At 44.1% G+C, this 210,947-nt stretch overlaps 8 protein-coding genes across 14 annotated transcripts in view; 4 read left to right on the top strand and 4 right to left on the bottom strand.

Moving 5' to 3' along the window:
- SCAPER (S-phase cyclin A associated protein in the ER) overlaps nt 1-31,488 on the top strand; it is a 77,727-nt gene extending 46,239 nt beyond the window's left edge. For both annotated transcript variants that reach the window (XM_083371491.1, XM_083371492.1), the window contains 9 exons: nt 430-545; nt 5,225-5,348; nt 13,998-14,227; nt 15,156-15,311; nt 17,460-17,697; nt 20,607-20,756; nt 27,826-28,017; nt 29,931-29,982; nt 30,293-31,488. In XM_083371491.1, coding sequence (XP_083227617.1) covers nt 430-545; nt 5,225-5,348; nt 13,998-14,227; nt 15,156-15,311; nt 17,460-17,697; nt 20,607-20,756; nt 27,826-28,017; nt 29,931-29,982; nt 30,293-30,399 — 1,365 coding nt within the window. In that variant the 3' untranslated portion in view covers nt 30,400-31,488. The remainder of the gene's footprint in view (nt 1-429; nt 546-5,224; nt 5,349-13,997; nt 14,228-15,155; nt 15,312-17,459; nt 17,698-20,606; nt 20,757-27,825; nt 28,018-29,930; nt 29,983-30,292) is intronic.
- A 6,575-nt stretch (nt 31,489-38,063) lies between these two features.
- On the bottom strand, nt 38,064-49,884 carry ISL2 (ISL LIM homeobox 2; the record flags this gene model as incomplete). Its single annotated transcript, XM_083370985.1, has 6 exons — nt 38,064-38,180; nt 40,288-40,455; nt 43,068-43,351; nt 46,806-47,080; nt 48,461-48,650; nt 49,827-49,884. 6 exons carry the CDS (start codon nt 49,882-49,884, stop codon nt 38,064-38,066), a joined length of 1,092 nt encoding a protein of 363 aa, XP_083227111.1.
- A 13,927-nt stretch (nt 49,885-63,811) lies between these two features.
- ETFA (electron transfer flavoprotein subunit alpha) lies at nt 63,812-84,487 on the top strand. 2 transcript variants are annotated; one of them, XM_083371114.1, is made up of 12 exons: nt 63,812-64,040; nt 69,173-69,322; nt 70,107-70,188; nt 70,316-70,398; nt 71,241-71,340; nt 72,526-72,636; nt 72,796-72,897; nt 74,013-74,081; nt 74,571-74,653; nt 79,291-79,356; nt 82,583-82,663; nt 84,225-84,487. In XM_083371114.1, the coding sequence occupies exons 1-12, from the start codon at nt 63,936-63,938 to the stop codon at nt 84,258-84,260; spliced, it is 1,068 nt and encodes a 355-aa protein (XP_083227240.1). In that variant the 5' UTR covers nt 63,812-63,935; the 3' UTR covers nt 84,261-84,487. The 2 variants fall into 2 exon arrangements, with proteins under 2 accessions (XP_083227240.1, XP_083227241.1); XM_083371115.1 differs by having other exon boundaries at nt 63,831-63,986.
- A 786-nt stretch (nt 84,488-85,273) lies between these two features.
- TMEM266 (transmembrane protein 266) lies at nt 85,274-112,836 on the bottom strand. Of its 2 annotated transcripts, XM_083371708.1 has the most exons (10): nt 112,468-112,836; nt 109,431-109,619; nt 104,689-104,843; nt 103,522-103,595; nt 101,798-101,854; nt 100,734-100,872; nt 99,737-99,852; nt 96,544-96,733; nt 88,024-88,086; nt 85,274-86,567 (listed from the first exon to the last, which is right to left on the bottom strand). In XM_083371708.1, the coding sequence occupies exons 1-10, from the start codon at nt 112,479-112,481 to the stop codon at nt 85,948-85,950; spliced, it is 1,617 nt and encodes a 538-aa protein (XP_083227834.1). In that variant the 5' UTR covers nt 112,482-112,836; the 3' UTR covers nt 85,274-85,947. The 2 variants fall into 2 exon arrangements, with proteins under 2 accessions (XP_083227834.1, XP_083227833.1); XM_083371707.1 differs by lacking the exons at nt 104,689-104,843; nt 112,468-112,836.
- Nucleotides 112,837-119,917: 7,081 nt separating this feature from the next.
- On the top strand, nt 119,918-152,580 carry NRG4 (neuregulin 4). Its single transcript, XM_083371250.1, has 9 exons — nt 119,918-120,046; nt 130,846-130,916; nt 140,507-140,583; nt 143,184-143,249; nt 146,595-146,688; nt 149,440-149,589; nt 150,156-150,235; nt 151,026-151,117; nt 152,483-152,580. The coding sequence occupies exons 4-8, from the start codon at nt 143,240-143,242 to the stop codon at nt 151,037-151,039; spliced, it is 348 nt and encodes a 115-aa protein (XP_083227376.1). The 5' UTR covers nt 119,918-120,046; nt 130,846-130,916; nt 140,507-140,583; nt 143,184-143,239; the 3' UTR covers nt 151,040-151,117; nt 152,483-152,580.
- A 1,023-nt stretch (nt 152,581-153,603) lies between these two features.
- On the bottom strand, nt 153,604-163,421 carry FBXO22 (F-box protein 22). Its single transcript, XM_083371249.1, has 8 exons — nt 163,250-163,421; nt 161,879-162,011; nt 160,951-161,047; nt 159,780-159,875; nt 159,171-159,335; nt 157,645-157,810; nt 154,531-155,313; nt 153,604-153,870 (listed from the first exon to the last, which is right to left on the bottom strand). Exons 1-7 carry the CDS (start codon nt 163,351-163,353, stop codon nt 154,887-154,889), a joined length of 1,188 nt encoding a protein of 395 aa, XP_083227375.1. The 5' UTR covers nt 163,354-163,421; the 3' UTR covers nt 153,604-153,870; nt 154,531-154,886.
- Nucleotides 163,422-164,240: 819 nt separating this feature from the next.
- Nucleotides 164,241-185,232, bottom strand: UBE2Q2 (ubiquitin conjugating enzyme E2 Q2). Of its 4 annotated transcripts, none has more exons than XM_083371487.1 (14): nt 185,004-185,232; nt 178,114-178,215; nt 176,249-176,353; nt 175,906-175,962; nt 174,413-174,550; nt 173,399-173,483; nt 170,326-170,386; nt 169,311-169,401; nt 169,121-169,179; nt 168,096-168,144; nt 167,473-167,568; nt 166,795-166,870; nt 165,787-165,853; nt 164,241-164,723 (listed from the first exon to the last, which is right to left on the bottom strand). In XM_083371487.1, the coding sequence occupies exons 1-13, from the start codon at nt 185,181-185,183 to the stop codon at nt 165,822-165,824; spliced, it is 1,131 nt and encodes a 376-aa protein (XP_083227613.1). In that variant the 5' UTR covers nt 185,184-185,232; the 3' UTR covers nt 164,241-164,723; nt 165,787-165,821. The 4 variants fall into 4 exon arrangements, with proteins under 4 accessions (XP_083227613.1, XP_083227615.1, XP_083227612.1 ...); XM_083371489.1 differs by having other exon boundaries at nt 166,804-166,870; XM_083371486.1 differs by having other exon boundaries at nt 164,241-165,853.
- A 20,694-nt stretch (nt 185,233-205,926) lies between these two features.
- The window catches only part of CHRNB4 (cholinergic receptor nicotinic beta 4 subunit), a gene marked incomplete at both ends in the record, with an annotated part of 7,957 nt that continues 2,936 nt past the window's right edge, over nt 205,927-210,947 (top strand). Inside the window, 4 exons of the mRNA XM_083371093.1 lie at nt 205,927-205,981; nt 209,025-209,170; nt 209,799-209,843; nt 210,792-210,901. Coding sequence (XP_083227219.1) covers nt 205,927-205,981; nt 209,025-209,170; nt 209,799-209,843; nt 210,792-210,901 — 356 coding nt within the window. The remainder of the gene's footprint in view (nt 205,982-209,024; nt 209,171-209,798; nt 209,844-210,791; nt 210,902-210,947) is intronic.

Raw genomic sequence — 210,947 nt, 5'->3', positions numbered from 1 at the left:
AAAGACGCAGGCCTTCTCTGTCACGGCTCCTGACCTCTGGAACCACATCACCCCAGAGGCAGCTCCCATCACGCTGGTCTGTGGTTTGCACAGCCGTGGTGCATTGCATCCACAACTGTTGGCTGAGTTCACTCATCCTGCTAAACCATTAATCATGGTTTTCAAACCACAGAGGTTTAGGGCTCAACCCAACCGGACTCATGACGGTTTAGGGTGTTAATCTGTCCTTGAGTCCTGTGTCAATTATAAACCTTTTTTCTAATTAGCCATGCAAATGCTAATGATCCAGCATTGAAGATGCACCAATTTCCCTCTCGCTCTCTTCCAAGGAATGTGAGAACGGTAGCCTTCGACCGACGAATTGAGGCCCTACTTCAGAGCAAGAGCCCATTAATATTCCCACTCTTCCTTTTGTGTCCTCCTCTCCAGAATGTGGCAGATCAGGTCGCCTTCCATGTGGCCGGTGGGTTTTCCGCTCTGGAGCAAGTCCTTCAAGTTGCAACAACGTCCATCAACCTGAATTCCGTTTCAAGAATCCCTTTGAAGTAAGTCTGATGCTGCTTTGCCAGTTTTAGACCTGTCAGTAAATTCATGGCTCCTTTTCTACCTGGCTGTTGTTTTCTTAGCTGTCCATCTGTCGGATGGTTTATAGAGATTATTTGTTGTTTATGGCTGTGTCCTTCTTCAGAAGTTTTACCAACAAGGTAGACCTGGCTTAAAACAACATGTCCAAAGTCTGGGTGTGCGGCTCTTCTACTCAAGGAGTCAAACCTCCATGATAGATAGATTGAAGGCCTAAATAAGTCGGTATTTTCTTACCCTAACCCAAGGATAGGCAACCTTGCCTCTTTTATGACTCGTGGACTTCAACTCCCAGAATTCCTGAGCCAGCATGGCTCAGCTTGGAAACCTCTTCCTTTCCCCTCAGCATGGCTGGCTCAGGAATTCTGGGAGTTGAAGTCCACGAGTCATAAAAGAGCCCAGGTTGCCTACCCCTGTCCTAACCCACTTGGTAACACCCACCAGGTGTTCTCAGCTTCTCAGGTAAGCTAAAGAATCACCTCTCCGATGGTAGAACCCAAGGTGTAAATCGCTCCCTTGCAGGAACAGGGGAGACATTCTCTAAGTCAGCTCCATCCATGGGTCTCTGCAGCTGCTCCGATTGTAATTTTGTAAAAATGGAGTGGGCCTGGGCAATCCACCTCCAGAGTCCACGTGAATCCTCCTCCAAGTATTTTGCTACTGTTTCTCAAGGTCTCCTCCCAACAGAAAGTCCAGTTGCTTTTCGGAAAAGCACCTTTACCTGGCTGAGGAATTCTGGGAGTTGAAGTCCACAAGTCATAAAAGGGCTAAGTTTGAAGACCCCTGAGCAACTATTTGAACTTAATTTCTCTAAATGCAACCAGATACTCTAAATTCTGTATAACTCTGTTGGATCAAAGCTTCTTCCTTCTGTGCTGGAGAAGCTGGAGGAATTTTTTCTTTCATTAGACATCTTTATTTAAAAATAAAGAGAAATTTTTTTGAAGAATGGTTTGCAAATGTTAAACCTCTCACCTTTAACAGTTACATAACTGAAGACAAGAATTTATTGGTGCAATAGAACAAAACCGGCAGATTTGTAAATCTCTCTCCAGCAAGACGAAAAGCCGAGCAGAGGCTCTGAAAATTAAGGCACAAATTAGATTTGGCATTCTGGGTGTCCATGGGTGGGCTCAAAAAAACTGAAGACTTGCTTTCCGAAGATGTTCCATTGGTGACTGGATTTTTATTCAAGAGATAATTTTTATTTGCTAAATAGTGCGATACATATAATAAACCCGGCATGATTCATTCTTCCAGTTAATTTCAGTACAGCCCCTCTTCAAGAAAATTAAGCAGTTTTATTGGGATTTATGATCAACGCAAAACCATCCAGTCAAATGCTGGGCCACCAGCTCTTAAAGCTGATTTAGTAATGCTCAAGCTTGGTTTAATTCAGTAGCAATCCCTAAGCAACTGTGTTAGGTGCCATCATAATCTTTTTTCCACCCCCTTCTTCTGGGGGCATTTGGGCGGAGTGAAGTTGGGAGGAAATTTTAAAATAATAATAAAGTAATAATAGTTCCCCTTAACCAGCCAAATTGCAAAAGGGCTTTTGTCAAGTGGGTATATCACAAGTTAAAACAATAAACCCGCTTGAAAACATCAACCATTTGATGCTTGTCTGGGAGGCTTTGAAAAAAAAAGTGGTGACAGTTGACAGCTGTTGTTTTTTTTAATAAGATTAAAATAAAGAAATTAGTTTTACTGACTTAAATCTCCCATTTAACACATCCAACCTCCTGGCGCTCGCTCCCTCCTGACATTTGCACATCTGAATCTTCAAAAGCAGTATAACTGAACTTCTGCCAGGAATCTTTCTAAATTCTTTCTAATTATAGCCATTAACAAGCTTATGTCACCCTTTCTCTCTTGTGAATCCACCAGCCCACCCCAAGCCAGATTCTCAAGTCCCCACCATGTTGTCCTGAAAAATAAATAAAAATAAATGGCATCAATTTACTCATTGTTTATAACAAATCTTTTTCTGTCTGGTGGTTCTTCAAATGTTGGAAACCTCCCCAACTCCTCACATAATCCCAGAGAAGAAAAATCAGTGGGAAAACCACAATTTCAGGAATGTTGTTTCATCAAATTAAGTCTTAAGTATCCTCTGCTTTCTGGAATAAATACTTAGGTCAGCTGATATTTTAAAGGAACATGATTAAACATACATACATACATACATTCAATAAAATAATTATATAAGCACCCTCTTTGATGTCCTGGACCTGAATTGACTATCAATATATGCTGCATATAATCAATAATTGTATCTGGGATAATTTATTTTCAGTCAATTAGCAAAAACTACAAATCAATCAAGCTACAAAATTTGCTAATCAAGAGGTATTCTCTCGACCAAACATACATATAAATTTAAAACAGATAAATGACATTTAAAATGAATTATGTCTATTTTTTTTTAAATCAAGAATTGAGCTCATATGTATGTATACATACATACATACATATGAGCTCAATTCTTGATTTTAAAAAAAATAGACATAATTCATTTTAAATGTCATTTATCTGTTTTAAATTCATATGTATGTTTGGTCGAGAGAATACCTCTTGATTAGCAAATTTTGTAGCTTGATTGATTTGTAGTTTTTGCTAATTGACTGAAAATAAACTATCCCAGATACAATTATTGATTATATGCAGCATATATTGATAGTCAATTCAGGTCCAGGACATCAAAGAGGGTGCTTATATAATTATTTTATTGAATCAACAACTTAATACTCACTGAACATTTTAATAACTATTTTGCATATTTCTTAACTTCCATGTTTAAACTCCCCAATGTTATATTCAAATCAAACTATAGTATGTACATGTGTATGTATTTATAAATCCAAGTCAACCTATTGAGACATTGGAAAATCCACTATAAAGCCAATAGGAGAGAATATTTGTAGCTCAGGGTTGGACTGTGGGGTCCTTGGTGCTCTCTGAGCTTGGTTTGTTTTCTTGAAGACATTTCATTACCCAGCTAGGTAACGTCATCAGTACTAGCTGTTGTACCATTACATATGCAGAGCCATTACAAAAAGCATCCCATGTTACGTCTTTGAGCTAATCTGGCTCCAATCCTAAAGAGTAAAAATCTTTCTCTAGTGGACCCCCTTGTAGGGCTGGTGATAACACCATTTTTACCAATAGCAACCAGACCAGTTAAAACAGGTTGAGTAGAGAACGGGGGCCAACACTTAAAAGGCAATATCCAAGAGTTAAAACCATAATTTGGTGAAACAAAGGTTGGTCTTCCTACAAAAATCTTGGTGGCTAATTCTTTTACGGCAACCAAGGTTTACGCTTCTGGCAAGTTGTCATATATGCAGAATGTTATTTAACCGTTCCCCTTACCAATTCACAAACTCCAAATAGACTATGGTAAGCTATCGTCCCGTAAACAAACAGGCAAATCTCCTTAATCCCAGTGAGATTAAAAGAGAGAGTCTCCAGGACGCTTTTGCCTGACTGCAAAAAGCTATCAGGTGATACGTAGTCCTTCCATTTATTTATTTTTTAAATCAAAGGCAGTCCTTAAACTTACCTGTCCCTGGGACCTATTGTGTGTGCTTGGTAGGCAAGAATTACGCTTGACAATGAATGAGTTTGGAGCTTGCATGGAGTCCCAAGTGAATTGTGATGCTATGTAGCGTGTAAAAACTAAGGATAATGGATGGAGATGCTGGGGTTAGACCCCTTCCCTTCTTCTGTGTTTAATCCTCTCAATCTCCAGCATTAGGAATTTCAAAAAGATTTGAGAGAAGACCTGGAAGACTACAGATCACCAGTTCGATATATTGTATTAGATTCACCTTTTCAGCCAAAAAAACGGATGGCCCCTTTTTGCATCCCCAAGTTGCCAGCCAACCTGAAAATTCTGGGAGGAAGAGAGCCACGTTATTCTCCAGTGGTGAAAAAATAATTGCCTTTTAATAAAACATGCTTATCGGGGAAAAAGTGCTACGGGATTCCTGATTTTTCTGAGAATTACAGGCACTCTAAACTGCTCCGTCTGGAGACCGCAGATTAGAATGTCTTTCCTAAAAGATACCTTAAAATAAAAAATAAATTAGTTTGCAGAAGGACTGCATGGTTGACCAGTAATAAGCTGATTTTATTGTGCTTGACTGCCATCTGATTCCCGGTGAAGTCCTGTGGAAAAGCAGCCTACAAATAGCTTTCTTTGTTTTCTTTCCACCCTCTTAAGAAGCGTAAATGGATCCCCAGAGATTCCAGGGGAAGGAATCCCTCTTGGTTTGGGTCTGAGGAGCTCTGCTTCCAGGTTTCCTCACTTTAGGCCTTCTCCAACCTTGTTTGAAAATGCAGTTTTCTCTCCTAAACTATTCCCACCTGGGCATCATCAGTTGGACAGAAAAGTGATTTTTACCTTTTTCGTTCCCTGGTGATCTTGGAAGGAGCTTGGCCAGAAAAGTTATTTGAGAAACTTCAGCGTTTAAACTTTATGTTTTGTGTGTTGGATATGTTCACTGCCTTGAGTTATTTGTAAAATAATAATAATAATCGCAGTGTAAATGTCATAGCAACAAAGCATTTTGTATTATAGATATATGGTCTTGGCTGAATTTTTGTCTTCATGTGATTAAAATTTCACTTTATCTCCTAGATCCCTCTGTAGTACCGTCAGCGCCTATTATCTGGCCTGCAATAACTGTGTGGAAAACTGCACTTACGTTCTCTTCAGCAACAAGATTATTTTTTTAACGGATCTGTTGATGCACCAATTAATGGTAGGTAAAAGTTTCAAATTTGAATTATTGCTATTAGCATGCCAATGCTGCAAAATCACCTGGCGGAACAAAACGGATTTTTAAATCTGAATTTAAACTGGGTTGGGGTTTAATCTATCTTGGAAGGGGATGTATTTCCCCCAAAATTATGTCTCCAACTTTGGATGTTCTACTTCAGGGGTGGTCCTGAAATCCAGTCGGGAGTATTGGTTAAAAAATTTATTTGTGCAATAAGTGTTCACTGCAGTGATGGTTAGAACTGGACAATTGTCCCTGAGGCTTGTAGTCCAAATAAAAAAATGCCAGTCCAGAAAAAAGAGAGAAGCACTTTTTCCTCTACCTGTTCCCATTCTCTTCTGCCACCTCCACTTTTTACCACAGGGGTTTCAAATAGACTCGAATAGATAATATATTGTAAATATCAAAAATGTTAAATGGGCAGACAGGAGCTGCAAATCAACCGTCCTGCATTTTTCTAAGATTCAGGCCGATTCTACTAGGTTAGCACAGTCTGGCATTCTACGCGGTGCTGTTCTGAAAAAGCTAAAATTGCATACCTTAATGCACCTCCGAGCAGGTTTTGCAAGTCAAATTTAATGAACAGATACGTTTTAATGGAAAGAGGGGGAATCTTTGACTTCCCCCTTCATTTTAGCTGTCATTAAATATTTCATCAGAAGCTCATTTTTAATTCATAGTGACCCGCTCATCATGAGATATTTAGTCTGGAATTGCTACTTATAAATGGTGGGTGGGTGTTTTCAAGAGGCAAGTGGTTGGTTAATTGAAAAGTTGTGTATGTGCCGTAAATAATTCACGCTGGCCCTGTTTGAGCCAAAGAACCATAGGGCAATTGATAAACACTTAAGTGTGGGTCCTCCGGGGGGGGGCACACCATGTAGATAGACAAATGGAAACTGAAGACGGCTTGTACATTCTGCTTCTCAGTGGTCCCTTGTCCTCTGTTTCTTTCCAATTTGTCCCCCGAAGGAATTTGCCTATACAAAATACCCTCTAGGACTATGGTTTGTAGGAAACCACAATACAGGTAATCCCCGACTTAACAACAGTTCATTTAAGTGACCGATCAAAGTTACAACAGCGCTGGAAAAAAAGTGCCTTAGGACCATTTTTTCACATTTACGACTTTTACGGCATCCCCATGATCATGTTATCAGAATTCAGATGCTAGGCTACGGGTTCGCACTTACGACCGTTGCTGTGTCCAAGGTCACGTGACCCCCTTTTGCAACTTCCTGATGAGCAAAGTCAGCGGGGGAAGACAGATACACTTAACAACCGGGTTACCAACTTATCAACTTGCAGTGTTTCATTTAACGACTGCAGCAAGGAAGGTGGTGAAATGGGGCCAAACTCACTTAACAAAGGTCTCACTTAACAACAGAAATTTGGGGCTCAGTCGTGCTCATACGTGGAGGACTGGGAACCTCCCCTTTTTGCAGGATCCTAGCTTTCAAGAAAGAAGCCCCGATAATTCTCTAAAATCTGATGCCAGCCCTGAAAAAGGGTACAGAGGCAACGCCCGGCTTACCACCACTTCCTTAGCGACCGTACAAAGTTACGACAGCATTGAAGAAAAGGGACTTACGGCCATTGAAAGAATCCTTGAATTTTTGATTCATTTTGATGCCAACGCTCTGCTGTTCTCTCCTCGGCGGCGTTACTCAACCACTCCTAATCCACAGTGCATTCTCTTACTTGGCTCCTGCTCTCCCCCCCCCCCAAAAAAAATTGATTTTTTAAAAAAATCTTGGCCCAGCCAGGAGGAGGCAGAATCATTCCAAGCGAGGGTCTTTCGCCACATTCTCTTCCCTTTGTCTCCATCCGGCGAGTCATAGTGAAATATTTCTGAAACGGGGCCAGGCACAAAAAAAAATCTATCTTGAAAACGAGGTTAACCCAGTTCAGAGATGGCCAGCTGGCAGTGAGTTGGGCAGCTCCAAGCCTCCCCACCCACCTCCCCATCAATTTTACATTATAAGTCTTTTCCCTTCTGATACGCTACCCTCTTTAGCAAGGGGGTTCGTGAAACCATCGTTCAAAGTGGACTCAGAATAATTCCACACTTTGTGTTCCCCAGATCCTGTGTGAAATGTCTTGCTGAGTTTACAGGTGTGTGCGTATTCGCACTTATTCTCCAGTGTTTGATGGACAGGTCCCCGCAAGACCCGTACAGGAGTTAAAGCATTTGCTATTCAAATGCAAAAAAAAAAAAAATTCTCCCTCCAGCATCCCAGCACGTCTGGCAGGCTTTTTTTTTTCCCCCAGAACTGCCATTCAGGCTTGGAACAAATCCGTGAAAACCGAGATGCCGAATTGCTCTTACTTTTTTTGCACTAGATATTATCACCGAGCTGATTCAAATAGGTGGGTTTTTCTCTCTCTCCCCCCACCCTCTTCCCACTTCCAAATTGCACGGAACAATCCCAAGGTAATTGCAGGAGAGGACGTTGCTTCCGCTTGGGAATTTGCAAGCTTCACCTGCCGGTCATCAGGGGTCTGAAGCAAACGTGGGCTATTTTTCGACTTTTTGCAAAGAGGGTTTCTTGCTCCCCCCTGTCCCCCCCCCGCCCCGCCCATCCAAACACCTCCTCTAAAGAGATCCCTGTAAATGTTTGGGGCGAAACCCCTTGCAAATGAAAAATAAAAAAAAAAACCAACGTTATTTTTAAGGGGTTAGGGTTGCCTTAGGTTGGCTGGAGAAAGAACCGGCAGTGTCGGAAAACACCTTCTTTTGTGTGCTGAAATAACCTCGGTGGGCCCTGCGAGATTAATTTCTTAATCGGGCCCTCTCAAATAGATCAAAGGAGGATTTCTAAACGGGCTGGAAAAATGAAAAGGAAAGGAACCTGAGCTGCTTCTGAAGCCGAGTCGGAGGTGTTGTTCCACTACTTAGGAGTTTCCTCCCCTCTTCTCAGCCCTCCCCACCCCCACCCCGAGTTTTCCTGCCAGGAATCAAAATGAATTTTTTAAAAAAATGATCTGGAACCTCACTTTTTTCATGGCTTTTTACACACAAGACATGAGGTCAGCCCAAATTGGGGGGGGGGGCTTTGAACCAAGTGGGCTTTCGTCCCTGAGGCTGATTTGGAGAAGCTGAAACTTTTTAGCACCGACGTTAAATGAATTTGGCCTCCTTTCCTGACGTCTCTTGCCACCCTTGTTAAGTGAATCGCTGCAGGTATTAAGTTAATCGCCCGGTTGTTAAGTGAATCTGACTTTGCCCGAAGGGGGGCAAAAGGGGATCGCGTGACCCCCGGGACGCTGCGACCATCATCAATACGAGTCAGTTGCCAAGCGTCTGAATTTTGATCATGTCCCCGTGAGAATGCTGCCCCGGTCATAAGTCTGAAAAACAGTCGTAAGTCCCTTTTTTGTAGTGCCGTTTTAACTTCAAATGGTCACTAAATGAATTACGATAAGCCGAGGATTACTTATAATCAATTGCCCGTTGATTCATCTCTTCCTTTTCTTAGTCTGACAAGGAGCTTTGCCCACCATCCCTCCTTTCACCCTCACAACCATCCTGCCAGGTAGGCCAGGGTGAGAAAAAAAATAACGCCAGAGCTAGCATGCTAGGTGCTAAATTTCTGGCCTAAATCCATTGTGGAAATGTTGCTTTATAATCAGAGCCATGCTTAAGTGTTGTGCGGCACCTTGCTTGCTTTAATAATCGTTAGCTCAGCGCTTTGCTCCCCCCCCTATAGACACACACACACAAACACACACTCATGCAACAGACACACAGCTTGACACACACACACACACGCACACAAATTCTGCAGAGCTAGGAGCTAAAAGTTCTGTCTTAAGTCCTCCCTGCCACCGCCCAGCCAGGTAAGACCACTGGCTTTATCTTCCCTCCCACCACGGAGGGTCTCTTGGCCTCAACCCTGACCTCGGGAAGACCACCCACCTGCCGGAGCGTCTCCCACCCCCCTCTTTTAATTGTTCCCCTTTGTGCAGAGAAAGGAGCGCATTCCCCCTCTTCCAAAGTGCCCATTTTCCACAAATAGGTTTCTGTTCAGACAAGCCTGGGGCCTTTGTGTCTGCAGACACTGCAGGAGTCCCTCCGAGAGGAGGGGGTCAGACACACACCGGGACGGGAGATAACAGCCCAAGGTGTACAAGACATCCCCCGAGGGCGTCTTGACTCAGACGCCCCAGATTGGGCTCTTAAGAAGAAAGTCACAAAATATTACCTGTGGCGGCAGCCTTCCGATTCTTAAAGGTAGAAAGCCGAGATGTATTTATTATTATTATTATTATTTTTTAAAAAAGAAAGCCTGCTCGGCGCTTCCATCTGTCATAAATTCCCCCGCAGGGCTTAAGCGTGGGGATGCATATGTTCATTCCAGATGTTGCAAGCTCAGGATACTCGTTTGTGCCAGATCTTGCTTTTAAAAAATAACAAAAAAACCACTTTTGGATCCTGGAACTTCGTCCTCGCAGATTTGAAGCTGAGTCACATCTGGAAAAGGCCAGACTAGCAGCTGGCCTCGGCAAGGAGCTTCTCGGCCAGGCTTTTTCAAATCGGGCGTCTTTGCAGACGTGTCGGAGCTCCCATCGGCTGGGGATGATGGGAGTTACAGTGCAATAGATTTGGGATAGGTGACTACTTTGGAGCGTGTTTTTTGTTGTTTTTTTTTAAAAATCAGTCTTTAAAACTAGGACACAAAATGGGTGAGGATTTTTCCTTCGCTCGCGGTTTCCTCCTTTGGACAGGTTGGTTCACGCCAAGGCCCAAAGAATGCGCTTCTCCTCCGCGCAGGAGCCCTGTTTAAAATAAGTCATTGTTTTCTGCTTTCCTACTTCCTGAAAGAGGAGAGCGTCGAAGGAAGAGCCTCCGAAAGATACGGGGAAAGGAAGAATGTGATCATACGAAATTAATACGAAACTTTCTCCTCCTAATTCCTATAAGAGGCTCTTCCTGTTTACTGTCGAGATCAAAGAACGCCCAGGTTCTGTACAAGACCCGTCCCAGACAGTGTCTATTTTCCCAAAACAAGGACCACCTTCCTTCCTTCCAGGATCCAGGACCCTTCCAACTGTCCCAAAGCTGCTTTCTTGGTCTTTTTCCTTGAGAACATTTCATTTCTCATCCAGGAAGCTTCTTCAGTTCTGAAAAAGCTTCTTGGAAGAGAAGTGAAACGTTTTCAACGGAAAAAGCCAAGGAAGCCCGTTCTCTTCTGGAAAAGCACCTTTGGGACAACCATGACCTGGATGATGGAGAATCTCCAAGGACATTTAACCCTCCAGCCGTGGTCCTTTCCTCAACTTGTTCACTATATGAAAGACTTTCTCCTCGGATCCAGCTTGAAGAGATGCGTGGCCTTCATCAACCCTCACCATAACCCTCACCCTTCAGTGTTGACTTTAGCTAGCTTTGTCCAACTAAACGCTTTTGTGCTTTTTTCAGCTGGCTGGTTTTGTTACAGGTGGTCCTCGACTTTAACGAATACAGCATCGGGTTTCCGTTGCTAAGCGAGACCGTTGTTTAGCGAGGTTGGCCCCGTTTGACGACCTTTTTCACCACATTTGCCAAGCAAATTGCTGCAGTTGTTAACACGGTTGTTAAGCGGATCCGGCTTCCCCATGGACCTTGCTTGTCAGAAGGTCACAAAAGGGGATCACGCGACCCTCATAAATATGAGTCGGTTGCCAAGCATCCGAATTTCGATCACCCAAACATGGGGACGTTGCAGTGATCTTAAGTCATAAGTCTCTTTCTTCAGAGCTGATGCACTAAGCCAGGGGTAGGCAACCTTGGCTCTTTTATGACTCTTGGACTTCAACTCCATGCTGGCTCAGGAATTCTGGGAGTTGAAGTCCATGAGTCATAAAAGAGCCAAGGTTGCCTACCCCTGCAGTAAGCGAATGATCGTAAGTCAAGGACTATCTGTGCTCAGGGTTGAGCAGAAGAACGGTTGACCTTTGAAGGAAATAGCTCAAATGGCCCGCAGATTTGACTTCTTTCGTCGAAGAGGTGTGCTTGCCTTCGAAGAACTACACCTCCATGCAACTAGACAACCCAAGTCACCCAGCAGGAATTACTCCACTTTGCCTAAATTAACTGGGAGTAACCTGATCTCCTTCTAAGTTTTCAGGTAGTTTCAGCTTACCTACTCCGCAGTTCGGCATCCCTGTACGTAAGGAGTATATTAATTCTCCTTGCCAGGCGCCAAAGTCTTCTTCTCACTTCTCAACTTGGCTGGTCCCCAGGAACGGACAATGACAATGAATTTTAAGTACTAACTCCAGCCCCAGAGCTAATCAATAATGTAAAAAAACGCGCATGTTGTTTTGATTTTTTGTTTGTCTCCAAGTGTTACCCTATTCCCTCGAGAGGGATACGTTGCTAACTATGCAACAGCTGCATTTTACGATCCAGCTCACTCTTGTGCAGTTAAAACAGAAGTTTTTCATGGTGGAATCATGCTGGAATTGGCTTTTTTTTCCAGTCAGTTTGAGTTGAGAATGCCAAGTTATGTGTTTTGGATGCCCCCTGCGACGGTTCCCTGCGTCGTTCCTGGTTGGACCACCTACTTTAGATTAACGGAGAACCCAAAGCTGAGACTTTATTCATTTTTCCTGATTAATATAATCACTGTTTTAATCAGACTGTCAGGAAATGATATTAAAGCAGTCATCATGAGAACGACAAGGACATTCCTACCAATTAGAGAGCCCCAGGTGTGCTGTATTTTCCGGAGGGAGATCCCTGGGCTCCAAGAGTCGTGCGGGTGATCACATTCCCCCAAAACAGGCAGGCAGCTCCACATTATAAAGGGTGTGAAGCAAGGATCGAAAACGATAGCAGTGACATACAACTTCCGCTTAGCTGCCAGGTTTAGTTGCTGTTGAAAAGGCCCTGGATGTTCCCATCTGAATTCATTGGTCCCCTTCTAAATCCACCAAGGCCATCGCCAATTTTAGGACGCAAAAGTGGTTTTTTGGGTCACCGAAGTACATCTTTCCTGTTCATCTCTCCCCGGTCTGTTTCCACTGGTTGAGGCAGGAGGGGAAGGAGAAATTTCCTGACTGTGAGAACGATTAATCAGTGGAACGACTTGCCTCCAGAAGTTGTGGATGCTCCGACACTGGAGGTTTTCAAGAAGAGATTGGACATTTGCCTGAGATGGTTATAGGCTCCCCCTACTTGAGCAAGAATTGGGACTAGAAGACCTGGAAGGCCTCTTCTGAAACCAAAGCCAGATAAGCAGCCAGGAAGCCTAGGACATTTTGCTTATGTAAAGGTGCGAGCGGGCCCGTCTTCAAATTATGAGCCCAAATTTAAGAGAGAGTAACCCTGAGCCTCTTCCGTAGCATTCAGAAGCCTTCTAGATACAACTCTACTTAGGGTGTGCCTCCTTTTTTTAATACTTAAGCCATGCCAATCATAGGGCAACTGATTTTCCAAACCACGATTCCTCAACGTGAGCAGATGCTAACCTAAAAATCTAGGCTTAACATCCTGGGAGGTCAAGGCTTAACCCCCCTCAATACTAGAATTAGGCTTCTAATCTTAAGTCTAGATTCAGCAGCAACTTCCAGCTGGACAGCTCCGTTTGAAGAAACCATTTCCAGAACTTCAGCCCTGCCTAAAAAGCCTCATCTGCCCATTTCATAATCAAAGCAGTACTGAATAAGCCAGGTTGAAGAGAAGGCAGGCCGTCCTTGACTTAACAGCCATTTGTTTAGTGACCATTCGAAGTTACAACGGCACTGAAAAAAGTGAATTATGACCACTTTTCACACTTACAACCCATTGCAGCATCCCCAGGGTCAGGTGATCAGAATCCAGACACTTGGTGACTGATTTATATTTATGATGGGTTGCTGTGTCCTAGGGGGGGGGAGCCAGTTTCGCTTAACGACCGTGGCACGAAAGGTGGTAAAATTGGGCAAAGCACATTTAACCCCTGTCTCATTTAGCCACAGAAATTTCGGGGTCAGCTGTGGTCATAAGTTGAGGATTAACTTTTTCTAAGAGGGAAGGCCAACCAACCTGAAGAGGGGAAAAACTGAATCCTGACTTTAATCCTGATGATGATGATGATGATGATGATGATGATTTCTTGGATTGATTTAATCCTTGAGCATCTTCGGAGGCGAGCCAATAAGATGCCCTCTCAGCGCATTTAACGGAATGCAGACATTGAGTAGGAACTGTTAAAATAAGGTACTTGGAAACACGAGAAAACTCTCCGTCTTACTCATCCATGAACATGAATTCGAACAGACCCCATTCCCTGAGATCAACTTAAAGAGAAATGTGCACGGAAGATTGTGGCTCTCCCCTCATCACCTCTGAGTTGAATTGTTTCTAGGTGTGACCTGTACACCTAGAGAGGGTTGTTCAAGAGTCGGGTCAGGCTACCGATAAACGAAGAGACTGCAAAGAGCAGATAACGTTCAGATAACCTTTATTAAGCGAAGGAAGTTGCACGATATTTTAACTATCCAAAGCCGAAAATAAATAGTGGGGAGCAAAATGCTTTGTTGTTTCAAAAGTTATAATTTAAGGATGAGGTCTAATTTGCTGGCAAAACAATGGAGGGTAACATTCTGAGCACGATACCTACTTTGGGGTAGATTTATTCTCCGTTGCGTTGTGCTTGTGTCTAGTTGTACGTCCCAGATGATCACAACGCAACCTCTGGGAGAGCAATTAACAAGCAAGTCTTTGAAGGTCTAATAACTGGAGTGCTGAGGATCCTGGCTGTGGTGTTTGGCTCTCTGATGTCCGACGTACCTAACGCCAATAACCAAATTTGCGCGACAAAATTGATTCAAGAAATGAAAAACAAGACCTCCCAAGCTGAAGTTTTTAACAATAGGATACAAGACCTTATCAGGTAAGAGTCCGATCAGATGTTTTAATTTTCCAACCTTGATTCTGCCATCCAGAAAGGTTGGGACTACAGTGTCCAGAATTCCACTGGTCATCCTGTTTTTGCATTCTTGAGTGGTTGCCCCAACTCTTTTGGAAAGGGCCACTGTTTTAAAGGTCTTTTAATCCCGCCTTTGCTGTTTTTATAAGTAACTCAAGGTGGCGAACATACCTAATACTCCTTCCTTTTCCTGTTTTCCCCTGTGAGGTGGGTTGGGCTGAGCGAGAAGAACTGGCCCAAGGTCACCCAGCCAGCTTTTGTCCCTAAGGCAGAACTAGAACTCTCAGTCTCCTGCTTTCTAGCCCTGTGCCTTCACCCTTAGAGCACACTGATTCTCTTAAACTAGATTACTGTAGATATGTTTGTATGCACACGTGGGAATGAATGAATGAATGAATGAATGAATGAATGAATGAATGAATGAGAGCCAGTGGTAATTATTAAAATGCTAGACTTAAGGGACTTCTCCTTAAGTCAGGGGAAGTGACTGGGTGACTTTTGGGCCAGTTGCCTTCTTTCACTGAGAATTTGAAAAGCTTCTGTCTATCAGCGTTGTTTGGACCAGCATGGTTGATTGCCTTGCTAAGCTTGTAAGCCGCCCTGAGTCTTCGGAGAAGGGCGGGATATAAATGGAATTTAAATAAATAAATAAATAAATAAATAAATAAAGGCAGGCCTTCATCTAGCAATGGATTGATTTGGGATGATGATGAAGAAGAAGGAAGAGGAGGAGGAGGAGGAGATGAAGAAGAAGGGGATGGGGATGATGTTGGTGGTGGGGATGATTTTTGAATGGATCAAAATTGATGCATAGAACAAGAATGCAGCCTGCGTTGATAGCATCTATTTGTTTCCCTTTTTTCCCCCCCATTCCCCTCTCTCCCTCTGCTAGCTACATGGTGAACATTGGATTAATAGAGAAGCTGAATTGCTGCTTTCTCTCCATCCAAGGCCCAATTGACGAAACGCCCAAAACGGCGGCTTTCTTGCAGAATTCCACCGCGGCCTTGCACGGGATGTGTCAGCTGTGCTTCACCGTCAACGGCAGGCAAGTGTGGCGCTGTCGTTTTCACGGCCACTTCATCGCAGAGGATGCCCCTTTTTTGCAAGCGCCAGTCTCCCGGCCCCTAGCCCTGAAACCCGACCCCTTAAGCCACTGTAGAAATATTTGCCTTGAAAGGTATGTCTGGAATGAAAGGTTAGAAGAGAACTCCTGGGCGTGTGTGTCTCTGCCCCAGGCATCCTGACCAAACCATGGGGAACAAAGACCCCCAGGCCAGCGTTTGGAAACCTTGGCAAGCTTTAACTTCAACTCCCAGAATTCCCCAGCCAGCCTCAGAATGACTGAAGTCAGAAGGCGTCTGGGAAGGTCACGAACGGTGATCAGGATGTGACCCTGGGATTTTGCAACCATTCTCAGTACATGCCGGCGCCTGAATTTTAGTCATACAAATGCTGCAACAGTCACATGTGCGAGGACCTGCTGTAAGTCTCTTCAAGCAGGTTGCAAGCCGAGGTTGTAAATGTCCCAGGGAGAACCATGCCTAAGCATGTGTCTCTCCACCTCAGCAACTTTTAAGATGTGGACATCAACTCCCAGAAATTGTGGACTGCAACTCCCAGAATTGAGATGGCATGCTAGCTGGGGGATTCTGGGAGTTGAAGTCCACCCATTTCCAAATGGCTGAGGTGGAGAAACACGGCTCTAAGCTCATTGGAACAATTATAAGATATCTCCATCCATCCATCCATCCATCCATATGTGGATCCGCAAAATAAGTCTCGCCCTTCAAAAACGTCATTCCTGCTCCTCTTCCACGTATGCTTTTAAGCCTTCTTAATTCTTTTAACTCCAAGCACCCACCGGATGCTGAAAGAATAAATCAGAATTTTGGCTGTCTCCACGTGCAACGGTGTTGAGAGCCTTCCAGAAGACTTTTTGGAGCTTCTCACCATTTCTCATTAGCCCCCGGGTTGCTAAACTTGCATCCCCTTCAGAAACCCGTTTCCCAAATCTCCGTGAAGTTAAAAGAGTTTCGTTTCTTATTACGGGAAAAAAAATATATGTGATGAATTATACAAGGCAGGCCAGCCCTGGCGGCTTACAATTTCTTCCTCAGCCCGGCCTAAGGATGGATGAAGTCGGAACATTCCGAAATGGTTTCACAATCCAGTCTGATAACACTTTTGTGATGATGCCTATAAAATAGGCTGCCGGTAAATGACAGGTCCTTGGAAAGTGGGGAGGGGGCAGAAAAGTCTCACCTCACTGATCAGGGGCTTAGGAAGCACTCGCATACCTACAGGCTGAGCCCCTGCCAGGAACAGTGTTGGAAAGGTCAGGTCAAAAGGATAGCGAGGGATATGGGCTTCTTTGTGTCGCATTTTATTGCAGTAATTAAGTTAATGTCTGGTTTGTCTGCTTGGTGGCCAATAAAAGGGAAGGAGCGGCTGGGGATTGGGTGCTGCTGCCTGCTGCTGGCAAAGAGCCGCATTCAGCCCTTGCTGCAAACTGCCGGCTGCGGAAATCCAGGGTGGTCCTCAATTTACAACAGTTTGTTTAGCGACTGCTCAAAGTTACAACGGCACTGGGGGAAAAAGGGACTTAGGACCGTTTTTCACACGTAGCAGCGCTTTGAACAGTCACTAAATGGGGGACTACCTGCATTGTGAGCATAGCTGACCTACAGCTAGTCCTCAAATTACGACCGGTTGCTTAGCAACCACTCAAACTTAGAACAGACTTCCCCATTGGTACTTAGGACCTTGTTCTGAAATTCTGACTGGTGCCCCCTCCCCCTCTGGTCACATGACTCTACACACACACACACACACACACACACACACACTTACTTCGCTTATTTACTAAAATTGCCTTTTGCGGAGGGGTGTAGAAAGCCATCGTTTTTCCCTTGTTTCCAAAGCCCAAACATCTGTTTTGGCAAATTTTCTCCGAAGCGCTGTTGAACTAGAACTCCCAGCAAGCCTTACTCTTGCTTGCGACGGCTGGAATTCTAGCGCAGAAACATCCGGCTGGCATGTCTTCATTCAGCTTTGGACCTTCTTGCCTCTCTGTTGTGTTTTTGAGACAGAAGCTTGAGCATCACCAACAGCCGAGCTCGGATAGCGAGATGGAGCGGTGCAGTCAATTTAATAAATAAGTAACGGATGGATCTTGCGCTCTTTCCTTTGGCAGGTCCGGAAGCATCTTTGCCGAGACCCACTCGGATCCCACTGGGCTGACGGCGGCTTTCAAGGCGACGGATCTGGTGGGCGTTTTGCACATGCTCTACTGCGTTCTCTTCCACGGCACCTTCGTGGAGCTGAGCGCGGCCAGTCCCAAGGAGAGCTTCGCGGCCAGCACCCTGCAGGTCGCTCTCCAGAGTTTGCGCTTCTTCAACAGCTTTGCTCTGCTGGATCTGTCCGCTTTCCAGGTAGGGCTTGTCCGGAAGTCACAAGCTGCCGCTTGGCTGCTCTTCTCTGTTTGTGCACGTGTGACAGTTCTGCACTGCCTCTTCTAACTGATTGGCAAAGCGTGGCCCGCTCTGGTTCTTGAGAACCACCACAGCTAGCCGGGGTTTTTCTCTGAGCTGCACAACTTCCTCATTTCCACAAACCTCGGCCACGATCTGAATCAAGTTGGGCTCTGGGGAAAAAAAAAAAGTTGCAAAATCAGATCCGGTCACGCGGTGACCCACTTTATGATCATTGTTGCTAACGACCTTAATCTCCGTGTTCCCTTAAGAGTGGTAAGTCAAGGTCCCAAGAAATTCAGAAGAGTTGCTTTCTTAAAAGCCATTTGATTTTCAGTTTGCAAGAATCCTCTCTTCTTTTTCTCTCTCCGGAGGCCCCGATCCAGCTGGACGTTTTATTTTCACTGAATAAAAGAGCATCTGCATTTCTTCAAATTCAGCAGTCGATCGCTTTCCCCTCTTTGGGGTTTTTTTTTGTTTTTTAATTTGTTTAAAAAGTGTTGGTCGTGCATTTACGGTCCGAAATGCTCAAGCAGGAAAAAAATTAGGCAACGGGGAAAGAATATTTCAGTGGCAAGGGTTGTTTCTCAGGATGTCATCCATTTATCTCGAGCATCTAAACAGCGGGAAGGCGTCAGGAAGAAGCAGTGGCAGGATACTGAACCGCCGTGAAAAGGGGTTGTAGAGGGGATGTGCAGTTCCTCAGCGAAGGGGGGGGGAAACAAACCAGAATGTTAATGTTTATATACAATCTTTGGTGCCCTGAGGCCACTTGTTATCGGAGGGAGGCTATAAACACAGACCACTTCTCTTGGGAAAAAGAAAATGGCCAAGAAAATGTTGGCACATCATCTCCAGTAGTAAATGATCAGGGAGGGGCAGAGGGCATCGCATTCCTCTCCCCCCCACCACTCTTAGGGGCATCGTGGCACGACTATGCCCAAGTCTTTCACTAGATTTCAGTTGGGCTTGGACAGCTTTGTGGCATCTTGGAGGCATCTAGCCAAAAGTGAGTGTAAACTATGAAGAGAGTCTCTTCTGGCCTGGCTTGTAAGCTAAACAGATGACAGAAAAGGTAAAAAAGAGGAAGAGGGATGAGGAAAACCATGCCAACTTAAGACACCCCTACTAGGAAGAAAAGTCAGACTGATGAGACAGGAAAGTTTGAGAACTTCCACCACCTCCTTCTCTTCTCCTTCTTCTCCTTCTCCTTCTCCTTCTCCTCTTCCTCCTCCTCCTCCTCCTCCTTCTCCTCCTCTTCCTCCTCCTCCTGCCAGTAAGTACAGTAGGAATCAAATGACTTGCCATCCCCAGGCCCAAGATGAATTTGGGGCTAGCCTTAGTCCGCTCGTCTCCATACGATTTTAGCCCGTCGCCCACCAAACTAAACAACCCAGAGCCAACCCTCTGCGCCCAGTGGCTCTTTTCCCACCGAGAGGCTGCTTCTCCCTCCAAGTGGGCAGGCTTTGATGTCCCTGCCTCCTGCCTCCCTTCTCCCCTCTGACCCCACATCGCTTTTTCTGGCTGACATGTTTATTAAATAGAGCCTCCGGGCTGCACCGATAAAGCCGCCTTATCCCGAATCCCTCTGCCGTAACCTGCCTGCCCGTTTTTTCCTCCTCCCACATCCAACACACATTAAACTCCTCAGCTAGCCAGGATTTTTTTGCCTTTGCTTATAACTTGCCAAACAATGAGATTTTAAAGGGTTGCTCTTTGCAAGTGGGCGATCGAGGCGGGGAGGGGGGGGAAATACATTTGGAGTCGTGCAAACGGAGGCAGAACGGGCTTGCACTCCCTGTCCTTGCAAACTTCTGGAGAGAGAAAAGACGGTCCGGGCAAGTTTACAGAGGCAGTTGCAGCCCATCCGTCAAGCTGCGTTCAAGCCATGGTGGCTGGGAGGTTGTGTCAGCCTGTACACTTGACTTGATTGGGCGTTGAAAAGCAGCCAGGCCAATAACCTAGCTATGGAGACATAGCCGGGTCTCAAAGACCAGGGACGGACCAATTGCACAGAGTGTTCAAAGCTATCAAGTAGTAGGAACCCAGCTTCGGTGGTAGAGTCTGTCGGTATAATGAGCTGATAGGAACTGCAAGCAAGAGTAATGCGCTCTAGTTTCATGGAGTCAATCCTTGCCACCAAGGGATTTGAAATTGCTCATAGCGGGACCTTCCCAAGAAGGGGAAAAGAGACAAGGGCAGGAGTAAACCCCAGCGTATTTGAGTTGCATCTATTTGGGTTTCATTAAAACAAGCCAGAGTTGCCTGGATGAGAACATCAATTGATCTTGGCTTGTGTTCAGCGCACACATACACATTGTCTGTTTAGTATCTGAAATTCAACACACTTTTTGTCCTTGATTACTGATTTTTTTTCCCCACGGGAAAATAGCTTTGGGAATGACGCCTCTTCCAATAGTAATAAATGGCTTTGATTAAGCTGTGGGGTAGGAAGCTCTTTTATAATCTGTGGGTAGATTTTCAATCAAGCCATCTGAGTGACTTGACTTGACTTGACTTGTCTTGACTTGACCTGACTTGGCTTGTCTTCACTTGACTTGACTTGGTTTGACTTGGACTTGGATTTGACAGGATTCTTTTCTATTTCTTGATTTTACAGATTCTTAATTTGGGAATCCAATGCCACCTGAAATACCAAGTCCTCTTGCTATTGGCAAGATCCTCCCCAATTGCCCACACCATCCATAACATCTTTTGGGGGGCACATTAGGTGGAAATCCCCCCAAAATGGAGAGTAGGCCCCAAACAGGCTTAACCTATTTTAAAAAAACAAGACTTCACACCAATCCTTGGACTCAGCCGGATGTTTGTAGAAGATGCCTCTTAAGATTTCTCTCCTTTCCCTCCAGTCTGTGGTTGGCGCTGAAGGTCTCTCCCTGGCATTTCGGCACATCATCAGCTCCCTGCTCTGGCACTGTTCCCACCACACCTGCGAAGTGCTGCTTCACGAAGTCATTGTCTGTGTGGGCTACTTCACTGTCAACCATCCAGACAACCAGGTATGGAGGCCTGCTTATAGGTTTTCAGCCCAATGTTTCCCAACCTTGAACATGCGTGGACTTCATCTCCCAGAATTCCTCAGCCGGCATGCAGTTTGACTGAAAACTGGCAATCAATGCCATTTTTTTTTAAAAAAAACAATGTATAATCTGCTCATGTGAGTACAGGACACAATAAATGCAGCCTGGTTGCTGAGCGTCTGAAGTTTGGTCACATGACCATGGGGGGGGGCAGGGACAACTGTCAGAACTGCGAATCCGAGTTGTAAGAAGCCCCCAGGATAGGTCCGTCATCCTGTAACTCGTCGTAAGTTGAGGACTACCTCCACCACTTTTTTGCACCCAGAGCAGATTTAATTTGTCACATTCTGATGAAAAAGAGATTGGTTATATCTGCTATAACCAGCATAACAATCTAGGCACACCCTTGCTCTGATAAAGCCTTTCCGGAATCAGCCGTCCAGGGACGTAAAACGTTGTTTTTACAATCCAACCCGGATGTCCCAAAGATGCTTTTTCCAAAAGGCAAGTGGACTTCCTCAGGTGTTTTTGTTTTTTTCCTTGAAAGCCTGTCACTTCCCATCCGAGAAGCCTCTTCAGCTCCGAAGGGAAGAAGCTTCAGGGATGAGAAGCGAAACGTTTTCAAAGAAGGAAACCACCAAAAATGGCGACCTGGAGGATGGACTGTCGCCACAGACATCCCACCTGGATAGGCAACCATTGGAAATGTTCTGCTCTCCAAGGCCGGGTCACCTCCCCGTAACTCCTGGCCAGGGAACCTCATGATCTGAGCTTTCGTTTATATCGTTTTTGGGGGGGCCCGAAAGAGATTTAGCCTCCTTTTATTCCCTAACTCACAACTGGGGGGTGGGGGGGAAACTACCCCTATGCCACAAAAACCTCCCTCCCTATTCATTAGCCCCTTTCATCACTCATCTGTCAGCTTAACAGGTCCCACGATACTGCGGATGGGCACCAGAGGGAATCCTGGGTAAGAAGAACAAATGCTTCAGCCCCGCTTAGAAACGACACGGCCAATTGAGGGCTTCACAAAAGAGTTGACGTTTCTTAATTAAAACTATTGCTGTTAATTAACAGGCTCCTTGCATCCTGTGCCACTTGGGGACGGGGGGGGCGGTTTCTCCTGCTCTCTGATCTAATTAGTAAACACCGTGGTGGCTGGCAACTTTGGAGCACATTTGCATTTTATATTGGACAGTTGAAGGGGGTCCGATAATTAAATTAACATGAATGACGAATGAATTTGTTTCCTTTGCATCGCCGCATTGGGAATTTCTAAAAAGAGCAAAGAAAGAAAAAAATAACCTTTGCATATTCTTTTTTTTTTTACAATGCACCAGGCATTTGTCTTCCAGTGCTCCAAATTATAACTCGGACAGCATAATATTTAACCAACAGCTTTACAATTTTTGCCCTTTTGTGAACTGAAAACCCCTTCTAGCATGGATGATGTTACCTAGTTGGGTCATGAAGCGTCTTCAATAAAACCACCAAGCTCAGAGAGCACCAAGGACCACACAGTCCATATCCTCCTCCTCCTCCTCCTTCTCCTCTCTGCAAACCCCTCCAGCACTGATGACGTTACCTAGTTGGGCCATGAAACGCCTGCAAGAAAACCAGCAAGCTCAGAGAGCACCAAGGACCACACAGTCCATCTCCTTCTCCTCCTCCTCCTTCTCCTCCTCCTCTCTGCAAACCCCTCCAGCACTGATGACGTTACCTACTTGGGCCAAGAAACGCCTGCAAGAAAACCACCCAAATCAGAGAGCACCAAGGACCCCACCGTTCCACCCTAGGCGCTCCTCTATCGGAATCTGTCCATCTTAGTGACCCATTCAGGTGCTGAGAAGCGCCCCTGATGTTTTGCGGCCCCCGCAGAGCAGAATAGCTCTTGGTGGTTCACCGCCAGAATGTACAGGGTGACCACCGCCACCATATGATGGCAAAAAATAATTCACTTCTACAGATCTCTTCTTTGTTTCCATGTCATTAGCACCTTAAACTCGGCATGAAAAGGCGTCTGTAGAATAATCTTTGCAGGGAAGGGATCTGTCTGCATTTATAACAAGAAGGTCTACAGGGCCTTCTCACTCCCTTACTAAGTCTTCCATCCACCCACCAGCTCTAGACTTACTTACATCTGTTAGTCATAGCTCCATTTGGCTTAAAGCTTGCTTATCTGTTTCCAATGTAGGCTTGTTTATTCTTTTTAATTGGATTAAGATGACAATCTAGGCAACGTTTTAAAAGGTGTCACCGTTACGGTCATTTTGCTAGCTTAGTCCTGACACACACGGGGCCGGTTGTCCTTGAGGTTTGGGATCCTGGGCTGAGCGGCAGTGGTGGATGCGGTCCTTGAACGTTTGCCTTCGATTCCGGTTCTTGCTTTGCGCAAATGCATCTTCCGTACACGTGTAAGAAGGCTTAGAAGACCTCCAAGGTCCCTTCCGACCCAGTTATCCTGTATTCATTTTTAAAATTTCATTTTAAAGCCAAATTGATCACCTTCCAACACTATTTACTCCTTTAAGAGAAAGATTTAGCCTTTAAAAGTCTAGCCAGCTGCATGTCCACCAAATTATAGGGGAGGAAACGTGACAAATATTCCTAGGGGGGGGAAAGAGCTCCTCCTTTCCTCACCCACCCCCCTCCAAAACACGAAGCCTTTCTAGTGTTAAACCTTCGAGAAACAGATGGGTAAAGAGTTTGACCCCCCCTCCCCCTCCCAAGATGACATATCCTTCTGATTAAACGGTTACAACCCCGGATTTGTTTATAGAGTAGCAAAGAAATAATGCAGATCTAATTTGAGAGCCGGAGAAGGTACATTCCAGAGCTCCATCACACCAGGATTTCTTTTTTTATAGAGTTATAAATAACCTCACCCAAATGCGTTTCAGTGGTTAAATGGCCCATTGTGCTAGACGGCAGGGACTCCAAATGATGGGTTCCTGTAATTGTCAGTCAATGCAAGTTATCGCCCCACGGAGCCCCTTATCAGATTCTGAGTGTGGTCTCTCTTTCGGCGTCTCCCAGAACGTTTTAACCCCAGCATTCCTCCAAAGGCGGTTGACCCTACTGGGGGAATGCAGACCCACTGCAGAACACCCATCCAACGCAAACCAGCCCGTTTCTGCTTTTGATTTGATTTTTATGATTTTATTTTTACAGGTAACTCTCGGCTTAACGGCCGCAGTTGAGCCCCAAAATCCTGTCGTTCAGTGAGACATTGGTTATGTCAGGTCTGCCCCATTTTACGACTTTTCTTGCCACGGTCATTAAACGAATCGCTGCAGCCGTTAAGTGAAACTGGCTTCCCCAGTGACCTTGCTTGTCAGAAGGTTGCAAAAAGGGGATCACATGACCCCCAGGACACGGCAACCGTCATAAACATGAGACAGTTGCCAAGGGTCTGGATTTTGGATCATGTGACCACAGGGGATGCTGCCATGATCGTAAACGTGAAAAATGGTCATAAGTTATCAGTGCCGTTGTAACTTTGAACAGTCACTAAATGAGCTGTTTGTAATTTAAGAACTACCTATATTTTTATTTTATATTATTATTATTATTATTATTATTATTATTATTATTATTATTATTATTATTATTATCATTATCATTATTATTATTATTATCATTATCATTATCATTATTATTATATTAAATTTATGTGCTGCCCATCTCGCTGTCCTAGACTCCAGACGGCTTACATCATAAAGCAACAATATGAAACCATTAGAGCATTAAAAGCATTAAATATGAAAAAATGAAAACCTTTAAGAGTTAACAAAAAGTTGGATAAGAATGTTGCTTAAAAGGCAGTCCGCTTTGGCCCCAACAATAACCTTTCATTTCATAGCCGGTAGTTTAATCCTCACCCTCTCTATCGTATTTAGCCAGGATTCAGCCGTGTAGGTTCCATAAAATATCTCTGGAGCTTCTTCCTACAGGTTAGGGCTTTCTTTGCCTGCCCATAGAGCTGAAAAAAACCTAAAGTTCAAATAAGCCTTCCAAGAAAGAAGGAGGAAAGAGGAGAAGCAGAAACGTGATGAAAACAGCAGATGGGAGGTGCCATCAGGGTGGATCAGTCAAGAGTCCTCCAGAAGGTGCCTTCTTCTGAGGTCAGGAAAAAATGGTCTTCTCTGGCAGCAGATCATGGCAGCGCTCCTCACAAGAGTTGCCTTGTTGGACATCCCTCCTTTTGCCCAGTCCTTGATGGAGCCACCTGTTTCACGTGTGGCTTTTCCTACTCTGAATGAGATTTAAACATTGGCTATCCAAGGTTTCATTGCTGTGTATAAGGTGAGGCTTTACGTTTGGTGAACGAGCTAGTGTGATTTTGGAGGTATCGACAAGCAGTAGCTTGAACGTATCTCGCCAAGGTGCCAACTCAACATTGCGCTATCTTAGCCCCCCCGGTTCTGGCACAAAAAGGGTGTGTAAGCCACCAAGCAGAAGTCCCGTAATCCGAGCACAACTCTCACAACCAGCGTTGTGTTTAAGGAACGAAAGAGAGTGTGTAGTAGGGAGAGCTCCACCGAGCTTTTGCAGGTAGTTAAGCTAGCCAGGTGAAAAAAACAAACCTTCCATGTTTTGTTAAAACAGGCAGTGGTGTTAACTAGGAATCTTGCTTTTCATTCAGTAAAATACAAGGCGTAAAATAAGGCTTTATTCCCCAATATCTGCATCTTCCAAGAATTTGGCCTTTTGGTTGCCTTTTCCATTAACTTGGGAGTAGACCTTTTCAAGCACCCTTACAAGCCTTCATTTGTTAAGAAATGTATTATAAACCAAAGATCAAAGCAGCCTGTTGAGTCCACATCTCAACCCCCCTGAAATCAGGCTGGTTTAACTGGAGGTGGGGGGGGATCAAAATTCCTCTTGAAACAGTCTTGTTCTATGCTGCTGCTTAGCATGCAAGTTCTGGAAAAGTTCTTCCAATGATTCTTACAGGATTCTGGAAGGATTCTACAGGAACCCAACATGTGGCCTTATTTTTAATTTCTAAAAATCTCAGACCTGTTTCATCTGCAGTCGTGAGGCTGGCTAGCGTTCCTCATCCGTGAAAGCGGTCAGCAAAATTGTTTTTCAACAGTTTTGTCTTTCCCGAAATGAGGACCAATGGGCAACAGTTTCTAGAACAAATCTTATTTTTCACTCACTCTCAGCCGTGTGGCAAGGAAGCACCCTTGCTTTCTTTTGCTTTGCTTGTTTGTTTTTTATAAGATTGATAGATTTGCCGTCTTCAAACAAAAAAGGCAAGCCCGTTAATAAAAGCATTTTTAAGCGGCTATTTTAAATTCCATTTCCTTGAGTCAGACAAAGAACAATTATTGCACACGTAGAATAACCAACATAGCCCCATATCCCTCGGTTAATGATAATCTTCTCTATCCCAAGGTTAGATGTACGACTTAGTAAAGGATAAGATAGAAATACACATTTTCCTTGTAAGCAGCTTTATTTTTGGAAGATACTCAAAAAAAGAAGCAAAGGTTGGGTTTTCAGAATTAACATTTGTGAACATCGCAAGGTATGCGGCCACATAAGCAGCTTGTTTTGAACGTTTGCTGGGGGTAATTTTAACCACTGAAAAATCTGTAAAAAGGGCTTTTTTCTAAACCCACAACTTTTGTTTTTCATGAAAATAAGAAATGCACACCTCAGCAAGAACAGACCTCGTTGGATGAAGCTGGCTATATTGATTAAAATGTAGCTTCAAGACTTTTAGGACTTCAGTTGCGATCCTGCTTTTTTCGAGGGAGGGGTGTCATTCAAAGCCACAACCCCTGCCTGCCTCGCAGGGAGAGTGGACCCTCCCACAGCCTGTGTATTTAAAATTCCATTTGGATTTAGGAGACTTAAGGGGTTCCTCTTTGTATTCACTGGAAGGTTTTCAATTTCATTTTCGCTATTGAACTAAAAAATGTGAACTATTGCGCTGGTCGATCCGTGCTTGACCCGAACTGCATTATGAACCGAGAATGTGTTCTTAGCGAATTGTTAAAAGTTCTTTGAAACTTGTAAATCCCTGTAATTTATGTTCCTCTGGCCTCTTAACCATTTCTTTCTCTTTCTTTCTCTCTCTCTCTCTCTCTTTTCCTTTTTGACCTTCTGGTTTTAATTTGGAGCGCAGCTTGGCCCTGTTGTGTATACCTGTAAAACGTGCAGTTATTGTTTTTTCCTGAATCGCAACCTTAGAAAAAGCTACTGCCGTCCTCAATTGGAGGAGTTTCCTTGGAGGCGAGAAAGTCCTACGTGGGTCAAACGGTTCTTTTGCCTGTCACCATCCTCCTCCTCCTTATCATTAATTTTATATGGCCATTATCTTCCTGAGTGTCCCTTGAACCTAAGCTGATGTCATCTACCCTTTCTTTATTATGTGGAATTAAATAACTGAAGAATTTTTTCCCTGGAAGAAATCAGTAAGAGCATTGCTTAGCATAACTTCTGCTGTAAAGTTTGCCTTGCCTGACAGCAGCTCCATTTATTTAAACAATCCCATCAAAGGCATTAGTAAAAATCGAGATTTTATTTTATTTTTCAAAAAAAGACCTAATGGGAGGATCTTATTCAGCTGCTGCTCAGAATCCTAACTCTGCTATACGCGTTTCATCGTCTTTTCTGGCTGTTCCAAAAAGCTTGTCGTTAGGAGCAGCTCTTTCCTAAAATCTCTACTTTCCTTAATCTTTCACCACAGTTACTACAACTTTACACGTGTTTTCTCCCTGTCTAAGCTACGTGTAGGTATCAACTGCCCTTTTTTTTTGCCTTTTTCTGTCGTTACTGAAGAATTAAAAAGTTTGCATTTTCAGTAAAATTCTTATTGTGTAGTTTTGCAAGTACAGGAAAAAAGAAGGAAGTAGCTGGATGGAGGGTGCAATCCGAAATCCGTGTTTAAAGTAAAAAAAAAAGTTTCTTGTAGTTTTTCTTAATTAATACAAATGCTTCTTGGCTTCATAACTTGATTTTGCTCCTTTTCCAGGCGACTGGGGAAATCTGTCAGCACAGCCGACTATAACGTGGTGCTCTCTGCATTTTTTAGGTGATTGTGCAATCCGGCCGCCATCCCACCGTCCTGCAGAAGCTGTGCCAGTTGCCTTTCCAGTATTTCAGCGACCCTCGACTGATCAAAATCCTCTTTCCGACACTAATTGCCGCTTGTTACAATAACCCACAAAACAAGATCATCCTGGAGCAAGAAATGAGCTGTGTGCTGTTGGCCACCTTCATTCAGGTAAACCTTGGTTGATGTGAAGTCATCACAGAGAGATTTCTGTCTAAAAAAAAGCCTAGTAATTTTTAATTTGAAAGAGGAAGGAAGGAAGGAAGGAAGGAAGGAAGGAAGGAAGGAAGGAAGGAAGGAGGGGAGGGAGGGAGGAGGGGAGGGGAGGAGGGAGGGAGGGAGGGAGGGAGAAAAGAATGACAAGTTTTCCATTTTTTCCCAAATGAAAGGCTTGTTCATGGTCCAAAGTTTTATCTCGTAAACATTTGCTAAGTATTTTTGGAGAATACTCTTTCAGCTGATGTTTTTTCTTAAAATGTGCCTAGTCCATTCTGCTAAAAATTTGAACAGCTGATACTTTCTAAGATGCAGGTAAACTCCTGAAACAGATACCATGATCCCATTCAACAGGCAGATCTAGTTTTAATGTAATGCAACTGATACCAAAATGTAAATGTTGACACATATTTAAATAGAATGGAGGGTTTATTTTTTTTTTAAATTACAGATATGAACTTTAGATCCTGTTGCCAGTGGCAATAAATATCAGCTATGCTAAATGTTTAGATCAGAAATTCCAGTTTACATAAACAATCATTCTTTTTTATGTGTGTAAGGATGCACATTTTTTTTGGCATTCCAGCAGTCTACTTTAATAATCAGCTTGTACAAAGCAATGTTTATTTATGTGCACATGTCCATGCATAGACATTTAATTGCTCCTATCAACCTTCAGACACGTTCCAAATTTGTAGTGCTTAACCTGTTGCAAATCTGTAAAGTGGTTGAAAGATTTAAACGTTTTTTCCCATTCATTTAAAGCAGTTTCTGCGAGACTTGGCAATATTTATATTCGAGAGTGAAATTGTAAATAAGTACATAAAAATATACTGCAATAGCAGCAAAATACGAAAAACAAGGCTCAGATCATAAAACCGAGAGATCAGATTCATTAAATGAAGAATGGAAGGATGAAATGCATTTTTATGCAGGAAGTTTTCTTCTGCAACTCTTTTGAAAGCACAAAGTAGCAACTGTGAATGATTTTGGCTACTGCAAGTTATAAAAAAACAAAAGCATCGATTGCTTACATGAAAAATGAACTATTGTTTTAACCAGCCTCAGTTAAATCCAGCTTAATTTTAATTAGTGTTGATATCTTTTAAAAAAAAATTGTTAGCATAAACCTCTCCGGTTCTGTAACCCGAAGACAACTTAGCTTCCTCTGGCCTGTCGAACTTGTTTAGTAATCTGATTTCTCTTTAAAATAAATAAATAAATAAAATCTAATAAAATAGTATCAAACAAATAAACAAACAATTAGGCTGCATAAAAAGCTGAGTTTATTTTCTTCTCCCAGATATTGCAAAATGAAAAACAGATTTACACGGATACTTGGATTTCCAGTTGCGTGCTCTAGTGGGGAGACACAATGAGTGCCTTCCCGAGGCCGGCATCCTGTTTCATTTGGGGAGGGGGACAAAGGTCCAATGTGAGAATCTAGCCCTTAGACTGGAAAATAAAATGTTTACCATATGGGGGAATTGGGCCAAGCAGAGAGAATCCGATCAGGTTGCACGTACAGGGATGCAAAAGCACAGAACTCGCTGTCCAAATGCAAGCAAACAGAAAATAATAATAATGACACCCCTTCCAAAAAGAAAAAAAAAGTATTCATTTTTAGAAATGGGGGGGAAGCCTTTTTTTTTTTTTTTAAAGCCAAGTTTACTTGTGCTTCTATGTTTTCCTCCGGCTAAAACCTATCAGAACCGTGGCTCTTTTGACAACCTTTAAATAGGAAAGCCTTGTATTAAAGGAAGCATTTTCTGAGTCGGCTCGCATAGATTTTTGGCTCTTGCTGGGAAATCAAGGCTGTATTGTGTTTCGGAGAAACCTGGACCACATTTGGGCTTTTGTTTCTGTAGGATTCTACACAAGGCTCTAGCCAAACAGACAACCAGCTTTCACAACAAAGGGGTAAGTAATATCCAGGCTATCAAATTAACCGTGGTCTCGTCTTCAAACCTCGCAACGGTGGTGTTTTAGGAAACAGCTCGTGGGAAAACTGGAAGTTCCTGCTGGATCTTGGATTCCTGCGTAAGGTTGACCCAATGCTAAATTACTTTTTTTTTTAAAACCGAGCTTCTTTTAAAAAAGCAGAAAATAGATTCCAAGGTAAGGCAAATCTGGGTGGGGAGGAGGGTTTGAGTGAGACCTCTAGCCCCAAACCCAGCAAAGGATTATCCCAACATAATTCTAAAGTAAGTCTGTGTTCTTCATTTGGCAGAAACATTCTTCGGTTTTCAAGATTACTTGGAGCTGTTAAACAGGTTCCCTCAGCAGACCTGGGAAGACGCCCGGCAGTTTTTCTTGAAGAAAGAGAAAAAAGGATAATTTATTTAATTGTTTTGTTTTGTTTTTCCAAGACGGTTTTTCCCCCTTGTTAAGCAATTTTGGTTGTCTTGAAGATGTCGTTGGAAAGATTCTTCGATCTTGGCAACGCCTATATTGTAGATAAATATACATAGAGAGAGGTATATATATATATTTAAAAAAAGTATCATTTGCACTACTTCGGTCGGAAGACTTGTACATATTTTGAAATCCTGTTTCATGGTTTTGGAAAAACAAAGATTTCTTTTATTAGGAGTGTATATCTTTCTGCAATCTGCCATCTCCAGTTGGCATTATAACTCCCAGCGTTTTCTCACTAATGTGAGTGTTGTAGTTTGATATAACCAGCTGAATGATAGATTGAAGAAAGCCCAGCTGTCCCGCAGGAGGTCAAAAAAGTCAAAATGGCAATTGCAGCCACATAATTTTATATCTGTGGGCCCCATCTTGGCTTATTTGACCACATCCTGCAGAACCCCTTCTCACTCACCTTTGTGGTCCTGTTTTTCTACACAGTAAAATATTTGGCATTTTGTAATGCTGCTAAAACTATCCTCTTAAATCAGTGGGGTTTTGTTTTTTTTTTAAACTTGGCAACTTTAAGAAGTGAGGACTTCAACTCTCGGCTAGCTGAGGAATTCTGGGACTTGAAGTCCACACCTCTTAAAGTTGCCAAGTTTGGGAGAAAAAAACCCCACTGTTCTAAATAGAAACCAACTAATGAATGTTTTCTACATTTGTTCCTTTCATCTCAGTAATATTTTTCCCAGTCTCCTGTTCTAAAGACTTTTTCCTAAAGCAATTTATGTTGTTTGGTTGTCTGGAGGGTTGTTGGGGTTTTTTTCGTACAAACTGTTGGTATCCGAGCTTCCAATGTTTTTGGTTTTTTTAGGAAGCACAACGTTCTCGATGTAGATAATAAGCTACAGGAATTTCAACCCCAGGTGAGAATATTATTTGGGGCACCGGTTCCGGTTCACTTTAAATTTTGTGGGCATGTTGCAAACGTCGGGCATTTTGATAATGGCCGTTTTCCTTCTCTGTAAGTGGTAATTTTCACTAAGTTCATTAAAAAGAAATATTGGAACACGTGAGGTTGGATTGCATTCATGTCATCATCAAGTATCGTCATTCTCAGAAGTCAGCGCTGGAAGTGTGACATGACTCTGTTTTATTTTTCAGATGATTGAGCCTCCAAGCCCTCTTAGATGTTGCTGCTTTAACAAACAGAAGTAGAACAGCTTTGAAACCTTTCTTAAGGTTTCAGGTTCATGCAGAAGCTTAAAGAAACAGAATAACAGAGTTGGAAGGGACCTTGGAGGTCTTCTAGTCCAACCCCTTACTCCAGAAGGAGAGCCTATATCATTCTGGACAAAGGGCTGTCCATTCTCTTCTTAAAAACCTCCAGTGTTGGAACACCCACAATTTCTGCAGGGAAGCCATTCTGTTGATTAATTGTTCTCACTGTCAGGAAATGACAGAAGAACAGAGTTGGAAGGGACCTTGGAGGTCATCTAGTCCAACCCCCTGCTCAGGCAGGAAACCCTATACCATTTCAGACAAATGGCTGTCCAGTCTCTTCTTGAAAACTTCCAATGTTGGAGCATTCACAGCATCTGGAGGCAGGTTGTTCCACTGGTTAATTGTTCCGTCATGAAATTTCTCCTTAGTTCTAGGTTGCTTCTCTCCTTGATTACTTTCCATCCACTGCATCTTGACCTGCCTTCAGGCGCTTTGGAGAATAGGTTGACCCCCTCCTCTTCTTGATGACAGCCCCTCAAATATTGGAGCAATGCTATCATGAACAGCCCAGAGGTGGTATGTCTATGTGTACATATTCTGAATCGCTTTTAGGGTAGGGGTTAAAGTGGTAGACTCTCACCAGGAAGACACACACACACCCTTCTCATCCCACCCTCAGCATCTCCTGTTGGTATAAAAGAAAAATATGAATGCCACCTTGAGTTCTTGAACAAAAAGACAGGATATCGGTGGAGTAAATGAAATACGCCCCTCAGGAGGTATTTCCAGGGATTAAGATAACATGTGGCAGGTCGTCTTACTCCTGATTATCTTCTTCCTCACAGTGATAAGTACAGGAATAGACTCTTTTCTGCCACTGTGAATTCTGTAGTTGGCCTCTGTTTGTGTTCTGTACATCAGTCTCTTCGCGTGAATATTTCTTCTGATCGACATTTGTGAAAGAAAGAAAGGCCTGCAAAAATGGAGTCACTAAATTGAAAGAGTTGGATTGCCACATCTAACGTTTACCCAGAAGGCTTTCTTGGCCAAATAAGTAGGGATTTTTCCTCTCTTCTGGTAGATATCCTACAAGCCCTCCTCCTTCCCAGTCTGCTCACTCCTGGAGAGTTGGACTTGAGCTCCTATAATGATCACGGTAGCGTAGCCAGGGGTGAAAAGGAAGAGGCTGAAGACCAAACATCCGGAAGCATCGTCAGGCTGGAAGAGATGATCTAGAAGCAGTGTTGAGATACGCGTGTCCCATCCTCCAGAGTCAGGAACCAAACCGAAGGAGATGTTTCTCCTGGAGGTCCTTCTGCAAGGTCTACCTAAGGAAAGTCCTACACGGGTTGCTCTCCTGGTCCTCAGAAAGCAAGTATGGCCTTGTAGGGCCCAAATTGGGGTGGATGCTCCATTGGGGATCATTCTCCATCATTTTTCACCTTGCTTCTCTGCTTCATCATTTTTCCCAGAGGAGAAAGCGTGATTTCACACTGACTGGCTCTTCCCTAAGATCAGATAAACCAGCACATTGGGTTGGGGCCGAGACCCCCATATTCTTCTCCAGAAAGACTTTCTCTGCATCTTATAAGGCAGACGGTGGTTGTGAGAGGCCAGTCCCAAACTGGAATAAACCCCCACTGCAAGTGCCAGAGGTCTCAGCCCCCCTACCCCCCCCCCCCCCTCTGGTTGTCAGTCCAAAGATCAGAAACAGCTTATTCTAGTTGCACCTCACGCATAACGCATCCCGTTTCTTCCCTCATTTCATTACTGCTAGCTAAGGAACACTTTGGGTATCCTTGACCCCTGGAAAATACACAGAATGAAGGCTATTGCTAAGCACATTGGTTTGTGCTTAAATTGTAAGCCGCCCTGAGTCTTCGGAGAAGGGCGGGCTATAAATGGGATTAAAATAAAATAAACAAATAAAAATAAAAGTGGAATTTAGAGCTTATATATTTATAAATATTTGCCCCGTGGCTGAAATTTCAGCGAGGCCAGTGCAGAAGTGTGACTCCATAAGGCTTCTGGAGAGGGGGGGGGGTGTCATGGTTTTTCTACTTATCCTTTGCCTCGAAATCTTTTTTGTTAATCTAGAAAGAATGCTACCCCCACCGAAATATTGGGATTTCCCCCCCCCAAGTGAAAATAGGGTTGCCTAGGAGAAAAACTGATGCAGGAGAAGCTAAGCTGGATCCCCTAAAGCAGCGTTTCCCAACCTTAGGAACTTGAAGATGCGTGGACTTCAATTCCCAGAATTCCCCAGCCAGCATAGCTGGCTGGGGAATTCTGGGAGTTGAAGTCCACACATCTTCAAGTTCCTAAGGTTGGGAAACGCTGCCCTAAAGCAGGGGTCTCCCAACTTTGGCAACTTTCAGCCTTGCGGACATGGCTGGCTGGGGGATTCTGGGAGTTGAAGTCCACCGGGCTTGCTTAAAGTTGGAGAGCCTTGCCTAAAGTCCTATTCAGAGCTTCTAACCTGGCAAGCAAGGTGGGTTTTTTTGCCAGGAAAAGAGGGGCTCCCCTTTTCAGGGGAGCCGCCAGCCTCCCCCACCGGCATTGTGCCCCTGGAGAGGGGGTGGCTGAGAGACCCTGGGGCTATTCCTGCCTTGGACCCCCCCCCAACTCCACGCCCTGGCAGATCACCCCCCAGACCCCTGGCCAGGCTGAGGCTGCGGGGGAATCTCCTCCTCCGCCGGTGGGAGTCGGGTCAATCCCCGGATCCGGGGGGGTGGGGACCCCCGTCTTCCCCCTCCGCGGTCTGGCTGGGAGAGGCGATGCCAGAGCCGATAAGCCGCCGCCGCCGCCGTCTAGACGGGCGAATTAATCAAGGATCGCGCTCTCCGGGGATTGCGCTGCCCTCGCTCCCCGCCGGCGCCGCAGCGCCTTTTCCCTGCGGAACTCCCGGCTACGAGAGGAAAGGGGGAGGGAGGGAGGGGCCTGGACCCCCGCTGGGTCTGTGGAAGCCCCCCTCAGCCCGACCCAGTCTATCCGGAGACCCTGGGCCAGGAGTAGGAGAATCGACATCAGTCAGAATAAAACTATGCCTGAAATGGTATAGGGTTTCCTGCCTGAGCAGGGGGTTGGACTAGATGACCTCCAAGGTCCCTTCCAACTTTATATATTATTATTATTATTATTATTATTATTATTATTATTATTATTATTATTATTATTATTATTATTATTATTTATTATTATTAATTATTATTATTATTATTATTATTATTAATTATTATTATTATTATTATTATTATTATTATTATTATAGAACTGGAAGGGACCTTGGAGGTCTTCTAGTCCAGCCCCCTGCTCAAGCAGGCGTCCCTGCTTTGGGGCATCCTAGAAAGGCGCGCGTCCGTCTGTCTGTGAGTGTGTGTTTTTTTGGGGGGGGGGTCGGCACATCGCGACACCTGCCCGGGGGGAGGGGCGTCCTGCAGAGGCATCTCTAGAGAGCCATCAAGATCCTACATTGTTCTCGCCATCCATTTCGCCTCCGGCTTAAAGCATCTCCCGTGAAACCAGATCTTTCCCTCCCTCCCCCCCCCTCCGGGAGGGGGGTCGCGGAGAAGGGAGGGGGCGAGGGAGGATCCCGGCCGGAGGGGGGGGGGAGGGCAGTCGGCTTCACTTCGGCTACTAATTGAGAGCAATTTGCTCCGCCGATTCCGTGCGAGGTGATTAAGGGGGATGAGCTGATGACATCCATCCGTCCGTCGCCCCCCTCCTCCCCCCCCCTCAGAAGACAAGGCTGTCGGAAGGACACGTGAACTTCGCCCGGGAAGGGTCCCCCCACAACGCTTCTCTGTCTGCAAACAGACACCCCCAACCAGGAAGGAAGCTGCAGCGCCCGGCATCCAATTCCCAAGAACTCTGCCAGTTTTAAATGCATTTAAAAGGGGGGGGTTGCACCCCTGCTGAGCCCCGAACCTTGTCCTGGGAAGCCAAGCCGCCCAGAAGGGTCGTGGCTGACCATTTCCAGGCTGCTGCCAAGAAACTAACCGCCTGAAACCCTGAGGAGGCCACTCAAGTACTGGTTTGGTTATTCTTAGGACAGGGCACCACCAGAAAATCCCAGATTGGTAAGGGAGAAGGGAAAGTTGGTGCTGACCAGCCGGGAGCAGTTTTTGGGGCAGCCTGCTTTTAGCTAGAGGTTACAAGTGTCAGACAACAACACCTGACAGTCAGATGCACGGAGGAAGGAAGGAAGGAAGGAAGGAAGGAAGGAAGGAAGGAAGGAAGGAAGGAAGGAAGGAAGGAAGGAAGGAAGGAAGGAGAGGGAGGGAGGGAGGAAGGAAGGGAGGAAGGAAGGAAGGAAGGAAGGAAGGAAGGAAGGAAGGAAGGAAGGAGAGGGAGGGAGGGAGGGAGGAAGGAAGGAAGGAAGGAAGGAAGGAAGGAAGGAAAAGTTTTCCATTTTTTGGAAGAGATGACAGAGAGATGGAAGAGATGACAGAGGTCCCAATGCAGAAGTTAAAAAAAAATCATGAGTGACTGAAGCGCATACCCCCACACACACCTCAATCAAATCATGATTCAAGGATCTGGGCATTTGATTTGCAAATAAATAAATAAATTGCGATGAACACATAATTTGGCCTCCTAATCCGATTGGCAAATGCACAAATCATTAGTGATGTTGTAGTCACACTATGGAGCCATTGTGTTGATTTTGCGGGAAATCTCCCCGTTTTCAGAGAAACGTCCAATTTGAAAAAAGAGCGCTGATACTTGAACATAAAGAATTACAAGATATTTTTCTGTTCATCCAGAGAAGGCCAGTCTGCTCCTGGCCAGATCAAATCCCAGCTCTTGAAAACTTTTTGTCGGAATTTGGGCTATTCTTGCATCCATGAAGAAAGCTGGTGAAGTCTTGTAAATTCTCCCTTGCCCAATAGCCAAATTATACATTTTATGGAACCGTTCTTGATATAGATTTGTACTTTTTTTTTTTTTTGAGGGAGTGACTAAGTGAGACAGAGGCACCTTTAAAAATGAAGTGAAGCTAGAAAAAATATCAAATAAATAATAAGAGCTACAAGAAATAACGGAATGTTCGCGATCTGCAAATTGAAGTTGAACAATTGCGGAGCAAGAAATTAATGGTTGTATCAATAGTAATAGGAACCCTTGGAGCAATACCCAAAGGGCTGCCTCGATACATGGAAATTTTGAACTTATTAGACCTGAATATCCTGACTTTGGAAAAAAAAATCACCTTACTCAGAGCTGCCTCTATACTCAGATGTTACCTTAATAGCCCTTAGATCCTTGGTTAGGACTTGAAGTGTTAAGTTTTTACCAATCCCAAACTGTGAATTGAATTGATAATAATAATAATAATAATAATAATAATAATAATAATAATAATAATAATAATAATAGACAGTGCACTTGATTACGCTGCTAAAAAACATTCTGGGCCCATTTGCCGAGAGGCACCAGAATCCAGATTCAGCTTTACTACCAAACGGAATTACTATCATATTAAACTTTACAATTTGGTATCAACTGTCCAAAGAGACTGGAAAGCTGCAATCCAGTTCATCCGAGGAACTACAGCTTCCTTAACTTTCAGGAAGGCCAAGCGGTATAGAAGACAAGAATAGGCAGGTTTTCTCATCCGATATTTGTTCTTTTATTATTGAGGTCAAATTTAATTCTCAACTCCACTGCTGCTGCGCGATAATAAATAACAATAACTTACTTTGGTCTGCAAAGGCTGAGAAAGAACCACACACCTTCCATCCACAAGATAATTTAACACTGGCAATGGGGGAGGGGGGGGGTTGTTCTGGACCAGACACACAAGTCCTGCTGGAATTTTTCCGGCAAGCATGCGGGCTCAGGAGGAGAGAAAGAGAGTGAGAAAGAACAAAAAAAAATCTCCTCTTTTGGAACCACCCAAAAAACGGAGACAGAAAAAGTTCCAGGTTTTTCCAGGCAATTGGGAAGAAGGAAGCCACCAGTGAGTTGGCGATGGGCATCCAGAACTGGTTGAGATGAAGGCAACAGATGTTTAAGGGTCCATCTGGATGGCCCTACACACCATTCCACGTTGAGTTGATTTCCTTCCATTGAGGAAAAATAACAGGAAAAACAGAAAAAGCCATCTTCTAAAACTACAAGAACAGGATCTGAGTCTCATTCGAGTATAATCCGGAGGTATTTGAGGGGGGGGAGGAAAGACCAGAATTCCTGGGAAGTTGGACTCCTTTCCCCCCCCCCCCCTCCCTGCTTGGCAAAGTCAGGGGAAGCCTGGAAGACTTCCAGCCACGGGACGATCCGACAGAAGACAAGATGGAGCCGGGTTTTTAAATAAAGAGAATAATTTAACAGGTTGTTGTTGCCGTAGCGCTCAGTTCTCATGCAAGAAGCAAAGAAAACATGCAGAGTGTCCTTGAGGGTCCGGCGTTCAAAAGACGCTCTCACGTTTCCACTGGACTAGGAACCATGCTGTTGGGGGTATCGGGGAGCTGGGACGATAGAGAGGTGACGTCGCTGCCGGATGAGTTCCCTAAGGAGCCGGATTCAGAAATGGAGAGCTGTGGAGGAGTTGTTGTTGTTGTTTTTTAAAAAAAGGAACAAAGTAGGGAGATAGGTTAGAAAAATGGGGTACACCTCCGGACAGTCTCAATGGATGAAAATCGGTGTGTGTGTGTGTGTGTGTGTGTGTCTTCAGATATAAAATACTCTACTTTATTACAGGTCATCCTCGACTTACAATCATTTGTTAAAGTGACTGTTTGAAATTACAGTGGGGTTAAAAAATGACAGGTCCTCGCACTTACAACTGTGCCAGCATCCCCATGGTCACATGATCAAAATTCAGGCCCGTGTATTTTTAAGGGTCTTAACTTGGGAATTCTGGGAGTTGGACGCCCACAAGTCTTCAAGTTGCCAAGGCTGGACCCTCCCAGGCTAAACTTTTACATCCATATTTTGGCTACTTATTTTCTTTCCACCCTGTGACGAATCATCCCTGTTTGCGGCTGGAGGTGAATTAATCCATAGGAGGATGCCTTAGGCCGGTCCTTCCCCAAACTGGGTCAATTACGCCAAATTAGGTAAAAGTGGTTTTTCTTTGCGTAACAACACATCAGCCCATGACCCATTGCAACAGAGACATTTAAATTGACTTAAAAGGTGGCCCTATGAAGTAAAATATATTTAAAAATCTCCCAAAGTATTCCTCTTAAAAGGAAAAGCAATGAAATGATCAGCCGTAGTATGTTGAAATGGCCTAGAGATCATTAAAAGGATATTGCTTTCACAAATTGCTTTTATAAATACAGGGAGACCCACGCCGAGATGGGCAGCATTTAATAAATAAATTTGCCCCCCCCCCACCCCGAGGCAAAGGAATAGAAAGTCATCTGGTCTTCCGGGCCCTGAAGCCAACTAGATTTTTGCAGCCAATTGAGATGTCAGTGCTGATGGCTGGACCGAAACCCCACATGCTTGGCCAGCATAGGAGATCAATCCATCTTCTGGATTTGCTCAAGCCACCAAATTGTAACTTATGGCTTCATGCAACATCTGTTGGGGGGGGGTTGGTGTCTCTGTCTCTCACTCACACACACACACACACACACACACACACACACACACACACACACGCCAAGGTCCATGCTGGAAGCAAAGCCACCTTCACATGATCTGGGAAGAGAACCACGAAGTTGGAGAGCCAGAGGTACAGGTTATGCTAAGCCAGCCGTGTGGCCTAGTGGTGGGATCCTGATTCTCCTTGGCCTAACAGATTCCCGATTCTGCTCGCTGAAATGAATCCTAGTCTTAAGGGAGACCAAAGTTCTCAGACTTCAGTCTTTTGCAAAAAAAATCTTGCATTTTTTCACCTGCGTGTGTTGCAATTGTTAAAAGATGTCAGGCCCCCCAAAGAGGAGCCATTATTTTCAAGGTCAACCCCAAAGGTTCCCCGGTTATCCCCTTCCCTGCAATTTAGGGTGATCTATTCTCATTCCTGCCAGGCACCAGGGCCCTTTAACGCACGTTTTGCAAAAGGATATTTGTTGGTGACAACTTGCCTTCTTTCAGGTGTGCCATTACACCCTTGCCAATAATCCTGGGCACTTTTTTCTCCAACCTCACACATACCAGAATCAAGTAATTATTATTTTTTTGCTCCATTAGGCCCAATTAGATGCTGGGTTTTTTGTTTTGTTTTTTTTGTCTCTCTCCCTTTCTCATCCACACCCACACCCAAAGCAAAGCAATCTCTCTCTCTTAGGCAGACAACCTTTTGACAAATATTTTGCACTTGAGATCATTTCACAGGCCGTATTTTACGACGCCTTTGTCTTCCCAAACACAACCTGGGGGTGGGTGGGAGCGGGGAGTCCTTCCCAGGGCTGGGCCCCATATTTCAAATGCACAGACCTGGGGAGTTTTGGTGGGGGGAGGAGGGAGAGAAACAGCAGTGATGGAGAAGAGGGCAGAATTCTTCTTCCCTATTCTCCACTTTGCTTAATATAGAATCCAGGGAGGCGACTGATGCAGGCAGAGATAGGGAACCATTACGAGGGGTGAGTGGGATGATTAAGGTGGCAATGCAACAAAGGGCACCACACACACACACACACACACACACACACACTGCCCTCTAGTTATGGGGTGGATTTTTCAGGCTCTTACCAGTTGCTGAAAGGCAGGCTGATCCAAGTCGCTCTGCAGCGCAAAATTGCTGAGAGCTTTCCAGGGAGGCTGATACGTCTGCACCTCTACCGCGCTGCCTTGCACGGCGCTGTCGTGGCGGATGGGGCTGCCAGCAACCAAGGGCGTCCCAGTTAAGCCCTGCAAACTCTTGGGGGGAGACCGGAGGGGAGAAAGTGGGAGAAGAAAAGGTCAGCCAGAATGCAGCCCAATCTGCCCGGGTCAAAGACGGTAAGAGCCGATCCCACATTCTCTGCAGGCTGTTTTCAGGCTTAATTTGCCCCCCTCCCAGACAGCATATTGGAGAAAGCTTGGGGGGGGGCATGGATGAGGGCATTTTGGGGGTCTCTTGTGCCCCCAATCAGAAATTAAGCCAGCTTTCTCCTCCCTATGGCCTACCAGGGGTTGGCAACCTTGGCTCTTTTATGACTCATGGACTTCAACCCCCAGAATCTATCTAACATCCATCCATCCATCCATCCATCCATCCATCCATCCATCCATCTATCTATCTATCCATCCATCCATCCATCCATCTGGAGCCCCTCTCAATATTATTTCCAGACAGGAGGAAGTAAAAAAACTTATTTATGGCCAAACGAAAGTCAGACCTCAGGAAAGGCGCAGAGCACTGACTGTGCAAGCGGCCATCTTGCCTTTTTTGACTCTTTCTGAGAGGGGTTGAAATTAATTTTTAAGACAACGTAAGATTTTTCTCCCCCTTGCTGTCCGCCAGCTGCTTCATTCCATCAGCCATCAATGGGAGTAAGTACATCCAATCCTTTGATTTATGGAATCAATCAAGTAATTTGATTCTGATAAATGAGAAGACCCCCCCTCCCAACATAAGCCAGTCCCACCTATTTCCCCCTCTGTTTTCGTCCCCCCCCAATCTCTTTTTCCCTTCCCATCTGGCACAACCATGAAGGTTCTCAACGAAGCAGCTCAGAACATCTGGAAGGCGGGCCGAGACGTCTTCTGCAGAATTTACAGCAGAGATCAAATAACTTTTAGCAGAAAGGAACACGATGAAAAAACAGCAAACAAAACCACAGCTAAACTATCCATATTTTGGGGGGGCAGTGGGATAAAAAACAAAAACATTAAAAATTTGGCTGGCTTTGAAAACAGTCCCGCAAAACAGGCTTATTTGAAATCATCCCTCTGCTTTTCTATAGATGAAATAAATATAAAGATGATATCGTAGCTGCTTTGGGTGGATGTTTTCACAAAGAAGCCGGATGAATCATTACGGCTGTTATTGTTGTTGTTATTACTGCCATCATTATCTTCCTGCCTTCCCTTGCAGACAGATTTTACTCCTTCAATAGCATGAGACACTATTGATCCTGTGCCCGGAAAAAAAAAATCAATATTGCTTAAATATCACCTGGCGGATGGCCACGAGTAAAAATAAACATTATTGCTGAGCTTAAGAGCCTAATGGTGGAGAACTCTTTGCGGTGCAATGCTAGCTATGTGTAACTAGGGCTTAGGCCCCAAAGAGAAACTGCACCCGCTTTAGGCGGCTGAGTAGGTTTGCACCCTGAGCAGAAGGCCGCTATGCACAGGCGCCAGTTGCATTGGAGTCAATGGGGCAAGGTAGGGCTACCATATCTGGATTGCGAAGGTCTTAGACTTTGGAACCCTGACATGGTAGCGTCAAATCTATGGGGCTCACTCCAGATCAGTAGGATTGGTTGACACCCCTCCCCCCCAGGAAATTGAGATCCAAAGAAGCCCTGATCCTGAGACTTTTCCCTCTCCACTCCTGCTCCATCATACTCTGATTTCCTAATTGTAGGAGTTGGAGAATCAACCTTCTCCCAAACCCAACTCATCACCCCGGTCTTTGCTTCCCTTACTCTCTTGAAGACCCGTCAAATCCATTCCCACACACACACTGAAACTGGGTGGCGGGCGCTCAGTCTCTGCCCCCCTTGGATGGCTCAAAATGTTAGCCTAGTTCAGGGGTAGGCAACCTCGGCTCTTTTATGACTCGTGGACTTCAACTCCCAGAATTCCTGAGCCAGCACAGCTGGCTCAGGAATTCTGGGAGTTGAAGTCCACGAGTCATAAAAGAGCCAAGGTTGCCTACCCCTGGCCTAGTTGGGAAAAAAAAAAGGGGGGGCACCATTTCCTTAAAGACCTTCAGCATCTCCTGTGAATGCAGCCATTCCTGACATTTTAGGTTTTGCAGACAGAGGAAAGCAGGGGATGATGGGACAATGAATCTCCCCTCCCTCCATCAGTGGCAAAACACAAGGTGATGCCACAGGGACCTTCCCGCCACTTGAAATTCCGTTCATTGCCCCCCCCCCTTAAGCCCCACCCACCCCCAAGAAACCAGGACTCCTAAGGCAGCGTTTTCCAACCTTAGGAACTTGAAGATGCGTGGACTTCAACTCCCAGAATTCCCCAGCCAGCATAGCTGGCTGGGGAATTCTGGGAGTTGAAGTCCACGCATCTTCAAGTTCCTAAGGTTGGGAAACGCTGTCCTAAGGGATTGAGAGGGGAGGAGGCAAGGACACCTTAAAGGAGAGGAAATCAAGATTCCACCCCTCCCCAGAGTGGCTTTATGGGAACTGTAGTCCCCGAGAGTCTGGGAAGAGAAAACCTGCTGGCATTATGGGAATTGTAGTCCTGAGAGTTTTGTGGGGTTTTTTGGGCGGGGGAGGGAAGCCGGGACACCTTCTCTGCCAATGCAAGCAGGGAGATAGGAGGAGAGGGGAGAAGTGCTTCGGCTCGGCCGGCCCACTTACTGCCTTGTCGCTGTGCTGCTGCTGCTGCAGCTGCTTCATCAGGATGGACTTTTTCTTGTCTTTGCAGCGCTTGTTCTGGAACCAGACGCGGATCACGCGTGGGCTCAGCCCGGTCATCTCCACCAGCTGCTCCTTCATCAGCGCGTCCGGCCGCGGGTTGGCCGCGTAGCAGGTGCGCAGCGTGTGAAGCTGCTTCTCGTTCAGCACCGTCCGGACCCGGGTCGTCTTCTCCGCCTGCTTGTGCACGTGGGAACGCAGGGAGGGCTGCCGCCCGGGCACCGCGTCTGCGGAAAGGAGGCTGGCGTGAAAAGGGCGCGGGGAGGGAGGGAGGGAGGGAGAGCGAGGCGGCCCCTAGAAAGAGGGGGGCAGATCCTCCCCACCCCCAACAGAGGGGAAAACCTCCCATCCCCAGATTCTTGGAGACTGTTTTCCGTCCCGATGTTAATTTGCGGGCCAGAATAGTAACCCTCCTTTGCTCCGGAGGCCAAGACGTCCAGCGGACCCCCTTCTTTCACCAACGACAGCCCTGCGAGGTAGGCCACCAGGTCCAAAGGCTAGCGTTGTGTTCCGCTCGGCTGTAATCCCCATTTCTTTGTGAACCTGACTCGGAGCTTAATCATAAGCGGTAATTAAATACGCCATAAATCGCCCAGGGTCGCTTGACAGTGAGATGGGCGGTGTATAAATCTAATAAATAATAAAAGAAAACCCTTGTCGTTTTAACGTTCGGAGGGGTGTCTTCGTTTTGCTGGGCGTGCAGCAATAAAAGAGAAATGCACACAAACGCAGACACAATTTTCCTATCTCCATCTGGGCAGCAGCTTATCCTAAAAACGGGGCGCAGAAAATAGGGCCCATTTTATTCGAAATACTGAAGGGCAGCTGAGACGGGGAGAACGAACTGGGGAAGCCGTCGGAAAGCCAACGACTGGCCCCTGAGGAACTTAAAGTTCCAAAGAAAGAAAAGAAAGAAAGAAATTTGAAGCTCAGAGAGAGGGATCCGAAAAAGCCAGTTTCTATTAAGTGGGGTTGTTTTCCACCCAGCGCAATAAAACGAGTGTATAGCAAAAGCGAAAGTAAACTTTTTCTTTTTTGCAAGAGAAGGAAAAGTTTACTTTTTTTCTTTTGGGGGGTTTGCAGAATTGGACTCTTCCTCCCCCCCCTTCTCAATTCCCTCTCCCCCCAAAAAAATAAACCTTTCCCCAGCAGAAAATCTGACTGGGGGCTGTTCAGTTTTGAGATGCAAACGGATTTGCTGGCCTTTCCTGTAAAAACCCGAGTCCAGTCAGACGTGAGAATGGAGCCGCGGATCTAAGCGGGGATCCTCGCATGTTACCCGTCTCGAGACGGTCCCACGGCAGAGGTCGGACCCAAAAATGCAAGGGGGGGAGATGGAAAGCCTGGCCTTTGCCCCCAGGCAAAGAAAAAAAAAGGCCACTTTCCTTAGGATTAGTTCTCCGTCCCTACCTGGAAGAGAGATATATGGGCTTTTATTGATAATGACGATGGTTATAATTAACATCATTATTCCTCCTCTCTAAAAGGATTCTCTCCCCACCAATTTCAGTCTCAAATCCTTCTTATATTTTTTATTTTATTTTGTTCTATCCTCCGCACATTTCCAACGCCTGCTTTCAAACTCGCAAGCCACGGAAAGGCACGGCGGAATCCGGAACCCCGTCCCTTCTCTTTCGGGGGTTTAAAATAATAAAGGCCGACTGTTTTAAAAATATTAATCAAGGATAAATATCGAGCAGACTGCGCAAAAAATTGGGACGGGAGCGACGGAGAGAGAATGCGGGGGAGGGGGAAACAATAAGCGCTTCGGAGGAAAACTGAAAAGGAGATTTTTGTTTTAAAACACCTTTTTTTTAAAAAAAAACCCTCGTTAAAAAAAATTGCCGTGTTCTGCCGTGGTGAGTGCGTGCACGTGTGTAACTATCACACACGGGCGTGGGCACACTTGTCTACTACGAAATAAGAGCGCGAGTGATTTAAAAAGTCTCTTTTCCCCCCGAACGAATCGCGCGTGATTCAAGGAGTGGTTGTATTAAAAAGGAGGCGAATTCAAGTTCGCCCAACTCTTCGGCACGCAGGAAACCCACCCACACCCCCCCCCGGTTCCTCCATTTCCCGTTCCCCCCCCTCCCCCTTAAAATCCCCCCTGCCTCTTTCCAAATATCGTTTCTCAATTTCCCCCTGGCAGGTTTGGAATCAGGCTTCCGCTGCCCCTCGGCCCTTCGCGGGGCTGAATTCCTGCCGCGCGCGTTTAAAACGGATTTGCAAGATGCCCCGCCAGGCCCCCACTCAGCAAACACATTTTAAGGGAAGGCGGGGAGCTTCCTTCCGAGTAAACCCTGCGAGGCTTTAGGCCTGCGGGGGGCAAAATTTTCCAGGGAACGAAGTCCTTAGAGAAGGGGGAATCTAATCCCGAACAAACGGAGAAACAGGAAAAATGGCATTTCCTTTTAAAAAAATTCCCCTTCCCTTCCCTTCCTTCTCTTTCTTTCTTTTCCTTTCCTTCTCTTTCCCTTTCTTTCCTTTTTTTCTTTCCCTCCCTTCTCTCCTTTCTTTCTTTTTCTCCCTTCATTTTCTCTCTTTTCTTTTCTCCCGTCCTTCTTGCCTCATCCCCTCCAATCGATGTCAAGGTTCACGTTTGGCCAGCCGGGCTTCCAACCTCATAAATGCACAGGTGGGGCTCAGAAGCAACGAGAAGCAAGGAAGGGCCAACAGGTAAAAAAAAAAGGTTTGCGCAGGTGAGGCGGCAACTGAACCCCAGAACAAGCACAACAAACAGTAAGATTTGGGCTGGTTTGGCGGAGGTAGATTTGGGCCTTGGGAAAGATCAAGTGTGCCAGAGCTGAATTAAATAAGATCCACACGGGGTTTTTATTTAGGATCCCCCTTCTTATCGAGAGTCACTGAAGAGAGGCATTCCTGGGGATCCTTCCCCAAACTCGGAAGCTCCCAGGATTCTTTTGCTTGAAGGCAACCAGGGGAGATTTCAGTCCAAAAATGACATTTTAGCCTAATCCAGGGATCTACCAAACACCCGCTGCTGCCCGCAGTTATTTTGACACTGGGAGGATCTGCTTTCCATTAACTCATTAAGGGAAGTACTGGGCTTCATTGCTGCAAGTCCTTGTGAGTCCGATCTGTTTTACAAAAGCCCCCCCCCTTTCTTTCTTTTTTCCCCTTTTACAGGTTGGCAAGAACATCTCGCAGGAGAAGGGCGGGGGAGAATCAGGCTTTTGGGAAAGAGGGGGTGGTGGTCTAGGAGATTTCCCTGAGGCCAGAGCTTCGAAAATTAGGACTTTGTGACTAGCCACGAACAGGCAAAGGGGTCAGCCATGCCCTTCTGCTCTCTTCTGCCCCGGATGCCAATCTTACCAAGGGAGGGAGGGAGGGAGGGAGGGAAAGGAGGGAGGGAGGGAGGGAGGGGGAGAAGAGGGAAGGAAGGAAAGAAGGGAGGAAGGGGAAAGGGGGAGAAGAGGGAAGGAAAGAAGGGAGGGAGGGAGGGAGGGGAAAGGGGGAGAAGAGGGAAGGAAGGAAGGAAAGGAGGGAGGGAGGGGAAAGGGGGAGAAGAGGGAAGGAAGGAAAGGAGGGAGGGAGGGAGGGGAAAGGGGGAGAAGAGGGAAGGAAGGAAGGAAGGAAGGAAGGAAAGGAGGGAGGGAGGCCTGCCGAGAACCGACTGGGGAGGGGGCTGCCTCGGGAAGGGCGGCCGGGCTGGAGGCTTACCTGGGAGCGGCAGCGGGCCCGGCCTGGCGCCCTGCAGGTGTCCCGGGCTGCGCGGGGGGCTCTCGGCCGAGGAGGCGCCCTCGAGCAGGAGGCGGTGGTCGGCGCGGCAGAGCAGCTCGCGGTCCCGCAGCGAGAACTCGTCCCCGGGCAGGAGCTGCCGGCTGCAGACGGCGCATCGGAAGCACTCCAGGTGGTAGACGTGGCCGCGGGCGCGCATGACCAGGTCGCTGCTGCTGAAGCCGCCCGCGCACCTGGCGCACTTGGTGCCGAAGAGCCTGCGGAGCCAGCGGGGAGGGCGGCCGTCAAGCCCGGCCCGGCCCGGGAAGCTCCGGGGGGGCCGAGGCCGAAGCTGCCCCACCCTCCCCAGACCCCGTAAGGGTCTCCAGGCACGAAGCGTTCGCTACGCCCAACTAAGGAACGAGGAAACGAAACACCCGCCCCCTATCACTAACGTGGTTAATGTTTCGTGGTGATTAAGATGAAGATGATTCATTTGAATATGTATTGCAATTGTTAATGTTAATATTTCGTTTTATGTAATATTATTAATGTTAATATTATTCCCAGTCAGGCCCTTCTCGTTTTCTTTTCCTCGGCCCAAGGATGGGAGCTGCTGGCGGGGTTTCGAGGCGAAACTCTGGGACGGAAGACAAAAACCGACTTTTGACCAGGCCAGGCAGCCAATGGTCGGCCCAGCTGCAGACTCCTTCACTTCGAAATAAACTACCTCGAAATCAATAGGACGAATGCCCAAATGGGTGGACCCCTGCCTTCCCCGCCTCAGTGTGTGTGTGTACGCGTGTGCCAGCGTGCAAGGATTCCCCCCTGAAGTCTGTAAGAAAGCAGGTGTGCGCTGCGTGTTTACCTACGTCTGTGGATCTGTGCGGGCGCAAAGGATTAACCTTCCGAATTTTACAGACGGGTACAATGGGTGCGTGTCAGGACGCGCGTGTCCCCGTTGTACAGAAGGCAAGTTTGTATACCAGCGTGCGGGCGTGTTTGTGCAAGGGTTCCCCAAATATTTCACAGAGAGGCACGTAGCGGAGTGGGCTTGCGAACGTCTGTGCCCCCAACTTGATAAAAAAAAACATTCTGTGTGGGCCTTTGTGCAAGAGCGGCCCTAGAGTTTTACAGGGAGACGTTAAAGGGAAGGGGGCGTGCAAAGGTGTGTGTGTCCCCAATTTTATAAAAGGCACGTGTGTGTGTGTGCCTAGGCCAGGGTTCCTCCCCCTCTTTGAAATTCACAGTAAGACTTTCAGGTGAGCGTTGTCCTTAGTTCCCCCCCCCCTGTGTGTGTGTGTGTGTGTGTGTGTGTGTACGGGGGCGGCGAGTGAGAGAGGATTCCCCTGGCAAGGCGTCCTGAACTTCCGGCCATCAGGGCTTCAAAGCCCACGCGCCACTCTCGCTCCACCTTCGGCGACCCACCTTATATCCCACCCCCCCAAAAAGAAAGCTTCCACTAAACGCCGTGGGGGGAGGGCAGTAGAGGGAGGCGAGTCTCTTTCGGGGACCAAATCCCCCCAACTCCCCCCTAACCAAAGAGGCCGACAGTCCCAGCGGAAGGCTCCACGCTCGCCCGCGGAAAGCTCCCCGGGAGAAGCTTCAGAATAAAGGGGGGGGGCTGCTTAGAAAGAAAGAGGGGGGGGCTCTTCTACCTGATGTAATCTCTTTTGCAGTAGGTTTTCCCGTCGCGCACGAAGCAGGTGCACGTCTCGTCCAGGTACTGGCTGCAGTCCGCGCACTTCAGACACGCCGCGTGCCACTCCAGGTCCGGCGAGACCTTCAGGATGTACTGGTCGTGGATTTCGCTCCCGCAGCCCACGCACGTGGCGCTCCCGGGTTTCTCTGCCGGGGTGGGGTGGGGGCGGAGAGGAAAACAGGAACGGGCACTCAGGACAAGTCGCCAGGGGGAAACGGCTGGGCCGAAGAAGCCCGACCGGGCCAAACGAAAAGGCCCCTCCGAAGCCCCGAACGGGGGTCGCCGGGCCCCCCCAAAAGGGAAACCGGGGGGGGAAGGAAAAAGCCGCGGGAGGACGACGTCGGCCTGGCCGTTTCCCAGAAGCGCCTGAAAATATTTTCCCGATGAAAAGATGCAGAGGGGGGAAAGAGAGCATCGCCTTGATTCATCATCATCATCATCATCATCATCATCATCATCATCATCATCATCATCATCATCTCCTTTTCCTTGGACACTTTCTGGCGAGGGGCTCACTTATGGGGGCAATAAAGCCCAATTAACAACATTAAAGGAGGAACTATAAATGAACGAAAACCGCTTTCTGCAGGACACCAGAGTTTGTAACCCACTCTAAACTGATCTCCCAGTAGCAATAATAATAGTAATAGTAATAGTAATAGTAATAATAATAATAATAATAATAATAATAATAATAATAATAATAATAATAATAATAATAATAATAATAATAATAATCGAGGAAGAAATCAGTGGTTGTACCAATAGTAACAGGAGCCCTTGGGAGCAATACCCAAGAGAGGCACGGAAATTTTGAACTTATTAGACCTGAATATTCCTTGCGGGGAAAACCAAGTTACTCCTCGGAACTGCCTGTATAGTCAGAAGTTACCTTAGCAGCTCTGAGGTCCTTGGTTAGGACTTGAACTGTTAAGGTTTTACCAGTCCCAGACTCTGAATTGACGATGATGATAACAACAACAACAATAACAACAATAATAGCAATAATTTTAACACCCTCAAAGATCCAGATCTGCCTATCCCGGGTCCTTGGAAAGGATTTACTAGGTAGGCAAAAATGCCAAACCAAGTCTGAACATCTGGCTGACTGTGCGACGAACCAAAATAATCATATTAATAAATCTTATTTTTGCCCCCCCCTCTCCTTTTCCCAAGCCGTCCATCCAAAGCACCCCCTCCTTTCCCAAAGACATCCTTGCGCCCACCCTACTCCTCCCCGTGCGCCCCAAAGCTTCCCGGCGCGGGGTCCGAGTGGAGAGAGACGGGGGGGGGGGAGGCGGCGGAGGAAATGAGCGACTTACTTTTGGTGTGATCCCCCATCGCACCTCCAAAAGGGGAAGGAAAAATAATATCCACCATGCAGAAGGAGATGCGGGCAAAAGTTGTGATGCGGCAAGGAGGGGAAAAAGAAGGGGGGGAGAGGAAAAAAAAAGGAGGAAGGATGATGACGATGATGATGATAATAATAATAAAATAAAAAGAGGTGGGGGGGCGTCTCCGGCCGCTGCTCGGCTCCAGCCTAACTCCTCCGCCAGCCCGGCCGGAGAGCAGAGCGAGTCTCCCCTACGCAGCATGACGTCAGCACGGCGCGGACCACCCACTCAGCCCCCGAAGGGGGGGGCAGGCCGGGGGGGTGACGTCACAGAGGGCTGCTCGCGGCGGCGGGAGCTGATTGGCCCAGGGCGAACAATGGAACGCAGAAGGTTGGGGTCCCGGGCAGAAGGCGCTGGGCGGGCGCGCGCCGGACTGCTCGGCTGCTGCAGCGGCTGCTGCAGCTGCTGCAGCGGCTGCAGCTGTTGCAGCGGCGACGGGGAGGCGGGCTTTGCACGGCGGGCGCGACGGGGAGGCGGGAGCCCGGCGGGTTCGTCCCGCCGCGTGGAGGGAGCTGCGGTGGGAAAGAAGAGCCTCCCCATTCCGTCCTTTGCTGGGGGGGGGGCGTGGGAAAAACACAGCGGGGGGGGGAGAAATCTCCCTTGTTGCAATTTTGCGATAAAAGACTAATCATGGTTTATGTTGGGGAGGAGGAGGAAGGAAGAGGAAGAGAAGGAGCAGGAGGAAGGAGGAGGAGGAGGGAAGGAGAAGAGGGGGGGAGGAAGGAAGAGTAGGAGGAGGAGGAGGAGGGAAGGAGAAGAAGAGGAGGAGGAGGAGGAAGGAAGAGAAGGAGGAGGAAAAGAAGTAGGGAAGGAGAGGAGCAGGGGGGGGAAGAGAAGGAGGAGGAGAAGAGGTGGGGGGAGGAGGAAGAGGAGGAGGAGGAGGAGGAGGAGGAGGAGGAGGAGGAGGAGGCCATCCAATAGTCTGGGTTAGCATTCCTGGCTTCGCTGAGATAATCTTAGCAACGCCAGTCACGGTTCCACCAATTTTGGGGGTTCCGATTAAGGAATGAATTAGCTTCCTCCCCAACAAATACTCCGAGCGCAGCCTGATCCTATATTTACCCCGCTGGAAGCCCCGCTTGATCCAGGCGGGGTCGCATCCTAGACCCAAGATTGCCCAGTTCCCTATAGCGCCGTCTTCTTAGTTCTCCTGGAAATTTAGCCGGGTTTGCTCGCTAGTAAGTAGATCGGCTTTTTCCACCCAGTCGAGAGATCCGGAAAAATAGCGCTGGACATTATACACTGCGCGGTCCCCACCGCCAAATCTCAGTCTTCTGTAAACTGCATTTTTGGTTTTTGAGCGTTCCTAGACATTATCCTTCCTCCCATCCCGTCCTCTCAATTTTATTAATTTCTTGCAAGGTATTAAAAAGAAAAAAAAAGAGAACCTCAGGAACGTTTTATGGTTGCTACCTTCAGACTTGATCCTAAAATCCCACCAGCGATTGCCTCGAAAATATATTTCGTTAGCAGCAGAAAAAGAGACCAGCGCTCTACTTCTCCGTGTAAACGTTTTGGAAAAACTAGAAATTTATTTCCAAAATTGGAACTGTTGTTTCAAATCGAAGCCGGTAATTTTTTTTTAAATAACTCCGTTCCCTTAAAAAAAAAAAGAATAAGAATAACCCGCAAGAATGCAGTCTTGATGTTGTAAGGTAGTTCTTGAAATAAGCTGTAGCTGGATTTTAAAATAGTCACACATATAAAGCAAAACCTCTGAGACTGCTTTTTAACGCTGGCGGGTGAAAATTTTAGGTTTTTTTTAACATTTTAAATTGTAGATTCGACTCAAATTCTTTAAATGCCCGATGGTTTCCGAGTTCTTTTCACTAACAGAGGCAAAAAGTCAGAGATGGTCAGTTTCAAAGTTTCATTTTAATCTCCCCACCTTTTTTTCTCAAAGTTCTTTGTCCCATAGAAGAAGCTGACCGGGCTTTAAAGTCCCATGTATAAAATAAATTTGGAGCAACAACATTTCTTTGATTCGCCTTCAGTGTAGGCAACCTGCGTCCATTTTTGAACTAGACAGAATTCCTCATCACATCAATCAAAATGGATATTGAGTGACAGTCGTGGGTTTTTTTTTCCAACTCGAGCTGCAGTTCTTTCAAAAAGGCTTGATCCATAAATTCAGGATTTAGTTGCTTTTCTTTGGTTTGTTGGTCAGCCGTATATAGATTAATACACGGGAATGATACACCGGTAGTGCAGGAGTGTGTTAGTTCCTATCATAATGTCTGGACGTATCTATTTTAAGTCAGCGCAACTTAACTTTAAAATAAAGGCTAAAAAAAATCTTATATACCTTTCTCTTCGGATAACATCGCGCACCTGATGTCAGGCATAGCACGGGAAAACCTACACCGTGATGGAAATTTTAGCCTTAACTTTATTGAACAAGAAATACTTTTTGCCCTTTTCATTTTAATAATAATAACAATAATGTATGTAATTGTTTGATTATAATATTTCGTCCTCAGATATAATCCACAAATACAAACCCTAACAGGGACCTTCATCTTTCTAGCAATTTCTAAAGAATGGAAGTAGGTATATTGTATGCCTACCTTTGGGGGGGGCTGTGAAAAAATATAGGTTTTATCCACGTGGGCAGATTTTAGATAATGACACGCATTTGTTCAGGGCCTGCGTTCTCACCACAGGCTTCATTCAGGGCAGAAAGAAAACCGAGTTTTTACATTTCAGTGGCTCAACCAGAGTAATTTGAACCTTGGTTAGCTTTTTGGTGTTTTGCTGGCTTGGGGATGGCCGAGGGCAGTTTGCAAAGCAAAAACTACCTAGGTTGATTCGGGAACCAGGCTAAGATGTCTCTCCCGATGCTTCTGTGTTACACTCCGCGTTTAATGAGTGTATGAAGGCACATTCACACATAGAAATAAAGACTCCTTGGAATCCCCTGTGGTTTCTGAGCAATCTGAACCCCTCCAAGTGACTCTAGTCTAAGGGTACGTAGAGTCTTCTTTCAATCTTGGTGCGACTCGGTCGGTTCGAATCTGAAACACAGTCGGGCGTTTCCTCGTGGTCACCTTTCCAAGCTCTAACGAGATCCGGCGTTATCTTCCAAAGCCAAACAAGCTCAACCACAGGTTGGCAGCAGACGATCTGGGCATCAGCTGACCTAAGAAATCGGCAGGAACCAGCTCCTTTCACACGTCCTTCTAACCCAAGACAACTCTGCTCTCTTCTGCATCTGCTTCTCCACCTCCGCGCCCCGATCGCATCTGGGCCTTTGTTTGCAACGGACGACTCGGAGAAATAAGATCGGCCCGTGCAGCTCTGTCTCTCTGTGTGTATACTCTGCTTTGCTCACATGTTGCATTCACACGAACCAACCGGCCTCGCTAAGAGCAGCTAGATTGGTGGAGGAGAGAGAGGGACAAATGTAAGAAGGCTGTTCTCGGGCCGAACAGCGTCGCCCCCTTTCCCCGGCTAATGCGGGATTCCTTGCATAACGTGGGAAGCCAGGAAACGTCAATCTCCCGGTGAAGCAGGTCATGTGAAAGCGGCCAACGTCTAATGGAGGAACGCCGGGGAGCCTCAGCTGGGATTCCTTGGCTTGGAAAGGGAGGACCAGATTATTTCTTTGAAACTGCCCCCCCTTTCTGTCCCTTGCAACCTCCGTCAGTGTGCTCCCCCTCCATCCCCCCCCCTTGAAAGCAAAAGGCATTAAAATCTCCCACCCACCACCCAAATCCCAGAACTGTACTGAAACACAATCATTTTGTGGCTTAGTGTGACATACATCCAAGAATCTGAAATTCTGGACCGGGTTTTGCACCGGTCCCTGCTTAAAATTCACAGCTAGGAAGAAGCCAGAAAACAGGAAGTGAAAAAGGCTGTTAGCTAACATCACTCTGGTATTTTCCCGCATTTCTTCATCTCCAGGTATGTTGAAATGAGGCGGTTTAAGGCCAACACTTTCTATTCATTGCCTCTTTTATTATTTTATTGTCTGTTTTGCATGTACATTAAGAGCTTCTGCAGCTGAGACAAATTCCTTGTGTGTGTCTAATTACACTTGGCCAAATAAAGTACTCCTTCTATTCTCTATTCTATTCTATTCTATTATGTTCTATTCTATTCTGTAATTCTATTCTATTCTATTGTTATTGCTATATTTTTCTTACACTGTAATCTTGTACCAGCCAATCCTTCTTTTCTGGGAATCTGAGGCTTCCCAGGATAAACATAAAAAGGCCGTGTTTTTTCCAAGAAGGGTGTTTATGAACAAATGGACACATTGCTCATTTGTTTGTTTGTTTCCCACCTTTATTATTTCACAAATAACTCAAGGCGACAAAGATATCCAGCACACCTCCCCCCTCCTATTTTCTCTAATACAACAACCCTGTGAGGTGGGTTGGGCGGATGGAAAAGGACTGGCCCAGTCACCCAGCTGGCTTTCCTGTCTAAGGCGGGACTAGAACTCCCCGCCTCCTGGTGATTGGCCCAAAGTCACCCAGCTGGCTTGCATGCCTGAGGTGGGCCTGGAACTCCCGTTTCCTGATGGGTGGTTGGGGAGTTCTGGGAGTCGAAGTCCACCCATCTTAAAGTTGTCACATTTTGGGGGGGGGAAACCCTGCTTGAAACCTTGCTTTCTGCAAGAACCGGTGAAGACTCTTTTTGTCCCAGACATAAGCAGAGTATCCGTCCGGTCCTCGGTCCGCCCCCCCCCCCCCGCCGTCTTCCTTGTTTTGAGAGAGCCTTCCCTTCTTACCTTTGGGCTTTGGGGCCTTGATCCAGCCCAACCACTTCCTCTGCAGGCCACAGATGACTTGAGCAAACAGTAACAAAAAGTCAAACATCCGTAGCTACGCACCAGAGGCGCCCCGCAAGACGGACAAGCTTGGCTTGTGTTTTCCATGTGGTTGCGTTGGAAAAGTGCCTCCTGGCTCCCCGCGTGAAAGAAAGGTTTACAACCTGCACTTGGGGGATTGGCCTGATCGATGGATTCCTCTTTGCTCTGCTGGATGCCTGACATCCTGTGGGAGGCCTTTCCTTGCCTAAGGACAAAACGCAAGTTTTATTTTTCCTCTGAATCCTTGGAGGCAGACGGGAGGAAGCAGTGGGCCTTCTCCAGCAGCAGAGCAAAATCTCGACTCCGCTCCCCGTCCAGAAGTGTTCTTTGGGCTGTGGCTGTTTGGCGCAACACACGGAGGGTTTTTTTAGAATAACGGTGGTGGGCCTTTGCATAGGAGGGGTGGTTTATGTTTGCTGTTTTCTAAAATAGAAACCCAATAGAATTGGGTTTTGCGAAAAATGTTACTAAAGGGCACAAGCTTACACAAATTCACCAGTCTGAAAAGGGGCTAACCAAATTCCTTAAGGCTTTGGGGTGCCATGGACTAGCATGGCTTCCCTTCTTTCCTTCCTTCCTTCCTTCCTTCCTTCCTTCCTTCCTTCCTTCCTTCCTTCCTTCCTTCCTCTCTACTTTCTTCCTTTTCTCTCTTCTTTTTCTTCCTCCCTCCCTCCCTCCCTCTCTTCCTCCCTCTTTCTCTTTCACTTTCCTTCCTTCCTTACTCCCCATCTATCTCCCTCCCTCCCTTCTCAATATCATCCCTCTTTTCTCCATTCCTTCTCTCCTTCTGTTCTCCCTCCCTCCCTTTATTTCCTCCTTCCCTTCCTCTATTTCCCTCTTCTCCTCCCCTCTCCCCCCTCTCTCTGTATGTTTGTGCACGCATGTGTGTGCAATGTGTGCGTGCATGTGTGTGTGTGTGTGTGTGTGTGTGTATTTATAAGTGATCCTTTAATTTATTTAAGAGCAATGCACAATGATCCTTGTTCTGATTCTTGTAAATAGGCTCTCCCACTTCCTACTCGTTCGAAAAAATCTTTTGAGTGTTAAAGATGGACAATCTGGTTCAATCTGCATTGCTAGCATCCCAGATCCAATTAGCCATTTGGAACAGACAAAAACATTACAAGATCAATCCAAAATCAGATTAATATCCAATCCGTAATCACATTAATCACAATCTGCCCATAATTGGACATCAGATAATCTTGGTGGACAGCCTGAGAAGGCTGAATCCCATTACCAAACTAATTCTCTATTTTTCCAATTTGTTGTCTATCAGCACACCAGGTTTCTTAGAGAGAAAAACCCCAGTAAATCAAATATCATTCACATGAATGCTTTAAAGTCAACATTTAACAATCCTGCAAATACAGTTTTATTTGAATGTTGGAGAATATTAACAAATGACTAACATTTATTTCCTTAAGAAAAAAAAAAGAAATACATCGGTTATTGTTTTCTAGTGAACAAGCATTCTTTGACCTACGTATACATTTATGATTAGGCTATTATAATAATATATCATAATTGTTTGTAAATCTCTCCTCAAAATGCTATGGAACTTTCAGATAAAATCAAACAGGGCTAACGTAATATAGAACAATAGGTATTTTGAAAATAACAGAACCAGCATGCTTATTGTGGAGAGTTTCTAGATCTGTGTGCGTGGGTTTTTTGGTTTTATAATGGACATAACCCGTTCCTAGAGTTGAATCAAGCAGCAGGAAAATCTTTCAGTAAGCTCCATTTAACAAAAAACAAGCTCTTCTATGTTATCCAATCACATCAGTGGATTTTGACTTACTAAACTGATCAGTGGGTTACACGTTTATTGATCGATAGCCAATTTCTTACTAAATAATGGCCAAATGTTTTGAAATGCAAATGGACGATCACGTTTGCAAAGGCTTTTTGTCAGCCTGGAAATTCTGGGTTTGAAACTTTCTCCCTAATGGATTAGCTTGTAACTGAAAGGTAAATTTATGTAAGACGGAATTTATTTCCTTCCCTTAGCATGAAGCAGTGTAAATCCATTTATATAGCTATTGATTTGCAAATTTTCAAGCAGAGGCTACTAAAAGTAACTAGAGCTGAAACAAAGGCAACAATAGATGGATCCTACTTCAAATGTCTCCAAAAAAAGCTTGAAATACAGATATCTTTTTCCCCCTGTTCCACCTGACAGAAAAATTGTCCAACTAAGGCACAAGCTACAACTTTGGTTTGGCTCTTTTATGACTCGTGGACTTCAACTCCCAGAATTTCTGAGCCAGCATGGCTGCCTCAGGAATTCTGGGAGTTGAAGTCCACAAGTCATAAAAGGGTCAAATTTGAAGACCCCTGCTGTAGAGCATTCTCAGACCCAAACGGGCCTTCTCTGTTCAACTCAACCAGGTCAAAGCCAATGAGAAGAAGGTAGCTGAAGTCTCCATTGGGGTCCTGGCCTTCTTGGAACCATTGGTTGGGCTGGAGCTGTCCAAGGTCCTGTTGCTTCAGATGGACTATATCTCCTACCTTGGCTGAGTGTATAAGTGTCCTTGCTCCTTCAGACTGAACCAGAAGCTCCTACACTGAGCAGTTATTTGTGTATTTCTACCTCTCTTTTTGACAGGGGAAGAAGCTAGAAAGTCTCAGTAGAGTTTTTAATTCGATGTCTTGGAAGGACAATATCTGAATATAATCGCAGTCCACTTAACTTAGTTGACTACTAGCCAGGTGTTAGACAAAAGTCTTCCAAAAGCTAGTTGGAAAGACCAGGGACTGAATCTGGGCACTTCTAAACCCCATCCTTAGAAATAAAAAGGAATGCCCACTCTTGCTCTATCCAAGAGAATAGTTCTGGGATTTTAGGCATGGCGTCTTCCAAGCCCCACTGGAGAGACAGCACATTAACCTTGGGATTTTCTGTGGAGAAGAGCGTGTGACAGTTGCAATTCTCTCTCTGACACACATATCCCTATCATCCATCTATCTATCTATCTATCTATCTATCTATCTATCTATCTATCTATCTATCCATCTCTATCTCTCTATCTCTATCTATCTGTCTATCTATCTATCTATCTATCTATCTATCTATCTATCTATCTATCATCTATCTCTATCTATCTCTGTCTATCTATCTATCTATCTATCTATCTATCTATCTATCTATCTATCTATGTATCTCATCTCTGTTTATCATCTCCCTTTTAAATAAACCAGAACCAAACATTCCAGGGATTTAATCCAGGGTAACAATGGGCTTTAAAAAAGTCACTCAGTATGTTTCCCCTCCCTCTTTCTTTCTTTCTTTCTTTCTTTCTTTCTTTCTTTCTTTCTTTCTTTCTTTCTTTCTTTCCTAAAATAACATTCCAACAAGGACTCCAAACAATAAAGCCTCGGGCTCTGCTTTAGTATGAAGGGTGTAAAAAAGCACAACTGTATTTCTGTTTTTTTTTCTTTTCAAACTCCATTACACTGAAAGCCTTTTTTTTCCTGAGAAACATTTTGTTGTGGTTCAGCTAAAGTGGATCAAGCTGATACCATCTTCACCCTTATTAGAAGCTTCTAAAACTCTCCGTCAAATGGGGAAATATGCTTCCTTTAGACATGGGGGTTTCTGTTTTTTTGTTTTTAGCTTTCAGCATTCCCCAGCCACTGAGTGGGCCCAAGCTTTGTCTGGCCCTTTAGCATTTCTCCTGATCCTTTAGCCTTCCCTCCCACATCCCCCTCCCCATTTTCACAAAACCTACTTATTGATAAACCTCATCTGTTTGCATTCGCGTCTATAGCATTCACGCTTGACCAACAAGTTTTCTATCGGTGCCCCAAAGTAGCCTATCTCCTGTCTCTTCTTGCAACTTAAAACGCCAAAATCTCAGGAGCAGACCGGATGTCCAAGCAGCCAAACATCCCCGCCACCCGTGGGAGGAAATCACTTAGAACAGCAACAATATACAAAGCGAAAACTGGAATCTAGGAATAATCCGCATAAATAAAATAAACTTTGCTAGCTGGCTAAATGCAGATAGAGAAGAGCCGGCGGGCTGTTGTTAGAAAAAGGGTTGCGGGTCACTTTGGCAAGACATAGGAGTGGTGTTGTGGTTCGTCGGGTCCTTGTTGCGTTTTTGAAACGCCCTCCGTTTTGCAGAGTTGGAGAAAGATTTCCTTGATGATCTGGTTGGATTGTCAATGTAGGATGATCACCAGCTTCAGGAATGATGGCGAAATGCTTTCTAACAATTATGGCAGTGCTTCTCAACTCTGGCAACTTTAAGATGGGTGGACCTCAACTCCCAGAATTCCCCAGCCAGCTGCCAAGGTTGCCAAGGTTGAAAAACACTGAACTGGAGGCTAGATAAGATCAGAGCTTGCCATAATAGTACAGGCAATCCTCAACTTACGGCCAAAATTGCTGTTGCTGAAGCATTTGTTCAGGAAATTGTGCCCCATTTTACGACCTTATTGGCCACAGCAGTTAAGCAAAACACTGGCATTATTTAGTAACACGGTTCTTAAGTGAACCTGGTTACCCCACTGACTTTGTTTGTCAAAAGCTTGCCAACAGCGATCAGAGGAGACTACGACCGTCACAAATACGAGTCACTTCTCAAGCCTCTGACTTTTGATCACATGCCCATCAGGATGCTGCAACCATGTGAAAATCGGTCATATAAGACACTTTTTTTAGTGCTGCTGTAACACTGAATGGTCACTAAGCATACTGTTGTAAGTTGAAGACTATCTGTAGAACCCTGCACTGGGCAGAAGGGGTGTAATGGATGACCTCCAAGACTCCTTCCTGCTCTTCCATTTTATGATTCCAGGCAAATCTTTGGAGAACGTTCACAAGCTTTTCTCTGTCACCCCAGAAGGCTGAGATAGAGACGGACAACTGCCATTAATTGATTTCCGGTTTACAAGAGTTACGGACATGTGGCACCGATCCATATAGTCTCGTTTTGCTCTATTGATCTCATTGATTTGCAGCTGAAGGACAGACACCTGCTGGATGGGGGGGGGGGGCTCAAACGTTTCCCAGATCTTTGTATGGCAGAGGTGGAAAAACCTGACCTACATTTCCCTCTTTTTCTTTTTATCCTAAGCCAAGGATTTAGTGTCTAACATATGCATACAACTGGTGTAAGATGCATCTCTCAGGTCTTTCCAAAAAGGGGCGGGGGGAAGTGAGAGAGAGGAGAGAGAGAGAGAGAGAGAAAATTATCTGCCTAGTGGGGAAGCAACGAGATGTTTATGTAGTGATATAGAAAATCTGGACTTTTTTCTTCTTGCATGTCGATGAGATTTTTTTTTTAAAAAAATGCTTTTTAATGTTCAAGGCTTCTTTACCCAGCCCTGTTTAATTTCCAATTGATGGTTCCGATTTCTCATGCAGTGAGGCAGGGAAAAAGGATTTTGCTTTGTAAGAATGGTGGGTTTAAGAACAGGGGTAGACAGAGAAGCAACATTCTTTTCAACAGGATGTGGAAGATCTGTCTGGATGTCCTTGCCAGTTGCTGGGAAGATATGGAGATTTGTTCCCTGAGGTTGCCTGTGCTGCGTATCCAGAAAAGGGCATTGCAATACACTAGAATTTTTTTTGGGGGGGGGGGGAATTCAGAGAAGAGCAACTAAGATGATCAAAGGTCTGGAGACTAAAACATATGAAGAACGGCAGCAGGAGTTAGGTTTGGCCAGTCTAAAGGAAAGAAGAAATAGGGGAGACATGACAGCAGTGTTCCAGTATCTGAGGGGCTGCCACAAAGAAGAGGAGAGGGTCACGTTATTCTCCAAAGCACCAGAGGGAAGGACGAGAAACAAGGGTTGGAAACTGATCAAGGAGAGAAGCAACCTGGAATTAAGGAGAAACTTCCTAAAAGTGAGGACAATCAACCAGTGGAACAGCTTCTTTCAGAAATCGTGGGCGCTCCATCACTGGAGATTTTTAAGAAGAGGCTGGACAGTCACTTGTCTGAGATGGTATAGGTTCTCCTGCTTGAGCAGGGGGCTAGACTAGAAGACCTCCAAGGTCCCTTCCAGCTCTATTCTATTCTAGAATGTTCTGTGCAAAAGATAGATGGGGAGAGATGGAAGATTCCGTCGAAGGCGACATAACATGGGACTTGAAGTCTTAACCACTAGAGCACCAGACCAAACTGGCCACAATATAATAAACTGGCCATGATATCCATTCATACATGCAGGATATCCCCAAAGGGGCTGATTTCACACCACACAACTAAGCCGTAGCATAATTCTGCTACAAGTAGATGGCCGTGGGTGACACAGGTACCCTGCTTCATTCTTTCCAGAGTGTTAGTGCCCATACTTTCAAGCTTCCCAGGCCGCAGGGCAAGCATTTTGATGAAACGTGCAGACAGTTTAAATCTTTATAGCCTGTAATCCTGTCCAGAACCAAAGAAAAGACAAATACAGGTAGTCCTCAGCTTACGACTTCAACGGAGCCCCAAATTTCTGTTGCTAAGCGAGACAGCTCTTTTTATGACCTTTTTTATGACCTTCCTCACCACAGTGGCCAAGTGAATCACTGCAGCTGTTTAGTTACTCACATAGTTATAAAGCAGGGGTCTTCAAACTTGGCCCTTTTATGACTTGTGGACTTCAACTCCCAGAATTCCACAGTGTGCCTGGCTGAGGAATTCTGGGAGTTGAAGTCCACACATCATAAAAGGGCCAGGTTTGAAGACCCCTGTTATAAAGTGAATCTGGATTGCCTGTTGACTTTGCTTGTCAGAAGTTTGCAAAAGATGGTTCCTGGGACACGGCAACCCTCCTACGTGCATGCCAGTGGCCAAGCTTCTGAATTTTGATCATGTGACCCTGGGGATGCTGCAATAGTTGTGTGAAAAACAGCCCTAGGTTGCTTTTTTCTGTGCCGCTGTAAGTTTCAACAGTCACTAAATGAATTCTTGTAAGTTGATAACTGCATGGGAGGGCTGCCAAAATGCTCTCTTGGGGTTTTTGAAAACCTGGTGACATCTTGGCACCCTGTTTCTCCCATCGGCTTTCTGCCACTCGGACCAGCTGCAGCTGGGCTGCACGGCTGGTCCTGGGCAGGATTAGGTAAACCACCGAGGTTGGATTTGATCAGTTGCATCGGCTTGCCTCCACGGCTCAGAACACAAACCACATTCCGAGAAGTTCTCGTTTAATCATTTTCATATTGCCCCATGAAATTCAAATCCGGAGACCGAGAGGCTTGGTTCCTTAAAAACCCCTTGAAAGCCCATAAATTATAGAAGGGAAAGAAAGAGCCTCTTGCACTAGGAACGGGATCTGCAGATTTAATGGCCTTTGAGCTGCGTCTGAGGAAGGAGCGTCAGCTGACGGAGTAGTAAATCTCTTGGAAGGGAGAAACGGGGCCGGGCTGGTGTGGCGTGACTGGGCTTTGAAGCTGCTAGGTCAAACAGACAGTTGGCAGGAGAAGAGGAAAAGGTGAGGGGGGGGGAAGACCCAGGCAAGAAACTCCCAGCATTTCGGCTTTCCAATCTTATTCCAGGCACCTCCGGACAGATTATGCAAAGCCCCTCCAAACTTTGGGCAGATGCAAAGTGGAAAAGCAGCAGAGAGGTTTAATGTCTATTCCATTCAGGCCGAAAGTGGGGTGGTTGACTTGGTCTTGGAGAGAAATACTTGGTGAGGCTTTCAGGCAGCGGGGTCTGGTTTATAGGCAAGGCTCTGAGACATTCTGACTTTTTAAAGAATAGAATAGAGGAATAGAGTTGGAAGGGACCTCGGAGGTCTTCTAGTCCACCCCCCACCCAAGCACTATTTCGGTCAGTCTCTTCTTGAAAGCTTCCAGTGATGAAGCTCCCACAACTTCTGAAGGCAACTTCTGTTCCACTGGTTGATTGTTCTCACTGTCAGGAAATTTCTCCTCATTTCTAGGTTGAATCTCTCCTTGATCAGTTTCCATCCATTGTTCCCTGTCTGGCCTTCAGGTGCTTTGGAAAATAGATTGACCCCCCTCCTCTCTGTGACAGCCCCTCAAATATTGGACCACTGCCATCATGTCTCCGCTGGTCCTTCTCTTCTCTAGATTAGCCATGCCCAGTTCCTGCAACCGTTCTTCGTAGGTTTTAGCCTTCGGTCGGCTAATAATCTTTGTTGCTCTTCTCTGCATTTTCCTTTGTCGACCAATGTCTTCTACAAATGGAGACCCATTCTCTTGGTTCGAAAGGGCTTAAACACTTGCCCTGTTCAAGGTGCCAAGCCTTCTGGATTAGTATAACTGCTTGAGGCTTAAATTACTAATTTAATTTAGTACCCTTCCAAATCCAAAAATCTTCATGACTTGTTTAACTAGCAGATCCGGGCACTTTTGCCATGAATTCAGGCTAAGCAGCGAGGCTGTTTATGTGGCATTTTTTCACAAAATCATACTCAGTTTTATTCGGAACCAGCTATGTCATAAAAAGACCATGATAAATCTAGATCAAATATTGCAATATCTCTTTGATATTAAAGGGCAGGGACATTGTACCCATTGCAAAAACGTCAAGCATATTATAACCACATAAATGGCAGGGAAAGATGGACCGCTGAAAAGGCTAAATTGTGCAAAATCACAGAGCTGGCGAAAACTGCTGAAAACAAGAGGAATAAAATATTTAATTCTAGACGCTATAAAAGCAGGACTGTTGATTGACAGCACTGATCGAGAGGTTAAAATTGAAAATATTTGGCTTTTTAATACAGAAGAAGGGATTCAGGGCCGGGGAATTCTGGGAATGGAAGTCCAGATATCTTAGACGTGCCAAGGTTGGGAAACACTGGTTTATACCAGTTGGGATTATAGATAGGACAACTCCCAGAAGCCCCCAGCGAAAGGGCTTATGGGAGATGAAGTCCAAGCGCTGCATCCTTCAAGGCGGCGCTAAGGAATAGATGAATTGGAAAAACCTGCCCCGCCCCCATTCTCTGATTGGTCGGTCCGTCAAAAGTCACCACGCCTCTTTGCAGCTCATTTCAAGGCGGACCCACTTGGCGAAAAAATTTTTTTAAAAAAAAATTGGCGTTCCCGCCTCTTTCGTTGATTGGCTCCCGTCCGCCAATGAGCGCCGCCGCCGCTCCTAAAGCGCAATGGCGGACGCGGCGGCGGCGCCGCCTCTCGTTCCCCAGAACTCTCGCGAGACGAGGCGGCGCCCGAGGCGGAGGCTGAGGAAGAAGAGGAGGAGGAGGAGGAGGACGAAGGCTCGCCGTCGAGGGTCGCCGCCATGACCGCGCTCCGGGGCTTCCTCAGGGCGCAGCGCCTGGGGCGGAGAGCGGTGAGTGCCGGCTGCAGCCAGGGAGCCAGCCTCCCTGCCGGCCAGCCCTGCAGGGTAGGCCGGCCGCGCACCCCTCCCCCAAGGGCAAAGGTCAGGCGAGGGAATCGAGGCCAGTCTTCCCTGGGTGGGCGGGGCTCCTGCGGGGGTGGGGGCCTTGAAGCCCCTCCCTCTCCTCTGCCGTCCCTGCAGGGTAGGACGTGGCTGGCAGGGTCATTTCAGAAGGGGGCTTGGGGGCGGGAACAAAGCCAGACACGCCCCTCTCGGCTGGAACCCCCTCCCCAAATCTTTTGACCCCCCCGTGCAAAATGTGGGCGCCCCCTGTGGCCCCTTTGCCCCTGGGCTGCCTGCTGGGGGCTCAGGCAGGGGGTCCCGCTCTGTCCCCAGGGCGAGGGTCTCGGGGACACCCAAGGGGGGGATGCCATGGGCCACTTTCACATGCCCCCCCTTTTTTGGGGGGGGATTTATTTTATTTTATTTATTTTAATCCCATTTATATCCCGCCCTTCTCCGAAGACTCAGGGCGGCTTACAAGCTTAGCAATAGCCTTCATTCTATGTATATGCCTGCTTATTAGGGCTTTCACACACACCCCAAGCGGCATTATTACAAAGTCAGCTTAATTGCCCCCAACAATCTGGGTCCTCATTTTACCTACCTCGGAAGGATGGAAGGCTGAGTCAACCTTGAGCCTGGTGGGACTCGAACCTGCACTAATTGCAGGCAGCTGGGGTTACTTAAGGAGGCATTAGCCCACTGCTCCACCAAGGCTCAAGGATGTGCCCAAGTGTCCCCAAAGTGCTTTTTTCCCCCAAGAGGCAACTGGACTTTCTTGGTTTTTCCTTGGAAGACGTTTCGCTTCTCACCCGAGAAGCTTCCTCCACTCTGACTGAAGACCGAGTCAGAACTGAAGAAGCTTCTTGGGCGAGAAGCGAAAGGCCTTCAAAGAAAAACCAAGAAAATCCAGTTGCCTCTTGGGGGGAAAAAGCACCTTTGGGACAACCGGGACCTGGATGACTGGCAGTCTCTGTAGACCTGTGCCCAGGTGGCTTTCGAGACTGGGGGGGCCCTGAGTATTTTTTATTTTTATTTTTATTTTTTATTTTAATTCCATTTATATCTTGCCCTTCTCCGAAGACTCAGGGTGGCTTACAAGCTTAGCAGTATGAGATGTGGATCTCCCCTCCCCCCAAACCCCCCCCCCACCCCTCAATCCTCTTTGAAGAACTGCAGCCCTTTGGAGGACCCAGATTGGGGATTTTATGGCTTTGATTCGTTGATTTACTTTTCAATGTCGGATTATGTTCCCTCGGGTTATTTTGGGCTCCTAGTGACCGCATCTATCGATTTTTCCCCTTATTCTTTACGTTTATGCATATTTATTTGTTTGTTTGGTACACTTGCATACCTTTGCTAAACTATACCCTGTCCAGTTCTGGAACGGCGTACAAATTTTCAGTGGTGTTCCTGGCTCTTGTGGAATGTTCCTGGCCCGTCCCTGGCATGTCAACCTTCACGCTGGTTATTCTGGGCCGGCTTTCGTGGCTGGGTGTGTGTGTGTTTGTGTGTGTCGATCGAGCAGGGATGAGCTTTGAGGGCTGAATGGCCCTGGTCCAGTTTTCAGGTGTCTTCGCAGCTCCTGGGAAGAGGCGGCGAAGGAGTTTGCGCTGCCTCTGAAGATGCCAGCCACAGCTGCCTGCAAAACCCTTCAGCTCCAAAGCTCTTCGCTTCGTGGTGGGGTCATTGACAGCGACATCAGAAATGTTGTGATGTCATCACGCAAAGGGCAGGTGGCATGACTGGGTCTTGGCTGGGTCTTCAACCTGGCATTGTAGCCTTTCTGCAGGTTGCCAGTTTGTGGAAATTGCCCGTGTAGCCTCCTGAGATGGTAATTCTTAGAAGTGGGGCAAACAGCTTTCCTTTGATAACTTAGAGGCCCCTTTTGAAACTGACTTTTTTTTTTGCTGATAGCGAGGCATGACGTTTACAAAACTGGAGAGCACCATTTGGTAGCTTAAGAGCTAGGACAACAGGCTGTCTGTTGGGTTGTAGAAGTGGAAAGAATTAGGTAGGGCTTCAAGAACAGCAGCAGCCCTGCAGTTGTAGGAATTCAGATTAAAGCATTCCCCTCCTCAAATGTTTTATCTTCTGCTTGAATAGATCTTACAGTCTATCTGCTGGACTTTTAAACCGAGATTTCTCAAACTGGGCTTGGCAGGATTGCGTGGCAGGTAAACAGCAGGAAAAACTAAAGTCGCCTCAATACAGTCCATTTTTTCTCTCACTAGATCAGGAGTTTGGGGAATTTGAAAAGGTTTTTAAAACCCCAGCTTTAAGCCCCCCCCCCTTTCCCCTTCCTGGGGAATTAGCTCTATAAACGTGAATAGAGCAATCTTGCTCCCACTGTGCGTTTATACATTTCCAACAAAGTAGCCATCAATGTGTCACTGGGTGAATTATACCGCACTCAAGCATTCATTTAAAAACCCTGCCCATGGATGCTCCCTCCCTCAGTTTGCATCAGGGCTCGTGTGCAATAGCCCGCCAGGCAGGAATGCCAGCCACATCAAAGAGACTTGGTAGGCAGGGTGAAAGAGTGAACGAGGTAGCTGAGCCTGTTGGTGAAGTTTTGCTTGGTGAAGCCATCCTGGGTGGGGAAACCATACGTTTTGCATGAGCAGGGCAGCGAGAAAATTGTGCTTTCTGGAGGGCCTCTCAGTTAATGGTCAACTGGAATCCCGCCACCGGACAGGACTCCGTGTCCCAATCTCCTCTTCCTCCTGGCTGGGTCCCTACTAGGTCAAAAGTGGATCGACTTTCAAAGAGAGGATAGGTGGGAATAGGAAAGAGAAGAAACCAGCCTTTTAGGAAGACTTTGAACATATTTATATGCTCTGCTTTTTAAGGAAGGACTAGGAAAGAGATATAAAAAAGAACCACGCTTTTTTTAAAAAAAATCTTAAAAATAGAGCACGGCACTGCTCATAACAATATGAATACTGTGTATAGTAGCCAGAATGCTCCTATGAATGCGTGGCCCAGATCAAGGCAATCCAAGACAAATAATACAGAAATTATTCAGAGAAAGAGGTGATCAGCAGCTGGTCCAGCTTCTAGGTAAGATCTGCCTCTTTACGCAAAGGTAGAAAAATCACTTCAAGGGGAAACGTGTACGGGCAATTCTTGGCTTTCAACAGTTCACAGTGATCATTCGAAGTTACAACGGCAATGAAAAAAAATGACTTTTTCCCCCCACAAGCGTTGCAGCATCCCTCTGGTCACATGATTAAAATTCAGACACTTGGCCATTGATTCAGATTTGTGACAGTTGCAGCCACGGGCTCCCCTTTTGCGACCTTCTGACAAGCAAAGTCCACGGGGGAAACCAGTTTCACTCAACAACCGGGTTAGTAACTCATCAACGGCAGTGATTCACTTAACAACCGAGGCAAGGAAGGTCGTCAGAATGGGGCAAAAACTCACTTAACAAGGGTCTCACTTAAGAAGAGAAAATTTGGGTTCAATTGTGATCTTGAGGACAAGACAGGGCTCCCGAAAAGTGGCATTTTACCCTGGGTGTTTATTAATAAATAAACAACACATCCTCTCCAGCAAAGCCTGGGTTGACTTTTCAGCTACCTCTTAGTCTTGCTGGGAAGCTTCAGCATCCCAACTTCCAGCGGTTACAGCATATTTCCCTTTGTGACAGGACTATAAATTGAAGCAAATGTGGGCATTTTGCCACGAAGCCATAGATTTATTCTTCCGGCAGTGCCCCGCGGCCTTGTAACTTTTTCTGGAAAATGACGGATGGAGCCTAATCAAAAGTACGTTCTTTTTGATGTACGTTGGAAATAAGTCATTTCTTCCTGGTAATTCACTTCAAATGATTTAAAAATCTTTTTACACGTTTTGATGATTTAATACCCTTAAGCTGAAACGCGAAGCATCCTACAGAAAACGGTGCTGTTCCTCCTACCAATGGGCCTTAAATCACGGATTGCCAAACATCCAGAGCACTTTCGTAACTTGGAGATCTCAATGCAATCATTTTTATGCTAAGCTTGTAATGAAGCAACTGTAAAAAAAAGTAGTTTGAATTTGCGGTGAACTTTAAGGGGAAAAAATCTAATCAATTGGAGAATCAGTTGCTCTCAGCAGGGAAATAAACAGCAAGGAATGTCTTTGGCTTCGCTAATTCGGAGAAGACTGAAGATTTAAACTAAGGTGTATACAGGTATTCCTTGACATACGACCACAATTGAGCTCAATTTTTCTGTTGCTAACTGAAACAGTTGTTAACTGAATTTTGCCCCGTTTTGCGACCTTTCCTTGCCACAGTCGTTAAGTTACTCACACAGTCATGAAGCAAATCTTGCTTCCCCTTCGACTTTTGCTTTGTCAGAAGATCACAAAAGGGGATCACGTGACTCTGGGACACTGTGGCCGTCATAAACACGAATCAGTTGCCAAGAGTCTGAATTTTGGTTCTGTGTCCATGGGGATCCTGCAACGGTCGTAAGTGTGAAATATGGGCATAAAGTCATTTTTAGTGCTGTTGTAACTTCGAACAGTCACTCAATGCACCGTTGTAAATCAAGGACTATCTTAGAATATTCTTGTTTTCCACCGTTACGTGTCCTCCAGTTATTTTTTGGCATGGCATTTCATGGGATTGAGAGGCACTGTGGCATCGTGGCGAAGGGGATGAATTAGGATCAAGGAGATACAAATTCTGATTGTCCTTAGGTGAATTTTGCCCCTGCGTTTTTCCACCCTAAACTGGGATGTTGAAAACATTTATGTGCTAACTCATACTATTAGGCATGGTGGATTATGCTGCTACAGCAACCTTCCATGGTTTATAACCGTAATCACCCTAGAGTGGATTGATTTGGGATGATGGAAATTGTGTAAAAGATACCAAAGATATTGGGGTATGGAAAAGCCTTCACAAATAAATTCTGGCAGAAAGCAGTAGTTCTTGTTTTAAGCTTGTAAATGCTGGCCGTACAAGCATTTATCTACGAAACAGTTGCAGCTGTTGATGAGAAAGAGCAATAAGTGAATGCTAAAATCTGCAGTGTACCTTATTTGTCCATGCAGAATTTCAGGTATTTTTGTGTTAATCAAACTGCTTTTCTCTCTCTCTCTCTCTCTCTCTCTTCCTTCTTTATCTTCTTTTCCAGTTTTTGTTACTCCACCGGTTTCAGAGTACGCTAGTAATTGCTGAACATGCCAACGAGGCCCTGACACCAATTACTTTGAACACCATTACAGCGGCAAAACGACTCGGGGGTGAAGTGTCCTGTTTAGTTGCGGGTACCAGTTGTGAAAAGGTAAAAAGAAAAAAAAAAGTGGGCAGACACAGGGTGTTGGCGTTGTTTATAGCTTGCTGGTGAAAATGCTAATTAGTTTTGATGTGAGTTTTTTTCAAACTTAAGTAGAGAAATTTTAAAAAAATAATAATGTTGGAGCTGTCTTAAGATATCTGAGTAGGATTGAAAGAATTAAGAATATCCAAGCTCTAATTCAATCTTTTTCAACCTTGAGAACTTCAACTCCCAGAATTCCCTAGCCATCATGGAATTCTGGGAGTTGAAGTCCACGTGTTAAAGTTGAGAAAATGCTCTTGGTTACAGTTCTGTATGCCCCCCATGTAATTATTTTTTTGCCAGCATCTAGGCCAGGTAGAAATGCTTCCCCTAGACCAGGGGTAGGCAACCTTGGCTCTTTTATGACCCGTGGACTTCAACTCCCAGAATTCCTGAGTCAGCCATGCTGCCGGGAAAGGGAGAGGTTTCCAAGCTGAGCCATGCTGGCTCAGGAATTCTGGGAGTTGAAGTCCACGAGTCATAAAAGAGCCAAGGTTGCCTATCCCGGCCCTAGGCCAGTGTTTCTCAACCTTGGCAACTCTGAGATGTATGGACTTCAATTCCCAGAATTCCCTAGCTAGCACGGTTGGCTGGCTGGAAAATTCTGGGAATTGAAGTCAACACAAATACTACAATACAAATGATAATCAAACACGGTACAAATAGTAATCTAACATTCCAGATGTTGGAGACAGCTAGGAATTCTGGGAATTGGGAATCACTGACGTCATAGTCTTACTTCTCACAGGTGGCACAAGAGCTGAGCAAAGTACCTGGGATTTCCAAGGTGCTTCTTGCCCAACACGATGCATATAAAGGACTTCTGGCCGGTGAGTCTTTTTTTCCCCAGGCAAATTTTGCATTAAGATTCTTTGCAAACCTGTCTTCTCCCCCCTCCTTCCCAAAAGAAGAAAAAAAATAATAACATTGCTCCGGCCATTATCTTTTTTTCTTCAGAGGAGCTGACCCCACTGATTTTGGAAACTCAGAAACAGTTCAGTTACACGCACATCTGTGCCGGAGCCTCTGCCTTTGGGAAGGTGAGCATCTATTAAATTACCGAGGAATCCGTTGCTTTAAAGACATTGAACCATTCCAGGGGTCTTCAAACTTGGCCCTTTTAGGACTTGTGGACTTCAACTCCCAGAATTCCTCAGCCTGGCTGGGGAATTCTGGGAGTTGAAGTCCACAAGTCCTAAAAGGGCCAGGTTTGAAGACCCCTGAACCACTACATACAGGTAGTCCTCAACTTATGACTGTAATTAAGTTCTGGCAGCTTTGGTCGTAGCCGCTAGACTGTCATAAAGCAGGTCATTGGGTGACCAGGCCTGATTTTACGACCTTTGAGCAAACTCAGCGGTTGTTAAGCAGACTCACTGTTCGGTGTGGGTCATGTTGTTGCCAAATTCTGAAATACACGTAGTCCTCGATTTAACAACCATAAGCTCTGTTACTAAGCAAGATAGTTGTTGTGTTTTCCCTCCTCTTATGACCTTCCTTGCCACAGTTGTTAAGTGAATCATGCAGTCACTAAACGAATCTGACTTCCCCCCACTGACTTTGCTTGTCGTCATCGTAACTTTGGAACTAGGTCGTAAATAAATTTCGGAGTGTCCTTTAATCATTTTAAATGGTTGTCAAGCAAGCAGTAGTAAGTTAAGGACTGCCCGTAAATAGGATTCTGAATATTTGTGGCCCTCCCAAAATATTGCCTGTGCTTTCGATCCATCAGCCTTGCCACGTTTTAATGGAGTTTGTGTCACACCGAAGCCCTAAATGTGCTTCTTAAATGTATTTTCAGGGTAGAATTCTGAACCGCTGCTTAGTTTTCTCCGGGGGTTGCCGAGTTGTAACTGACCGACAGAGTATTTTTAATATTTAGAACCTGCTTCCCAGAGTGGCAGCTAAGCTGGATGTTGCTCCTATTTCAGAGGTCACTGAAATCAAGTCAGCCGATACTTTTGTGAGGACTATTTATGCAGGTGAGATTTGCATACCTGTTCTGGGCTACCTGTGACACACACACACACACACACACACACACACACACACACACACACAGAGCGAAGTTTAAAAAAAGGGAACTGTAGGATCTGGGGAAAGAAAGACGCAGCTAATGGGATCCTTCCCAGCCCTATCGGATTGTTTGTGGCTGCGTGTTCTGGGCAGGCAGAGAGAGAGAGAGCTTCTTAATTAACCAATTCTGTGTGCGTTTTTGATAGGCGTTGCGTTCTTGTTAATGCACTTCTGATCAGATTTTGCCAACCCTCAGCCATCCGGCTTGGTCCCCCTTCTTTCATGGGGGTTCCATTTAGTTCGAATTTCAGCAATCCGTAGGGTTATTTTTCTTGGTTAGGAGGACATTGATACAATTATTTGTAATATTTAATTGACTTCCCCTAATTATTGTGCAGCCCAAATACTTGTCTAGCCTCATTACGTTTATCTGATCCCCCTAATGTAATTTGGACATGGAAACATGAGCTTTTATGTCGCTTTAAATTTGTCAATGGCAGACTCCTTCTTCCTTTGGTCAGTGCTGCCTTGCCGTGGAGATTGATGGATTGCATGGAGAGGCTTGAATCACAGTCTAATAATTTCCCTTTGGAAAATCATTATGCCGGTGCCCCAGTGGATAATTTCTCTTCCTCCTCCCTTTCCTCCTCCTTCCTCCTCCTTCTCACCTTTCTCCTCTTCTTCCCTCCCTCCCCCTCTCCCTCTTCCTTCTCCTCTCCCCCCTCTCCACCTTTCTCCTTCCTCCCTCCCCCTCTTCCTCCTCCTCCTCCTCCTCCTCCTCCTCCTCCTCCATCTCCATAAGCATTCTGCTTTGTGATTGTGGCTTGCAGGCCCTTTGTTCAGACAGCGGGTGCTTTTTTCATACAAAACAACAACTGCAGACACCTGCAAATATCGCCCGGCTTCATTCTCCCGAATCCATTCTCCCGAATCGGTCAAGCCGTCCAGCTTCACGAGGGAAGGAAAGAATTCTTACGCTAGAGGTGGCTAATGGAAAAGTGGAAAGGTCCAACTCTTGAGGCGTTGCTTCTAAACCTTTTTTAAGTTTCGCTATCTGAAGTAGTTTTTTTTATCCCAACAAGAGACAAGCCATGGTCTGGGTGCAGCTGTATTTGACCTTTTCCCCCTGGGTTTTGTTTGTCTTGTGTCAGGCAACGCTCTGTGCACTGTGAAGTGCGAGGAGAAGACCAAGGTGCTGACTTTTCGGGGGACTTCCTTCGAGGCAGCCCCGACGAGTGGAGGCAGCGCCACCGTGGAAAAAAGTGAGTGGGGTCTTTTTTGTCGCCTTTTGCTTCGGATGCCGTTGGGTTAAAACACCTATTAAAGTAAACACTGAAGTATTCAGCCTCTCTTAAGGATCAGGATTATTTTTTTAAAAAATAATTTGGTTATTAATTAAGGTGTCTTGTTAATATCAACAGTATCAGCCCCTGCGCCTGTTGGCCTGTCGGAGTGGATTGAGCAGAAGTTGAGCAAAAGTGACCGGCCAGAACTTACTAGTGCAAAGGTGGTTGTATCAGGTGGTAAGTAACGATTAATCAAAGTTTATTCACATTCAGAAGGGAGTCTGCATGCAGGTAGCTCTCGACTTAACAGCCATTTAGTGACCATCCAGATTGACAAAGGCACTGAAAAAGTGGCTTACGACCATTGCCGCATCCCTACAGTCGGGGTCAAAATTCGGAGGCTTGGCAACTGACTCATATTTACGACGGTTGCGATGTCCCAGGGGTCACGTGATCCCCTTTTGTGACCTTCCAACAAGCCAAGTCAATGGGGAAACCGGACTCAATTAACGGCTGTGTTACTAACTTAACGACTGCAGTGTTTCCTTTAACAATTGTGGCGGGAAAGATCTCAAAATGGGGCATAACTCGCTGAACAACGGTCTCGCTTAGCAACCTCAATTGTGGGCTTAAGCCGAGGACTACCCGCATTTAAAAAAAATTGTGCATCCTGCCAGAATTCTGGCTAAAGAGCTTTCAGCCAGAGACAGAATAAAGGGAGAAATCCTTACTGCAGTTTACCAAGTTGGATGTGACATTAATCGCCATAAATACCAACCTCTGACTCAACAGTTGGTGAAGAGCTCTAATAAAAGTCTTCATTCCAAAACTGAGCTACTTTTCATTGGTCACAGCAGGTAGCAAAGGCTGTAATGCTGTATTTCACTCAGTGTCTCCACCTTAAAAGCAAGCAGAGATTTTGTTTTCCTGCTAGAAAATTCTAGTAGAAGGGAGGAGAGTTTGCCAAGATTTAAGTCCTGTTTCGACCCTGTTGATTTTGTTGAGCAGGGATAAGGAAATAAGTCGTTAATCCAGAAGCGACACTTACTTGTGAAAATAACCACAGCAAACGCCATCCAGATTCTTCGTGTTCCTTTGCTGGAGTGCATGGAGAAATTAAATCGGGCAGAAGAACTTGGAGCGTAGAATGCAAGAGTTGAAAGGGACTTAGAGATCATCTAGTCCTACCCTCAGTCTAATGCAAAGAACCCACCATTCTCGCATCCCTGAGAGATAACCATCCCGCTTTTTTTTTTCTTTTGAAAATCTCCATTGTGAGAGTTCACAAACCCCTAAAGGAATCTATTTGACACTGGACTTTAATTGAACAGATTTAATTTCCTATTTTTAAGGGCGAGGCTTGAAGAGTGGTGAAAACTTCAAGCTGTTGTACGACCTGGCGGATCAGTTGCATGCTGCAGGTAAACAGTGCTTTAGTCTTCCTTCTTTAAACAAACCAGGATTCATGTTATGTTGGTGATTGCCAAGTGTAGAGGCTGGTCCAAGGTTGGCCATTGTTAACTGAGGCATCCGTTAGTTTGGATGCTGGCTTCTGTGTGGAGTCCTTGGTGCTCTTTGAGCTAGGTTGTTTGCTTTCAGATGTTTCATGGCCCAACTAGCTAACATCTGATTGCGATGGTGACCATCATATACTGATGAGGTGACCTAGTTGGGCCATGAAAGGTTTGCAAGCAAACAACCAGTTTTAGAGAGCACCACAGTTCAGGTCTGAGCTGCAGCTCTTCTTTGCCTGGTCTTTGGAAGCCCTTTAGAATATGAGTCTTGTCAGTCCACGGCAGCAGCGGGATCTAGAAGTGGAAATTGGCCAAATCAAGGAATCTTAACCTCAGGGAAGGGGACCAAGCGCTGCATGTTTTTTCTTCATATCGAACAATATTTCTTGTTTGTAGTTGGTGCTTCTCGAGCAGCGGTTGATGCCGGCTTTGTCCCCAACGACATGCAAGTTGGACAGACGGGCAAAATTGTAGCACCGGTAAGTTTTAGAAAATGGAGAGGGTTGGAATGTCTGCAAGAGGAAAGAAACACTATTTGTGATTGTAATTTGAATTATTGTTGGAGAGGAGTTGTGCCTGTTGATGGATCAGGCGACTTGATGTGTCACCCTTGATGCCGCCGGACCTTCTGGGCTCAATTCCTGCTGGTTGTAGCAGGGTGTCTCTGCGTTTGTGACTGTTTCTATCAGTGTTTTTCATCTTTAAGATGTGTGGACTTCAACTCCCAGAATTCCCCAGCCAGTATGCATAAATTTGGAGAGCTGCAACCCATGCGACCTGGCTGGGAAATTATGGGAGTTGAAGTCCACAAATTTCTTAAGTTTCTTAAGGCGTCCAGCCTTGCCAGTTTTCAAAGCTGTGGACTTTTAACTCCGAGAATTCATGGCTGGCCGGGGAATTCTGAGCGTTGACGTCCACATCTCTCGGAAGTTGCCAAGGTTGAGAAACACCCCCTTGGGGAACTTTTCTTCGGAACAGGACATTCCGAACTAAACAACACGGGTTGGTTTGTTGACTTGAAGACACTTGTGAAAGAAAAACATCCAATTCAACAGGGATGCTGTTTTCGAAAAGCTTTTATTATAGATGTAAAGCTTAAGGCTTGACTCGGCGCCAGGAAAATAAGTGATCCTCAGTTTACAACTTGGAGTTGGCATTGTGATCATCAGAGAACCGGGATTGCACCGCTTTACAGATCTGTGTTTTGTTTGCGGAACTGCCACCCGTGGATTAGCTTTTTTTCCAGGCTAAAAACAGTGGAGAGGGAAGGAGAAAGGCCTTATTCATAGCCACACCATCCTGAAGGGTGCTGTGTGTGTGTGTGTGTGTGTGTGTGTGTGTGTGTGTGTGTGAGAGAGAGAGAGAGAGAGAGAGAGAGAGAGAGAGAGAGAGAGAGAGAGAGAGAGAGAGAGAGCGCTGCTAATGTCAATGCCTCACTCCTTCTAACAGGAAATGGAAGTGGTGAGTGACCAGGTTGATCAGAGAAACAATAGACCCAGCTCTTGGCAGCAACTCTGCTTGTTGTTTTTTTAAAGATGCATAAAATGCCACGTCAGGGACTAGAAACCAAGCCCTGTGAATCAAGATTGGCAGGAGAGGGCCTGTTTCTCCTTGAGATCCTGTGCGGGATGTGATGGCTTCAAGAAGGCGGCTTCTCTGGGGTTCGGAAGAAGGCAGGGTAGCTAAGGATGGTCTTGACCTGAGAGGCAGGAACCCTCCAGGGTCAGGGGGGGAAAAGCCCAAAGAACAAGAAGTCGCCAGGGCAGCCCATGATGGTGGGAGTTAGGGTCTCCCTTTCACTGAACGTCTTCAGGCAGAAGCTGGAGAGCCAGAATCCCTCACGGGCGCTTTGCAAGTAGACCTCGTCTTATAACAGGTCATTTAGTGACCGATGGAAGTTAACAGCAGCACTGGAAAAAAATTAACTTATGACCATTTTCAGCCACGCTGAAAAAAAAGTAACTGGTGGCCGTTTTTCACACTTAACGACCATTGTACCATCCCTGCGGTTACGTGATCAAAATCAGGTGTTTGGCAACTGGCCCGTATTTACGACGGTTGCAGTGTCGGGGTGTATGTGTGTGTGTGTGTGTGTGTGTCGCGCGATCCTCTTTTACGACCTTCTGACAAGCAGAGTAAAAGGTGGTGGTGGTGGGGAAATCCAGATTCATTTAACAAAATGTGTGACTAAATTAACAGCCGCAGTGGTTCGGTTAACGAATGTGGCAGGGAAGATTGTAGAACGGGGCAAAATTCACTTAACGGCGTTGGGCTGGTTGTAAGCCGAGGACTACCTGTTCTTTAAATTTCTGCAGAGACCTGGAAGCCTCTCTGAGAACTTCCAACTCTTTGATTCCCACAAAGTGTAAAGAGTTGGGGAGGCACGTTGTTGCCCCATTTCATTTGCCCTCAGCTCAGGGAAGACTGAACCAGGAGGGTCGTGTGTGTGTGTGTGTGTGTGTGTGTGAAAGAGAGGGAGAGGGAGAGAGAACTGCATAGCTGGCTGGAACGTTGACCCAGCTTTGAGTCAGGGGTTTAGTTGCAAACCCCAATTGTTAGATTGCTGGTTAGCACTGAAGTAGTTGATTGTTGCTGAATGTTTCTGCTCTACTTGCGTTGAATGCCAAGGAGTTTCACTGAGAGAAAATATTTTCTAATGTTGGTTTGCACTCTTGATGCCCACCTGAAGGCTCTGGAGGTCTAGATGAATCTTCCAGGTCATTTGGATATTCAGTGGTTGGACTTAAAATGCATTCAGCCAGCAAGGATAGGATATGCAGTCTCTCTTCTTTCTTTCCATCTGGATTTTCCTGCTGGGTTGGCTTTTAAAAAATCAGGATTTAGGTTAAAATGTATTGTTTGCTTTAAAAATGACTTAACATTGTTATTAAGACTTCTTTCTAATGCAACTTTTTTTTTCTTTTGCAAATTTTCTTATTTTGCACCCACGTTTTTGTACCCAAGTTCAGGTATTCAAACCAGCGTTTTGAGTCGTGCGTTAGCAACTGATATCGTGGAGAGCAATTTTACACGCTTTAATAACTTGCATTTTGCACTAAAATTTCTGCAGAGATGCAGATCGCTTCAAAGCTTCTTCTATTTCACCGAGCCCTAACTTTTAAAATGCACAAGTGAATCTCACTGTATCAGGCTATTGTTAATCACCAGACTACCCCCTGGTAAACCGGTACTGTTGATTAAAATTTGGGTGTGGGGGGGGGAGAAATTTGGTTTTGATTAAGACATTGTTTATGCCTTTTGAAAGCTTTCAAGGTACAACTTAAAAGCATTGTTTTGTCCTGTTATCCAGAACAAAATTTTTTTAGACTCTTTTCCCACCCTGTGAATAAGTTTTAAGACCGACAGCCTTGTTCGGACTGCATTATCCAACACGGCTTTTAAGTCCAGGAGTTCTCAAATTGATGCTCTGCTCCTTGGGGATTGGCGCAGAAACATTAAATTGTACTAAAATATTCATACAAGAGTGCATTTAGCTGAAAGCAATTGATGTGTGTCTCCCAGGAGAACAAAGCAAAAAAAAAAACCACACACACACCCCAACCCTTAAAACTGCATGGCCCTGCACTCAAGCAAATACCCTAAGCTTCGTCACGTGTCCCAGCTGATCAAAGGCCCTCTAAGTTCTTACAGTGAAAAGTGTTAGGGATGAAAAATGCTTGACCTAGCGGACTCTTTAGGAACATGAAATTATTCTGTGGTTGGGGTTGGAAGGTTCTCCCAATAGGGCAGGATCGTATGAAGTCAGTACAGTATTGAAAAATAAAATATTTGTAGCTCAGGGTTGAACTGTGGGGTCCTTGGCGCTCTCCGAGCTTGGTGGTTTTCTTGTGGACATTTCATTATCAAACTAGGTAACCTCATCAGTGCTAGAAGGAAGTTGGGTTTGCAGGGAGGAGGAAGAGGAGGACTGTGGGGTCCTTGGTGCTCTCTGAGCTTGGTGGTTTTCTTGCAAACATCTCCTGACCCAGCCAGGTAACATCCTCAGGGCAAGATGGGAGTGGGATTGCGAGGAGGACAATTGTGGCGTCTTCACTGCTTTCTGAACTTCGCTGTTTGTTTGCAGATGTTTCATTACCCAACTAAGTAACCTGTTCAGTGCAGGTGAGAGGGGTGGTTTGGGGTTTGCCCCGTTAATTACCTAGCATAGAGACCTAGAAATAAACCGCATTTCACACATTCAAAAGAGACAAAAATAACAGAACAGAGAAACAAAAAGACCAGAACACCTCCTCTCTAGCAGCTTACACCCAGATAAGCAGAGATTGACACCAGACAAACAACGAAGCAGAAAGCAATGCCCAAATCAAGGAACTATCAAGGAGGAAACCACGTTCTCCCTACACTGGCAGGGCACACTGTGTATATAAGCAGGAGGCAAACCCCACACTCATCGCACTAATGTTGTTACCTGGTTGGGTCATAAAAAATCACCCAGCTCAGAGAGCAACAAGGACCCCACAGTATTGAAAAAGAAGCGTGGGGGGGAATTACAGCTAAATTGCTTTTACTCCATTTTCTGCATGGCAACCTGAGCTTTCCCCATCTCTTCCTCCCCTTTCCTGTTACATCTGCCTGGAAAATCTGTTCTGATTTGGTTTGTATCCAGATCAGAGACGTATTCTGATTGGGGAACAAAGCACCCCAAACCAGCTGTTCTAGGCACAGAACAGCTGGTGCACAGGCCACTTTGCAAACCCTATTTGGAAGCAATCCCACCCACATGGGAATACGTCCAGTTGTAATCAGCACACTTTCTTACTATAGGATTGTGCCGAAAGCTTCCAGCAAATAAATTTGTTGCTATGTTGTTTCATGACTTTACTAAATATGGAGCTGAACAGTGCCCCTTTTGGGGTCATTGATTCTAGCATCTACTAGTGATACACATTTTAATGATGTTCACATTTGTTCAGAAAACTTGCCCTAGAAGTACTATATGGACCACAAACCTGGATAGGCAACCTAGCTTCTTCCCAATGCTGTCTCTGAAATTGGAGGTAGATAGCCAACATAATACTTCTGCAGTATTTTGCAGATTTTTTTTCCCCGTGAGCTTAAATGTTTTTAAAATATTGTGGGTTTTCTTTCCATACAGGAATTATATATCGCTGTAGGAATATCTGGAGCTATTCAGCATCTAGCTGGAATGAAAGACAGTAAGGTACAGTACAAGATTTCTGTGTGTTGCTACGAGGAGTTGATAATTTCTGCTTTCAAAATTGGTTTTTGTTGTAGTCGTTAACTGACAGTGCAAAATCTAAAGGAGCCCAGACGAATTCTATTCCGAAAATAGGTACAAATAACTCACATAACGTTCAAGCAGTTCATAGACAAACACGTTAATAGAGCCTATCCTTTTAAGTCCTTGGTTGCCAAACCTGGAACCTTTAGTGAGAAACAAACTGAGTTGTTAATGTGAAAATAAAAGTTAGAATTTGTAGACTTGTTTCATTTTCATATATTTCAGACTCTGAGGCATGAATTCATGCATGACGATGTACAATCTGAATTATGGATTTACTATTGCGCAAAGTAAAAAGCGTCTTTGAATATTCCACAGTTTATTCACTCAGATGGAAACCTATTATAAAATGATAAAAGCTTTAAAAACTTAACTCGTTAGTACCCATGTTAACACGCGTTAGATTCCTATCCAACCTGACCTGTGGCGCCAATGAAAAAAAGTACTGTTTTTAAAAAAGATTCTTGCCTTTTTAGGCAGCATTCTCAAAAGGTGATTCTCTCCCACCCACCCATTTCCCTTGAAGCTATATAAAAGTATACAAGGCTGTATAAAACTATAAAGGAGTTGTGTGTTTATCTAAAATATTCTTTTTTTCCACACTCCTTTTTCTCTTGGAAATAATGAGGAATCAGATTCCCCCCCCCACCACACACACAGAGAATTGTGTGTGTGCAGAAATACTTTTAAGGAGCCCCGAATTAGGGCAACAGAATGCTATTATTTCCTTTTTTGGTTTAAATAGCAATATTTCAGTAGCAAACTTTTGCTAATTCAGGACACATTTTAACATAACAACCTTTGAAGGAGATTGTTTAGTGCAACCGTTCAAGTAGTGACTCTTCAAAGTTATAAGGGCACTGAAAAATGTGACTTGGGACCCTTTTTCATAGTTACGACCTTTGCAGCATCCTCATGATCGCGTGATCAAAATTGGGATGCTTGGCAACTGACTCATACGACGGTCGCAGTTTCCCGGGATCATGTGATCGCCTTTTGCGACCTTCTGACAAGCAAAGTCCGATCTCAAAACCTACCTTTTTGAACAAGCTGGCCTGGCCTGATGGGATGGGGTTGGGTTTTATAAATCGGTTTTTAACTTTTTAATGTGTACTAATTTATTCATGGGCATTGTTGTTTAAGCGTTTTTAATTTTTGTATCTTGTTTTTTTAATATGTATTGCCCTGTTCACCGCCCTGAGTCCTTCGGGAGAAGGGTGGTATACAAATTAAATAAATAAATAAATAAAAGTCATTGGGGAAGCCAGAACCACTTAATAACCGTGTTAACTAACTTAACAGCTGCAGTGATTCACTTAACAATTGTGCCAGGAAAGGTTGTAAAATGGGGCAAAATTCACTTAGCAACTGTCTTGCCTAGCAACAGAAATTTTGGGATTGTGGTCGTAAAATGAGGACTATCTGTAACATTCCAATGCATTTTACTTGTGGATTATTCTCAGTGCAAGGCATCTGTTCCCAGGAATCTAAATGCGGAAATATTTAAAGGATCAGGTCCTACGTTTGCCTGAGATTAAACATCCCTGATCAGAATAAAATCCACTTCTGAGCTTCCTTGAAAATTGATCCTGCTCTAAAATTGACCAATAAAAAGATCCGAAAAATTCATACCCTCCTTTTCCTCGAAGTGATATTAGCTAAAAGCTACCAATATATTTTATTAGATTGTAAAAACGGAATGAGCATTTTAAGGGTTAGGTGCTGAAAGAGTAAATGTTTCAGTTTGATAGAGGTGTGTGATTTAGATTAAGCCGCATGCAGTAAAAGTAATAAGCGATCCAGATATGGTAATAAAGGTAGGACAGGTGCTGTAATTCCATTCCAAAATGGAGGCACTTGTATCAGTAATGATAAATTGATTCGTGTCGATAAAGTCGAGCCTTTTCAAGGTGTACGAAGCGATTATATCTTTTTGCAAAAGAGTTCTGGTTATAGGAGAACATTTTAGTTTTTATTAAACTTTTACTCCATGTCTTCAGCACTGAACAGAAAAATCAGCTTGACTTGAATTGGATTTGGGCTCCGAAGTGAACTTCAACTTATACCGTAGTTCATTCAAATTATTGACTAGACTGGATCAAATTATTATCGGTTTTTATGCTGTCGAGCTATGCTGTTAATCTGATCTTTATTTAGATGGCTATTTAAACACAAACTTTTATTTCACTTCAGTTTGACCTGTGCTCTTACCTCTGTGCTTAGAAAATTTAAAAAAATACTGTCTTTCCTTAAATAATGTTTATTTAAAAGGGTTTGGAAAGAACTCTCCGTAATCACATTAGCTGTCTCTTCAGTGGCTTTCCCCCCACGCTAGGAAATATCAGCCATTATGAAGAATTTTGTAGGGAATCCCCTAGAGCGTTCTGCAAGTAAAATGTATTATTTACTTCACTTACAACAGTAGAAAATGGGTTTTGTAGAGGGTGGAATTCTCCTGCTGCCCCTCCCTTCCTTATCTTAAGGATGCTAGGTTAAATAGACCATAATAGTGGTCTGTCAACCTTGTCAACTTTAAGATGGGTGGAGTTCAGTTCCCAGAATTCCCCAGCCAGCATGGCTAACTGGGGAATTGAAAAACTGGCAGCAGATCATCTGTGTAGCTCTGAGTTTGCAATTTTTACAACTTCTGAGTAGAGTTACTCACTGTAATCAATTTCCAAGCTTTAGCTCCTTAAAACTGTAATTTGGGATACGAATATAAGTCAGGCATTAGGAACACCCCAGGAAAATCTGTTCATTACTATTAAGCTGAGCAATTTGAATTTATTTATTTATTTATTTGGGATGCTTGCAATGTACCCCACTAGGATAAAAGTGGAAAGTCAAGTCTACAATGCAGAGATTCTTGCTTCAAGGATAACAGGTCTCCTCCTGGGTTTCAGAGAAGGCAGCACACACAAGCCAGAACTTTTGACATTCACCTACATGGGTGTTCAGGAGAAAAGGCTTTCCCTTCACTTAATTTTTGAACTTCCGCTTTGTGAACAATGGAGGAGAACTCCTTTTGGGTCAGCTGTTGTATTTATGCCAGTAGCAGCAAAGCCGTGCATAACACTGTAGTGTCTAGAGACTACCCAGTAAATAACTCGTGTTCTCTAAATCACCCCCTTTCGTTCTCTTACAGACCATAGTTGCTATCAACAAAGACCCTGAAGCACCCATATTTCAAGTTGCAGATTACGGCATAGTCGCTGACCTGTTCAAGGTGAGTCTTGCTTGCAGAGGAACCAACCTGAGCACATTCCTCTTCTCGACGATAAGGGCGGAAGTTGAACTAGACTTTGAACCTGACTTGAGGCATTTAGTCTTCCTTGTTCTGCATGGAAGCTCTCGTCTCTGTCTACAGCAGGGGCCTTCAAACTTGGCCCTTTTATGACTTGTGGACTTCGACAACTGAGGAATTCTGGGAGTTGAAGTCCACAAGTCATAAAAGGGCCAAGTTTGAAGGCCCCTGGTCTTACAGCACTGGAATTCCCGACCCTTAATATTTCAAGCCCACCCACCAAATATTATCAATTTTTGACCTCCAGTTTTGATACCAGGCACATGTGTAAAGACGGCAATTGACTTCTGACGAACCCAATAACCTCTTGCACGGTAGACTACCTTCTTTTTTCAAGAATATGAAGATGTGTCTCAGTACAAGTACAAGAGACCCAAGTTGGATGAGATTGCTATAAAACGTGGTTGTTGGAAGACTTGGGAAAGGTCTTAGCCAGAGTATCTGCCCACAGTTAGGGGGAATCCATTGATTGATATTATTAGGAGGTATCGCCCTCATCAGCTTTTTAAAGACTGGCCTGCAAGTCTTTATATCTCCCATTATAGCAAGTTATTGTGGGATCCTTGGTCGTTCTTTTTCAGGTGTTTCGTGACCCGACTAGGGAACATCATTAAGGCATTGCACTGTCAAAATGGCAGCCACAGGGATGTGATGGCCGCTCCGCCGGATGGCATGCAACATGCGTAAAAAGTTGCGGGAGCTTTGGGTTTACCATTGTGGCCTCCATCTTGCTTCCCCCACCCCATTATGCCCTGTGGACCCTCCCCACAAGGGGAGAAGACAGTCTGAATTTAATGCTGTTCCTTGGCGATTGCCTGCCAGCTTGGCAGTAAACACAGGCCTTTTAATAAGCTGGAGACAAAGCGACATTCGGAAGAAACAAGATGTAGACAATTTCCTTAATAAATTTTGTACGACCACATTATTTCCACTTAATGGAAATGTAGCTCTCTTAAATAATTGAGAGGCTATATTCATCAGACGGTGAGTTCAGCTGGGATCTCTCCAAGCCAGGGCCTCCTTACGGCGTCTGCAAAGATAAAGGTAATGGATATTTTACACAACCAGTTTGCACAAGTGTTCAGGTGCAACCGGTAAGGAATATGCCACCTGTTCTCATTCTTCGACGCTCTTTGGATGACTACAAGGAATTATTCCTTGGCACCAGTTTCTACAAACAGTGGGGGGGTTTTTTCTAGTTGGCTGATTTCAAAAGTTGAAATCTTTGTTTAAAATAGCTTCCTGTGGTCAAAAAAATGAAAAACTGAAACTTGAAATATATCAGCATGTTAGTTGATTGGCAGTCCAGGTTTACACATTGTGTACGTTTTGCTACTATGATCTTTTTTTAAACTGAATTTAAATGTTCAGTTGCTTCCAGTGTTGATAAATAAGCATCTCTTCTACATTGATTACAATTGAATAAACATCTATTGCCTATTGTTATTTGGCTGATACTAAGCTTGTTTTGTGTTGCTTCCAGGTTGTTCCCGAGCTGACAACAGCGTTAAAAAAATGAAAGCTACTTCACGTTTGGGAAGGAATGAATAGCTCTTCGACAAGAGAAAAATTATTTTTAAGCAGTTTAAATTATGTTTTATCAAACCAGAAATGTAAAAATTGCCCCAAAAGTGCCAATGATGATCTTGCAATACACCAATTTTAGCCCTTTTAATTTCCATTTGGCTTCATTATTTCCTGAACTCTTTTTCCAATTCTCTAATAAACATCCATCTGCTGTATTTTATATTATATCAGCCTGTGGAAATTCCTTGTATTATTCTACAGTGTGATCATTAAGAATTGATATTGACTTAATAAGAGTTGGAAGGGACCTTGGAGGTCTTCTAGTCCAACCCCCTGCTCAGGCAGGAAGCCCTACACCAATTCAGACAAATGGCTGTCCAGTCACTTCTTTAAAACCTCCAGCGTTCACAAATTCTGGAGGCAGGTTGTTCTAATTCCCAACTGAGAGGTACAATGTTCTGAACACCTCTAACCAGAGGTTCTGGGAATTAAAACAGCTCTTATAATTTAGTCAAATGGTACGGCCGAAGTTACTCCATGTGCAAATGACTGGTGGTTTTTGAAATTTATACACACAAGAGCAAAGATGTGAGCGCACCTGAGCATATGATAGAAATGAAGAAAAAAATAGCAGTGGCACTTAAGACACATATACGTCTTCACAGTGCTTGACAGCCCCCCCCTCTAAGCAGTTTACAGAGTCAGCATATTTGCCCCCAACATTCTGGGTCATTTTATGGACCTCGGAAGGATGGAAGGTTGAGCCAACCTTGAGCCGGTCAGCGAACTGCCGAATTGCTGGCAGCCAGCAATCAGCAGAAGTAGCTTCTTTTAATTAATTCTTTAAATCAAAAGTTTCATGTTTAAAATATTTTTCTTTAAAAAAAAAAGCTGCTACATGATCAGCTCTTCTAGCTAGAATAAAAAAATGAAAACACTGATTTGGAATATTGCTTTTTTTAAAAAAAAATATTTTAATTAAAACTGTATTTGTAAAATGCCCGTTTTTTGTTCTGGTATCATGGAGGCAATAATTTTTTCTCCCCCGAAATATTTCTTCCCCAAAGTTCATGCTAAAAATAAGAGAACGCTTACTTTAAAATTCTTTAAAGTATTTAAAGACGTCTTTGAGCTGCATCGTTCAAAGCACTTCTTGAAAAACAGGGTTGTTTTTTTTCCTCCCCAGGAAGATCAAAAATACTTGTCAATACTTTATACAAATGGATTTATAATTGGTCACATACAAAGGGACATTGTAAGAAATTGTTAGGAGAGATGAGTGTTTTTACTGTACCCTGGTGAAACCTGATAGAAGATTGTCCGAAGTTCAGTAAAAAGGGTAGGATTTGTGTTTGGCTTGGCTTTAAAAAAACACACACCTTAAGAATCTATACATCTTTGAGGTCATTGTTTTAACAGCGTTCACCTCCCTTGCCCCCAAACACTTCCTCGAGGGCGACAGCCGAGGACTCCAGGTGGCAGAATTTGTTTGTCGATATTTTTTTTCGTGCTGGCTTTCGTAACTCATGCATTTTGAAAAACGAATTTCCGATTCTTAAATCCACACAGGATACCCACCCCGGAATTGGTTCCAGGGACCCCGTTTTAAAGCTTTAACGTGCCCCACCCCTGGCAAATCACTGACTGATCTGTCTGAACCGCTTCTTCAACCGTAAGGACTAGGAGTCCGGGATGCTGTTGAACCTTTGCTCTTTGGATTCCAAAGACGTGTACTTGTCAATCATCTGTGTTTTCTGCCGGAAGTGGATAACTGGCTTTTTCTGAAAGCCCCCAAAGTTTTCTTGGTTCTTTTTGTTGTAAATATTGACCCGGTGCTCCAGTTCAGGGCTGGCTGTGGCCGACCCCGCTGGGCTTGGCAGTTTAAGGTTAACGGGGTCCAGTCCCTTTTGGGTTAAGCAGGAGTCTTCTGATAAGGAGGACAACAGTTCTTGGACAACGGCATTATGGACTCTGCGATGGGGCGAAGAAGAGCTGACCTGAGCGCCTTGGGCTACCTGACAGGCCCGCTTCAAGGGACAATACTCGGAGGACTCCTCCCGAGTCGTGCTGCAGTCCGTGGAAGAGCCGAAGGTCTGGCTGCTGTCGCTCTGCGCACGGGTGAAGGAGCTGTCTGTGGACCTGGAGGCGCTGCCAGATGCGGCGCTGGTGGAAATCCCGTTGCTCTCCATGATCTTCATCGGCACTTCCACCATGAAGAGGTCGGAGGAGACGTTAGGCTGGTGGACATCAATGGCTGTGGTGGTGATGACGCAGAAGGCTCCTTCGGGCACACCGCTGTCTGTGTGTAAAGAGGCCAAAGGTTAGGTTGCGTTCAGAAGAGGGCCCTTCTAGAAATGAGGGGATATCCTGAGCTTCCTCAGGACTTTAAAACACACACACACACACACACAAATACAGTTGGAAGATGAGCATCGTTCTAACCTTGGATTTCTCGGGTATGGAGTTACTTTTTGGAGTCCTTGGTGCCCTTGGAGCTTGGCTGATGGCTTGCAGACATTTCATCACCTGACTGGGTAACCTCATCAGCACCTGAGGATCAGCATCATTATCACCAATACCATTAAAGTCCTGATGAGGTTACCCAGCTGGATTACGAAACCCCTGCAAGCCAACAACCGAGAAAGCACCAAGGACCTCAGTGCAATCCTGAGCTACAAATGTTGCCTTCTGGTAGGAGAAGAGAATATTTCTCACTTCGTTATTGTTTTGTTTGGTTTCCCCCAAGGAAAGTCACTTTTTTCCCAGCTGCCATTTAAGAGACCATATTTTTAAACGCAATTATTCAGAGCTTCCAGTGCATCCTTAAATTCTTAGAACTTTTAAAAATCGTAGTGCAGATCAGCCCTTGCTTTCAAAGCCCCCCCCCCCAGTTCAGGCACAATGATCGATAGGAAATTCTCCTTGCAAATGGCACAAAATGTAACTGGACAAGGTGTAATCTGCTCACTTTAATGAAGTCTAGAAATGAAAAAAAAATAAAAGACTGGTGTTTACCTGGATATGAAACAAGCCCACTACCCATTCTCAGTTCTCCATTCTCAAGAATTATATCCTTGCCCTATTTTCCAGCACAAATTGTTAACACTACTAACCAACGTAGCTCCCGAATCATCTGCTAATTCGGTCTTTTAATAACCAGCTCCTTCAAATAACAAACCTCTTTTAAGTGTTATTCATTTTATGAAAATCCATGTGGTCTACACCAGGGGACCCTAACCTTGGCAACTTTAAGACTTGTGGACTTCAACTCCCAGAATTCTCCCATGCTGGCTGGGGAATTTGGGAGTTGAAGTCCACAGGTCTTAAAAGTGGCCAAGGTTGGGGACCCCAGGTCTACACCAACTTGAGGGTCAAATGTTATGGGAGAATAATCAATTTGAATGGAAGTCATTCCTTGGAAGGTCCAACTATAAAAGCAGGGGTTGGGTTTTTTTTGGTGGAATAGGATTTAATTGCAGAATAGGAGTTAGTAGGGCTGCTCCTGGCCTCAGCTGCCACATGAGACAAGGAGGTGGATGTGAGTCACAGCTGCTTGTGTGAGCTGCTGAGGCAATGCCGGATCAGCATAAAGAGATCTCACATTGGTAGGCGATAATGTTCCTAGGGGGATGAAGAAGTTGGTGCTCCTTCTGGAATTCAAGGGGGAGCAATGAAGGGGCAGCAGGTTGATTGGGGGAAAGACCCTCTTAAAGACTCCACTGAAGGTGCCTCTACGTTTCAAAATCCAAGCTTACCACTGCTGGGTTCGTTGTAGTACTGACTGATGTAATTGTTCATGTCGTCTTTCACCGCGGTCTCTAGAAAGGCAAAACGGGAACCATTAATAGGAAACTCCAACCGTAGCCTTGGTTCAGATTTTCAAGAGAGGCTTCCATAATTCCAGTGTTCAGAAGCCTCTCCAGGCCTCGGAAGACTCTCAACACACTATCGTATTTTATACCAAGCTCGGAAGAGGAATTGGGGGGGGAGGGAGGGAGGGAAAGAAGATGGGTTTTCTGAAAGAGCGTTTAGGACTATTTTAACCAGGAAAAAAAAAACCCCGCACAGTCTTGTAAAGTTACAGAAAAAGTTCACAGCTCATGTTTCCACATATAACACGATGATACTGGTGGACAGTATCGTCAACTGCTAACTTTTCAGAGCCTCCAGAACTCAAGGGATACCGGGGTTGTTTTGTTTCTTCCCTTCACATGCTCAAGAAAGCCCTGCGCTTAACAAAAAAGAAGTTCCTCAGTTAAAGCTTCCTTCAAAAAATGCAAGTCACAAGTTTCAAGCTTTTTCATTTCACTTATTGGACTGTGTATTTTGGGGCCAGTAAAGGAGAAATCCATTCTTACTTAGAAGTAAGGAATAAACCTGAGTAAAGCGCTTATAAGGAGGACCCTTGTTTTATTAATTGATTAATGAAATTTTTATGTCACCCATCTCCCCTGCAAGGTGACTGTGGGTGGCCTTGTCTTCTGATAAACTGTCCCTCACTGTCACCAGACGACACAATAATGTAATTTGCTAAGGGGGTAAATTCTCAATATTTTTTCTCCGCATTTTGATAAATACCTCCTTCACAAAGAGTTAGCAACCTGTGCATATGGAAGATGAAAATGCCGGCTGCTCGGCAGAACATATGGGAGAGATGAAGCAAGTGCCCTCCAGATTTCAGTAACACACACACACACACACACACACACACACACACACACACACACACACACAAACCCTCCTATTTTGATACCGGAGAAATTGAGAGAATGCTAAAATGATCTGCAATGGAAATGGCAGAAGTCAATAAATGTCGTGACCTCGTGCGATTGGGCGGAAGGAAGGACAGGGAACGGACTGGGTTAGAAGTTCCAAAAATAATTCTGTTCGAAGGCACATGTGGGCAGGAACACCCAGCTCGAAAAGGCAACCCGATCCGCTCACTTTATGGCACACTGCATGCCGTCAAAAGCATCTACTCTTCTTTTATGTGGATGGGTGGTTTTTTTTTAAAAAAAAAATCCATTTCAGGAAGGAGGGGAGCAGCCAAACCTTGCTCGATCCTTTCAGTCGGAATCTCTTTAGCCACCACCCCCCTTCCTGGGATCTTTGTGGCTACTGCCCAGCCTTCTTCACAGCACATTAGTGGTTTGTAGGTGAAAGAAACAGATGTTTTCTGGGTACGCATTTATTTCCCTCGCCAGGCTCAAACCACGGAGTGCTGGGTAGCTGGACGAAGGAAGCTCTCGAGATGGCAATCTAAGCTGACATTGAAAGGGAACGTGGTTTCACCTCCTGGTTTCGCTGGCTTTTTAAAAGCTTTTTTGGCCCCTGTTGATCTTTAAATGCCTGCAGTCCGAGGGCGGCTTCTCTGCTAATGTCTCGAGTTTAGAAAGAAGCCTCGGTGCAGCTTAAGGCAAGCCCGTGGCTCGGGAAAACCCTGCCAGGCTTGTCAGCTACGTGTCGGTAAGATGCGTTTGGTCTTGTTCATCCATCACCAGGTCTACGAACCACGTGGAGCTGTTGCTGCAGGCACGGCTGGCGACCCGCTGTGACAGGAACGGCCACCACCACGGAGGACCCCACGGCGGGGTATCTCCATGGCAAGTCCACACTGCAAATGCTATGGATCCAAAAGGCTGGGAAAGTTAAGGAGGATGGCTAGCTGCACAAGCTCAGTTCCTCCACCATCGATCTGGCTCATGCAGCAGCTGACCAGATGTGTTTGGGGCTCTTAAAACAAACAAACAAACAAAAGTATCAGGACAACATTTTCTCATCAAAATGTGTTTTGAGTACTGAATTGGCTAAAACAAGTCCTGAAAATGACCTATGGCTTTTCCTCGAGAAAAGAAAAAGGAATGGATTTCCAGTTTTTCTCACCAAAAGGACAACCTACACACGATGAACGAGTTAGGGCGGTTAGGTCTGGATCGGACATCCCCCTTTCCTTAAGTGTTTTGCAGCAATCACAGGCGAACGTACCGTTCGCTGCAATGAGAGAAATGAAACCAGGCCTGCTCCATGTTCTCAGGTAAGATTGGTTTCAGCAGATGTAAATAATTCAAGCTCAAATCATGTCTCCATAAAGGATGAGAAACGTTCTGAGTACTTTATGTTTTGGCAGGAAAGTTACGAGTCTGAAGTTTTCTCTGCTGGAGAGAAGACGCCAACTGAAATATGCAGGGGAAGAGTCAGTCCCTCTCCCCAAATCGACAGGTGTGATCCTCCTGCTATTGGCCGAGTCCCTTCGTGGGGGCTTAAACGCTTTTAATGTTCCGCAAACGTCAGCAAGCACCTCGGCCACCCACTTCCCAGCCGCATCATCGGCTTTGCAAAAGGTTCCGTTTAGGTTTAAAAAGCCCTGCGTTTTCTGCCTCCCATTTTTTTTGTTTCTTTTAATCTTTTCCATTACTCCCAGCTGGTTTCAGCTTGCTAGGATTGAGTTCGAAGAGAGAGAAGGAAGTCATTCAGAAAAGGCTTTTTAAGACAAACCAGAGCTTCTCAGCTACGTAAAACAGCCTTTGACCTCCTGGAGGTCAAAAAAGTCAAGACGGCAGCAAAAATTAACGCAACCAACGCACTGTCCTTTTTTCTTTTGGATGGCATCGTTTCCTGCTACGTTCTGCAAGGAGAGGTAAACAACATCTACGTACCCTTCAAAAGGGGCAATCAAAAAACTAAAAAGGAAACGACAGGACCAACACATGCCCTCACTAGCAACCAATAGCCAGATAAGAACACCAAGATTAATACCAGAACTGCAATCAAGTAGTAAACGATACCCCAGTCAAGGAACTGCCAACTCAAGCAATCAAACAGTCAATAACAGCATAATTAAGGAGCTATCAGGAACGCTCCCACCAATACTGACGTGGCAAGCCACTAGGGCCAGGCTATACAAAGAGAGCAACTTCCTTCCAGCACGGATGAAGTTACCTAGCTGGGTAATGAAACGTCCGCAAGAAAACAACGAAGCTTAGAGAGCACCAAGGACCCCACAGCCTTCTACAGAATAACTTACCTTGATATTTTCTGCATTGCCACTTCAAAACTCTTTCCAGCCCAATCTGAAGAATGTGGGACTCTTGGCCAGCAAAACATCTGGTTTAATCTCATTAAAACTTTCTCTAACTGGACCTCACAATAATTGCCTGGGTAAATGCTGTATCTATAATTTCCTGTTTCTTAGCACAAGAACGGAATGTCCTCTTAGCTTAGCCCTGATCGCTTGTAATTAAAACTTTGCAATGTGTAAGAATAAGGTCTGAACTACTAGTTGGTGAGACAAATCTTTCGATAAAACTAGCCAAACGCTCCAGTTTGCTGAACAAGAAGCTTGATATTTTTTTTTTAAAATCCAATTTTTATTACACCAACTTAGGGAATCCCTTCCTGCGACAGACTTGAGCTACAGAAGATCAATGAAAATATGGGGCAAGGGCCTCTTAAGAAGATTTTCCCCACATGTACGCTAAATCAATTGATTACTTGTATGAGTTCTAAGCAATTAGATATCTCTAATCATCAAAGTGACAGCTAAAAAAACCAAGATAACAAATGCTGTTGGGAAATAAACGATTCATTCCTCTGCGGGCTTCTTTCCTTGACTAATATTTTTATAACATCCGGGGGCATTGATCCGACCTTTCAACAATAGCCTCCTCCTGTAATTATAGTATTCCGTTATTAACAAATATTATCTGGACCATCTTTTGATATTAAATAGGACAACTGATTCGTAATCCAACCTGTTTAAAGACACTACTGCATTGACTTCCTTGGGTCCCTTAAAAAAACAACCCCCCCTTTAACTTTTGTCTATATCGATTTGCCGTTTGTGGAGGGAAAAATGGCCGCTTGGATGAAAAACAGCCTAATGTCATTACTGCCTCCCCATTTTGGCTGCCTTATTGGGACTTCATTTAATAAACTAACTCGGTGTCTTTAGGGACAACCTAATAATCACCCACTCTGAAGTCCCAGGGACTTGCTTCAACCAGGCAGTAATTGTTTTAATGGACGGCCAGACAACGTCTCCTGGCTGCAGGAATTAACAGAGGGAAAGGAGAAAAGACTTCAGCACATCTCCAGCAATTAGGGTGTCACGTGCCCCTTGCTTTCCCCCCCTTCTAGCAGGAGAAAAAAAAGGAAGCCGGTTTGAAATATTAAAACACAGTTTCAAGACCTTTCTCTTCGCAAAGAATTCAAAAAAAAAATCTGACTTTAAACGAAGTCAGGAGTGCGTTTCTGCAAAGTCTAAAAAAAAAAGAAAGAAAAGAAAAAAAAGAGAGGGGGGGGGTCTCAGAAGAAAACTCGCAGTGACGGAAGAGATGAAAGACTCATAAAGGAAATTTTAAGAGGTTCGGAGCCATTAGGAGTCCATAAAGGCAAAAGCTTTTTCCTAAGATTTAAAGGCAGTTTTACAGCAGTGAACTTAGCGGTCGGCATATTGAACCGGTTAAGAGCTGCAATGGGGGTCTATGCAGACAGGGTCAAAAAAGGCAAGATGGTTGCTGGGAGGATGGTTACGGGTTTCATTGCAGGCTTCATTGTGAGCCCTTCCCCATGCAGATTGTCCTCAACTTACGACCACAATCGAGCCCAAAATTTCCGTTGCTAAGTGGGACATTGGTTAAGTGAATTTTGCCCCATTTTACATCCTTTCTTGCCACAGTTGTTAAGTAAATCACTGTGTTGTTAAGTTAGTGACACAGTTGTTAAGCGGAAGGGGAGACACTGCAACTGTCATAAGTGCAAGTCAGTTTCCAAGCATCTGAATTTTGATCACGTGACCCTGGGGATGCTGCAACGGTCTCAAGTATGAAAAACAGTCCTAAGTCCCTTTTTTCAGGGGCCGTTGTAACTTTGACCGGTCACTAAACGAACTGTTGTAAGTCAATCCTGCTTGCAATAGAAAGAGGAACTTGCTTATATAATTTATTTATTGCATTTATATGCTATCCATCTCACTATTGAGTGACTCTGGGTGGCTTACGTCATCATAAAACTAGATTAAAAACATTAAAATTAACAAAAATTGGGTTAACTAGGCACCAGTACATGAGTGGGATGGAAATGCGATCTCCTTCTTAGTCCACAATAAGCTTTATTTAACAAAAGTTAAAAAAAAAACATTCCTAAATGTTAATTAGCTTGGCCACCTTAATGATCATTGATCAGAAGCCACCTAGATTGTTGTTTCTCAACCTTAGTGCGTGGACTTCAACTCTCAGAATTCCCCGGCCAGCAATGCTGGCCGGGGAATTCTGGGAATTGAAGTCCACACGTGTTAAATTTCTCAAGGTTGAGAAACACTGGCGTAGTTCATCCAAGACACAACTGGCAGACTGGAAACAAACAAAAAACAAAAAAACCACACCTTTTTTTAGTGTGCCACGTTTCTCTGCCTTCTTACCAGAAAGTGAAACCAAAGAGGACCAGATTATTATCATAAAAGGATGACATCTTTTTTTTTAAGGGAAGTACTTTAAAACTTGCATACCACCTGCCAGCGCATCATTTCCCGTTATTTCATAGCTGCTTCGTGTCCTTAACTGCCAATTTTGGGAGATGATTCTAAAGGTCTGCAGGATGCTCGGTGCCTGGGGACGGGGGGGGGGGCTCTCACGTTTTCCTTCGAAGAGCCCTGATGCACGTGAGACGGGATGCAGAGACTTTGAAGGCAAATTCGAGCTTAACTTCACGAGCTTCGCCGTAAAAACGTTGCGCGCAGAGGATAGGAGAAAGGGAAAGGGGGCTGAAAGCCAGCAAAGTCTAATTTCTTCCCGAGCAGGTTTGCAACTCTTCACGGTCAAATCGTCTGGGGTGAATGTGTTCATTGTTCTCTATGGGCCAGGGAAATATAATTGGCTTTGGGGCGGAGAGTATCCCATTTCTCCGGAATCAGGCAAGAGTCTCACTCACTAAAAGCCCATTATTTGAACCTGGACTGAAGATCTCCAGGTGAGAAGATTTTGGAGGGACTCAGAAGCAACGTTTCCACTCTGGAGCAATATAACCTGTTTTAGCCCTCCGCTCTTCAGACATCAACCCTCCTTGTTTTCTGCAGCTGTAATGTAATAAAGGTAAAGGTTCCCCCGCACATGCGTGCTAGTCGTTTCCGACTCTAGGGGCCGGTGCTCATCTCCGTTTCAAAGCCGAAGAGCCAGCGCTCATCCAAGGATGTCTCCGTGGTCATGTGGCTGGCATGACTGGACGCCAAAGGCGCACGGAACGCTGTTACCTTCCCACCGGAGTGGTCCCTATTTTTCTACTTGCATTTTTACGTGCTTTCGAACTGCTAGGTTGGCAGAAGCTGGGATGAGTAGCAGGCGCTCACTCTGCTACGCGGCACTCGGGATTCAACCCGCCAAACTGCCGACCTTCTGATCGACAAGCTCAGCGTCCTAACCCACTGAGCCACCGCGTCCCTCTTGTAATGTAATACTAGTGGCTTAAATCCATTGGATGGGTCAATTCTCTACGGAGATTCTCAGTCATCCAGGATGTAGTTCTCTCAAAGATGCTTCCCCCCACTCCCCCAAAAGGCTACTGGGGCAAACTCATTTAACAACTGTTTCACTTAGCAACATAAATTTTGGAGTCAGTTGTGATCGTTAACTCGAGGATAACCTGTTTAGTCCAACTAAAGGCAAAGGCAAAATTCTCGTTTGTCTGAAGAGGCTGCAATCTATTTTCCCTTCTCTTGGACGCCATCTCCTCGAAAACAAATTCTAATGGATTCTAGTCCGTCTTTGTTTTCAAGCAGGCTGTGAATTCTAAGCACGCCTAAGTGTCCTCATGCCATGATACAGACATTAAGGGAGGATTTATTTGGCGGGTGGATCTGTTATGTTTTATGGATGACCCAGCTGAAGCACTCTGTGCTTGTAGCTGCCTAGAAACATAACTTGGAAAGTATAAAACTTTAAGGTGGGCCCTGCAAATCACAGGAATTTCGACACTACTTAGAAGTGTGCGCTGCTCCCTCCCGTTCCTAATGTAAACCCTCAGGGAACATATGCATAAATTATAAAGTATCCTCATGTATTCAGATTTAAAAGAGTAAGTAGAATGGATGTAAACCCACTTTGGAAAGCTACAACTCAGTATGAACAGGACCTGGCAATATCAGCAAAGTCACTTGACTTCTGCACAAATTACCACAGATAGTCTCTCGACTTAGGACCACAATGGAGCTGTGACGGTCATAAAACAGGCCACCCACGTGAAGCCCGACTTTGCGATCTTTTCTGAGGAAATTGTTGAGTGAATGCTGTGGACGTTAAACAAAACAATGGTTTACTGTAGGTCAGTTTTGCTGAAAATGCTGGTGTTCTGCAAAACTGTTGTAAAACATGGTTATGGGACCAGGGGGGATTGTTCAAATGGACATAAACATAGGCTGCCAACAGGCGGTCATACAGCTACTGGGATTGCATCAGAACTTTGGAAATGGGTCCTAAATAGGTCTGTAATTGTCGCTAAGCAAGCGGTCCTAAGTTGAGAACAACCTGCATAGATAAGAGGGATCCCTGTGTAACCAGTTGGTTGGAGATAACTGCAAATCCTAATGCCGTACAAATAGGTTATTTATTAGAGCTTTTACGAAGCGCTTTCTAAGCAACACACAATCAAAGCATCCTCCTGCAGAGTTTTTCATAGCTGCCAAGCTGGCTGGGGAATGCTGGGAGCTGAAGTCCGTACATCTTAAGGTTGGCCAGGTTGGGAAGCACTGTCCTACTGAATTTGGAATCCAAGACTCCTATCTGGGATGAACACAAACCCATTTCCTCAAAGAGCAGTCTCTCTGCATATTGTCCTGATCCTAAGATCCTGTTGGTCGCTTCCTTCTGCAACCTGGGGAAGTCTACGAACAGACACCACAGCTTTAAACACTCTTCACTAGAAGAAGGAGGAGGAGGAGGAGGAGGGAGGAGGAAAAGGAAAAAGAGGAGAAGGAGAAGGAAGAGGAGAAGAAGAAGAAGAGGAAGAGGAGGAAGAGAAAGAAGAGTAAGAAAAGAAAGAAAGAAAGAAAGAAAGAAAGAAAGAAAGAAAGAAAGAAAGAGAAAGAAAGAAAGGAAGGAAAGAAAGAAAGAAAGAAAGAAAGAAAGAAAGAAGAGAAAGAAAGAAAGAAAGAGAAAGAAAGAAAGAAAGAAAAAGAAAGAAAGAAAGAAAGAAAGAAAGAAAGAAAGAAAGAAAGAAAGAAAGAAAGAAAGAAAGAAAGAAAGAGAAAGAAAGAAAGACATAACGAGGGACTCTCGGCCACTTACCCCGAGCCGGACGCAACTCTGTGATGTTCGCGGTAGTTTCGTCATCGGAATCGCCCCCGGCAGCTACCACTTTGTACCAGTTTCCCGTCTGTTTCTTCAACATGTGAGGCACCTGCAAAGCTGCCTCTCTCTCAGCTGCCAGGTCCAGATCCTGCTGGGCCAGATGTGCCCGCAGCTGTCTAATTTCAAACTAAAGACAAAGAAAAAGAGGAAAAAAACGTTTTGTTTTCTTTAAAAAAATAAACAATAGCAATTAGCACTAGCGCTTAAGACTTGCATACCGCTTTACAGCCCTCTCTAAGCCATTTGCAGAGTCAGCGTATCGCCCCCCCCCCAACAATTTGGGTCCTCGTTTTACCGACCCCGGAAGGATGGAAGGCTGCATCAACCTTGAGCCGGTCCAGGATTGAACTGCTTGCAATGGGCAGAGTTAGCCTGCAATGGTGCATTCTAATCACTGTGCCTCCATGGCTCTTAATGTGCAATATGCAGAGGTACATTGCATGTAAATATGGATGCCCACATAAAGAGTGATATTCCGGTGCTGCTCCTAAAGAGCCATCTCAGCAGCAGAGTTTGAAGATCTCAGATCTGGGCAACATCTGTAAAAATGACCAGCTTGATCTGTTCAAACAGTTCAAGTTTTGAAAGGCTGACATAACAATGGTTCAAGGGCTGCTAAAGGCTGTCACAGGGTGGACATACTGCATTAAGGCATGGGTGAGTTTATCCACAATTAAGTGGATCCACTTAAGTGATTAAGTGATCCACTCACACAAAACTCCATATGGCTTATTCTGGCCCTGCAAGCAAACTGAGGTTGTGAAAAACTGGCATGGATGCACGCAACATAATTTGCACCAATGTTGTGTTTGCTCCAAGCAAACTGTAATAAAGAAGGCTTTTCTCTAATGGGAAATTAAATACATAAATGTGGCTATTATATTTGCATAAGCTCTCTGTGACCCTTCGTGTGATTCAAAAGAATCAGTCAGTTCTGAAAAGAAAAGACGCTATCAATTGACGACATCCATTTTAATGGTTGCTGTTCAATCGACCCACTCCTGTGGCTGCCTTTTGTAATGGGACGCCAGCCATCGCTAAAACTTAACAACTGCAGATTTTTCATTTATTTTGGTCTTTTACTCTTGACACAGACACACACTGTGTAAAAAGTTCACTCATTATTTTGTACAAATCCAATGCCTTTTCACATCGGCACTCTCATTTCCTTTCAATTTATTGCTTTGAAAATAGTTTTGTATGTACATTGCAGATTTTCTGAAAATGCAGAAATCTATCACCACCAAATTATGCACCTACATGAATTTAAAGGAAGGGGGGGAGAATCAAAGTTTATTGTTTTCATAATTGCAAACAAATGTAATTGCTAGCCTTTCTTTAAAAGAAAACATTGAAATTGCAGGCACAAACATTAACACTTCCTGAAATAAGTGTGAACTAAGCCTGATGGCAAATGCCATCAAAATACAAAGTCACAACATGACGCATGTGAAACAGAGCCATCTCTAAACTCACACAGAAATCAAATCAAGCACTTATCAACAATTACAGTGACCATAAAAGCCTCTTTAAAAATATGTGATATTTTTAACAAAGGAGGGTTACATATCAAACTGTTGTAAAACTGAGACACACATTCTAGATATAAATACATACACAAATGCACATCTCAATTTCCTGATATTTCTAGACTAGCAATGGCTATATGTACTTGGAATAGAAAGCTGTGGTTTCCAGCTTATACGTTTTTGCTACTGTTTTTTTTTACAGCCTCAAGGTCAAACAAGTCCCAGCATCAGAAGCCAGAGTTTGATCTTGGTTCTTTTGAGGTAGTTAAGAGTTTATTGTTTAACTGTGTCTTGTGCAAATCAGGAGTGCAAATGTTGGGGCCCCCAAGGCCCCGTCTGTGCTACCAAATCAGGCATTACATTGACGGACAAGAAGCAGAGCTGGACCACCCTCTAGGAAACCAGAAACTTGATTTCTGAGCTCTAAAACCAAAGCAAGGATAGTTTAACAGGTCTCAACAGCTCCCTAATTTCTCTCAGCGAAAGTCAGCCTTGGGAGAGAAAGTGTGATACGTGATCCCCTGAGAGATCCATTAAGTGGCGTTTTGTCTTTCCTGGGGAAAAAACGATCCCGCAGCATTTAATACGTGGATGTGTCAACATGGCCAGGAACATTAAATAAGTGGAAGCAAGCAACGGATACGTAACAGTACTGCTTTTCTAAATTCAACATTTTGGTACCATCAGCTAGAAATGCAGTTTTGGGAGGCCTGAAAACAACAACCAGCTAGAATTCGAGAGACGGCAAGCAGAACAAAAATGCTGTGTTTACACCAAAGGATGACCCTCGACTTATAATAATTTCCCCAAAAGCATCCAGAAAAAGCTTGGTACTATTGCCCCACAGATAACTGAACAGCGAAGAAAAGGAGAAAAAAATTGTTCAGGTGGTAGAAAAATCATTTAAATCCACCGGATAAAACATTCTCTTCCAGGAAGGCTTACTGCTCAGGCAAGTTGGGCTCTTTTAGAGGATGCAAGATGATCCCACCTCCTAACTCACAAGTAATTATTTGGAGAGAAAGGTAAGAGTCCAGAATTGCGTAAGAGATCAATGAAAATGAAAGAAGTGCCTTTGCTGCCACCATATGGCCAAAAGGCATAAGTGCAGCCTGGCAGTGGAGCATGGAGCATTGGCTAATGTGGGTCGACTGTGGACTGTTTCTGGCACCCAGGAGGATTTTTATATCTATATATCTATATCTATATCTATATCTATATCTATATCTATATCTATATCTATATCTATATCTATATCTATATCTATCTATCTATCTATCTATCTATCTATCTATCTATCTATCTATCATCTATCTATCTATCTATCTATCTATCTATCATCTATCTATCTATCTATCTATCTATCTATCTATCTTTATATCTATATCTATATCTATGTCTATATCTTTATTTATATATATATAAAAGCTTGTTCCCTTTAAGGCATAAATATTACAATGCTATTGCTGCAGTCCACATGCGGATTTTTGAAGATTCAGCCAAAGAGATTTTCTGCTTTCTAATTTTTCCTTAGCATCAGATGAAAATTAACAGACGAAAACTTTTGACATTGACATGAAAATACAATTGTGCCCTCTCACCCCCTGTTCTTGGCAGATGTGGGTCAGTCTTTCCAGCTGCTCGTCCTGGATAACCTTTGCTTTTTCGTACTGTTGAATGACCATCTCCATTTCCACTTTAACAGGCAGGACGTAGGCTGGAAATCAGAATCGTACAAATAGGGTCTTTCATATCAGATAAGAAGGCATTTCTCTACTTCTCATCAGAAATGCAGACTTTCTGCGGCTACCGAAAGCAGAACGGGTCACGATGCATCCCTTGACAAATGCAAAGTTAGACTCTTGAAAGAACCAACGTGCAATTAAGAGAGAGGATAATTCTGAACAACCCTCTTTAAGATAAGATTCTCTCAGCTTGTCAAAAATCATCTATTGCCTCCACGTCTTCCTTTTAAAAGGAGGATGGCTGAAGAATTCTGGGAATTGAAGTCCACAAGTCATAAAAGGACCAAGTTTGAAGACCCCTGGTCTAATGTAGTGTTTCTCAAACTTGGCAATTTTAAGACTTCAACTCCAGGCTAGCTGGGGAATCTTGGGAGTTGAAGTCCACACATCTTAAAATTGCCAAGCTTGAGAAATATTGGTCTAATCATGGATCGCAGGTGGATTTTCACATGCAGTTTCTTTAAAAGAAGTTACTAAGAACTTGAACTGCTCAGCCCCTGAGCTGGTGCTTCTTTCTTTCTCCAAACCTCCACATCCTGCCTGCAGATTACTTTTTTTCCCCAAAAAATTCTAATTGCCCACACAAGCACATTATTGCATCTGTTATGACACTGGGACAACAAAACATGTGACTTAAGTACATTGTGAATTTGTTTATCTTCTCAGCGAGAGCCAACTGGTTAAATCTCTGTTTTCTGTTTGAAATTAGCCTAAAATTGATGTTATCCATTTAACAAAGGAATGGCTTGTTTTTATTTGTTAATTTTTCAAATTTATACAGCTACTCCTCTCGCCAAATGAGTGGGCAGCGCACGACCAAGCTTAAAATAAAAAAAATTCACTGTTGACTTACCATCAATAATTCGTTTGACTCTCCAAATTCTCAGGGTAATAATGAGACTAATAGCATCCCATGGACTGCTTGGTCCATTAGCCACTGTAGATGCCACCATGGGAGCCAAAGATAAGATGATTACAGCACCATCAAATACCTAATATGAAAGGGATTTCACAGGAATCACATATACATTATTTTTGAACAGGTGCATCTGTGGGAGATAAACAGGTTGAGTCCGAGGGTAGGGTAGGGTCAAATGCGTCATCAGTATGGAATCCTTATGCAGCCACAAGAGATCTATGGCCGTGGATTCCACTGACTCTTTTCAAGTGTGTATAAGTAACATGTAATAAACCTGTAGTACTTTTGAACTTTATCCTGAATCCTGGTTTCTTGCGCCTTACATTATCAAGCGACAATCCAACCCGTTCTCTTCTTTGGATCCATACTGGATATTTTACCCACGTTACCCATACTGCATTTGTCATATTTACATAATCACATTTCAAATGGATTGTCCTACACAGGTAGTCCTTGACTTATAAGAGTTCACTTAAGTCATCATTCCAAGTTACAATGGTGCTGGAAAAAAATGACTTATGATGGTCTTTCACACGACCGTTGCAGCATCCCCCTGATCATGTGATCAAAATTTAGACAATTGGCAACTGGCTCGTATTTATGACGGTTGCAGTGTCCTGTGTCGTGTGATTCCCTTTTGTGACCTTCTGACACAGAGTCAATGGGGAAGCCAGATTCACTTAACAACTGTGTTACTAACTTAACCACTGCAGTGATTCACTTAACAAGAGTTGCAAGAAAGGTTGTAGAATGGGGCAAAAGTCACTTAACAAATGTCTCACTTAACAAGAGAAATGTTGGGCTCAATTGTGATTGGAAGTTGAAGACTACGTGCAGTTTAGCAGATTCCATGCAAAGGAGCTATAGTTTGGGCAGAATATACCTTGCCTTTTGACTTCAACCTGGTTGCTACAACGAGTAGCAGAAACGTGAGCAATGCCCACCAAGGTTTGGGCAAGAGGGACATGTCATGAAAGATTTTGCTACTGTGGACTTACCTCTATTTTGTTTTCAATATAGTCCCATATACCAAGTACGACTATTCTCAAAATAGTCTAAGGAAAGTCCATGTTGGGAAACAAAAGTTGGGGGGGGGAAGGAGAAGAGAGGAAATTAGCATTTGTCTTTTACACATTCATTTAAAACATGCTGACATCAATTATATTTAAAGCTTATTCCCTTCTTAAAAAGATGCCCTGCTTCCACCTCTTCCAAGTTCTAGGAATAATGGAAAAGATAAGTAAAATTCCAGACTAATGGGGACGATCTTTTCAAGTTTAATAGCAACCATTCTCCAACTCAGAAATGAGTAGCATTGCTTAAAGTCTCCATGGATCCTACTTTCAAGTTAGTTTAACAACAACAACAACAACAACAACAACATTATTAGTTGATGATGATGAAGAATGTCCCTTTCATAGATTTTAGTGGACAAGAGCTGCCAAACATTTTAAACAATTTGCAAATGCAAATGTTTTTTCTCAGGGTGGAAAAGTGGTACCCGCTTAATGGCTGCAATGATTTATGACCCAACTGTAGTCGTAAATTGAGGACCACTTGTAAAACAAGCAGCAAGAGGGGAATTCATGAACTAGTCCTAATTTTGTGGGGGCTGCTCCAAAGATTTCATCCTTGGGCTGTTCAGCTGGGAAGGAAGATTAATGCTCTCATCCCCACTCCTGTGATATGGTTAATTAGAGATGAGCCTAAAACAATCCCAGGGATACAACTGTTTCTGATTGAGTGGGGTGTCAGGAGGATGCATTGAGCCTGCCCACAGTTTAAGTGAACACAACTGCTAAGCCAATTTCATGCCTTATTAGAAGTTTGGCAAGAAAATATGTTCCTAATGAAGTATGAATTTGGCCATTTACAAGTAGGCAATGAGAAATTAAATCTCTTTAAAGAAATTAAATCTCTCTATTCAAATAAATCTCTCTTGCAAATAAGAGTTTAACAGAACTTGGGCAGTTTATACCAGGGGTGTCCAATCTCTGCAATTTTAAGACCTGTGGACTTCAACTCCCAGAAATTTCTGGGAGTTGAAGTCCACAGGTCTTAAAAGTTGCCGAGGTTGGATACCCCTGGTCTAAACCATTTGGTTTACTTTTCTTGCAGACGTTTCATTACCTAACTAGGAACGCCATCAGTGTTGGAAGGGAGTGGGGTTTGCAGTGTGGAGGTGAAGGAGGAGGACGACTGTGGGCTCCTTGGTGCTCACTGACCTTGGTTGTGACCTTGGTTACAGACATTTTGTTAACCAAACTGGGTAACCATCATCATGGTGCTAGTCAAGATGTTTTTTCATTCTAGACTTAATTCTAGCCTTTAATTGAGATGTTTTTAATTGTAGACAATACCACAACTAAGTCCTCTGGGACTCTGTAGAGGCCAATTGTCCTGATTTCTATTGATCTGGCTACTCATTTCAACACTTCAAGTGACAATGGAAGAAGTGTCTGTCAATAAAAGTAGCTATTTATGGCTCTCTCTGGTCTCAAGAGACTTACTGGGACATTCTGGGTTCTTACTCAAGAGTATCATCTGTACACTGGTCTTCCCCCTATGATTAGCACATTAAAATTAGCTGGGGAAAGCCTGTTCTGAAAAGTGAAAGTCTGTTAAGTTCCAATTAAAAATATGTTTACTGAAGGATAGGGGAAAAAACCAAAACCCCAACCATATTCCTTTTCCCTACAGTTACAATTCCTATTTCCCTCACCTCTGAAAAGAAGATAGATAGGATAACCAGACTGATCCAGTGAATGACGCCAGCAAATTGTGATGCGCTTGAAACTACAAGGAAGAACAAAAAAGCAAGTTACACGCGACGTGTGTCATGCGTAGGCCAAAGCAGGACGGTCAGTCTTAAAGTGTATTTTAAAAGGAAATCCAGCTGTCTATTTTCCTTCAATTAATATCACAATTTTGTTAAAGCCGGCTCAAGACCAGGAAGTCGCAGAAACCTTAAGATTTGTAAAGAGAAGGCAACGATAGAGACAAAATCCTAATGGCAGAACTCCTCAGAAAGTGGAATGGGACAATTCGGTGTGGGCAAGTTGCTGTGGCCAACTCGCCAGGGGACAATTTAATAATTCACTTTAATTATTTAAAATCAATTAAAAAACATTTCGATTTTTGTCATTCGCATTTCATGCTATCCTTCCTTTTGCATCCTTTCTTGAATGATTCTATTCCACCCTTTCTTTGATATTAGTGTAACCCGAGTCCTGCAGAGAGTTCTCCCATGGTGAGTTGGTAAATTATCAGAGTGTGCTGTTGGTTCAAAGACAATATTATGGGCAACAAAGTTTACAAAGGCTTTAGGAGAATTTTCAGAACATCGGGTTATGGGTCAAAACAAACATTTATTTATTTATTTTATTATATTTATATACCGCCCTTTCCCGAAGGACTCAGGGCGGTTTACAGGGTAATTAAAAAACCAAGATACAAAAGTTAAAAACAAATTTTAAAAAATTATATTTGTCCCTGTATAAATAAAACCCAGTGAACGATCCAGACTGGATCCTGCAAAACCAACATGTTTGGAGCAGACAATATTTGGCCTACACTGGAACCTTCAACAGAAGGACATCCGTCTTTTTTGTAGAAACATTCCCCAAATCTTATTTCGCACACACCTATTACCCTAACGTGAGAATAGGACAGTGACTGTTATCGCGCAAACGAAACCCACAGAAAGCATCCTGGCCAAATCAATATGGCAGTAAGCGCGCACAAAGAAGGACCACAAAGATGCTATCGGTGCCGTTGTAACTTCAAACTGTCACTAAATGGAGAACTATCTGTATCCTGTGGTTTGCTCAAACATTTCAGGAAGAAAAAAAATAAAAATAAAAGCAAGGGTTAAAGGCCTGCTACTCACACTGGAGAAGCTTTATATCTATTAGAAGCTCCAGAGTCAGAAGAACCACCACCAATACTACACAGGCTAGCAGGAAACCGTTGAGACTCGCACTGAGCAAAAATACCTGCCAGACGGCCGCTCGCCTCCCGCAGCAGGGCTTAAGCCAGTTAGATCTGAAGGGAGAAGAACAGAGGGAAGGAGGAAGAAGTGGAAGAGAGAGACGAGAAAAAGGCAGACAGGTAAAGAAGATCAAGACAGAAGCAGCCGGGTTCTCTTTGAGCAGAGAGCGGTTGGGGTGTTTAAGATCCACGCTCGTATTTAGTGGCCGAATTTATACCCTGCAAATTTATAGGATGCAAATTTAATCTGGGGTTCTTCATTTCACCTCCGTAGTAGCCATCGTAGATAGGATGTGAACTCCTGAGCTTCCATACTTTGTCCCGATCCAGCCCCTAAATCATCACACCGCCATATTATTAATGAGACGTATCTTTGTGGTACAAGGTATAGTAGACTCAACCCAGCTGTTTAGTGAAGGTACCGTGCTCCCTGCACGCCTGGTGTGTAAGTCCAGTTTGCAAAGTTCTCGGTCCAATAAGCAGGCGCAGAGGGAATCCAGATTCAACCCAGAGGGTTCCTTTTGTACAAAATGGGCAAACAGCAAAGAGGAGCAATGCAGGATTAGACCAAAGGCGTTTACTCAGGCTGCGCATTGGCCAGTTAGAGGGTCAAAAGCAAGATACAAGCTTGAGAACCCGCACCTATTGACCTTCGCCATCGGTGGGTTCTTATTTATTATGTATTAAATTTATATGCCGCCCGTCTCACCAAGAGCTGACTCCTAGGTGGCTTAAAGATGTATGGTTTCCAAAGTTGAAATGACTAAATAATAACGATGCCAACTGGAATCTCTTAACAGGTTTATTTTCCTGCATGATCTTATCTAATTGTCCATTAAAGTCGGCGGACATCAGAATTAGAATCCAGGACCCTTTTAGATATGTTCAAAAAAACACATTTCTACATCTAGATTAAGCAACCTGCTTTGATGATTTGCCATATGATTGTTTTATTCCACTCGGTGTGTGCGTGTCCTGCAGAACCGGAATTTCCAATTTTAATTTTCCAGAGGATCAAGGACTGCCCGGGTACGAAGCCTAGCGAATTCTTCGTACAACTTTAACTTCGAAACAAACAAGGGATGAAAATAAACGTTACTGCTTCTTGTAGTTTCCTGCTTTGGCTGTTGCCACTATTCCTACATTTTGACATTTTGTATTAGTAAAGCAAGTTAAGTCCACACCTGCTGCCCTACATCCAATCAAAGCACTAAAATTACTTTATCCAGCAGTGAAGATCAGCTTACTGCAACACTGGCTACCTGAGAATTTTAATTTCAGACGCCAAGGACTGATTGAACAGGAATCCTTTCTGGTATGCAAAGCGTTTACTCTTCCTTGAAACTTCTGCCAATGCAACAGAATGTGTGCTTTCACTATAGGAATTAAAGTTCTAGAGCAGGGATCTTCAAACTTGGCCCTTTTATGACTTGTGGACTTCAACTCCCACAGTTCCTCAGCCAGTGTGCCTGGGTGAGGAATTCTGGGACTTGAAGTCCACAAGTCATAAAAGGGCCAGGTTTGAAGACCCCTATCCTAGAGCAACTATTATTAAGTCTTTACATAATGCAACAGAAGGGAGTGCACCAAACTCAGACCCAAATTTACTAATCAACTTTGTAAGTCCTTCTCTTAGGACTTCAACTGGCGTCTGTCAAAAACTGGGGACTCATTACAGATACGGAGGAGTTACACGGATGCTATTTCTGCTATTTTTTAAATTGTAGCTAGCAGATGATCTACTTACATTGAAAAAATAAACAGCTGCATCCTTCTCCCAACAATATTTCTAGATTCTAGAATCCAGGTTCCTATTTGATTCCTTTATATGTCATACTTAAATATTTACTGAAGTGGACTGTTCCTCCAATGGGATTTTCCCATGTATTTTACCAGGAAACATAGATAGGGCAGCCTAGAAAGGTAAGTGCCCTCTTAACCAGACCCAAGCACTCCGAATTTGTTGACGATGTCCATTTTCCTCTCTGAGTTAATGGTGACATAACCCTAACCTTCTAATTCTGTGACTTTTAAAAATTCCCAGAATGGACAGCTTTGCTGGAGGAATTCTGGGAGTTGAAGTCCACAAGTCTTAAAGTTGCCAAGTTTGAGGACCCTTGATTTAGAGTGAGTGTGAAATATAAGGCTGTAATTTTAACTGGGACTCACCTTGTTAAAAGGAAAAACAAAAGTGAGAGAAATTGGAATTACTGAAATTACTACCAACAAAAAGATATAATTAAAGATCAGGATCAGTTAGAAAATCCCATTTTTAAAGTCTTCAGTTACAAAAACATGTGTGTTTATCATTCTTTAGGGATGTAAGTTATAGTTCGTAAATTATACTATCACTTAAAAGCAGTGTATTACTATAACAATAGACACCTAAAAGGATCATAATCAAAGAACATTAGCCTCCTTCAAACATATTTCCAGTTGCTAGCAAAATGGTAGAAGATGCCTGAATTTTACCTGCCAGACAGTTCCTAGAACTGACTAGATGTAAGTTGCAAAAATCAGATAAAGTTCTTTCCAGTTTTAAGTAGGATACTTAGATAAACACACAACAATTTGAAGCAAATTTCTAAACAAATTGAATTTCTTTGAAGGGAAAAAATCAAGGCACTTTCGTCAGCAAAGGAGCATTTATGGAAGTAAATAAAATTTGGGGGTTTTGTTTTAAAAAAAAAAACAGGCTGATATGCGAGATTCCTGGTGTAAATCTATTTATACATTTCTTCTTAAATTGGGAGATTTTAAAAATATGCTGACAGGGAAAGATCAGCAATGCCAATTTACGAAACAAAGGAGACATGTGGGTCTCACAGCAGCCTTTCCCAGTGTACAAAGCCAATTATATTACTAACTGACAATTTTTGTAATATACCGCTGTTTAAGCAAATGCTCAACAACGAATGAGAGGGGGGAAAAGATTACCATAATACTCTGGTAATGAGCCACTACAAACACTTCCACTCAAGCTGCTAACAGATGTCACAGTTTCCGCTATCTTGACTTGGAGAAGGGGGAAGGGACGTTATGCCACGAAACGCAACTCCGTGCCACGTGAAAGGACGTGGGAGTTTTGCTCAGAACTGACTGCAGAATACAGGCTACAGCAGCATCCAATTTAACAAAGGGAAGTATCAGCCCTTAGGTCCCAAAACAAGCGAACAAACAATATGTTTGTATGTGCTTGTGTGTATCTTTCTCTCTCATCTATAAAAGGTAAAGGTTCCCCCGCACATGCGTGCTAGTCGTTTCCAACTCTAGGGGTTGGTGCTCATCTCCGTTTCAAAGCCGAAGAGCCAGCGTTTGTCCGAGGACGTCTCCGTGGTCATGTGGCTGGCATGACTAGACGCCAAAGGTGCATGGAATGCTGTTACCTTCCCACCGGAGTGGTCCCTATTTTTCTACTTGTATTTTTACGTGCTTTCGAACTGCTAGGTTGGCAGAAGCTGGGACAAGTAACAGGCGCTCACTCTGTTACGCGGCGCTCGGGATTCAACCCGCCAAACTGCCGACCTTCTGATCGACAAGCTCAGCGTCCTAACCCACTGAGCCACCGCATCCCATCTATATCTATATCTATATCTATATCTATATCTATATCATCTATATCTATATCTATATCTATATCTATATCTATCTATCTATCTATCTATCTATCTATCTATCTATCTATCTATCTATCTAGACAGACAGACAGACAGACAGACAGACAGACAGACAGACAGACAGACAGACAAGGTCTGGAAGATGGGACATGTAAAAGAATCCAGAAGTTTTAAGATGAGGCCCTCATTTTGTATCTGTTAAAAGTTAATTCCTACTTCAAATCTGCTGTAGAGCAGAGGTGTCCAACCTTGGCAACTTTTAAGACCTGTGGACTTCAACCCCCAGAATTCATGGCTAAATATTTTTTTTCACATTTTTGAAAAGCACTCTCTTTTTTTTAAATCAATGTACGTATTTTTATCACTGAACTACATTCATAAGCTAAAGCTCTTTAAGCCAAAACAGGGAAGCTGCTATTTGTACTGCCTGGAGAACTTGGCTAAAAATTCATTTTTGCCTCCAATTCTGCATTATGTCCAGATCAGCCTGAATCTTATTTCTTCTAAGGCCCTTTTTAGAAGAACGGGCTCTGCTGTGTTTGCCTAGCTAACGTTTCCAGCCTAAAAGCATTTTATGAACCCAAAAGTTACACAGCCTAAAAGCCTTTTACGACCCTTATTTCCCATTACACATAGTAAGATATATAAAAGGAAACAGCCTTTCGGAACCTCCTGTTTCTAATTAAGACATGGGAACCCGTTACGAAACTGACAAAAAGTCGGGAAACTAACGTCTTATGTTCAACGAAAGCAACAATAACCAACCCCCTTTCCCTTGTCACGGGGTCAGTATCCTGATTTTAAGGGCTCTAAACAAACAGCACGATTGGTTAAGAGCAACAATGCAAAATCGAGCTGGCCTGAGGATGGATCCAGAGATTAGGACAATGATTTTTATAACAGCAAAAGAAGAAGAAGAAAAGAGAGCGAGAGAAAGAGTTCCTTTTCTGTAAATTAAATTACTGAAATATTTTTTTAAGAAAAGTTTGGGGAGTTCAAAGTAAGTCGACGGATGCTTGCTTACCCTTCTCTCTGGTAGTCCTCATCCAAATTGGAGAAGAGCTGGGAGCCTGCAACGGACAGATCCAGCGCAGCCAGGGGCAAATCCCGATAGGCGAAATTGACCAGCTGCACCGGGGCGACACTTCTGGTCTCGTCTTCTATTTGCTGTGAAATTATTTCCACCTCGGAAACTCCACCTTCTATAGGAGGCCTGACCAAGTCATTAATGAAAAAAAAAACAAAAGACAAAAATAAGAACCAGCCCCCCCCACAAGTGCAAACTCCTATTTGCTTTAGTCCTCGACTTAACGACGGTTGGTTTAGTGACACCTCCGAAGATAGGACGGCACTGGAAAAAGGGACTTATGATTTATGAAAAGAGTTTCCAGCCTCCCCGCGGTCATGTGTTCAAAATTCAGAGGCTTGGCAACTGGCGTGTACTCGTGACAGTTCCAGCGTCCTGGGGTCACGTGATCCCCTTTTGCGACCAAAATCAATGGAGGGAAGCCAGATTTGCTTAACAACTGGGTTACTAACTTATCAACTGCAGTGATTCACTTAACCACCGTGGCAAGAAAGATCGTAAAACGGGGCAAATGTCTCACTTAACATAAATTTTGGGCTCGGCTGTGGTCATAAGTCAAGGACTGTCTGATTAGAAGTCTTTCTGTCAGTCTTCCCAGGTAAACCAGATAGGAAACATGACCAGGTGAGCGAATTCTACTTTACTCTAAGGCAGGGGTAGGCAACCTTGGCCCTTTCGTGACTTGTGGACTTCAGCTCCCAGAATTCCTGAGTCAAGATGGCTCAGCTTGGAAACCTCTCCCTTTTCCCTCAGCATGGCTGGCTCAGGGATTCTGGGAGCTGAAGTCCACGAGTCACAAAAGAGCCAAGGTTGCCTACCCCTGCTCTAAGGCTACTTTAACAAGGTCATTCCCACATCCTTACACTTTCATAAAACATAAAGATGCACAAGTCTCTCCGAGCAAAGCTACCAACTTAACCAAATATAGGTAGACCACTTTCCTGCACGGGATAGCAACGTTTATTTAAGGTGTGGGAGAGAAATTTTTACTTAAAAATACTATTAATGAATACAGAGGACATCAATGTGTCAATATCCCTAGCCGTATCTCAAAGATTTGGGTACCAAAAGATTGATTCTGGATTGTTACAGTTCCTGGAATAAGCTATGTTTGGGGTCCTATTTGAATAATCCATTTGTAATGTGAATTGATTTCACCGGGGTCAAACTTCAAGCCATCAGATATCCTCAGAACCAGGTTTATGCCGACACTTTCCTGCAGATTCTTTTCTGGACCCACTGTACACCAGATTCAATGCACAAAGGAGATTCCAGTTTGACTCATGGCAGGGCATAGTTATCAATCTCTTTAGCAGAAGCCAGACTAAAAGTGGTTTGGAAAAGGAATGCAGAGTGGATTACCGAGAACCAATCCATGGCTTTAAAGCAGCCATTACAGTAGGTCTACAGGGGGAATGGAACCCAAAATAAACTCAAAATAACCCCACCTTGAGTCTGTTTGGTATAAAGCGGGGCAGAGGGAAACTGTGGCAAGCTTTCAAAATTCCGTTACTATATCCTATAACAATAAAGTGAAGTTCCAGTTGTCCTTACCATGCCTGTTTTCTAACCTGGCTTATCTTATAGGGACCCAGGAAAGCAGAGCATGTGAGGAAGAGTCTCAAGATGACTCCACTTTGATTCTGTACGGTATAAGAGGACGCAAAGGAAACTCTGGTGGGCTTTCAGGCTTCTATTATTATACCCTGCAACAATAGTGACATTCATATGATCTGTGCTATTTCTTATTCTGGCTTCCTTTGAACGGCTGACAAATACATAGTGAAATCTTGGTGAAATGATGAAGGAAAACAGGATTAATTATCCCACTTCAATGGCTGCCTTTCAGAGTGTCAAGAGGTCTAAATCAGATCTCCCACCTGACACCCTCTCAGTAATACAGGATAATGGGCTAATAAACATCATGAGACTGGAACAAACAAGGTAAGGTGAGCAGGGGGGGGGGAAGCTTCATGTTCAACTTCTTTTTGATGATGCACTGATTTCTCTCTGGAAAAAAAGTGTTTAAAATCCTCTAGTGAATTAAATGGCCTGGATAATCAGCCAGATAATTATAGAAGACGCTCTATTCCAGGGGGCAAATTATGCAAGAATATTTGCCCCAAACAAAACATCTGCTTTTCATACAAACATGAGGAAGTGAAAAAGGGAACAGCAAACCATATTATATCCTCTTGTTTCTAGATAACAAAAGGAAAAAAAAGTAGCAGCAACCAGGTGTACTTGAGAAGAATATATTACAATAGAGCTAGACAGTCAGACCATCCAACTATTTTTGATTACCATCAAACCCAGTTATCATGACCAACAGTTAGGGATTAAGACTCAAGGTTGACTCAGCCTTCCGTCCTTCCAAGGTCGGTAAAATGAGGACCCAGATAGTTGAGGGACAATAAGCTAACTCTGTAAAGTGCTTAGAGAGGGCTGTAAAACACAGTGAAGTGGACTGTAGTCCGTGCTTTTTTTTGAAAAAGAAAAAGGTGCCGGAACGCACACATGTCATACAACCCGCCTTGCCTACCCTACAAGGTTCCATCCCAAAAAAGGTGCCGGAACTCCGTTCTGAGCGTTCTATGAGGAAAAAAAGCCCTGACTGTAGTTTAAAATTACGTGGGACGGATAAAGATGTCTGGACGTGTTGAAATGATATGTGCATAGAATGGAACCTAAAGCTAAACATAAGCCCGTTACACCGAGGAAGAAATGATGGTAGAAAGAGGTTTTTCTTTTAAAAAAAAACAAAAAAAAGAGCTCCATGTGAAATGAAATGTTGGAAGGAAATGGGGAGATTTTACAGGTTATCCGTATAAATGAAATTTTTCTACTACTGCAAATGTCCAACTTTCCTGGCCAAGAGAGACTTAATTCATCGCCGAGTGCCTTTTCGTATCAAACAGAACACCTTCTGGGAAAAGCAAACTCAAGACATTCTTATTCAAACCTCAGTACCCACTGGGGATTGGTCATGTTGAACGACGAAACCGAGGCAGCGCTTGTCTAGCTGTTTCCAGCTCCTCAGTCATGAATAGGTCGCATCACAAGGAGAAAATTCTTAAAAAGAAAAAGAAAAACACGAAATTAAAACGTGTGACTTACTGGCAAAACCTCTTTATACACCTAAGGCATAAAAGCAAACACGAGCATTAACGCTGCTAACAATCCTTAGGAAGTCTTTCAACACATAAGCAGGTTAGATAGATTTTAAAATAAGGTGAAACCAAGCCGTTGGCTTACCAGGTCCAGGCAAGACTCAATTTGTGTGCAGAATGAAAATTTTAAGTCCTTCTTCCTTTTGGTGTCTGGGTGTTGACATTTAGGATGAATAGGCTCATGTGTTGATAAGGAAGCTGCAGAGAAGCAGTGACCTGGCATTTACTTCTAATCTGCCTACATCAGCAAAGGCTGAATTAATCTTTCTTCCTGCAAGCAGAATACTGTGGGACGCTGAAGGGCCTCTATAAGCTCATCATTTATCCTTTTTCTCCCAAGCGATCGTTCCAGGCAAAAGGAAGTCTTCCTTTTCCAGACAAGAGCTTCAGAAGCCTGGCTTACTAAGTTTCTCAGGTTGCTTTCCAAATTCAAGTACCTATTTTATTACGCATCAAGCAGAATATTTGAATAATTCAAGCAGAACACGTGCTTCAGTACATTGAACAACAATCCGTCCAGGAGCGAGGCACAAATAGATGACGCCGATGTCTGAAGACTCTTATACAGATAGTGCTCGACTTACAACAATTCATTTAGTGACCGTTCAAAGCTACAATGCAGTGGGGAAAAAGTGACTTTCGATTATTTTTCACACTTACGACTGTTGCAGCATCCCCATGGTCAGGGGTAGGCAACCTTGGCTCTTTTGTGACTCCTGGACTTCAACTCCCAGAGTTCCTGAGCCAGCCATGCTGAAGTTGAAGTCCACGAGTCATAAAAGAGCCAAGGTTGCCTACCCCTGGCCTATGATCATATGCTTTGAACTTGGATGCTTGACAACTGACTCACATTTATGACGGCTGCAGTGTCCAGGGGTCGTGGGATCCCCTTCTGCGGCCTTTTGACAAGCGAAGTCAATGGGTAAACCAGGTCCACTGAACAACCATGTCATGAGCTTAACTGCAGTGAGGCACTTAACAAAGGTGGCAAGAAAAGTTGTGAAACGGGGCAAAACTCACTTTGCAAATTTCTCAATTTCGGGCTCGGCTCTGATCATACGTTCAGTAGCACCTGTGTTAATGAATGCCATATTCACATAAATCCAGACAAAACCAGAAGGTTCTTTTCTGGTAAATCTGTTTAGATCAGGGGTCGGCAACCTCGGCTCTTTTATGACTCGTGGACTTCAACTCCCAGAATTCCTGAGCCAGCTATGCTGGCTCAGGAATTCTGGGAGTTGAAGTCCACGAGTCATAAAAGAGCCGAGGTTGCCGACCCCTGGTTTAGATGAAGACACGAGTTCGGGTTGTAGAGCTCAGACCGAACAAAGGACTAAGGCAAGATCTATTCTTATGCCCTCCAGCTGCCCTGACATGTAAATGTCCTGCACTGTCATTTTTTAAAAGAGACCCATCACCCGCCAGACAGAATGAGTGTGGATCAATATTAAAGGTTCCTTTAACAAATCAAACACACTCACCGAAAGAAGAACACCCAGCCCCAAATGCCCTTAGATGAAAGGGCACAGATTTGTTGCACATGAAAAAAAACAAAAAACAGAAAATTAGAAGGGGGGGGGAGAACAGGAAGGAATGACAAGGGAGTAAAGATTCACTGTTTTTTTAATATTTTTTTTTAAAAAAGAACATTCCTAAGGATGGAACATATGCTATGGCTGCTATCTACAGATTGATCCAGGGGTTTTAAGATGCAAGTAGTTCATTTAGCGACTGTTTAAAGTTACAACGTAGGACCATGTTTTCACACGTGCGGCCTTCGCAGCATCCCCGTGCTCGTGGGATCAAACTTCAGATGCTCGGCAACTGCTTCATCCTTATGACCGTTGCTGTGTCCCGGTGTATGTGTGTGTGTGTATGTGAAGTGACCTTTTGCGACCTGCTCAATGGGGAAAGCCAGACTCACGTAAAAACCGGGTTACCAACTTATCCGCCGCAGCGATTCCCTTAACAACTGTGGCAAGGTCGTAAAACGGAGCCAAGCTCAACTTAACAAGAGTCTCACTTGACGACGGAAATCCTGGGCTCCATTTGCGGTCGTTAAGTCGGGGACCGCCCATACGGGAAGAAGGGAAGGACCTTCAGAACGGAAGCTGATGGAGACCTGGCTATCTGATGGGAGCCAGTGGGGTTTGATTCTGCTCTCCTGATCTTTTGTTTGTGTTCCAAAAGAGGATTGCACAGGCAATGCTGGGAAACACCCCTCCCTGCCAGCGGAAAGGGGAGGGCCCTAAAAGAGAAGCCACCACGGCCTAAAAAGAGAAGCCGAACGGCTAGTATTCTGCCCCGTGAGACCTTTTGACCAGCAACTGCCCGGCTCAGAACTTCAGACCGACAAGAATGTCTGACTTTGTCCTCTCGGCTTCGGAAAGGACCCAAGAAGCGGCTTGACAAACTTCTGAAGGGCGAGTACAGGCAACCTCTGACTTATTACAAACTTAATTGCGGTGGATAAATTCTGTGCGGATTTTCAGCGGAGTCAGGTCGTGCTGTGCTCGGTGTGATACTTTTATTCTTCCTTGGGGGAAAAAAATGGAGAGTTATAACAGGCAGAAAGAAGCTTTTAGAAGCTTTTGCTTTGTGTGTCTTGTAAATGTGGTGGCCAAACGTTGTCCCGGGAAATCCTGTGGTTTTGATTTGCGTTGAACGCAGCAAGGCTTTCTCTGCAGACGTACCTGGGGTGGGTAGTTGTAAATGATCCAGAGGAGTTTTATTTGTTCAGTGATGCAATCCTGGTGGTAATTGTGCACAGTCCAGCCAAAATGTAAACATTATCAACTTTTTTTTTGTAAAGAACTTTGGAACATTATTATAGCCCACATGTGATTGCCCAGTTCATAAGTGCAATTTCAAAATACACCTGGGTAACCTGCTAGTAACCGAATGCAGAAGGAATGTGGATGGTAGAGTTTTCTGTTGCTAAGTAAAGTTCTCTGTACGTTAGGAGCAGGCAGTAGATTTGTTACTCTGGATGTTTGTTAACATCCACCAAATAATGTTTTGGAATTGTTTGTGATGCGTCTAAAAGCTCCTGCTTTAATTTAATCAGCGGAGGGGAAAAAAACCTGATTCAGTTTAAAGAGGGCAGAAAAACACTTAGGAGAAACTTCCTTGGACAAAATGTCATCTTTTTCAAAAAGTTCCCTGCCACCCCCTCTTTCGCCACAAGGAACAAACAGAATAATTACAAGACAAATTTAAAAAAGTCTACTTTGCGTTCCGCTGATCTCAGCTGGAAAACTGTAATTTTTAGAGGCTCCCAGGAATGTTGTTTATTTGTTAAACAGTGTTGTCATGTACTTTTAAGTGGGAGAGCCACTGAATAGGATTTGCAAATTTAATGGGGGAAAATTTGACTCTCCAAAATGTCACTGAGCTACGACTACCAACATTATTTGGCACTGAGCATGTCCCTTAGAGTGGCAGAAATTGCAAGCCATCAACATGTATAGGAAGGCAATTTCCTTCTCCCCCCACCCCACCCCCTTCTTTGTGATCACCTGTTGTTTGTGGGAATGCCATATGTTCAATTGCCAGCTGAGAGCAATAGGAGAGCTTATACTCTTTGCTTGCTTCAAGAGGATTTATTTGTCCCTTTCCTACAGTTTTTTTTTCTTTTTTTTATACTCATGTAGTTTTCCTTTGGTCTGATTTGATGCGTTCAGCCTTCTATTTTCTTTGGTTTTAGGTTACGATTGCATTTATTACACAGTCAAGTTTATTTTTATTTTTATTTTATTTTAATTCCATTTACCGTATATCCCGCCCTTCTCCGAAGACTCAGGGCGGCTTACAAGCTTAGCAGTAGCCTTCATTCTATGTATATGCCTGCTTATTAGGGCTTTCACACACACCCCAAGCGGCATTATTACAAAGTCAGCTTAATTGCCCCCAACAATCTGGGTCCTCATTTTACCTACCTGGGAAGGATGGAAGGCTGAGTCAACCTTGAGCCTGGTGGGACGCGAACCTGCATTATGTGCAAACGTGAGCATCCTGCCAAAGTGGGTGTGGGGTGGGTGTGGGAAATCTTATAAATAATGAACTTCACTGCAACCAGCTTTTGACCCAGGACAAGAAATTCCTTTTGAATGCGACTTTTGTTATGTGAAATACTCGTGTATCATCAGGGGCTGTTCTATTATATTCGAAGCATCCCAACACAATAGGATTTCTGGCTAATGCGATTGTGTAACTCAGGGATATTTGAAACATTAACATGAACACATGGTCCTGCACTTCTGCCAGGGGGTTATTGAAAAAAAGGTACTGCATTTGGGAGGCACGAAAAACAATATGACAAGTATGCTACCTTGAGCTGCAATTATCTCTAGGAAATGTATATAAGCTATATTACCTCTGCATTGGGCATCTGATCTCATGCCATAGGAAGTTTCCATTAGTCATAGGACAATGTCCATGGAGATTCTCCGTCATCCAGGTCACGGTTGTCCGAAAGGTGCTTTTTCAAGAGGCAACTGGAGCTTTTTGTTTTTCTTTGAAGACATTTTGCTTCTCATCCAAGAAGCATCTTCAGCTCTGAAGAACAAGAAAGCCCAGTTGCCTCTTGAAAAAGCACCTTTGGGATAGTCATTGGATACCTCTACTATCTATGACAGGGGCGGGCAACTAGTATGGCAACTTTATGAGCTGTGGACTTCAACTCCCAGAATTCCTGAGCCAGCTACGCCAGGAATTCTGGGAGTTGAAGTCCACAGGCCATAAAGTTGCCAAAGTTGCCCACCCCTGATGTATGAATTACAGTGGAATATTTTTCAGGTCCATTTTGCTTGGGTAAAGTACTAAGCTGCTCTTAATATTACACAACGTTTGGCTCACACCTAGAAACAGAATGGGAAATGCTATTAGAACAGAAAATATCGTACGTGTTTTGAAAAAACTTTCGTAGAAATTATGGCATAAATTTTAACCCCTTCCCCATAATGAAACATTCTCTGGCTATGAAAAATACACGCTTTGGGCTAAAACTGACCATTTATCTTTGTTGATTTTTTTTAATGCTCTGGAGCAGGGGTAGGCAACCTCGGCTCTTTTATGACTCATGGACTTCAACTCCCAGAATTCCTGAGCCAGCCATGCTGAAGTTGAAGTCCACGAGTCATAAAAGAGCCAAGGTTGCCTACCCCTGCCTATGATCACATGCTTTGAACTTGGATGCTTGACAACTGACTCATAACTGGCTCAGGAATTCTGGGAGTTGAAGTCCACGAGTCATAAAAGAGCCGAGGGTACCTACCCCTGCTCTGGAGCAACGTTTCTCAACCCTGGTAACTTGAGGGCTTCCAACTCCCAGAATTCTCCACTCAGCCAAATAGTTTTGGGTTTGGCTAATCTAGAGAAAAGAAGGGCTAGAAGGGACATGATAGCAGTCTTCCAGTATTTGAGGAGCTGCCACGAAGAAGAGGAGGGGGTCGACTTATCTTCCAAAGCACCAGAGAGCAGGATAAGAAGACCCACTGAAGTAAACAGGTTCACTCAACAATCACCACCAAAAAGATCGTAAAATCAGAAGGGTTACATGGTGGCATGCTTAATGACCACGACTTTACAACTCCTCACTTGTGATGGTTAGTTTATAACTCACCAAACTTTATAATAGCCAACCAAACCAAGCTATTCCTTCCTTCCTACCCAAAACAATCATACTAGGGAAGTCAAATCAAATCCTAGGAAGCAAAAAGCTTACCCAAACAGCCACCCTGCTGGAAAGGAAATAAGCTGGCATGGAGAATTACTTGGCTTCTATCATTTGTCATTTACACTACGGGCAGTCTTCCAGAAAGGATGCGCTTAATTTGTATGAAATTATAGCCCAAGCGCGGGTCTTAGAAACCAACTGCATCTAACAGAAAGCTGTACTACACGGTCATCCTATTAATATCTTTAAAAGGTTAAATCAAGGCCAACGCTGGACCAACGTTTATTAAAATCCAGACGTTTCGTTGCTCATCCAAGTAACCTCTTCAGTCAAAATGGGAATTTGGGTAGACAAACAGGAGCAGTCTGCAGGGCAGGAGTTGGTCCTTTCCAACGACTCTCTGACTCTGTGCCTAACCAAATACTCATTTTGACTGAAGAAGTGGCTTGTATGAGTAACCAAACATCTCCGTTTTAATAAACTTTGGTCCAGCTGCCAGGATTTTACCTTTTAGGATTCTTTTGGCCTGGAGTGACTGAATCTTCCATTTCTTCGTCCTAATAATGTGACACCCAACCAACCATTTTCTCTCCAGTTGTAGTTTAAACCGTGATGACAAATACGCTTGGTGTTTAAAGCTGAGGGTTTGCAAACAGCTACGGCTGCTTCTCCTGGTATTCACATATGGCAGAGCATTTGCCAGGCTAGACTGGAAGATGAATCAAAATGTGGCGATTCTTTCCTTGCCTTGTGCTTTGGAAGGTCTCGGTGCCCTACTGCACAAAAATAGAAACGCAACTCTACCCTGGCTCCAGGTTAACGTGGTTCCCCACATGCCGGGTTTGCCTTTGTTAGACGGGACAGCGCGGATGAACGGAACGCTGCACGCCTCCTCCAGCACTGTTGATATTCGGTGAAAAGAAAATTCGAAATGCCAGCTAACACAGAAACACAGATATACGGGGATCACAAGTCCCCAACCTGAATCACAATAATTACTGGTGCTCCTTGATTTATGACAGTCGCTTAGCGACTGTTCGAAGTTGCAAGGGACATCCCTTGGGGCAGAGGCCCCCAACCTTTTGGGCACCAGGGACCGGTTCCATGGAGAGAACTTTTTCCACGGGCTGGAGAGTGCGTGGTTTTGTGTGCAGCCTGCATCCCACGGATGGGGCTTGGCTTGTTTGTGTGGACTGGTTGCTGGCATGCCACGGCCCGGTACCAGTCCACGGACTGGGGGTTGGGAACCCCTGCCTTGGGGTACTTAACCCAAAGTTCTGCCGGCTGCTCCCCGCCCCCATGGCTATGTGGCCACATATAAGGTGCTCAGCAACCAGCCCATGATTTATGACAATTTATCACAGTTTTGCCAAAAAAACAGCATTTATTTGTCAAGCGCCCCAAAAGAGGTTCTCTGGGGGATTCATTGTAACATAGAACAGTCTCTAAGTGACCAGTTGTAAGTCAAGGACCATCAATATGACTGGACTATAATTAAATGCTGAGGGTTGTTTTGAGATTCTCTGTCCTTAATTTGTTCCGTTTTTTTTCCTGTGGATTTGCTGTTGCTAATCTTGGCACTCCACAAATCGTCAGAAAACCCTCTTCTTCTTGGTACACGATGCCATTTAGCTGCCTTAATTTCTCTTCCGGCGAAAAGCAGAAGGAGGAATGAGCAAAGCCCACATAGCAAATCGCCTCCCTTGGTAAGGCTGGTATAAATTACAATAAGGGGAAAAAAATATTGCTTTTCTCTTTCTCCCAAGCAAAACTAGAATATTGAAATTAAGCTATTGATTTCCAGCCTAGCTTGGGCACATGGAAAAGGTGTTGCTAATTGGGGCATGATGAAGTTTTCACAACTTCAGCTGTGAAAACCTGATCATGACCCAATTAGCAAAGCCTAACTGGAGTTAATTGAGTCATTAGTTATTTGGGCAATGTGTAATGAATGGCAACGAAAGGGGCCACAATAGGGTTTTTTTGGACACACAGAAACAATCAACACACAAACATGCACTCCGGAGTTGTTATTTCCCCCCCCCCCAAAGATAAAGAAAATTTTAAACGAATATTTAAATGTACCATTGCTTATTGTTTTAGCAATGGAGGGAGGTAACAGGAGGCTGATATTCAGGATGTTATGCAACTCTAAGAGGAATAAAAAGCTGGCAATTAAAAACTTCTGAAAAACATCTTAAACAAAACCTTATACAGGTAGTCCTCGACTTACGACTACAATTCAGCCCAAGATTTCTGTTGTTAAGTGAGACATTTGGTAAGTGAGCTTTGCTCCATGTTATGACTTTTCTTGCGTCAGTTGTTAAGGGAGTCACCGCAGTTGATAAGTCAGTAACTCGGCTGTTAAGTGAATCTGCCTTCTCCGTGCTTGTCAGAAGGTCACAAAAAAGGGGATCACATTAACCCGTGGGACACAGCAATGGTCGTAAGTACGAGCCAGTTGCCAAGTGTCTGAATTTTTATCACCTGACCAGGGGGAATGCCGGAAAAGTCGTAGCTGGAAAACGGTCGTAACTCATTTTTCTCAGTGCCATTGTAACTTTGAATGGTCGCTAAATGAACTGCTGTCAAGGGCTACCTGTAAATGAATCCAAAGTTCATCCCAAAGTTGATAATTCTAGAACTTCTAGAATCAACGAAAGAAAAGTCCTTCCAATTTTGCACCCTCATTGGTAGACCGACGCACAAAATGTTATTTGAAGCTCTTTGCTCAGGGAAAAAAAACCCTCTCTGGGTGGTGTGTGTGTGGGGTGGGGGGGCTGTATTTTTTTATCAACCTCTCCTTAATACCTCTAGGGTCACCATCGAGAGGAGAAAGCCATACAAGCCGTCCCATGTGCGATGGGGACACAGGATATAATAAATTTCAGTAGGAGTTGGCAGAGTTTATTTTTTGGGTTGTCAGTAGCAACCGATATTTGTAGATATAAGTGAAAGGCATTTTTCTTCCGGGGATTTAAAGAGAAAGAAAGGAGCCTGAAAAAGAATGGAACGAAAATAAAGCTTCTTCTTCTTCTTTTTTTCTTAAATTTACTCAACCCCAAAAGCATTTTCTGGAAATAGAATTCAATTGCTAAGCTTGTAAGCCACCCTGAGTCTTCGGAGAAGGGCGGGATATAAATGGAATTAAAATAAATAAATAAATAAATGTCTGCTAACGCATTGAGAAAAGGAAGTTTCACATTCACACAGCTACATTAGCTTTGCACTATTAACAAAGATAGATAGATAGATGATAGATAGATAGATAGATAGATAGATAGATAGATAGATAGATAGATAGATAGATAGATAGATAGATATAGATAGATAGACAGACAGATGACAGATATTCCAAAGCATCATCTGTAGAACTAAAAGGAAGGTACCATTTTTGGCAATCCAGGGTATCTTCAGTATCATAATGGGGAAGGAAAAATATCACTGGCAGAGTCTCCAGATGGTACATTCCAGAGGCATGGGAATTGATTTTCAAGCCTCCCATCCAGCATCTGAATTTGGGCAATTGCAGTCCTAACATCCCTTAAAGTGTAAGAACTGCATTTCTTCATCCATCACTTTAGTATTTCAACAGAACTACCCACCAATCTGTATGGATCAGTTTCTTAACTTCAGCAACTTTTAAGGTGCACGGACTTCAACTGACAGTATGGCCAGCTGGGGAATTCTGGGAGTTGAAGTCCACAAGTCTTAAAGTTGGTAAGGTTTCTTGGCTGGTTACAGTATCACTTAATGAACTTGCCTCAAACTTTTTATTTATTTATTCCACTGTTATTATTTATTCACCATCGCCCCAGGCAAAGTAGAAGTCTTGATGGCGAGAGGATGACTGCGGTAACAGCTCTCCCCACTTTGTGCAGAAATGTTGCGCCTGACAGGAAAGCCTCAACCTTCTCCATGTTGCAACCGTAACTACGGGACGTAGTCTCTTCCCAAAAATGTCTTTGCACGTACAGAAATAATCTTCACAACTTTCCAAAAGCATCATAGCCTCTGAGTGGGAAGGTGTTCCTGCATCTCTGCCTGAAATTATCCTGACTTTTTTTTCCTATTTTGGGGCTTGAGATCCCATTCATTTGGAAATGGAAAGCTCCAGTCAATATTTTCAAATTAGTTAAAAAAAAAAAAAGCAACATTGCATGTTTCGAAACAGTTCCCTCATCCAATTGGCACGTGCCTAGTGAAGTTTAACTTCAAAAGCATAAAGGCACGCTGGCTGAGGAATTCTGGGAGCTGAAGTCTACAAGTCATAAAAGGGCCAGGTTTGAAGTCCCCTGGCTTAAATAGATCATATGTGGTTAATCTGGAGAACTACCTACTTTGTCAGGATTTTTTTTTTTTTAACATCACAACATCAAAACGCAAAGTGCCAAAAAAAAAAAAAAAACACCAACCACACAGACTGCAAAGACTGCTTCCAGGGAACTTATCCATCTACTCAGTGGAAAGAGACTAAGACAGAAATGGAAGGCTGAGGGTAAAAAAAAGACTATTGTGAATGAAGAATAAGAAGATACACCAAGGTCAAAAGGTGTTTTTTAAAAATAGAAGAGTACTAGGCTAAATGGATCCATCCATACTCGAGCATTTCCACATCTCCATGCATTCCACAACTATAAAAAATGACCTCCGATTGAGGTTGCTGATCCAGGATGATCATCCAGGATGGACAAATTCAGAAGCAACATTGATGTCTATAACTGTGCTATCAGCAAAATAAATTCCTTTAAAGCACTTTAAGTGATGTAACATTGTAGCATGGCGAGGAGTTGGCGAAAACTCAATGATCATGCCAGGAAATTTCAGAATGAAACAGAATAACAGACTAGGAAGAGACCTTAGCGGTCTTCTAGTCCAATCCCCTGCTCAGGCAGGAAACCCTATACCATTCCAGACAAATGTTTGTCCAATATTAATTGATTAATTAATTAAAAGCCTCCAGTGATGGAGCACCCACAACTTCTGGAGACAAGCTGTTCTACTGGTTAATCGTTCTCACTGTTAGGAAATTCCTCCTTACTTCTGATTGCTTCTCTCCTTGATTAGTTTCCATCTGTTCTTTCTCATCCTGCCTTCAGGGGCTTTGGAGAATAGGTTGACCCCCTCCTCTTTGTGGCAGCCCATCAAATATTGGAAGATTGCTATCATACCCACCTAGTCCTTCTTTTCATTAGAACACACATACCCAATTCCTGCAACCCCCTAATCATCTTTGGAGCTCTTTTCTGCGCTCTTTCCAGAGTCTCCACATCTTTTTTATAATACGGCAACCAACACTGGATGCAGTATTCTAAGTGTGGTCTTACTAAGGCTTTACAAAGCAGTAGTAATAGTACGAATGAAGGCGAATATAGGCGTCCCAGGATAATGTTGCAGGATCCAATCGGGGTTGGTCACCAGGGCCAGATGTTTAGTCTTCCAAGCTTTCAGACTTGGGATGGAGCCCATCCTCCCTAGCAAGTGTGTGTGCTTTGGGCTATTTTGTGTGTGGCATTTATATGGAGCCTGTTGTGTGTGAAGTACTAATACTTCACCTGATCTTGAAGGCTCCTTCTCCCTAACAATGCCAACCTTTTTCTTAGATCAGGCCATTCTGGGGATGATAACAGTGGAGGTTTGGTATTGTGTGCATGGAAAGCAGAAGATCCCCAGATCAGCACATTCTGCAGATCCCTATAATCCAGTTTTTGTCAACTTCAGGAACTTTATGTGGGGACATGCTGGCTGGAGAATTCTGGGAGTTGAAGTCCACATATCTTAAAGTTGCTGAGGTTGAGGAATGCTTCTGCAGGCCACAGCTGTCTATTTGACTGGCTCTTCAGAATCCTGACAGAGATTTGTCTTAAATAACCAAAGAATCTTCTTTTTTTTTACTTTTAGTAATGAGGATCGAAGTGGAACCTTCTAGATGCAAGAAAAGGACGCTATGAATTGTTCTTCTGTATATAAACAAAATGGTTCATATATTAGGAATGGTTAATCACACCAAATCTCACAGCAGTTGGATGTAATCACCAAATATATATATATTTCAACTTCTGCAATTTGTTAAAATATTGTATATATATATATATTTCAACTTCTGCAATTTGTTAAAATATTATATGGATTATATACTGGTTTTATCTGCATGGAGACAAAGATTTGAACAGTTTTATTAAAGAATGGTCCATGATTTCTTTAATAGGAGTAAAAGTCTCAAATTCAATAGATGCTTGCAACTCATATAAGCATAGTTACTGCAAAGTAACCTCATTTGATCTGGTGGATATTCAGCTTCATCCTTAATCAATTTAACTTTATTGTTTTGAAAGATGCTTTGTACTGTGTCACCCAGGTAGAACACGTAGCTGAACTGTTTTCTTATAACTCAATCTGTCCTTACTATGGTAGCTTATGGTTGACAAAAAAACCCCTTTAAAATATTTATTACATATAATACACATAATTTGAATGCTATCAAAAAAAAAGGAAAGCTAGCGACACCTACATGCAACAGGTGAATATACTGATTTTACCTGTGTCAAAATAACTGCAAATTATGCACCTTTTAAAGACGACCAGCTGATTCATCATAAAATAACCCCCAAAACATTTTTGTTAATTTCTTGGACCCTGACAAAGTTGGGAAATCAGAAATGTATCATTTGCTATTACAATCTGACAGGATAACCTCTACCCTCATATGTAAATGAAGACTCAAGACAGGCCAAAAGTATCTTAAAAAGGTTAAATTGTGACAACTCATAAACTTTGATCCAGTTGCCACGATTTACCCTTTTTAAACCTCCATCCTCCTCTCCTTCGCCTCCTCCTTTCCTCCACTAACGGATCGAAATGACTAGGCTGGTAACAACGCATATCATGGCAAATTTTCCAGCCTCAAGGACCAAGTATCTCGCTTAATTAAAAAAGTTCTCATCCTCCCCACTCAAGCTTTAGCCTCAAAAACCGCAATTAAAATAATTTCTCCCAGGTTACACCTTTTCCGTACACCTTTTAGAGAAAAAAAAAATAACACAAATACCTTAAGGTCTCAACAGGCAAACCCCGCCCCCACCACCAATCATTTGATAAGGCAGCATAAGAACCGTAACCTTTCAAGATGCAGAAGGCAGTCCCTATTCCGTTTGGTCAAGGGTACCTCACCTTACTCTTTGAGATGTACGATCTATACAAACGAGGAGAGCCAGTCCCCTCTTGGGAAAAAGCTCTTGCTCTCTTGCAAAAAAAAAAAAAGCATGTTTATAGACATCTCGGAGCTCAGAGTCAATAGCAGAGCAAAGGAGCATAATAATCCGTGCTCTCCCTCTCTCTCTCTCTCTCTGTCAGGCTCTCCTTAGGAATCTGCGGCTTTAAAATAAAATTCAGACAGTGGGTGCCCTCATCTTCACCTCCGCACCGGATTGCACGAGCTGGATGGCAGAAGAGGGATGTTTACCAAGTCCCCTGCACATGGGAAGAGCCTGGGCATGAGAAGGGCAGGAGATGGGAGGGAGAAACCCCCCCCCCCTGGCTGCAGGGGAGATCTTCCTATCCGAGGAAAGGCTGGTTGGAGGAAAAGTAGGGAGAAGCTGCTCCATCCTCTTCCTCCCCTCCGAACGTGGAAGACACCACCGCTCTTAGTCAGCTTTTTACAGGAGGAGATCCCCTGCTCCCCCTTCCTGAGCTTCCCCCCCCCCCCGTTGCATTGGGAAATGCCTGCCCTCCCCCCCCACCATGGCCCAGCCTGGAGACAGGGGGGACCCCACTCGCCCCAGCCCACAGGCTCTGGTGCCCAGCAGGGAGAGCGGGGTGGGCGACAGGGAGGGGGGAGGAGGAGGAGGAGGAGGAGGAGGGCGGGTGGGATGCTCTGCTGGGGCAGAGAGGATGCTTTGCTCCTTTGCTTTCTCTCCCTCTTTCCTTCCTTCCTTCCTTCCTTCCTTCCTTCTCCTCCCTCCCATTCCCAGATCCATCCTCCCCTCCCTCCCTCCCCTTTTTCCTTGCAGGGCTGCCGGGTGCCATGGGGATGGGGGACCCCAGCGCCTCCCATTGCAGCAGGCGAGCGCGGGCCCCTGTGCGGAGGCCGGGCTGGGGGAGAAGGGGCAAGGCGGGAGGACCCAGCGCCGGCCAGGGACCACCGCCCCCCCACCCCCGGCCCGGCCACTCGGAGGCCGACGGGAGAGGTACCTGCTGCTGCTGCTGCAACCGAGGATCCTCCTCCTCCTCCTCCTCCTCCTCCTCCTCGCTGAGCTCCGCCGCTCCGCTCTGCTGCAAGAGGCAAGCGAGGCAAGCGGGAGCGCGCACGCGCGTTCTCTCCTCCGCTTTCCTCTCTCTCCTGACAGCCCGGCGCGTCCCCGACTGAGCGTCCTCCGAGGGCGCGCGCCCGGCCCCCCTCCCCTCCCTCCCTCCCTCCCTCCCTCCCTCTCCCCGGGCATGAGCCTCGCCTCCTCCTCCTCCTCCTCCCTCTTCCTCCTCCGGTCGCCTTGGAAACCGACCCGGCTGAGGAGCGCGGCTCGGGGGTGAGCGCGCGCGCGCGCACACACCCGCGGCCGGCTCTCGGGCGGGCGCGAGATCGCCGCCTCTCTCGCGCTCGCGCTCGGGCGCCAGCCAATCGAGGCGGACGGATGAGCGTGGCGGGGGTGGCGGGTGGGTTTGTAGTAATAGGAGGGGAGGGGAGGGGGGGAGGAGTCCGGAAAAGGGTTGGGCGGTTGCTGAGGGGAGGGGTTTCTTGGGTGGGGGAGGGGAGAAAGGACTGGGGGGGGGGGAGTTTGTGAGGGAAAGGATAAATTGCAATCCTATGTCATTAATGTCATTAATATTTATTAATAAAACATTAATATTTATTAAATTATTCGTTTTTAATATTGATATGTATTAATATATCGTGTCGTGTTGATAAAAACTTGTTCTTTGACTTTGTAACATAAACAAAACACGACGTATTTATACATAATATATATATAAAAACAGTAATCTCTACTCTTACAGTTATTACATTAATAATAATAATAATATATAAAATGCCTATAATAAAAGTAATAACAGCAGGAAGAAGGAATTCCTTCGCATTCACATTAGGAGGAAGGAATATTAGGTTTGCCACCTTCAGTTATAAAAACAAAGGCACAAGTTATAAATAAATAAAAGGAGAAAGAAAGAGAGGAAAGAAAGAAAGAAAGAAAGAAAGAAAGAAAGAAAGAAAGAAAGAAAGAAAGAAAGAAAGAAAGAAAGAAAGAAAGAAAGAGAAAAAATAAAACCCCTGTATGGGTTCCACAGAATCATAAAAAAATTGGACAAGACTGAATGGATAGCATCATAATCATCAAATGAAACCAATAAAATGCAAAACAAAAGCCCCATAGAAGCTCAGCAGTCGTGCTAATCTAAACTGATAACTGAATTAAATTACGATAACAATGGGATTAAAATGTAACAAAAAAAGCTTGGGAAAATGAAAAATATATATATAAAAAATAGAAATGTGATTAATTGTAATAGCTAGATTTTGTTATTAGGATAACTAATCGCCTCTCAAGATAAAAGGCCTAAAAGGGTGCCTTCAAAGGGTTGGTACTCTTCATAGTCATGACAGAATATTTCAGATTATATTCTGAGATAGAGGTATAAATAGTTCTACAGTCCACCTGGTGCTGTGTCTTTAGTTTTATTACGGAATTTTAGGATGGACGGTAGCCACGCAACAAACCCTGTTTTGGTGGCCATGAGGTTTCAGGTCTTTTTCTTGTGAAATTTTATGTTTTCCATAAATGCAAATGCCTATCTCCAACAGTTGCTTGCCCCAATTAATTCTTTACCTGAGGCATAAAAATGAATAAAATGTTATAAAAAGAATAGTGTGTTGGTCATATTTTAGACATGCGGATGGTGCAATGTTTAAGCAAACATGGAAAATCCTGGCCAAATACACTTTATGGTGAAAAGAACAAAGGGGCTTTGTAGTAAAAAGTGGTTTTTTAAAATATATATATATTTTTAACTGGAATTTGCTATGCAAATGAGAATTATTAAAATTGCTACATTCATTTCAGTATTCAGGGTCTGTATGAGTATTGGAGCTACAGTATAGTATCAAGCAGAATAATAACAAATTGACTTATTTGTTGCATTTTTTTACATACAGCAAAATTGTTTTATTTATTTATAAAATAATTGTATTGGAATATGGGAACAATGTTGCATAGTAGGCCATAAAATAATGGGCAATGCAAACTACGGTATACAGGCATGTCTCTCTGGGAAAGAATTTGTGAAATGAGAAACCACAACTGAGATTTCATTTCTTGTGATCTCTAACAGCATCATAAGAAACTTTAATTGCAAGGCACGTTGATGCGAAAAGAAGTCTTTTATACTGAGTATAAGAATTGAGTTTATAATCCTTGTATAATTTATAAGAATATCTATGGGAAATCTTCTAAGCCAAGATATGCATTTATTTATGTCTTTATTAATTTCTAATACGATGCATTCATTTTGGCCAGCCTGTCCACTGCAATACTCTCTCACAGTCAAGTTTAAAATGTCTAAAAAAAACCAAACAAACCTGAATAAAGTAAGAATGGGTGAAAATGCTGTTTTGAATTTAAAGCTGCAGTGCTAATTCAGCAGGCTTACTTTGGAACAAACAAGATTCAAAAAGATTCTTGAAGGACAAACAGAATCTTAACAGCATTGTCTCTTGAATGGTAATGGGTTCTCCATCATGATACATACACATGTATACAAATTATGCAATTAAAGGTTTTCTGGTTAGTGTACGGCACCTATGATTTTATATACAATATCTGTGGACAGATTTACAGATTCCAGATTGAAACTAGGCACTCAGAAATAATGGAACAGCTGTTCTCAGCTGCATTCATACATCCCTACTTCAGTGCATCTGGTTTTCTGGACCATATTTAGCTTGTTATCTGCGCATTGACAAAACATCCATTCGTCAGTTATAAAAGGTTCTGCACATATATTACGCCAATACATTTAGGACATCCAAGGTTCCTGGAAAGAAATTGATGCGCATGAAGGCCAACACCAACTGAAGAAATGGCAGCTGCAATTTCAGACTGTTGTGTATATTATAATAATAATAATTCTGCTGCTTGTGTTGATTATTACATGCGCTATTGCTAACACAATGAATATTTCATATTTGTCATATCCAAAATATGTTCTTTCCACTCAGTATTATTTTGATTAAGCTGAGGCACAACTAACTGCAGTTTAATGCTTCATGGCAGACAAAACTCCATCTGCATGTGTTTCTGTCTCATTTAAATTGCCAACAGTGATCAGATCTACATATTGAATTATGACTGTACAGGCTTATTTGAAAATACGCCTTGCACTCCAGTAGCACAGACTGTAACAACGTACAGTACTTTATGCATACTAGTTTGAAGTCAAATCCTTACCAGATTCAGTGGAACTAAATCCTTAATCAAAAAAAAAAAAAAGGAAACATAATTTGGAACCCAAAAGACTATTCTGAAGTCATATTCACACTTATTGAAGCTATTTACATATTGGCTTAGATGTTGAAAAAGCAGATTATTCCATTTTAAAATAAATAATAAAAATCACCCCCTTTTCAAAAAAGTGACTATTTTAAGAGAAGCATTATTTTTAAAGCAGGGATGAGTCACCTATATTACAGGTCTCTTTTTAAAGCAAAACCTTAACATAGACAGGTAAATTAGACAAGAAAGCAACAATAGGAATATAATATCTTGAAATTCAGATGAAGTGTATTCCTTATTTTCATTTGTTGGGCAACAATTAGCAGCAAAAGGCAGTTGCTATGTTATTCTTGGCTGTTTCTTGATCTAGGTGGAAAATAGGAGGCAGTAGCTACTATTTTTGGTCTGCTATTAAGTTCTGAACAATTAACACTAACCATTCAAGATGAACTTTAAAAAAAATGCTTAAGTACATTATAAAAAAAATAAATTTCTGATACATCCCTTGTGCCTTGGACATTGTAGTATAAAATAATACAGGTAGTACTCAATTGAATTCATTTAGTGACCAATCAAAGTTACAATGGCACTGGAAATAAGGACTTATGACTCTTTTTACAATTACGATCTTTGCACATCCCCATGGTCCTGTGATCAAAATTCAGAAGCTTGGCAACCGGTTCATACTTATGACCATTGCTGTGTCCCAAGGTCATATGATCACCTTTTGCGACCTTCCGACAAACAAAGTTAATGGGGGAAGCCAGATTCACTTAACAACCATGTAACTAACTTATCCACTGCAGTGATTCACTTAACAACGGTGGCAAGAAAGGTAATAAAAATGGGGCAAAACTCACTTAACAAATGTCTTGCTAAACAACAGAAATTGTGATCGTAAGTCGAAGCCATTTGTGCTAAAATTTGCCAAAAGATGGGAAATCTAAGATTGGGTTGAATTCCAATGTATATATGGCAGTGTTTCACCTTTTTAAAGTCCTAATAAATGTCCTTCCTTCCTTTAGGCAGGTCACTGGCATCACCTCTGCATTGAGAATAATTTCTGTCATCACAACAAAAAGATGACTAATTGCAGGTAAGTTGCCGTCCACCATCTGTCTTCCATCTATTAAACATTTATTTGGCCCATTGTGGGCCAATTTGCTGAGTCATGAAACCCAAAAGGGCTCCTTCTGCAAAATCAGTGAAGTGATCACAGATCCCCAAACTGGGACTGACACCCCAGATTCAAACTTACGACCTCCTCTGCCCCCCTGGCATGTGTGGCCACATTTTGAGTGCTGGGCAACCGGCCCACATTAACAGCTATTTGCCCCCCAGTTACGAGACCATGATTCGCCCTAAACCATCATTTATGTCCAGTTTCCAGCAAAAAAACGCCCCATGGCAAACAATAGGTTTGCTGAATGACCGTGATTTTTGCTTAAAGACCGCTGCTCTCTCTTTATGAATGCTGCAAAAAAAGCCATAAAATTGGGTCTGGTCACAGGGTGATGCTTTATAGCTGTCCTGATTTATGACCAAAATTGTGAGCTCAATTACAACCTTTGCAGCATCCCCTTGATCGTGTGATCAAAATTCAGATGCCCGGCAAGGGGTTCATATTTATGATGGTTTGCAGTGTCCCGGTGTCACGTGATCAGTTTTTGTGACCTTCAGACAAGCAGTGTCCATGGGGAAACCAGATCCACTTAATAACCGTGTCGCTAACTTAACAACTGTGATGTTTCGCTTAACCACCGGGTCAAGAAAGGCCGTGAAATGCGCCAAAACTCACATAACAAATGTTTCACTTAGTTTCATAAATTTTGGGCTCAGTTTGGGGCTGTAAGTTGAGGACGACTTGTACCGTGGGAATTTCTTAACGTACAACAGACGGTCACTTCGTTGCAAGCTGCACCAGCTCAGAAGGGAAATTCTTGGCTTCTCAGTCTCTTTTCCTGTTTCCAGATCATTATTATTGTGCCAAGTCAGGAATATTGCGCATTTGCTGCGCAAGCATCCTTTCAGTGGCACGTTGCAGCGGGAATCGCATTATTCTGTGCTCTAACAGATTATGTGCTAAAGCACCATTAAAAAAAACAGCTCTGCTTTGCTAGGGGAAATGGAGATATTTGCTTTGAGTTCTAAATGAAGGACATCACGGGGATATCTTTTAAGTTTAATAAATGTACTCAACTTCTGGGAAAGGCTGCGATTTTTGTCCAGGCAGACTTTGTCTGATTCATTTAAGAGCAATGTGGAATTTAGGAGCACATAATTTGTTAAGTTATTTGATCCCACTTGATAAAAAGCATCCACGAAAGAGGCTTAAAACAAGAGGGATCAACCACATCGCCAATTGGCAAAAAAAAAACCCTCAAGACCGTATTGGTTATAAATAGGCAGAAGAGACCTTCATCCTGCAGTGGATAGACCATGGCTAAAATGATGGTGATAATTTGTTAATTAGGGTTAGCTACCAGATATTGCGGTGGGAAGCCGCTCAGTCCGCAAACCATCATTGTGAAGTTCCCATCCTGTCATCTGTTACAGGAGTAAGGGCACAGATGTGTAGACGTGAAAACTATTTCACCTTCATTTAAGGGAGGCCATTGTTGTGCCATTGTTGTGCAAGGCTGGAACTGACTGCAGATGTGCAGCTCTGTCATTTTCAGATTCTAATCCCAGAGATGCTAGAATTAAAATCTGCTATCCTTCCATGGGATGTACATCATAAACGGAATAGTGTTCATTACTTGGGAGAGTATAGTTCACTCTCTTGTTTATAATTCAACAGTTGTGCAATATCGTAATGATGAGAAAAAAATATTAATGCGGCACAAAGGCACTGAAGGACCACAATTCATTTTTGATCGATCGGTTCTAGCATTTAAATAATAGGATTTAAGTCTTAAAAGTGTTTAAAAGTTCTTTGTTGCTTTATTCTAAATTAAATGTTCGGGAGAAAAATGTTTCTAGAATGCAAAGTTGGTAGCTTGAACATGCCTGGTTGCTAATCAATCACATTTTTTTTGCTTATTAACTGAAATAATTTTATGCTCTTTAGTATATTGCTTTCCCAGACACACAGAAAATTCTCCCACACAGACCATTAATTTTGGCGTTGATCTAAAGCCTACTTGTAAATCGATTATTGTACAATACATTTGCATTTGCTTAGATCATCTTATTTTCCAAACTGCATTTAGCACGTTTCAGATTATTTGCTGAGTCTCGCCCTTCTAGCCTTAGTTTTTTAAGTCGTAGTAGCTCTCTTTGTAAATTAGAATTATAGTTGCTGTCAAGCATCACAGTAAGTTACTACTTTCATTCCTCATACTAGAAACCAGGTTTCAGCGTTTCTCAAGATCTTTAAAAAAAAATCCAGTTTTCAAGCCCACGGAAGAAAGTGGTGGGATTGATAATTGGGGCCATCTGCAGCCAGCAGAAGGCCAGCACTGACCTTTGGTGGTCACCAGCTGTGTTGTCCTCCTGCCAGTTTCTCAGTCTTCTCCCTTAGGCATGATTTCAGCAATGGAGAGAGCATTTGAGATGATCAGGGTCAACAAATAAAACTCTGTTTACGCTGTTATGATTGTTCAGGTAGAGTTCTGTCATGTTGTTTATTGTGTTATTGGAAACAACAACCCAGTTCTGTCATTAAAGGCAGGGTTTGATTTTAAGCAAGTTTACTTAGATGTTAGCTACACATAGTGCAATAAAAACACACAGTAAGTACAGTTAGGTGATAATAATGGATATTTATTTTATTTTTATTTTATTTTATTTAGATTTATATACCGCCCTTTCCCGAAGGACTCAGGGCGGTTTACAGGGCATTTAAAAAACAGTCAATACAAACGTTAAAACAAATTAAAAGAGATTAAATAGAACCCTGAGAAAATTAAAACCCAGTTAAAATTAAAATTAAAAATATTCTCAGCCTGGGCCAGAGAGCTCGAAGAGCCAGGTCTTCAGGTCCCGGCGGAATGAACGGAGGTTGGGGGCAGTCCTAAGCTCCGCAGGCAGCTGGTTCCACAGGGCAGGCGCACCCACTGAGAAGGCCCTACCCCTGGGTGTTACCCGCCGGCAGTCTGAGGAGACCCTGAGGAGACCCTCCCTGTGGGAGCGCACTGGACGAAGGGAACTTGATGCTGGCAGCAGGTGTTCCCTCAAATATCCCGGACCCTCGCCATTTAGGGCTTTATAGGTCATCACCAGCACCTTGAATCTCACCCGAAGGGCAACTGGAAGCCAATGCAGCTCGCGGAGTAGAGGTGTTACATGGGAGTATCAGGAGACCCCCATCACGACTCGCGCGGCCGCATTCTGCACCAGTTGAAGCCTCCGGGTGGTCCTCAAGGGCAGCCCCATGTAGAGAGCATTGCACATGCATTTCAGCTTCAAGAGGCAGAAACATAGCTAGGTAGTAAACCATCTGGTTTTTTACTTTTCTCTGTTATCTCCAAGTTTCTGATAACTGTTATTTCTGCTTTCTGGTTTGAGAAGCAATAACAATCCCTTGATAGAGAGAAATGGCTGACGTGTTGGTAGAAACTATAAGAGGCCGGGCTCCTTTCTCGCTCTAGTAAAACCTGCCTGTAATCAGTTAATATCATCTTGTTGTCACAACACACCTTCCTGGATGCCTCAAGAGGCCTCAAGGATGGTCCCGTCCCCCCAAGGTAACTAGAGTAGCATCACAAGAAAACAAAATTACACTGAAAACACAAAGCACAAATTAAGCCTGTATTTCACAGCACTTTTAATGCCTGCCATTATAGGCAGTTGATGCCCATGAGAAAGGATGCTAGATAGATTGTACTGGTCCAGAAATAAGTTTTCCATCCACAGCATGAATTAGCGAAATAAGCGAAATTATTCTCCTATGACTGTGTTTCTCAACCTTTGGCAAACTGAAGATGGATAGAAGAGGAGTAGACTTCAACTCCCAGAACTTCCCATGCTAGCTGGGGGATTCTGGGAGTTGAAGTCCACCTATCTTCAACTTGGCCAAGGTTGAGAACCTTGTCCTATGACAAAGGCATCAAAGCATCCAAATCGGCACCAGTTCTTATCCATGCCAGGGTTGACCAAATTATATCCACCCACATCTGGGAATGGTGTCCCTCACTTGGGTTTGGCATTAAACAAGCCACACTTATTGGGGAGGGGAGACCTTGTTGCAAATATTTCATATTTTTAACCTATTATTTTTACCAATCTCTTGCTTGAGTCAAGTCTTGGGGACTATCTCTGTAGGCTTTTCCGTGGGCAACAGTAGGAAAATACTTTACCCTCTCATCCAAGATTTTTTTTTAAAAAAAAAATCTATTCATTTTCTAGCCTAGACCCCACCAAATTCAGGAAAAAAATAATGGCACCATGAATTTTTGTACCCTCTGTACCGAAGCGTTTGTTTTCACAACTGGTTTTACCTTGATTTACCTCCCCTGCATATTCAAAAGATCGGAAATGCTTATATTAATGCTGGGATAGCAGTCAGAATTCATTTGTGGTAGGTGAGCTCTGCTGTACGGGAGGAGGAAAGTCTTCGTCACCCCTCCCTCCATGCCCAGAGCTTTGCCTTTATCAGTTTTGTCCCTGCCGTATTTATTAATTGGCTGAACTGAACTAAGAATGCCTTGAAGGTGAGGATTTTGTCTCTTCCAAGGTTGAAGCCACAAAAACAAAGGAGGACTTTGTAAGATGAGAACTCCTCCTAAGGCAAAAACAGCCTTTACCTCTCTAGCCTCCTCCTCCTCTCCCAATAACCCCTCCCCACTTCAGTTCTTGCATTGCTAGGTCTCAGTCATTTTAACCCCAAATGGGGAAACCAGGATAATAAATTGTAATTATTGATCTAGTATTTGCTTGGCCAGCGCCACCAAGCAATCCGCAACGAAACAACTTCCCCCAAATAGGCACAAACTAAACGCCACCTTTCATTTCTCTCTCTCTTCAGCCAAATGTATTACTTTACAGGTAGTCCTTGACTTAAAACCGGATTTTCCATTGCTAAGCAAGAATGGTCATTAAGTGACACAGGCCCAATTTGGCAACTTTTGCCAAGGATGTTAAGCAAATCGTTGCACTTCTGACTCATGTGGTCATTCCCCCATTGAGTTTGCTTATTGACAGCTGTCCGGGAAAGTCGCAAAGGGCACGGCCCCTGGATGCTGTAACTGTCATAAATACATACTGGTTGGAGAGAGAGAGAGAGAGAGAGAGAGAGAGAGAGAGAGAGAGAGAGAGAGAGAGAGAGGGAGGGAGGGAGGGAGGGAGGGGGAGAGGGAGAGGGAGAGGGAGAGAGAGAGAGAGAGGGAGATGGAGAGAGAGCAGGAAAGAAAGGGAGAAGGAAAGGAAGAGTATTGTGTAGTGGGTCCGACGCAAGGAAGAGACGCCAGCCGGTGTGTGAGTTCAGCTCTTTATTGAAGGGGGGTAGTGAACTGGGGAGTGAGGGCTACCTGGCCTCCTTAAATACCTAGCCAGGTAAGCGGACAGCCAATGGGGTTGGCCCTAGGTTTCCCGCCGAAACTGGGTTTCCCGCCGAAACCGTCCAGGCCAACACCCCCTGGTGGCTGTTGCTATGCAGGTGCCTGCATACATAACAAAGAGAGAGAGAGAGTCATTTTTTAGGATTTAATTCTAAATGCCCGTTTTTTTGCTTCTAATAAAAGTGTTGTTCTAATGCAGATTTTAGTTGCTTTCTTTTTACTATTTAAACAGTAACGGTGAAATTAAATTATGAAAAGCCAAACCATTTAATTGGTTAGTTCGGTAAACTATGATGTGGACCATGTATTGGTAGCTAACAAAAATTGCGGGTTTTTCGCACCCGGCGGTCTCCTCATGACTTGCCAATGAATGAGGACACGTCTCTCTGAGTGTTCTCGGGATGAGGGCCCAGACTGAAGTCCTAAGCTCTCTTTTATTGGAAACATAGGTTACAAAGTCAGCAAGTTAACATAGGTTACAAAGTCAGCAAATTGGATACATAGGTTGCAAAGTCAATATAGAAAAGCAATTACAAAGTTTACAATACAAACAACAAGCAGCTAAATGGTTACATTTTAATTATTGCCTTAGATGGAAACTCATTGTTCTTGCCTGCTTGCCTACGTGTTCCAACGGATTATCCCGTCTGCACGTAGCAGGAGTAATGCTTCACAAGACCCTGACACTTATTTTTGCCAAAGCCAGACCTGAGCCATTTTACAAGCCTTATTTTTGTCATGTCTCTACATCTCCTCCTTTTTTGTTTTATAGCTCAAACTGTTCCACAGAACAGTCAATGCTTGGAAATGTGTGCAGAGATGTAGAGTAGTTCAAGACTGGTTGTTTGTCCTTTGCTGTGTCCTCCTCGTCAAGGACCAATATTAGAGAGGCTCTATCAATGGCACGATCTTTAATGTCTGGGTCAAAATCTTCTTGAGGCAATAAATCAGACATGTCAAACACAAGGCCTGGGGGCCGGATTTGGCCCGCGAAGTGGTTTCATGTGGCCCGTGAAACCATCCTGGAAACAGTGAGTGAACGGCCCCCACTGCCTTGGCCCAGAGACCCTCCTTCTGCCAGAGACCCTCAGATCTGTCCCACTCCTGCCCAGGCCCCCATAGGCACCCTTGATGTGAACGATGTAGAGCTGGCCACGCCCACCCAGTAGGCCATATGCACTCTAGCCACGCCCACCCAGTAGGCCACGCCCACCCTGGCCATACCCACCTGGCCCCCTGAGGGCAACTGCAATGCTGATGCGGCCCTCCATGAAATTGAGTTTGACACCCCTGCAATAAATGATATTTTTGCTGCCATAAAGCGTTCACATGGTTAATTGCACGTTGTTCTGCTATAAAAGAAATACTATTGGATATAGTTTTAACAAAAATAGGTAAAATACAAGGCAAAATAATACATCCTAAAGCAATCATGCCAATTAAAGCTACAATAGTTTGTAGACCAGGTAATTTTGGAAACCATGAGCCAAACATTTCTTGAAAATTAATGAAAACAGTGTCCTAAGATATAGGAAACGTGAAAAAGGTTTGAGGAAACCACAGCCTTTGCCAGGATCAGGCCCACCTTTCCTCATGACTGTATCTTGGGTATGTATGTATGTATTTATTTATTTATTTATTTATTTATTTATTTATTTATTTATTCCATTTATATCCCGCCCTTCTCCGAAGACTCAGGGCGGCTTACAAGCTTAGCAGTAGCCTTCATTCTATGTATATGCCTGCTTATTAGGGCTTTCACACACATCCCAAGCGGCATTATTACAAAGTCAGCTTAATTGCCCCCAACAATCTGGGTCCTCATTTTACCTACCTGGGAAGGACGGAAGGCTGAGTCAACCTTGAGCCTGGTGGGATGCGAACCTGCACTAATTGCAGGCAGCTGGTGTTACTTAAGGAGGCATTAGCCCACTGCTCCACCAAAGCTCTTTAATGATCAATACCACTGTTGACATAAGGTGACCCATCTTTGTCCTGAAATTTTCAGAGTCGGAGAAGTGAAGCCAGCAGGACAGGTTAGAATAAGAGTGTACCATGAAGTATCTTTTTTATTTAAAAAAAAATCTGAATACTCCACTGACTATGTCAGCAGATGTGTCACCGTATTTTTATGACAAGGTTTCGCGTAAAGTGGTATCGTTTTGCAAACAGAGTGAATCACCGTCAGTTCCAGATAGAAAGATTGTTTCCTACAACAGGTTACAAAATATTTCAGCAAGAGAATCAGTTGCTAGGTGAGATTCAGGAAACATACATTTTTTTTTCATATCAGTACAGCATTCCTATCTATAATCCTAAAACTGAGATTTGGTTTGTCTGAGCAGTTACCATAGCTGCACTTTCAAAATGCAAGATATGTATTATTTTCCCCATGACTACATCTAGAGTTCTGGAAGATGCTTCAACAATCCAATTGGGAATAGTAAGTTTATGGAAAATAACTCTTGGGATAGGTTCCATGCCCTTAGGTTTATGAAAAATACTGTCTCTGTTGTGGGGTAACTTGACAATATTTTATGCAGAATTTGCTGAATAAGCCAAAAGTGCCCGGTTCACATATAACAATAAGCTATGAAGAATGGTTTATATTATCTTGTACTTTTTGCCAACTAAGCATCAGGGGACCATCTCTGATTTAATGAACTCTGAATCTACTGTGCAAAGAACATTTCTGATACAAGTGATTATAGGATTCAGAATTTGAAGATGGTAATTGTAAAAACTGAGAACATTAAACAGTATGTGACTTGGCATTTCCAAATTCTCTCCTTCCACATTCAAAACTCTCAGTAGGTTAAATATTTAAAGCGTCTATCTCATTATTTCTAAACATTAATGTGAAACAATCATGGTACGATACTTTGGAAGCATTCTTGGCAACTGGCTCATATTTATGACGGTCGCAGTGTCCCGGGGTCACATGACCTTCCAACAGGCAAAGTCAATGGGGAAGCCAGATTCACTTAACAGCCATGTTACTAATTTAACAACTGCAATGATTCATTTAACAACTGTGGCAAGAAAGGTCGTAAAACGGGGGGGGGGGGAACTCACTTCACAAATCTTCTAATCAAATCCGAGACGATTTCCCAAGCGCAACAAATGCCTGGCCAGTCTTCAGTGCCACTGTCCGGACCTTCCCTTTGCCCTACGGACTTGGTCTTCCTGCTGTCCCTCTGGTAGGATTCCCAGACTTTCCCTGTCTCTCAAGAGCGTTAGGATGTTTCTCCTGAATCCTGGAAAGCCAGCATCAAGGAGAGCCAGCCCGGTGGCAGCGTGCAGGTGAAGCCGTGCACTTTGCCTCCCGATGAGTTCAGAAGCCCTCGTCCTTTACCCTTCCGTCTCATGCCATAAGTCAGGCTGGTGAAACTGCGGAGATTTTGTCCCTCCTTCCCCCTCAAAACAAACACAGTGAAAAAAATCTGTCTGGCCTGGCTGTGTCGGATGTGCAAAACAGGTGATAAAAATATCCTTGTCACATCAATAACACTTCGGCTGTCCTAAGGGCAGTGACCTTAGGCTGCAACCGCTTATGGGAAGGAGTTGCAAATAGAGGCTCCTATATAATTGCACGCAACTCAACTCCCGAGTAGCCTGGAACCCTTCTAGAGTCGAAACAGAATTAAGTGCCCATCCAATGTGGTAACTAGAGGCTGGGTCCGCCGTTTGTGTTGCTATTTGGGAGCTGCTGTGACGTTCACTCTAATGTCAGTGACAGGGCATTTTCACTTTACGATCAAAGTCTCCTGGGAGATTGACAGGTCTTCAGTTTCCGGAGAACAAAGGGGTGGTTCTCCTGCCCATACTTGGCCTCTGTGTACACTTTTGAGCGTGTATCAACCTCACCCACGTTGCACGATGCCGTCCTATAAATCTCCAGCTTTAAAGCATCAGGTGCATAATGCCGAACCTCGTGGATGAGCACACGGCTTTTTACCTTTGGGCACATGGTTTTAATTTGGGGCAAGCCTTTCGGATATCAACACCCAGGCAAATTCCTCTCCATTTGTTTTGTTTTGTTCTAACCGAGGCCGCTTGCTGTTTTGAAAACTGCACTATCTTACCTAACTATAAGGTCCATGAGGCGTTAAGAAGAAGCCATGAGGCAAAACAGTGGCCAGACTTACATAATACAAGCAATTATATTTCCATCTTTGTATTGCAGAATCAGCAGATGTAGAGAAACCGTAAAGACGTCGAACCGCCTTGCAAGGAGCGCCAGCATTTGGTTATAGTCATAGAGTAAGTATAGACATTTCTCACCTATGGATAAATTCATACTCAATCATCCTTCATTGATAAGCAAAGAGGTTGTTTCAAGGATTTTATTTTCACAACGATGGCATGCACTTATGTTCTTGGATGCAAATGTAAAAATATTTCAGGTCAAAAATTAAATTTCGACAATTCAGGGTCCACAAAGAAAAAAGCAATCGAATGATTAAATAAGTAGCGAGAGGCAGTGCTGGTGTAAATTTCTTGCAGCAAAGTTATACAAAGAGAAAGATCATATGCTGTTATTCTGTTCACCTTATCCCATTTTTGAAAACATTACTGCAGAAATAAGGAAAATATACATATATTTTAAAGAACAACAACAACGGACAAATACATATTTGAAGAAAACAGCGTGTAAGTTAATATATTGTTGAGTGGAGTAGAAAACTGCTTATTTTGCCAAGAACTCCCCCAGGCTAAAATATTATATACCTGAAAATGAATTCTCTTGCAATCACTTAATTTTATTTTGGACCATATTTGCATGGAACTGCTTTTTTAAATGTGCATTGCAGTTTTGTGATTAGGTTTTTAAATACTTTGAATCTACAATTGATCAAATCTTAGAATTTTCTTGTAAATATCCAGTTTCAAATTGTATTTGCCCTATATAAATGGAAAGGAGTAATAGTTGGAAATTACAATACATTCTGTTCTGGGAGTGAGTTTGGTGATCTTTTTCTCACCCTTTCAGCTTGAGTAAAACAGATACCGGTAGTTCTCCAAACTGATTCAGAGTTATAACTAATTAAATGAGATTACATTTATTTATTTGCTCATTTACTTGCTGAATATCTGCCTCACTGCAAATATCACTGCAGATATCACTGTCTCACTCCTCAGTGGGTCCCATGAAGTATAAAAAAAAGTATTAAAAATTAAAATACCTACAATATGATTAAAATAAAACCAAACCAAACCTTATGCATGCCTACATAGAAGTTAAGTTCCCTTACGGGCTTTACTTTCGAGAGCGAACAGCCTGTTCCTTCAGATTGCCTCTCTCATCCTTTGGTGTTTCTCAACCTTGGCAAACTTTAAGCTGCGTGGACTTCACTTCCCGAAATTCCCCAAACCAGCATGCAGATTGGGAATTCCCCCGGGGGCCCTAGGAAATTCTGGAAACACAGCTTAAACTTGCCAAGGTTGAGTAAGCCTGCCCCAATGGGTGTTTCCTGGGGATTTTGTGTTATGTACCACCACAGCACTTGTGAAATATTTCCGTACGTTATGAATTTCTTAAGTGGATGTCAGAAAGCGTGGTTTCTTGATGTCCACATTCTCTCTCCACAAATGGTATGAGCAAACTATGTTTAGTGCTTACTAAAGCAACTGCAAAGGTCTTTCCGGGCTAGGGGAAGCCACGCCATGAGTTTCCCAAAGGACACAACTGAGTTGAGGTTGATTTAGTCAGCCTCTTGAGCTGCAGGAGGAAGACTTAAAAATAGCCAAGAGCCAGTGTACCCTACCTGCAAGTTGTGTATTGCAAAAGGTCACGGGGCATTTCTTTGAGGAGTTCTTGAGGAGGTGTGAACCAAAGTTATTTATTTATTTATTAAACTTATATGCTGCTCATTATACCAGTGCACGCTCTCTCTCTCTCTCTCTCTCTCTCTCTCTCTCTCTCTCTCTCTCTCTCTCTCTCTCTCTCTCTCTCTCTCTGCAAGACGTTCAGGGCCCCAATCAAAGAGGGCCCTACAGCTTAAGCCCTATTGCAGCCTAAGAATCCTCTCTCTTAAATTTTACCTTAAAATATAGTAATGATTTGCTCTCTTAAATCTCAGGGTTATTTTTTTCTGTCTAGCATGAGAAAATGCTAATACCGAGTGGGAAATACTAATGTAACCTCCTCCATACAAATTCAGAAATTGATATTAAGATAATTAAGTGGGTCATTTAATAGGATCAGCTTTGCTCAGTTATTAGAAAGCCACAAAATGGGGTTTAATTGCAAGCAGAAGGATTTAATTAAGGGTTATAGTAGTTCTTTAAAGTCTTCATACGGTGATGCTTTGCCTGCCAATCTTAAGTAAGATCAGGGATGCAATTCTGATTTTAAAATGAAAGTGTTATCTCAAAAAATACAAAGTGACAACCCTGGACACCACACACTGATGTGACACCATCAGGACATGCTGTACCCCAAAATTCAGCTCCCAGAAAAGGATTATTATAAAGCAGCTAAAATGGAAGGTTAGTTCTGAATCAACTCAGTGAATTTAATCCATCAGATCATCTGAAGAAGCTCTGCATTGTTTGAGCATGTTCATTTATTTCTTGCAAGATTTCCAGGAATCTAACAATTCTGTTGGAACAAAGTAACCTAAAAGAAAGTCAGATTATTTCTTTTTCAAATTAGTACCATTAAGCCAACAAAGTTTTGGCAAGTGCAAGTAAGATTTGCCATTATATTTAAAATTAATTGAGTTCATGTAAGAGCACTGAAGTCATTCATTATCTGTAGTAAGTAAGGTAATGTATTCAGTTTGATGTTTAACCCAAGTAGCAGTTAATCAGATAGCAGACATTTGGATTGAAACAAGATGGTTTTTTTTTTCCTGCAGGGCAATTTTTGAAGAATAGCCTGTGTCCAAGAATTAGAAACTGTGGTCAGAATAATATGCGAACAGGTAATTCCATGAATATTTTTGTTTATTTTAACATTAAGTTACACCTATTTGGAATAATGTATCTCTTACATATCTAGAGGTACAGTATACACATTTGATGGGTCCGAATGTGACACTAACACCTTGAATTCTTTAGAGAATTCAAAGTACTTTATATACTGAACTCAAATACGTTCTAAATTATGATTTGTGGATGTGGACAAGTGTGTTGTTTATATTGGTCTTCTCCTTACGCCTGGGGTATAATTCATATCCGCCTTTTAAAATCAGTGCAATATACCGTTATAGCTAAACTGACAAATTATAATTTGAGGTATCCTTCAGAACCCAGAATCAAACTGTCAATTACAGTCCAGTTTTGATAATCGCTTGGTTGCTGTTGGTATCTTAAAATCCTTACATTAAGCAAATTTCTTCTCACGGTTCACTGTGGATGTGCTTTCCAAGGCTCTTGTGAGGAATGGAGATATGTAAAATCCTCTGCTTTAATAATGTCAAGATTTGCCTGGAGAGTTCCCAGCTAGCGTTTCAGATTGCCTTGTTAGTCTGGTTTTGAGCGTCTGTCTCCTTGTCTGTCCTGTCTCTCAGCCTTCACATAGATCAATAACAAAAATCCAGCAGGCAGGTTTTACCGACTTCTAAGACCTAAACCTTTAACTTATCATATTCATTTCCCCCAAATTTTAAAGCACACGAGTGGAACTTTCAAAAAGTCAAATCTAGGCTTTAAAGTCATAAACAATGGCGGGCTTATTGCAAATTTCCTCCTGGTCAGGGTACTGGAAAAGAAAATAAATTATTTTGCCCCAAAGTATTTCGAATTGTTTAGAAACCGTTTGCTTCAATGCTTTTGGTGCAAACAGCTGTTCTAGATAAGACCGGATGCTTAGATCAAGACTGGATGTCAAAACGATGAGAAGAGAAGGGAACAGGGAAAATGCCAGGGAGAAGAGTTCTCATTAGACTTAGTTCCTTGGACTGTGATCTTCTTCTGGTTGAGTTGTCTAAACTGAACTCCAGGGAAGTGAGGGGATCTCTTGCTATTATCCCATGGCTTGCTCAATAGATAATTCGAGAAGACAGGATCGCTTTGTCCTTTGGCAAGTATGATCTGGGGTTCTGCAGAATCCTATTTTACTCCTCATATGTTGGGATATTTGCTAAGACACTCTAGCTTTCTATTTATGGGAGATGTTAATCCTAGGCATTATCTCTAGTGGGTCACTAGCTTGTAAACCATTCCTTTTGTTATTTTAACACCTTTTGATCTGGACACACAGGTTGCTGTCTTAGATCTGTCGTGTCCAAAACACAAACTTCTGGCATAATCGAGTCTCTTGTCCTTTTTCTTCTCTAAAAACCTGAAGCAAACGTCTTCGCCAAGCAAAGTCTTCAGAGTAAAAACAGAAATTCTGGTTGGTTGAGTTTAATTTGTTAGCAACGAGCAGTACTGGATAAACCAGCTGGTCAGGTAATGAGTCTATAAACCAAACGTATTGATGCAGAGAATTAGAGGGCTGTTCGCCACCCTACTGGCACAGCTCCCTCCTGAGCTGTGGTGTAACAGCCAGGATGGAAGATCTCAGGGGGAGCTGCCATGAAGAACACCCCCACCCCCATTTTTACTAGAGAGAGCGTGGTAGAGAGCAGTGAAAATGTCAGGCTCCGAATTAGCTTTGCTTTTCAGAATTTGGGCAAGTGGAAACGGCCCAAGAGTCTCCACAGTTTGCATGTTCCCTGCTTCCAAATAAAGACATTTATGGCCCCATTTTATGGCCCCATTTTCAGGGAGGGTAGAAATAGCAATGACTCTCACACCTAATGCGGAAGATAACACCACTTTCTGCCCCACGTGATGCTCCGTTTTCATGGAGACAGCTTTAATGTTTCAAAATAACAAAATAATATTTGAGAAATGTTAGATGACTTTGGGCAAAACATTTACTCAGAGCAATAGATACGGTTGTTATTATTATTTTTTCTGTTCATGTCTGATTCTTGGAGGCTGCCTGGAGAAGACTGTGCAGTTTTCTTGGTCAGGTTTTTCAGACATGCCATTGCCTCCTTCCTAGGGCTGAGAGAAAGTGACTGGCCCAAAGTCATCCAGCCAGCTCTCCTTATATGTCTGTTGCATATAGTTGTATAGGATATTCCCAGGCAGACATTTTCTTTTATCCAGTGATATTTATTGTAAACAAATTGGTTGACAGAAATCTGATTTCTGAAGAAGCTGTCACCTAAAAACCTTTTCATTCCCACCCCTTTTTCTTCCTGATCTCAGAGGGGATGTGGGACCTTCATTCAGACGACAGCTTGTTATTTATAGATGTAAATCTATCCAACTTTTCCTGAGGAGCTCAAGGTGGCATACATGGCATTTCCACAACTTATTTTTCCTCATCGCAACCATATCCTGGAGTAGTTGGGTTGAAAAAAATAGAGAAAATGTGTGAAACTCTATGGCTGAGACTGGACTTGATCAACTCCACATGGGCTGTCAATCTATAGATTGGAGAATGTTAGGAAAATCAATATACATGTATTTCTCAGCTGAGCAGGGGGTTGGACAAGAAGACCTGCAAGGTCCCTTCCAAGTAGATTCTATTCTATTATTTTATTCTATTCTATTCTATTCCATTCCATTCCATTCTACAATCTGATCCATTCTATTCTATTCTATTCTATTCTATTCTATTCTATTCTATTCTATTCTATTCTATTCTGTTCTGTTCTGTTCTGTTCTGTTCTGTTCTGTTCTGTTCTGTTCTGTTCAGACTATATTTGGGATCAGAACTTCTGTCGTTAAGTGATGCGGTTGTTAATCATATTGTGAGCCATCCAGAGTTGGTGTAACTGTGTGAGATGGGCGACATATAAATTTAAGAAATAAACAAGCCATTAAAAATGCCTGTTTTATGACCTTTTTTGCTGGTATGTGAATCCAAGCCCCACAATTGACTTGGATGATCAAAAACCACCCTACAAATGGCGATCGTATGATGCTGGGACACTGCAACTCTTGTAAATACATGCTGGTTTTAATTTTAATCATGTGACCACAGGGATGCTGCAGCAGTCATAAGGGTGAGAACCGGCTGTAAGTCGTTTTTCCCCCCAGTGCTGTGGTATAACTTCATTAAACAAATGGCTGTAAGTTGCTCAAGGACTACCGGTGTATGAAAGCTTCAAGCTTTCCTAGGAAAACTCTTTGCATTAATTGCAAATCCTTTCCTTGTATTTTTTCTTCTATCTCACCGAGGGTTACTTATGCAAAAAAAAAAAAAAACAAAAAAAACCCCAAAGCCGCATTAAGTCTAGAGGTTTTGTTTTTCCCCCCCATTTTAGATCATGAAGAACTCTGTGGCAGCAGTTACGGATCTTTCTGTTTGAATGGTGGCATCTGTTATACCATACCTACTGCTTCCAATCCTTTTTGCAGGTAGGCTAAATGATGGACAATTCCGGTTTAAGGCGCTCACTTTTCCAAAACCGTACAGTTCACCCCCTGGCTGGTGCATTAATTTAATTTTTTTAAAAAAATTTTTAATCCCATTTATATCCCGCCCTTCTCCGAAGACTCAGGGCGGCTTACAATCTAAAGCACAATGTGCGTAGCAATAGCCTTCATCCTATGTATATACCTGCTTATTAGGGCTTTCGCCCCCCCCCAGCGGCATTAGCTGAAAGCCAGGGTTTTTGAAAGGCAGAAATACTCCCCCACCCCGCCCCTTGCTTTTAGAGCTGCCCTTGCTGATTCGACCCGGTGTTGTGTTTTTATTGAACTTGAAAAATGTGATACCCGGCCACAAAAGTGCTTGTTTAAGGCAAGTCTTACAGAGCCTCTGCATCAGCTAATTTCCCAGGCACGAAGCCTCCGGGAAGTCCCTGGAGAGAATGAGAGAGAGCAATAGGAAATTCCAAGCAATATTGGCCTAATTGTAAGACTGACAGGTCGCAGCGGGAAAAGGGATACCATATTAGAGGCGTTGCCTAAATCAGATCATTTCAGAGACTTGTGACGCAAGAAAAACCTTACGTAACCAAGCGGATGTGTGTGCCCAGGATTACACCATTCTTTTGAATAAATAAGCAAGCACAGGATGGAAATCGATCATTCCCGTTTACTTTTCAGCACTAAACAGTTATTGCACTTTATGGTCAAAGTGGGCATTTCGGCGAAAGAGGACATATTTCCTCAATGAAAAGAGAGGCTTTTTAAAAATCAGCACAGTAGCAAATCCCACAGATAGTAAAAGGCAAGTACCTCAGCCCTCAATACGTGTTATCTGTGCACAGGTGGTCCTCAGGTGACGACTGCATTCCAGCCCAAAATTTATGTGGCTAAGTGAAACATTTGTTCAGTGAGTTTTGCCCCATTTTGCAACTTTTCTTGCCTCAGTTGTTAAGTAAATCACGGCATTTCTCAAGGCAGCCAGACGGCTGCTAAGCGAATCTGGATCCCCCTTGCTTGTCAGAAGGTCGCAAAAGTTTTATGACATGAACCCAGGGACACTGCGACCGTCGTAAATATGAACCAGTTGCCAAGCATCTGAATTTTGATCACGAGACCACGGGGAGGCTGCAACGGTTGTGTGAAAAACGCTCGCAACTTTGAACGGTCACTTTGAACTGTTGCAAGTTGAGTACTACCTGTACTTTGTTATTCCAATAACCTTTTACTTCCAAATAGCTCAGGGGCTAATTTGTTGTTAGATATACTGTAAAAAGGTCTCTATAAATAGGGAACTCTTTTGCGTCTTCCTTCTTGCCCTCTCCTCCTGCTTACATGCAACCCGCTTGATTTACAAAGCAGCATCCGGGGCCAAAGCGTACCTCCATTTTTACTCATTACCTACAAAATTTTAACACATAGCTTTTCTTTCCTAAAAGACGGATTAGCCTACAAAACATATATATATGATCCGGCTAGTATCTGTTAGGCCAGAGTGAAAATAGGACGTTCTCATGTCCCTGAAATCTCCCCTGCAACAAATGGAAAGTGGAATCATGAAGCAGACTTAATTGCAGGGGACAATTTAACATTCAGTTCTGGGAATTCCGTGCATATTAATCCATTACAGATAGATCTAAGATTACGTTGCAGTGCACATTGTAATTACAAATGCTGTTAGGGGATCTTTCAAAGGTCTTAACCTCTTCTCATTTCATGTCATAATTCAGTGGAAATTCCGCAATCAGTCTTTCCCCTTCCTTTGATAGAATAAAAGCCTCAATTTTTGTCAGCCTCCTTGAAACGGCCTTCATTCTGGTTGGGGTGCAATTTTAGTGGCCATGTTGTTCAAACCTAGCAATTGCAAGCTTCTTTTGAAGTCTGATTCTCCAATAGTGTAATTTTGCCTCAATCTCTCATATCCCATGATTTGCTGATTCAGATATTTCCCCCAGTTGCCAGCACTGGGTTGTTTTATTATTCAGATTTTTCAATCCTTCTTAGTAGCCGGAATCTTTTGTTAGATTTGCACGTCAACGTTTCCTTACGTAGTGGAGATTTATGTTTTCAGACACCGAACCTGCACATGGCATGCATAGGTGCATGCGTAGGTGTCCATAAGAAGCAGACCTCACCTGCATTGTAACTTCATCTGCATGGTGACATCATGTCACATGCAGCTTTGCTGGACCCCCTTTCCCAGATTCCAAGATTGTTGGGTCTCCTCAAAACAGCCCCCATGCAAAAAATGAAAGGACAGACATAACATTTTCAGCCAGGCAAATTTAGGACTGTCTGTAACTCAGCGATTATCAACTCTGGCAATTGGAAGACATATGGACTTCAGGTCCCAGAACGCCCCAAACAGCATCCAGGAGTATTGAAGTCCATGCACGTTGGCTGGGGCATTCTGGGACTTTGTTTGTCTTCAAGTTGCCAAGGGTGACAAACACGTCTCTAGTTCCTCAGGGATGATAAAACAGGAGGAAGGAATAGCAGGCACGCTGCCTTCCAATTCTTGCAGAACAGAGTGTGAATCAAATAAACGACAAAACAGGGAACTACAGTCACGTACCTGCGCTGCATAAAGTACACTTTCCACAATTCCTTATTTGTCGCTTTAACGCTCATGGTATTGGAGATGACGGAGGAAGCTAAGAGGGAGCGAGAGCATAGATCAATCTGGAAAAAAAAGGTGGCTTCATTTCAGTTCACAAACTCACTCCTCTTTGTTGCCAGGTGTGTTGACAACTACACAGGAGCTCGTTGTGAAGCAATTTTGCTCCCGAGCATCAAGAGTCATTCAAGGGGAGAACTGTTTGTAGCTGTGTTGGCTTCGGTCGTTGTTCTGAGCTTCCTGGTAGCTGGAGCAATTTTTTTCCTTTGCAGGTAAAGCAGCTGAAATTAGGTATTGACCCAAAGAGATTCAGGCTGTTTTAAGGGCCGGAATCAAGGTTCCCATTCTGGAATCAAATACTTAATGTACATGCCATTGCTCTTTAATACTGACCAGACCATGTCTGTTTCTAAAAAGTAGCTCGGACTATTTCATTCTCAGATAAGCTCTACTACTGTGAGATAATAGTGTATTTGTGGGCACTTGATTCACAATCTGTCCGTGCGGCTTTTGTTCCTCGGCTAAAAAAAGAAAAAAGAAAAAGAAAAAAACCCTCAGAAAATCCGTATAAAGCTGAGTCATAGGATGCTGGCCCTCATTTTCTAACGAGGCAAGCTGCATCGTCCCGAGAGGACCCCCGTTCATAAGAGCATTTAGTTGAGAAAGGCTCGCACAAAAAGCGCCAGCAACTAAGTCTTTGACTCCGTTTCAGGCCATTTATAGCTTTAAGCCACTTCCATTGAGGAGTGGGAGAGGGGAAGCTAAAACCCCTCGGCATCCTCGGATTATCCACCTTCTGTCTCTCTGCTGCCTCACTCCCTTTATCCCTTCTTGCCAGGAAAGGCCAGATTCCCCGGGCCACCGCCCTGGAGCGCGGTGAACACCTGATTGAGGGAAACGGCAGCGATGCTTGCAACAGTGAGTACTGCTCAGGTGCAAAGAGGTGTGTGTGTGTGGGAAATAAGGGAGTAGGGAAGCTGCCTGCAGCCTTTAAATCAGGGGCGTCCAGCCCTGGCCACTTTTAAGACTTGTGGACTTCGACTCCCAGAATCCCCCCCGCCAGCTATGCCAGTTTCAAGGACAAATCTAATGCAAGCTATGCTGGCTGGGGAATTCTGGGAGTCGAAGTCCACAGGTCTTAAAAGTGGCCAAGGTTGCAGGCCCCTGCTCTAAATGCACACTTTTGTAGTCGCCAGCAGTTGAATCATCATTATCAGCCCTGATTTATTTACGAACGTTTATCTGCCGTTCATCTGGCTACCCAAAGTGACTGAGAGAATGGATCGTTTCCCCGCTCCCATTTTTGAAACAGGAAGTGGAGTCAAGCCTGAAAGGAAGCCTAAACCCCTCTAGCATAAGCAAAGTCACTGTAGAAGAGCAGGCTGAGCCCGAGGGAGGGAGGGACCAAGCGCGTCATCAGTCTCGAATCCCTTTGTGCCCACAAGAGATCTCAATCCAGCCCACCTTGAATTCCTTTGACTCTTATTTGCCGCCAATTTGCTTTGACTGTTAGTAGTTCAGATTCTTGTCAAGAGCTTAAGCTTGCGGTAAACCTCTATTTATTCGAACTGATTTCCTGTGCTTGACAGTCATACAACCCAAGCCCCCATCCCAAGTCCTGGACCGCTGCAGACCCCAACCCGCAATTCAATACGCACACCCCATAAAAGATCGCCCTGTGGATCTGATGGAAAGGCTGTCTTTTCAGAAATAACCGAATAAAGAAACCCAAAGAAGAAATTATGGAGCAGCTGCAAGAGAAGCAGAAGTGGAAAAGCTGAAACCCCATTGGAGGATATGGTAAGAGGACGGGCAACTATTGTGCTAATTAAAAATTTGCCAGGCCAGTTATATTTAGGATCCCGTTTCAAAGGAGGAGGGGCTCCCCCAGAGAACTCTGACATGTTACGTGTACCTCTTCTCTTGAATTTTTCATACTTTCCCAACTTTTTCATTTTTTTATTATGGGAGGGTATTTTTGTACAAAAGCAACAAGATCACAAGATTCTAATACATCATTATCCTGATCAAGGGGAAAAAATGGGAATGTCTGCTTAGGCAGTGTCCAATAATTTTGGCTTGCTACAAAAACTTACAGTGAGAACGAAGGTGTGAATGTTTCTAGACGCCTATTTAAGCAGAGTTAAATAATGCAATCTGCTTTGCCAAAAATTATGAGTGCATCACATTGGCCTATATTTATTTGCACAAAGGGTTCTTTTAATTTATGAAAGGGGAATGGGCAGGGACGAGAATTTTATCTGTGCGCACATAGGTTGACTCAGCCTTCCATCTTTCCGAGGTAGGTAAAATGAGGACCCAGATTGTTGGGGGCAATAAGCTGACTTTGTAATAATGCCGCTTGGCGGGGGCCGAAAGCCCTAATAAGCAGGCATATACATAGAATGAAGGCTACTGCTAAGCACATTGGTTTGTGCTTTAGATTGTAAGCCGCCCTGAGTCTTCGGAGAAGGGCGGGATATAAATGGGATTAAAAAATAAAATAAATATAAACGTAAAAATAAATTATCAGGAAAAGTGGGAACTGATACATTTTCTCCTTTCAGGTGCCTCTCATTTTTTACATACTGTCTAAAAATGTTTCGGTCTCCAGAGCCCCAAAGTGATGCTGTGTTCTAGGGAGAGTGCAGCCTATGCAATCTATACTTCTGTTGATGATGCAAGCGCTATCCTGTCTTTTCTGTAGCTGCCTTACATGGTTGGTTCACGGTCCATTGTGATCCACCAAGATCCTTTTCGCAAAATGCTGCCCACTATTGTCTCGGGGACAAACAAAAATGTTACCTGATGAAGAACAAATGTTAAAGAATTCCAGACGGACCCCAAAATAAATACTGCTAAGTAAATGCCAGGAAGTGTCTTTTTTTTCCTCCCTGAACAAAGCGACACATAATAATTAAATGAGATCTTCAAAGCGGATTCATAGGATAAGCAGATGAATGAACGAGTTAAAACTCCTCACTGTATTCTGGAGAATGTTCAGTTCCTCATTTCTGATGTGCTTAATTAATTCCTGTGGGTACACATCGGTGTGCTAGTTTAATACCTTTGCAAGCTGTCTCGACAGAAATGATGGGAAAGATAATATGTAATTTGACATTTTTTTAAAAATCTAATAAAGCCACTGTCTTCTGTGATTTTCAGGAATTGGTATCAGCGTTCCCAGATACTCTGAAAGAAGAACGTGATTCACAGGACCAAATATATATGCAGAAATATGCACAGCTTATGTTCTTACTGTTCCCAGACAGAGGAGGTCAGAGGTATATGAAGATGCTAAGAGCGAAATCAGAGTCAACTGCATCCTCAGTAATTAAAATAGACAAAATGCTTTTAAAGTATTTCCGAACATTAGCAGGAAGTATTGGAAAGCTGTTGGATCCCTTCCATCCATTTTTATTGAAGGTAAAATCAACTTTGTGCTTTAGTATCCTGCAATGGACTTTGCATGTCAGGAGCAAGCTTAGCGAACAAAATGAGAGCCATTTTATGTAAAGGTTTCCACAACTTACAACGGTGATATCTGATGAGCCTTTTTGGAGTCATGATATAGTCACTGTATTCCTTCCCCCCCCCTTTTGTTTGAAACATTTCCATTTGTAAATAAAGTTTATCCTTTTCTCTCCAAAGACTGGTGTCTGGGGTCTCTCAAAATAATCTGTGTTTAAAATCCATTCACGTGTTTATCAGTTGGTTATAAAACTTAACTAATTAAGAAATAATATCTGACCAAGCCAGAGTAGAGTAATAGTTAAGGAGGAGGATTAGGGAGGCTCGGGTTCCGGCCCACCTCGGTCCTGGGGGGTGGTAACTTTCTCTGAGTCCAGTTTACTCACAAGGTTTGTTTCAGAAAAGAGTTGGAAGAAAGCTGAGGGGGGAAAAAATCTAACCAATTAACATAAAAGTATAGGTAGCTCTGTAAAGTTCCACAAATCTTTTGTTCTTCTTACTCATGAAGCCATCAATTACTCCACAGGCTTCTTTATCTTCTTGCACACCTTCTCATTTGAGAGGATGGCAACCACAGACCTGCAGAACTGGGGGGGGGGAGCTACTATTGGCTGCAAATGGATTTGTTTCTAGCATAATTTCATCTTTGCATTAAATTCCAAAACTGAACTTGTTTTTACATTACCCAGTAAATTTACTCAGAAAACTGTTTTGACCATCTACAAAATTCTCCAGAATCAGTCTCAATTCAGGAGACATTTTTTAAGCAACCAAATTACTCTGGTGTGCCCGGCACACCTCAATGACAACTTTAACAGACAGGTTTACCATCCTTCATTTATTCAAAACCAGCACGAACAGCTGCATGATTAAGTAGGTCATCAAAAGCTAGTCCTGCAAACTGTGTTTCTTCTAGGCATTAAAAGCAGCCAAGTCTGCAATGACTCCCAAAATACATCATGTGGACGCATGCATCCACAGAGAAAATGGTATTTTCTTGCATCGCGGTGTCCAATTTTTCATGGAAAACACAAGCACATTTTGGTGAGGAGAAAACACAACACTCAAAACCTCTTGGCAGTCTGCTTTGGGAGGAAGACAGAAAGAATATAACTTGCAGTTTAGAGAAAAATCGTATATTTAATTTTCTGTTACCTTATTTACATTTGCCCGACTTCCCCAGTACAGCCCTAGGACATTAAGTCAAATCATAAATATCTTCAGTTGCTTTAATGTCAGAGAGAAAGCTGAATATCAGGTTAACATCTTGCAATCATATAATTCTGCTGCCATTCAACTTTCCTACACTGATAAAAGCAGTGGGGTTGGGGGTGGGGGGGGGGGGTTTGCACACGTCTGCTCAGGAAGGAAACCATATTAGTCTATGCTTTAAATGACTGTTGCTATTTAGACAGCTCCAGGTCCCGAAAATTCATCTTCAGAACCCCTCAACGGTAGAATCCAAACGATATCAGACAAATCTTGTGGTTCCTTCATGTATTTAAGACCTGAGAAATCCCCAGGGAATATTTTTCTATGATCAAAGTAATTAAGAAGCAGGCAACTAGTACAATTTATAATGCAAACTAACTAGCGAACAAGAATGCCCCACTTGCAAGGTTTTATCAAGATAAGCCCGAGAATCCAGACCACCCAATCCTCTCTGGACCGAAATGATGAATGTTCAATGCAAACATGGCTTCAAATTTGACTGGGCTTCTATGGCTACTTTGCCACCTTACCTTAACAGGTGACTGAAAGAGTTCAGACCGGGAGGTTTGCACTTCCAGAGACAAAGAATAAAAGATAGTCACAGCTTAAGACAGGCTTAGTTCAGAGGCTGATTTGTTCAGTAATCCACTAAAAGAATGAAAGCACCAGTGATGCTAACCGCCATTATCTGCAACTACTGGAATGAAGTAAAAATCTACCGTAAAGAGGAAAGACTTTCGGTTTCAGAAACGGGGTATAAAAATCTTCTTTTCTTCCCCTAAAGTCTGTTTTTAGGAGGCACTCTGAAGTGTCCCCAGAACGGCACGTTTCGCACAATTAATGCAAATAATTGCAAAAACAAAAGGAAAAAAAAGAGAGAGAGATTCTAAGCTTGACCGGCTTTAGCCGAACCGAGGTGCAGAAGCGTCACGACCGTGGTGTAACCGTGCAGGAGGTCATCCTTGGTCTCGTTGCATTCCCGGAGGACAAAATTCCCCGTCACGATCCGATCGCATCCGATCTCCCCGTGTCCGAAAAAGCCGAACAGGGGCACGTTCGGGAAGTACTTTCGGAAAGCGTCAGCTTCCAGGTTGGGTTTGCTTTTGTAAAACTGGTGGCCCCTCCCCACGCAGGCGAACATGAAGGCCAGGCTGTGGTGCTCGGGAAGGTTGGCCGCCTTGAGGCGCTGCATGGCCGCTTCGGCCGACTTTTCGTCCGTCACGTCTTGATCCAGCAGCACGGAGGCGCACCGGATCTGGGGACCGCTGAAAGCCAGGCCCACCACGCCACACAACTCGGCGGGCTGGTCGTTCCTGAAAGAGAGGTGTGTGTGCGGGGAGACAGAGTCAGAAGCTGGTGGTTCGCAATGCAACATCGCTCACAAGCGATGCCAAGCAATGCAGGTAGTCCTCGACTTACAATCACTCATTTAGAGACTGTTCAAGAAGTGACTTATGACCAGCGCTCCCCCTTAACCATTGGCACAGCATCCCCGCAGTTGCATGATCAATATTTGGGCGCTTGGCAACTGCCATGTATTTTGGAGAGTTGCTGGGTCCGGGGATTTGCCCCTTGTGAGCTTCCCAACCCGCTTACGACGAGCAGAGTCAAGGGGAGAAGCCAGGTTCACTTAACGACGGTGTGATTCGCTTAATGTCCACAGCAAACAGGCTTGTAAAACTGGGTGCGACTCACTGAACAACTGCCTCCGTTAGTGATGGCCCCAGTCGTGATCGTGAGTCGAGGACTACCTGAACCATATGCCACGCTTAGCTCCCAAATGTGCCTTTTAGGCCTCCGAAACCACAGGCCTCCAATTTCTCCCAAGACAAAACTGAGGAACAGCGGCGAAATCGACCTGCCCACTTTCCCTGACAAAATTCTCCAAAGGCATTGAGAGGTCCAAATTCTGAAAATCTCAAGCTTCTTGCTTTTTTAAAAAATAAAATAAAATAAAATTAGCCTCTTAACCAGAAGCTGGTTAAAACCTGAAGGGCTAGTGAGCTCCAGAGCAAGTGTGTCTTCTAACTTCCATAAAGGAAATAACTCAAATAAGGTAAGGAGAGAGGTGGAAACGGGGGAAGAGGGGGGGGAGAAGAGAATAAAGATGACAAAAGGGATGTAACACACACATCATTAGCGCTTCTAATTTTAGACAAACCAAGGAGATAACTTGGCAGAACACGAAGCATTTTAAAAGTGGCAGGCTGTATGAGCAGTTACAGAAATCCCTCTGCTTCTCTTAAGGTAAGACTCGAATGAAAGTGACTGACCCCGAAGCAGGAAAAACTTTTCAGGCATCCTGTGCCGATTGTTTCGGTGCTTGAAAAGGAAATAAAGACATGAAGATAGACAAGTAGTCCTTGATTTACATCCGTAACGGAGCTTGGATTTTCCTTTGTTACGTCACAACAGTCATTAAGGCACTCATGTGACTGGACCCAATTTTATGACTTTTTTTGTGGCAGTTGTTAAGCGAACGTGGTGATCGTCATCCAGCATATGCCGTTTGCCATTAAGCAAATCAATGTATTCTTATGGGTGGGTGGGGGGGTTTTGGCCAGAAACTAGACAAAACAGAGCTGGAAGCCAGCAAAAAACATGGCAATTTTTTTTAATTTTAATTCCATTTATATCCCGCCCTTCTCCGAAGACTCAGGGCGGCTTACAAGCTTAGCAGTAGCCTTCATTCTATGTATATGCCTGCTTATTAGGGCTTTCACACACACACACACACCCCAAGCGGCATTATTACAAAGTCAGCTTATTGCCCCCAACAATCTGGGTCCTCAAATTGCAGTCACATGATTGCGGAAGGCTGCACCCGGCCATGATGGTGAGCCGGAAGGCCTGATCCAACATAGCTTTTCTTAACTTAAAACAACTTTATCGGGTTCTAACAACAGAGAAGCTGAGATTTTCAGAAACAGATAAAAGCTAATCTCACTGAAGCATGCAGAGTCCTCGACTTACATCTGTTCATTTAGTGACCGTTCGAAGTACATAAGTGATTTATGACCAATCTCCACACTTATGACCATTGCATAATCAAAATTCAGATACTTGGCAACGGGTTCATATTTATGACGGTCGCAGCGTCCTGGGGTCACGTGATCCCCTTTTGCGACCTTCTGACAAGCAAAGTCAACGGGGGGAAGCCAGATCCACTTAACAATCAGGTTACTAACTTAACTGCAGCGATTCACTTAACAACCGTGGCAAGAAAGGTCGCAAAATGGGGCAAAAAGTCCCTTAACGACCATTTTGCTTTGCAACAGACACTTTGGGCTCATCTGGGATCTGTAAGAGGAGGACTCCCTGTAACATCTGAAGCTTATCAAAACAAGGCCGTGGAGGATCCCCTGGCCCAGGGGTAGACAATCTTGGCTCTTTTATGGCTCGTGGACTTCAACTCCCAGAATTCCTGAGCCAGCCATTCTAGCTCAGGAATTCTGGGAGTTGAAGTCCGCATGTCATGAAAGGGCCATAGTTCTGCCATGCTGGCTCAGGAATTCTGGGAGTTGAAGTCCGCATGTCATGAAAGGGCCATAGTTCTGCCATGCTGGCTCAGGAATTCTGGGAGATGAAGTCCACGAGCCATAAAAGAGCCAAGGTTGCCTACCCCTGCCCTGGCTGATACCCACTTCTCTGAAGTCAGGGATGTGATGTTCTCTACGTATCCGCCCGCTAGGATGATGCTTTTTTCATTCAAGCGATTGACAATCTGGCGGAGAAACCGTGTCGATCCCGACTTCCAGGTGTTGTATCCGAAGAGGAGCACGGCCCTGAGATCGGGGTTGTTCTTAAGGCCTGATGAGAGTAAAAAAGGAGAGAGGAGAGAAATATTGCATCTCTGGCTTTCTGCTGATAATAACAACAAGATGCCAAATGTCACACGCGCCGTTTAGTTTTACGAGCTGCATCTGTTTACCTTTTCTGACCTACTTTTCCTAAAGGGACAGAGCAGCCTGGCAGGTATCAAAAGAAGAGATTCCCACCAGAGAATAACATAACAGCCCTCCAGCAAATTTCTGACCTGTTTGGTACGCAATCCTGGAGGGGTTTTGTGTGTGTGTGTGTGTGTGTGTGTGTGTGTGTGTGTGTGTTTTGGTAAGGCTCTAATCACCTGTTTTGTATTGGGCAAACCTAACCTGCAGTTTTAACCTTTTGCATGTCAGAATACAGGGAGCCCAGCAAGGAAAGCGTCAAACATCACACAGACTTGCTTGCTTAGACGGCTAGGGGGAAAGAAGAGGGCTACATTCCCCCCTCGTTATAAAAAGCTTGTTTAATACTACGGGAACTAGTTACGGTTTAGCAGGGAGGTGCACAAAGTTGCAGAACAAACCAGTTGGCTCAGGTTTCTTGCTCTGGAGGAGGAATCTTTGCTCTCTGGCTTAGTCAGGCCTGGTGGTTAAGGGTGGAAAAATGTTATTTGTATCCCGCCTTTATTACTTGTTTTTATAAAGAACTCGAGGCAACAAACACATCTAATGCGCCTTCTTCCTCCTCCTCTTTCCCCACAATAACCCAGTGAAAGGAATTGGGCTCAAAGAGAGTGACTGGTCACCCAGTCAGCTTTTATGCCTAAGGCAGGACTAGAACTCCCAGTGACTGGCCTAAAGTCACCCAGCTGGTTTTCACGCCTACGGCGGGATTAGAACTCACTGCCTCCTGGTGGTTGGCCGAAAGTCACCCACTGCCTTGCATCCTAAGGCAGGATGAGGAGTTTGCCGGTGCCTTCACCCCTAGATCAAATTAACGTGGAAAGGATGGGAGGGTGGACTTAGAAAATACGATTCGGTTCAAAGAATCACTCAGGGTTCTCCTGTTCTTTTCAGCCAAACATCACATCACAAATCGCAACGTGCCAACACAGCCATGAAAAAGATCTCCAAAGCGATTCCCACCTCGCACCCGTTGAGCCCATGTTCGTCTTATGAGGGTCAGCTGTAGCAGCTTTTACAATCTCGTGAACTACGGCTGGGAATTAAAATCCCACACTGGGAGAGCTTTTAATAATAATAATAATAACAACAACAATAATAATAACAACAACAACTAACAACAACAACAATAACAACAACTAACAACAACAACAATAACAACAACAACAACAAATAGATAGCAAGAGTTTGAATAGTTCAAACCAGCCCCGGCTTTGGCTTGCCTGTTTCAGCAAACTGTTCTTCATCAATGGTCTGCCTCTTCAGGTCTTTAAAGAAATGGAAGGTCTGAATCTTCACCCCATCGATTTTGGGGAAGAGCAGGGCGAAGCCGGCCTCTCCTTCTTCAACCTCCAAGGGACGATGGCTTCCAGAGCCTTTGGGAGTAGCTGAAAAGCGACGTTCAGAGCAGTTAGGGGCTAATCTCATTTTTCAAGGCTGCACGCATCATTTTTAAAGAGGCTCCTGTTTTCTACAAGGGGCGTAAAGCAGAGCCCAAGCAATTCAAGGCCGAAGCCTCCTTCCTATTATTCTTTGGGATGTTTTCAGATAGCCCTCCAAACCAACTGTGAATGCGAAGCCATTCAAAATTACAGTCCTTTCAGTTCGTTTGAGGCAAACCTGAGAGAGAACCGGGGATCTATTAGGCCCCAGGATTTCTGAGCACCTGGGAACGGTTTCCATTCTAATCGGAAGTCCAAATTCTAAATTTATTTGCAATTAACTTTACAGAATGCTGCTTCCTTGAAGCAGGTGGAAAGACCAGCTTGGATGTATAGCCATACCGAGGGAAGAACTCAGGGAGTTGATTTTGTTGAGGTGGTTCTCCTTACCGACAACTCCAGGGGTCACAAGTCCAAGCACTTGGCAGCGGGTGGGTAGCAAGTTTTCCAGGGCAGCGGCAATTTCTTTACTGTATCTTCGCCGTGCTATAATCACAACGAAAAATGGTTAGTCCAAGTTCCTGTGGGACCAATAATAACCTTGGGGGAAGCATCCAGTTTTTCAAACTATTTTAGCTGCTGCAGTAAACATGGAGATTCCTAGGAGTAAGGACAGTTGCTCTAAAGTCCCACGTCCATCATTGGTAAGTATTCACAATTTTCAGGAATAGGGTTTTGGATAATTCATGGGTCACTGGGGCAGGCTTCTAACAGGAACAAAGTGACAAGAAAAGAAAATGAGATTCGTATTTGCACTGACGGCCTTACCTAGTTTGGGCAATGAAACGTATGCCAGACAATCACCAACCTCAGAGAGCAACAAGGACCCCTTGTTCCAACCCTGAGCTGCAAAGATTCCCTGCTATCAATCTGTGCTTGTTGCAAGGAAGGGTGGTTTGCATCGTCTAACCTATCCTCCAGGAACTTAACTGTATCTTTCCAAATGCATGGACAAAAAAGACCTTGTTAGTTTCAAAATTCGTAAGGCTACCTTGTAGAAAGTTGTCAAGAGTTTGTAAAGCAGCAGTGGCAACCTTTCCCAACTGCCCGCTCCCAAGGTCATCCATGGAGCGGATCAAGCCTGCCTCACGTGCTTTCCAAATTTGGCAACTTTGAGAGGTGTGGACTTGAACTTCCAGAATTCCCCAGCTCTCGTGACTTCTGAGAAAACTGAATTCCCAGAATTCTGGGAGTTGAAGTCCATACCTTAAAGTTGCCAAGTTTGAAAAATACTGCTCTATAGGGTTCTTCCAGCAGTATACTTTCGCGCTCCTGCAACTGGCCAATAACAAGAAATTCTAACATATTAAAAAAGTTCAGTGACTTAGATCAACTAAATCTATAGACCCACATGAACACTCTTTGTTACTGCCATACATTACTTCACTAAGGTTGTTTAACCAAGTCACGACAGAGCAGAGAGCTCCACTCAAGGCTACCATTTCATCTACAGAAGCCAAACCGTCCAATCAGAAGAATGTTCCCTTGTCCCACGTGTATAAATCAATGATTAAAAGGACACCTCATTGACGAGGGAATGACAGTCTCGCTGGCCGCCTACCTTTCTTCAGACCGTAGCCGCAAAACTCTCTGTTTTCACTGAACGTCTCTGCGTCTGCTATTATATACAACACTGTCTGAGGGAGGACTTGAACTTTCTGTAAGGTGAAAGCAAAACACAACATGATGGACGCACATCAGGAACTTCTCCTGCACAGGAAAAACAAGCACAACACCAAATACAACCTGGGGCCCTTGGTGCTTTCTAAGCTTGCTTGTTTTCTTGCAGACATTTCATTATCCAACTAGGTAACATCATCAGTGTTCTTATGGTGTTGCTGGTGCTCTGATGGTGATCATCAGATGTTACTTACTGGGTAATGAAATGTCTAAACTAGGGGACTGCAACCAGGACAACTTTGAGGACTTCAGCTCTCAGAATTCCTCAGCCAGCTATGCTGGCTGAAGAATTCTGGGAGCAGAAGTGCACAGATCTTAAAGTTGTCAAGGCTGCAGACCCCTGGTCCAGAAGAAAATAACCAAGCTCAAAGAGCACCAAAGACTCCACAGTTCAGCCTGAGCTACAGATATTTCTTCTCCTAGAACCCAATAAAACTTGAATAAATTTAGCTGCTTCTTGACTTAAGCCACTGAAAAAAGATGAAATTACAGTCCAAGATTGTTTCTTAACAATCACTATTTTGTTTAGAAAAACATTCAATATGTGATCATTTAACAAATAGGAAAGCTAGCCTGGCAAACAGATAAGGTTTCATTCAGAGTTGCAATCTTAAGAATACCAGGAAAGTAAGAACTCCCGCCTAATTTCTAAGTAAACATGGATACTTATATGTGTTGGCTGAAGAATTCTGGGAATTGAAGTCCAAACAACGTAATGTTGCGAGGGTTGAGAGATGCTGATTTAGAGAATGAACCTCAACAAGAACAGCCGAAGGACCTGCTTCTGTCAATCTGTCCAAATCGCTTACCTCAATGTCTTCAGCTAACACGTGAACCAGGACATGGGTATTGGATGGGCCTGGTCCCAGGGCAGAGACCCAGGTGATGCTCTGCTGCGTTCGCAGGATTCTGCGGGAACACTCCCGCCACAGCTGGCACACACTGTAACAGAGATATCTATTACTCCCAGGCCACAATGGAGAGCATTCAAGGCCACACATGACTACGTCCTTAGGACAGACAACTCCTGAGAATTGGAGTGGGAATGGGGGCCTCCATTTTAACTCTGTCTTAGCCCTCCTCCAGCTAATCCACATTCTTTGGCTGCAAATCTATACACCATTCTCAACTATTTTAAACTTCACGTGGCTGGAGTGTTCCTGTGCCACTTTTTGGTGGCTCTTACAGCCAGTACAGCAGACTGTAAGTCCTAGTCTTTCTTTAGGCAGGGAAGCTGGCTGAGACTTTGGCCGGTCTCAGTTCAAGTGTCAGCCTCCAGATCAGACCAGGAAATCAACTCTACAGGAAATGTAAAACTACTTGGTTTTCAGAATGGCTATCGTAACAGATCTGCCAAGTCCGACAAAGTGATTTTTCCTTGCTTTCTACAATGGGCATCTTTGGACCAGTCCCTCTGCCTCTGTCCACCTACCTCAGTGAATTATGGCTATGTGGAAAAGAGGAGGCAGGAGTATTGGGTAGGTTTGCCACACTGGGTAGGTGGATGGATAGATAAATTTGATGACAGATAGGTAGGCAGGGAGGTAGATAGAGATAATTATAGGCACATGAGACAGATGATATGGATATAGATGACAGATGAGACAGATGATAACTGAGACAGATGACAGATAGATACAGATGACAGATACGTGAGGCAGATGATATAGACAACACAGATGAGACATGATAGATGGATACATATAGATGACACATGAGACAAATGATACAGGCAGATGAGAAGATGGGAGAGATGATAAATGAGAAAGATGATACATAAATAGATGTAGAATCTACATCTATTTATGTATCATCTTTCTCATTTATCATCTCATCATAGATGAGACAGATGATGCTTGTTCGTGTGTCCAGCCTCCAAGTCGCAAAGCGAGCACAGCCAGGCCAAACTTGAGCAATCCTACTGTATTTGGGGGGAGGGGGGCAACTGCAGCCGGCGGGACCCTCCTCCTCCTCTGAAGCCCCCCGCCCAGGGACGTCAGCTGCTCCCTTCGGACTTCTGCCCGCCTCCGCTGCGACCGCCATTCTCTCACCTTCCCCTGCCCGCTCGCCCCTTCCCTCCGTGGCTACGACCACCGGCCCCCTCCCCCTCCCCCATTGGAGGGCCGGCTCCTCCGGGCCCCTTCGCGCCCTTGCCACCCAGCGGCCCTCGGGCTGCTCACCAGGCCGCCCGCAGGAGCGCCTTGGTGGGCAGGAAACCGAGGATCCGCTCCACCACCTCGGCGAGGCTGCTCAGCACGTAGCCGCCCTTGGGCTCGGGCTCCATGACAACCGCAGGCCGCGCGAGCCCCCCGGGAAAGCAGCAGCGGAGGTTCCCGGAAGCTCCGGCGCGCTGCTGACGCCATCGACCACGCGACGCTTGCCGTTGCCGTGGAGATCGACGCGCGAGGGGAGGAGACCGGAAACCGTCTCTCGGTCTCTAGTTGATCGAGGATAGCCGCTCTATCCTTCGGCATCTCCATGGTGAGCACTGCTTACTCGTGTACTACGAAGTGCAAAATGGGACTCGGAAGTCTGTCGAACTTTACACTATTTTTAACTCTATGAACTCACAGCTTGTGCCCGGGAGACCATAGAGTAGCGCAGATAGTCCTCGACTTACAAGTGTTCATTTAGTGACCATTCCAAGTTACAAGGGCTCTGAAAAACCGACTTAGGGCCATTTTTCAGTTGTGACCCTTGCAGCATCCCCATTTATGATGGTTGCAATGTCCCGGGGTCATGGGATCCCCTTTTTGTGACCTTCTGACCAGCAAAATCAATGAGGAAGCAAGATTCACTTAACAACTGTGTTACTAAAAGTGCAGTGATTCATTTAACAACTGTGGCAAGAAAGGTTGCAAAATGGAGCAAATGTTTCACTTAGCAAGTAGCGAAATAAATGTTGCTTAACAACAAAACGTTGCAAAATTGGATGTGACTTACTTAACCACCTTGCTTACCAAAGAAATTCTGTTTGCGAGTCAAGAAGTCCCTGGAAATTGTTGAGCTTCCAATTACTGTCGTGTACCAGGAACTTGTCTTTTACCATTACTAAAAATTCAAAGTCAGTCCAACTTTTTAACAGTTGATATTTACACAAACTTAAGATCACACTCAAGTCCACCCCACCAAAAAATGGCTCTTCCAGAAACATTGATTGCACTAACAGAATGCTTAAAATGGTTCATTTATTCATAAACTTGATGCAAGTTTACAGATTATGGTACACTGCTAAGTTTCCGATTTTTTTTTTAAAAAAATGAAACTCCCAATAAAATAAAATAGAGAAGTTGAGTGTGTGCACCTGTCATTGTGCTAGTCCATTAGAAATATTAAACAATTTGATAAGGTATCCAAAATATTAGCCTCAGGTTTTCAAATGAGCTATAGGAAACTCATAGAATTTGTCCTCTGTTTTAAGGCGGCTAAGACAATTCAATAGCAACAATATGTACAACCAAGTAAGCCAAAATCCTAGAAATCATCTGGAGAATGTCTTCAAAAGATCATAGGAAATAAAGTTCCACCAGGCAGAAGTCTTCAAATCTTCTCTTTTGAACTGAAGTCCAACATCTGCGATCATCTTTTGGGTATCAAAGAATGTACTTTGGAGGTGACAACGGTGGGGCACAGGAGAACGGAGGCATTTCTGGTCTTGGGGGAAAAAAATGCTAATTCCTTTACTGCAATTCCAATGAATAAAGAAAGTGACCCCAAATTCAGCTCTAAAAAATTAAAACACCTGATTTTTTTTAAAGGTAAGGCAATAATAAAGCTGTTACTGGCTCACAGCAGTTTCCAGTCCAAATTGGTCTTCTAAAAAAGGAAAAGGATTATGTTCTGAACAAAATCCATGGTCATGATAATGGTGACATTTAAAAGAAACCACCAATCTGAATCAAGATTTTCCTGGGAATTCCGTGGATTTTGTTTTTTAAAAAATTGGTCTTCATAAAAAAATAAGGAGTGTCTTGACTTTTGCTCATTGCTTTTTAAGTTCATTATCTACAAATGATTGCAACAACCCGTTAATGGAACTGAACTTGTAAAGAGGCTTTCTAGAATTTTAAATAAATTTTCAAGCTTTATACCTAGGGCTCGTTCTTGAGAAGAAGAACTAGAGTCAAAAATTATCAGAACAGCTCAGCAACCTAGTAGAAATTGACCCGTTGCAAAGTTTTATTGGCACAGCTTGGCTGTGCTGAAACTAAGGAGTTCTAGCCTCAAGACAGCTACAAAACCCCCACATTTTAATTCTTTCACATTGCAAACTTTCTCCCATATCACCGTTCAAAGTAGAAATTCTACAAACGTTCTCAAATTTTAAGCCTTGAAAAAGAGAGATTGGTTTTACAAGATCTGAAAACTCTACAACACATTATCAAACTAACTTTATTTCTCTTGGTTGACTTTAAATAAAATATATTGCAATCCTCTGCAGTCCATTCTGGAGAAAATAAAAAACCCTGAAGTGCATAGAAAAGTCGATAGGAAATTTTAGTAAACCAAGAACCCAGTGTGAGGGATTCAGTACTAAAATACAAGTATGTTCAATCCATTGGGAAAATATAGGAAAATATTAAATTGTTCTGCTCAAAATACTTGTCCAATGAGAAGAACAGTATGGCTGTGATTTATACTGGATATCCACTAATTTATTTATGAGCTGTTATGGGGCCTTTATAGCTTGAGTTTGCATGGAAATAAAATCTTTTACTGATATTGGTCCAAATGTAAATGTGGGCCTCAATATTATCCATCTTCTTTTGGAGGTGTGAACCAACCTGGAAGAAGCAAATAATTACAGTGTGACAATTATGCAGGAAAAATGGCAAACAAGACACTTTTATGCTTTACAATAATTTCATATAGTATCCCTGAAGTCTAGAATGCATGCTGAGATGTATGCCTATAAAACCCAGTGAAGGACACTGGTCCACACATTTCTGGGTGTCTGAAAGATAAAAAGGCTGCAGATAGAAGTCTCTGTGTAAAAACGATCCATGTTTGTATATGGCTTATAAGATTGTGTGTAGCACATGGGAACAAATTAGGAGCAAAACAAATACACCTTTTATTTCCAGCTCCACTGAGTAATCAACACAATGGGTCTGAATCTGAAGCAGAAAATAATGGAATTATTGTCCCAGGGCCCAATTATAGGGTGCCCTCGACTTCCAGCAATTCATTTAGTGACCATTCAAAGTTACAATGGTCCTGAAAAAAGTGATTTATGACCATTTTTCACTCTTATGGCTATTGCAGCATCCCCAGGGTCATGCGATCAAAATTTGGACACTTGGCAACTGACTCACATTTATGACGGTTGCAGTGCCCCCGGGATCCCCTTTTGCGACCTTCTGACAAGCAAAGTCAATGTGGGAAGCCGGCTTCACTTAACAACCCGTGTTACTCATTTAAGAACTGCAGTGATTCAGTTAACAAATGTGATGAGAAAAGTTGTAAAATGGGGCAAAATTCACTTAACAAATTCCTCACTTAGCAACATAAATTTTGGGTTCAGTTGTGGATGTAATTGTGCTTGAACTGACTATCTGTACTCCGTTCAACAATTAGCCCATAAGGAGGGTTAATTGACAGAGACAGAAAGGTACAAGAGATACATTGGGGGGTGGGGTTTACAGTGGCCTAAAATGCCCCTTCCCCTTTCCATTTGGTGTCTTCTGATGTTATACTTACAAAACTATGGGTTTTACATACATACCATACATACCATTTTTCTCATGTAACTGTACTAGAGATTTATAAGACTGCTGTGCTCTCGCTAGATTGTATTGGCTCTGGAAGAGAGAGAATGGCTTTCAACGCTTATGTTTCCCTTCTAAGGAGAGAAAATCAGCTTGCACAAAGAAGAGGTTGAGATGGTGGACAGAGATTGATACAGAAATATTCATGCTGTGCTGAGACAAAACCCAACTAGGCTTTTGGAATAAACTGCAAATGCACCCGTTCAATCAACACACCTTAAGATGTAAACCATGGTTCACACACCACATTGACTGGGACCCCAACAACGCTGGGCTTTAAAAGAAGCTAGCGACAGGTCCCAAGTGCACCACTGTTTCATTGACCCAGGAGAGTTTTTATTCATTTTATTTAGAAAATTTATGTGGCTTCCTAACTCACTCCTCCTGGCCATGCACAGCTGGCTGGGAATTCTGGGAGCTGAAGCCCATACATCTAGAAGGGGCTGAGACTGAGAAACCCTGGTATGCAATCTGGGAGATACTTCCAATCGTATTTCGATTAAATGGATTTGCTTTAAAACCTGGCCATTAAGTGATCATATGATCTCCTGCTTTGACCCTGATTTTCAAGCCAAGCAGCAGAACAGAAAAATTGAAGACTTCAACAGCTGGGAACACACACTGATGCCGCTTACCTTATTTGCCCCAAACTGTACTCTGGCTTTTCCTTTGACTAACGTGGCATTAATCTGCATGATGACCGATTCTGTGGAATAGGCGCTGCTCCAACCCTGAAAACCACGGGGGGGGGGGTGTCAAGGGGAGAGAGGAAGAAGTTGAAGGGAAGTCCTCCACAGTCAGGGGTAACCACAGAATCATGTACAGGCAGTCCTTGACTTAAGGTACAACCTTCTTTTTAGCAACCATTCAGTTACAACAGCGCTGGAAAAAGGGACTTGCAACCAATTCTTGCATTTAGGACTGCCACAGCATTCCTCCTGAGCTGGGGGGGGGGGTCAGAATTTGCACTCTTGGCAGCTGGCATGCATTCCCAACGGTTGCAGCTTCCCGTGGTCATGTCATCCCCACTTGTGACCTTTCTAGGTAGCTCCCAACAAAGCCAAACTGATGGGAGGAAACCAGATTCACTTAACAGCTTCAGTGACTCGTTTAACAACTGTGGCAAAAAAAATGATTATAAAATCGGGCACGATTCCCTGAACAAACCCTCGTTGTGGTCATAAGTCAAGGACTACCAAGACATAGAGGTCAGGTGATAATTACAGCATGGGCAGCCACCCTCCAGTCCTGCATTTACCTGTTTAGTTAGCAGTTCCATGCAAAGAGCACCTCCACCCAGAACGTACCTGAGACACACAAAAAACACACTGAGAACATCTCCAGTAGAGCTCTATTTATTTAGGTATTAAAATTTGTATGCCGCCCATCTCTAGGCAGCTTACTATACCATAACTAACACAATAAAACCATTATAGCATTAAAACACCAGACATCAAAAGCTAAAACATTAAAATTAATATTAATCTATAGAGGGAGTGGGAGGCGAGATTTTATACCAGTCTATATTAGCCACTTCCAAAATGAGTAATTAAAAGTCACATTTAAACACAAACGTCCTTAGTTAAACTTACGGAGACAGGAGCCATAGGCTCTAAAGTAATTTGAAAAATGCCCCCCCACTTTTTTTGTCTCTGTGTTTGTACCATGTCCATTCCACAGGGGACAGTTTGGAAAGTAAGAAACCAAGACCAACAAAATCTGTAAAATCAGTTCTGGAGCTGCAAACAGTTTGGGAATCAGCGCTGCCACGAGAATAATTTAGCAGAACGGCAGTTATAGAAGATAAATAAGCACCGTGTAGTTATTTCGATATCACCTTTTGTGACAAACATCTCATTTTCATTTGGGGCATTTTTCACAGTTGCACTTTGCTACTCTCTAAGGGCTTAGGAAATCTTGATAAACATTAAAATTCCAACCCTTTTGATTCTTGCTCATATCTCCCCAGTTAGAGCAGGAATCCCCTTAATACCTCACCTGCAAATATTTTATACTCAAAGCAAGGAAATAGATTGATGGCTGACAGTCCAGTTCCAGGAATGAGGATAGAAAAAAAGGGTTCTTGACACCCAAACTTAGATGATAGGTATTTCTGTATTTCTCTTACTACTCTCTTGAAAAAGCTGCACCGATAAGTGTCCGGAACGCGAGACAAATATCAGATTTGTAATTCCTGAATAATGGCTGAAAGATCAGATTTGTAATTCCTGAATAATGACTGGTTTTTTTTAAAACAACAACAACAACAACAACTGGACCTACCCTCCACTGAGCACTGGAGAGACCACTCTTACAAAGGGAGGGTCAAAAGGGAAATTATCCTGAAACAAATAAAAGAGAGAAGCATTAGCCTCAATCTTGGGAAAGACCGTTGTCTCCCCAGAGTGGTGAGGATAGGTTGAGTAAAAGAAACAGGCTCGCACTGGTGAATTGCTTCTTCTTTCCTTCCTACCTTAAAAGAGAAGTTGAGCAAAATATACTCCACGCCTTCTTTTTCCTTTAAGACTTGGAGATCGCTGTGCAACGGGCTGTCAGGATCGACCCTGGACGTGGTTATGAGAGAGACAAAAAGCAGAAGGGATGGAATAATGGAATTGCAAGGCTGAAGGACGGCTGACCCCCCCACCACCTTCCTACCTCACGTCCTCTCTTCAAGGCACAACCCATCTCCTTAGGACAGGGATGGGGACCCTTGGCTCTTTTATGACTTGTGGACTTCAACTCCCAGAATTCCTGAGCCAGCTGGCTCAGGAATTCTGGGAGTTGAAATCCACAAGTCATAAAAGAGCCACGGCTCCCCACCCCTGCCCTAGGGAGTGACTGGAACTATAATTAAGGGCTCAAACGAATTCTGGATGCCATGGCAAAGGATAAGCAACTCTTCCGAGGTGCTGGAATACAGAAAGAATTCTGGGACCTGTAGGGGTAGTCCTCGACTTACGACTGGTTGCTTAGCAACCGAACTTACGACAGACTTCCCTGAGAAGTGCTTACCACTCAGGTTTGAAGTTCCGATGGCTGCCCCCTCCCACGGTCATGTGACCACATTTTAGACACTCAGCAACATCCCCGGATCACAACACCACAGTCTACAACTTTTGCCCCCACACTGGCATTTATACTTTTTTTTTTAAAGACATAATCAGCCCATAGCGAACCATTACTTCAACTTAAAAAACAGCTGCAAAATAAGTCATAAAACTGGGTCAATCCCACAACTGACTCAGTTTGCAACCGTGATGGGCTGGCTCCATTACGGTCGTAACTCAAGGGGTGCCTGTGGATTAATTCTCCAGTAAAGAGATGTTGCTATTTGGCTAACAAAGTAAAAATGCAGCAAGAGGGTAGACTTTCCAAGAGAGAGAGGTGTGTGTGTGTGTGCGCATGTGTAAAGGTCTCAGATCTGAGTTTTTGCAGAGTTTCAATCCTTGCTCTCGTCACAGAACAGGGCAGAGGGGAAGACTTACTTTAGAAGTTTCACATGCCACTCATATAGGCTGTCATTCACAAGTTCCACTGAATAAATCCCTGTAGGGGGGTGGGGGAATGGAAAAAAGAAGTGCTTGATTAGTAATCAGGGTTTGGAATGGGACTTGGAACTTCACTAAGTTTCAAAACAAGCCAACTTTGGCACACGGACTTTTTTTTTATATGACTAATAATATAATAATAATAAGTTGGAAGGGACCTTGGAGGTCATCTAGTCCAACCCCCTGCTCAGGCAGGAAACCTTATACCATTTCAGGCAAATGGCTGTCTAGTCTCTTCTTAAAAACTTCCAGTGTTGGAGCATTCACCGCTTCTGGAGGCAGGTTTTTCCACTGGTTAATTGTTCTAACTGTCAGGAAGTTTCTCCTTAGTTCTAGGTTGCTTATATCAAGGACTTTTCAATATTTTTTTTATTTTTTATTTTAATCCCATTTATATCCCGCCCTTCTCCGAAGACTCAGGGCGGCTTACAAGCTTAGCAGTAGCCTTCATTCTATGTATATGCCTGCTTATTAGGGCTTTTGCCCCCCCCCAAGCGGCATTATTACAAAGTCAGCTTATCTCCTTGAATACCCCCTGCTTTGTATTCAAGGACAGGTTCCCTGAATAAAAGACACTTGCATGAGTATAAAAACATAAATAAATGCAGAACCCGCGGGGGGGAGGGGTACTCAACGGTTCCACCATTTCGATGCTCCGTACCTCAAAGGTGCTTTTTCAAAAGGCAGCTGGGACTTTCTTTGGGATTTCCACCCCCCCTTGAAGACCTTTTGCTTCTCCTCCAAGAAGCTTCTTCCGTTCTTCTGAGCTGAAGAAGCTTCTTCGAGGAGAAGTGAAGAATCTTCAAGAAAAACAAAAACAAAAGAAGTCCAGCTGCCTTTTGAAAAAGCACCTTCAGGACAACCGTGACCTGGATGATTGAGGGTCTCCATTGTCATCTGTGCCATAAAGGGTGGCTCCATCTCTGGACATTTCCCAACCAATCATTAAGCAGGTCAACCCTGCTTAGTTACTTCCAAGGTCAGCCAAGAGCTGCCATCGGCCAGGAGACAGATGGTTCCACGTCACGCCCGTCATTAAAAAGCTTTTCACTACATCCGTGAACAGGACTGAAGGATTCTGTGGGAGGAAGCTTTGCAATTTGGTTGTTGTTGGTGGGTTTTTTTAAAAAAAAAAATTAGCAGTCCACGATGCAGCTATTTAACCAGTGAAAAAGATGGGACGTAGAATTTAAAAAAAAGAAAACAAAGCAGCATTCTGAACCTTACAATTCATTGCAGGCATAAAAATTGAATTTACCCAGAGCTTTATTGCTGTTTACAGCAAGCATTCTTGCTCGGTGGGTATCCAGAGTTAGGAAGGGCTGTTACGGGTAGTCCTTGACTTGTCTGCCGCTAAGGAAGACATTGGTTAAGTGAGTTTTGTCCCCTTTTACGATCTTTCTTGTTGCTAAGTGAATAACTGCAGTTGTTAAGTTAGTCGCACGGTTGTTAAGCGAATGTGGCTTTCTCCCCATTGGCTTTGCTTGTGAGGGCGCAAAAGGAGATGATCGTATGACCCCGGGACACAGCGACCACATCATAAATGCGAGTCAATTGCCAAGCATCCGAATTTTGATCGTGTGATCCCCAGGGATGCTGCAACCGTTGTGAGTGCGAAAAACGGTCATAAGCCACTTTTTCCACTGCCGTTGTAACTTCGAACGTCACTAAATGAACTACCATAAGCCAAGGGATACCTGTATAAGCAACAAATACGAGGGGAGACCAAGGCAAGCAGTGTTTTCCGAAGACACAATAGGAAGCCTTCTGGTAAGTTAAGCAGATGAAACAATCAGTGGAAAATAAATAATTGCAAGCGGGGAGAATGAATTCATTTTTTCTTACTTTCGGGCTTTTTTTGCCAAAAAAAAAAAAGTGTTCCCGAAAAAAATGTAATTTTCAGCTAAAAAAAGGACCGTCTCTCACACCATGCCTCCTGAAGGCGAGACAGGTGCTATGGAACTTAATTGAGACTTAGGTCTGGAGCAGTAAGTGCAAAAGGCTTTGCAACCTGCCCTCATTAGCACTTTCTCTCAAGTATGCAAATAGCCAGGCCTCCTGACGTCTCTTTGCCATGTCACCTGTGGTATTTTGAGATGGTGTAAAAAAAAAAAAGTTTTCATTTCAAGACAAGAAAAAGTGAGCTATTTTTTTTTAAAAAGCATCTTTTGAAAAAAGGGCACCGAAGAGAAATAATTCGCTTAGAAATCATATTCTGATAGCACAGCTGGAGATATATATAAATAGTTAAATAGTTAACAAGTAATTGACATATATATATATATATATATATATATATATATATATATATATATATATATATATATATATATAAGGTTGACTCAGCCTTCCATCCTTCCGAGGTAGGTAAAATGAGGACCCAGATTGTTGGGGGCAATTAAGCTGACTGTGTAATAATGCCGCTTGGGGGTGTGTGAAAGCCCTAACAAGCAGGCATATACATAGAATGAAGGCTACTGCTAAGCACATTGGTTTGTGCTTAAATTGTAAGCCGCCCTGAGTCTTCGGAGAAGGGCGGGATATAAATGGGATTAAAATAAAATAAATTATATATATATATATATATATATATATATATATATATATATATATATATATATATATATGTATAAACAATGCCCAGCATCATCTAAATATCATTATCTCTTACACACAAATATAACACAGATATAATTCCAGATTTTTATGGATTGATGGTGAAAATCTATGCCTGTTCTCTTTAAAAGCTTCCCATGGACCAGAGATAGGCAACCTTGGCTCTTTTATGTCTTGTGGACTTCAACTCCCAGAATCCCAGTGCTCAGGAATTCTGGGAGTTGAAGTCCACGAGTCATAAAAGAGCCAAGGTTGCCTACCCCTGCCATGGACTTTATGGACTCGATTAAGCAGGCTAGGAATCACAGCCATAGTTATACTTACCCCCAAAAATTATGCCTACACTGTTAGATATCACATTCTTTTCTTTGGACAACCCCCCCCCCCGACTTACCTGTCTTAAAACTTTCTGACCGATATATATCCTTGAGCTCTTTCATTAGACGATCTGATGCTTGGACAGATCCAGAAACTGCGCCCTGCAGAGAGAAAAATGGAGAAAAACAGATACAATCTACTCAAACAAAATGCAAAATAAAAATACCATATACAGGTGGTCCTTGACTTACGACCATTACTTAATAACCATTTGAAGTTATGACAGCACTGAAAAAAAAGGGATCTTTTTTCACACTTACAACTGCCACAATGTTCCCATGATCATGTAATCAAAACTCAGGTGCTTAGCAACAGGCAGGTATTTATGATGTTTTTTTTTTTGTCTCCCAGGCTCACCAAACTTGACAACCTTTGAGACTTGTGGACTTCAACTCCCAGAATTCCTCAGCCAGCCAGGCGGGCTGAAGAATTCTGGAAATTGAAATCCACAAATTGTAAAGTTGCCAATTTTGGAGAGCCCTAATCTAGGATCTTCCTAAAAGGCTTCCAACTAGCAAAATCAAGGCAGGATACACTTAATGACCTTGGGGGGGGAAAAAAGGTAAAATTGGGTGCAACTCATTCAATGACCACATGGCTTAGCCATGGAAGTTCCAGCCTCAATTGTGGCCATAAGTTGAGGTCTACCTTTAATGCAGGCAATTTCAAGGTGATCCTTTAAAAGTCTAAAACAACATGAATTCAAGGCCAGCGAAAAGGCCTGCGGTGTCTCTAACGCCTTTCTTCTGCTTTCGTTTCTTTCATATATTTATTTGTTTATTTATTTATTCGGTTTATATACCGACCTATTCCCAAAGGACTCAGGGCGGTTTACAAGGCAAAATTTAAAAACAATCCAATATAAAATTAAAATAAATAATTAAGTCTAGCCACAAAAATTAAATCACAATTTAAAAACATTAAACCCCTCAGTCCAGACCAGACAGCTCAAAGAGCCAAGTTTTTCATATACATAAAATGCAATAAACTTTCGAATGGATTCCTTTCCTCGCACCTACCAAGCACTTACGTTTAGGTGATCCTCCCTTTGATTCTTTCGGATTTTTTCCAGAATGGCCAGATTCTCTTTCTCGATGCCCTCATCCTCGGATTTCTTCCCTTCGGCCGGCCCTTCCTCCTTCATGTCATAATGATCCAGATCAATGTCCTACAAGGCAAGATTGCAGAGTGCTGGAAAGCAGAAGCAACCGATCGCTCAGGAACACGCCGTCCGTCCGGCGGTTTGCGTGGATCAGGCCTGTTTCTCAGCCAGGAGAGGCTACAGGAAGACTTTAGGATAGGAACACACAACTGGAGCAGCGGAAGGGAGTATGAAAGTTACAGAAGATCTGTGTTGTGATTCAGGGCCAGCCTGTGGGTCCGGCAGCCGGCTCGGATGTCTCGGATGACTCAGATGAGGGGGAGGAGGAGGGTGTTGAAGACGAACTTGCTGATGATGGCTTGGAGGCTTCGCAGAGCCCCCAGCCAGGGCCCTCTTCTCAGCTGCGCGAGCCCGATAGTGCGGAGGATGATGACCCACAGCTGGCCCTGTTCAAGGACGCCCGACGCAGGAGGCAGTCAAGCAGGAACAAGCAGAGAAAGGCTGTGGGACTCCTCGGAAGGAGGCACAGGGAGGCCACGCCCTGAACTCTAAATAAAAGGAGTGTTTGGGGAAGGGCTGGTTGCTGAAAGCAACCGTTCCGTTTGAGGATCAAAGTTCCGGTTTCTTGTTTCATGTTCTGTTGTTTTGCTTGTGAATTAAACTTGGCAGACGCTTTCCAGCCTCAGACGCTCTCCAGTCTCTACTGTTTGTACAGGGGTTTGCCTTTCTGCAAGGCCGGTAGCAGGCTGGTTCAGAACAATCTGGACCGGGTAGTTTGATGAAAAGAAGAACTAGGGGGAATAGGATAGCAGTGTTCCAATATTGGAGGGGCTGCCACAAAGAAGAGGGGGTCCCACCTATTCTCCAAAGCGCTCGAAGGCAGGACAAGAAGCAACAGAGGGGAAACTAACCTAACAGAGAAGCAGCCGAGAACTAAGGAGGAATTTCCTGACAGCAAGAACAGTTAATCAGTGGAACGGCTTGCCTCCGGAAGCTGTGGGTGCTCCATCACTGGAGGTTTTTAAGAAGAGATTGGGCCACCATCTGTCTGAAATGGTATAGGGTTTCCTGCCTGAGCAGGGGGTTGGACTAGAAGACCTCCAAGGTCCCTTCCAACTCTTGTTATTCTGTTAATCTGGACGGATCCAGGCCAGGCCAGCTCTGGAAGAAGATCCGACTGGTTCAAACAAAAGGCCTTTCTAAGAGGTGGAACCACACGATACGGAAGACAATTTGATGCCTTCCAGATGTGAGGGACTCTCACTGCTGGCTAGAATCCAGAACATCTGGAGAGCACTAGGTTGGAGCACTGACCTCCGAGGACTTCCTTAGACCTTCCCACCCTCGTTTTCTGGACGGATAAAGATCCAGAAGTAAAAATGAAGAGAAGAGCAGGCTGCAAGCAAACAAAGACCACCTACTTCACCCATATCTTCCTCTTCTTCCTCTTCTGATGTCGCCTCTTCGGTTGTTCCATTCTAGAACATAGTAAAATATCCTCATCAACTAAACAAACTGCCTTCTCCATGAAGATGACTTGAGCAAGGAAGCCAAGAGTTTCTGTGTGTGTCAACAGAGCAAACTCCTGGCCTGCACGGACAGCCACCGCGGAGCATCCCTCAAACAGCTACTCGCTCTGGCCAGCAATGACAGGCTTCTGAGTCACCCCACTCACACCCTGGGATGAAACTCTGCAGTCATCTGCCCGCTTGGCAGGAGTTTCAGTCCTCTGCCCTAAAGCCATTTCATCAGGGCCTTCCTTACCTGGCCAGCTGGCAAGGGCTGATCTAACATTTCGACATCTGGATGCTGGGGAAGGTTGTAGAGCCGGCAGAGGTCACATATCAATCGCTTCAGCTGCTGGAGAAGCTGCGGGGGAAACAAGGAGATTTTAAGAGGTCTCCGTGGTTGGGTCTAGGACAGGGGTAGGCAACCTCGGCTCTTTTATGACTCAGGGACTTCAACTCCCAGAATTCCTGAGTCAGGAATTCTGGGAGTTGAAGTCCATGAATCATAAAAGAGCCGAGGTTACCTACCCCTGGTCTAGGACAAATTGGCACGGCCAACTTGTTACGGCCAACTCGACATGGGACAAACGTGCTTCAAGAATTACACTAGTATCAAAGAAGTAGCGGAACAGAATCGTTTTAAGGAAGGATGCCAAAGGAGGGACAGAATGAAATGTGAATGATGTACATTCAAATGTTTTTTTTATTTACTTATTTTAAGTTATTAAATTGAATTGTTAAATTGTCCCGCGGCGAGTTGTCCCACTCCATCCACACTGATTGGTGGTCTTCTGCTTCTTCAGCTCATGTCCCACAAGGAAGGCTGGTTTTCCTTGAGTTATGAGCCAAAGGCAAGTGGTCTCTACTAACAAATCCAGGGATCAAGGAAACATCCAGCACTTTAGTGTTAGATCTTGAGCCCTCACTAAATTCCCTTGGAAACCATTTGCTCTGTTCCGAATTATTCTAGCAAAATGGACAGAGAAAGCCCTGATCCATCCCGTCCTCCGATCAAAATTCATGCCAGAGTGCACGAAAAATCAATACATCAAACGTCATCCAGCAGCCTTCTCTTTAGTTCTTGACTTACAACCATTCGTTTAGCGACTGTTCAAAGTGTGCAACAGCGTGGAAAAAAGTGGCTTACGACTTGATCCTTACACTTATGACCGTCGCATGATCTTCACGGTCATGTGATCGTAATTTGGGTGCCTGGCCAGGATTTATGATGGTTCAAGAGTTCTGGGGTCACGTGATTCCTCTCTGCGACCTTCGCAGCAAGCAGAGTCAATGGAGGGGGAAGCTGGATTTGCTTAGCGACTGGTGATTCACTTAACAGCTGCAGTGATAGGCTGAGCAAAAAAGTAGGCGCGACTCACTTAATAACTATTTTGCTCAGCAACAGAACTTCTGCGGTTGTAAGTGGAGGACTTGCCTGTACTAGTTTTCTACAGGCAGAGAGTTCTTGGAATTAGTCAATGATTCTCCAGCCTCGGAAAATAAAACCTTTGGCAAGTAGCTTAGGGAAAGCAATTCAAAAATCCAATTGCTGTACAGACAAACATTAAAAATGGATTCTAAGTGCCAGCAGGGAGACAATTAAGTTTGCCAATAAAAAAAACAGACCTGCAGCATGACTAAGCCGGCATCCGAAGCCAGGATCCAGCCCGTTGCAGGACAGTGATAAGAGAAGGAAGCTGTTCTTTTTAAAAAATATTTCTACCTGCTGGGCCTTCAAGGTGCTGGAAACGATGTTTGGAAAGAGAGATGTTCCTCCCTGCTTTCTCGGTACATGGAGAACGCTGGGATGTAAATCAAAATAATAACCCTAAAGTTTGTCTGCAAAAATGGTTTCCTTCTGTAGCCAACTGCAGGCAGGTTTCCCACCTCGAAGCAGCGTTTATTCATTTCCTGACTTGCAGTTGCTGAAGGATTTGTGAATGTTATTTAGCTCTGGTGTTAGTAATTAAAGTACATTATTGACCAGATGAGATAATTGTTATTTTGCGAAGGGCTTTGCTGGATAGAGAGTTGAACTCTTATTGAAAACTGAATCCTTCTGAGATTCGAACCCGAGGCCCCCTTCAGATTAAAGAACGCGCAGGGAGGGGTTTTTCTTACCAAAGTATTGCTTTTAATATCCTCTAATCGCTCCAGCACCGAAGTCAAGTTGGGGTCATCTGATTCCACAAACCATATTGGCGACGAAGATGGGTAAGACTCCTGCAGCAATGTTAGGGAGAACAAATAGAAAACGCACAAAGGCCTTAGCGTCGCCTCGGGAATTCTGGAAATTATAGGATGGTTCCGCCAGAAAATAAAACCCGTCAATTCATCTCATGATTCAATCTGCTTGTTTTGCTCCTGATGCAACCAGAACTGGCAGCCGACCCCGAAAATGAAGAGAGACACTTCCAACATTTCTGCCTCCCCCCCGCCCGCAAAAAGGAAACGGCGGTTCCTATCTAGCAGTTTCCCTTTATCGCACTTCACAGATGGGCAAAACCTATCTCGACTCCACAGCCAGCATGGCCGACTCTACCGCCCTTGGCTAAAAATGGCCTTTGCTCTTCCTTGGCAAGCAAGGTGAGATCCCCTCCCTTCTCCCAAGGAAGCTGGAGAGGTCCCTGCGATAAGTTTACAGCGAACCCTGCAGGGTAGGCAATGGCGAATGGGCAGGGGTGGTTTGGCATCACTCTTTGACCCTAACTCTACTTTTCCAAAAGGCAACCGGGCTTTTCCCCTTGAAACCATTTCTTTGAACTGAAGAAGCTTCTTGGATAAGAAGTGAAAAGTTTTCAAGAAGAAGAAGAAGAAGAAGAAAAAAGAACAAGTAAATCCAGTTGCCTTTTGGGAAAAAAAGCACCTTTGGGACAGCCATGGCTTGGATGATGGAAAATCTCCATAGTCCTCATCCACTGAGGTTTGGAGATAATATAGGTCAATATGAACTGGGCCTGCTATTGTTAACACCACGGTCCAAGCTCTGCCTTCTCTCCCACCATTGCAAAACTCTTCAAACAGATCCAATTCCCTGCATGTAGAAGACTAACTCATCAGGGGGAGAGGGCTGCTGGCTTTCTGCCCCCCAAAACCAGCCCCCATCTCTTTAGAAGCAGAGAAGGGTCCATCCTTGTCCCCGCCTCTGTAATTGGATGGACTTCCCTTTCCGCCATGGAGCCTCGGCTGGACCTCAGCAATTAGCAGCTCCGAAAGCAAACCATGGTAATGAGGAGCCATTTTGCTCACCTTCAGATCAAAGAGTCTGCCTCGGTTTTATTTTAGCACTGGGATTGGATCTGCTGCTCCCTCTCGCAATGTTTGCACTGTCTTTTTTACAGCCTGCCTCCGAATTACCAACACACACAGACACACAACCAGGAGGAGTGTCAGAGCACCTTTCAATCTAAGCACAGGTTTATTATAAATCATTTTAATAAGAGGGTTTGCAATATGCGTCCACACGCCTCCTGATTTTTGAGGATCAAGGGCTGTCAGGATTCTCCGCCTATAAGCCTCACGTAATTTTCTGGGCTGTTTTGTGGAAGCAAATTCGCTGTTTTCTTTTTCCAAATCCCCTGTTTATCCAGAACTTCTGGAATTCCCCAGAGGGTCTCCCACCCAAATGCCAACCAGAGCTGACCCAGCTTAGCCTCTAAGCCAGCTGAGTGGCCACCCCTTGCCCATATCCTGAAAGATCTGAAGCCCATCCCTGTGACGTGAGAGGATGCCAGTGTCGAGGGACAAGTTGGCCTGGCTGCTTTCTTTATCCACGGTGTTGACGGCTTCACGGCTCAACTGCGTAAAGATTTTGCCTGAATACAATGCTCTGTCACACGTGGAACAAACAATTCCCTTTTGCAGCACATCTTGTTTGCTGCGCACGGCACGGCACCTCCACGCATGGAGGTGGTGACTTGACATCATCCAGGAACAATTTGCGTTGGCTTTGCCTGGAGTTGGGTTCGAGTTCTGTAAGTAGTCCTCAAATCACGTGGAGAATTGGGACCAGTTGCTAAGCAAGGTGGTGGTTAAATATGCCTGATTTTATGACTCCCCCCTACCCCCACGCTTACTAAGGGAATCTGCAGTTGTTAAAGGCATGGCTGGCTGGGGAATTCTGGGAGTCCACACCTCTTGAAGTTGCTAAGATGGAGCCACACAGCTCTGTCCCAAAAACAATATCTATCTATCTTCCTGGCACAAAGGCTACCGTTTCCCCCCTATAGGGATTCCAGCAGGCAGTGTGCCAGCCACGGGGTGAGGTTGAAGAGGCCTTTGATTGAAATTCCTGTTTTTGTGACCCAGTGTCTAGCAAGGACACAGAAGCCCGCCGTTCAAGGACAGCTCGCAACCCGAGCAACGCTCATTGTTTGACAACAGCTTTGTCCTTCTATGGTGCTGACTAGGGAAGATAGGAAGTGTAGTTCTAAATACCCAGAAGGCACTGAAGACTAAAGAAAGCTGTACAAAAGTCTCAGGGCTAAGGAACAATTCGTGCGTTCCTTTCTCTGCGAGAGGATGCAACGAAAGAAGCAACATTTCCAACCTTCTACCGAAACCAACATCTTACTGGACGGCCTTCCCATCCCCAAAACAGCCTTGACAAGCAACAGCATGGCGCTGCCTATATGCCGGCAGACGGTTCTGTTCACCAAAGCGATCTGGCTCACTGATTAATGAGGTGAAGGATCTCTTCTCCCCCAGCCCGGTTGTGTGAACTAATCAGGGCAGCCAATAAAAGTAAAGTTTAGTGTTTGGCTTGCTATGCAAACTTGGTCAACTTTGGCCTAGGCAGCAAACCATCCTTTAAGCCAGCCATGGCTACAGCAGAGGAAGAAATCAATCTAATATGCACAACAGCTTGGTAAGGGGGGGGAGGGGGGAGGAAACCCACCAGAAATACTCCAAGTCCGATTTTACAGATCCAGGACTGAGCAGCTCCTGTAGTTAAGCAACAGAGCTAAGCGAGATTTAATGAGCAGGAGATCTGGCTATTTTTTTGTCCCAGAAGTAATCCTGGTCTCCGCTCAGAACTAGGATTATTATTTTGATTATTTTTCAATCTCGCCCAACCCCCGGGGATCTCTGCTAGCCTCCTTTTGATTTTCGGACTCTTCCCTCCCAGCCTCTCTGCACTTCTTGCCAACAGACAACTCCTGTGCGCGTTTCTAGTTCAACTCAACACAATCCCCACACCGTGCGTGGAATCTCCTTTCCTCAATCTCCTGTGATTCTCTGCCATTCGCCATGGCTCGATCCGGATCTCCCGTCTCTCGAGCATTCCCCAAATGGATGCCCACCAGCTGGAATTCCTGCTGGGGGCTTTGCAGCCTCTCAGCTTCCCTCTCAGGACCCCCACCAACACTTTGAGGCAGTTCAGGAAAAGGAACATATTTTGATGATGAAAAGCAGGGCTAGGCAGGGAAGACCCACTGGGCTGATCTCCTATTTAATTCCCTGCAAAAAAGAATTTGGGGGAACAGCAACAGGCTCAACATGGCCGGTTGGTGTTTGGCTGGGGGGGGGGGGAGAACAACCATGGTGTGCCAGAATGGGAGGCTGGGAAAAATAAAATAAGCAGCAGCGTCAAACCTCTTCCGTATAACTGCCAAGGAAAGTCAAAAGTGACCAGGAGAGTATTTTAAACTTTGCCTTTAGGGATTACATTAATATTTTCTGGCTGGTTTAAAAAGGCAGAAACCATACTGGCCAATTGTAAAAAGGCACCCCAGGCTCTGCAAACAGAGAATTTTTGAGCTACAGGCAGCCCTCCTCCTACTCCCCCCAGTTGTATACTGACCACCATGCCATGCTCCAGGCAACAGCCCCCCCCCCAGTTGCCCTCTCCCTCTGCTCATTACAAGATTCTGTCTTCCAGGGCCAAATGCTTTTCTGTAGCCCCCAAGACCCCAAATTAAATATATGCATGCTGCCATATTGAATTCTACCATAACTGAATTCTCCCCCCAACCATAATAAAAATACAGGTATTCCTTGACTTACAACAGTTTGTTTAGTGACCACTCATAGTTACAACCGCATGGAAAAAAAGTGGCTTGTGACCAACGGCTTGTCACACGTACAGCCGCTGCAGTGTCCCTGCGGTCATGGGGTCAAGCCTTGGAGCATTTGCAACTGGCAGGTGCTGTTGACGGTTGCGCTGCCCAAGGTCACGGGATCACCACTTGCAACCACCCCAGCCAGCCTCCCACTCGCCAAGTCCACGGAGGAGGCCAGATTCGCTTAACAGCTGCACGTGCAATTCTCTTAACGGCCAGAGCGATTCGCTTAACAGCCATGGCAAAAAGGTCATTAAAGGGACTCATCTCACTTAATAATGGCCTTGCTTAGCCACAGAAATATCAGGGTCAATTATTGGGGTCCTCAATGGAGGATTCACTCCATGGTCTATACCAGGGGTAGGCAACCTTGGCTCTTTTATGACTCGTGGACTTCAGCTCCCAGAATTCCTGAGCCAGCATAAAAAAGCCAAGGTTGCCTACCCCTGGTCTATACAGATATCACCGCTTTCAAGCAAGTTTATCCTAGGTATTTTCAAATTGTGATCCCTGATCCCCTTGGGGAGAGGGAAATCGGAGAGCGATTACAAACTACAAGGGGGGTGGGGGGTTCTGCCTGCCAAGCAGGATCGTTGCCGGAACCAGAACACTGCCTGTCCGGGCAAAGCTGGGACAAGTTCTTACAGGACTCCAATTTAGCCCATACAAATGCCCACGCCAAACCGGGGCTCTGTTAAGCAAAGCAGCAGGAGTGTTATTGGTTACTCACCCGTTGCTCTGCCTGGACAAGCCGATGTCAACGTCAGGATATCCTACCCTTCAACCCTTGATCCGAAACCAAAGTGGATCGAGAAATTAAGAGGGGGGAGGGGGGGCATCTTAAGAAGAAAATTTCCAACGAAAAGGTTTTATGTTATCCAATTGCAAGGTTAGGAGTTTTATTTGATCTGAATGTTTCCACGAGGGATCTTCCCTTCATGCCTAATTCTACCCCTAAATGCCCTCCTAGGTTTTGATAAATTACAAGCACATTTGACCGGAGGTTGTAAACGGCAAGGCCAAGTTCCCAAATTACACCATCTTTTGCCCTGGCAAAATCTTACTTTTAAATGGGGTCGGGCTAAGTCTACCTCACTTTTCCTTTAATTGAACAGGAGTTGCTTCGGACACCCTCCTTCGTTCCAAGCTCAAAGAGGAACATTTTTGCCTGTTTCTCTATTAGAAAATCCACCTCTTTCAAGCTGACCAAGGTTGCTTCCGAAATGAACGGTAGACCTCCTCTAAACAACGGCTCGTTTAGTGACCGTTCAAAGTTACAAGTGCAGTGAAAAAAGGGGACTTAGGACCATTTCTCACCCCTTACAGCCATTGCAGCATCCCCATGATCTCGCAATCCAAAAACAGTCGCTTGGCAACTGACTCGCATTTACGACGGTCACAGCGTCCTGGGGTCACGCGATCCCCTTTTGCGACCTTTAACCACCAGTCGTTACTGACTTGACAACTGCCAATAATTCACTTGACAACTGTGGCAAGGAAGGTCTTAAAACTCACTTAACCAACATCTCCCTGAACGACGGAAATTAACTGCGGCCATTAAGTGTTAAGTTGAGAACAACCTGTAGTAGAAAGGGTTTATTTTATTTTATTTTATTCCCCCCCCTCCAGTTCCTTGCAATACTAAGCAGTGGAGGCTTTTGAATTCTACCTTCATTCAGGAACAGCCCCTTTAATCCTAAGGCAGGGGTCTTCAAACTTGGCCCTTTTATGACTTGTGGACTTCAACTCCCAGAATTCCTCAGCCAGCTTTGCTGGCTGAGGAATTCTGGGAGTTGAAGTCCACAAGTCATAAAAGGGCCAAGTTTGAAGACCCCTGTCCTAAGGGGACAAAAATAAAAATAAAAAGGGGGGGGGGAGAAAGACCTTTTTCCCCCTCCTATCCCATTCTTTTTTTTAAAAAAAGAAAAAATTAAGCCCTAAGTCAGAAGTCGGAGCGGAAGCGTCTTCCAATGTTTCGGCTTCCTGTTTGTTGCAAAATCGAGCCGAAAGCTACACTGTTTGTTTAAAGACGGGCGGGCGGGCGGGGGGGGCAGGGGTGAGACGAGGAGGGGGGGGCATTTCCTTCCCAATCCGCCTTTCACAACTTGGGGGAGTCCAAGCCCGATTTCCCGGAGAGAGAAAGACAGACAGACAGACCAGAGATCTGGATGGGAAGTCACCCACCATGGGTGGGGTGGGGTGGGGGGACTTTTCCCACCGCCAGCCAGGTTCTGCCTAAGATGGGACGTGTAGTCCTTCACACACACACACACACACACACACACACACACACACACACCAACGCCTTGGAAGGGACGTGAGGTTTCTGGCGGCGTCCTCCCCCCTCCACCCACTCCTCTCCTCTCCCCCCACCCACTCCCCTCCTCTCCCCTCCCCACCCCCTCCCCTCCTCTCCCCTCCCCCCACCCACTCCCCACCTCTCCCCTCCCCCCACCCACTCCTCTCCTCTCCCCTCCCCCCACCCACTCCCCACCTCTCCCCTCCCCCCACCCCCTCCCCTCCTCTCCCCTCCCCACCCCCTCCCCTCCCCACCCCCTCCCCTCCTCTCCCCTCCCCAGCTTTCCGGAGTTTCGGGCCAACCTCGGCCCGCCAAAGGCTCCAGCCTCTGAGCCTGCACAGAGTGCAGAGGCGGGTTGTAGCGCTGGGGACGTTTCCCCTTTCCCCCCTACTCCAAGGAAGACGCCCGACCCCCCCAGCCCCGCTCCCCCCGCCTCTAGATGAGAGCCTCCAGCTTTGGGGGGGAGAGACTCCCTCGGCCTCCCTCCTGCCCGGCGACCACCAGCCCCCTCCCCGCTGGCAGCCTGGGAGGGGTCGAGGGGCAGCCCGGGGCCCCCTGCCCGATTCCCTGGGAGGAGGGGGGGGTCTCAGCCGGCCGGCGGGGCCGAGAGGAGGAGGGGAGCCCCGATGGCGACCCCCCCAAAGGCGCACCGTGATGTTGCAGTGGATGGCGAGCGGCGGCGGCGGCGGGGCCGGGCCGGGGGCGGCGGGGGGCACGAAGAGGCAATGCAGCTCGTCGGGCTTCCAGGAGGCGATGCGGAAGCGCTCGTGGTCGCGGCCGAAGATGGACTCCAGCAGCCGCAGCTCGGCCTTCAGCCCCGAGACGGCCATCCTGGCCGCATCGCCGCGCCGCTCCAGGCCTCGCCGCCCCGGCCCGGCCCCGCCCGCCCCCCCCGCCGCCCCTCGCCCCGCCCCCCCGCCAGGGAGGAGGGAGGGGTCCCGGCCCGGCCCCCTGCAGGGACTCCCGCGCCCATCCTCCCCGAGGAGGGAGGGAGGGGGTCCCGCAGGAGAAGGGGTCGGCTCTCCCCAAGGAGGGACTCCCGCGCCCATCGTCCCCGAGGAGGGAGGGGGTCCCGCAGGAGAAGGGGTCGGCGCTCCCCAAGGAGGGACTCCCGCGCCCATCGTCCCCGAGAACCCGAAGAGGGCCTCTGGTGTCCGTGGTTCCCAAGGATGGAGGGGTCCCCGGTGGGGGAACTCCAGGGCCATCAAGGATAGAGGGGGTCTCAATGGGGAAGGGGCTGCTTCTCCATCAAATACTCCAGCACCCATCCTCCCCAAGGATGGAGGGGTCCCTGGTGGGAGGGGTCCCCAGTGGGGAAGAGGCCGCCTCCCCTCCAGGGAGTTCCAGGCCCATCATCCGCAAGGAAAAAGGGCTCTCATTGGGAAAGGGGCTGCGTCTCCTCAACAAGGACTCCAGCATCCATCGCCCCCAAGAATAGGGGGGGGTCTCCGGTAGGGAAGGGTCTGCCTTTCCTCGGGCATCTATCCCCACCAAGGATGGAGGCAGTCCCCAGTAGAGAAGGGTCACCTCCCCCACAAATAAGGAGGACTCCAGTTCCCATCATCCTCAAAGCAGTGGGGTCAGAGTGGCCTCCCCTCCTTTCCTGCTTTCCTCTCAGTGGATTCCATCTCCCATCGTCCCCAAGAGGATGGGGTTGGGCTCCAAAAAGCATCTACTTCCCTTCCTGTCTCTCTTCAAGTGGACTTCGGGTCCCATCATCCCCACAAAGATGGGACGATGGAATTTGATTTTTCAGGCGAGGGGGGCAGGCTTGTGGGGGCAGATAGTTCCCCTCCACAGGATCTCCCTGTTTCCTGGGGAAAGGATAATGGGAGCTGAACAGACGCCCTGGGTAAGGCGTCTGTTTATTGGTCTGAGGCTCACTGGGGATAATGGGAGTTGGGATCTAAGCCAGAGGAAAAAGTAACATGGCACCCTGTGGGAACGAATAGGGTGACTTGCAAGAAAATACACTTTTAAGAACAGCTGATCCAATCAAACACATCAGGGCTATATTTCTTTTTAACACTATCTTTAAAATAAGTCCCTCCGAAGGAAAGCTTCTTCCGTGGGCTTCTGGGCCTACCAAAATCTCATCTTAGCCATTTTTATTTTTATTTTTTTTTTAAAAATACAGGTTTACAATTATGTGCCACTGGTGCTGCATTCTGACTGCTATCTTCTGAACGTGTGTACTCTTAGGCCGTGTACATTAGAAACTAATTAAAACCAGCAAATCCTAGCTCCAAATAAATGTAGGTAAACTGGGATATCATTCTCTGAAGATTTTTTTTTAAAAAACCCTACCTATTTCCAGAGTAGTTACATCCAAGTAGACAACTTTCCTTTGTAACATCACCTTGAGTTGTGTAGCTGCATCAAAATCTGCAGAGGTGGAAAAATGAAAGGGGGGGGGGGAGAGAAAGTCTTTATCTTCCATTCAATTAACCAAAAATTATTTTCAAAGCAGTTCATTGCTTCCATAAAAGCTAGTTGACCTTATTTGCTGTCCAGCTCTTGGCAGTGGTACATATAGACCTGCTTATAAGAAAATAGTTCATGCCTAATAATAAAAATTAATAATAGGTGAATAAAAATGTCAAATCCAGTCTGAATATCAGGGTATGTGCCAAATCATAATGACAACTTACAACTGAAATTATACCTTTTAACATCATCAAACGATGAACCATTGTAGATTATTAAACTTGTATGTTGCAAATGTTGTTTGGTGGCATTAAAAGTACTATTGCAAGATATAAGTTCCAAATAAAGCTGGCTTTTGCAATTGACAAAATCCCCATGGATTTACTTCCTACAAATACCTTTAATTCAATAGGTGGACAAAAAAATGCCATATTCCAGTCTAAATATCTGGTTGATTGTGTGATCAACCCAGAATAAAAACCACCCCAAAATATATGGAGCACCATTTAAATACCATGGGTGGCAATGACAAAATCACCGTCAGTCAATTGCAAAAGGCATCTTTATTTAGAACAGCTTACATTTTGCAATGAGACTTATCAACATTATCAAACAACCACATCTGTCTATCCCACGTCTTTGGAACGTAGTCAATAGGTGGATAAAAATGCCAAGTCCAGTTGAAACATCTAGCTGAGTGTGTGACAACAACAACAACAACAACAACAATATAATAATAATAATAATAATAATAATAATAATAATAATAATAATAATAATGTGAAACTTTTTACTAAACTCTGTTAGTCTGAAAAGGTGTTGCCAGACTCCCGATTTTTGGATTTACGGTAGTTGGAATTCACCATTGTGTCTTCTCCAGAAAATACATTTAAAGCTTTGAGAGTGTGGTGTGTGTGTGCCCAAAATATTTTTGCTTGCCAGCCCACCATCACCACTTCCGGTCCTAAAAAGCAATAAGAGCCCTTGATTGTGGAATTTCCTGTCTTGAATAGTTTTGATGGTACTTGCTAAAGTTGAGGTGTGAAGGAAAATAGCTTTTTATGATTACCAAAATCTTTCCTCCGGCTGATTTTGTGACTGATGTTTGCCGTTTGTTGTTTTCAAGCTGTCTTGTGGTTCCTGGCTGTGATAGTTATTTTATTATACTCACTTATATTCATCGTAATTACGTTTCTACTTCACAACCTCCATTTATTTCTTTAAGGGACTTTGGAGCTTTAGAACGTCTCATGACTGCTTATATTTTAAAAGAAAAAGAAAATCAGGATAAAACAAGGAAAAATACATACAGGGGTTGTACCAAGCCTTATTAATAGGTGTGGTTTTCTCAGCTGTGAATTTCACAAATTTTTATAGCGCTTGATGAAATTTTTACATGCTTTTTTATATATATTTTTTAAAACTCTGGCATTGTTGATTTAAATTCTTTCCACTGTTGTAAGCCACCCAGATTCCTAAACGTGAGTTGAGTAGCTCTACAAATTTGAAAAATAAATGGCACAATTTATTCTATTACACGAATAAAGCATGATTGTTGGAGAGGCAGGCTTTAAATATGCCGCATTGTTGGAAACGGGTAACCTCCGCCAAGCTGACTTTTTTTTTTGCCAAGATTTGGGATCAAGGTGGGAGAAAGAAGCTTGAATGGTTTTTCTCACAAATGACTAAAAAACAAATAGACTTTAAGCCGGAATTATTCTTGTTAGGCATAATAGGAGCAAATTATGAGAAAGACTGTATATATTTAATTCTACACGTACTAACTGCAGCAAGAATTGTATTTGCCCAATATTGGAAAAATGAAACTTTACCGACTGAAGAAGTATTAAGAAAATTTTAGAGTGTGCAGAAATGGACAGACTGACTTTAAAGACAAAAGAGAAGGAAGACTCAGTGTATTTTAGAACATGGGATAATTTTTCTCGATGGCTAGAAAAACGAGTTAGAAAGGAATGTGATCTGTAACTTTGAATATACCTTAGCAAGAAGAAGACCATCGAGCAACTAATTAACATATTGTTTTTGATAATTAACTATTGCTCATTGTTTTTTTCTTTAAACACATGAACCCAGGCATTATAAAACCCTAACTCCAACCCCACCTTATATATATGAAAATGGGCCCACTGCAGTGGAAGGACAGAAAAAAATTAGTTCAATGGAACAGAAGCTTTAATGGCATAGACAACCACAAGAGGGCAGCAAAGGACCAAAAAATACTAGATTTTCCAACCGAGACTCTGGAAGAGAGCCAGGGAAGAAATTAAAAGCAACTTCATAGCATTTACAAACGCCAAATGTTGGTTCTCGACTCATGACCACAACTGAGCCCAAAATTTCCATTGCTAAGCAAGGTAGTTGGTTAAGTGAGTTTGGGCCCATTTTATGACTTTTTTGCCACAGTTGTTAAGCAGATCACTGTTCAATGAGTCATGCGGTCGTTAAGTCAATCTATCTTCCTCCAATGACTTTGCTTGTCAGAAGCCCACTGGGAAGGTTACAAAAGGTGATCAGATGACCCTGGGACACTGTGACCGTTACAAATACATGGCCATTGCTAAGCACGCAAATTTTGAGCATGACCACGGGGATGCTGCAACGGTCGTAAGTGTGAAAAACGGCCATAAGTCACTTGTTTCACTGCTGTTGCAACTTGGGTCACTAAACAAGTCAAGGACTATCTGCATATCGAGCCCTAAAGAGTAGTAGAAAAACAAGCAATGTTCTGAGGTGCTGTTATGTTTTTGTGCATCTGAAGATTTTTTTAATAAGCTTTCCTTGGGCTAAATGACCGGTGGATAAATCCTGATTGAACTATTAACACAGCCCAGAGCCTTTGCTTGCAGGAGACCTGTCCCCAACCCCCTGCCTCCTTCTCCAGAGTGATTTTCTAATGAGTAATGCATCTTCTGCAAATTCTGAAAGACCAATAAACAAAGGAGAACTAGCCAGCCGGTGGCGGAGTTTATGATCCATCAAATTAAATACAAACCATCTCCAGGATGGGCACCTTCAGAGCCTGAAGGTTTTTTTTGGCAACTGTTGTTTGGCTCCCACTGTTCAGTTGCACAACAGCTACATGCTAGTTGTTTATTATTATTATTATTATTATTATTATTATTATTATTATTATTATTATTATTATTATTTTATTATTATTAGCCTCCATCCCTTGCTCATCTCTGTCTGAGATGGTCCTTCTTCTCCCTGCAAAGATACCAAAGGGAGGTCAGAACGCATTATCCGTTTCGGCTTCCACTCTTCGATAATTGGAAAGTTTGCAGTACTTGTGTTAACCCAGAAAAAGACCCTTTCTTGGGTTTGTTTTCCCTTGAGAATATTTTGCTTCTCAACCAAGAACTGAAGAAGCTTCTAGGATGAGAGGTGAAATGTTTTTAAGGGGGAAAAAAAACCAACCACTAAAAAAGCCAAATCGCCTTTTGGAAAGGCGCCGTTGGGTTTCCAAGAACACATTTTGGACATCTCTATTTTGAAAGCAAAGATGCTGAGTCTCTCTGTATTTTTCACCCCCTTCCGGTGTTCGGGCCTAATACTCAACTAATTCATACCCAAAGAATTGCTTGTCCTGCCTTCATTATTTATGGCTTTCTTGAATTTCTACACCACCAGAATTAGCCGGTTTTCCCCTATAAATCATTGAGCATGCTACGATTCAGCGCAACGATCACCTACATTTCACATAAATGCTCACCTAACCCTAGGGGGGACCCCTCCGTCTTATGCACTCAGCCGTCTGAGTTTTAAAGATTAATTTGGCACGTATAGGAAGTGCTGAATTTACAGATGGCTCAGGAGGAACAGAAGCCTGATCTTTGCTTTGCAGTACAAGTAAAGTCAAACCAGCCGGAAATGTAGGTGAAGTTACAGCTGTCCCCTGTTCCTATGGCTGGCTGGGGGATTCTGGGAGTTGAAGTCCACCCATCTTCACATTGCCAAGGCTGAGTAAGACTGTTTTGAAGAGTCAACAGTCTTCCATGGAGGATTTTAAAAAAAAAAGGCTTTTAATGGGGCATTCTGGGAGTTGAAGTCCATAAAAATCAGGGTGGGAGGAACAGGTAAGGGAAGAATGCACTTCTTCAAAATAGTCCAATCAGAATAGCCCATGCACAAAAGTTATGACGTGGACAAAGGGGTAATTGTGGTGATGGAATAAGATCTTGAAAGAGGACACAGATGGCTGAAAACCTGACTAGACACATCTCACAATGCAGCCTTTTATTGCCACCCTGTTTCTTTTCCAGGCGGTTTTCAAGTCACCCCCCCCCACCATCAGAAGAGAGATGTGTTGGGATTACACTCTAAATGATTGTGAGTCCCTGGGGCCAAATTTTGCCTCCTTCCGTAAAGCCACCAACTGCTCAATTTTAGCTCATTTTCAGCAAAGTGATTTCCCTCACAATGTCCCCCCCCCTTTTGTGGTTTTTAAGTACCTTCTTGTAAAACTGTCCTTTCTTTGATGAAATGGATTGTGGAACTGCTGCATCAAACAAAATGTGATTTCCCGCCCCCCCCCCCCCGCCTTCTACTTACTGCACAGGACCCCAAAATAGCTTCTCCCAAATAATGTGAGCAGTGAAAGCTTTTATTCTCCAAAAGAGAATAAAACTTGTGCGCAGCTCAAACGAAGGGCTGAGAACCATTTGACAGAAAGTAATAACTGAATCTTCATTTTGTTCTTAAAATGCAAACAATTCCTGGGCAGAGGTATGGAGAATACGGGTAAGTCCTCGAATTATTGAGGACAACGGAGCTCAGAATTTATGTTGCTAAGTAAGGGTTGAAGAGGGGTCCCTTAGTGCAAAGGTCATCTCCCAGACCAGAGATAAAACTGAGGTTGCAATACAGAGCCCCCCCCACCCCCCGCAATTCATTATTTATACTTATCAAGTTAAGCACAGCAAGTGCCTGGAAGGAAGATGAAGAATGAATCAAATCACTACACTTGCTGCAAAATCCGGGGACTGAAACATTTATGACCAAAAATCCCTGCTGAGTCTTTGCTGCAATCACTGAATGAACAGGATCTGCTGTCGCATTTCACATCAAGGCCATTGCTTTTAATTTGGAATAAATGCAGAAGCCGGCTGTCTCTCCGCTCGTTCACAGCTGCGTTTCCAAAGTCAAATTGCTGAAAACTCAAGTCCACGAGTCATAAAGGAGCAAAGGTTGCCTACCGCTGGCCTAAGGTCTCCTGCCTTGGCAGGGGGCTGGACTAGAAGACCTCCAAGGTCCCTTCTGGTCCTATAATTCTGGACACGACTGATGCTCTGTGCTGAGTTTTTGTACTTTCCCTCAAGCTTTCAAGCAATTTCCCAAGGCAAATATGACTCACGCCCAGCCCTTAGAGACCCCATCTGATAGGGGCTGAATTGAATTATCTGCGAGGGAAAGGCGGACATCTGGCAAAGCCTCATCTTAATTTAGGCTGTCAGAGCATGAATTTGCCTGCTGCGTCGATGTTCTCTTCCACGGCCCAAGAAGACACTCATTGCTCGTCAAATTGAATCTCCGGATGCGTAATTGAATTGCTGCCTGTATCAAGCTCTTGTTTTACCGGCAGAACTCATTTCTTCCGAGCTGCTCGTTGGAGCGATGAAGACCATGCCCCCCACCCCGCAATCTCCAGAGAGCCCCCAGGAAGGTTGCTGAGCTCGGTTCTGGAAGGGACTGACTAACTGATGCACCTGCTCCGTGTGCGGAGAGCGTATTAGATGGTTGGCTTTACAGAGGTCTCTTTGTTCAGTTTGGGTCGGGTGGGGGGATGGCTAATAAAATCTCAGGGACCGTGACCCAGAGAAGGCCTTCAGGCCTCCTCAGCATCACTGCTACCAACTCCACGCTATCTCCATGAAAATTAGCTGCCTGGAGGTACAGAAAGTCCTCAACTTAGGACCATACTAGAGCCTGTCCGTTATGCTGGTAATAAGCACAACACCCATGTGACTTGCCCAGTGTTACCTTTTTCGTGGTGGTTGTTAAGTGAACACTGGGGGTGGGTGGGTGTGATAAAGCAACCGTCATGGTTGTTAAGAAAGTCTCATCTCAAGAAGATTGCTATTTTTCATGCTGCAAAAGTTGATTCTAGCACAGATGATGTTACCTAGTTTGGGTAATGAAATGTCTGCAGGAAAGCCACCAGGCCCAGAGAGGACACCTCACTTCTCCTCCTCCTCCTCCTCCTCCTCCTCCTCCTCCTCCTCCTCCTCCTCCTCCTCCTCCTCCTCCTCCTCCTCCTCCCTCTCCTCCCTCCTCCACCTCCTCGCAGTTGAAGGGTTTAGCTGAAAACCGCCTGAGCTTTTCTGCCCTCAAGAGATGTAATTGCTTCTGACATGCGAGCCACAGCTGCGGCTGACAGTGGCAGGTTAGCCAGGTTAAAAGCGACTGCTACAGCCCCACCAGGCCGATTCCCAGGGTCGCTGAATGACCAGGCTTAAATTTAGGGTCATCTCTAGAACAGAAAGATGCAGTGGTCCATCCCAGCATCTGTTTCTACTGATCTTCTAATATCCTCCACTTGATCTGGACATTCCCCTGTAGATTTTAATGTTGCTGTTGCTGTTGGAAGTTAAGACTTTCATTGAAATGAAAACGGTTGGCTTGGCTATCCCTCTGGCCATGTGGTGTTACCTCTAGGGATTCTTAGAACATATAATAAGAGGATGGGAAGGGATCTTGGAGATCTTCTATTCCAGCCCCTGCTCAAGCAGGAGACCCTCTACCATCCCAGACAGGACTTTTTTTTCTCATGGAACGCTCAGAATGGAGTTCCGGCACCTTTTTCGGATGGAACCTTGTAGGGTAGGCAAGGTGGGTTGTATGACATGTGTGAGTTCCGGCACCTTTTTCTTTTACAAAAAAAGCACTGATCCCAGATAAAAAAGGGCTGCCCTGTCTCTTCTTTTGAAATCCTCCAGTGAAGGAGCACCCACAACTTCTGGAGGAAAGTCATTCCAATGGCTGATTGTTTTAACTGTCAGGAGATTTCTCCTTAGTTCTAGCTTGCTTCTCTCTTGGATAAGCTTCCACCCGTTACTTCTTGTCCTGTCCTCAGGTGCTTTCAAGAAGAAAAGACCCCTTATTTTCTGTGACAGCTCCTCAAAGTACTGGAAGATGGCTATCATAGCGGAGTCTTCCAACTCTGACGTGCAAACTGAGCTGTTGACCTCTAAGGCAAGAGAGCGTTCCCATCTGTGCGGCTTTGTTTTCAGCCCTGGTGAAGTCAACATGCCTCTCCTTTAGAGACAACGGCCAGGAGGAAACTACCACATCTCCACCTAGCCAAGAGCCAAGCAAGGCAGCAGGAAACCTGCATTTTTATGAGGCCCAAGTCTAAATGTGCAAAGTTGCTCTCTAAGCAATGTTCTTTTTTCCTCCTTTTTTTAGAATATGGAGCAGCCGCTGAAAAGTCAGGAGCTTTGCAGCCAAGACCCTTGGGCAGGGGTAGGCAACCTCGGCTCTTTTATGACTCATGGACTTCAACTCCCAGAATTCCTGAGTCAACTCAGGAATTCTGGGAGTTGAAGTCCATGAGTCATAAAAGAGCCGAGGTTGCCTACCCCTGCCCTTGGGGATCTAGAGAAACATCCTGGGACACGTGTTTCCTTGCAAAGCTTCCTTCCGAAGGTCATGGATGGAGCAGAAGATCAAAATGGGGTCTGCACCTCAAAACTCATGTTTTTTTTAATCAATTCACTGGACTTTATTATCCAGCAGGATGCAACTTTTTCTACTTGGGTAACCAGTGGGAAATTGATTAAAATTAAAATGGTTTAAATCACCCTGCCCAGATGTTTGCTGCTCCCAATGGTGTGTTTACGGGGGGGGAGGAAGCCACTTCTTTGAGACTAACAAACAGATGTTGAGCTTCTGAATTGGCATTTTTGCTTTTAAACTATCTCTGAATCATCCCAGTATTCCCCAAAGTCTTCAGGTTCTTGGTAACGCTAAGGATGCCTTTAGTTAGAAAGCTGTTCGCTCACACTGCGCTTTGTAAAAACCTTAATGGAGAAGCCGGATGGAAAAAGCGGACTAAGAATCTAATACAACTCAACCTAAGAAAGAACATTTTCTTTCTCCAGGCTCTTGGGATGACTAAACCCACTTTGTTTTGTTTTTTTAGCTGCATGGAAAAAAAAGGAAAGGCATCTGTATTTAAATATTCATATCCCGCTGCTTGTTCCTCGGTATGCTATATATTTTTATTCTCTCCTCTCTTTCTTAATAACTAACCTTATGGTCACTTTGCCGGTCATTGTGGTGTCCCAGGAAATCCACTCATCATTTTTTTCCCCCTCTTCTGTTATAGATTTGTCAAGAGTTTCAGAAATGTTTTTAATCTTTCCAGCCAATAAACTGTCTATTCTGTCTGTGTATCTGTCTAGGAACGATTTATTAAGCCAGCTTTAATTTGAATTTCCCATTATCCTTGTAACCTGACACAGATAACACTGCACACTAAGAACAATACAGGTGCAGCAGTTCATTTATTTTTATTTTTTTTATTTTAATTCCATTTATATCCCACCCTTCTCCGAAGACTCAGGGCGGCTTACAAGCTTAGCAGTAGCCTTCATTCTATGTATATGCCTGCTTATTAGGGCTTTCACACACCCCAAGCGGCATTATTACAAAGTCAGCTTAATTGCCCCCAACAATCTGGGTCCTCATTTTACCTACCTCGGAAGGATGGAAGGCTGAGTCAACCTTGAGCCTGGTGGGACTCGAACCTGCACTAATGGCAGGCAGCTGGTGTTACTTAAGGAGGCGTTAGCCCACTGCTCCACCAAGGCTCTTCAAAGTTACAAGGGCACTGAAAAAGGGACTTATGACCATTTTTCACACTGATGACTGCTGCAGCATCCTGTGGTCATGTGATCAAAATTCAGACACTTGGCAACTGATATGTATTTACAACGGTCGTAGTGTTCTGGGGTCATGTGATCCCCTTTTGCAAGGAAGGTCATAAAACGGGGCAAAACTCACAACCACTGTCTTGCTTAGCAGCAGAAACCTTGGGCTCCATTCTGGTCGTAAGTGAAGGGCTGCCCGTATTAGTGCTACAATCTGTTCGCTCATGGAGATGAATCTTGAAAAGGAGAGCCTAAGGAAGAAATAAGGGACGCGGTGGCTCAGTGGGTTAGGACGCTGAGCTTGTCGATCAGAAGGTCGGCAGTTTGGCGGGTCGAATCCCGAGTGCCGCATAACAGAGTGAGCGCCTGTTACTCGTCCCAGCTTCTGCCAACCTAGCAGTTCGAAAGCACGTAAAAATGCAAGTAGAAAAATTAGGGACCACTACGGTGGGAAGGTAACAGCGTTCCGTGCGCCTTTGGCGTCTAGTCATGCCGGCCACATGACCACGGAGACGTCCTCGGACAAGCGCTGGCTCTTCGGCTTTGAAACGGAGATGAGCACCGGCCCCTAGAGTTGGAAACGACTAGCACACATGTGCGGGGGAATCTTTACCTCTTTAAGGAAGAAATATTTGGCTGTAAGGTTGGGATTCTCCTGGCGCTAGCGTTCCTTGATTTTTGTCACTTTTTGCTTAATGAGGAGCTTTGCATGCTCTTTCTGTGCTAATAAAATGAAATAATTCAAGACTAGCACTGCGAGATGGGTGCGGTTTTCCAACTTGAGCGGCAGAGGGCAGCCTGTGGACATTCGACAGTCTATGTGGGAAGATTCTCTTCCAAGCCAAAAAAAAACACAACCCACCATGTTTTACGTAACTACTTCATCAGTGCATAAAGGTGTGTTGTGCAGGTGTGTTCCCCTGAGATTGCCCATGTGAGGACAGGGATTGGGAAGTTTTCAGGCCGGAAAAAGTGCATTTGAGTCCTATGGCCGAGAAATCCTGGTGGATCAGAGTAGAATCCTGAAATTGCATTGCTGGTTTCATGTAGCTGACTCAGCTTTGCTGGATGGGGTTTTTTTTGCCAGCCCAAAGCTGCAGAGTTTTCTGTACTAAAATAGAATAGCAGAGAGCCGCGAGCAAGGTTTAATTGGATTGTATAGAGAAGGAAAAGGTGCTGATAAGGTTCTCGTTTTTTGCAAGAAAAAAAACTCTGTCCCTAGCCCCAGGGCAATAAATAAATAAATACACAAATAAACATGAAGTCATGGTTAGGGAAGAAATAAGAGGAGAGAAAGAAGGAAGAAAAATGGCATCTGGGATTAAATATTGTAGCGTGGAGCATTTTTGATGTCTCTGTGGTGTCTTTTTTTCCAGAGTCCTTGCCTTGAAGTTGGGATTTTGTGTTTTTTTTTCTTTTTGGACAGAGTGCTTCTGAGAAATTCCTCAGACATTTGCTAACAGTTTTTCTCTTGTGCCTGGATGCTCCTATTTTGCAAACATGGTAAGTAGACACCCGTCTGCCCCTCCACTGCCTTCTGGGCCCTAACTGACCCCTTCAGTGGGAAGCATTGCAATGAAAATATTACAGCTGGTTCTCAAATTGCAATTATTTGTCTAACTGACCATTCACAGTTTGTCCTGAACTTTTGAAGTAAGGTCTGAGTCTCGGCCAATTCCAGCTGCATTTTTTTTTACTGTGCCTTTTCAGGAAGGTTTTACGGAGAAATCACTTACCTGGACTGAACTGTAGTGTTTTTTTATTGCAGGCAGCCCTGAGTTCGCTTTTCAAAATGTTCTCTGTGGATTAGAAAGTTGTACTTGTTTTCAGGTCAGCTCCTTCCATTTTGAAGCACAGCTTAACAGGAAGGGAGAGAAAGGGCGGCAAGATTTGTGAAAGTCACACGGAGAAGGATTGTAGTACATTTGACCTCCAACACCAGGTTCCTCTCTTCACCTGCCTAACGAAGTCCAGGTTGAAGCTCTAGAGGGGGGGGCAAGGTTAGACACCCCTGCTCTAGAAGGTTACCTATTACAGCAAATTGTCCCAAAGCTTGACTGTCTTTGTTTTTCCTTGAAGACGTTTCGTTTCTCATCCAAGAAGCTTCTTCAGTTCTGACCGAATGGTGGGGGATGGAAGGATTTATATATCCTTGCAGTCATCTGGTCGTTAGCCAGTCCTTCCATTCCCCACCATTCTGTCAGAACCGAAGAAGCCTCTTGGATGAGAAGTGAAACGCCTTCAAGGAAAGACGTTCTTGAAAAATCCTCTTGAAAAAGCAACTTCGGGACATCTGTGAGATGGATGACTCAGAATCTCCGTAGACGTTCCAGCAGTTGTCTTGGGTAGAGCTGGACAAAGTCATAATTTCTCCTTTGCCTCATCCTTCATTCCTTGCCTGTAAAATGGGCATAGCTGCTGCCTCTTGCAGGATTCCTGAAAGTACAATATGTACCATAAGGTTTTCGTGAGGTTTTCCAAACAAACAAACAGAAATACCCCAATCCCAGCAATGATGCATGTTCTCCATTTATCACACACTAACCCCAATGTTAGTATTTATCCACAGCATAACATGGTTAATCTCTTCAGATTGATGATCTCGGGTGGGTCAGAGTTAGGGACCAACTCTCTGAAGAGCCTTACAGTCCTCTGTTAACCCGTCTGAAGAACATGCTGTTCATTTTATTTGTTTACTGCTGACACCTCCATGCTGCTCCACTCCGAACTGGCTCTAAGCAGCGCCTTTGTAGCTTCTGAGTTTCCCTTTTTCTTTGAAAAAAGCAAAGACCTCTTTCTTCTGCCTTTTAAAGCCGTGGAAGACAAGGTGGCTGCCAGGGTGATAAAATCCTAAATTATCCCTAGCATGTTTTTCTTCCTGTCACAAAGGTTGCAGCTGTTCAGCTCCTGGCTCTCCTAACGAAGACGGATCCTCTTGGTGTCCAGGAGGCTGTAAAGCTTTTAGAATTAACCTGGTTTATTGCTCCGAACTGCAGATAGATTTCCTTTTTAGTTCCCTCAAATTTCCTGTCTTGTTTCCTCTCTTCTTTTCCTTGCTAATGTGAAACATCTCTCTCTCCCCACCCCCTTGCTTTTTGCCTGCAGGCCTCTTAGATGATGTCACTACAAATTATTGCTTTCCACCCAGCACAAATGATAAGTTCAGAGCCTCCGAAGAAGCTTAATAAGAACACAAGACAAAAAGATCTGGGAAGTGACTTGGACTTGAAGAAACACACGTCCTAAACCCGAATGGGGAAAAGAGAAAAGAGTTTAAACTCGTAAGGAGATGGGTTTTTTTCCACCTTTAATCGAACTCCTTTAATGCAGTCATCTGTTTTATTAGATTTTATGTAGGTTGATTTATCAAATGTATTTACAGGTAGTCCTCAATTTATGACCACGATCGAGCCCAAATTTACGTTGCTAACTGAAAAATTTGTTACAGTGAGGCTTTCCCCCCATTGCCACAGTCATTAAGTGAGGCACCACAGTTGATAAGTCATTAACCTGGTTGTTAAGCGAATCTGGATTTCCCCTATTGACTTTGCTGGTCAGAAGGTCACCGAAGGGAATCAGGAATCACTCTGGGACGCTGCAACGGTCACAAATGTGGGTCAGAATGTAAATCACGGGGATGTTGTGATGGTCGTGTGAAAAACGATCCTCACTTTTTGCAGTGCCGTTTGTAACTTCAGACTGTCGATGAATGAACGGCTGAAAGTTGAGGACAGCCTGTATCAAATTTATATGCTGCCTATAGCATTAGCAGTATGCTGGCTGGGGAATTCTGGGAGTTGAAGTCCACAGGTTTTAAAGTTGCCAAGGTTGGGGACCCGTCCTAGAAAGTTGTCTTAAAAACCTGCTCTGATGACCCCATTCAGCCCAGCCCCCCCAACCCCTCCCAATTTCAGCCAAGTTATGTTCCTCACTTCTGACACGAAAGGAGATCAGGGATCCTTGGCTGAAGTTAAAGGGTGACCTTGGAGTGGGAACGCGGCTTTCCAACGCAGCTTGCTGAAATCTTTGTCTTTTAGCCACAAGATACGGCTCTCTCTGTCTTCGAAAGGCAGCATAGCACAAAGTGGCCGTGGTCTGCTGAATCAGCGAGGAATAAGACGCTGGAAGTAGGTCGGGCTTTCCAAAGTGAATTCTGAGGCTCTCTCCAAGCAAAATCCTCTATGGAAACCAGGCAGGCCATTTCTGAAAACACACACAAAACGAGCTGCTGTGAGGCTACTTCATTTTCAGGATGGCCGTTCCGTTGCTTATGATTCATGGACTTATTAAGAGTCTGCCACCATCGAGCAAAAAGATGAGGGGCTTGAGAACTGGGTGGATAATTTAAAAAGGAAGAGCACCCGTGCAATCCGTTATTCCCAAACAAAGTCTGTCTTAAGGGCAGGAGCGTCTACGGCCTAAATAACCGGATGCAGAAGAAGAGAAATAGGGCAGAACTAAAGGAAGACGCTAAAACTAAATTCTTCCTATCTAGCCCTTGACTTACGACCACAATGAAGCTCAAAGTTTCTGTGGATAAGTGAGACATTTGTTCAGTGAGTTTTGCCTCATTTTATGACCTTCCTTGCCCCAGTTCTTAAGCGAGCCACTGCAGGCAGGCTTAGCCCAGACAATTTAAGTCATAAATGATGGTTCAGCAAATGAAAACTTAACCCACAATATGAATCCTTTGAAGCTTATTTTGCTAGGTGGCAAAACTCGGTTGTTAAGTCCATCTGGCTTCCCCGTTGAATTTGATCACATGACCTTGGGACCCAGCAACGGTCGCTAAATGAACTATTGTAAGTCGAGAACTACCTGTAGATTGATCCTGGCTATCAATAAAACCATCAAGTCTCTTCATTCCTTCACAAGTCTCCATTATGCATCTGAGATTCCCACCATCTAGATTAGATCCCATGAGATTCCCCTCTCTCTCTCTCTCTCTCTCTCTCTCTCTCTCTCTCTCTCTCTCTCTCTCTCTCTCTTTCTCTCTCTCTTATTTTAACAAAGAGCAATAAAAGCACACACACAAAAAGGCTAACAAAGCACTACCTTTCTTTCAAGCAATGCCCCTGGGCCCCATAAGAAGGGAGTATTCAGGCAGAAAAAAGTGGGTCTGACAAGTCAGGTCACCCCATATTCGTAACTTCACTTAAATTCCTGGAGCTGCAAATTTTCTTTTGCATCAACCAGTCTTTTCCCTCTAAAAAAATGGGTATTTTACAACTGACAATGCCCCCCCATCTTCTGATACTCTTGTCTTCATTTAAAAAAAATAAATAATGTTCAGCTCCCAGCTGCAAGACCGTTCGTTGCCTCTTCCTTGCCAAGAGCCCTGATTATGGAGTTGGACACCACAGTCTGCGAGTTGGCTTAGCCCAGACAGTTTAAGTCATAAATGATGGCTCAGCAAATGAGAACTTAACCCACAATGTGAATCTTTTGAAGCTCATTTTGCTAGGTGGCAAAAATTCATCTGGGCTTTCAGTACCTTGGACAGAAGCATCTCAAGTAAGGCTCGCAAAACACTAAATAAAAAAAATAGCCAGCAACCCTGGTAGTTGGAAAAATATATATATATATTTTGCTAAAAATGCCTCTCGTATTCATGAATTAAGTTACACTGGGACTTCCAGTCTCACTGGTACCATAGCCTCATGTTTTATATCTTGGTGCAATTGCCTGGAAGAAATGATTAGTTAAGCTGCTAAGTTCTTGTATTACTTTTTCCAGAAAAGGATAGCTTAGAGAGGCCAAAGGTTGAGAAACTTACTAGATTTTTATCCTGTCTTTATTATTTTATAAGTAATTCAATGCAGCAGGCATACCTAATACTCCTATTTTTTCTACATCAACAATCCTGAGAGGTATGTTGGGGTGAGACAGGTGAATGGCCCAAAGTCACCCATTGATTTTCACGCCTAAGCAGGACTAGAACTCACTGTCTCCCGGTGAATGGCCCAAAGTCACCCATTGATTTTCATGCCTAAGCAGGACTAGAACTCACCGTCTCCCGGTGAATGGCCCAAAGTCACCCATTGATTTTCACGCCTAAGCAGGACTAGAACTCACTGTCTCCCGGTGAATGGCCCAAAGTCACCCATTGATTTTCATGCCTAAGCAGGACTAGAACTCACCGTCTCCCGGTGAATGGCCCAAAGTCACCCATTGATTTTCATGCCTAAGGCAGGACTAGAACTCACCATCTCCTGGTGAATGGCCCACCCATTGATTTTCATGCCTAAGGCAGGACTAGAACTCACCATCTCCTGGTGAATGGCCCAAAGTCACCCATTGATTTTCACGCCTAACGCAGGACTAGAACTCATTGCTTCCTGGTTTCTGGACCAGCACCTTAACCATTGCACCAAACTGGCTCTCCTCCACCAGCCAGGTTCTCACCAAAGGGAGGTGGGCAATCCGTCCATTCTATGGTGTCTCAATATCTGAAAGCATTGGCATGAAGCAATGCCAATTTCACGGCCATTTCAACTGCACTTGAGCAAGAAATTGGTTTTTAGTACCTTTGTATAATAAGTTTCTCTCGTGATATCTAAGTGTGAAGAAACTTCACAAATAACTGCAAAGAACTGGCCTTTTTACATCCTTCTTTGCCGGCTAGGACTTTAGGGCAGTTGAGGTCCCACAGATCTAGAATGCCTCAGATCTAGTTGCTTTACAGATGAGATTGTCCCTATAACTTTGCCCTATGATGGACTTACTCACGATAGACCTATTTACAGTACCGAGGAAAATATATCTTGGTTCTAAGAGGCGCGGTGGCTGCTTAATGGCAAGACCTTGTGCTATTTTGGTTTTAAAATCTAATCAATAGCAAGGTTGCATAAAAGGGAGGTGCACATTTTTTTTGGCAATGTTCTGCTTCCCACTTTTAATCAATAGTCTTCTTAGGTCAGTCACTTAAGCCAACTGACCCACACGAATTTTCTTCTCAAAATGCCGTATTAAGCTGGCACTACTCTGAGTGGCCACTTCTCGTTCTCCTATTTATAGGAGCTGGATTTTGAGACTAGCCAACCAGTTGCCCGAGTTCCCTTTCTCCTATTGTGATGGCTTGATCAGTATAGGTTCTGCTGCTTGAGTGTGGGGCTGGACTAGAAGACCTCCAAGGTCCCTTCCAGCTCTATTCTATTCTATTCTATTCTATTCTATTCTATTCTGTTCTGTTCTATTCTGTTCTGTTCTGTTCTGTTCTGTTCTGTTCCGTTCCGTTCCGTTCCATTTCCATTCCGTTCTGTTCCATTCCATATATTCCATTCCATATATTCCATTCCATCTATTCTATTCTATTCTATTCTATTCTATTCTATTCTATTCTGTTCTGTTCTGTTCTGTTCTGTTCTGTTCTGTTCTGTTCTGTTCTATTCTATTCTATTCTATTCTATTCTATTCTATTCTATTCATCTAAGCATAATGGTTCTTCATATGGTTGGCTAAGTAAAAGAAGTTTTGTGGAGCTGATGTCTTTCCAAAGTTAAAGAGAGAGCTAATGGCAGGACAGGTCTGCTTTCTTACCTGGACTTCAACTTGAGCACCTGGAGTGCAGGAGAAATCCCCATCTCAGCTCTGAGCATTGAACTTTTCATATTTATGTTTCCTGCTCTCTGAACCGGTCAGATGTGATAGCGGACAGTCAGAAGATTTCCTGTAGCACCGTAGGAATGGAAAGTTGCATCCCGTTAATGTGTAGAAAACAACTTTTTTTCTTATAAATAGAATAGAATAGAATAGAACAGAACAGAATAGAATAACTTCAGTGTCACTTTAAATGTACATTGATACATTAAAATGAGATTTTGTTGCATATAGCTCTCAAAGGATAACCACCTCCAATATACACTGCATAAACATGAAATAACAACAACAACAACAACAACGCTGTACCAGGAGATGCCAGGGTCAAAGAAAAAGAACTGGAAAAAATTACGAAATACCGCAACCTGGCCATCGAATGCGCGATTATGGATGAAATGTGTAACAGTGATACCCATTGTCATTGCGGCACTGGGAACTATGTCCAAAAACTTTGCAAAACACATCAAGAAACTGCAGCTTCCTGCAATAACTCCAGCAAAGCTACAAAAAACTGCGCTACTCGGAACATCTTACATTTTAAGGAGATACCTGGATGATACCTAGGATGCTGGCAGCAACCTGTGTCAACCATCAGTGCCAGTCCATTTGAGCGTTCAGTTGACTGAGGTTCATGTTTTATGAATAAAAGTTGTATAATAATAATAATAATAATAATAATAATAATAATAATAATAATAATAATTCATATACCCACATACACAGACATATATGGCCCAGAGAAACAGCACAATCTAGTTTGGATGTATAAATATACATGGTGAGAAAAATGAGTTTACCAGACAGATAGCACAGGGCACAAAGCTGTTACAGACTCTGGTAGTCCTGCTAGAAACTTTTTTCTTATATTTCTTAGGCAACCTGCATCCTGAAAACACAGAGGCAGGCAATGTATGAAATACGTTTTTATAGGATAATTGCATCAATGCATCTTTCCAAGAAGGTTACCTTGGGGCTGTGGATACTGCCGGAAGACTACAATTCCCATTGCCCCAAGGGATTTCCCATCCCCTCTGCACTTATGGGAATGGCAGGATCTTGTAAGGGTGCCGTGTCCTTACTTTCCAGACCATGGAAGGTGTCCCCCCCTCCCACTGGATTTGACTGCAGTGCCAAATCCAGTGCATTGGAAATGGGCTGAGATCCAAAGCGCTCTAAGCAAAAATCTTCTGCTGAACTAGTTATAGGCAAAAGTCCAAGGAGGGATCCAGATCCAGACCAGGAAAGAAGCAGGCTGCCATGGCACAGGCTGGATTTGCAGCAAGAAGCTTCATCGTAAAGGAGATGGGAAGGAAACACTTTACTAAATTTGGCTGAAGTGCCCGGAACCATTTCTGGGTTAATATTATCGCTGCCATTTCCCCCCCAGATATCTAATGAGAGTTTACAAGTTTACCTGGTTAAGGGATAGGAGGGTTACTGTTTTGGCCCAACCTTTTCTTTTTGGCTGGGGAATTCTGGGTGTTGAAGTCCATTCCCTTTCATGTTGCTAAGGTGGAGACTTTACTCCCAAGGAAGTATATTCGGAATGGCAAGAAAAGAGTAAATCACCAACCACAAGCTTTAGAGTTGGAGATTTCACCCAGCTGATCCCCGAGGGTCAACGTCAGTGGAGTCTTTTGAATCTTGAATTTCCCATGAGCTTCTAGCGGGTGGCCCCTTAAGAGAGAAACCCACCTAGACTTTAGTTTCTTCTACTTTGACCCAACTGAACATCCCTCGTTTCTATGAAGGCCTGGTTCACCCACTATTTGCCATTTTTAATCACAGTGCATCTTTCATTGCACTGTCACATGCTGAGTTATTTTGCACCTGGTCAGAGACATTCTCAAAATCCAGGCTCAACTTTACTCAGGAAACAAAGTGGTACTAAAAGATCTTCCTTGCTCAACATGGCCTCTACTGCAGGGGCTATAATGCCAAGAACTTTTCAGTCGCTACTGAAGAACTTGGGAAAGTGTACGCCAAGGAACATCGGGGGGGAGCAATCAGGAGCCTCGCCAGGTAGTTTGGGGAAGGCTTCAAACAAAGATAGAGATAAACCTGGGATCGTCTCCTGAAAAGCAAATTCTTTACTCCTCTTCCTTCATCCCAACATAGGTGGACTTCTTACGTTCTCCTGGCCTCTGTCCCATTGGTGGATTCTAGGAGAGGTAATCAGCAGAACTCTGACAGTGGAGGTGATGCTTTTCCAATGAAGTTCTCTCTCAGGCTTTGCTCATCTGAGAGCTGCCCTGCCATCCTTCCCCTCCCTCCACTGGCATTGCAAAATCTGTATCGCATCACTCAGCCCTTTACATGCTCGTGAGTTGCTGGGAAATTGTGCCAGCCCCCTAAAGAGGGTCCCTTTGATCCTGAATCAATCCAGACTGGTGTTTCTTCCCCATTGCCTTGTCTTTAAACAGCTGCAAAGCGGGAGGGGCCCCCAGAGGAAGCACCACCCACTTCTTGGAAGACCTACTGGGTCCTATACAGACACCTTTTGCAGCTCCGAGCTGTTTCCCAGCCCTGTTTCGCTTCGATTCCTTAACGCCTGTCCTGCCCTCGCAACTCCTGTCTCTTCTCCACACAACTACGGTGTTTTGGAGCAACAGTATTTTAGGTCTGGGGTGGGGTGGGGTGCGGTTTGTTAACTGCCATGAGGAATACAAACCAATTTTTTGTCTTGGCTGTGCTTTCCTTGTCTATCAACGGTGAGTAACCTTTCTCCTTCTGTACAGTTAAAAAAAAAGCTTTGCAGCCGGGAAGCAGACTTTTAACAAGCATCGCATATCTTCCTCCTCCTCCTCCTTGAAATAAGTCTCTCATTTGCTAGGGAAATTGTTCCTTGAAAAAGTGTGTGTGGGGGGGATGGGGGGGTGTCAAGGTGTAAAAGTTGAAGGAAGTCTAGGTTGTTGTGACATATGTTGTGGTTTCAGCAAGATTGGTCTGCTGACACATTTTAACCAAATTGGTCTTGGTGCAGATGTTTCCTTTGATCATGGATAGCAATGGGAATAATCAGAACAGAATACTTATGTTGCAGGAGACCTATTCGGTTTTCGTCCATTTTGAGGTTTACTGTGGCCAAATTCTGACTGCCCCTTCTTTGGACTTTCCACTGATGCTTTTAAAAAGTGGTTTAAAGAGGCATACGTGCAGCCAAAGAGTGACCAAGCCATAAACAGTCTTCCTTTGCTACGTCTCCTGCTGATGCCATCATAGAGACTGATTAGCAGGGCAATAAATGGCAGTACATCCGGCAAATAAAGACTGATTAATCGGGTAATGTGATTTCATAACCATTATCTGAAATAATTCCAAATAGGCTGAAATGGGAGAGTGCTCTGTTAAGTCCACTGTCTATTTCTCTGGTTTTTCACAAAGACTCTTTCTACTATACTGAATCCATTTTCCAAGCGACGGCTGATTTATTACAGCCTGGTCATTTTTGGAAGTCCACAAGAAGCATTTCAAGAGGAATGGGTGGAAAGAACAAGGTCAGAGGCCAGATCAAAAAATGGGACATCCACTTTTGGATTTAAAGTCCCCCCCACCCTCTCTGCTTATGTTAAGGCGAGATTCTTAGGCTCTTTTTCCATTAGAACTTATTTCTCTCAAATGCTGCATTTTTGCTGTACGTCCAGAGAGCCCTAGAGTGTAGAATTTGTTTTGCTGTCAGAAGCAAGTCGCCTGTTCCAGAGGATCTTGAGAAGAACCCTAGCGTTCAATAACAGAGGAGACGGGGGATGCCTACATTTTCAATCTCCTTCCTTTTACTTACTGGGGTTAGAAAAACTGAAATTCTACACAGACGTCTGAGAAGGGGTGGGCGTAGAAAAGACCATCATTACCGTGTCGGCTCTTCAAGGCAAAAATTCAAAAATCTGTAAGTAGGCAATGTTTTTATTAGGAGTAGCTAAAAGCTCAAAAGGGTGTGTTTCAGACAAAAGTTACCTAGACACACACAAAAAAAAGACAAAAGTTACCTAGAAGAGGAAAGAGAGTCGGGGACTGGAAAGAATGCAAAATGTCCAAAATGAAATGGAACGTTTCAGTTCCCCAGTTGTGCGACTGAAAGGAAGATGCCGGATAGAACTGTGGACAGAACGTAGAATTGGTACAAAATATTTGTACAGCCCGGGGATCTAAGTAGAGATATCATATCAAGATGTACCAGCCTTCTTGCAGTGGACGGCTTTCCAGATATATTTGGACTATAGTTCCCATCATTTCCAGCTGATTGCTGCCTGGGGAGGATGGGTTTTGTGTTCCAAGCCCATCCCGAAGTGATGCAATCCATCTGATGATCTGCAGAAACCTGGCATTAACCAGTCCTGGAGGACAGAGAAGAATGGGCTCTTTCAGTGGAGCAATAGTGCAGGGCTCTGCAAGTTTGTTGGCCTGCTTCCCTGCAAAGAAATCAATCCTTATTTCCAAAGTGGTGCTCGCTTTAAAGTGCTTTCTCTGACGGGTGACTTTTTTCCCTTGAATTATTAGATAAGCACGTTGGCTGTGGGACTGCTGCAGAAAAATAAACCAGCTGTTGGAGTCACAGCGCATAAGTTGCCCAGATCATTTGGCGGGTGGTTTATTAAATCACTCATACTTGGATTACTCTCTTTCTGTTTCCCCCCCCCACACACACACACTCCTCGTTGTTTTTTTTAAACTAGCCCCTTGGGTTCTCCAGAGGTTTTACAGAGAACCTGTATTCTTGATCCAATGTAAAATAATTTAATAGGCAAGGTGAAAAAAACCGTACCGGTCACATCTATTCATGGAGACAAGAGGGGTGGGGGGGTGTGTGGGGGGGAAGCAGTCTTTAGGAATAACATGTAAAAAAGGATGAGTTATCAATCTGACTGTTTAATACATCATGTGCTCGGTGTTTAATTTGGTCAGGATCAATGATTCTTAAAATAATGGGAAACAATAACGAGTTTTTGAAAACACAGAAAGAGCAGTTTTCTGCACACAAACACACAAGCCTCACAAATGTCTTTGTGCAGGCCATCTGCTGACATCTAGTGGAACGCAGCCACAAAATAAGGGGAATGTTGCCCCAGACACTAAAATAGGATGGGTCTTGAGCTTATTAATTTGGCACACTTTAAGTGGACAGAGAGAGGAGGAGGGTAACGAAAGTGTTCAAAGAGATTTTCAAATCTGCTTTTGAATTGACCTTTCCTAAGCCCACCAGGTCTTTTTAGCTGTGTTTTTAACACAAGCAATTGTTTGCCCTCAGTCTGTTAACCCCAATGAGTAGAGCTCATATGATGGAGGGAACTATTAGCCATGGATATAAGCCAGAATGACTGGGGATACCCAACAGATCAATGCCAAACCAGGAAAAAAAAAGACACACATCAAGAAGAGATTGGACAGCCATCCAGAACGTTATGGGGTCTCCTGCTTGAGCATGGGGTTGGACTAGAAGACCTCCAAGGTCCCTTCTAACTCTTGTTATTCTGTATTCTGCAACTGAGTTGCATAGTTCTAGATCTAATCCAGAAAGAAAACAGTAGCCTACGCATGTTCTGGCACACAGTTCCAGTTATAAGGAAAGAATAGTTATGAGTTGTTTCAGGAAATTGTTACATTCTCAGCTGGTTATTATCATCTTTGGCCAATGAAGAGTTGGCCAACTTTCTCAAGGGTTGACGGTTATCATCTTTCCCCAGGTTGCAATGGGCTGATCAAGGACAGGATCCTGCCTCCTTTCTGTGACCCAGTTCTTTCTTTCCTACTTTACAGGAAGTGAGACAGCCGATGCTGAAGAGAAGTTAATGAACCATCTCCTCAACGTTTCACGCTACAACAACTTAATTCGCCCAGCCTTCAATTCTTCACAGTTAGTTGTGATAGAACTGCAGGTTATTCTGTCCCAGCTTATCAATGTGGTGGGTCCTTTCAAACTCTAAGTCATAGTAGCAAGACTTTATTACGGTCATAGAGCAGCATGTTTTGTGTGTGTGTGTGTGTGTGTGTGTGTTTCCATCATAAATACAACCAGAACAAAAGGCTCAATTTCAAGGAAAGGAAGGAATGCAAATGAAAGGATGGATGCATCAATAAAAAGAGGACTTGAGCCCCCACTTTTCACCCTTGGCCAGTTTATTTGCTGTACTGCTTTTAAATTTCAGGGAATATTCATTGCAACTTATAGTTCTGCATATTTAAATATATCTGCAAAAGAGCTCCAGAGCTTTAGCGTGCTAGTATGTGTGTACATGCCTGATGGGGTAAAATGAGATACTGCACGTCTATAACCCCAAACTGTGAGTCTACAAGAGTGTTTCTAACCTTAGCAACTTTAAAATATCTGGACACCAACTCCTAGTATTCTGAGAATTGACATCTACACCTCTTCAAGTTGCCAAGGTTGAGAAACCTTGGTCTACAGTTACTCTATCTTCCAGCAATGGATATATTTTTAAATTTATGTTCCATTTCCTGCTCTGCTGTGCCAAATCCCCTAGTATTAAGCCCCTGTCTGACCGTGTGACCTCTGTCTCCTTTCTCCTTTAGAATGAACGGGAACAGATCATGACCACCAATGTTTGGCTCAACCAGGTAAATTTCTATAGGAGTCTCTAATATTGTTTAGAACTCTGAAGTGTATACAAATAATAATAATAATAATAATAATAATAATAATAATAATAATAATAATAATAATAGTAATAATAGTAATAGTAATAGTAATAATAAAGAAGAAGAAGAAGAAGAAGAAGAAGAAGAAGAAGAAGAAGAAGAAGAAGAAGAAGAAGAAGAAGAAGAAGAAGAAGAAGAAGAAAGTTGGAAGGGACCTTGGAGGTCATCTAGTCCAACCCCCTGCTCAGGCAGGAAACCCTATACCATTTCAGACAAATGGCTATACTCAGTTGCTATTCATCCCTTTGGGAGTGATCTTTTACAGAGCTTACATCTGAACCCCTAGATCTGAAATTTCACTCCCAGGAGTTTCAATGAATCCCAACGGACCTTCCAAACTGGAAATGGTGGTGGACATTTTTTCCCCTCTCTGGCAGTGGACAATTCCAGATGAGGATACTTCATGAGAGCTGGGAAGTTCTGTATATAATTCACGCTTTAATCAAGAGTCAGGTTTTTTTTTGCCAGATATAACTTTTATGTTACGTACTGTAGGTATGATTAAAACAAGCCAGCATTACCATCCGCAGAAAAACTCAGCCCAAAATTGTTAGCCATTGGTGCCTCCAATGATGGCGCCTTTTAAACCTGACCGTTTAATGGAAGGGTTCGGTTTTCGTGAGTTGCCGTGGCTCAGCTCATGCGTGAAACACCTCAAGTGATATGGAATTTAACCACAAGAGGCTGAGGCCTTTTAACCGTCCTTAAATCCCACATCAGTCATGCTCCATGAATTTGAGAAAGGGGGATGCGGTTTCCGAAAGCTGATGTCTTCCTTGAACTTGTCAAAAGGTGCATCCAGACCCTTTGTGGATTTTGTGCAAAGCAGGGATGGTCACTGAAATGTTGCTATGTGCTGCTTTTCAGGAATGGACCGATTACCGCTTAGCTTGGGAACCGTCAGAATACGAAGGCATCCACAAACTCAGGATACCGGCTAAGAAAGTGTGGCTCCCAGACATTGTGCTGTACAATAAGTAAGTTGGTGTCTCTTCATAAGATAAGGTTGTGCCTGGAGTGTCT

The sequence above is a fragment of the Vipera ursinii genome, assembly GCF_947247035.1.
Source record: "Vipera ursinii genome assembly, chromosome: 11".
NCBI lineage: Eukaryota > Metazoa > Chordata > Lepidosauria > Squamata > Viperidae > Vipera > Vipera ursinii.
This window is presented reverse-complemented; position numbering and strand designations above follow the sequence as displayed.

What these genes read in the sequence shown, in the direction of transcription:
- ETFA (XM_083371114.1), top strand. Translation starts at nt 63,936, where the DNA reads ATGACCGCGCTCCGGGGCTTCCTCAGGGCGCAGCGCCTGGGGCGGAGA. An exon ending in GAGCCTCTGCCTTTGGGAAG is followed by an intron (nt 70,399 to 71,240) that starts GTGAGCATCTAT and finishes TTTAATATTTAG; the next exon opens with AACCTGCTTCCCAGAGTGGC. An exon ending in CTGGAATGAAAGACAGTAAG is followed by an intron (nt 79,357 to 82,582) that starts GTACAGTACAAG and finishes GTTCTCTTACAG; the next exon opens with ACCATAGTTGCTATCAACAA.
- TMEM266 (XM_083371708.1), bottom strand. An exon ending in ACATCTGCCAAGAACAGGGG is followed by an intron (nt 96,734 to 99,736) that starts GTGAGAGGGCAC and finishes CTTTGTCTTTAG; the next exon opens with TTTGAAATTAGACAGCTGCG. An exon ending in AGAGTTGCGTCCGGCTCGGG is followed by an intron (nt 88,087 to 96,543) that starts GTAAGTGGCCGA and finishes TTGCCTTTCTAG; the next exon opens with AGACCGCGGTGAAAGACGAC.
- NRG4 (XM_083371250.1), top strand. An exon ending in GCTTCCAATCCTTTTTGCAG is followed by an intron (nt 146,689 to 149,439) that starts GTAGGCTAAATG and finishes CTTTGTTGCCAG; the next exon opens with GTGTGTTGACAACTACACAG. An exon ending in GCAATTTTTTTCCTTTGCAG is followed by an intron (nt 149,590 to 150,155) that starts GTAAAGCAGCTG and finishes CCTTCTTGCCAG; the next exon opens with GAAAGGCCAGATTCCCCGGG.
- FBXO22 (XM_083371249.1), bottom strand. Translation starts at nt 163,353, where the DNA reads ATGGAGCCCGAGCCCAAGGGCGGCTACGTGCTGAGCAGCCTCGCCGAG. An exon ending in GCGCTCCTGCGGGCGGCCTG is followed by an intron (nt 162,012 to 163,249) that starts GTGAGCAGCCCG and finishes TCTCTGTTACAG; the next exon opens with TGTGTGCCAGCTGTGGCGGG. An exon ending in AGAACAGTTTGCTGAAACAG is followed by an intron (nt 157,811 to 159,170) that starts GCAAGCCAAAGC and finishes TACTCTCATCAG; the next exon opens with GCCTTAAGAACAACCCCGAT.
- UBE2Q2 (XM_083371486.1), bottom strand. Translation starts at nt 185,183, where the DNA reads ATGGCCGTCTCGGGGCTGAAGGCCGAGCTGCGGCTGCTGGAGTCCATC. An exon ending in CCATCCACTGCAACATCACG is followed by an intron (nt 178,216 to 185,003) that starts GTGCGCCTTTGG and finishes ACATTGCTGCAG; the next exon opens with GAGTCTTACCCATCTTCGTC. An exon ending in AGCCCTTGCCAGCTGGCCAG is followed by an intron (nt 175,963 to 176,248) that starts GTAAGGAAGGCC and finishes ACTATGTTCTAG; the next exon opens with AATGGAACAACCGAAGAGGC.